The sequence below is a fragment of the Phoca vitulina genome, unplaced genomic scaffold (genome assembly GCF_004348235.1).
Source record: "Phoca vitulina isolate PV1807 unplaced genomic scaffold, GSC_HSeal_1.0 scaffold73, whole genome shotgun sequence".
In the NCBI taxonomy this organism is placed as follows: domain Eukaryota; kingdom Metazoa; phylum Chordata; class Mammalia; order Carnivora; family Phocidae; genus Phoca; species Phoca vitulina.
The window spans coordinates 636448-864577 of NW_022589776.1; the positions used below are offsets into that span (position 1 = coordinate 636448).

The following is a 228130-nucleotide window of genomic DNA, read 5'->3' on the forward strand; positions in this document are numbered from 1 at the left end:
CCCCCCCCCCCCCCCCGCCGCCCTAGGTGAGCTCTTTCGCTTTTTTCCGTTTCACAGTGGCCTCAACATACTTCTGTCATAGTACCTTCCACACCATTGTGCTTCCTTGTACGCAGTCTGCTGGGTGGTGCGCAGCTTGAGGTCAGATCAGGGACCCCAGTACCTAATGAACGGGCAGATGAATGAATTTGTGTCTTTCCCTGGCCTGCCTTAGGGCCAGAAAATGTCTTATTCATCTCTCTGGCCCCAGCCCAGCACCCCCCACAGGGTGGCCTCACAATAAATGTCCGTTGTTGAATGAATGAATCGAGCTGTTCACACTCATGCTTTAACATACCAACCCACAACGTTGTAATACGCAGTTGATTCTCTTTAAATGGCCTATAAAAATGAAATGTATTTTAAATATTTGTCAAAAGAATCCAACTTTGTCTCCAGTTTTCAGTCCTCGTCCCTTCAATAATAGTGCCTCACCCAAATGCTCTATGTCTCTCAGAGGATGAAGCTACTCGCAGACCAGTCCCCTGAAGGTCACCCTGGGAGCACACCCCAGGCCCTCCCCGTGCTGCAGAGACATACTCCTCCTCTCCCAGTTCCCCACCCCTCGCAGGGCAGCAGCAACAGGTCAGGCCACAGGGGTACACACATGTAGTAAGAGGTCAGCAGACCATCGAGTGGCAGGGGCGGGGGGCTTTAACTCATAGTTATTGTCTGTCCCTCCGACCCTCTTCTCCCCTATATTATACTCTTCCTATGAACATACCTCATGGCTCTGATGTCAGTGTGAGCGAAGAAGGGTAAGTTGCACCTGTACCACTGTATTAGACACCGATTAGTCTGTGGCTCACCCCCTCCTGCCTAAACTCTTTCTGAACCTCCCACCAGCAGCCACGCCTGGACTCAGCATCCACCTAGGATGGGGCTGAGACCAGAGACTCCCTCTGTTTTATGGAAGGAATAACTGTTACCTCTCTTACTCCTCCAGCCCTGTCCCCCTTCTTTGCTGCCCCGAGTACCCCCACTGTTTCCTCACCTCCCTCTGTTTCTCTCTCCCCTCAGGCCAGGAGGATCCAGAGTAACCCCATGCTGATCAGAAACAAGCAGCTGTGCTCCACATGTCAAGAAATAAAAATGGTAGGTCAGCGGGATGGCAGAGATGAGCATGGGCCTCCCAGGGTGCAGCACTACCCCTCCCCCACCAGAGCCCAGTGGAGAGACAACACTTTTTGCAGGGAAAGCTGCAAATAAGGACCTGTTGGCCCTGGGAGCACCATTATCTGACACAATGCAATAAACCCTCTCCATTTTCAAGAAACCAAAAGATGAATTAGGGTAGGTGAGTCAGAGGGGTAGAGATGAGACGAGCCACTTTACTTTGAGATCCTAAAGTAACTACACTGCTGTAGAGGTTCAGGAGGTTGTGGAACTTCTCCCCCCCCTTAACATTTCCCCAATACAACGCAACACAATGCACACCCATACAACACAACCTGCTTCTACCGTTACAGTCATGAAACAAGCAGCTTAATCTTTGGGTATATCAACTCAATCAGCACCTCAGAATAAAAGCTAAGGAGAGATCCTATAGTGCTTTCCAGCCAGTGGGGGGTGTCTGTAACTGGTGGTGCAGAATGGTGGGGGATGAAGGATAACAAGGGGATATGGAGGAAACAAGGACAAAGATCTACCATCTGTCAGAGTTGCTGCCGAAAGAGGCCTGCGTCTGGAGGAACGCTGTACAGGTCAGCGTTAGGACTTGGGTCAGGTTAAGGATTAGGGTTAGGGTCAGTCAGGCTTAGGTTGAAGTTTAATTTAGTTAAACGGGTAGGTTTAGGGTAGGAGTTGAGGAAGGGTTTTTACAATTCTGATATCCTATGATTCTCCTTTGACTCTGGGCTTATGCGCAATAAGAGGAAGGGCAAGTTGTAGAAGAAAATCAGGAGACATGAGAGAGCCTCTGATGCGTTAATGGCGAAAGTGCTTTGACTAATAGGATATGAAAGAGACCAGCAGTTTTGTGAAATTTTTCTGTGGGATTTGGAAATTTAACTGAAGCTATGGACAAAGGTGTATCTGAATGTTACAATCTATGTTCACGTTCTACTTAATTAAGATCACAGCGTTCAATATTAACATTGACTGGAATCTGGGAAACTGGGATTGGGCTTTCTCCTGGTCTTATTCCTGGAATCACTGTATCCACATTTAGAATGCACTGACCCTGGGCCCAAGCTGACTTTTGCCAGATGGCTCACTTGGGACTTCAGCAGCTGCTCTCTTTCTCAAGACCTCTTCTCTGACCTTTGCCCTTGCCCAGGCCTGACTGGAGTAGAACCACACACTGTGGTTTTACCATTCACTGCAGATCCCAAAAAGGAAGACCTCAAACATGAAAGTCAGAACCAGTGCATATGCCTGGTAGGAAACTATAGAAAGTTAGAAAATGAGCATGAAATAAATACACTTGCTTCACTATGTGCAACAACGCTTCATATTCCTCCTGGGGTTGGGGTACTGCATTTCTGCTGTAGTCACTGAGACCCCTCATTTCTCAGCAGGGAGCTGAAGGCAGATGCTGGGGAAGATATAAAAAGGCTCCTAAAATAGAAGGAACTTCCTCAACCCAATAAAGCATATCTATGAAAAACCAACAGCTAACATCATACTCAATGAAGAAAGACTGGATATTTTCCCCTTAGATCAGAAACAAGACCAGGATGTCCAATCTTGCTGCTTCTGCTTAACATCGTACTGTGTGTTTTAGGTGGGGCAGTTAAGACAAGAGAAAGAAATAAAAGGCTACCAGATTGGAAAGGAAGATATAAAGCTGTATTTTCAGATGGCATAATCTTACATCTAGAAAGTCCTAAGGGACCCACAAAACACAATTAAAGCTAATAAATGAGTAGAGCAGAGTTACAGGATACAAGGTCAATATACAAAAATCAATTCTATTTCTATATACCAGCAATAAACAATCCAAAAATGAAATTAAGAAAACAGTTCCATTTGCAATAACATCAAAAAATTAAAATACTTAGAAATAAATTTAACAAAATAAATGCACAACTTGTATATCAAAAGCTATAAAACATCATGTAGAAATTAAAGAAGACCTAAATAAATGCAAAAAAACCATGTTTACGGATTTTAAGATAGCAATACTCCCAAATTGATCTACATGTTCTGTATGATTCCTCTCAAAATCTCATATGATGTTTTTGGAGAAATTGACAAGCAGATCTTAAAATTCATATAGAAATGCAAGAGATGCACTATAGCTAAAACAATCCTGAAAATGAAAACAAAGTTGGAGGACTCACACTTCCTGATTTCAAAACCTACTATAAAGCTACAATAATCAGGACTTTGTGGTACTGACATAAGGATAAACATATAGATCAGTGGAAAAAAAATTGAGAGTCCAGAAATAAAACCTTACATTTGTGAACAACTAAAAAAAATTTTTAACAGGAGAAAATCAAATTTAATTATATACTATGGGATCTCCATAAGAATAAGAGGTCCTGAACAGCTGATTTTTGACAAAGGTGTCAAGACAATTTCATGAGGAAAAAACAGTCTTTTCAGTAAATGGTACTGAGACAATTGTATATCCATATGCAAAAGAATGAAGTTATGTCCCTCTCTCACGCCATATACAAAAAATAGCTACAAATAGATCAAAGACCTAATTGTGAGAGCTAGAACATCAAACTCCTAGAGGAAAACATAGGTGTAAATATTCATGACCTTGAATAACATAATGGTTTCTTAGATGTGACACCAAAAGCACAAACAACAACAAAAACTACCTAAATTCGCCTTCATCAAAATTAAAAACTTTTTTGCTGCAAAGAACACCATCAAGAACATGAAAAGACAACCCACAGAATGGGAGAAAATGTTTGCAAATCATATATCTGAAAAGGGACTAGAATCCAAAATATATTTTTAAAAAGTTTACAACTCAACAATAAAAACACAGACACATTTCAAAATGGACAAAAAATTTAAATAAACATTTCTCCAAAGAAGATATTCAAATGGCCAATAAACACATGAAAAGATGCTCAACATCATTAACCATTAAGGAAATGTGACTGAAACCATAATGAGACATTATTTGATACCCACTAGAATGCCCATAATAAAAAAGTGGACAATAACAAGTGTTGGCGAGGATATGGAGAAACTGGAATCCCCATCCATTGCTGGTAGGAATGCAAAACAATGCAACTGCTCTAGGAAACAGCAATTGGCAATTCCTCAAAAACTTAAACATAGAGTCACCATATGACCCAGCATTTCCATCCTAGATATATACCCAAGAGAACTGAAAGCATATGTCCATACACAAACTTGTACAAGAATGTTCATAGCAACATTAATTCATAATAGCCAAAAAGTGAAAATACTTCAAAGGTCCATCAACTGATGAATGCGTAAACAAAATGTGATCCATACAATGGAATATTATTCAGCCATGAAAAGAAGGTACTTATATATGCAACAACCTGGATAAACTTTGAAAACATTTTGTTACATAAAAGAAACCAGTAAAGGCCATGTGTTATATTGATTTCATTTATATGAAATGTCCAGAATAGGCAAATCTGTAGAAACAGAAAATAGATAGTGGTTGCCAAGGACTTGGGGAACGAATGAATGAAAATGAGTGCTAATGAGGACAGGGCTTCTTTCTTGGCTGTTGAAAATCTTCTGGAAGTAGATAGTGGTGATTGTTGTGCAACTCTGTGATGCTACTAAAAACCACTGAGTTGTACATTGAGATGGTGAATCTTAGGTGTCTGAATTAAAAAAAAAAAAAAGATTAGCACTAGAAAAATATTTTTAAAAATAAAAGCATAAGTGGGGTGCTTGGGTGGCTCAGTCAGTTAAGCGTCTGCCTTCAGCTCAGGTCATGATCCCAGGGTCCTGGGATGGAGCCCCGTATCGGGCTCCCTGCTCTGTGGGGAGCCTGCTTCCCCCCCCCCCCCCCCCCCCCCCCACTCATGCTCTCTCTGGCTATCTCTGTCTCTCAAATAAATAAATAAATAAATCTTAAAAAAATAAAAGCATAAAGTGGATGAATATCAAAAAGGAAAAATCCTAGTAGGACCTGTTTTGTATGACTACTCATACTCCTGGGTATGAGTACTCTGGGCCAGGAGCTCAATTATTTAGTGTGGAAGAAATTACCTACTGAAAGTTATGGCTGTGAGTCACCAGGGGTAGCCACCTTAGTTTTATGTAAATTGTCTCTTATTCGTGTCTGCTCCAAACAGCTCATCTTCCCCTTAAAACATCTATTTTGTAGTCCTTCTGTTATGTGCATTGCTCTCTAATACACACTTTCAAGCCCCTTCAAAGTAGGATGTCAAGCTGGAAATACTGTAGGGAGCCATTCTCTAACATATGTATGTTCATTGGTCTCAAAAGTCTATCTACGTAATTCAGTTCATTTCAATAGGTATTTATTGACTGCCTACCATGGGCCAGGTACTTAGGTAATAGCTCAGCTACAAAGGAAAAATAAATAAATAAAAGAATAAGACATAAGCCCTACCTTTAAGGAGCCAATGGGTAAACAAATAATGATAATAAAATGATGAATAGAAATAGCAATAGACCTGGTAGGATGTGAACAGGCATGGAAAGTAGGTATCAGAGAAGTCTTCCCAGAAGAAGACGATGCATGGTTTTCAAGACTGAATAGGAGTTGCCCACAGGACACACTTCTTCTCAGGGACAAAACTGCTATCTTTGGTAGCTTTGTTCTGGGGTAGCCCCCGATAGCCCATTCATGCATACAATAGCACTAGCTGGATTTAGGGGTTTTTGAAAAGGGGTCGTATAATCAGGAGAAGGTAGAGAGTTTCCTCCATCTTTCTTTGCAACAGAGCCAATTTCAGAAGAAATTTTAAAAAGGCAGTGTGTCTCCTTCATTCTCATCCCTTTTATGTATCTAGAAGCCTCTTACCAGGTTCTCATCAAAGCCTTTGCTGCCCTCACTACTCCCATATGCTACTGTTATCAGATCATTTCTTTCCTCCCCCTAGATGCTTCCCCTCAGCTAATGAGTTACAACAATCTGATTAAATACCGTAAGTGATTGGCATTTCTATAGACCTAATGTTCAGATTCTTCTCTCTTTTCAAGCACCTCTGAAGGCCCTTAACACATAGTAATTTGCAGCTTCGTTGTGTCATACATTTAAATCACAAGTCACTCAATGAATAGCCCAACTGAACACCTGCACCCACATCTTGTGATTATCTTTTCATTGTCACGGCTATGATATCTTTTGAGAAATGTTGGGGGGAAAAGTGATTCTTAGTGAAAGCCTGAGCTCCTAAAGAAAACCAATATCTAGTGCGAGTAACAAATCTGGAAAAGTTCAAGAAAATACTGTCTTAATCAGGAATAGTATAACTGTGTAATTTATTATAGTCCTCTAGGAAGGGCACACTTAAAACTTTCAAGTGTGCTTCAAAGTGGGTTCATTCATTCACTAATTTGATCAACAAATATTTTTTGAACAGGCACTGCGTTAGAACCTGGAAATACAAAAATAAGGACATGGTCTCTGCCCCCATGAAGCTGAAAGTCTATGAGGGAAACCAGACATCAAGCAAATAAATACAATAAAAACCTTCGGAGTATGTTGGTAGAGGAAGCCTAGGGAACAGTGAGAACGTAAGGCAGAGGACTACCTAACAGTTGTCCAGAAGTCAGTGGTGTCCGCGAGAGGCTGACAGGTGATCTGAGACCTGAAGAATGTTGGGGGGTGAGCTAAACAAAGAGAATTAGAGGCTTTACCAAACTTTAGGTTTCTAACTTCAAAATCTGATAACCAGGGAAGAACATAGACCCTATGACTTATGGGCAGGTGATCCCCTCTTGTTCATTCATATCACAAAAGAATATATGAATGATTCTAATATTAAATACAACTTGAGTTTGCTAAGGTGGTGCATTATTTATTTAAACTGGAATACAGTTTGGGGCAATGTTCTAAATGAGATTTTCTTTCTCAGGTACAACCAAGAACTATGATAATCCCTCATAATCTGAAACTATCCTTTGAGAATTTTATGAATCATAGGTAAGCCTAAGATTTAAATCAGGACATTATTTTAATTCTGTTTATATCAGTTTGGGGGCACAGGACAGTGGATTAAGAAACATAATAAGTTCAGGGAATGCTTTGAGAATGAGCTTCTTGAGTGGTTTCATTTCCTGGTTAAACGAGAGAGTTAGACAAAAAAAAAAGTTGTTTTCAAAAAAAAAAAAAAAAAGTTGTTTTCACCTTTTTGCTTGAACAGCTATTGAAATTACAGTAGAAAGTATAATCTGCCTTTCCACCTTCCCAAGAACAGTACAAAGAGGAGGATACGAGATTCCTTTGGTAACTCAGGCAGAACCGAGTACGCATTCTCCATGTAGATGACTTATGTAATTCAGAAGGTATGGGACATCACACACAATCTGTTCTCAGCCCAGGACATCCTCTGCTACTTTTCAGTAACCAAAATTCCTGTCATCAGTTTGTTTGGTTGTTGTTTGCTGCTTTCTTACCAAGATCAAGTATATAAAAAAATAAAATCCAGTCAGAATTTTGATTAGTTGGATTTCAGGGATCCCCCCCCGCCCCGTATTTAACTATCAGAAAGGGAAAAAGGACTTTAAAGAAGCTTTTACTTCATTAAAAAAACTTGAAATACAGACTCACCCTGGCTAAAGCACTGGTGTAGGTAGACTTGCCTTAACCATAGATGGTTGGAATGTAGGCAAACAGTCATGGTCAGATTTGATGTGACTAATCAAAAAAGTTATATGTGATCCAATGGCAATCTTCAACTTTTTTTCCTCATAGAGAAAGCAAAATATTGAAAAACAGATAGGTCTTTTTGTAACCTTATGTTGGACAGCAGTAGATGTTAGGATTCCTTTTATGAAATTTGCTCCAACCTGCAGTGTAGACTCAGATGTGTGGAACCCATGTGCTGGGTGCCTGGCCCAGAGAGACAGGGTCAGGGAGGAGTGGGTAGTATATTTGAGCACAACACGCTCCAGCATTAATAACGTTTACAACTTTTTCAAAGCTCCTATCAGATCATAATAAAAGTAATTCAAATAAATATTCTGTATAGACTTTAAATAGAAAACGGAACTATCTGAAGTCTGGGATTTCCGAGCAAAAGTTTCACTCCTCTGTGACAGAAACTTTTGAAATTTTTTGCCCCAGTTCATTTATCTTGCAAGTTTGGTATTTTAAATAAAGTCCCAAATTCCAGAATCATTAGCTGATTTTAAACAAATAACTCTTACTCCTTGAGGTAGACTAAGGGTTGAACCAATCCTAAAATCACGTCTACACCAACCTGAAGTATCACTAGATGGGTCATTTTTTTCAATGTAATGAAGGAAAACAGACCACTTCTGTTTGAGATTTAGCTCGTGTGACTATAAAGTAAGGTCCTGGTTCTGTTTGTAGCTTATAAAATCTGTCCTCACGGTTTTTGAGTCTCTCTCTATATATGGGCAGGTAGAATTGTCCTTACCAAAATAAGAGTTTTTAAAAAGTGACTTTAATTGTAACCATTGTAGAAATTAAGTGAAGTTTGTTGAATGGAAGGAATGAAGGAAAGAAGGAAGGGAGGGAGGGAGAAAAAGAGAGAGAAAAGATGAGTGGAGAGATACATATTTGTTGAATTATAGTGCAAACAAATCTTAATTACTCAGTCTTAGAAATACCACCTTTCTGTTTGTTCAACATGGGTAATAGGAGGAATTTTTCTTTTCCTTAGTCCCACTGATTCCTCCAATGGCAATTGAGTAAGATAAACTGGCCAGATGCACCATATTTTTGGTGGCAAAGTAAAAATGATCTTGGAAAATCTTTGTAGAAATGGAAACAATGAGGGGCGCCTGGTTGGCTCAGTTGTTAAGCGTCTGCCTTCGGCTCAGGTCATGATCCCAGGGTCCTGGGATCGAGCCCTGCATCGGGCTCCCTGCTCCACGGGAGGCCTGCTTCTCCATCTCCCACTCCCCCTGCTTGTGTTCCCTCTCTCACTGTGTCTCTCTCTGTCAAATAAATAAATAAAATCTTAAAAAAAAAAAAAAGAAATGGAAACACTGAAATGAGTGCAGATCCCATCAAAGTTTACAGATTTGTCAGTCTTTAGAAATTAAGCAATTTAATGTAGAAATGGTTTGGACTCATATCATTTTGGTCAAGGGTCACTTCCATAGCCTTAGCCACCAGGAGAAATAGGAGATGTGGTCAAGACATTTTCTCTAAAATTGGAAGGTGAAATAGGTGATGGGGATTAAGGAGTAGACTTGTGATGAGCACTGGATGATTAAAATAAAAACTAAAAAAAAATTAATAAATAAAAATAATCTTTATAAAAGTTGATTTAGGGTTACTGGTGGCTCAGTTGGAAAAGCATGCTACTTTTGATCTCAGGGTCATGAGTTTAAGCCCCACGTCAGGTGTAGAGATTACTTAAATAAATAAAGATTTTTAAAAATTTCTTTAATCAAAGTTGGATTGACAACAAAGTATTTCTAAATGGCTTCTGTCTTGCTTTAATAACATTCAACAGTAGAGAAACTAGTCTTGCAGAATAATATTGATGGGAATAAAAGAAGAGATTTTAAGGCAAAAAAATAAAAATAAAATAAGAAGGTTCTAACCAAAATATTCTGTTTTGCACTTGGCAGGGTAGATTACTGATCTGGAAGAGTTGTTCATTTTTTTTTTTTTCCTGGAAACTGGAGGATTCTTGATTCCTTCTATTTAGACCACACATGTTCTGACAATGAATAAAATATTTTTTTCAGGAAGTTTTTATCAAAATTCATAAAAGTGAGAGAGCTTGAGATATAGTGGTCTCTGGCCCCATCATCTTAGACTGTGGCAAAGTGGTCTGAGCACCAGGTTAACAGGTGCTGGTTTCAAAAGAGCATCTGTGTTTTAAAATGTATAAAGGCACATTCCTTTCCACTGGGCCTTAGCCACATAACTGATGTGTTTTCTTGCTTCTTCCAAACAGAATGATGAGTCTTCCTCCATCAAAAGCCCAGACTCTATCCAAATGTTCCCATAATGACATCTCAACAGGTTTGTGTTCGGAGTACTTGTAGTGGGGGACATACTACCTCCAGAGTAGTAGGACGAAAAGTTTAATCCCTAAGATAGTTTCTACATTTTCCGAACAAGTTCCCTCTGTCTGCCCCTTTCTCTTTTCGCATACTGCTTATGGCCTGTTTTGATTGCCCCCCAGCCCTCCCTTCAGGCCAGCCCCGCCTGGCCCCTCTCCAGGCCTCACTGACCTTCATCTGTGCCAAGCTCCTTCCCAGGTCTTCTCCATGCCACAGGGATCTGCCCCATTCTTTCTAAAGAGCCTCATATCTACTTGCTGAAGAATTTTCACGGAAATGGGGCACAAAGTAGGTAATTCCCTTTCAGGCAGTTAAGGTGGGAAAGGAACTGCATCCCCACACCCTTGGAATGGCCTCTCCAAATCCCTGAACCTCCCATCCCACAGGCTTCCTAAACCACCTGCCTTCTGGCAGCTGCCCAGTGCTATTCTTATGTCCACTTGCTATTAATAGACAAAAGGATAGTGGCTTCAGCTCCAGCTTCGTCATCGACCTATGTCTCATCTTTTAGAGACATCACCACTGAGCTGGTGAAGGTGGGTGCAGGTCAATCTTTGGGGGGATACAGCTCAAGGGGTTGGTGCAGTAGAGGCTGTTATGTTAGTAAGTTTATCCATTTTCTCATTTGCTCCCATATTAACTGAGGCCACCTCCGGCTTTTCTCTCATTTAATATACACAAGAAGGAAAATCGAGATCCCTTTCCTTGCTTTATACAAATGGGAGAGTCTAAGCTCCATCGGCAGGGGAGCTAGATCCAGAATTGCTGAGAAGGCATCCGGAGAGGAAATGTGAAGATAGAAGGGATATCTGGAAGGGATGCTAAAAGGGGGCACCACAGGCTTGGGTAAACAGCTGAGGCATGCAGATATTCACATTAGTGGAGTGGAGGGAAAAGACTGCCAGTCCCAGTGAATCCCTTCTTAGGTATCCAGAAATATTGGCCTACCTCCTGGCTCTCTTTTAGCCAAAGTGAAACTAAAGAGCCAAGAACTAGGAACATCCATCCAAGAAAAGCTCCCCCTCCGCTGTTCACTGGTGTGTGAGCACCTCATTCTCCGGAAGCCAAGAGAACCCTGGGTGACATGCATGTGCTCTTGGTTTCAGTGTTCTTATTTCCAGTCACACGCTCATTCTGAGTTTTCCTTGAACCTGGATTTTTTCAGGCCTGCCTCACAAAGGAGTAGAGCACGTGCACACACACACACACACACACACACACACTTACATGCCCTTCCCCTCAGCAAGAATGTTTATTTTGTGATTCTACAGGGCAATGCGATAAGATGCCTTTCATCAATTTATTAACCACGGGAGTGTATTTCAGTCACCAGTATAAGAACTAGACTGTGTACATAAGGTCAGCACGTTATGTTCTTGGACATCTTATGACTCTTGCCCATAGAGTCCGTCCAAGAGAGCAATCTTAGAGGTAGGACTTCGGGGAGAGTGCTTATGGAGCTGACTAGGAGCTGAAGCTTGGCAGATCTACTATCAATTCCAGCTGTGACATTTCTGAGCCAAGCTTTGCCCCTGCAGGTGCCCTCTGAGGTGAGGTAAAAGCACTAGCCTAGAAGCAAGGAGACCTGGGTTCAGATCCTAGTCTTGCTCTACAGGACTGGCCAAATTGTTTAAACTGTCTGGGCCTCTGGGTTCCCACCTATAAAGCCAGAGAAACGTTCTGCCGCCCCGCCTACCCCCCTCCCACCAGCGCTCCTCCTCCCCCACCCCGCCCCTGAGAGCCAGACGCTCAGTATGAGAAGCCTTCACCTTTGATCAGCCCATAAAAACTGCTGACATTGCCCTGGCCCCACGGGTTTCCACAGCTTAGACGTGTCCCTGCTACAGCACTTGCTTATTGCTGAAGCAGCCACCCACCCGTGCTGCCTTCCCTGTGGACACCCTAGAAATACCACATGGCTGACTCATCCCAATGAACATAACCACCAGTCATTGTCTGACTCCTCTCCTTGATGACAACAGTGACTTCCAGTATGTTTCTGGATTCAGCTAACCCTTATATATTATCAGTAATTATTAGTGAGAACTAAGTAAACAGAAAGAGCCTATCCCCACAAGTTATGGGGACTTCTTCCGGATTCATTTATCTCGACTCTGGCTTCAAGTCCAGAGTTCCATGACCTGTCCAGGCTCCTGTTGTCGATAAACGTCGCTGCTGTGACCCTGGACCTCTGTTCCCTCTTCATTACAGTGATGAGACCGAACCAGATCCTAGGTCTGTGGTCTTGGGACATCTCTCCGCTCTCATCCAGCTGGAGTGAGGAGCTTTTCCAGAGAATTCAGGACTCCAGTTCCCTCCCATTCAGTGACTTCCAATAGAAAGACGTTATCCATCAAGCAATGTGTCTTCTGGAAAAGCTGAATATTAACCAACATTTTTGTAAATAAAATCACATTTGAAGAAGAGGTCAGGATGATGAGGATTTTAAAGAACCCTAATTTAAGTTACTTCATAAAATTAAGGTTCCTTTTGAAATACAAGTACTATTGTAGACTTTTCGTAAGATCATGTTTGTTTTCTGAAGATAGAACCATATATGTGTCCCTGAAAAGTCTTCTTTTTTAAATATTTTTTAAAATTTTAATTCAGTTAATTAACACATAAAGTATTGTTGGTTTCAGAGGTACAGGTCTGTGATTCATCAGTCTTATATAATACCCAGTGCTCATTACATCACATGCCTTCCTTAATGTCCATTACCCAGTTACCTCATCCTGAGAATTGAATCTTCTTTTCCCTTCAACTCACCTTATAACTCCAGCCACATTTTATATTCACTTTTTATTTAATTGGCAATGACTCCTAATACTTGAGTTTTGTTTCTAGGTACTCTTTTCTGACCTCTCTGACAAGATTTATAGGAGCTTAAATCTTGTGCAGGATAAAATGGTTCTATTAAAAGGAATTCTTAGATGAATTTTGAATCTGTTTTATAAGGTCAAAAAAGAGTCTTTGGTGACCTTTCGAAATTTTGAACTTCTTTAAAAATAGATTCTAAGAAGCCCTTGTTTTTCCTTCTTGCACTGTCCTCCAGAGAGTATTCACTACAGACTGCCCATTCTGGGCCCCAGGACAGCTGTCTTCCACGGACTGTTGGCAGATACCTACGCAACTCTGCAGGACACACAACTCTCTTCCTTGCCCAGAAAGGAGCCAAAGGGCAAGACAATGAGGCAGTGAGTGGTCAGAGCTCACTGTGGAGCTTCACCTTCCAGACTCACAGAGAGAAAACAAGTTAACCAAGCCAGTTTCAGGCATATTAGCCTAATTCCCTCCTGTCACCAAAAAGGTGACTCACTTTTGCCTTCTTGTAAATTGCTCAAATTCTAGCTCTTGCCATTGTCTTCTCACTCATTTTCCTAAAGACAAGTGGTTTAATTTCCATGATTATAAAGATTTACTGATTAAAATGGAACATTTTGGGTGTCATTAATTTTATTATTCTCTTAAGATTTTTAACTGTGTTATAGTAGACAACATCCTTCTGTTTCAAAGACTTGAATTATCTTTCAGCTCTTCTTCAGGGCAGGGGGCTAGAGATGGCTCCTGGAGGTCTCTCATGAATTCAACCTATTATGAATACAGGAGAGAAATGGAGGTCACCCTCCTGTCCTTATCTCTGTCAGTTTAACTGGTAGATGACAGGATACTGTGATACAATGGGAAAATGGCAAGTGCTTAGTGATTGCAACTCTCGAGGACAGGAAACATGCCTTGTCTTGTCCCCCTTGTTTAGTGTCCTGTGTATTATCAGATATTCATCTGATCTTTGCTCATTCATATCTAAATCACATGCTTGTATTTTGTTCTTTGGTTACTTTGGTTTGAGAATGTCTACCTCCAACTCTGTCTTGGTCCATGTGTCAGCAATGTGAAGGAGACAGAGGAAAACTCTAGGCTTGCAAATATTATATTTATAGGCACAAATGCTCCATACTCAGCTTCAGGAGGGCTCCTATAAAAAAAGGTTCCTTCCATTCTTTAGGATGCAATGGCCTTGTGGAATCCCAGGATCCTGGCTAAATGGACACTGGACCCACATGTGAGAACCAACCTCTGTGCTGACTGTATTTGAAGAATGGGCTTCAGGAATCTTTAACAAATGGCCTGGTACCTAAATTGACCTCATTTCTTATACTCACACACACACACACATTTAAAAACAACCCCCCAAAAACTAGGAAAACTCACTCGATTGCCCTATATTTATGGCAGGTCATGATTCTTGGTTTCAGTTCAGTTAGAGTTCAATAACTCCAAAAATAGTATGTACTTCCTCTCAGGGCACGCATGTATTATGATCCCACTTCAGATCATTGCTGAAGGACAGACAAATCATAGATAAAAATGTTTCTTTCTTCTTTTTTGTTTTGCAAATTAATGTATCCAGTAAAAGGATTTGGGCTACCTATACCCCTGAATTAGGGAGAGATACATGTCCCAAGCACAATTATTTGGAGCTTTTGAGGTAATTTGAATATTATATACCTAGTCAGATAGAATGCTTCCTAAATCTCAAAAAGTCCCCGCCTGGAGTACAAGGGTATTTCTAAAATTTCATCAAAAAGAATAACATCCTGGTGTTTGCCAATGTTCTAGTGTGCTGACTGAGAATGATGGTCTGTATCAGTGGTTCTTAAATTTTTTCATCTTAGGAACCTTTTACACTCTTAAACTCTTAAAGACTGAGAGCCCTAAAGATCTTTTTAATTTATTTTAAATTTTTAAAAAAATTTTTTAAGTTTTTAAATTTTTTGAGAGAGAGAGAGAGAGAGAGAGAGCGAGAGCACTGGCGGGGAAGGGGACAGTGAGAGGTAGAGGGGAGGTAGAGAGAATCTTAAGCAGGCTCCATGCTCAGTGTGGAGCCCCGATGCATGGCTCAATTTCACGACCCTGAGATCATGACCTGAGCCAAAATCAAGAGTCGGAAGCTTAACTGACTGAGCCATCCAAGTGCCCCCTAAAGATCTTTTTAAAAATGTGGGTTATATCTACTGATATTTATCGCATTAGAAATTAAAATGGAGGAAGTTATAAACACAGTAATACACAAGCACACCTTCCAGTAGTGTCAAAGTGATGACATTATCACATGTCATATAACCTCTGGAAGACTCCACTGTAGCCTTGGGAGAGAAGAAAAGTAACAAGGCAAATAACATGTTAGTATTATTATGAAAATAATTTTGACCTCACAGACACCCCAAAAGAATATCAGAGACCCGCAGGGGTCTCCAGACTATACTTTGAGAACTTCTTGTGCGCATGATATACACTTCCATCCCTGGCCTTGCAGGGAAAGGGATGCCAGGATGCTTTAACTCACCCACCCAAGCACTCTGGTCTCTTGGCAGAGGTCTTCAAGAGAGGGCAGCAGCAGGTTTTCCAAGTGTGGTTATATTAACTTTTGGCATCCCTTGCCTCCCTTTGCTCACATTGTTTACTTAACAACTTTAATTTGGTTTCTCAAATAGTGTCCTGGTGAGACTAGAGTGAGTTGACTGGTTGGCACAAGAACTCTCATTCTCTCTGAACTCTCCATTTCTCTCTCTGGATGCTTGTTAGTTTATTTGTTTTGGTTAGTATGAACTCATTTCCCAGAATCTGAGAGGTAAACCTGGACCCATTGTGACCTTGGCATACTAGTGATGTCCCATCAGCAGCTTTGTTGAACAGTCAGCCAGCTGGCAAACTTCCTTTTTACTTTACTCTTGCAACCACATCCTGGAGAGTAGTGGCACTGAGGGTGAAGGTTGGGAAGTCCAGCTCTTGATAGCTTTCTCCACATGGCCAACCCAATGCCACCATTTCAATTTAAACTTGCAAAGAGATCTATGTGGATGCTGCCTGATTTTTTCACCATTAGTAATGTTTATAAGAAATCATCTTAAGCATAGCAAACTTCGTTTCTTTTTGTACTATGGGGGTCAAATGGTTGACTCTGCCATCATCTTGATGCAATCTTTTCTATGCTGAGTTGGATCCTTGGAGGTAATAAAGTGGACTTGTCACTTACTACTTTACCTACTGCATGTTCCTAAGCTTCATCCAAAAACCTTTCATGAATGGGCCCAGACAGTCTCTTCAGTCATCATGTTATTCCTGGTTCAAAGTCAGGTAGAGTTCAGATTAATTTTTTTAATGGATAATCTTGGGTAGATTTTTTTTTTAATTCAAAGCTAATGCTTGATTTTGCTGTTTTAAAAATAAATGACTCTTGTTATAATAAAAATTCATAGACAACTCTTCCATCCTCCTTCATCCTAACAGGGAACTTAAAAACCAAACAATCAGCACAATTCCTTTCCCTCCAGAATGGAGAGAAATGCTGTGTTGAGGAAAATCCATGCTGGATCTTTAAAAAAGAAATCAGGCATATATCACAAGGCCATTGTCACTTCCAGTCCCCAGTTTAACCTTAGGAAGTCCTGTAGGCCTTTATTGCCATGTGCTCTGCTCAGGGGCACCCATCTCTTTCCTGGCGCCTGACTGTCAAAGCTCATGGTTTTATACATCAGAGCCACCCAGCTTCCTGCCTATGTCCAGGAACCAAGACTTCCAGATAATAGGAGTAGAACAGAGTTGGCAGAACTGCCTCGTCCCCTCCTAAGGAAAGCCCTATTTGGAATGTCCTGTTTGGGTGTAGTTACTCAGGTTGAAGGAGGTCTTAGGGATGAGGAGGGTATTGTCCAATAGAATCTAGAAGATTTCCAAGAAAAGGAAGAAGCACAGAATTTGTTTCTAATATTAACAAACCTATAAACTAAAGCCTTAAGAATCAAGATAATTAGAATATTTAGAAATGGTTATAATTTAACCTCTAGAGAAAACAGGGATGATCAATCTTTTTTCAACCACATTCTCCTCAAGCCCACCTTAATTTAGCACTTTGTTAAGTACAGTCCCTGTTTAATACATGTAATTCTTATCTCTCTAAAAACATGTCTAACTTAATGAGGATGAGAATGATATCTCATGCTGACAGCATATCTCCACAGGAACTACCAAGAGGCGTACTTGAAAGATACTTAGAAGAAAAGTCCATTCCTAGGTTGTCAAGGAATGTGAGAAAACAGGAGCTGAGTTCCCGGTGTTGGGGGCAGTGAGGGTACAAAGGATTTAGGTATTAGGAACTTATTTCAACTGGAGAAATAACACACATACACATAAATGAAAAGCATGTGGACAGGCCAATATGTAAATAAGCATGACTTACTCTCCGCTATAAATCCCCAGTGATATCAGCAATAAGGTTTTCTATAGCACCAACTGCCGAGCTCTCTGGACAGGAACAAAGATGCAATTGTGTGACCTTGTCAGTAAAGTTGGCCGGAGGAGAAATAGCTGTATTTACCCTCACAGAATGTTATCTCCCCCCCGCAAAGTCTTTGGCGAGGCATTTCGCTGCCTGGCCAGTGAAGTGCAGAATAGTGAAATTAGGCATTGGCAGATGTTTGCTGTTTCGAGGAATACTTGTTCCTAAACCCCTTGGGGTTGGATTCCACTCTATTCTTGTGTAAAGGAGAGCATCCTATGGGTCACATAGCCAAAGAGTCAGGAAACCCTTGCTTCCTAGACTCTCACATTGAGAAAATTGGGTAAAGAGTAAGGTGTGCATGAAACAAGATATTGGTTAGCATTAGTTGGCTCTGAGGAGTGGAACTGAATGGCTGGAGGGCAGAAATTGGCAGAGGGAGGGGATATTTCATAGTATTTCTTTATCTATTCTTTGAATGTTAAACCACATGAATGTTTCACTGACTCAGAAACAAAAGAAGACCAAACAAATAAGTAAATAAAAACTTCAAAAAGCCAACAGGGGGCTGTCTAGCTTTGGGATTGTAAACCTGATAAACTGTCAACATAATTATTTGTCTTTGTGAACACGGACAACACAGTCCTTGAATACGGTGAAGTTTAGGCAAGCATCCAGCGCAAAGATAAATTTTATCTCTGGCCCTTGGAAATTTTGCTCTTGAAATGTTACCGGCAAATAGAAACACATGCTTCAGCTTAGGAAGCGTTTTAAACTTTTCAAGGCAGTTTTACTTGTTTTTCCTCTCTCTTTGTCTCAAATTTACCATTGTTCTCTTACCGGGGAAACAGGAGCGATTAATGGTGCACACAATGCTCTCCATTTAACAAACACAGTCCTTCCCTGGCATCTTTACAAAAATTCATTTTATTGTAACAAGTGTATCTGGTTCTTTTTTATGAAGCTGCCTACACAGGGCTAGTCCGTCTTGGACAAAACCCTTGAAGTATTTGATGGCATCTCTCATGTTCCTCTTAGTCTTTTTTAAACTTATGATCCCCAGGCTCTTTGGCCAATATGGCAGTGCCCAGTCACCCTCTCTAGACCCACCCCCAGTGCCACTCAAAACAAGGCACCTAGAGTGGAATCGGAAACTCCAGATGCGCCCTGGCTAGATGTGACTGTGAGACTCAACCTCCTGCCTTCTGGATTACCTGCTTCCAGAAATGTAGACTAACAGGAAATTTGTTTTCCTGGCAGCTGTGTCACCTCATTCTCTCACCTTGACTTGCCACCAACTAAAGCTTTTTTGTCCTTTTGGTGAGAATTGCTGTTCTAACAGCTTTCCTTAGGCTATTAATTTTTTAAAACCTGTACGCATGACTCTATCTTCTTCCTTATTAAGGTTCCTCTAGCCAGATTCCAGCCAGTGACCATCTTTCCGAATCTATGTTCCAGCAGTCATTAGTCCTCCCAAATTTGATTATCTGGTCTTCTTGTCTTCCTCTCAGTCTTTGTAAGTAACAGGGCCAGGGACCAAGCCCCATGGCATAGCTCGAGAGCCCTCCCTTTAGGTCAGGGATTCCCAAGGGCCTCTTCCTTCATCTATAATTGATTATGAAAACATTCAAATAGACAGACAAACAGAAATACTACTGCAAAGAACACGTATGATACATAGACCTAGAGTCTGCAATTGCCAATATTTTGCCACATATCCTCTACCTACAAATCGTTTGGCTGAAACATTTTAAAATAAAGACATTATGAAATTTTACCACTAAAGAGTTCAGCATGCAGCTTCAAAAAAAAAAAAAAAAAATTCTCCTTCAAAGGATAATTCTATTATCACACATAACAAAAAATTAATAATAATTCCTTATTTTTATCTCCATCCATATTCAAGTTCCCGAATTTGTCCGCAACATGTCTACTATGGCTGGTTTTCTCAAAGCCAAATAAAATCAAGGATGACGCTTTGCATTTTTGCCTCTCTTAATCTAAACATGCTATACACCAACTTTCTTTTTCATGATATTGACCTGTTGCAGAGACCAAGATAATTGTTTTATAGAATGCCAAAACCTCTCTAAATACCACCCCTCTTCACATCATTCGCTTCAACTGCTGCTATCAAGGAAGGGCCACTTGCTGAGTAATTATTTTTCTTTTTTGTTCATCAAATTTATATGTAATTAGCTATTAGAGCTTCTGATAAGCATGAGATAACAATCCTACTGTATTGGGCTGTTGTAATTGCAGAGATAAACCCAGAATTGTGATGTTTTGTAATTGTGTCATTTTGGTCAAGTTACTTAACCTCTGTGAGTCTGGGTTTCCTGTGCTGTATAATGAGGATAATCGTATCTGTCTCAGTAAGAGCAGAACATGTACTAAAATTGGAAGGATGGAGATTAGCCTGGCCCCCGCATGAGAATGACATGCAAATTCGTGAAGTGTTCCGTATTTGTTAAGCTAAGCTCATATGTATATTTATTAGAAATTGCAAAATGTCCCTGCATAAGAGTTTTCTAATTTATATTACTACTACAAATGTATGCAAGTGCCTGTTACCCTCAGCTTCAACAATGACTGTAACGATTTTCACTTTTAAACTAATTTTGAGATGAAAAATATCTCTGTACAATTGAAATTTGTATTTCTCTAATTACAAGATTGCACTTGTTTTCATATGCTTAAGGGCTATTCATATATGTATCTGTGATTGTTTAGCTTTTAAACCTATTTTGCTCTCTTGACCCATTAATTTTTAAAGAACAAGATATTTAATTATCCAAATGGAAAAAAAATCTTACAAGAAATGATACAACTGCACTCAAGGTTTCCACCTAGTCTCTGGCCATAGGAGCAAAGACATGTTTTCATTTAACATTTGGAAACCTGATAAACTAAGATTTATCAAACCCATAGGGGATGCTGGTACAGATGGTGATTGGATGAGCTTTTACTGTGCTCCCTACCACATGCTCAACCCCACAGTTAGTGAGGCCACATTTCATCTTTACAATAACCGTTCAAAATAGGTAGGGTTGTTATCTCCAAATATGAATGAGGAAAGTGGATCTCACAAAGGCTAAATAGCTTGCTAGGTTCATACCTTGGAACTAGAACTTGGGTCTTTCTGAGCACATAGCTGAAGCTCCTTCCACTCTCCTACTTTCCCTCTGATTATGGAACAGTGTCCCTTTCTTGGTCAACATAATGTCTAAGATTTCTTATCAACCAATCACCTCAACCTTGTTAAAGGTTATGTTCAAAATAGCAATTCTCTCCATGGAGTCCTCTGCCATCTGAGGGATAAAACTGGCTGCAAACCAAACAAAGCCAAGCCTCACCTTGTTGGGTTTTCCCAGGATGGGAAATGACACGCCCTGGCTCCAGGCAGAGGCCTCTCTTCTCTCAGCCTGGTAGACATTCTAGGTTATTGGGATGTGTCAGATCTTTGGAATGATAGTGTGGGGAGGAGCCAGAGGAGGCAGGTCCTGGCATGAAGCTTGCCCACCAGTTTAGACAAGGCTTAAAAGGTGGGTGGTAGAGGGTAGGAAGGCAGACTAGACCCAAGAGTGGGGCAAAGTCAGTGAACAAGTCTTACATCTGTCAGCCCTAGAATTTTGGTCAGCAATTGGAGCCCTAACAACATGGATGAGTGCAGCAGTAGAGAGGAAGGTAAAGATATATGTGTGGAGAGGGAAGGAGGTACCTGGAAATGTCAAGGGCAGGAATTCACCATCTTGGAAATCTGAAACAAACAGTCACTGGAAAGATGCAAGGGGCTCCCTGAGGAAGCGAGTCTGGCCAGAGCAAAACTGGGAAACCCAGGGATTCTCAGTGCAGCCATATCACAATCTAGGGGGTAGAGTTAGAAATTGCATTCAATATTGAAATGTTTTGCATATACACATATGCATTTAAAACAAGATATGCTTGTGTTCATAATAGAAAATAATGAAAATAAATCTGAACAAAGTCTTTTTAGCTGGTGAGGATGTATAGAAACTGGACTCTAGTTAAAAACTATTAGTTATCTTTTGCATAGTAAAGACACTATGGGGCTGTGAAATTTTTATGTTAAACAAAGAGGGCATCAGTTTCAATATTGAGAAATTCTTGGAAAGCAGAAGAAAAACAGGAGTCCAATACTGGGAGCAGGCGTCTTTGCCCCCTAGCGCCATCAGTTAGCTTAGAGCTTCTCTCCATTTGGTTTACTTTAATTCAATAAATATTTGTTGAAAACTTACTAAGCAAGAAGCATCATACTGGGTGCTGTGGATATGACAATGAATATAATCATTTTCTGTCCTTGAGAAGTTTGGGCAGTAGAGGTAGGCTGACAGATAACCACAGTGAGATGTTAGAAGTGCTATGATAGAGGTATGTACAGGGTAGTAGGAGGGGTCTCTAGCCTGGCCTAGAGGGTTTCCTAGAAGAGCTGTCCATAAGCTAATTTTAAAGAGCAATTGGTACTGGATCTAGTGCAAATGGGTAGCCTCAAAGGGGTGATGGACCATGGAGGTTACAAGCTTGGTCTCTGTACTTATGTTGGCTGAGTTCCCTTAGGATGGCACTTCCATCTTAGTACATGATGGTACAAAGGTACAAGGATGTACAACTTCTAGCTGAATATATGGTTGGACGCTATGAAGAGAGACCTGGACTGGAGGTTCATTTCTGAGTCAACAGTCTGAAGGTGGTATTTGAAGCTACAGATATCAATGAGATAAGTCAAGGAGATGGTGTTGTACCATAGTGTGTAAAGGGGGGGATCCAAGGGGGCAGGCCTGGAGAATGCCAACAGAGGATAAGAAAGAGAAGGTTTCAAATTAAACTGAGAATAAACCAGAAGAAAGTGTCCCAGAAACCAAGGGCAGAGTTTTAGGAAATAGGAGGTTACCAATGAGGTCAAATACCACAGGGAAGTCAAACGTGAAAGTAGTGAAGAGAAGTTACCAGATATAATTAAGATGTTAGGGTTAAGCTTAGTCAGAGTACTAGGGGTTTGAAAGGAATTGGGATTGCAGTGAGTTGAAGAAAGAAGGAAGTTTGGTGATGAGGAGGAGAGGCAAAGATGAAGAAAAGAGACCTCTGGTGTGGGAGAGAAAGGACCCTAGGGTGAGCCAAACCCATGGGCACCTAAGCATTCTCCTGAAGAGAAGCCTGCCCTCCAGCTCAGGGCACTCCTCCAGTATCCTTCCCTCTGCCTGTTCTAATCCTCCTCACACATCAGCTCCTCTCCTTCCTGACCCACTTGGCTTTGCATCTTGGCTCCCACTTCTAGCATCTCTGTAATTCTGCCTGCTCGCTTTGGGCCTGGTAACTGGGCCTCCTCAGCACTGTGAATGCAGGCCTGAACCCCTAGAACACCACCGGCAGTGCCAACAGTGACCCATCTCCTATACATTCATCACATACACTTGTTAAACCCCTAGTATGAGTCAGGGACTATTCTTGGCACTGGAAGACACTGATGTAGAAGAAAGACAAAGTTCCTGATCTTACTGGAATTTACATATAGTAGGGGAGATAAAGAATAAAGAAATGATGGGCAAGGGTCCCCAGTCACCTTCCCTTCAGGAAAAGAACTTGAGCCCCCACCCACTGAACCATACGTAGTTCAGTGTAAACTCTTGGAGCCACTCTCCTAGCTGTGCTTGGGCCTTTGATATGCTACCCTAAGGTATAGGGTCTCACTGGTGTCATACCACATCCTCAGGCATTCCGACCCCAAATAGTAGCCAATGATCACAGTACTCTATCAGTCGAGTCAGATTCTGATTCCTTTCTGACTGATTGTAGATGATGAACTAGCTCTTCATTTGTCCCCGTGTCCCTTTTCAGTGGCTTTCTCCCTCTGTGCCACCCTCATTCCACATACCCACCTTGTATTTTATTCCCAAAGTGCTAGTCTTTCTAATTAATTACTAGATGTTACTCCATCTAGGATGCCATCAATTAAAAACGTGCCATTATTTTATACACCTATTAAGAAAAAGTGCCCAAGACAAGGAATCTAATGGGAGACCCCTACATAAAGCTGAGACACCAAAGGGCTATACCTTCCCTACAGAGCTAAACGAGAAATAAACTTACCACACAGGGAGAGACAGCAAAAAATCTTGTGTGTTTCCATCTTGGCAGTGGTGGAGAAAGGCTGAGAAACATCTCATCTGAGAAGTTACACTCATACACGTGGCCAAAGTTCACATGACTAGAGTGGCCCAAATATTCTCCATCTGAGAATGTAATTTGAAGTGATCTCAGGGTGACTGGCAGAAGCAAAAGTAAATCTTCAGAACCAAGATTCACAAAGCCTGTCTGATGGCCCACCTACTCTAGCAATAGTCAAAGTCTGCAGTTCTAATGCAACCAAAGGACACCAGGCATCTGGTAGACTTCATTGCATAGGGTTTTGGCCTCTGGTCTCTTTCTTGTGAGTTTAAATTATAAAGACAATATTTTGTATATTGTGACCACTTCAAAATTACAGATAGAGGCGCGCCTAGGTGGCTCAGTCGGTTAAACATCTGACTCTTGATTTTAGCTCAGGTCATGATCTCAGGGTCATGAGATCAAGCCCTGGGTTGGGCTCCACAGTCAGCGTGGAGTCTGCCTGTCCCTCTCCCTCCACCTCTGCCCCAACCTTGCTTGCACTCTCTCTCTCAAATAAATAAAATAAATCTTTAAAAAATTATAGATGGAGAAATTAGGGGTGCTTGGGTGGCTCAGTTGGTTAAGCGTCTGCCTTCAGCTCAGGTCATGATCTCGGGGTCCTGGGATCGAGCCCCTCATCAGGCCCTGTGCCCAGTGGGGAGTCTGCTTCTCCCTCTCCCTCTGCTCCGCCCCCTGCTTGTGCTCTCTCTCTCTCTCAAATAAATAAATAAAATCTTTATAGATGGAGAAATTAGGGTTTATACAGCACATTAACCATGGCACTGGGATGCTGTTTAATGCTCCGCAAAATCATTTTTTTTTTACCCTGAAAAATCAGAACCTGTCTTTGTCTGGCATCTTGGGCTCTTTCTGAAATGAGGGAGGGCTACATGGTATTATGCTGGCATCTACAGGTATGAGTATAAGCTGCTGGGGCCAGGAGTCTGAATTTTTGACAAAACCTTGCTAGAGACTAATTCTGGGCTCTACAACTAGAAGTTATGGATGCTGGCAAAAGTTTTGAGAGAAAGCGTAAAAGCTGTTGTAAAACAGAAACTAGGCAGAAAGGGTAAAATTCTAAGTTTTCCTGCTGGAGGGAACCCCAGAATCCATCTAGTCTAGTTCTTTGGGCCATCTGGCAGGGCTGCTATCTCATTAGGTCTTTGCATGGTTCAACCTTTTGTGTAATTCAGGTCTCTGTTTAAATGCCACCTCCTCAGGGAAGACCTCCTTGACTATCTCATCTGTAATAGCCTGCCTACAAGCCAGGATTTTTAAACCCTTTATTCTGCTTCTTTTAGTCATAACAATTATCGCTATCCAATACCAACTGAAATAATTTGTTAATTGTGAACTTGCTTTTTTTCTTTCTTCTCCCATTAGAATATAGGGACATTGTTCATTCCATAAACCCAGAGCCCGAATAGTACCCAGCCCAAAATAGAAACTCAAAAATACTTGTTGAATGACTGAACGGTGAATGAATCAATGAAAAAAATAAGGACAATGACTGTAATTATTTAAATCTCAGACAAATGAAATTCTGTATCAGGTTTAGACTAAACTTTAATTTATTTCACGAAGGATCTAGTTGTAATATTTCTGTATCCCAGTCTTTAGCATAGTACCTGTCTTATACAAGGCTCTCAGTAAATGTCTGCTGAATGAAAGAATGTATATCATATGCCCCTTAATGATGAGCTGCTTTAATTCTCTGGAAAAGGAGTTCTCTCTTATCATCAGGGAACAATGATATATGTGACACTATTAACAAAACAAAACAAAAAAGGTTGGGAAATACAAATAGACTTTAGATGATATGAAAACTTGAAAGAGATAAAAGAATTAAAGATTTAAAATAATAGTTTAAAAATGAGAAGTGGAAGATCATCAAGACTGAGAATGGAATGCAGGAGGACTTATAAGGAAAAAGGAGAGGTTCAAGATGTTATGATTGTTCATGCTCTTCTGATGTCCTTTGTTAAAATCTTCTTCCCAGGGCTTTACAACTAAGAGCACTTTCTCCTTGGTTGGAGTGTCTGTGATTGGCACTCAGAATGAGGGATAAACCAAATGGCCTTTCCAACATCTTCAAGCCTTATGGTATTCTGAATTTGGATGCTGAAAAACTGCCCATTCATCATTCAGCAAACATTTACATAAAGTGCCTGCTAAATTCCAGGGAATAGTCAAGATCCTTTTGATGGCAAATGACAAAACCTCAATTTATACCTTAAGAAAAAATGGGAGCATACTTGAAGGATCCTGGGTTTTCTCCCAGAGCAACCAAGCCACAAGAAGGGCAGGGATGCAGCAGACCTCAGGAACCATTAAAACCAGGGACCTAATATGGTGTGAAATCTCTCTCCATCTCTTTCTTCCTGGGGGTTGTCTGTTGCCTTTTCCTATTAGAGACCATCTATTTCCATGTGGTAGAAAACCTGACTATGAACATCTTCCAATATTTACCTTTATAGCTTTTAGCCACTGTAGTTCCAAGCTTCAAAATCCACGATAAGGCACCTAGCCCAACTTGGAAAGGAATCTTATCATCAAGCAATCAGTTAGGACCATTGGGATGAGATTAAATAAGAACGCCATAAAGATGAAGTGGTGGGGAAAGAGAGACACAATTTTCAAGGGTAGTGGGTGGGGCCGAGCAGGCAACACCACACACTCATTATGTCCTGGCGCCGTGTTAGACGCTGGTTACCCACTGGTGAGAGAAAGATGACTAAACATTAATACCTGCAAGATCTGGTGTCATCAACTACTGCATGACACAAAAGTGCTGTGTGCGCTCTCCTCAGAGAGTCTGAATGAAGTGCTGTGTCTGGGAGCAGCTGAAACCGGCATGTCTTCGAGAAGGCTGCCCCCATTTTCTTTGTAAAAGGCACATGCTGGGGCGCCTGGGTGGCTCAGTCGGTTAAGCGTCTGCCTTTGGCGAGCCCCATGTCGGGCTCCCTGCTAATGGGAGACTGCTTCTCTCTCTGCCTGCCACTCTCCCTGCTTGTGCTTGCTCTCTCACTTTCTAAAAATAAATAAATAAATAAATAAAAAATAAAAGGCACATGCTGTCTTTAGAGTTCAGAAGGTTGACCTGTCACTTACAGTTAGTGATGACGGGGAGCTGAAGGGGATAGTTGAGGAACTGGTTTGTCAACTCTTAGGAGTCTGGAAAAGAGGTCAATAAGACAATACTGGGGATGACCGGGATGAAGTAGGAAATAAGCAGAGTAGATGGACAGAAGGAGAGAAAGAAAAGAAAGAAAGGAAACAGGAGAAGAGTGTTGTTAGTGAAGTTTATGAAAAATTAATGTAAACTGAATTTGAAAGCTCACTTCCTCACAGCTCTCCATGTCTTCCTCCATTCGGGAATGAGAACGACAGGCTCTCCCGAAAAATTCTGAGAGGGTAAAGCTTTTTGATCTGGGACTCTCTGATCACAGACTGTCCCTTCTGCTCGGAGGCTGTGTCTGCCCAGCATTTCCCCCAGAGCAGTACCTGGTGGGAAAGGAGGTATGAGACTGAATGAGCTCTTCATGTCTGAGCTTTGTTTCCATGACAACTGATCCTAAGGCATTGCATTTTGACCCTTATAACTTACACTTTCCCAAGAAGAAATTTGTACATTTGGAAAAGGGATGGAGTTGGCTTATGGTCACATAGCTGGGCTTTTCAGAGATTTTCCAAAGGGCTGACATTTCTTTTAGAGATATTTCTGTGTTTAATGCTTAAAGTGATAGTGATTCTTTCCCGATGACTTGAAATCAAAACTCTTCACTTTTCCCTTTAGAAAATGGTCATAGCCTGGGGTGCCTGGCTGGCTCAGTCCAAAGAGCATGTGACTCTTTTTTTTTTTTTAAGATTTTATTTATTTATTTTTGCAAGGGAGGTGGAGAGGATGTGCACGAGAAGGAGGGTAGGCAGAGGGACGGGGCTGAGGGAGAAGCAGACTCCCCACTGATCAGGGAGCCCTATGCAGGACTCCATCCCAGGACCCTGGGATCATGACCTGAGCCTAAGGCAGGCGCTCAACCAACTGAGCCACCGAGGTGCCTGAGCATGTGACTCTTGATCTCAGGGTTATGAGTTCAAGCCCCATGTTGAGTGTAGAGATTATTAAAACTAATAAATAAATAAATAAATAAATAAAATTTAACTAAATAAGAAAAAAAGAAAAAGAAAAAACAAAATGGCCACAGCCCAGTAACTCCCAAACAGGCCTATAACAACATCGCAGGCTAGAGTGTGCCTAGTCACTTATTAGTCAAGTGGGAAAGTTAAGTAATGAATTGATGAGAACTGGTTCAGCCAGATGACCCATGTCAGGAGCCATCTCTCATCTCCCTGGACTAGAGTGGCTGTCTAGAACTAGACCATTTCAGGGAAAGGAGTGTCTTAGGATTTCCTACAAGTCAAAAGATGCATGTGGCAAGAGTCACGGAGGAGATGGAGGTGTTCAGGGAGATGAAGATGATAAACACCCACATTGTAAGAGTATCAGTGACTGACTGAGCAACTCCATTAGGCGTGAAGGAGGAAACCATCACCTAACCATCTCTCCGTCGCTAACTGGCATGGGGCCTGGCACATAGCAGGTGCTGGTAAGTTTGGATTGGTAACAGAAGAAAAGTGACATTTGATTATTTGCAAGCATATCTCAGGAGCTATGCATAATCTGGTGCTTCCTAAAGGTATAAGATTGGCCTTCTAGGAATGAAAGACACCCCACTTTTTACTTTTTAAACTATCCCTCATTTAACTTTGATTTGAATTTTCTTAATTGTGCTCCTTGTTAACTGGGAATTCGGTTCCAAAAAAACTAGCTCCAAGTGAAATAAATAGAGACAAGGAGGAGTAACTCGTTCTGGGATCTAGAAACTGAGCATAGGATAGGGATTCCTGGGGATTCCCAGCCACGCTCAGAATTGAAACAAAGGGAAATGTCTTGCAGAGTTATCTTCCTTGAGGAGCTGCTTGATCATTGAAGAAAGGCCAAAACAGTCTAGTCAATGTGAACTTCTCTGTGCATTCCTTCCAATCTGTAAACTCCCTAGACCTTATATAATCGAAATCTGGGGTTTTCAAAAAGTGAGACCTCTTGTGTGTGCATGGGAATTGCTGGGGTAAACTGGCTTAAAATTGAAAAACAACCAGAAAAAGATAAGCAATGAGAATTACATTACATTTGTGATTGAGAAACAACAACATAAGATGTGTCTGTAGCTTAGTGGTTGAGAACGGAGTCTCTGGTGGTGGCTTGGCTGGGTTTGCATCCTGACACTATACCTTACCATTGCCATATGGCTTTGGGCAAGGCTGTTGTGAGATTGACATGCATTATATCAAGAAAAATGCCCCAAATTTGTCTGGCACATTGTAAGTGGTCAACAACTATTGACTAATCTTACTATTCTTACTTAAAAATGCTTTCTAATTCACAGTTCTAATAAGGCCATCCTCCTGCCTAAAATACTTCAATGGCTACTTGTTATTCCCCTAGCTAAACTGCAAGTTCTTTAGCATGACCTACATTCCAGAACATTCCAGAGCTGGCCTCCAATTAGTCATCTCCTGCCACTGTTCCCTGATCAAATCTTAAGCTCCAGGTCTACTTAGAGCTTCTTGAAGTATCTTGTTCTCTTATGTCTCCATACGTGTTCTCTTTCTTCTGCTTGAAATACTGTTTCCTCACTCACTTGCCTGGATGATGTCTATTTGTCTCTAAATTAGCCCAGATATCACCTCTTCCAGAAGCTCCCTATAATATGACTAGGGTGGCTTAGGAACCCCTTCCATAAGCTCTTAAATACCTGTGCTTTACTGCATCCTGTTTCCTAACACACTCTGCTGGCATTCTTTCCTTCTCTTTCTCCCCCATGGACTGTGTGCTCCTTGAGGGGAAGAAATGGCATCTTCTTCCTCAATGTATGTATCTCCAGCATGTATCACACAGAAGGTATTCCAAAAATTGCTTGCTGTCTTTAGAATAGAGGAGCCTTAAAAATGAAATACTCTAGAAAGATCAGCAAAGATAAAGAACTGAAGCCACGAAAGTTGGAAATAGAGGGGAAAAATCTGTAATTCCCTTACCTCTCACCCCATTTCTGTACCCTCACACTTGAGGCCCTGGGATTGTCCTTCATTATTTTCCATTCTCAAGTTCCCCTTAAGAGAATGTCAGGGGTCACATTCTCTGGTGACCCAGGTCTTTGAGGCTGTTACCTGATCCTGCTTCATTTCCTGTGAACAACCACAGCACCAGCTCTGATCTTCAACAGGAAATTCTGAGCAGTCACAGTTTCAGGTCTTTTTAAGCTGATTATGGTTCTTAGAGGTAAGGGATCCAAGGCTTTCCATAATCTAGACAATGCAGGCCCTGTCTTTTAAACTAGTCAGTACTGGATAAGTAGTAACTAATTGCCTTTATGTTTTCTAAGAATGCTAGGGCGCCACAGTTAATCCTTTAAATGTTCCTGTGGTTAGAAATGCCATCCTGTTGCACACTGATCAGGAAAGTGATAGCTCAAGGTCACTCAGCAGAACCAGGAGGTCAGACCAGCTCCAGCCACAGGTGAACGACGCTCACATAACTCAAGTCAGTCTATTTTTCCCTTTGGCATTTTTCATTCTGGACATAACCATGAGCAGGGGGCAAGCTAATGATGAGAAAATCATGTATTTGAACAAGTTTTAAAAATAAACAAAAGATAAGTAGCATTTATGAAATCCCTTTGAATCTGTTCCAGCAATCTGAAAGGCTCTAGCAAAAGCAAATGCCCTTAGTTACCCAAGGGAATTTCCATACTATGTTCTTTTCTTTGGCATGAAACCCCCTAAGGATCCAGGGTAAAATTTAGGAAAAGAGATAGAGGAAGAAAAATATTTCTAATGAGCCAGGGGCTTGATTTTTTCTGCCATTTAGTAAAGATTTCATTTTGAGATGAACTGCTTACAAGCTTCTGAAATACTTTTCTTAGGATATTTGATCATGACAAGTGGGAGAGACGTCAGACTATTTCAATCTCAAGTGCAAATAGACTCAAGTTTTCACCTGTCTTAGCAATAAGCAGAAGAATGGTCAGGGAGTGGCTCAAAGTTAATGAGGTCTCTCTGCTCCAGAAATCATGTATCACCTATCATTAGAGCTCTAATACCTGCTACAAGATCTATCATTTAGTAGACGCTCATCAAGTTTGGCTGAAAAAATTGTGAATGCATGGCGTGTCCAGTGAAGGAATCATGGTCTCTTATTTTTAGTTCTCAAAGGAAAAAAAAAAAACAACAAAACCCTGATTTATAGCATTTGCCAATTGCTGTGGTGTAAATACTCCAAGGATGGCCATTTTAAAGCTTAACAACAAGCTCATCGATTTTCTAAAAATCTAACGATCAGCCCTTGTGACCAGTAGGAGTTGACTCCAGCACACGTGGGACAATACATTCTTGGCTCTCTTTGTACACACAAGCAGGATGGTACTGAGTGTTTTCGATGTATTTAGCTCTCTGAGGGTAAAAGGGGGTCATGGGTAAAGTTGGAGGTAGCTTGGAAACAGATACTCTGCAATATGATGAGGCCCTTGCAGAGAAAAGCACATCAGTGGTGTCCTCTGGAAACTGCCAAGGGCCAAAATAGTTTTATGTCTCTAGCCTACCATGAAGAATTGAAGAAGTGCTTATAGACCCCTCCTCTGTATGCTGCATGCCTCTTGCTCTAAGCAAAGGGGAAAGAAACCCCTTCAACAAGGCTAAGGTTCATGTGAACAGGTAAGAAACCTTAATCCAGGTACGCGTGTGGTCAAATCGGAGTTACCAACTTAAGACATCTTTGTAATGTGGAGATTAGACTAAAGAAGGTTATTTCTTGTTACCCAAACACTGTATCAATACCAGGAATACCTTTTGTGCGTATTTGGTAATAAGCATTCTTTGTTAAGACAAATAGTTCACTGTTTCCATTCTCCCACAATTTACATCACTCATGTAGTTTTTGTTAAAAGTTTCTCCATTCCTCATGTTGCTAAATTAATAGGGTTTCTTGCTCATGAGAGCTTAGGATGAGTGTTCTGTGATATGTGTTTGGTAGAGACACACATATTCAGCCAATGTGACTCCTTTCAGCCAATACATCCTCTCCACCATCCACTGGATGGATCTGGAGCTTGACACAGGGGTTTTGGTTATGGAGTGCAGAAATGCACCTGGGCTCAGGTTCTACCTGAAGCACATGTACTTCCTCCCCAGTTCTGTCCTGTCTGGGAGGTGGGAGCCTTGGATGGGGTGGGGAAAGGTGAGAGCCAAACCAGCAGGACTCTCTTAAGGCACACACCTTCCCTGCCACACAAACAGGCATCATGTAGAAGACAGGTCTCATGTCAACTATACTTCAACTCAAAAAAACAAAAATGCAAAAACAGACAGGTCTCAGACTTTTCTATTTCTAGATTTACTTCTACATCACTCATCTCAATCTACTTTTTGCATGTCACTTGATCCCTGGAGATCTGCTCTTGGTTTTCCTAGCTTTCACATTGCTAATTGTTCTTTTCCTTTTCTCCTAAGATCATTCTTTGAAATTACCCTGCCATGTTTGGGTTGGTGCCTTTCAGTTCAGCATAAGAGATAACAGAAGAATCTGAGAAGTCAAGTGGTCTGGGTTTGCCCCTTGACCCTTTCACTTGCTGGCTGTGTGACCTTGGGAAAGTGATTTGACCTCTCTAAGCCTCCAAACAAGGTTACCATGAGTCCCTTTCTTACAAGTGTTGTGAAGCAAAAATGAGAACATACATGCCAAATTCCTAGCAAATATCTCTGTGGTAGACAGTTAAACACATTAGCTCTCCTTGACATTACTTCTATCAGTGATATTATTGTTCTCATTAGTAGAAGTGGAGTTTTCATGGCACAACATTGCCTTGAGTGTTTTGGCTGATGCCCACACTCCAGCCCCAGCCTGACTCTACCTCCAGAGATTCCCATGGCCCAGGTCCCTGGGCTTGTGGAACTGAGGCCAAACATACCTCCAAACACAAAATTGTGTGATAATCCATCCCTTGAGATGTCCTGCGAGTTTATTTTGGATAAGAAGATCCTTAAAGATTCTTTTATTTTGTTTGCCATGTGCTCTGTTATTGCTGATATGAAAGTATGTCTAGAAAATATACGCCTTTTCTTCAATTTACATTTGATAAACACTTACTGCTTAGCCTTTAAAATGAATGATGGCCATTGTAACAATGACAATAATGAAATGGTTTTATCATTTGCTTCCCTTCTAAGAAGCTGAACCAGGGATAGGCAAGGTGGCCTCTTGTACTTCTTATAATTAAAGGAGTCTGGAGTCCTGCTTGAAAGCCCGAATTTTTTTTTTTTTTTACTTTCCTCCATTCGTTCTGGGGAAATAGCCAAGCTCCTGAAATAGGACAGATGCTGCCTGGATTTGTCAGGTCTGGATGCCCTTGAGTGCTGCAGCCGGACTCATCTGTCAGGATCAGAGGTTTGAGCTTAACTTCAAGATCAAAAATGCCTTTGAATTTTCCAAGTACATGAAAAGAGATTCCATGCATGCAGTCATGTGCAGCCCGTGTGTCAGCTGACGAAACTGTATTTTCTAGGGGCTCTGACAATAGACTGTAGAGGCATTTGAGAAACTGGAGAAGGTAGGAGACAGCCAGGAAGAAAGGCCAAGAGAGTACTTGTGGTTTTCCAATGAGAGGAGAGGCCACTGCCCAGGTCTCCAGTAGTCCCTGATGACATCATGACCCTTCCATTCCCCTCTATCCACAGCCTATCTTCTTCCTGCCCCATCCCCAGCCCCTTCCTCTAAATCTCGCCCCTTCCCCAGTCTCCCTATAGTTTTGTTTTCTTCAGTTTCAAATGGGGGAAGGACTACATTTGGCAAAGGAGTTCCCACAAACCTGGCATAGGGTCTGTGGTCCATTTCCCTCTGATACTTCTTTTGTCACATGTTGGAATCTGTCTGTTGCTATAAGGGCTGTTCAGAACTGGTCCAGTATCCCCACTGTCAGCTCCTAAGTCCTCCACCCAGTTCTTGAACAGTGAATGTGTATTTTACAGATTCAAACTCAATTTTGTGATACAACTTTAAGGATTATGAGCTGGAAACAAAAAGGGGGAGATCCAAGAGATGGAAGATTCTCAGAGGTCATCTTGCTCAATTCCAGAAACCATGGCCCATTTACTGTATTCCCCACAGAGAGTTGTCTGGCCTTTGGTCAAATACCAGGTAAGAGAGATTGCCTCTTCAGAAGAAAAGGAATGTCTGGGAAACAGGGGTAAGAAGGAGACTAACTCTCATAATATATAGGTTTGAATTCCATCCTGTTTGCATTTATTACCTGTTCAAAAAAGAGTAAATTAAATATTTCAAAAATGCCTTCAGTGTGCAGAAACTCATTACCCAATAAAGCAGACCATTCCATTTTAGATGGCTGGAATTGGTAGAGCGTTGTCCCTTCTGCTGAGCTGAAATCAGTCTCCACGTGGCTTCTGCTCTTCTAACCGTCCCTCACAGTAAGTAGGACAGAACCAGTCCACCCCTCTCCAGTATCAGTTTTTTTTTTTTTCCCAGATATTGGAAGGCAACCATTTTCCTTTCCTTCAGTCATTTCTTCTTGAATGCCAGAAAGGTCATTTGCTATGTCAGGTCTCTCAGCTTGAAGAGCTAGAGGAAAAGAAAACTAATATTAGTGTTTGTGTAAAAAAGGAACTGGTCCCAGGGATGAGTTGCCCTTGTGCTAGCTTGCTGAATCTGGCCTTCACTGCTCCATAAAGTGTGATGATTGGTAGAGCCAGATTTCACTCCAAAATAAAGAAGTAGTCCTGGCCTCTGTTAACTCTGTAGCCTGAGGGGAGGGAAAGGGGGGCTCCCCTTGACAGTGGACACATGAGCTCCCTAGCAGCCTCAGAAAAGCTTTACAGCTTTCTTAATAGATTGCAACACATTTTTTGCCAGGGACTATTTCCATATTACAGAAGTTTCTCACAGACTTTTACCTAAGGGCACTGCTTTTGGATTGGAAATACAAGGGATAGGCCTGGAGCTTTGTGCCCAATGCCTTTCTTGATTTTTATTAAATTTCAGTAAGTATTGCCTCCCCTCCTCCTTCTCTCCCCAGGCCCCAGAACTGTACTAAAATACAAAGGAAGCACCAGAATATGTACCTGCCCTCCATGGGCATGTATTCATCCTAATGAAGTAAGAATACAAAACTTATAAGACTGTGGCAGAGAGCAACTGGTCACCAGGGACAGCATGAAGGACCGTGGAGTCCTTCCGTAGCAAGTGCACACATGGGGACCCTCCACAGACTCTCTGCCTTCCCAAAAGAGGAACCTGTTGACCTATTAGGAGATGACCTTAGAGGTATCTGTCCGTGGTATTTGTCCAGCCACCCAAATACCTTTTTATCTTGACTCCCCTTATGACCAAGTGTTCATATTTGGGATCAGTTGACTGGAGTAGGAAAGGAAGTCTGCACATAAGGGGTGGGGAGGGGTCTGAGGAGTGGGCCCAGAGAGATCTGTCTGCCAGAGCTATGTTTCAACCAGAATAATGCTCAGCCCTACAAGATGGCAAGTCCAAAAAGCCTTGCTTTGCCAGCCTGTGGCGCTCCTAACCCCTTCGTCATGGTGAAGGCTCTCTGGAAGGCTCGTCTTATCAGACTTGCAACCACAGGAGGAACTAGGTTATCTAGAAAGGCATCAAACTGGACAGTGAGCCTGCTGTGTGAGCTCACGTTCTTTTGTCTCAGCTCAGGCATGTTCTCATTCATCTGTCCACTTAGGACCAGCTCACACAGTGAGCGGGCACCTTTTGTTTGCTCAACTCAACCAATTCTCCCTTGGTTTAAGCTGGTGCAGGTCAAACATGTTTTCACCTCAGTGTTTACCGCTAAGCAAACTGGATTAGTCAGTGAGCGTTTCCTGCCTTTCATTGTTCTCTCAGAGTGTAGGAATCAAGCCTTCCCTTTGCATTTAGCATGGCAAGGAGAGGGTGGGCATGAACAAAAGTATTTAAATATTTAAATAAGCCATATTTAATGGTTATCTCTTCCAGCTTGGTGCTGTGCTTGGCACTGGAAAATCAAAGTGAATAAGATGCTTGTGTCTTCATGTTGAGGGAGGGAGGCAGACAAGTCAGGGAGTCATAGGGCAACAATGGGATAAGAGGGGGGCTGGGGGCTGTGACAGAACTGAGGGTGAGCACCTCATCCAGCCTGGGCCAGGGTGCGGTTGGGAAAGGGAATCAGGAACCATCCAGTGGAGGTGACATCCCAAGGGTTGAGCAGACATGAGCTGACCCAGAGACAGGGCAGGGTGTGAGGACAGAGAGAGGAGGCTCAGTAGCCCGTGTAACTGCTGAGAGGTGATAGAGCATGGGTTAGAACTAAACGATGAGTCCTTGTATCTCAGAATATTTTCTTACAGCTGGGAAGTGCTGAAGGTTTAATCACCAGCTTTCACTTCATTTAATGATGGTGATTAATACCAATTAGTATTCATATTCAGCCTAGGTTTAATGAAAACTCTCTGTCCAAATCTGTGAAAAGAAAGCTTAAAATGTGTTGAGGTCAGGAAAAGCATAGGCCCAGTCTCTATCCCCTCCCCTCTAGCTCTGGTACAAAAACAAAGGCCACTAGCAAGTGTCAACCATGCTGGAATGTGCTGGTGCAGCTCAGGAGCTTGGGGTATTCCCTCTCTTCTCTCTTTCTCTCCTCTTTTGGTCTGGTGAGCTTGCAAACCGTCTGCATTCTCGAGAGCCGTCCCTGTCAGGTCTCATACGGGCCGCCCTGCTCAACCAGGCGCACACACACCATCACTCTCATGCAGACTTCCTCCTCACCTCTGCCAGTCCCACTTCTCTACCCATGCATGCCCTGGGGCCCTTGGAGCTGTGACAGCTCTCAGGAGACAGAAAGTCTGCAAGAGGGGAGCATGATCTCTTGTGGGAGGACCCAAATGTGGGATAGGTGGCGGGATGTGATTTGTAGATCTTTTCCCTAGGACCCGGAAGAAAGAGGGATGGTTCATGGTCTTGGGCAAATCTTTAAAAATCTCAAAAGAAGAGAACGGAACTTCAGATCCTTGGTTCCATAATAAAAGTAACTAACATTCTTAGATGTTCAAATGACAGTTTGACATGGATTATCTCTTTGAATCCAAACAATAATCTTATGTTGAGGCATTTATTATTATTATTATTTCTCTCTCTGCCTTAATTTACTCATCTGTAAAGAGGGGATAATATTAACACTCACCCCATAGTCTTGCAAGGATTTAAATAAATAGTAAATACACTAGGACTGTGCCTGGCACATAGCAAGCTCTCAGAAGATGTTAGTAGTTGACCCTTGAACAACACAGATTTGAACTGCATGGGTCCACCTATACATGGATTTTTTACAATACCATACTGTGAATGTATTTTCTCTTCCTTATGCTTTTCTTAATAACATTTTCTTTTCCCTAGCTTCTTTTATTGTAAGGTTACAGTCTATAATACATATAACACACAAATTATGTGTTACTTGTTTATGTTATCAGTAAGGCTTCCCATTAACAGAAGGCTTAATAGTTAAGTGTGGGGAGTTATACATGGATTTTCAACTGTGTGGGGGGTCAGCAGCCCTAAACCCTGCATTGTTCAAGGGTCAACGGTATTTATTATTGTGAGGAATCTGGTGTACAGAGGTTAAGTCATTTGACCAGGATTACATAACTGATAAATGGAGGCCAAGATTCAAACCCAGGCAGCCTGACTTCCTAATGACAGCACTATCCAGCCAGCTCGTCTGCTCTGCAGAAGAATTAAGTAGAAAAGGAACAGTGACTTTGGGTTGCTAGAGAGAAGCTAGAGAAACCCTTCGGTTTGGATAAACCAGTGGGTCCTGGAGCAGCATCCTCGGCATTTCCCAGGAACCTGTTAGAAAGGCATATTCTCAGGCCCCATTCCAGTTCTCCTGAAGCTGAAACACTGGGATGAGACCCAGCATACTGTTTTCGGGAGCCCTCTAGGTGATTCCAAAGTGCACTAAAATCCCAGGAGCACGGGCCTAGCCTCTCAGCTCTCGTTATTTCTTAGCTCCCATGTGTTAGGCTCCAGAGATAAATATGACTTGCAAGTTGTTTCCAACACATAATGATGTTCTTCAACCCCTCTCTCGCCCAACTTGCAGAGGGAGGTTTAGAAAAGGCCTTGGGGTGGGCCTCATAGCAGGCCCTCAACCTTTTTTCTGGGAGAAGATGGCGATAGGACTTTCTGGGGTCTCACCTTCTTCAATATTCCCTCCAGTAGTTAAAGAAACAATCCTCTGAAGAAACAGACATCTAAAAATGGAATTGATTAGGCCTCACAGCCACCTCATGTGGAGGCCTCAGTGTTTGCAAACACTAGGTCACAGGTGGAGAAAATAGATTTGGTACCTGGGTTTCAGTGGTGGTTATTGGATGCCCCCCCACCCAAATCAACTGAAAGTAGAGTTGAAGGGCCAGAAAAGCTGAAAAGCAATCAAATGAATTTTGCCCCTTGGAGCGTGTATCTGTGAGGTGTGGGGATGGGCAGACGTACATCTCAGGCCACTATAGCCTTAAAAGTGGGTGAGGTAGGAGATCTATAGTGTCAGAGAACAATTCTGAGGTTTCATACAGGCAGTTACATAAGTCACACAATTTCCCCAAGGATCAGGGGAGGGGAAAGGATGGCCCCTGGGTAGGGATGGGGAACGGGGCTACATAACGTACTTCAGCGATTTCATGTTCGTTAATGCCTGCTACCTGGCTCAGTCCAAGACAAACAGCTACCCAGTGGTGGAGCCGGGGTGGGAACCCTGGCTTTGCTGGAATCGAGCAGGCTTCATGATGCAATTCTGCCTGTTTGTCAGGGGTCATGTCCACGGCATGAAAGAAAAGAGGGAGAACAGGGAGAATGTTTTCAGAAACACAAGACCCTCAGCTGATTCTGGAGCCAGATTCACTCAGCCAAACTCTGCCATATCAGTCTCCTGGGCTGGAAGGTGACACCCACAGCCCGTTTATCAGAGCCGAGCAGCAATGACACATGTAGTCCTCTGTCAGGGAGCATCCTGATGGATGTATCAAAGCCCAGCCCTCCGGCACAGTGGTGCACAGACCCGCAGAGACCAGAGCTCCAGAGGGCACCAGCAGAGCTTCCCTGGCCATGAGGAGTTGGGCTCAGGCCCTGCCTACCTCTCTGCTCCGTAGGACATGAGCTCCGAGAGCAGGCACCCTGGCCTGAAGGAGGGATGTGTTGGTCCACGGTATTTCTTTCAGCTGAGGAGGCCGAGTTGACAGGTGTAACCGGGCTTTCCCCCATGCCCACCCTTTCCTAGCAGGCAAGCAGAAGTTTCTCACTCTGAGTCTTCCCTCCTGGGCATTTTCATAGGGAGAGAAGACTGCCTTGCAGATTTCTCTGGGGGAAGGAAGGGAAAAGCCAACATGTCTCTCACCCTGGGAGATTGGGAGCATGTGCCAGGATTCCCAGGAAATTGCCAGCTCACCCTGCCTGGCAAATAACCTTCCCTGACAAGTGGCCAATTGACTTTCAGAACAGCAGTGCCACTGACTAAAAGTAAATTGCCTCTTCTTGTTTGTTTGTATTTTTCTAACACATCTGTTTATTTTTTTAAATTTTTTATTTAAATTCAATAAGCCAACATATAGTTCATCATTCGTTTCAGATGTAGAGTTTAATAATTTATTAGTTGCATATAACGCCCAGTGCTCATCACATCATGTGCCCTCCTCAAGGCCCATCACACAGTTACCCCTTCCCCCACTCATCTCCCCTCCTGCAACTCTCAGTTTGTTTCCTAGAGTGAAGAGTCTCTCATGCTTTGTCTCCCTCTCTGATGACTTCCCCCTCAGTTTTCCCTTTCTTCCCCTATGATCCTCTGCTCTGTTTCTTATATTCCACACATGAGTGAAACCATATGATAATGGTCTTTCTCTGATTGACTTATTTTGCTCAGCATAAAACCCTCCAGTTCCATCCACATTGATGTAAATGGTAAATATTTCTCCTTTCTGATGTAAATCACCTCTTTTTAAGGAGTACAAGGTTACTTCCTAGGTGGGATCAGATCTCCTCCCCTCTGCAGAAGCAGGAATATGGAGAGCAAGTGAGGGCTCTCATTCCCATTTGACAGGAGAGTTGGGTCACCCCTTCACAGTGGGGCTGACTCACTTACATGGCTGTGCTAATATCTGAGGGAATGCACAGCTTGAAGTGGGCACAGGACCTGTGGTTACTGTTGATGCTTCTGCACACGGGAAGACCTACCACGGGTCAACTCCATTATTGGACAGGGCTCAGACTTGCAACTCCCGGCCTCTGAACAGTGTGTGTTTTGTTGCCTTGTTTAAAGCCAACTTTAAACTTAAATGTGTGTCGGCGGCGGGGGGGGGGGGGGTAATCATGTTCTTCCCTATTGGACAGTCTTAAAAATCTGGCATGGATACAAAGAACCCTTGTTGCCTGGACCAGGATCTGAGGAAAGACGCCATACCCAGAAAAGAACTCTGGAATACACTGTCCCTTTTATTGGGGCTGACACAGCCCCCACTGAGAGCTGCGGGAACAGATTAATAAAAGCCGAGGGCTCCCCACAACCTGTGGGGCCTCCCAACGTTGTCAAGTCCCACCAGGGGCTTCATCCTTCCACCTAACCCATTCTAGATCAGTTAGCCTAAAATCCATCCATTCTTAAACCCCCTTTCCCACCTCCTCAGGGAAGACATTTTCCTCAGTCCTCAGTTCCTGGAAGTTTCTGCCTTTAATTCTTGTGAGCTGGCTTTTCACCTGGATGTTGAAGAACACCCATTTGAGAAGCAGGCTGTCACCTTTTTCTTTGCAGTCAGGCTGTGAGTCCAGATCCCGAGCTCACACTTGAAAGGACCCTCAGTTAACCCTGAAATTGCATGATTTAGGCCCTGGAAATAAACTAGTGAACCAGACAATAATCCCTGCTCTCAGAGAGCCTTCCTATATTCTAACAAATATAAATAAATAAAATACAAATTTTAAATATGGCATTTTAGGAAGTGATAATTACTTTGGAAAAGAGCAAAACAGGGGTAGGAGATAACCAAGAAGGCTGATAGAGACATGAGGACCTAAAGGGACCTAAATCAGGACACAGGTCCCTGGGTAGGGTTGTCTCCTGACAAGAACGCCATTGCTCCCCTCACGCCCAGCCCCTACACTGTGACCAAGAGCTCCTTCTATGTCTGCCTCTCTTCTTTTGATCTTTCTGTTCCTCTCGCTCCTTCCACCACCAAAAACTTTGCCTCTTTCTCTATCTTCCGATTCTCCTGATTTTTGAGGTCCAGCTCAAGCCTAGACTTTTCGTGCCTCCTCTAAGGTATACAGAGCTCTCTCTTCTCTGGGTGCCATAGAAACAATAAGCCATACAAGTGCTAACTGATCTCGTCTTCTGTAGCATTCTCAACAAATTGAGAGCTGTGACAGAGGAGGCTGACAGCATGTGGCCTTGAATCTAGGACGCCTGTATTCAAACCAGGCGTCAGACCAGTCAGCGTCAGTGCAATTCGGCGAGAGCTGACTCCTGGTTCTAGGAAGTTCCAGGAAGCTGCAGCTTTTTCTTCTTGAGCCATGAGCCACTACCCCTCATTCTCTCAGTAGAAACTTTATTAGGGTCCCTCTGAAATGAATTTGCTCAGTTTTCTCTCTCATCCTTTCTCTCTCATTCCAATGTCTATTTTCCCCATCTCCCTCTTATTTAAGAAGAATTTGTGCCAATTCTTGTCCAATACACTTGCTCATCATGGCCACTCATATGCTTTGAGATCCTGTTTATTTCATTATCCAGAAATTCTTGTTTATTCTTTTAAAGTATTGGCTTCCTTTTCTTAGCACCCAATCAAGTTGAAGTCTTCCCCATTAAAAATAGGAAAAGATCTTGATAATTTTTCCTTAAGTTACCACCAAACCATTCCAGATGGGGAAAAAAATGAGTTAGAATAAAGACTTTTCAACCAGTTTGCCTACAGTTTATTTCTTTTAAAGTCAAGGATTCCTTTATTACTTATTTATTTACTTTAAAATTTTTTTTTGAAGATTTTAATTTTTAAGTAATCTCCCCACCCAGCATGGGTCTTGAACTTTTAGATCAAGAGTCTCATGCTCAATTGACTGAGCCAGCCAGGTGCCCCAGATTGCCTATAGTTTAAATATCAGTTCTGTTGTTGCTAACTGTGGCTTCAGACAACTTATTTAGCCACTCTGTGCCTCAGTTTCCTCATCTGTAAAAATAGAAATAATAATGACTATGTCATCATGTACAGTTGAGGATTAAATCAATTCGTTTTTGTGAACCACTTAGGACAGTGCCAACACGTTACAAATGCCACGGAAGTGTCTGTTCATTAAAAGAAATTATATTAAAAATTAGCTATTATTATTTCTTTCATTTCCTTGGTCCTATTCTTTCTTAGAACTAACATCCAATCTGTCCATTGTCTTTCATTATCAAACTTCTCAAAAGAGTGGTTCACACTGCAGACTCTCCATTAATTGCCTCTGCTTCCTCATGTCTCTTTCGTTCCTCAACCTACTACTGAAACCACCCTCTTTAAACTTGCCAGGGTCCTATTAAACTGCCAACACAAAGTCTCTTTTCATTCATTTGACTTCGGGTATCTGTCTTGGAATTTCCTCACCTCTTTGGTTTTCCTGCCAATCCTGCTTCTCCGCAGCCATCTCCTCTCCATGTACTCCACATAGACCTTCCCAAGGGTTCTTCTTGGCCTCTTCTCATGCTGTAACCTCTCCCTGGTGGTGTAATCCATGCTCCTGTCTTCAATTATTGTCTACATGCCATTGACTTGTACACTGATTAGGCCTGACATTTTCCCTGAGCACCAGCCCTAAAGTCTGACTGGCCTGACAGGTATCCTACCAGACAGTCAATTACAACATGTAAATCTTCCCTCTCTCATGTTTCGCTTCAAGTCTCTGTTTTGGCACTCAGTTACAAAAGCTAGAAACTTTAGTCTTTGTTGTTCAATACCTGGATCTGCCTTTGAATTTGACAAATCAGTTGTTACATCCCTTAGTTGATCTGCTCCTTACAATGAGCCGGAGAGCATTATTTGATTAAGTGATTCAGTAAGTCTTTATTTGGATGAGTCTTATTTTCCCACATTGACAAAATATGCCAATCCTTTTTTTTTTTTTTAAAGATTTTATTTATTTATTTGACAGAGAGAGAGATAGTGAGAGCAGGAACACAAGCAGGGGGAGTGGGAGAGGGAGAAGCAGGCTTCCTGCCAAGCAGGGAGCCCGATGTGGGACTCGATCCCAGGACCCTGGGATCATGACCTGAGCCGAAGGCAGACGCTTAACGACTGAGCCACCCAGGCGCCCAATATGCCAATCCTTTTAAGAAAAGGTGATATAACTCCTTTTTACAAAGGGAAAAAAAATGAGGCTCATGGAGATTAAGTAACTTGTCGAAGGTATTAGAAGGGTCAAATGAGATAGCGTGTGTTATGGAAGCTTCAGAGACCATAAAAGATCATGTAAATGCAAGGTTTTTATAATTACTAATAAATTATTAAATTACTGGTGATACAACAAATTTGGTAAATTTCATAAAAGAAGTATGGAGTATACAGAAATACAGAGGAGAGGGAAATCAATTTAGCTAGGGAGGATAAAGATCTTGGGAGAAGAATAAGATTTTAAAAGATGGACCACCTTCTCCATCTCTCACTCTTGTCCCACATCTTTGCATTTGTCTTGTGAACTGGAATGATCCTTTCTCAGCACTTCCATGTAATGGCTGGAGGTTTCCTCCAAATGTGTCAGACAGATGTAAAGCACCTTTCATAATGACATTTGGGTACAAAGTCAAAAGGTCATCTTCTTAAGGGGCAATAAGAAACTATCCAAAACTGCAACAATAGCTCACACTACACCGCCTGCCATGTGGGCAGCAAACAATAGGGGAGTGTAGGCCAATGAACTGCAGAAGCCTCAATGGCATTTGGGCAAAGCCAAAGTAAGTGTTTCCAAATCATGAAACCGGAACCAACAATAAATTCCCCAATGGATGGTATGATGATAATTAGCTCAGGCTCAGGTCTCTGAAGGATGCAATTTGGGAATCACCTTGTGTGCTGCAGCCTATGTGATGTAGAATGGGTCTTATAGAAATCTTGGGACATGTTTTTAGGAAGTCCATGGCCATTAAACTGGCCATCTTTGAGAAAAGAAGGAATGGAATAGAGCCTTTTAGTCCACTGATGTCAAATCACTTTATTTCCCATAAGTCCAAGTTGAGATTTAGTTGGATTGGGCTGAAACAGGTCCTTGCAGACTTCCTGGGGTACAATAAACCAGGATATTGTCCAACTTCAGGAAGAAGAAGGTAGCTCAGATGACTTCTCTACTCTGCACCAGCCATTATCTACATCTAAAAAGATCAGCCATTCTTCTGAAGCTCGGTGTCCCCAAAGCCACCCTGTTACTATCACAATGGTGCCCACGGTGTACGCAGTTTCAATTCTGACTCTTTGATGGAGGTAGCAAGACAGAGGGCTTAGTTGTCTATCAAAATTAAGTGAAGAATGTATGGATTAGATTTCGGTTTGATGGTCTTCTAAATGACCAGAGGCAAAGTCTAGCAGTTGCCAAGTTGATTGGGCCTGGAGGGGACGCACTCACAGACTCAGTCTCTGCCTCCCATTCCCCAAGTGCCGCACCGTCACTAACCGTGCCTGACCATTATTCGACTGATTGAGTCAGTCTTAATTTGCAAGTCTCCTTTCCCCAGACGGGCAAAATGGACTTATTGCCAATTCTTTTATAGAACTGTTGTGAGGGTTAACGAGATTTTCCTTGTACAGGGCTTGAGTCCTGCTAAATAGAATGCTGAACAGAGTACAGTCATTACTTAACCCAGCTGACATTTCCTTTCATAGTTAACTCACAAGTAGTGATATCATGAGAACTAGGCCTGAAATTGGAACAGCTATGAGCTATCCAGCCATAAAAGTCAGTGAGTCCTCCTTTACCTAAAAATGTGGGCACAGACGTAGATCTTGCCAGTCTGCTCTGACAGTTATGAATAAGCTATATTACATTTAAGTTCAGATCACTAAGATGACCTGTTCCTAGGGGCAGGGGAGAGGACATCAGATGGTGTCCAGGCAGTGGCCTAGCCTGGGAAGCTCTGTCTCAAGACAGTGGAAAAGACTAGAAGGAATGGAGCTGATCCCACCTCCCCAGGAACTTCACAGTCTGTTGAAGATATAAGAAAGTTTTGTTGCACAAATTGCAGTGTTTCAGTTAAAATGTGTGGAGAGACCTCTTCAAGGTCCCTAAATCTGCCATGTGAGTTGCAGTAGATGTAAGGGACAGGGAGTGGAGAGAGAGAGAACTGAGTCACTAATTGGGGATAATTCATTTGAGTCTCTGGGTTTGGGGCTTTAAAAATCCAGCCTCTTTGTGTAGGACCCACTGGTGTCAGCAGTTTTTCTCAGGTTTCCCCCGTTACCTGCTTCCTTGAGCCCCAACTCCCTTTCCCTACCTCACTCTAAGGAACACTGACCTGGAACAACAGCGTTGGGGAAAAAACTCCTAAAACTTCTCCTATGGCAGGGCAGCTAGAGAGGGGCATGGCCAGGTAGACACGGCCTCATCTCTACAGCCAAAAGGGTCTGGGAGGGAGGAACCTACAACAAAGTACAGATGGAAAATGACAGATACTTATCTAAAACTTTTTTATCATTTGCTTCCAGTTGAAAAGGAAAACTTAGCCCATGATATCAAAACTACCATCACTCATGGGGCCCCTGGGTAGCTCAGTTAAATGCCTGCCTTTGGCTCAGGGCATGATCTCAGGGTCTCAGGGTCCTGAGATCTAGCCCTACATTGGGCTCCCTATTTGGTAGGGAGCCTGCTTCTCCCTCTCCCTCAGTCCCCCCCCCCCCCCCCCCCCCATGCTCTGTCTCTCGCTCTCTCTCGAATAAATAAATTAAAATCCTAAAAAAAAAAAAAAATAATAACTATCATCACTCATAACTCTAGGGAGCAAAACTGACCGACAGCCCCAGCTGCTGACCCTCCTGATTCCCCACACATTCACACTGAGGCCTATAGCTGCTGGTAGCCACTGAGGAACCACAGGAGTATTGAGACAGGCCCATTCCTGCAACATTTGGGACTCTTCCAATAGGTGACTCTGGCTCAAGGACACCCCATCAGCTTAGCCAAACCTTTCTTGGAACCGTGCTTTAGTCCAGTTGTCAGGCCTGAGAGCTCTCCTGAAAAGCTCTCCTGCACCTCCCCCTTTATCCTTCATAGGCATTGACCCCAATAAATTTCTTACACCTGTAATTCGTTCTTGGATCTGCTTCTAAGAGGACCTGAGCTAGCACAATCATTAACAACAGCAATATACTCTTCTCGTTAACAAGAAAAATCTATTGCATTCCCTGTGGAGGGTACTATACCAAGGTTGAGAGAAAGAAGAAGCATACAAAGATATATAGGCCACAGTCCCTACTGGAATAGGTAACATGAGTCCCATAGATCCAATGGTGAACAATAAAAAGAAGTATATGCTTCTAACACAATACCTTCATCATTTATTTATATGACTGTTTCCCTGTCTATATCTCAGTGGGACCAGTGTTACTTAAACTGTGAGTCGAGACTCATTAGGAAGCTGTAAAGTCATAGCAGTGGGTCACAACCAGCATCACTTAAAACAAAATAGAAGATATTAGAAGGCAGCATACATAAATACTGCACTGTGAAATGTGTGTGTGTATACAGACACAAATATAAGATTGTGTGGTGGATTTTGATGTAAAATATATTTCTTACATCAAGAAATTTTGAAAGTGACTAAAGGAAACCATGAGCTTCCTGAGGACAGTGACAGTGTCCTTTTTTAGGGCTATATCCCCAGTGCGTAGAGCATTACCTAAGTATATGTAGGGACTCAACTAATGTTTGTTGACTATGTGTGCTTTTAATGGCTAATTTTATATGTCAGCTTGACTGGACTAAGGGATGCCAGATGGTTGGTAAAAACATTTCTGGGTATGTCTGTGAGGGTGTTTCCAAAACTTTTTAGCATTTGAATCGGTAGACTGAGTAAAGATCTCCGTCACTAGAGTGGGTGGGCATCATCCAATCCATTAAAGGTTTGAATAAGCAGGAGGGGAAGAATGAAGGGGGGACATCGGAGGGGGAGATGAACCATGAGAGATGATGGACTCTGAGAAACAAACTGAGGGTTCTAGAGGGGAGGGGGTGGGGGGATGGGTTAGCGTGGTGATGGGTATTAAAGAGGGTACATATTGAATGGAGCACTGGGTGTTATACGCAAACAATGAACCATGGAACACTACATCAAAAACTAATGATGTAATGTATGGTGATTAACATAACAATAAAAAAATTTTAAAAAAAGGTTTGAATAAAACTAAAGGGGTGGAGGGGTTGTGAATTTGGTCTCTGCTTGAGTTGGGACATCTATTTTCTCCTGCCCTCAGACATTGGCACCTCTGGTCCTCAGGCCTTCATACTCAGACCTGTACCTACACCATCAGCTCCCTTAGTTCGCAGGCCTTTGGGTTTGGACTAGAACTACACTACTGGCATTCCAGCTTGTCGATGGCAGACTGTGGGCTTTCTCGGTCTCTGTAATCACATGAACCAGTCCCTCATAATAAATCTCTTTCTTTGTATTCATGTATATGCTACAAGTGCTATTTCTCTAGAGAAGCAGAATAAGAAAAAGAGAGAATCATTTAACAAAGGAGAGGAAACCCAAGTTAGACCTTGGGGAAAACGTTTTAGAAAAATGGAGAGGAACAGAGAGAAAATGCAGAAGGTATGACATGAGCAGAGAATCAAAGGTCAGGATGCTCATGATGTGTTAGGGAGGTTGAGTAGACCAGTTAGATTGGCTTAATGTCCATTGGCATGGAAAGAAATTCAGGGAGGAATTGAACTTGGCCATAAATTGATGTCGAATGGCCAACACACTTCTCTAAGCATGATTTTTGCAATGATAAGGTAATAATGATAATGATAAAATCATAGCCAGCACTTACAAAAGGCATCTTTGAAAGATCTCAAATCATGTTAATATGCTGCATTGTTCATCTTCTTGATAATTCTATGAGGCAGGTTGGGGAAGCTATCATCTCCATTATATAGGTAGGGAAACCAAAATGGAGTAAGAGTGTCTTAATTCCATATCCCTATGGTGAACCAGCTGGAGTTCTAGGTCCGAAATGCAGTACTCCATCTCAGCTATCTTTTCTACAGCCAATCCTTGTGTGTCCCAATTCCCATTCTGTGTAAGTCTGTAGATGTAGATCACTTCCAGGAAACTAACTGGATTTCAAACTATTTTACCTTTTTCCTTGGTAAGATGGACCAGTTATATCTTCTCTTTTAGTGTTAACACAAGTATTTCTCACTGATACTGGAAATGAAATCTTTGTGTCTAAAGGTAACAGAGCCAAATGACACATGGGTCTTAAAGTAAATTTCTAGTCTAATGCATGTTCCCTACCATAGCAGACTGATCGCCTGCCCAAGAGCTCCCTAGAGACCATTTTACTTACCCTGAGGGCAGATGCAAGGGTCAGTTATGGTTTCTCCTGATTTGCCCAGACCTCAGTTGATTAGCAGCCTATACTTTGACTACTTCAAGGTCACCTGAGCGCCAAGAACCCTGGTCATATTGTACCTCTTCCTGCTTTGCAAGGCTGATCAGTATTCCTCCCATTGATTGGATATAGACCTCTATAGTGTCAGGCTCATTCAGGTTCAAATGTGCAATACCATGATTGGCCATGGCTTGTACTTTATTTCCTAGCTCTCCCTGAGCTAGACTGGCTGTGCTTAATGCCAAAAGACCAGTATAATGTATCAGAAACAGGATGGACTGTGGAGTACTACAGACCTGGGTTGCCAGTACTGCTATGCCTACTTGTTTGGGACCATGGACTTGGCCTTTAGGTAACCCCTTTGAGTCTCAGTACACTGTTTTAGTCTTTGTCTACCGTGCTTAGCAGAGTCCTAGACGCAAAGTACATGCAAAATGAATGCCTGTTGACTTGATTTGACTGAACCTGCCCCTAGGACATTTTAGGAAAGTTAAAGCTCATCCTTCCAAGTGGTATCTAGGTCAAAGGCATCAACAAGAAAAAGACACTGGCTGTAGGAATGGTTTCTGCAGTAGCTGAACATTAGTTGATACTTCTTTTCTTCTTCCAGCTCTCCCAGATGTAAGGATTTCCTCCTACCTCTGGAGTTGAATGAACTTATAGGCTGCTCTGGTATTGGAAAGTGGGTCACACCTCTTAGGGAAACCTCTGAAGATTATATCAGAGCTCTGCTCCTCCCTTATGACACCTACATTGACTGGCATAGGAAGAAATGAAAAACTGAAAGAAACACCCATATCTCTAAAGCCTAAGCCCAAATAAGATGGTCCTTAGAACCATGGGACCATCTGGTATTTAGATTGGGGAGCAGTGGTTGAATACCCGCAGTGCAAGGCCCTCTGGCAACTGCAAGGGTGACAGCATGGACCTTCCCTTCCTCCCTATTCTCCCACCATTTCTCTACGTATACTCCAAGGTCCAGACACACAGAACAACTTGCAATTTTCTAAAGTGCCTGCTTTTTCTTTTCCTCTAGGCTTTTGTACATGCTAATATTCTATCTTCCTAGAATGCCTTCCCCTGCCTGACCTCCTGCTACTTATCCTCTGGGCTCAGTGAGGTATCAGTTCTTCTCTTCCTATGAATCTTTTTCCTCATTGCCATCCCAGATAATGTTTTTATAGTACCTTTTCCCTATCCTCAAACGTCACATGTGATATTGTAATTGTCAGTTTTCTTGGCAGTCCCCAGGATGGTGATGACAATGATAATATAGGTACCATCTATTGAATGCTTACTATGTTCCACAGTCATACTTTATGTCATTAATTATCACACCAACCTTGTGATGTAGTGTTATTCCCATTTTATAGATGTGAAAATGAAGCTCAAAAAGGCTCTACCCAGATTTATGCAATTAATAAGAGGCAGGGTCAGGATTAGAACACAGGTGTGCTGACTCTAAGTCTGATTTTTCATCACTACACCATGATTTTCACCACTACGTGCAGTTCCCCGCTGGGCTGTACACAATTTGAAGGCATGGGTCACACCTTTCATCTCTGTATCCTGTGTCTAGCACAGTGCCTGGAATAAAGTAATTCCTTGTTGATGCTGTTAAACAACAAAAATTCAACTGAGTTATTTTATTTTATTTTGTTTTATTTTTCAACTGAGTAATTTTAAAGATCAAATTGGCTTTTTTCAATGATTCATGTATCAGGAAGAATCCCTGGCAATAGGAAGAAGTTCAACAAAGCTGTAGAAAAGAAAAGGTTTTTAAAGGCAGAAAGTGGGTGGGAAAAGGAAAATATTAGCAAACAGTGCATTGTTTCAGGCAAAGTTGCTTTCCTACAGGAACAGAAGGGGTCCATTGGGCGGATTATCTCACTGGTGCTGACCAGGTTGTTCCATGTTGACTGATTAAAGGTTACATTTGAGGATGGGGGAGGTGGGTTGAAACTGCAATTGGGTTAGGTACTGAGTCTTGGTTTGCAAACATGAGATTTAGCACAAGTGACTTCATTTTGGACGTGTTGTCTCCTTTGTAGCAGTGCTCAATAATGTGTTTGATAAATCAAATGAATGACTGGCAATGAATTGTCACTTTAGTCAGCCTTAACTCAGTCCTGATAATCTCAATATGTATTTCCTGGCCTTAGATAATCATTTGGGAGGATCAGTTAAGTTTGAAGTAAAAAGATACTTCAAGGACAGGAGCAAGAGAATATTTTGTAACACGGCTATGACTATATTAGACATAATTGGACTGGGCTGAGTTACTGGGATAGATAGTTATATAAAGGAGGTCAAGCATGCAGTGATGAAATGGATACAGATAAATTGTATTTACCTCCAAAACTTCCACAAAGGGCTCAACAGAGTTTAACATTCTGCTGAGGCAGGACCTTGGGCTAATACCTTGGCCTTATTTGCACAATAAACAAGTGGTTCCCAGTACAAGCTAACCTCAGCCAGGCAGGCTACTTAGAAAGTAGTTTGGGGCTCAGAACAAGTTTGAATCAGTTTCTCTGTTGGAGAAGGAGGAAAGAATAGGTCACTTTCTTCAAAGAACCTGGAAAGAGGCCTAGAAAGGCTTTGTGCACATTTATACAGTTATTAAGAGTCAGAGTCAGGATTAGAACACAAGTCTGATTCTCTCCACTACGTCATGCAGCCACCCCTGGTAAACCATCCCTGGCCACCAGAAGATTGGTGGCAGTGTCTAAACTAGAATCTACCAGCTCCACCAAGTTCTTCTCACCTTCTACACAATGGCTCTTCTCTGTAGAGAGCAGAGCTCAAGGAACAAGATCCCTGAGCTTCTTTTTTGAGCAGTCAAATAAGAGATTGTCTCTTCTTGTTCCTTGGGGAAATTCCTCCTATATGAGAGAAATATACCTTTGTTGATTCTTCACAGAATTTGAATTTCCCATCCTGGCTTGGTCCCAAACCTCCTTTTAGCACTGACTTCCATCAAAATTAAGCACAAATAGGTACTAACAAAATTCACAAAAATGCAATTTTTCCCACTTGGGCAAAATAAGAGGTTATGTACTAACTAAAACTGCCCAATTCTTCTTGAGCAGAAAATACACACCAATCTCAGAGCATACCAATTGCTATGGTGCTTGTCCTCTCTTTCCAATCTTCTCTGTAGGCAGGATACTTCCCTTGGTGCTTTTTGCCTTTAGATAAATAACATGTTTTCTAGTCATAGCTGAGCCTGTGTATTTGTGACCATGGTCTTTGTTAGAGATGAAATCTTTCTTGGTGTTCTCATATATTGCCCCCTGAATTTGCCATTATGTCTCTCTTAGATTTTCCTTACCGAATTATAATAATCTTACATATGGGCTCCAGGATTACAGACAATTATAAAACCCCAAGCTTGGAAATTATTTAGGTAGTTAACTGGTGAATCTGGGAGTGAACTTTTATAGAACATAACTAAAATTATTCATCCATTTATTCAACATTTATTGAATATATAGTATTGTGGGGCAGAGTACTAGGGGGTTGAGGATATAGATAAAGAAAACATTTCTCTGCTCTGAAGGGGTTATAGCCTACTGGAGACTTTAGTGGAATTTCTACTTTAAAAGTTATTTGGTGGTGACCAGGGGCTGGGGAGTGGGGGAATTGGGGAGATGTTGTTTAAGGGTATAAACCTGCAACTAGTAAATAAGTCCTGGAGATTATTGCACAGCATAGAGATTATAGACAACAGTGTTGTATTTTAAACTTCAAAGTTGCTAAGAGTCTAGATCTTAATTGTTCCCACCCAAAAAAGAAATAATCATGTGACATGATAGAGGTGTTAGCTAATCTAAGGTTGTAATCATATTGCAATATATAAATGCAGCAAATCAATACATTGTATATTTTAAACTTACACAATGTTATATATCAATTATATTTCAATCTTAAAAAGTCATTTGATTTCATTTCAAAACAAAATATATCCAGCCACTGAGGTTGCCTACTTGGAGGATCAAATTCCTACTGTGAGGTTTGGATACAAATACATTTATTTTAATAAAAGAAGTTCACCTAAAATTTTAGGGAAATTATAAAGCAATTACTGAGATACAGAATGAATACAGCAGGTAAGCATGTCTACTTACTAGAAAGAACTGGTAGTGTTGGTGGCATAGAATCTTGATGGTTTATTTCTGTATTGACAGTAGATAATATTTATGAAAGTATCTTTACATTTGTAAAGGGAAAACATAACTGTTGTTGTTACACACTCACATCTAAAGATCTACGGCAGTGGGAATTTCATGTGATTGGATAGAAGTCTGGAGGCCTGAGCTTATAGCCACTAAAAGTAATCTAGTGGAATTTTCTTGACCTTCTTAAGTTCTGGACTCTTTTGCTTATGAAATGAGGTTATATCTAATCTACCTACTTCACCAAGTGGTAGAGATGACCAAATGAGATTGAGAGTTGACAATGTAGATACTGTCTTTTCCCCTTACCTGGTAATCAGTGTCCCTACCTCCTGTTCAGAGGGAGAGAAGACTGCTTTATTCTGGTGACTCCCTGTGAAGAGAGAGGAAGAAGAGGTAGGTAAGGTGGTTTCACTGGCTCACTGTCCCGCTAAGTACAAGTCTCAGTGGTTCATTTGCTTTTGTTACAACAGAAGCAGGTTTTTAAGAAACCCTGTAGCATATTTCCCTGTTTCTGCCTAGAACATCAAACACCAAACATGTATTAAATGTCTATCTCATGAAAGACATTGGGCTTCATAGATGAAAAAGGTATAGTCCCTACTCTCAAGGAAAATTGCAGAGGGGAAGTGACTCCTACCAGAGGCTTCAAGGAGAAATAGTTCACAAGACAGACAATGGAGGGAGGAAGATCTTTATTAGTTCGTTGTATCAGGATGAAGATTAATTCAGAAACTTCAGAAGACATGTTTGAACAAAGGCTGAATAATTATTCCCATCACTTGACAAGGTGCATGAGGCCTCATTTCTTATAGAGTGAAACAATAGATCACCCAGAATAATGGAGCTCCTTGCCCACTTAGGAGATGCCTTGGATTTCATTCCCAAACTTTTTCAGATGTGAGGTTCTAAGAATAATCAAGGTTGAAGTAAGACATAGAAAAGAAATTAAAAATATAGAGAGAACACTGGAAAATAACAGAAATGGATGGGTAACTTCAGGAGGATTTGTAACGGAAGAGAGATCATAGATCAACAAATGAGGGATGGACTCAACAAATAAGCTAGGTATTCACTTTGCAGCAATTATGTTACTAATAAGGGTGAAGGTGATCTAAATAAAAGATGTAAAAAGCTAACTACTAGATGGATCTCAAGTTTTTGATCAGTGAGTTATTAAGTTTGTTTAAGTCTTCTTTTATAGTGTCTAGTTATAATTTGGTCAAGACTAAGCCTGATGATATTGAATATTGAATGGATAAATGCTTGTCTGTCACCTTCTTCTACAGCCCCTTTTAACCCTTTGCTCCAGTATATCTTTGGGCACCAAACAAAACTTGCCACCTTGGTGAAAAACCTGTGTCCGTAAACCTCTCCCTGCCTAACACACACCTTCAGCACTTGGGTTCTGGATCCAATTTCAACCTGGCCCTGCTCTTCACTGAGGAAGAGAACCCATGAATCAACCACAGTAAAGCTTCCACTGAAGAAGAAAATGGAGCTGGTCAAGAGACAGAGAAGTTTTTAAGAGCTAAGAAGAGAGCTAAAGAAGGGAGCTGTGCAATTGGGTTAGGTACTGAGTCTTGGTTTGCAAACATGAGATTTAGCACAAGTGACTTCATTCAGATGTGCATTTAGAATTCCACTAAACAGTTGGCATGTCTTACCTCCTTGCACAGACCCTATTAAGTAGGTACTATTATTATCCCCATTTTACCCATAAGCAAATTGCGACACAGACTGGACAATAGTTTATGCACATTAATTTACTACATCCCATTACTGATAATCTGAAACTGATGAAGCTCAGTTTCAAACTTAGGTCTGTTCAGGTTATTGTGCCTCTTACTCTAGGTTTGTTTGCTTCAGAGGAAAGTAATAGTTTATCTGAATTTCATGTGGAGAATGTGATTAGGGGGAATATTTATTAAAGCAGGGAAGATATAAGGATACATGTGAGCAGATGGGAAAGGAACAATGGAGGTGGAGGCTGAAGATGCAAACGATGAGTCTAGTGGATGGAAACTTGCAGCTGATGGGATAAAATTTCCCATGGAACAGAAAGGACTCTACAGACACAGCTGGACAAGTTAACTTGAAACAGAGAAGGAAGAAAATAGTCACTGGGTTCAATGATTAGGAAATAATTTGGTTTGAAATAGCTTAAAACTTGGATTTCACAGAGGAAGTCAGTTAACAAATATTCAGTTATTTCTTTTATGAGTTGTGCACCCTGTCAAGTAGAGTCAACAGCAGCATTGCTCATCATTTCTAATCTAATTTTGAGAAATGGATTATAATGCTGAAAAAAATTATCAGTACTCTATCATGTCAAATATTTTCATTGCTCCTTTCATCTGAGGAATTATATTCTTCAGGTTGTTTCAGGATAGGTAGGGCATGTAAATTGAAATTCTTTTGATTTCAAGGGTCAGAAACCCAACTTGAACTACTCAGGTAAGAGAAGACTGCCTTGTCTCGCACAGGAAGACCTTAGGAAAGAGAGGGATGTAACCACCTAGGGAAAACTGAAATCCCAAGCTGGACTCTCAGCAGGATTTTCCATCCCTTATTTCTGCTTCTGTCTGCTGCTGACTTCATTCGCTCCTACTCCAGGCTACAAGCAGCCCCTATGTCAGTCGCCATCATTTCTCTACCAGAAAAAACAAACCAAGAAAAGCCACTTCTCCCAAACTCCCAGGGAAAGGTTCAGAAAGTTCCAACCAGGTCATGTGCCCACACATGAGACTAACCACTCACCAGGAGGGTAAGGTCAGCTCCCACTTGGGGCAAGGTGCCAAGTGGGGGGCTTCAGACTCTCAGGAAGAAGGGAATGCTATTTCAGAAGAAAGAAGTCCTGATGGTCAGAAACAAATAATAAAAATCTACATAACTGGAGTCAGTTCTTTTACTGATGGGGAGTGAAGCACAGAGGCAAAATAGACTGTGTGTGAGTCAGAACTAATAGATACAGTTCTGTTACCGATCTTGGTACTAAATTATTCCAGTTACTGTGTTAAGAATTGGATTTGGGTTTTGTTGCAATTATTGCTGTTCTCCAATTTCATTTTTTGTAGACAAATAGTGTGCTAGACTAGAAGTGTTCTAGGTGCATCCGCGAGGGGCAGCTTCCCTTCCCCGCCTAAAGTGGTAGGGAAATACTCGTAACAAATTTACCCTGGAGCAGCAAGACTGTGCTTGCTTCAGGCCTGTCTTCACCTGGATTATTCATGGTGATCTCAGAGAGCCCTGCCTGAAGAGTCAGAGTGAGTGAGCTAAGAAACGGGAAACTTGGAACTTGCACTCCAGTTGGTCAGCTGACACAGCCTCTGAGCTATCATTTCATCTTCCATGGTTCATTGAAAGTGAAGACTTGCTTCCTCCCTGGCCCAGAGAATATGGACATCTAGACACCCTAGAATATAGATATCATATGTCCAATTTGTATCTCTTGACTTTAATTATTTTAAAGGAATTCGCATATTTCACACAGCTTAAGGATATTTTTCTCATTAATGAAAGGAGTTTGCAAAAGTAGTTATTGAATGCTTAGAAGTTAAGCAGAACATAAGGATGATCACACAGACAGAGTTCTCGGAAGTATACATACATGCAGGAAGGCAACACAGACTTAAAGAATAATGCTTATGTCTGATTTATTGTGTGCAGATCTTAGCCTGAATGCCAAAAAGATTCATGAGAAAAAAATCAACAATTCATTGGTTTATTGTTGAGAAAATTGAAGGGACTTTACTAGTGACCTCCAGATTAGTAAGTACAACACAGAAAATATGTTCCTCAACTAACAGAACTGCTTTTAGGACTAAAAATAGTCCTAATGGATGTTTTTGAAGTATTTTGTGTTCTCTTCCACCCACTGGTTCAGAATCAGATTCAACTAATGTTCATGAGTGACTGCCCTGTGTCCGGACACTTTGCCGGGTGCTTCTATTACTTCATTTGATTCCTGTTTCTCCTCCAGAGGAGTCTCACTGTTCTCATTTTACAGACACTTGAGAAATGAAGAGCCTTACCTAAGGCCTCATAAGTGTTGAGTGAGGGGCTAGGGTTCTGGCATTGTAGTCTGGGTTTTTTTTTTTTCTGATACCATGACCTGTGTTCTTACTGTTGACACTTGTTTCCATTTTATCAGAATTAATGAGTCTTATCAACACTTAGATATTAAATAGCAATGAAGGAGGCACCTGGATGGCTCTGTCTATTAAGCATCTGCCTTTGGCTCAGGTGGTGATCCCAGGGTCCTGGGATCGAGCTCCTTATCAGGCTTTCTGCTCCTGGGGAGCCTGCTTCTCCCTCTCCTCCCCACTTATGCTCTCTCTCTCTCTCAAATAAATAAATAAAATCTTTTTTAAAAAATAAATAAATAGCAATGAGGGTTAGAAGAAAAATATTCTTCTTTGCTAATTTTAATTTTATAAACAAATAATAAGCAGCTGCATAGAAATAATAGAGAATAGAGCAACCCATAATTTGAGTGGTCATGAGTCATGGCATGATATAAGACCCATGTCTTTTATGTGTGTGAGTGTTCCCTTTTTGCAGTGTAAACAAGCTCACTGTGTGACAGAAAGGTGTGAAAGGTGAACACAGCAGATTAGAATTAAAGAGAAAATAGGTGTGGGCTGTCCCCCAGCTCATGGAATTTTATCAAAAGCCCTATGTAGAATGTGTTCAAAGACAACTATGTCTTGGCAGAAGCAACATCACACTGGTGATATCAGAGGGTCATGCACCCATGTGGGACCTAAAGATAAGAAGTGCCCCTGCGCAGCCTGTCCCAATCAGTACACTATTTGCCAGCTTCACATGAAATGTCTTTTTGGCAAATATAAAGGTTCTCTTAGGGAAACACAGGATGGACCCACGCTGTTATTTTTACCTAAAATTAAAATAATCAAGTGGATTATTAAAGAACAAAAGTCAATTATCCCTAAATACGTCACCCTATTAATAAGGCTAATTTCACTTTTGTTTAGACCTTTCCTGAGGACATCACTGTCTTTGGAATGTATCATTTTGGTTCCATTGGTCTCTTGATAAATGACAATTTACAAGAGTTGGAATACCTGAGCTCGCATTTTATTTTGTAAGACTATGGCCCTCAGGAGCATGATTGCATGGTGTTTGTTTGTCCTCTCATATACTCCCTGGTGGTGTCTTTGTGTTCAAACAAACATGTAAGAACAAAGTAAGTGTGCTAAGGAAGACAACTTCTCTGCAGGCCTGCCTCCCCCCCAGTTGTTTCTGGTACAAAAAGAAAAACCCAGGGACTGCTTCCTGATTACACATTTTCAGTTTCTTAAGCAACTGCAACAGGAAGGCTGGGACTAGACCTATTTCCTATGATGTGGTATGTTTATCAGCCCATTGCCCCTATCACAACTCAGCTTCTTGCTTTTACATTTTTAATAAATCCCTCTTTATACCAAAAACAGCACATTCATTGCTGCCATTAAAATCCACGAGGAAGGAGAAAGATGTAGGATCTCTTCCACTGTTCTTTGGGCTTCCTTCACTATTGGTCAACCCTTCAAATATCGATTTTCTTGGAACATGAGGGAGGACAGAGAGGTGGCTTCATGGGGGTCAGCACAATGACTGCAAAGCAGCAGGACTTGTCATGTTCCTCATCACTCTCTCCCTTCCCCCAGCTCCTCCTTCTCTCCTCTTTCTCTCTCCTTGCACCTTGCTTATACTCCCCTGCCACCCCTATGTCCCTATGTCCTTTCATCTGGACAGGTTTTTAATGTTGTGAGGATATTAAGATTAAAGAAATAATGTCTGAGTCTTCTGATGACCTCAGAGGAAGGTTCTTTGGATTTCCTAGTTCTCTGATTACTAATTTCTTCTCCGGGAGGAAACCATTCATCAGTGAGGCAAATAAGCTCTCCTCCAGCACAGTAACCATCTGCTGGTCTTTGAGAGGTAAGAGAGTCATGAGGTGCTTTTTCGCAAGATTTCTGCTGAGAATGTGTATTGGCTCCTCCCTAGAAGGAAATAGAAACAGCTCTTCCAAGGGCGCCGTCCCTGAACAAGGAGAGAGCAGGACTAGTATGAGGAGCTGATGGGGCAGTCAAGGACTTCTGTAATCTGCCCCAAACTGCCTTTTTAGCCTTGTCTTACAACCCCCTCAACCCCCTAACGTGTGTGTAGCCTTCTCTCGAGGTAAATGGAGCTTCCTTTTCTCTTGGTAAATGAGGCATGCTTCCAGACCGTAGCTTGTCTGCCCTTCCCACCGTTAGAAGGCATCATCCTGCACCTGAACCATTGACAGGCATGCCCGGCACTCACACCGCGGCTCAGCTGCCTGCTGTGTCAAGAAACACATCTGTCCTTCAGAGGTCCAGGCCTAGGCCCATCCTTCCTTTGTTTCCCTTGAGGAGCTCAACTTGCTCCATCCCTCCCTTTCTCCTCTCAACACCTACAAGAGTCAGGCAAGAGTTAATCTCTATCATGAAAACACAGAGCTGAAACCAGATATGACACTTTTGATAAATCGAGCAGGGCTTTGAAAAAGTGGTGTGTGTGTGTGTGTGTGTGTGTGTGTGTGTGTTAGTGAAGCTAAAGGCAGACAGCATGACTGAGAGGGTGGGAGCAGAGATGATGCATACAGAGAGAATAATAAAGTGAGGTGATGAAAATAAAATACCACCTTCTGGTCCTGATCATGTATCCTACAGAACCCATTTCCACTAGGCCTCTCGCACGGCTGCGTTAATTTTCCATTCTTTCCATTTTGGCCTTCATCCTGCAACTGTCAGTCTTACAGAGGCTAGAAACTCACCAAGGCTTCCCAAACTCCAGTTCAATATTTACAAAACATCTTCTCAGTTTGGAGAGAGCACCACACACACACACACACACACAAATACACACACACACACTCTACACCCAAAATGCCAAAATGTCCCCTAAATTGCATTTAACCTCCTCAGTGCTGCTTTGGGCTCCTTCTGTCTGTCCTTGACCAAAACAAAAAGCTGAATGGTTTATAGTCTCCTCCCTTCCCTTCTCTTGCCTTTTCCTGAAAGTTCTAACTTGGTATCAGAACAGTTTCAGACAGTCTCCATCTCATCCTGCAGTTTGTTGTGTACATTGAATCCTTTGATACATCAAACAAAACCTCCAAGAGCCTTCATCGCCTCATCATGTACATACAGATCTTTAGGATGTTGCAATAATATGCTCTGTAGATAAAATGTGTTAAAAAGTGATTGTGAATACCTGAGCTTGTTTCTATGATCTATAACAAATATATATTTGTGAAAGATAATGGAAAAATTATAAACCACCTTTTCCAGATAAAATCTGAAAGATATTCGTACATATATTCATAGCCACACACATGTCAAATTTATGATGATTAACAACTTGTGTTGTTTTGAGATGAAAGAATTTTGAAATAAATATGGAAAGTATTAGAAGTAAAACCTTCCTTCTACTCTTCTTTTCTTTCAACAAATATTTAGTATCTATTACATATATATTTAATGGTGTAGGGAATAGAAAGGTTAAAAAACTGGCCTCTGCCCTGAAGTCACTTTCAGTCTAGTTGGGGAGATAAGGTGTAATGGCAAAGATTATATGAATGATACAGACATTAAAAGATAAATACATAAAATGTCATGAGGCACTATGTGATTATGTAGCAAGAAGTGCTATGATTTTGAGGTAGATGTCTCTGTGGGTTGGGTGGTCCTGGGAGTTGGGTGGTCCTGGAAGGCTTCCCAGAGGAGGAGGAGCTTCAGCTGGGCAGAAAAGAGAAGCACAGGACCCTTCTGAAGGAGGGAACTAAGATAAGCAGTAGATGAAAAGACTGTATGTGTGATTAAAATGTATCAGTAATGGAATCTTGATAATGCCTAAAACCAGATGCTTAGAGAAAGAAAAGAAATACAGAAAAACTTATTCATTGTGGTTGGCTTTGAAGTATTGTTTGAGTTACCGTTTTCTTGGTGTTTGTATTTTCCAAATTAAGTATCACTAGTATTTAAAAAATGATATCTAATAACACTTTAAAAATTAATGCATCAATTTCCTATGGGCATTCTGCTCACAAACCTTCTGGTGGGAAGACAGGATTACCTCTCCTAGTTTATGCTTACAAGAGACCAGTAGATTATAATTTTTGTTTTTCTCACAGAAATGTGGGGCCAAATTTCCATGATCAATACTTTGTTCAGTATGTTAGGTAGCCTTTGTATTCTGTTTCTTTTATCAAATTAGCCGTTATTCCAGTTATCTTCTGTGTGATAAAATTATCCCAAAACTTTGTGGTATAAAAACAATACTTTATTATGTGTATGGATTCTGTGGATCAGGTATAAAGAAGGGCACATGGGGATGATTTGTCTTTGCTCTATAATGTTTGAGCCCTCAGCTCGAAGATTAAGTGGTCTGGGGTAACTTGACAGCCAGAGGCTGGAAATATCTGAAGATTCATTGGTTGTTGACTGGAATATAAAATGAGGCTATCGGTCAGAATACCCCCTCTCCATGTCATCTGGGCTTCCTTATAATATGGAGGCTGTGTTCAAAGGGTGAGTGTCCAAGAAAGAGAGAGATCCAAGCAGAGTCTGTATCTTTTATGACTAAGCCTTGGAAATCACACAGCCTTACTTTTGACACATTCTATTTGTCAACGGAGTCACAAAGCCCACGCTGCCCCCTCCCCTCTAGTTTCAAGGGGAGTAGAAATAGACTCTGTCTCTTGATGAGGGGGTGGTGGTGGTGACAAGGTTCCAGAAGAGGTTATGGGACTGGATAAGTTCTGGTGAGACTTTTTGGAAAACACAATATACCACAGCCATTGTCACACTTTCTCCTGCAACTAAGTCAGTTGCCCCCAGTTATTACTGAAAAGGGCAGATGAGCCACAGATTTTTCAGGCCCAGAGCTATTTCAGATGGCAAGAGACTTTGTTTGAATGATACCAAGAGTTTGCTGCAAGTTGCTTTCCCACTAGAGAAAGTAAAGTCATTGAATGAATGACTTTATCATTGAAATGGTTTGGTTTATAGCCTGGGAACCACTGTTGATTTTATTAATATGCTGACCAAGGCAAGAAAGTTCTGCTGAGACAGTCTCATTGAAGTTGACATTCTATATTTCTAAATAAAGCTAGAAAGTCATTACTTGGGTGTGAGAGGACAAAATGGACTCAACATAGGGAATTTGGGAAAAAAAGCAGGAGAGAAGGAATGCTAGTACATGAGGGAGAGAGGACTGGTGGCAGGAGCTTTTCTAGTATCTTCCATTCACCTTTGCCATGTAGGAAATCTTAGATGATAGTAGTTGGATCTTGGTGGGCAGAAGATAGCAGAATAACCTCCAAGCAACAACAAAATGAATTAAGCCACCATAATTATCAGCAGCTTCCTGCTTTGTCACTAATATACAATCTGATTAATTTCAACTCAAAAAATATGTATTTTACACTTATTATGTGCCTACTTTAGGTCTGTGAGAAGCATAGGTGAAATGAAAACATAATACTCTGCTATCACAAAGAGTCCTTGTCAGGGCGAGGGAGTCAAAGGAGAACCATATATATAATATATTTCACTTTTTCACCCTAAAATGTGAATGTGAGTTGTCAATCAGAGCAGTGGTACAGCTTAAACACTGAATGAGATCAGAATAAATAATGTTTACCAAGTTTTCCTGCAGCCACACTTTTAGTACAGAACAATGGACATGTTTATCTAGTCTTGTGAAAATGTCTCAAGGAGCCCAGAGACAAATGTTTTATTTTTTTAAATTGATTTTATTTATTTATTTGAGAGAGAGCAAGAGAGAGAGCGAGCACGAGCAGGGAGAGGGGTCCCTGCTGAGCAGGGAGCCCGACATGGGGCTCAAACCCAGGACCCCGGGATCATGACCTAAGCCAAAGGCAGACGCTTAACCGACTGAGCCACCCAGGCGCCCCGAGAGGAATGTTTTAGAACAGTGTTTCCTCATTTATCTGACAATAAAAGTCATCTATTAAGTACAGATTTCCCAGTCCTGCTCCTAAACATTCTGATTCTGTTTATCTAGGGTAGGCTTAGGAAACTACTTTCACAGAGGATTCTATTAAAAGGAAAATTTGGGAAATTGAGATTTAGGAGAAATTGCAATTGACAAAAGAGGAGTGAAAACCCAAAGAACTGTTCCAGCAGGTAAGAGAAAAATAGAAGCACAGCTAACTAGGTACTTTGTGCACCTTTTACAAGTTGAGTCTACACTGACAACATTGCACTGTAAAAAATAAATTAATAAAATAAAATTAACAAAAAAGAAATTACTTCAAAATATTCTGTCCACCTATTAAGGTTTTTTTTTTCAGCAAATGTGAGTCTCTGACTGAAAAGTAGATATAGCTTATTGTAATTGTGCAAATAAATGCATCTCATTAATTTTTTAGTCTATAACTAGGTTCTGAAAAAAGGTAAGATTGAAAATATGTAATGTTTCAGGGTGCTTGGCTGGCTCAGTTGGTGGAACATCTGACTCTTGATCTTGGGGTTGTGAGTTCAAACCCCACATTGGGTGTAGGGACTACTTAAAAAAAATGAAAACATGTAATATTTAAAATTAACCAAAATTACCTTAAAGAATGTAAAATTTAAATTCTAGTTATAGTGATCACAAATCACTTTCTTCTTCATTCCTATTCTTCAAAATAAGCATTTTTCCTTTCAAAGTCCTTAATTTTTCTTTCCCATTGGGAAATGGGACTATACTGACAATCCTTCTAAAGTCCAATTAAGGCCGAATGTTTACAAACATTCAAAACAAGTCAGACTTTCATATCCCATCTCACACGTTATATAATGAGGATTATATTGCTCACCCCTAGACTTGGGGTTCTTTGGTCTGTTTTAGTGTTAAATGAAAGAATGCACACAAAAGCTCGACCTCTGTGTAGAAGATGCTCGAGACATTTAAATATCGCATTTCATGAATCTTCGCCATCACCATCATGATCATCCTCACAGTTACACTTGATTGAATAGCTCCTTTGTGCCAAGAATAATGCCAAATGCTGTGGAGGACACAGAGATGAAATAAGATACACTTCCCGTCCCTCCAGGGAAGGACATGCTAACTGCGGTGCAAGTAAAAAGGTAATCATCCAGGCTCGGGAAGATCACAAAGCGGAGGGCTTGCAGAGGGTTGGACAATGGGAAAAGACTTCATGGAGATAGTGGCTTTGCAGCTCGCCTACAAAACGTTTCTATATTCCATATTCTCAACAGTTTCTCAGCCTCCCCTAGAAGCATCACTGTTACCCTTCCTTAATTATTTGGTGATGTGAAATGATTCATGTTTAATGCTTTCCTAGGGAACAGACTTTCCTAGTGAGCTCAACTAAGTTGTTTGAGTGAATTCAGTGTAAGGAACTGAGAGGTGCACACTGGAAGGAAACACGAAGGCTCTTGGATACCAGTTTACCTGAATGTCGGGTCATGTGGATTCTTTAACGATTTCCAGACTGACACACTTTAATATCACATGAGCTCCCTGTGCAATACAAAGAGGGAAAATTACTTGATCCATATAATGATTTTCACGATTCAGGCCTCAAAACAGGATAATGGCTGCATAACCGAGATAAAGTAAGTGTTCCTCAATTATCCATAATTGCTTCACTTTGTAGAACCATTAGAAATACGGTTTTAAAATAGATGCAAATAACAGAGGGAAGGAGAACATGTCAGGCAAGGAAAAGATTATAAACCTGACTAGATGGTTTTGAAGGCATCGGCAGCAAAGAGAGTTCTAGAAACACTTTCGGGTTCTCAGAGACAAATAATCCGTAGCAAAGTGTCCATTCGCCCTACATCTCCTCATTTTATTATCTCCTTGCATTCTCTTCCGATTTTCAAGTCTAGTGACTGAACGGAACAATTGGAAAATGGACACATCCCAGTAGACTGTGTCCTTTGGGCCATATATTCAGTATAGATGAACGGAAAGGAAAAAATATTAAAGCATTTAAAATATGAACTTATTTTGCCACAAGTCACCAACATTATGATAAAGCATCTGATTTTTTTTTTTTTTTTAAGTTCAAAGTTACCTACGCCCAAGAGAGTCGGACAGTTCAGACAAAGTTAGGAAAAATAGCGATTCCCCGCTGGCCTCCTCCTGCTTCTCCCTGTTCAGAAAATCCCACCGCTTCCCTCTCTTATAGTCAATTGTTATACTGTTTACCTGCATGCCCTAAATTGCATGTGTTATTATTCTTTGTTTTGGCTTTTCCAAGTTTCAGGCAATACTGATTCGCCGTCTGCCGTGGAAGCTGAGGATTTTGCTCTTTCTCCTTTTCCCTGACCGATAACACCGACCATCCAATCCTCCCATCCTTCTGATGTAGTTATATCATAATTTTGGTTACATTAGTTTTTATTGTTATTGAGATCATGCAAACACTATTCACAGATGAATCTGTCCCACATAGCTCTGTTTTCTAAATTGTTTGGTTTCGTTTTAGTTTTCTAAATGATTTTCGCTAATCAGCTGTCTTTCCATGATTGTCCAAATTTCCTCACAAATCTCTCAGATGCAGTAGATGTTCTATCGATGCCATCTTCCTGAAAAGGTCTATCCAAGTGCCTTCTGATTTGCTCTAATCTGCAGTGGCTGCTTCCTACTCGGGGTACTCAGTAGCCGTGCTGGGTTCTTCCTTTGCTATCACCTGGGGATCCCCCTCACCTTTTTTCTTCTGGGTTGGATTTCATGTCTTCTGTATCAAGTGTCTTCTCTTTTGGTTTCCTATCTTGTTTCAGTAGAGCAAAATCTCCTGTCATGAGATATGGTGCATAGCTGGTAACCTTCTTGAGATCTTTCCTATCTCCAAACGGCTTTATTCCCCTAACATTGATGGCTTCGTTGAACATAGAATTCTTGGTTGGAAATGACTTTCTTTCAGGATTTTGAAGACATTGCTCCACTGCCTTTCAACTTCCTGTCTACATGTAGAGAAGTCCTAAACTATTCTCACTGATGATTCTTTGGGCATAGTCTGTTTCTCCCCTATCTTTAAAACTTCTGTGATTTCCTTTTTGCCTCCAATATTCTCAGATTTCACAAAGATGTGCCTCAGGGTTGATCATTTTTTTTTAAAGATTTTATTTATGTATTTGAGAGACAGAGAGTGTGTGTGAGAGAGAGAGGGAGCGCACAAGCAGGGGGAGGGGCAGAGGGAGAGGGAAGAATCGACTCCCTGCTGATCAGGGAGCCCGAGGTGGGGCTGGATCCCGGGATCCTGAGATCATGACCTGAGCTGCGAAGGCAGACACTTAACCAACTGAGCCACCCAGGCGCCCCAGTGTTGATCATTTTTATCCAGTGTGCTAGGGCACTTTCAGTTTGGAAACTCTAGGAAAATGTCTTGAAGTTGTTTATGCCTTCACTCTTCTATTATGGCTACCCTGGACCTCCTTCATTAGTCCTTTGCCTTTTTGCCTACTTTCTGGGCAATTTCTTTAATTTTATCTTCCAGTTTTTCTCTTGAGTTTTTTTATTTGTTTTTGCATCTTTACTTTATAAAAGACCTTTGTTGTTGTTGTTGTTTTTGACTGGTTCCTTTTTTAGAGTCTCCCGTTCCTGCCTTATGGTGGCAATGTCTGGCACTGGTAGAATTTCTTTTTTTAAGGTTTCTTCTCACTGCATATTCTTTTTCTTCTACTCCAAGTTTATATTTCCGTGTTTGTTTTAGATTTTTTTTTTTTTTTTCGGCTGGCAATCATTTTCTTTCGGCTGGCAATCATTTTCTTTTTGGCTGGTAATCATTAGTTGTCTGTTCCTTTTAAGAGTGGGGCACTAAAAAGCTTATTGGATACTCTGAGCACGTGGCTGGACTTGACTATGATCTTTCCACGGCCTGAATTGGTTGAGAAAACTCAGGTGTCAGTATCTTTTAGGTCCCTCTTAGAATAATCACATTCTCCAGAGAAGACTCTTCTAATCTTCTGCCTGGAGAGGGAGAGACTGGCTGCCAATACCGGAAAAGGGCTGGGGTTTCAGAATCAAGTGTGTGTTCATTCCATCCTCAAATTGCTATTATACAATTTTTAAAAAATATAGAAAAGTTGAAGGGATGGTACAATGGCCACCTGTATCTCCTCCACCTAGATTTGACAATGGCGAACAGTTGGCCACATTTCTTCTTGCTCTCCCCCTCTCTCTGAACCTTTGAAGGTAAGATGCTGTTATCATGACATTTCACTCAAATATTTCAGCATAAATTTCCTCAAAATAAGGACATTTTCTCTATAACTGCAATGGCATTAATTTATCTAATAAAAATAACAATAATTTATCATTTAATGATCAGTCCTTATTCAAATTTCCCCAACCACATATTCTTATTTTTTTGCAGGTATTCCTGCCTTAAATTATGCTAGGCGTTCCTCGATCCAAGGGATTGATCCCCAATCAATCCTCTCCTGATAATAAATCCAGTCTTTTGCTAGAGGTAGGAGAAGAGTAGTCATCTAGCCATGTAGAGTGGAGGAAGGTCTCTATTTCTTAATTTGCAACCCTTTCCCCACTATCACCACCACCAAACACGTATACCTTTAACGTCACTTCCAGGAGTGCTTGGTGTCATTTCCTGAATGAGCTGTTTGGGGATTCTGTATCACAAACTGGGTCATTTTTTGCCATTTCCTATTGCTAAATTAGGATTTAGTTTTCTCATGTCTGCTGTGTTGAGGATGGTTATATTATTTATTTTTCAAGCCAGAACACATTTGAAAGTAAAATTCTCTCTCTCTCCCACTGGCTCTCTCTCTCTCAAATAAATACATCTTTTTTTTTTTTTTTAAAAGAAAGTAAAAGTTGATACTATTATTAATTATGCCAGGACTGTTAACAGGGGTAAACCGGACTGTCCTTGGAAGACGAGCAAATGGTTACTTTAGGATGTCGTTTTCTACCTATCTGCTTTCCAACTTCAAAGCTGTGTTCTAGTCCCTTCATCTGCTTGCCCCATTCTTGTGCCTTTATCTGCAAACAAACAAACCCTTTCCTGTTGTCTTATGGGGTTTTGTAAGTAGAAGTAATGGTATATGTTCACTTGCATTATCTCTATCCAAGTTAATTATCTTGAACTCTCTTCGATCACTTTGTACTTGCACCACATTTTGTTATTTTAATGTTCTTCAATGCCTTGACTGCTCTTTAAAATCATCACATGACTTAAAGTGAGGTGTTTTATATGAGTTTAATAAATATCTACTTATTTTATTTGATTAGAGCTCACCATCACTGTTTATTTCATACATAGAATACCAAGTAAGTGTCAAGCAGACCAAAAAATAGAAAGCATATGATTATTAAGGTAGTTTTTAGTTAGACTCTAGGATTTATTGTTCTTTATACCTGAAATAACTTCTCCTCACATTTCTGTGAAAATCCTAGTCATCTGTTAAGGTCCACCTCAAATCTGCCTTCTCCTTGAAGTCTCCCCTGATAATTTCCTCAGAAGAAAAAAAAAAGGAATTTTCTTTTCCTCTAAAATCGTGTGACACCCACAATTTATGTTATATTATATACACAGGCATGCGTGTACACACACATATATATCACTGAAACAAGAGTACCTGAAAAATACTTCCCCTTACTGAGAAACACTCTGATATTTTTTAAATTATAATCTTTTACTTTTTAAAAAGTACTGATGGACTACCTAAACATTGATTTCTTTACTCTCTAATGAATTGTGACCCACGATTTAAAAAACGTTGTCCTGGGGGGTGCCTGGGTGGCTCAGTCGGTTCAAGAGCCAACTCTGGATTTTGGCTCAGGTCACGATCCCAGGGTCCTGGAATTGAGCCCCAGAGCGGGCTCTGTGCTCAAGGGGGAGTCTGCTTGAGGATTCTCTCTCTTTCTCTCTCCCTGTCCCTCTGCTCCTCCCCCCCCCCCCGCACTCACTCTCTCTCTCTCAAATAAATAAACCAATCTTTAAAAAGACATTGCCCTAGTGCAGTGCTTCTTAACCTTGTGATCCATGTATACAACTCACTGGTCCATGAACTTGGGTGGAAAAATAATTACATCTTTATTTTCACAACCTTTTACTGAAATTTAAAATTACCTCTTATGAATATAAGATAACTAATCTTAACAGTATTAACAATATCTATAACTTTGTCACTAATAAAAACTCAGATATTTTCATATCACATTATACATATAGGATTCTTGAAATATCTTTTATACTCATCAATGCTTTGGAATTATTGAAGTTACCTGACCTGCTGCTAAGTCTTGTTATTTAAAGCATTAAAAAAATACATATGTTACTGTATCACAAATTTGCTTTGTAATATTTTGATGATTGTATTTCACTATAGTTGTTTTCACTATTGTTTCCTTTGTAATCTATTATTTTACTTTATACCTTTATAAACATTCTGAGAAAGGATCAATGGGCAGCATCAGATCACCAAAGAGGTACAGTCTGGAAGAAGGTTAAGAAACCTGCTAAGATGCTGTGAGTTTCCTGGAGGCAAATAGCTGTTGCAGTGCCTTTCATATAAGAAAGGCTCAACAAATATTTATTGAACACATTATTTCTCCAGGTTACTCAGGAGTAATTTAAATCTGAAAAATTCTAGCTAAAGTCAAACAGTGTTATGCTAAAAAAAACTAATTTGGCTATTTGTAGTGGAAGAGATAGTTGGCAGGGTTAGTTAATTGCATAAAACCTTCACATCCTAGGGGCTTGCTACTCCCAGGAATTTAAATTATAGGGCAGATTGTAATTCAGTATGAGTAGATACATGAAGTAATAGCTAAGTTAAAACATACTTCTTGGGCCCCTGTAATAAAAAAAAAAAAATCCATTGGGTTTTATATATACAACATATGACCTCTTGCATAAGGAATTCATACACTGTGTGGAGAGACAGAACATCATGAGGACAGAGAACGCAGGTGTTTCAGGAGATGGCAAGCAGTATAGTTTGGTGAGGAGGTTGAGTCATGAAAGGAAATAGTGGGGACTAAGTCTTGAAACCTCAACTGGGTTGGATTATGGAAAGCTCCAGCCAGCCCAAGGAGGCAAGACTTTATTCAACAAGAATTTAAGTCCTTTTGGAGATTTTTCCATCAAAACAAGGATATGATGTAGGTAATGTTTTAGGAAGCTTCATTTGAGACCACGATTCAGCAGGTGCTGAAGGGCGCAGCAGTTAGAACGCCTAACATGTTGTCTTCAGTTGCTGCTTTTCTCTTCCTATTTGGAATCTTGTCTTTGTAAGCGCTTGCTAGATACTTGTACCAGATCCTCAAATTCAATACTATACCTCCAACCAAAACTTCCCAGCGAACCTGCAACTCCTGACTTTCTTATTCATGTAATGACCACACTCTGTCCTCAAAACCATCTTTAATTTCTTCCTATCACCCACTTACTGAGTTATCCTTCCTCTGGCTGATTCCATTAATAGCTTATTAAACTCATGTATCCTCAAAATAGACATATATGATAGAAGATTAAATTTGGGATCATAAAGTAGAACATTTTTTAAAGGGAAATGTTATACTTTGTTGCTTGCAGTATAAAAAGAAGTTAACAAGCCAACATTGCAGGTTTTGATTCTATCTGTTAAGGGACTGAGTTCTCAGGCTGTCCTAGAGAAGAAGTTTATTTTCTTATCATCAAGTTCTACCTTTACCTCCTGAAGTGGCCATATTATTAGTGCTCTGTTAAGGTAGATTTGACAATGTAGTTTAGGATCCCTATAGATAAGGATAATAAATAAAACAGGTTTAAGCTATTTTGTGCATATAGTTACACACACTCAAAGAAGCAACAACAAATGGAGTGGGGACAAACAGGAAGCAAGCTCTGTTTGTACTATATGTACATGTAGTTAACATCTTAAGTGCTCATTGCCACATTCATCCTTCTTTTCATCTGGTTTAGTCCCCTTTATTGTCTATTTGTCTTTCTCAATTCCCTGACCTTTCTTTCACTGATTTCAAGGGAACTTTTGTCCTAACTGGCTTTTACCTTGGAAACATCTGATATCATTGAGCCTCAGCTGTTCCTCTTAAAGATACATAGTATCGCAGCATTGAAAGAGGCAGATAACATTTTGATTAATTCAAAATATGTCAAGGCTTGGGCACCTGGGTGGCTCAGTTGGCTAAGCGACTGCCTTCGGCTCAGGTCATGATCCTGGAGTCCTGGGATCGAGTCCCGCATCGGGCTCCCTGCTCAGCAGGGGGTCTGCTTCTCCCTCTGACCCTCTTCCCTCTCGTGCTCTCTGTCTCTCATTCTCTCTCTAATAAATAAATAAAATCTTAAAAAAAAAAAAATATGTCAAGGCTTGCTTGTCAAATACCACCAACTTAAATCAGACAGATATTTTTTTTTCCTCTGGGGCTTCTTGAATATGATTTACATGTGAAAAAAGACAAAGAGATGAGATGGCCAGAGGAGTTGGCTCCTTTTCTGAGATCTGCAGGTTCTTTCTCACTATCAGCAGAGTATCTAATCTTTTTTTTCTTTTTAAAGATTTTATTTATTTATTTGTCAGAGAGAGAGAGAGAGAGAGAGAGTGCACAAGCAGGGGGAGCAGCAGGCAGAGGGAGAAGCAGGCTCCCAGCTAAGCAAGGAGCCCAACGCAACACTCGATCCCTGGGATCATGACCTGAGCCGAAGGCAGATGCTTAACCGACTGAACCACCCAGGTATCTGATCTTTATCAGGGCAGAGACTTGAGCTGTCCAGAGTTTCTGGACAACATTTAGGAATGAAGAACTCATGTTCGTCAGGCAATTTAGTCCTTGGTGACTTCCAGAATAATCCTAGGTTCTGCAGTGCACATGTGTGGTCAGTGATTTATAGGTTTATAGGTTTTATTGAGTTAGGAGATTCTGTTATAGCAGAGTTTCCTCAAGCTTTGTACTTTTGACTTTTCAGGCCAAATAATTTTTTGTCTTGTGCATTGTAGGATGTAGCATCCCTGGTTTCTACCCACTAGATGTGGCACTTCCTCAGCTGTAACAACCAAAAATGTCTCCAAATATTGTCATTTTTCCCCCCAAGGGGAAAAATTGCCCCTGGTTGAGAACCACTGTGGTATAGTGAAGAGGTGGTGGATGGTAGTTTCTTAGCCCATGTCTTAAAGATTTTCTATATTCTTTCTTGCCATTCTTTGGCATATGTTATACTTTAAATATGGTTGCATTTATCTATGCTAAATTTATTTTGTAATTCAAACTAATTTTCTTGTTATATTTATCTATTGAGTAACAAACTTTCCTCCCTTATGTTTAACAACCATGTAGAAAAACATCCATTTTTTCAAAGGTCAACTCCATGGAACTTCTCTTATTCTCACTATCTGAAGTCTTAAAACAAGGAAGAACTAACACAAATAGAAAGTCAGGTGAAGAAGCTAATTTAGGGGGAAGATGAGTCCTATTATATTCAGGGAAGATTTGAAGTGATGGTAGAATATCTAAATGTGTGTCAAGCAACTGCTTGAAGAGAGGTTGGGCTATAGACCTGGGAGTCAACGGATAGTTATGAACTGAAATTATGAAGTACCCATTGAAAAATGAAAAAGCTCAGATGACTGAAGACTAAACCTTAACATGAAACTATGGAAATGAAGCTAGCAGAAAGAAAAAAAGGATATTTATTGATTGAAATAGTGAAAGCTAATGATTGAATAGGTGAATGACAACCTTGCCACAGGGGTATCAATAAAGCCCAATGGTAGGAAAAAGTCAGAAAGAAGGAAGAAACAAAAGAAGAAGGAAAGAAAGAAAGAAAGAAAGAAAGAAAGAAAGAAAGAAAGAAAGAAAAAGAAAAAGAGAGTGAGAAAGAAAAAGAGAGAGAAAGTAAAAGAGAAAGAAAAATTCTGTCTACCAGTTGTATATTTCAGAAGATCATTACAGGGACTTGTGGAAAAGTAGTGGGTGGGCTTGTGGTTTGGAGTGAGAAAGATAGGGAATAGAAAAGGTGCTTGGTAACTTGCCAGTCTTGAGATAAGCATGTATTCTAATCAGACTTCCTTGGCTATAATCCACTGAGGATCACCGGGGGAGCACCTGTTCCTTATCCTGAACAAAGTAATTCCTAGAATGAAAGGAAAAGTGTGCTCAACATGGTCAAGAATGTCAAATAATCCCCATCTTTCTATTGTCCCTACCTTCTTTTTAACTTTTGTAGCAATCATTTGCTACTGCTCTTGAGTAGGACAAATGCTTGCCTACTGCAAGGATAAATAGAGATGAAAGGATTTTATTGTTATATACTAAAAGTGGTATCAGCAGATCATTGGAACTGTTACCTAATTATTGCCAGAAAAATTAGTTTCCATATCATCATTTATAGAATTTAAAAATATATCCAGTTGACTTATATCAAGACTCTTAGAATGGGTCAAATCATTCAGGTCCCTGGGAATATAATTACCAATCAATTCAACTTAAAAGGTTCATAAGGAAATTTCGTTTCAAATTTAAGCATTTTACTAAGGTGTTTTATTTTTTCCCCTACGGCCACATGGGCAATACGTGACCTATGCTCTAATACTATTTGCTTCAAACATTTTTTTTTCCCACTAAACATTATCCCATGTTCCACAGCACAGACAATTGGAGCCTCTATTCCCCCATTTGTCTGGCTGCTTTCTGGGGAAGAGAGTTTTGAATCTCCCGACAGTCAAGACAGAAAAAAAGGAAACCACTGAGTTGTACTTTTATATTTCTTATCTAATAAAAGAAGCATCCCTCGGTAGAGACTAACTTAGTGTCAGGGTCTGAAACGAATATATCACCAGAGACAGAGGATATATTAGGCCAGAGGCCAAACCTCTTCTCTGAGCAGAAGCTAACGCCTCTTCCTCTATACTCTCGGCCGTCTAAGAGAGCTACAAGAGGGGCTTGGGAAGAAAAGCGGTCAAACATTTTGGAATTTCAGGCAGAAACCGCTTCCGAGAGATCTTTAGGGACCCCAGTGGCATAAAAATCTAGAGTGGGCACACTGCTCGTTACTAAAGATTGAGAACCCCTTTTTCGCTCCGCACAGTAGCATAGGCGTGTGTACGTGACCGCCTTCCTCGCTTTCGGTGAACTCCAGGACTTGAGGCTCCCTCAACGGGACCCAAGTTTTCCTTTCCTTCCCCTTTGCGGTGCACCCTAAGCACGAATCTATTAGAATGCAGACCAAACCCGGCAACCCCAACACAGGAATCAGGGGCGCTGAAAATCTCCCCGAGACAGTGGAGAAGCAGCGAGAGACTTTCCGCTCCAACCAATCAGGTGAGAGGGAATCTTGGCCCCCCCCCCCCCCCCTTCCGCTTACCAATCAGCACCTAACTCGATGGGCCGCGCCCATCGACACCGGGAAAACACCTTTTAAATTTTATTAGTTATAGCTTTTTTTCCCCACCGTCATTCTAGGCCATCCATCCCACGAACTGTGCTCAAAAGTGGAGAACTGAATATAACAATTCCAAAGCTGGTCATTCTGGCGGTGTGAAGCGAAACTATAGACCTCTCCCATCAAAACTGTGATTCTAGGAGGGCTAGGGAAAGGGAACGGAGCGTTCCGGAGAACAAACTACAACTCCCAAGGGGCCTTGCGCGGACTCGGCGCGCCCTGGGCGAGGGGGCGGGCCATTGCAAAGAAGACCGCTGAGGGTCATGGGGCTCCTCTCCCACTTCCTGAACATGAGCCACTGACCCGGCGGACTTTGAGGTGGGCAGGGCTCTCGCGCTTTGTGTCCTCCCCGCTCCTCCGCCAGAGACGTCGGAGGGGGCGTGGCCCGCGCGGAGCCTGGTGGGGGCGCGAGCGCCGCGGGACGTGGGTGACGCGTCTTCTTCCAGCTCAGCGGAGTGTGAGGTGGCGCGGCCCCGCCGGCGATTGGCTGTTGAGAGAGGAGTAGGCCGCGGCCGTTGGTCGCCGGCAGCACGGAGGGAGAGCCGGGGCGGGCGGGGGCGATATGGGGCGTCAGTGGCGGCGGCGGCGGCTGGAGGAGGCGGGCGCGAACGAGCCAGCGGCTGCGGCAGTCCCCGGAGTCTTCCTGTGAAGCGCCCCTGTCGGCGCCTCCGTGGGCCCCTCGGAGAGGGCGGCCAGTAAGCGAGCCGCTGAGGAGCCGCTCCCCTAGCCCCGCAGCCCTTAGGACTCTCAATCCCATCCTGTCGTTCCTGCTCCAGCTCCTCCATCTTGGCCTCGGCAGTGGCGGCTGCCGGGAGGATGTGCCGCCTTCTGGCAGGGGGAAGAAGGAGGAGAAGATGAAGAAGTACCGCCGGGCCTTGGCCCTGGTCTCCTGCCTGTCTCTGTGCTCCCTGGTCTGGTGAGTCGCCGCGACAATACGGGAGTTTCCCAAGAGGGGAGAAGGGAGCAGCCCAGGTCACACCCCCAGATCATCTTGGCTTTCAGGGTGCGGGTCTCCCAGGCCTTTACGGAGCGACACACCGATTACTTCGCGCTGTCCCGCTGACTGGCCTGGCTGCGTTCTGTGCGGTTTCCACGGTGTGTTTTGGCATTTACAGAGACTAAGTGGGAGGGAAGGGTGCCTGAGTGGAAGGGACCACCTGAGTGCCTTTGTACTCAGTTACTTTGCCCCTTGGGGACGGTGGGGTGTTGGGGTAGTTCTCAGATAAATGCTAGGTAAGTTGCTCGGGTTTATTGCCAGCAACTCGCTTTCATAGTGTGATAAGGGGATGTGATGTGTGCCCGAGGTGCGATTTTAAAAACGTGATTGTCACGAGGGTGAGAGTAATGTACAAGCAGTAGTTCTGGGCATGTCTTACTGTCTTTGGCCTCCAGTACACTTGGGGTTGCTGTTCTTGGAAACTTTTGGGGGCGTTATGAAGCACTTTTCAAGGGGTAGATGATGAAAAGCCGTTGGTTTAGTACAGTGTCTTAGGTGTAGTGTGTACAGTAGGTTCTGCTGGTGTGGCTTGAATAATGTCCCTTAGTAATGGAGGTTAAGTCCTGTATTTTGAAGGCGGGAAGAGTGCTTTGTTCATAAAGTTTATGGACTTTCTGTTGATCCCTGGCACATTTGGGTATCTTTGAGGCGCAAAGAGACCTTGTCAGTAAAAGGATTGGTATCATTGTACTGGGAAAAGCCATTTTTTCCCTCCTAGGGAATTTCTTTAGAGATGTGTGACGTTAGCTGACTGAAAAGATGCTTCTTTAGTCAAAGCGATTTGCTCTTTATTAAAGTCTAGATAAACTGAGTCTCTTGTTTATTTCCGGAAAACCCCAACAATGTGTTCATTTTTTCTGTGCTTAATAGATTCCAAAGATATTGAAATTGTGGAGTTGTTGCTCACATAAAATAATAAAAGAGAGGAAAAGGAAAACACTTGCCTAGCTGAGGAATTTTGATTGGAAGATTGATAGAAGTTTTGGAGAACAAGACATTTGGCCTTTTGACTTTAATTCCAAACCCTTTTAATAGGGCCGCTGTCACCCTTTCTACTTTTTAGTATCATGTTGGGTACAAAGAAGTGCATGCAGGAGATGAGTCCACTCACCCCATTTTAAATTTAAATTTGTAGGTGAGATACCAAAACCTTGTGTTCACTTCCACCTTTTCCTGGGGGCTGCTTGGTAATTTACAGGATACATATCATTTCTTTCTTCTTTCTCCTTGATCTTGCCCAACTTTAGATTATGTTATTCTTCACCAGCACTTTCTGAAATGGCTCATAGGGCAAAGAGGTTACACTTTTCATTCAAGTTTAGAATGTACCAGTATCTCTGATTTTTTTTTTATTGAAATATATTTGACATTGTGTAAATGTCATTGTGGTATTGTGTAAATTTAAGATGTATAACATGTTGGCTTGATATATTTATGTATTGTAATATGATTGCCACTGTAGTGTTAGTTACCACTTTTATCATGTCACATAATTATCATTTCTTTTTTGTGGTTGGAATAATTATAACCTAGTCTCATAGTAAGTTTAATGATTGTCATACAGTATCATTATCTATATGCACTATACTCCGTATCACTCCAGGACTTAGTTATCTATTGGATGAAAATTTGTACCCTTATACATGATTTTTTTTTTTTTTTAATTTTAAGTAGATGGTGGAGAGGAAATCAAACATTACGATGTATTTCCTAAAATCACTTGTGAATTTAAATTAACCATGCTTCTATTACTCTGTGTAACTTCTGGCTATCTTTTGCTTAGGCTGACTTCAATATGGTTTCTCAGCTTTATTCATTAGTAATAGTGAGAAGATCACGACCTGTTAGGAAAAAAAATCAGTCAGCCTAGTATTGAAAGTATAGTCATAAAGTTCTGTAAAGTTTGTTGACTCTCACAGTGAAGAATGAATGTTGAGGGTTTAAGTAAGGAGTGAAAAGTTTAAGAAACTTCAGCTTAAATAATTGGATTAGTATATTTTGAGATTGGTTTGGACTGCCAAATTTAGGGACATTTTAATTATTCTTTATTGAAGCCATTAAAGGGCATTGAAAAGAAGATACTTAGGTTTGAGATTTTCTTGGAAGGGTGATGATGAGATTGGAGAAGAGGAGTGGTACATGGTAGTGATTGGCGGAGGGTATGTTATGTCTTTGAGACACTCTTCCTTGGGGAATTGAAATATTGAAATTACTGCAGTTATTCAACTGGAGGTCTAATCCTTGTTATAGTCTGGTCTGTATGTTATTTCCCAATATCTCCATTCTCCCTTTACCAATAATGGGTATGTTAAACCATTACAGGGTTAGATGTTTACAGAAGAGTAGTTAAGCTCCTTTTAGTAGCCATTTTTGTCTTCTTTGACATTTATAAATTGTCCCCAAATTTTGTGATCCATTTCTTTTTTAAGCTGTATCATTTTGTAATTTATGAATGCTGTGTGTTCATACTACAGTTCTGTAGTTTCTAAGGTTCTCCTCCCTCCTACCGATATTACTGAAATTTTTTTACCCCTTTTTTTATACTCTCACACTTCTATAGATCTTGATTATGTCTCCCCTCTCCGTTTGTCTTTTCAGCCTAGAGTCCTAACCTTAGATTGCTTTCACACAAAACCTATTCTTCCATCTTATTAGTCATTCTAGTTGCTATTTTTTACTTTCACATATTTTATGTGATTCTTTATCAAGTAGTACAGAGTATTTTAGGCATAAACATACTGTAGCTGCAGCACAGAGTAATAATGATTAATATTGTCCTCTATCTCTGTGTCTAGCTTGTGGTGTGTATTTTACACATTTTAGTACATTCAAATCTTCACAACCCTATGAGGTAAGTATTATTGTTAACCTTATTTTGCATTTTATAGTTAAAGAAGTAGGTAAATTAAATAATTTGGCAAGGTTAAGCAGCTATTAAGTTTAGGAGGTTGGATTTTAATCTAGGCAGCCTGATTCGTGGCAGAGGATCCTGACTGTTGTCAAAGGTCGGAAGGCCTGTATTCTAGGTATGGCTTCATCACTTACTAGGTATGTGTCCTTGGACATGGTATGTAATTTCTTTGAACCTTAATTCTTGTATCCTGAAAGTAGGAAAACTAATTGATTCACACCTCACTGGGTTGTTAGGAGAATGAAATGAGATAATACATATGACAGGTCTTTATAAAATAGTAAGGGTATATTATCTTTATATTTCACAAAATATAAATAGGGTATATAATCTATATATTTCATCATAAAATTATTCAACAAGGATTTTTCTCCTGCTTATTTTGTATTATATGTTGTTACGGGCATTGAAAACCTAAAAATCAGGTGACCAGCTTATCCTGGTTTTGTCAGTGAAAGTCCCATGTCCCAGGAATCCCCTGGGGATTATTTCTTACTGCTCCTGCTAACAAGTTGCCAAAAATTTAGTGGCAGCGTACATTTATTATCTTACAGTTCTGGGGTCAGAAGTCCAAAATAAGTCTTAATTGGGCTAAAGTCAGGATGTCAACAGAGCTGGCTCCTTCTTGAGTCTCTGAGGTAAAGAATCTGTTTCTTGACCTTTTCAGCTTCTAGGGCCACCTGCGTGAAGTCTGTGACTCCTTCCTCACATCATTCTAACCTCTAGCTTCAGTCTTCACATCGACTAAATGACTGATCCTCCTGCTTCTTTCTTACAAGCACTTTTGTGATTACATTGGGCCCACCAAGACAATCCAGGATTATAGCCCCATCTCAAAATCCCTAATTTAATCACATCTGCGAAGACTGTTTTAACATGTAACATATTCAGGGATTAGGACTTGGGCATCTCTGGAAGGCATCATGCAGCCTAATATACTACCCTCAGTCCTGGCAAACTGGGAAGATTGAGCAATCATCCTAAAGAGGAAAAAGATTTGGTCTGTGCTTTAAGCAGTGGATAATCAAAATTTTTTGAGTGTGTCCCCCCCTCAGTCAGTAAAACCATGTGTATGCACCTTTTAGTATATGCTTAATTGTTTATAAGTTATGTGCATGTGCCAATATGATATTAGTATAATAGTATAATAATAAGTTACATAAATTAGATGTTTAAAAAAGATGAGAAAAATGAACAGTCTAATACTTTCTATTAATAGTACTTTTTTTCGCTCTCAAATAATAATTTCTGGTGAGAGCTTTGTGATTGACCATCTAGATTATTTTACATCATGATGTGATTGATGAATAGCTTGTACTAGTTAAGAGTCTTAGCCCTGCAATTTTCTTGTTGACTTATGCTTGTGTAGTTACTATCTTTGCAGTCTTTGCAGGAATTTTTTCAAAGCTAATTCTCCATGTTGTGAGAGTCAGTTTAGTTAAAACTAAATAATATAATCCCTAAGTCTACTTAATTGGGCACACATAAATGCCAGTGCCTCACAATGTGCTGGAAGTAAACACCATTTTGTGGGACTTCCACATTTTCCCACAGGTTTCTGACTACATAGTCCCTGGGGTTATTGATGTGTGACCAGCTGACCTTCAGAACAAGTATAAATTCTTCTTTTAAACTTAGTAAAGCTTAATTAATTAAAAAAAGACTATTTTATAGAGCCATTTTATGTTTACAGCAAAATTGAAATTGAGTGGAAGTTATGGGGATTTCCTATATACTCTGTCCCCACCTTTGTATAGCCCCCTCATTAATCATCATCCCTTATCAGAGTGGTTTATTTCTTTAAGACTAAAAAAAATCTATTCTTCTTGCACCCAATAGGATCATCTTGGAGAAGCTCATATTTAGAGCTAATGAGAAAAACCTGACATTTAAACAGTTCTCATACATTTGACAAGTATAATAATCACAAAAAATAATTACAAAGATCTTTAGGAACACTAAGGGTAGAATTTGTATTCTAGATACGGCTATCACTAGCTGTATGTTCTTGGACGAGTTATTTCTATGCGTCTCAGTACTCATCTGTATAAATGGTTTGCAGGATGGATAGTTCAAAATGGAAGAATTTTGTTTCAGGTAGAGGCAAGATTCCTAGAGTATATGTGGGGAGAGATGGGAAGGGAGGCTAGAGCCAGGTTTTGAAGGGACTTGATAATTATGCAAATGAACTCTGATTTTTTAGCCTGGCTGAGAGTATGAGCCAGGGCAGTAGTTTAAGCAAGAGCATGAGGTCAGATTGATCTTTTAATTAGATCACTATGAGGATAGAATGGATTGGAAGGAACAGACTTTGGAGGCTGGAAACCCTAAAGTGGCAGTCACACTGGAGACACTTGATAGATATCTAAATCAAGGTGGGTCTGTTTTGTTTGCTTTTTTGTCCTTAGTAGTAATTTTTCTGAGTATGTTACCTAGTTTTCATTGACCTCAGGGGTAATATTTCTTGGCTTGTGATTTTATTTCTATAGCCCTTATGTCGCTTTTTCTTTGATAATTTTGCTGGTTTCTTGCTCATTTGTCAATATGCATAAGTGAGCAGAAATATAAGAAACAAGAAAAATATATACGTAGTTTTATCATTTTTAAGATAATTGGAAATATCCTTGAAAATCCTAACTCTGTCTTTTGTCTTTTGTTTGGAGAAATGATTTTCTTTGTTGTATTTCTGTAACTTTTTTTTAAGACCATAAATCTCTTTTCTGAATAAAATAATATTCAAAATAAAATAATAAAGTAATCCCTCTTCTTTAAATCATTTGATGACTTTTTTTATTTTTTATTTTTTTATTTTTAAAGATTTATTTATTTATTTATTTGAGAGAGAATGAGAGACAGAGAGCATGAGAGGGAGGAGGGTCAGAGGGAGAAGCAGACTCCCCGCTGAGCAGGGAGCCCGATGCGGGACTCGATCCCGGGACTCCAGGATCATGACCTGAGCCGAAGGCAGTCGCTTAACCAACTGAGCCACCCAGGCGCCCAACTTTTTTTTTTTTTTTTTTTAATCATCTCTTGTCCTGGGCATGCAGTTTTTAGCATGGTGACTCTAGGTAATGATACTGTGCTGTATATCTTCAAGTTGCTAGGAGTAGATCTTAAAAATTATTACAAGAAAAAAAATTATAGCTGTGTGGTGATGGATGTACTGAACATACCACAATATATACAAATATTGAATTATTATTTTGTACGCCTGAAACAAACATAATATGCCAGTTGTATCTCAATTTTTTTAAAAAAAGTCTTTCTTGTGGAACTTGATGTGAAAAACTTTGGGAAGAAAAGTTTATCTTTGTCCTGGGATATACATTCCAAAGAAAGTGTATGGTACTTAAAAGAGGTGTTGAGTTATTAAGTAGGAAAAGGTCTGTGAAAGAAGGTATGACAGGGAGGTACAACATCTTTGTGTAAAACTCCAACACTTGTGTTCAATAAAAAAGTGGCAAATTACTTATTTATAGTATCCTTTGAATTGTTTTTAAAAGAGTTGGATGTGTTTTATAATAACCTCTTTAGATTATTAAACATTTGAGGATATATCAGAATGGAGGCAGGAGTTGGGTTGGCTGGTAATGAAAAAAACAAAAGATACTAACACCTAAACGTACCTTTGGACATCGGTTATTTCATTTTTCCATTGTTCATGAACTCCGAAATTATTCTTTCACTTTTTTCAACTGTATGAATAGAGAAATAGGTCAATATATATAGCTAACATTCTAGGGCTTGGAATGAAAGGGAAGAGAAAAATTTATAAAAAATTTAAGTGCTTTATTCTTTCAAGCCATCTTCAAGTAGAAACATATGTATGAAATACTTTTGTTTAGTAGTTTATACATAAATGGAACTCTTTATTTGAAACATATATGTACATGTTGCAGATTGTACTTTAGTGCCAATTGTATGTTGGTTTGCTTTTAAGGCCATATTTTAAAGTAGTTTCAAAAAATAAAATTGTATATGTTGCAAGGATATGAGAAATTGTTTTCAAGTATTTGCAGTATAAGACTGTTAATCCCTTGGGATAAACTTATTTCATAAATGCAGATTTTTTTGAAAGCTTGATTTTATTTTAGGACTTTATTTTTGTGATGAATCAATAGTTAAAATTGTTTTATATTTTACATAGAGGTAACACCTAGATTTGTTAGAAAATGTTTTGTGGCTTATAGGTACTAAGCTAATTTTGTATTTCTTGTTATAGAGTATTTGTAATCTAACAGGAGAAAATATGTGAAGTGCTTAAAACAATGCCGTGCTCATAGTAAGCATTGTTATAAGATTTCTTTTTATTTCCTCTGGGTGCTTTGGTATAATTAGGAGGGCAGAGGTGTCAGGGTTCAGAAACAGGAATCCATAAAATTCATTCAAAATGTTATTTAGTTACCAACAATGTATTTGTTGTGGTGGGGAATACTGAAGAAGCAGGAGACTTGAGCTCTGTCCTCTGGAGTATACAAGCTGGTTGTCAAAATACACATTCATACTCGTGTAGTGGAAAGGGCATAAAACTAACTCAGAGCTTGGTTGTAACCCTTTTTTTGCAATATTAATAGTGAGCCTTTATTGGGTGCTTATTTATATTCTAAGTGTTTCATGTCCACCGACTTATTTTATTCTCTTTACAACTCTTTTGAGAACCACGCCATTTAAAGATGAAAAAAGAGAGGCACAAAAAAGTTAACCTACTTGCCCAAGTTCTCACAGCTAGTAAGCAATGAGCCAAAGCCTAAGTAGGCTGAGTCTGAGCCTGTGTTTTGTTCTTATTTTTTATTTAAATTCAATTTAGTTAACATATAGATATTATTAATTTCAGGGGTAGAATTTAGTGATTTATCAGTTGCATATAACACCCAGTGCTCATTACATCAAGTGCCCTCCTTAATGCCCATCATCCATTTACCCCATCTCCCCACCCACTCCCCTCCAGCAACCCTCAGTTTGTTTCCTATAGTTAAGAGTCTCTTATGGTTTGCCTCCCTCTGTGTTTTTATCTTAATTTTATTTTTCCTTCCCTTCCCCTATGTTCATCTGTTTTGTTTCTTAAATTCCACATATGAGTGAAATTATACGGTATTTGTCTTTCTTTTACTGACTTACTTCACTTAGCATAATACCCTCTAGTTCCATCCATGTCATTGCAAATGGCAAGGTTTCATTCTTTTTCATGGCTGAGTAATATTCCATTGTGTACATCTTTATCCATTCATCTGTCGATGGACATCTGGTGAGCCTGTGTTTTTATCACTACTCTATGCCGCCAGTGGTCTGATAGATGGCCTTATGCAAGTTTCTTTACCTTTTCTTTGTGTGTCAGTTTTCTTACCTGAAAATGGGCATACTGGATTGCCTCAACTAGGAATGACCATTAGAATTATTCATGAAGCTTTAAAAAAATACACATGCCTAGCATTCTTACCTTGGGGATTCTGTCTCAGTAGGCTTGCGATATTCTTGTTCATTCCAGTCATTACTACTAGATTAGATTAATTCTGAGATTTTTTTTTTTTTTTTTTTTGTACATTTAACATTCTAAGATACCTGGTTTGAACATTTGTGAACAATACAAAAAGCTGAATTGTTCAGCAGGTGCTTAAAGAAGAGAAAAATTAGACCTGGAGTTGTCAGGAAAGACCTGACTTAAGTTTAAGAGAAAATAATGTGTGGCTTATAAACTTTGCTTCTTTGGAATGTAGATGTTTCATAAACTGAAATAAGATGTACTGGTGCTGCTAATATGAATAATGGTCTTTTCCTAGTGTGGGATGTATGTGTGTGTGTGTGTGTCTGTCTGTAGTGGGTAGATAGTACTTAATTGTCAAGGAGAAAGAGAATAAAAGAGATAATGTACTTGATATAGGTGGGAGTGATAGTAAGGAGACAAGCTTGCATAGAAACTAAAAGCTGTATTTTGGGAATTTTAATGGGTTTTACAAGCTAACCCAAGGAATTAGACAGTAAAGATCGAGCAAGAGAAGTAGTGTTCCAAGAATGTTATTTTAACATCATTGTGCTAGAAATATTTCAGAAGAGAGAGACTTGGAGGGATGAATACTTAAAAAAAAAAAGGCAGTTGAAATAATTGACATTTATCATAACAAGTATTTGGTAATAAAAATGAAGAGAGGGTACATTGAGCAGAGTTTTGAGGAAGTAAATGATCTGGTTTGGACATAGATCGGCCATTGACGGGGCAATATAGTAGAAATAACATTGGTCTAGGATTCAGAAGAGAACTTGGTTTTATTTATTTATTTATTTTTAAAGATTTTATTTATTTATTTGACAGAGAGAGAGAGACAGCGAGAGAGGGAACACAAGCAGGGGGAGTGGAAGAGGGAGAAGCAGGCTTCCTGCTGAGCTGGGAGCCTGATGTGGGGCTTGGTTCCAGGACCCTGGGATCATGACCTGAGCTGAAGGCAGACGCTTAATGACTGAGCCAATCAGGCGCCCCGAGAACTTGGTTTTAGTTTGCCTCTAACAAGCTCTTGTTCTTCAGAACTCCCTTTCTGTCATCCATGTCAATGTCGAGAGATATTTACTGAGGCTTCTGTGTGGTACGTTCTAAATAGGATTCTGGTAGATAAAACAAAGTTAGCTGCTTTCTTGGAGTATACTGGTTGAGAGATTAAATGCTAGGATCTAAAGTTACAAATCCGTGCAATAAAGTTCAAAGAGAGAAGAAAAGTTAATTGTTTTTAACTGAGGCAACTAGAAGAATTGGACATGTACAAAAAGAAATGGAAGAGTTGCAGAGGATTTGAATAGGAGGAGCTGTTGAGATGAGTGGAATGATCCAAATGGAATGATCCAAGTAAGGACATTATATAGGCACTTAAAAATGCAGACTTCTGATCTTTAATTTTCAGTCAGACTGGGTGACTCAGTTGGTTAAGTGTCTGCCTTCGGCTCAGGTCATGATCCCAGGTTCCTGGGATCCAGTCCTGCATTGGGCTCCCTGCTCAGCGGGAACTCTGCTGCTCCCCCTATTGTGCTCACTCTCTCTCTTGCTCTCTTCTCTCTCTCTCTCAAATCTTTAAAAAATTTTTTTTAAAATGCAGACTTCAGTGCATTTAAGAATTGGGCTGGAGTTGTCCTCATAGAAGGGATCATTTTTGAAACAGAAGTTTGACTGAACGTGGAGCTTCTGCAGATACTTAGAATAAAGAAAGATGCCAAGCAAAGTAAAGCTCTGAAGGGAAGGAGAGTGGTTTGAAATGAAAGATGGGAAGAGGTTTAAGGAGGTCATTTGAGTGGCAGCAATATAAAATGTCTCAGATAAGGCTGAGAAAAGGGCCTTGTTTTCAAAAGAGGGAAGTAATTGGTAAAAGCTTATGGGAGTGGAAATAGAAGATACTTGAAGAACTGGTCGGCATGAGTTCTCACACATTTGATTGGCAGCCAGAGAGATAGGAGAGGCTAGAGTAATCTCACCCTTATATGCTTCAACCCATTCTATACAGTGCCATGATTTATCTTACTAACGCACAATTTTGATTATGTCAGTCTCTTGCTAAAACATCTTTCAAAGACTCCTGTCATCCTGAAGAGTAAAAATGTAAACGCTCACCTTAAAGGCCTGAAGTCTGGCCCAAGCCTACTTTTCTAGCTTTATTTTTCACTCTTCTTAGATAGGCTTTCTGTTATAGCATGAATAACCTGTTAGCCTGTTCGTAATTTATTTGGGGACCATCTTTGTAGTTTTGAGTTGAAAATTAAGGTCGCGAGGTATTGTGACTTGGGTTTTATAGGCTAAATACACCTGATGCAGTTTCTTAAAATATGTCATTATCAAGTAAGTTTAGTATATGTTTATCTTCAGCAGCTTTGAGAACAATTGTATTGGCTGAATTTCTAATGGTATATTAAGATGTAAAAACAGAACATACCATATTGTTTAATAAGTGGTACCCCATGCTGGATCCTTGAAATTATAGGTAAATTTAGTGAAACAATCCTCTAATAGATTTTGATACATGGAATAGTTAAGCTAAGAGAATACAAGACCAGTCCTACATCAGAGTGAAAATTAAAGATCAGAACTTTCGAAATTCAAAGGTTTGATTAGAAGCAAACACTAGAATTCAGAGTTTTCTTCAGCTAAGCTCTGCAGTTCCATGTGATTTGACCGGAGACTGCTGTGGCAGCCGAAAAGAATAAAAACTGGGGAGGGAAACGAGCACAGTGTGACCTCTTGTGATCGATCAGCAGGTAGACCTCGCAGAGAGAAGCAACCTTAAAGGAGCCCCCAAGCTGATAATAGATAAAGAAGAATATGTCTTTTAATACATTATGATTAAAGAAAGTAGAGGGCTTATGAAGCGAAAGCACTGGAGGCCCAGTGATCTTTTGGTCTCTTTTGGATTTTGATCGAAGTGGCTTCTATTATACCCATTTCCTACAAATCTCCCTGTACTTCATAGAATTTCTTATAATTTTTTCAAATTTCTGGACAATGTTCAAAAGACCATAATTTTCACTCTTACCTGAAAGTTAATTTCTACTTTCCCACCTTTATGTTTCATAGATATCTTTCCTGGATTGCCTTTTTTGTTTGTTTGTGAAGGAGGATGTAGGCAGGGCATTACTTTGACCACACTGCTGTAATTGAATGGCTGACACTATTTTCCATACTACGGATTAGATTTGTACTTGTGGTTAAGAAGCAATTCTTCATTGCCCAGTTCTGTTCTTTCTTTTACCATAAATTCCGTGATTACTGGGCTCTCTCCCTTTTCTAAGTTCTTATCCAAGCTGTTCCAATCCATAGTCAAAGGAAGAGCTCAGTAGATCACCATGCTGAGAACAGGGCAGTAAGTTCTTTGCCGTAGAGGTGCTCAGCGTTGTGTGAGGAACAGAAATACAAACAATTAATTTCAGTTCAGCGTTGTAGTAAGTGCTCAGATATGCCAAAGGGTTGTGGCCAAACCCCAGATTGTGGAAATCAGGAATGTGTCCTAGTCCCTAACATGTTCCTGCCCCCAGAAAAAAGAATAAGAATTTAGTCAGGTTTTGGATGGTGAGGAGTGGGAGCAGGGGCAGAATAGTCTTGGAAGACAGAGAAGCATGAGCCAGAGGCTTGGAAGCATGAGACAGCATAGTATGTGTTCAGGGAACAACTACAAGTAGTTCTGTATTACTGAAGCATGAAGTGGGAGGCAGGGAGTGGCAGAAAATAGGAAACTGAAGACTTAGCCAATAGAAGAAAATTTTAGATATTTTAAAATATGCAAGGAAGCTTGAATTTTGTCATGGAGAGTGGATAAAAGGTTCTAAGAAGGAGAACAGTAATTCTGACAATTAGAGTTAGGTTCTTGGCACTGTGAAGGGTTGATTTGCAGAGGTGGTAAGATAGGAATTAGGGAACTCTGTTAGGAGGTTGCTGTAAGTAAGAGATGAGGGCTTGAGCTAAGGCAATCATAACAGGATGGAGAAATGGGTTACAGAAATTTGAGGTAAAATGAACTGTAAATAGTGGAGGGAGGATGAAAGAAAAGGAGTAGTATAGATGTTTTTCAGGTTTCTAACTTGAGGACTGGGTGGATAGGAGTATCACATGATGAGATCAAGGGTATAGGAAGAGGAGATTTGGAAAAGGAAGATTTTTGTGTTCAAGTTTGGATTTAGTTGTTTTGGAGATATCTTGGAACATGAAGTGGGGGAGATTGAACTTTTAAATGAGGTATACAAGGAAGACTGAGAACAGAACCCTGGAAGCACTGGAATTTAATCTGCTGCAGTCCGCAGCTGCATATCAAAGGAGACTCAGAAGACTCTGAGAGAGATGGGAAACAGAATTGTATAATTTGACAAACCAAAGGAGAAGAGGGTTTCAAGTAGAAGCAGTAGTCAGAGGTGCCACACACAGCAGAGAAATCAAAAAAGGTAAATCCTGCTACTACCATACTGATTTCAGTAGTTTAATGAGGGCAGAAATTAGAATTCAGCAGGCTGAGGGCTAAGTAGAAGGTGAAGAAATTGAGACTATTAAGTATATGCTAATCTGGAATTTGATAAGTAAAAGAAGGTAGAAAGGACAATAGCTGATAACAGTAGTTAACATTTGAGTGCATATTTTATGTCAGACTAAGCACAGTGCATGCATCATTTTATTTTCCTCATAATAACTCCATTTTATTTATTAGAGAGCAAGCAAGCGAGCGAGTGTGCATGGGTGCACGAGCCAGGGGGAGGGGCAGAGGGAGAGAGAATCTCAGGCAGGCTCCACCCTCAGTGCAAAGCTGGATGCCAGGCTCCATTTGAGATCATGACCTGAGCCAAAATCAAGGGTCAGAAGCTTAACTGACCAAGCCACCCACATGCCCCGAAGTAACTCCATTTTAGAGTATCGATATATTGAGGCACGCAGGTTTTGTAATTTACCCAAGAACATACAACTAATAAATGGAGGACTTGGGAATCTTGACTCTGAAGTTCCATGTCCTAGCCACTATGTTACAAAACTTCATATTTCTATTGTTGCCACTATCTAAATCTGAGGTAAATGTTATTCCTCTTTTGTGATAGTTCTTATATTTTTGTTATGCTATAACTAGCCTTGGCTAATACCATCAATTCTTGAGTGAACAGATCGGTTGACCAGAGAATATTAAATATGAAGTATAGCAATACAGAAAGATCATAGGCTTTGGGGAGAGATAATCTAGGCTTGCAGTCACAAATTGAATGACTTTGGGCAAGTTAATTTCTGAGCTTTAGCTTCTTTATTTGTAAAAATTAGATTAAGACTTTCATCTAAAAGTCTGAATAAAAAAATAAAAACATAACTTTTTTTTTTTCCCCAAGACATCAGGTGCTTAGGATTACATTGCTCATACTCAATGCAGAGTTCTGCATGGGTCCCCTTTTTCACTCCATTTTACATGATTACTCTTTTATCTTCTATCTTCAGTGTCATTCTGTTCCCCATTTTAGGCAGTTACCCCAGAGTACATTTGAGCCTTTCTAGTCAGATTGCATGTATTTATTTGATGTTTTCTTCCCAAATAGTCTTGTTTTGCTTATATGTTATAAAATTTTACATAAATTGTATAATGCTATTAATCTCATTCTTTCTACTTTTTTTCATTTAACACTTTTATTTTTAATTGCTTTGGTTATTAGAATCATCATTAAAATGAATTTTAAGTAGTTAATGATGTGGGAGATGCCCTCAGGAAAGCCTCATAATATCATTTATTCATTGAACAGCACTTTGTGTGTGGCTGCTTCTAACGAGAGACTATATGTTAATAAATGCATTTGGGTGTATTCTGTTCCATTTGCTTGTCTTTTGCTATCCCAGTACTGTAGTCTAGTTAGAATGGTTTTGTAATAAATTTAATTATCTGGCAAGGTGAACCACATGCCTTCGCTTTTTTGGTTAATTTAGCTATTCATGGGCCACTTTTTTTCTGTATCATATTTAGAACAAATGGATCCTTCAGGTATTTTGATAAGAGTTATATTTGAGTGATGAATTGCTATCTTTACATTGCTGTCACCAGTATTCCATCTATGAACATACTAGATTTTTTGTGTATTTATTTCTTTGTTGTATGATCATGACCAGAGTTAAAATTTTTTATCTATAAATGGTTGTGTATTATTTTTCTTAGGTTAATTTCTAAATTGTTTATAATTTTTTTTATTGCCAATAGCTTATTTTCTTTTTGGTTACTGCTGGGAGGAAAATACAAACTTTTCTGTTTCTTAAATTTTTAAGTTGAGATAATTTACATACAATGAAATGCACATATATTAGTTCTATATGTAGTTGGATCAGTTTTGACAAATACATATATTTGTGTAACCTACCCCCCCCCATCAAGATACAGAACATTTGTATCACCCCAGAATGTTCCTCATGTCCTTTTCTAGTGAGTCCCCTGAAGCAACCTGTAATTTGATTTCTGTCACTGTGGATTAGTTTTGCTAATTCTGGAACTTCATCTAAATGGAGTTATACAGTATTTTCTTGTGTCTGGCTACTCAGTATAATGTTGCTAAGATTTATCCATGTTGTTTCATTAGTCAGTAATTCATTTACTTTTATTGGGAGTAGTTAGTACATTCTATGAATATACTATAGTTTATTCTGCTGTTGGACATCTGGGCTGCTTCCAGTTTTTGGCTATTAGAAATAAAAGGTACTAGGGCCATTTTCATACAAGCCTTTTTGTGGACGACATAGTTTTCATTTCTCTTGAGAAATACCTAAAAGTGGAATTGCAAGTGCTGAAACAGTTGGGTATCGTATGCTTCTGGATATAATACCCTGAGAAAAACAACATCACTTATGAAGGATCCCATCCAGGAATATATAACCTGAATCTGGACATGAAGAAACATCAGACAAGCCTCAAATAAGGACCATATTATTTAAAAAATTAAAGGACTGTGTTCTTAAAAAATATCAGTGCCACATAAGGTAAAGGCCAAAAACTATTTCAGGTTAAAGGAGGCTGAAGACACATGATACATGCAGGACATGATTCTGGACTCAATTCTGTAGTTGGGAATAGTGGAGGGGGAATGCTATAAGGATATTATTGGGTTAATTGACAAAATTGCAGTATGGATGATAGGTTAAAGTATTATGTCATTGTAACTGAAGTTGATAATTGCACTGTGGTTATGTAAGCGAATATCCTTATTCTGTGGAAATACATAGTAAGGTAGTTAGAGATAAATTAAATGGAGAGGGAGAAAGAAAGAGTGTGAAAAGGAAGATGTGAGAGTGTGCTATGAGCGAATGACAAGTGATGGAAGAAATGAGGCAAAATGTTAACAATAGGTTGATATGGTTTGTGTATGTTCTTTGTACTATGCTGGCAATTCTTCTGAAACTTTGAAATTATTCCCAAATAAAAAGTGAAAAAAACAAAAACAAAACCTCGTTTGGGATTTTTCCCTTCTCTATGTGAGGTATTGATTAATCCACTCAAATTTCTTTAATTTTCATTAGTTTTATACTTTGTGCCAATTTTGCTATTTTTCTAGACAAATCCATTTCTTCTAACTTTTCAAATATATTGGTATTTGTATAATTTGTAATATTTTATAATTTTAAAAATCTGTTTTATCTGTGGTTATTTCATGTTTTTGTAGCATGTTTTGTTAATTTACATCACCAACTCTTCTTGATCGGTTTTGTCAGAGATTTATCTTTTTAACATTTTCTTCAAAGAACCAAGTTTTGGTTTTCTGAATCTTTGCCTTTTTCTTTATTTCAGTGTTTTCTGTCCTTATAGCCTTCCTTTTTATTTTATTTTATTTTATTTTATTTTATTTACACTCTTATCTCTTTGAGTTGAAAGATTAGCTCTTTTTTTCAGGGTTTGTCTTCCAATGTGTTTAGAAGCATAGTCTTCCTGCTATTGTCTTATCTGCATCCCACCAATTTTGACCAGTAGTCCTCCACTATAATATTTCATAATGTTCCTTATTATTTCCTCTTTAACGGAAGGATTATTCTGCTGTATCATTTGTGTTTCTAGACTTAGAATGTTGGCTTTTTGTTACTTCAAATATTGTTGCCATGTGGTTGGAGAGTATAGTTTATTAGATCTTCAGTCTTTGGAATTTGAGTCTTCTTTTGAAGTTTTAGTATATGATCAGTATTTGGGAAATATTCCATGTGTGCTTGAAAAGAATGTTTAATTTGATTTGTTATAAAGTTCTATATTTTTGATCAAGCTTGTTTCTTATATATAATATAAATCTTATGTTTCCTTAGTTTTTGTCCATCTCTTATTTTGTAAGAGATAATTTAAAATAGGCTACCAAGGCACCTGGGTGGCTCAGTTGGTCTAACTCTTGATTTCTGCTCAGGTCATGATCTCAGGGTTGAGACTGAGCCCTGCGTCAGGCTCCATGTTGGACATGGAGCCTGCTTAAGATTCTCCCTCTCCCTCTGCCCCATTCCTCCCAACCCCCACGCTTTCTCTTAAAAAAAAAATAAGCTGCCATAATTTTTGATTATTCTGTTTTCACATGTAGCTTTGGTTGTTTTATATATTTTGAAGTGATACTGTTGGGTGCATATATATTTATAATCATATCTTTTTACTACGATAAATAAATCTCTTAGTGACATAATGCTTATCAATTTAATTGTTTTAATTAGAATTGCTACTTATTTTTTTTCATGTTTTCTCAATGTATCTACTCAAATTTTTAATGAATTGAAAATTATGCCTAACATTTCCTAACAAGCCTCTGTATCTAACATAATATCTGGTAAGTATTGGTAGTCTTAAGTGCTTATATAGTTTCTTCAGTATAACTCAGAGGGAAACATTAACTCATTTGAAAGTTTGACAGACTCCAGTTTAGTTTTGCCCTCTCCCTGCAATTATTAGGCTTGGCTCATTTGCATATTAACATATTCTTTATTGCACATTAATGGAATTTATTATTGCATTATTTTGCTAAATTTCTTTGATAAGATTGTAAAAAGTAAATGTTTAAGGTAGCTAGGTCTGTATTTTTGAGCTAGCAGTTGTAAAACACTCTCATTCTAAGCCATTGGTAGTAAAAAATGGTGTTTCCTCAATCACTTACACATCAAAGAATACTTTCTCTCTTAACGAAATCTTTTTTTTGTCACTTTAAGGCTTAATTCAGTTGCTATATCCTCTAGAAAAAATTTCCTGAGTCCTTCTCCTGTTCTCTTCAGTAAGAGCTAATTAATACATCTTTTACTTAACATTTACATTTTAACCACTATTTTTTGAAATATATAGTTTTAACATACCCTTTAAAACAGCATAGTGCCTAGCAGTATTAGACTGTAGGTTCCCACTGCAAGAAAAACTTAAGTCACTATACATTCAAGTTGAAAACCTTCTTTCAAGAAAAAACTATTAGTGTCATCTGGATACGAACGTTCATTCCTTCCACACTGTGGTACTTTTTTTTTTTAAATCTAGTAACCATTAAGACCATATCTAAAAGAGCTTTTGTGGAAATAATAGGCAAATAACAAATATTTGTCATTAAAATAGATGAATATATATTTATTCTATTAATACATGGTAAGCCTATTTTTTGGAGAGTGAACAAAAAAAAGAAACATTAATGATATAAATACGAAATTAAAATGGAGTGCTCAACAATTGCTAATATTTCTATTGCTTTTAAGCTCATACAATTTATAATTTATCCATATGCTTTTTGTCCATTTTAAAGAATTCTATTCTGGCAACTGTACCCAGACAGGTATTACAATAATATATGTAGAAAGTAAATACAACACTGAATTATTATTTTCTATTTAAAAATGGATGGAATTCTAAAACTTTTTCTTATGGGAATTTAAAGACATGCCAAAAAAAGTATAGAAGGAAGAGTGTAATAGGCATGTACCTGTTGCCTAGCTTCAATAATGATTAGCCTTTTGTCAATCTTATTTCATTTCTTTCTGCTCCACTTCTTAAAACAGCTTTATCAGGGGCATAATTGGCCTACAAAAAACTACATAAATTGTACAGTTTGATACATCTTGGCATATGTATACATCCCATGAAACTATCCAAGCAATTAGTGAACATATCCCCTTTACCCTCAGGAATTTTCTCATGCCCTTTTGTAATCCCTTCCTCCTGGCTTCCTCCTCCAGGCAACCACTGATTTTCATTCTGTAGCTATAGTTTAGTTTGCATTTTTTTGTATTATGTAAACGGAATCATACACTATATACTATTTTTTTTTTTTTTTTGATCTGGCTTCTTTCACAGAAGAATTATTTTGAGGGTGTTGTGTGTTTCAAATTCATTCCTTTTTATTGCTGAATAGTATTACATTGCATGTCTGTAGTACGGATTGTTTATCTTTGTACCTGTTCATGGACATTTGAGAGTTTTTTCCAGTTTTTGACTACTATAAATAGAGCTCTTGTGACCTTTTGTGTTTTCCTTTCTCTTGAGTGAATACTTAAGGGTGGAATGGCCGGATCATATATAAGTGTGTTTCACTTTTAAAGCAATGCCAAATTGTTTTCCAAAGTGATTGTACCATTTATATTCCATGAACAGTATATGAAAGTTTCAGTCCTTCCATATTCTTTGCAACACTTAGTATGGCCAGTCTTTTAAATTTTAGCCATTTTAATAGGTATGTAGTGGTATCTCATTATGGTTTTGATTTGCATTTCTCTATGACTAAGGATGTTGAGCATCTTTCACTTTTATTTGCCATCCCTGTGTCTTCTTTGGTGATATGACGGTGAAAATCTTTTGCCTGTTTTTAAAAAATTAGGTTGTTTCTTATTTTTTTTTTTTTAAAGATTTTATTTATTTGCCAGAGAGAGAGAGAGCATGAGAGAGCATGTGTGTTCACACAAACACAAGCAAGGGAGCTGCAGGCAGAGGGGGAAGCAGGCTCCCCACTGAGCAAAGAGCCCGATGCGGAACTCGATCCCAGGACCCCTGGATCATCACCTGAGCTGAGGCAGATGCTTAACTGACTGAGCCACCCAGGCAACCCAAAAATTGGGTTCTTTCTTACTTGAGTTTTGAGAGTTCTTTACACTGGATACAAATCCTTTACCACATATATGCTTTGCAAATATTTCCTCCCAGTCTGTAACTTTCCTTCTCATTTTAATAAGTGTATTTTGTGGAACAGAAGTTTTTAATTTTGAAGTTCGGTTTCTCAATTTTTTCTTCCATGGATTGTGCTTATTTTTAAAAGAAACTTGTATTTTGGATTGATTTTAGATTTATAGACAATATGCAAAGGTAGTACGAAGAGTTAACTATATACCTTTCACCCAGCCTCCCTGAATGCTAAATCTCACATAACCTACCCACATTGGGGAGGGCAGTCTACTGAGTCTACTGATGCTAATGCTAATCTCATTTCCAAAAAACTCAGAACTTGGAGTAATAGGATTTGATTTATGATATTAAAAACAAGGATCTGTTGGTCTTCACAATAACTGTGGATATTAGGAATTATATATACACACACACGTAGTTCCTGATGATAAAACTAGTATATGCTTGTGGTAGAAATTTAGAAACTATAGGAAAGGATAAGAAAATAAGGGGGTATCACCACCAAAACGCTAATATCCACAGTTTTGGATATTTGAAACTTTGGTTGTCCCAAATACCTACACACACACACACACACACACACACACACACACGCACGCACGCACGCACACACACACACATCCCCCCCGAGAAACAATGTAAAAGTCTGTCAGTAAAGAAGTACATAATAAATAATGATGTATCAGTATGAGGTTTTGAAAAGTAATATATTCTTGTGGTTCAAAATTCAGAAGACATAGAGTATTTAGTAAAAAATGCTCTTGTATTTTTCTTGTGACTCTGCCACCCAGTTTTCCTCCTTGGATGCAACCAAGGTAGTGCTTTTTTTAAAAAAAAAATTCTTTCAAAGAAATGTATGCACACACAAATATCTTTAGTACACAGGTATACATGGTAGCCTACTAAGTATGTATATATTATTATGTACCTTGCTCTTCTCCCCCTTTATTTTTTTAGTTTTAATTTTATCAAAATAGTATATCCATATGAAAGTCAGATAGCTCTAAAAGATTTATTTATTTATTTATTTATTTTGGTTTGAAAGAAACCACTTTCATCTCTTGGCTGATTAATTTTATATTCTTTGTCTCTAAAATAATTGCTTTAATGTCAGTTTTAGGTATTCTAGTGCGGATGATCAGATTCTCTTTACTATATGCTGGTAATACAATTCTGTCATAATTTGGGTTAGATCAGTATTCATTATTTATATAATTATTGACATATATATGCTATTCACAGCTGAGCCATGTAGTAAAACATGATTACTTTCCCTTTTCTGTACTTCTTTTCTTTTCTCCTGGAACTAATATTTGACTCCTTAAGTTTGCTTATTTTTTTATTTAATTACGAACTGTCTGCCAGTTACATAGATTTGTACTTAAGATTTTCAAAGACCTATCTGATGTGCTGTCAATTTCATCCTCTGAAAGAAGGTTCTTCTAGAGTTTCTGATAACCTCCAATTTAGACTGGTTGCTCCCTGTTCTCTCTGTATAGCTGTCATCTTAGGATTTCTGTTTCCAGTCACCAAGGGGATTCCCTTTCCCTCTGTCATCTCAAAACTATATTGTTGTGATTACTGTGGTTTCATAGACATGTAGTTCCCTCATATTAAAATCTTCTTGATTATTCTTACTGTTTATATAAATTTTAGAGTCAGCCTACCTACTTAAAAATCTCCTTCTTTATGTCTTCAAATCTTCTGTATATATTAGCTCAAATTGTATAATTTGACTTTTCCATGTTAAAGAATTGGGGCGCCTGGGTGGCTCAGTCGTTGAGCGTCTGCCTTCGGCTCAGGTCATGATCCCAGGGTCCTGGGATCGAGCCCCGCATCGGGCTCTCTGCTCGGCCGGGAGCCTGCTTCTCCCTCTCCCACTCCCCCTGCTTGTGTTCCCTCTCTAGCTGTCTCCCTCTCTCTCTGTCAAATAAATAAAATAAAATCTTTAAAAAAAAAAAAAAAAAAAAAAAGAATTGTCAAATATTGGCGATTTCAAACAGGTCAACCAAATAGAACATTTCTTGCTAAGTTTGTATTTTAGTTTTTATTTTGCAAATGGGAACTTTTCTTCTGTTTCATCTTGTAACAGGTGGTGATGGTTTGAGTAGAGTTGATTTGAATCTAATTTTATACCTAGGAATATAATTTTTATATCCAAGCCTTCTTTTAATAGGTGGTTCTTTTTAATTTTCCACCTATATAAAGTCATTATCTGCAATTAATGATCATTTTCTGTCCCCTTTTCCTTTTTTATACCTTTTATCATATTACATAATACTAACAGTAATGTACATTCTTGTCTTGTTTCAGATCTAAATAGGGTTATTTTTAGATTACGTCACTAAGTTTGGTACTGACTTTTAGGCTTGTGTATTGTGCATATATGTTTCCGTGGTAAACATCTGCTTATTCTCTATTTTAAGAAAATCTTGATGGATGTGTAAGTTTATCAGATGTCTTTCAGTGACTGTGGAATAATCCTAAGATATTTTTCCTTCATATTTTTGCATGGTAGACTAAATAAATAGATTTTATTATATTGAACCACTTTTGAATATCAGAACTAAACTCTACTTGATCATAACAGTGGTATATTATTTCTTTGGTGTGTTCCTAGAGACTTTCTTTTTTATTGTTTTATTTAGAATTTTTGTGTCTGATTTCAAAGGTTGTATTAACCTGTAGTATTCATTTATGTGTGCTGTTTCTCTTAATTTTGGCTATCACGGCTTTGTTTCCTATATCAAAATTATTTGGAAACTTAGCTTCTATGCTTTGAAATAGTTTAGGCAGCTTTAGAATTCTCTGTTCTTAAATATTTAGTAAAATTTAGAATATTATTGGCATCTGGTACTTTCTGAGGAGGTTAACTCCTTGAAAACTTTTCCTTCTGTGATAATTATCAGATAGTCCTTTTGTGAAATCTTTATTGTTTTACCTTCATGAAATTCATAATGCCTTACTTGGAATGCTGATAACACAGTTTATGGGGGTTTTTAGGGCATTAAATAAAAATACTTGTCTTACGTACATTTGTCTTCATTAAATTGTTAAGTTCTTGAGGGCATTAGGGTAGGAGCCATCTATTTATTTATTGCCTAAAATTCTAGCCCATAGTAGGGAATATGTTGGCTTAACAACTTTTCCTTCTTTCTTTCTTTTGGTGATGGTGAATGTTTTACAGGCTTCCCAGTTGGCGTGTATGTTGTAAAGAGAGTTCTTCAGCTTCATCATATTACTCTCAAGATGACAATTGTGCACTAGAAAATGAAGATGTACAATTCCAGAAAAAGGTACCTTAAATAAAGTTGACAATGTAATTTGTGTGTCAGCTTTTTAAGACTTCCTCAAAACATTTGGAATAAAAGTAATTTCAAAAATACTATGACATAGTTTTTGGTGATTTGTAATTCTCCTTGCTGTAATCGGAAGAATTACTCAGGTCATTCTGAAAGTAAGCTATCCTTGAGATATTTATATGTTTATTCTTGGAATGTTGTAACATCCTTAGTCCTAGAGTAGGGAAAAAAATAGTAGCTATATGGAGAACTGAAAACCAGTGGTTCACTTTTTAATATTCTAAATAGTTCAAAGGTTTCAAAAGAAACCCTTATAAGTAAACACTTAGAACTGAGGATTATAGGGAGACCCTGCAGTCAGTGGCTATGTAGCTTTTTTATATAATTGGGTGGAGTGAATAGACAGAGTCCGAAAAACCAGACCAGATGGTCTTTAAATCATTTATTATTTTATCATTTTAAATTATAAAAGGTGGGGTGCCTGGCTGACTCAATCAGTAGAGCATGCGACTCTTGATCTCAGGATCATGAGTTCAAGCCCCACATTGGGCATGGAGCCTACTTAAAAAAAAAAAAGTAAAATCAATCAGTCACTCAATAATAAAAGGTGAGTATTGACTAGATTTGGCTCCCCCCCCATCAATATATGTATTACAGTTGATCCTTGAATGACATGGGTTTGAACTGTGTGGGTACATTAATATGCAGATTTTTTTATGGTACAATACTGTAAATGTATTTTCTCTTATGATTTTCTTAACACTTTGTTTTCTCTAACTTACTTTAATGTAAGAATACAGTATAATAATACATATACAAAATATGTGTTAATTGACTGCTTATTATTGGTACAGCTTCCGGTCAACAATAGGCTATTAGTAGTTTTTGGGGAGTCAAAAGTTATATGGAGATTTTTGACTGTGCTAAGGCTTGGTACCCCTAACCCCTGCATTGTTCAAGGATCAACTGTATAGAAGTAATTTATACTAACTATAAAATATTCATATTTATATCCTGTTCCCCTCCCCAGAGGAACCACAATTTACTGTTTCTTGTGAAAATATTGAGACTTTTTTTTTTGGTTATCTATATATGGCGCACAAATTAGTATTTTATTTTCCATAAAATGTCATATTATAAATATTCTACAAATGACTTCCCCCTTTGCCCCAATAATATCTCATAGATACCTTTTCATGTTGTTGTATTCTTGTGATGGTTACATTTTTATTTCATTGTATAAATTATGATGTATTTCTTTATTGACAGACTTTAGCATTGTTTCTCAGCTGTGTGTGTGCACGTGGGCTTGTGTGTGTGCATGTGTGTGAACATAAGTTTATAATTACATACTTGGAGGGGTTGGCATGATACTTATTCAAATTTTGGAGTTATGTTGGATTTATTTCTGGGATGGAGCAATTTTGAAGACTGTTGCTGAATATCTCTTTAAAAAGAATACAATTTTATACTTTTACCCACGGTCTGTAAAACTTTGATCTAATCTCTGCTGAAAAATTTGAAGACTAAATGTGAGAATGAATATAAGCGAAGTATTCAGGGGGGGAAACATATTCTTTCAGCAAATATTTAAGTATCTGGTATACGTTATAAAGACTTACGTAAACAAAGAATATGAACTTTGCTTTTATGAAACTTACATGCTAGAAGATACATTTAAACTTGAAGGTGTCTGAAATCTTAACTTGTAAGTCAGTGTCAAAAGAGAGATGATACAAAGAGCTGTATGTACATTCATTTATTAGATATTTCCTGAAGTCTTACTGTGTGCCTAATACATAGTGCTGTGTGGTAGGACTAAAGTGCTTATTAAGAAATCAAATGAGGGTCTTCAACTCATTTAGTATACATTTTAAGTGGTGGCAAGGAAGGGAATGCAGGAAGATGGACAATAAGCATGTACACAAATAAAAGTAAGAGTCAAATGTGTTATAAAGTATATAATATTGTTTAGGACTGTTTTGTGAAACAGTTTTATCAGTTACCCTTTTTTTCTTTGTTGCAATATAGGATGAAAGAGAGGGACCTATCAATGCCGAATTATCGGAAAAAGTGGGTTCAAATTTACCTATTCCTCCAGAAGAACATAAATTAAAAGATGACTACATTGTGGATGTACAGGTAAGCTATGTTGCTTTGATCTTTAATGATACGTCTTTTAAAACTGCTTCACAAGACAGAAAACTTCTGTTTGGTCACCATATTGTGTATTGTTACTTTTTCTTTTTGAACTGTTGTGCAATTGGCTTTAATACTATTCACCTGCTAGGAGTACTGCTTTTGAGAAAATGTAAAATTACAGATTTAATAATAAATGTGACTATTTCTTTGTAGTAAAAGTTTGGGTGTAAGTTCTCATGTCTTCTTAGATTCCATTTTGGCTCACTATAATGGATCTTTGTCTCCAGATTTTTAGATGTCGGGAAATTTTTTCTAACTTACAACAAAAGAAAGTATTTGTATGTAAAACAAAGTATTTTGATACCAAACTTTTGTCACTCAGTGTGGAATATGAATTAGTAATAGGTTAAAGTATGTTTTATATGTTTCTTATATTACATTCTGAATATTATTTTCCATTTTGTACATCAGATTTTATGAAAGATGTTAAAAACTATAAACTGACCAGAATGCTGAAGCATCTGGAACCCATTTAATATCAGGAATAGCTGAAGGAACTAGGGATATTTGATCTGGAGGAAGAAGAGCTAAGGAAAAACTAAGTATCTCAAATATTAACAAAAACAAACTTCAGCTCAAAATGAGGGAGAATTCTTTTTTTAAATACAGTTAGAGCTATTTTATGACTTAATTGGGCTATCTAAGTACAAATAGTGAGTTTCATTTTATTAGATCCTGGAAGATGTTTGTCAGATGTTTGTACGTAAGAGTAAGAAAGTGTTCTCTGTAGCCCTTCTAGTTATATGACTATCCCGAACAGTCCTGCCATTGTTCATTTTCTAGAATTTTTATCATGGTATACTCTTGCTCAAGTACTTTGAAGTGCTTACTGCGTCTTATAGATCTTTGCTGTTCAGTATAGTAGCCACTAGCTACATTTGGCTATTGAGCACTGGAAATGCAGTTAGTCCAAATTGAGACTCGCTGTAAGTATTAAATACATACTGGATTTTGGAGACTTAGTTAAAAAAAAAAAAAAAAAAAGTAAACTATCTCATTTTTTTTAGTACTGAATACATATTAAAATGATAATATTTGATAATAATATAAACTCCTTTTCTCAAGGCCTCCACCATAAAATGCAAACTATTTGTATTCCTTTGTGTATTTTTCATTTCAGTGTAAATAATTCCCCAAATGATCATATTTTATATTTCACTGACTCTTATCTTATGTTTTCTTTCTGTTCTCATACTGGGTCCTTTTTTTCTTCAAAGTCCTAGTTTTTCTAGTCCATAATAGTCTATAGTTTCTCTTTTCGTTGAACTGAGCATGAGTACTTCACTTGATACTCACTTAATAAGCATTAAATGTCTACTATGTGCCAGGGAACATGAAAATCAAGAGAACATAGTTCTTACTCAAGACATTTATAGTATACTTGAAAAAGAGAAGGAGACCTAAATAAGGCAATTGAGGTTTTACAGATGCTCTATTAAGTCTATACAGAGAACAGTAGAGGCATAGAGGAAGAGGAATGGCTAATTCTATTTAAGGTTGGTAGTGGGGGAGATGTGCTGATAGAGGTTTCAAATATGAGTGGTATTATGTAGATTTCAGATTGTGTTTTAGAGGAGTGAATGGCCCAGAGCATCCAAGGACTGAAAGATCAGTGAGAATCATTTATTGCATTGTAATGTTACTTGTACATGCCCTGTGTTGTTGTTTATTGATGTACATTATCTTCTAAACTGCTCTGCGGCAAGAAGTATGTGTTGTATTGTTTTGTATATTTAAATATGATTTCTGTGTGGCTACTAGCATTAATTAAAGTAAGAGGGAAATATATGTAGGTCCTGATAGAAAATAGGAAAGAAGAAAGGCAAGCTCCTTTGTTCTAGTTTGTGAAATGCCATGAAAAATGTCTAGAGCTTGTATTTTAATATGAAATATATTCCTTGGGAGGTATTGTTGGAAGATAGGATTTTTATAAAAGTACATTCTTGATACTGTCACTTTTGAGACATACTTTTATAAAATCCTGTATAGCTAAAGAGATAATTTATTAATCTCAACATTTAATATAACTGACTTTTTTTTTTTTTTAAACAGAATATGGAGTCAAAAAAGTTAAGTCCATCTGTAATTGAGACACTCCCTACAATTGATCTACATGAAGATTCTTCCAGTGGAGTTGTGGGCAGTGAAAACATTGAAAATATTTCCAGCTCATCTACCTCAGAGATCACTCCAATCTCAAAGCTTGAGTAAGTTATTACAAAGAAAAAAAGAGAATCTAATTAGGTAATGATAGAAAAATGTCTTAAGAAAATAAGGCAGCTTGAAACTCAGATTTGAAGTTTAGACTATATAGCAGACTTAAGTTATGATGCCTCTGTTTTACATTTTTATTTTATTTTAATGTAAGGATCTTTTGATATAAGTATTTATTCTGTTCCTAAACCCAGTGAGGTTGATTAGATCTCAGCCATGAAATCTCTGCATCACAAAAAATGAGGTTCTACTTGTTTAAGTAACTACTTATTTGAATAATCTTCCCTATAATTATCAAAGATTCGAATGTCAGATTATTCATTTCTATCAAGTATTACTGCAGCATTCCATTCATAGTTGTGTCTTTTTGTGAATAGCTACCTTTTTCAAACTTGATAATAAATATTCAGAATATGTAGCTGTAAGAGTTCCTTAATTTAGAAAATCTATTGTGTACTTTCCTAGTCCTTACAGCAACACTACAGAACAAAATTCCCTTCTCTCATACTACATTAAGCATTTCCTTTATCAAATGAGTTAATATATATATTAAAAATGAATAGAACAATATCTGGCACATAATAATAATATATGTGTCAGTTAATATTCTTATTATCTTCACTACTTTTTAAATTTTTTTCCCACAGCACTTTTTAAACACTTATTCTTCTCAAGAATGGAAAGGACTGGGGTAGAGGAGTTGTATTCAAAGATGTTAGAGTTGCCATTTAGGGGTTTATCCTAGGTAAGGAATAAAGAAACAAGACATTCTTAGAAGTAACGGTAGTATTTAAAAATTTAAAAATACTTATTCCAGAAAGAATTTAAGGCTAGATATTACAAATCTGAACAGTACATCTTATTTTCCCATTGTACTGAACATGACTGCTTAGTGAATTGGAAGTGAGTAGGACAGAATATTAGGGTAGTATTTTTAAAAATGAAATTCTAAAAGTGCCTTAAGAACTTAGTGAAATGTTTTAAGATAATAGATTATTTTTTGATAACTATAGGCAACAACTCTAATACTGGTAGATTATACTAACAGAAAGGAAACATTAGAGAAGATACAGTTAAGATAAATTTTAAGCGCACCTGGGTGGCTCAGTCAGTTAAGCATCCAACTCTTGATTTCAGCTCAGGTCATGATCTCAGGGTCATGAGATTGAGCCCCAAGTCGGGCTCCATGCTGAGCATGGAGCCTGCTTAAGATTCTCTCTCCCTCTCTCTCTGTCCCTCCTGTCCCCACTTGCATGTGCTCGTGCACTCTCCTTCTCTTTCTCTAATAAATAAATACATACATAAATAAATTTAAAATCTTATTTTTTATGAGATCAAATACTAAGCTATGATATTTTGTTTTAAAATTTGTTAATTACCTATTTAACAGCCAAAGCCATTAACAGATCAAGAGTCAGCAGTTAACTTTACATGATTTAAAATGAGTAAATTCTTGAAAACAGCCTGTAGAACTGTAAGGCATTCTTCTCTGGTTTAGATTATGTTTTGAAAATCACTAATACAATTTTTAACTTATGCCACATTATGTTCATTGAGTTGCCAGATTGTCTTTTTTGTTTCTATTTTTAGTGAAATAGAAAACCCTGGTACTATTCCTATAGCAAAACCAAGTGAAACTGAGCAATCTGAAACTGATTGTGATGTTGGTGAGGCCCTTGAAGCGAATGCTCCAGTTGATCAGCCTTCCTTTGTCAGTCCACCTGAAAGGTGGGTGTGAGCTGTTGTTTTCCTTTTGTATAATTCTGTAATAATAGCAGTGTCAGGTTTGAATGGACTTTGGTGTGTGCTTAATTCCAGTTTATGATCGTGAGAAAGCTAATCCCTTTGTGCTCTTTTCTTGGTTTATTTTGTACATGATAATTTTAACAGTTTAGATTACATAAACTTGTTATTCAGCTAATTTTTTTTAATATGTCTTTTTGGTTTCAAATAGCCTTGTTGGCCAGCATATAGAAAATGTGTCATCTTCACATGGCAAAGGAAAAATAACAAAATCAGAATTTGAATCAAAAGTTTCAGCAAGTGATCAGGCTAGTGGTGATACAAAATCTGCATTGAACGCTTCAGATAATTTAAAAAATGAGGTAGGTATATAACTTGCACTGTTTCCTACTTTATTATATGCATTATTATTATTAGCTAATCTTGCAATTTGCTAACCATATCTGCCATAAAATTAGGGATTAAGTAGTTAATGAGGAATGTGGAACTGAGGTGAGCTGTACTTCCTGAGAGCAAATGGTTACTTCCTGGGTACTGTTACCAGTATATTATTTATACATACAGTTGTTCCAAGTATGAACTGCCTTTACTTGTATATAATTAAGTGGTTTTCTGTTACCATCAACTGTTTGATAGCAGATACATAAAGTCCTTACTTAAGAAGTTTCTGGAGAGCTATATAGAAGAAGTTATGATTATTAAATTCAGGTATCTTCAGAATATAAGTTTAACTCCATATACACTGTTAAATTTAGGCGCTTCAACCAGAATTATTTTAAAGAGACATTTTTACCTTTTGTTACTTGTGTGCAGAATACAGCTTATATTGAAGAGTATGAATTTTACAGTTATATTAGCCCCATGTAGCAGTTTTACTTTCCTTTCTCCTTTTGAGTTCTGCTTTGACTTCATATAGAGGCCAATGCAGAATTTCCTGAAGAAATGTTGACAGAGAAGTCTAGGCCTCCTTCAGGTAAGAAATAACTGAGTAACAGAGATGAAGTCCACTCCATGAACTTAACAAAAGTAAAACATGCGGAATCAAAGAGAGGTTCAAAGTACTGAGTACCATGTCCACATTTGTTCCTTTTTAATTTGGATCTTCTGTTCTCCACCTTCTCTGTCATGTATTTTCAGTGAATCTGTACTCACAACTAACTAAACTTCCTTCTGGAGACTTTACTATCACTACCAGCTGTTTTTATGATGCTTCTTAAAATTATAGGAGCTCAACATTTCGTAGGCCACCATCTTGAAGGAACTAATTTTCCCAATGAAACCAAATCAAGCATATGTTATAGTTCAGTTGTCTACAGCCATAAATAAAATTAGACAAACATTACAAAAATATCTTCTTTGGAGGTATTTAAGATTCATCTGATACTACATAGACTTCTCTGATACTACATGGCAGCCAGTTTTGTCCCAGTTTTGCTTGTTCTCCTTCACCATTAGCAGACTGAAACTGCCCTTCATTACCTAGTATATAAAAATGGTTTCTGAGTTTGTGCTAATAGGCAAAATGGTATAATTTTTAACTATATTAATATCCTGGAAAAATTATCAGATAATAAGCACATTATGAAATATCCAGTAGTTTTATGTGTTGTCCAGTTCAGGATAATTCTTCCCAGTTAAGTTTGTGTGACTGGAGAGAGTATTTTTTCTGATGCAAAAGATCTTTGTGTTATCCCTGTTATCTCAAGATCTGGAAGACAGTCTTTGCCATACTGAGAGACAGTGCTTTACCAAGTGTTTTTATGGTATTGTTTAGTTCTCTTATTTGTTGCTAAGAGGTGATAGTGATTGCTTTGCCTGGACCTCAAAAAGTGTGTGTATGTTCCTCTACTTTTTGTTGTATTTCTTTTAGTATTTGGGCTTTATTCTTAAGTACTCAGGTTAATTTTTATAAATATATGTTTTTGCTTATTTTCTCATTGTGCTGAAACTAGGTTTTTATTTAATAGCCACGTTATTTAGTCAGTTAGCTTGTTCCGCAAAAGATGGAGGTTGTATGGGAGCCAATTTGCTGTCTTCCTAGAGGGAGATTATGGGTATTTGTATGCGTGTATTTGTGTAATTCATGTAATTCTAATAAGCTAGTGTATTAGTGTAATTCTAATATACTAGTATCAGTCCTTAAAAGTGTGCTTTAGGGGCGCCTGGGTTGCCCAGTTGTTAAGCGTCTGCCTTTGGCTCAGGTCATGATCCCTGGGTCCTGGGATCGAGCCCCGCATCGGGCTCCCTGCTCTGAGAGAAGCCTGCTTCTCCCTCTTCCACTCCCCCTGCTTGTGTTCCCTCTCTCACTGTCTCTCTCTTTCTCTCTCTCTCTGTCAAATAAATAAATAAAATCTTAAAAAAAAAATGTGTGCTTTAATATAGCGAGTATTAGTTCTCAAAATGTGCCCTACACTATATATAGCACACGTACACTACAGAAGACTTGTGCTATTTACCGGAGTAAGCTGTCTAAATAGATGTTGTGCACTTCTCAGGGAACTGTTAATAAATATGTTATGCATTGTTTTAGGAATACAGAAATAAATAATGGAATGAGCATCTTTACATATATTATTTAGCTTACGGAAAAAATTACAAATTAAATTGTGTGCCTTTTCCCAGTTATATTTCTTCTCTCCTCTTCAGATAGAACACCTGTGTCAAATTCAGCGTGTGTATGTGTGTGTATAAGAGTGTGTTTTTAAACTTTTTCCAAAACTGCGTTATTATAAACAGTACATACTATTATTTAGCATATTTTGAAGCAATATAAAGTGGTATCATTCTTGCCTTAAATATCATTTTACTCACCATTGTTTTCTAGATTTGTCTGTTCATTGTTTACAATGTTGTATTTCACTACCACAATTTATCTGGTCTTCAGGTTTTTTCTAATTTTTTGATGTTACAAACAGTGCTGCAGTAAGCATTCTCATGCATATTTTCCTAGGCATGTGTGCATGTTTTCACTCATATTTATACATGGGAGTGGAATTATTGGGTCATAGGGTATGCACATCTTTACTTAATATGGCTAAATCTTTTTAAGTTTATTTATTTAAGTAATCTCTGCACCCAATTTGGGGCTTGAACTCAGGATGCCAAGATGAGAGTTGCATGCTTTTCTGACTGAGCCAGCCATGCACCCTTAATATTGCTAAATTTTGAACCCCCTTCAGCAGTCTAATAGATGTCCCATAGTTCAACAGACATGCCACACTTCAGTATATGTGCTGCCGAAGCGAGCACTAGACATGCCACACTTCAAACTCCATCAGATTGGTATAATTTATTCAGCATCTCTGGTTTTCATTTGCATTCCCCTGATTATTACTGAGATTGAGCATTTTGTATTTTCTCTTTGCTGAATTTATTGTTTATCTCCTCCATTATTGATTATAGGTAGTCTGTAGTTGGTAGTAATCCTTTATTGGTTGCAGATATTGCAACTACTTATTTCAGCTTGTGGCTTATTGTACGATGTAGTTTATGGTCTTTTGATACATTTAATTTTAAATTTTAATCCAGCCAAATGTATCAGCCTTTCTTTTATGATTTATTCTTTCTTCAACTTGTTAAATCCTTTTATATATGAAGATTTTTCTATACTTTCTTTAAAAAGCTTTGTTTTTCTTTAGACCCTTTGTGTTTCTTTATGTTTTTAAATCCATCTTAAATTTTTATGTGAATGGTAATTCGTGTTAAGGATCTTTTAGAAACTATATGCTACGTCTAAAATTAGTTCGCTTTCTTTAATGCATATATTATTTTAACTTAAATTTTAAGATGGATGCATTACAACTGTAGTATTTATTGATTTGTACAGTTTTATGTGTAAGTAATTGCTTAGGATATAATACAATTTTTTTTACAACCTATACTTATATTGTTAATGTGAAGGAATATATCTTGTTGTGCTTAGGTAGAAGATTTCAATTTTTCAAGAGAAACTCAACTTTTAAGTAAACCAAAACTTTTTACATTTCATTTTTTTTTGAAATATTATCTATCAACTATAAAATTGGACTTTAATTTCACATAAACATTTGTACTTTTATAATTTATTAATCTGTTTTCTCTGTTCTTTCACATTTCTTTCAGAGTTCTGATTATACAAAACCAGGGGAAATTGACCATATATCTGTAACAAGTCCCAAAGATCCAGAAGATATACCAACATTTGATGAATGGAAGAAGAAAGTTATGGAAGTAGAAAAAGAAAAAAGTATGGAAACACTGTGATTCCATTTATTTATTTATTTATTTATTATTTTTGGGGGGGGGAGGGGCCTGGTTTAAATACGCATTTCTCTCCATAGTTGGTAAAATAAAATAAAACCTTTGAAAACTTTTTAAAGGTGAAAGTTACTAAGATAATTATCAACCTATGTAATTTACCTGTGTATAATTATATAGTTATATAGTTTTAATCTTAATTAAAATCCATTTTGTAAATTATTAAATGAGGAAAAAATAAGATAAAGTAGGCAGAGCAGTAGTTTTCATTTCAGTTTATAAGGAAAATTGCACAGAAACTTTTTTTTTGTTTGTTTTTTGGGGGGCTTGTCTGGGATATGAATGAAACTTTTTGAGTCATAAAGCTTTAAACTGTAAATAGAGTTGGACTGAGGTATTACAGTTTCTTTTTGTAAAGTAAGTCTCAGAGTTAAAAATTCTTAATGCTAGGACAGCATTCATCTTTAATAAAATATGTATATACAATATTTTGATTCTCATGGATAAGCTTTATTTTGAGAATTATATTACTTAGACATAAATCAAGTAATGTGGATTTTTGTAGTTAATTTGGTTTGGGGGAGTATTTTGAATTTAACGGGTTTTTTAAAACATTCTCTTAAGCATTAAAACCTGTTCATCAGGACACATCAGCTATTGCTTTTGAGATCATTGTTTGTTGGGAGTATTTTTAATCATAATCATCATATATATATGTTTATAATAAGGTTTGTCTGCAGGTCAGTCAATGCATCCATCTTCTAATGGAGGTCTACATGCAACAAAAAAAGTGCAGAAAAATCGAAATAATTATGCCTCAGTAGAATGTGGTGCCAAAATTTTGGCAGCTAATCCAGAAGCCAAGGTACTTAACTATAAAATTCTTCTATACTTGTAGGACACTAGTAACTTTATTAAATCAAGGTAGCAGTTTGCTGAGAACTATATTTTAACATGAGCTACTTTTCTGATTCACTGATAAATGTAAGATTATGCTTTTAAAGACATTTTCTTGTATGAATTCTTAGTTATATTGGTTGATACATTGCACCTTTTTTATTTCTTTCAAAGACTTTGTTTTTTAAGAGCAGTTAAGGTTCACAGCAAAATTGAGAGAAAGGTAGAAATTTCTTTCATAACCCTTACTCTCACACATGTTTAGCCTCCTCCATTATCAACATACTTCCCACCAGAGTGATACATTTGTTACAGTTGATAACTTACACTGACGCTTATTATCACCTGAAGTCTATAGTTTACCTTAGGGTTCACTCTTATCATATGGTCTATGGGTTTAAACAAATGTGTAATGACATGTTATCAATCATTATAGTATCATAGAGTATTTTTACTGCCCTAAAAATCCTCTCTGCTCCACCTGTTCATCCCTCCCTCCCCTCAACCCCCGATCTTTTTACTATCTTCATAGATTTGTCTTTTCCAGAGTATCATGTAGTTGGACTCATACTATATGTAGCCTTTTGAGATTGGCTTCTTTCATGTAGTAATATGCATTTAAGTTTCATCTGTGGCTTAATAGCTCATTTCTTTTTAGGGCTAAATGATATTCTGTTGTCTGGATGTGCTGCAGTTTATCTCTTCATCCAATGAAGGGCATTCATCCTGTCTTTTAACTTTTAAAACCTGTTTGAAATTTTAAAAAGAAAATAGCTAATAGAAAATCATTTTTCCTTTATAGTAACAGACATTTAATTTAAAATGTTTTGTTGTAAGGCTAACTTAACACTATAGACATAACCAGTAAATTTTAGCCATTTTTATGCCTTCTTCTCAGATGAGTGTTTCAGAATCTTAGTATTTTAAGATCTAAAAATAGAAATCCTAGAAATCTTTAGAGTTGAAATATTTTTCCTTAAGTAATTTATTCCCTTCCCCCTTTTTAAAATAGAGCACATCTGCTATTCTTATAGAAAATATGGATCTTTATATGTTGAATCCTTGCAGCACTAAAATTTGGTAAGTAAAGTGCATTCTATGTGTGTACATATTATGTTAAGCTTTTATGTTAGGATTAGATTGATTTGTTCCTATAGTCACTTAAAAAGCATTTATGATTGATAGGTGCTGGTACTGTACTTACCTTAATTAGGTCCTGGGATACAGAATTGAAGACGAAATACCTTTCCTTTTGAAAAGGTCACAGCCACAGGCAAAAAATAGGTCTAGCCAAATAATTATGAAAATAGTATTAAAAGTATTGCTGAAAGATTATGATAGGAACAGTGATGATATTTAATTGTGAGAGAATAATTCCTGAGCTGAATCTTGAAGGATTCATAGGAAGTCACAAATGAGGGAGAGGTATCAGGAACTGTAAGAATAAGGGAACAGTGCTAAAAGGAACATATTTCTTATGGCAGCTGTAAGTAGAAGCAGCCTGAAGAGGTTATTTTAGTCATGATAAGAATAAAGGTATAACTAGAGTAATAGTGGAAGAGGAGACAGGAGATTTAGTTTACCAATAACCAGGCCATCCAATGCTGTGTATACTTAGCTTACAATTTTTTGAAGTTTTTTAAAGACCACGGAGGGAAGTGTTTTAAGTAAGGAAGTGACATGATTTCACTGGTGTTTTAAGAAGGCTTGTCCTCAAAGGATGGCCTACAGCAGAATGCAATTGGGAGCAGGGAAACCAGTTAGGAACCTGCTTTAATTAAGGCATTGGCAGTGTAGATACAGAAGAGAGGGCGTTATGAAAGATATTTATAGCAGATAAAATTGGCAGCTCTTGGTTAGTAATTGGATGTGGAGAGAGTCATCTAGGAAATCTCCCAGGATTTTGACTCCTACTTGGATCTATAGTTCTGCCATTAACTAAGAAAGAATATAGGCAAAGGAACAGATTTATGGAGGAAAATAATGTGTGATATACCAACAGTTTTATTAGATTATTTGATTTAATTGCTCAAAAGCAGCTGTTCAAAAAAGAATTGAGGTAAATTACTGAGGTAAATTACTGATTTACTAAAAATATATATATTGATTTTTTTTTTTTAATTTGAGGAGAAACTCTTTAAACTTTAAAGATAATGCTTATTTTCTATTCTTGGCCTTCACTCCTTTTGGTACATTTACACCACAAATTATTTAAGGGTATTAAGGATAATTTAAAAGTGTATTTTTCCTTATCTCATAGATTGGATTTGAGGATATGATTATCTGAGATTATAATTACAGTGTTATTTTGAGGTTTTTGTTTTTATTTGTAGGAGCCTCTGTAGTCAGTAACAGCTCAAGTTTTATTCTCCAAAATTTTGTATTTCAAGCAGAGACATGCTGGGATGAAGTTATATGAAGTAGTCATAGCTACCCATTTGTATTTTAACATTTCTGCCAAACAGCATGCATTTCTGTATATATGTTTACTGCATATTTAGTTTTCGCTCACTTACGTATGTGTCTTTTCACTGTAATTGAACTTCAGAGCATCTTTAACTGATTTCACTTGATTTAAGTAGGTTAATCCTCCTAAGGTATATTAAGACCATACAGTCTTACTGTAGTTTTATAAGTCTTAATATCTGGTAGAGTAAGTTTATACCTCATCTTCCTCAAAACTTTCATCACTATTCTTGTTTTTATTTAAATTCAAGTTAGTTAGCATATAGTATAGTATTGGTTTCAGGAGTAGACTTTAGTGATTCATCACTTACATATAACACCCAGTGCTCATTACAAGTGCCCTCCTTAATGCCCATCACCTATTTAGCCCATCCCCACCCAAAACACCTCCCCTTGAGCAACCCTGTTTGTTCTCTATAGTTAAGAGTGGCTTACAGTTTGCCTCCCTCTATGTTTTTATCTTATTTTTCCTTCCCTTCCCGTGTTCATCTGTTTTATTTCTTAAATTCCACATGAGTGAAATCATATGGTATTTGTCTTTCTCCAACTGACTTATTTCGCTTAGCATAATGCACTCTAGTTCTATTCATGTTGTTGCAGATGGCAAGATTTCATTCTTTTTGATGGCAGTAATAGTCCTGTGTGTGTGTGTGTGTGCGTGTGTGTGTACCACATCTTCTCTGTCCATTCATCAGTTGCATGGATACTTGGGCTCTTTCCATAGTTTGGCTATTGTTGATAATGCTACTGTAAATCAAGGTGCGTATACCCTTTTGAATCTGTATTTTTGTAGCCTTTGGGTAAATACCTAGTAGTGCCTTGCTGGGTCATAAGGTAGTTCTATTTTTAACTTTTTTGAGGAACCTCCATATTGTTTTCCAGAGTGGCTATACCAGTTTGCATTCCCACCAGCAGTGCATGAGGGTTCCCCTTTCTCTGCATCCTCACCAACATCTGTTGTTTCCTGTGTTGTTAATTTTAGCTATTCTGGCAGGTGTGGGGTGGTATCTCATTGTGGTTTTGATTTGCATTTCCCTGATGATGAGTGATGTTGAGCATCTTTCATGTGTCTGTTAGCCATCTGTATGTCTTCTTTGGAAAAGAGTCTATTCATGTCTTCTGTCCATTTCTTAACTGGATAATTTGGTTTTTGGGTGTTGAGTTTGATAAGTTCTTTATAGGTTTTAGATGCTAAACCTTTATCTGATACTTCATTTGCAGGTATCTTCTCCCATTCCATAGGCTGCCTTTTAGTTTTGTTGATTGTTTCCTTTGCTATGCAGAAGCTTTTTATCTTGATGAAGTCCCAATAGTTCAGTTTTGCTGTTGTTTCTCTTGCCTCTGGCAACATGTCTAGTAAAAAGTTGCTACAGCCAAGGTCAAAGAGGTTATTGCCTGTGTTCTCTAGGATTTTGATGGTTTCATGTTTCACATTTAGGTCTTTCATCCATTTTGAATTTATTTTTGTGTGTGGTGTAAGAAAGTGGTCCAGTTTCATTCTTCTGCATATTGCTGTCCAGTTTTCCCAGCACCATTTGTTGAAGAGACTGTCTTTTTTTTTCAATGGATATTCTTTCCTACTTTGTCGAAGATTAGTTGACCAGATAGTTGTGGGTCCATTTCTGGGTTCTCTGTTCTGTTCCATTGATCTGTGTGTCCTGTTTTTGTGCCAGTACCACACTGCCTTGATGATTACAGCTTTGTAACACAGCTTGAAGTCCAGAATTGTGATGCCTCCTGCTTTGCTTTTCTTTTTCAATATTACTTTGGCTATTCGGGGTCTTTTCTGGGTCTATACAAATTTTAGAATTGTTTGTTCTAGCTCTGAAAAATGCTGGTATTATTTTAATAGGGTTTGCATTGAATGTATAGATTGCTTTGGGTAGTATAGATACTTTAGCAATATTTACTCTTCCAATCCATGAGCATCTAATATTTTTCCATTTCTTTGTGTCCTCTTCAATTTTTTTCCTAAGTGTGCTATAGCTTTTAGAGTACAGATCTTTTACCTCTTTGGTTAAGTTTATTCCTAGGTATCTTATGGTCTTTGGTGCAGTTGTAAATGAAATCAGCTCCTTGATTTCTCCTTCTGCTGCTTCATTATTGTTGGTGTATAGAAATGAAACAGATTTCTGTACATTGATTTTATATCTTGCAACTTTGCTGAATTCATGTATCAGTTCTAGCAATTTTTGGGGTGGAATCTTTGAGATTTTTGAGAAGATCTTTGAGAAGATCATATGGTTCTTATCCTTCCTTTTATTAATGTGGCGTATGATATTGATTGATTTGTGGGTATTGAACCACCCTTGCAGCCCAGGAATAAATCCCACTTGATCATGGTGAATAATTCTTTTAATGTAGGATTTGATTTGCTAGTATCTTGTTGAGAATTTTTACATCCATGTTCATCAGGGATATTGTTCTGTAATTCTCCTTTTTAGTGGGGTCTCTGTCTGGTTTTGGAATCAAGGTAATGCTGGCTTCGTAGAATAAGTTTGGAAGGTTTCCTTCCATTTCTATTTTTTTGGAACAGTTTCAGAAGAATTGATATTAACTCTTCTTTAAATGGTTGGTAGAATTAACCCCTGGGAATCCATCTGGCCCTGGACTCTTGTTTGTTGATTTTTGATTATTGATTCAGTTTCTTTGCTGGTTATGTGTCTCTTCAAGTTTTCTATTCTGGTTCAGTTTTGGGGGTTTGTATGTTTCTAGGAATTTATGCATTTCTTCCAGATTGCCCAATTTGTTGTTATGTAATTGGTCATAATCTCTTATAATTATATTTCTGCAGTGTTGGTTGTGATCTCTCCTCTTTCATTCCTGATTTTATTTATTTGGGTCCCTTCTCTTTTCTTTTTGGTAAGTCTGGGCAAGGCTTTATGAACTTTGTTAATTCTTTCAAAGAACCAGCTCCTAGTTTCGTTGATCTGTTCTACTATTTTTTAAAATTTCTGTATCATTTATTTCTGCTCTAATCTTTATTACTGGCTTTAGGCTTTATTTGCTGTTCTTTTTCCAGCTCCTTTGGTGTAAGGTTAGGTTGTGTATTTGAGAGTTTTCTTGCTTCTTGTGGAAGTCCTGTATTGCTATATACTTCCCTCTCATGACCGACTGACTTCGCTGCATCCCAAAGGTTTTGGACTGTCGTGTTTTCATTTCAATTTGCTTCCATGTATTTTTTAAATTTTTTCTTTAATTTCCTGGCTAACCCATTCATTCTTTAGTAGGATGTTATTTAACCTCCATGTATTGGTGGTCTTTTCCAAATTTCTTCTCGTGGTTGACTTCAAGTTTCATAATGTCGTGGTCTGAAAATACACATGGTACGACCTCAGTCTTTATGTACTGGTTAAGACCTGATTTGTGACCCAGTAAGTGATGTATTTGGAGAATGTTCCATGTGCGCTTGAGAAGAATGTGTATTCTGCTACGTTAGCATTAAATGTTCTGAATGTATCTATTAAGTCCAGCTGATCCACTGTGTCATTCAAAGCCATTGTTTCCTTGTTGATCTTTTGCTTAGATGATCTGTCCATTGCTGTAAGTGGGGGTGTTCAAGTCCCCTACTATAGTGTATTGTATTATTATCAATGAGTTTAAGTTTGTTATTAATTGATTTATATACTTGGCTGCTCTCACGATGGGGGCATAAATATTTACAGATGTTAGATCTTCTAGTTGGATTGACTTCTTTCTTATGATATAATGCCCTTCTCCATCTCTTATTACAGTGTTTGGTTTAAAATCTAGTTTGTCTGATATAAGTATGGCTACTCCAGTTTTCTTTTGATGTCCATTAGCATGATAGATGGTTCTCCACCCCTTCACTTTTGATCTGGAGGTGTCTTTGGGTATAGAATGAGTCTCTTGTAAGCAGCATATTGATGGGTCTTTTTTTTTTTTTAATACATTCAGATAGCCTGTGTCTTTTGATTGGAGCATTGAGTCCATTTACATTCAGAGTAATTATTGATATGAATTTAGTGCCATTGTATTACCTGTAAAGTCGCTGTTCCTGTAGAATATCTCTGTTCCTTTATAGTCTCTGTTGCTTTTTGGTCTCTCTTTCCTGCTCAAAGGGTCCCCTTTAATATTTCCTGCAGAGCTAGTCTAGTGTTCATGAACTCCTTTAGTTTTTGCTTGTCTTGGAAACTCTTCATCTCTGCTTCTATTCTGAATGACAACCTTACTGGATAGAGTATTCTTGGCTACATATTCTTCCCAATTAGCACGTTGAATATATGCTACTTTCTTCTGGCCTGCCAAGTTTCTGTGGACAGGTCTGCTGCTAACCTTATGTGTCTACCATTGTAGGTTAAGGACCTTTTGTCCCTAGGTGCTGTCAGAATTCTCTCTTTATCTTTGTATTTTGCAAGTTTCACTGTGATATGTCTGGTGTTGACCTGTTTCTGTTCGTTTTGAGGGGAGTTCTCTTTTCCTCTTGGACTTGAATATGTTTCCTTCCCCAGATTAGGAAAGTTCTGAGCTGTAATTTCTTCAAATAAACCTGCTTCTCTTTCCTGCTCTTCTTCTTCTGGGACTCCTATGTTACGGATATTATTGTGCTTCATGGAATTGCTGAGTTCCCTAAGTCTGTATTCATGATCTGCTAGTTTTCTTTCCTTCTTCTTTTCGTCTTCATTATTTTCCATAATTTTATCTTCTGTTATCACCTGTTCGTTCTTCTGTTTCTTCCATCCTCATTGTGATTACATTCAGTCAGTTTTGCAGCATCTCATTTGTAGCATTTTTTTTTGGCCTGACAAGTTTTTTAGGTCTTTTATCTTTGCAACAAGGGTTTCTCTGGTGTCTTCTATGCTTTTTCAAGCCCACCTAGTATTTTTTTTTAATTAATTTATTTGAGAGAGAGAGAGAGAAGGCACAGGGGAGTGGGGCGAGGACAGAGGGAGAGAGCAGACTCCCCACTTAGCACGGAGCCCAATGTAGGGTTCAATCCCAGGACCCTGAGATCATGACCTGAGCTGAAATCAAGACTTGCTGCTTAACTGACTGAGCCACCCAGGTGTCCCAACAAAATATAATTTTTTAAAATATATTTACAATTGCAACAAATAAATAGCTGCTCAGAAATGAATTTAACAAGATATATATTACTTTCATGAAAATTTTTAAAAATAATCTTACTGAAAGACATTAAAAGACAAAAGGATATGTCCTATTTATACATAAGAAAACTCAATATCTGAGTCATCTGAATATTCAGTAAAATTCCAAACAAAATTCGACATGACATTTGGGGAATTCAACAGGCTAAGTCTGGGATTAATAAGAAAAAAGCAGAAGCAGAAGAATAGCCAAGATGGTCCTGAAGAATATGATGCAAAAACTTGCCCTTCCTGATACTGTGATCCATAAAGCTAATGAAAGTGTGGTGTTACTGCAGGTGGTGATAAACTGACAAGTGGAACAGAACAGGGAGTACAGAAACAAACCCATGCTTATAAGGAAACTTTATGATAAAGGTACATTGTAAATCAGAGGTAAAGTGTGGAACTACTGAATAAAAATGTCAGATCTCTCCGACATTAAAAAAAAAAAAAAAGATAGCTTAAATTTTTAAATTCTAGAGAAAATTTGCCTTTCACCTTTAGGTTTTTGATCCCAGTGGAATTTTTTCTATATGGTGTGTAGGAGGGATTCATTCTTCCCTCCCCATTTTTCTGTTAGATAATTTTTTTTTTAAATCAGGCTTATCTTACCAAACAAATCAAAGCACACCTAGTTAAAGGTCCAAGCACTCCCCATTGCAAGCAAGAAGGAACTCTGCAGAGGACTGACCTGTGGGAAAGAGCAGCCAAACACAGCAGCAGAGTGCACACAGCATACACCAGAAACACTTCCTGAAGTGCCAGGCCCCAGACAGTGTATGACCCCTTCTTAATATAGCATTACTCTCAGGAACAGGAAACATTACAAGCTTTCATAATATGCAAAAGACAGAAACCTAGACAAAATGACAAGACAGAGGAATTTTCCCCAAAAGGAATATCAAGAAATCACAGCCAGGGATTTGCTCAAAACAGTTAACAAGGAGTGTATCTGAACAAGAATTTAGAACGACAGTCATAAGAATACTAGCTGGGTTTGGGGCGCCTGGGTGGCTCAGTCAGTTAGTGGCCAGCTCTTGATTTAGGGCTTTGCGCTCAGCTGAGGAGTCTGCTTGTGGATTCTCTCTCCTCTCCCTCTGCCCCTCCCCCTGCTCACACTCATGTGCATGCGCGCTCTCTCTCTCTCTCAAATAAATAAATCTTTAAAAAAATTACATTTTAGGGTGGGGGGATGGGTTAGCCTGGTGATGAGTATTAAGGAGGGCACGTATTGCATGGAGCATTGGGTGTTATACGCAAGCAGTGAATCATGGAACACTACATCAAAACTAATGATGTAATGTATGGTGACTAACATAATAAAATAAAATTTTAAAAAAATTACATTTTGTTGTATATAGATGTCTAGTTTTTTTTTAAACGAATCTTATATCCAGCTATCTTTTTATATTCTTTTTCTAATAATACGTAGATTTTCTTTGGGATTGCTATGTAGAAAATTATAGCTTCCCTACAAATTTTTCTTTTTTAAAAAAATTTTAATCCTTTTCATTGTATTTTGCTTTCTTTTTGTCATTACATGCTGGCAAGGTCCCTGAGAAAATCGTGAATAGAAACAGTGATAGTAGTCAGTGTCATCTTATTCCTTATTTTGGAGGCATTGCTTCTAATCTTGTACCATTAGGTATCTTCTAAGTTTGGAACTCAGTTATAAAACCATCTGGGCCTATGGGAAGATACTAATTTTCTTTTAAGGGTATAATTTAAAAACTAATACGTTCACATGGTTCAAACCCAAAAAAGTATTTCAAAAGGGTAGGGGAGTTACAGTGAGAGATATTCTTCTAATCTCTGTCATCCATCTTATTCAGTGTTAAATTTTTAGTTATCTTTTTAGTTTCTTTATGCAAATGTAAATGTAAATTTTTATTGATCTCCCTCTTTTTACAGAACTTAGTATATTATACACACTATTTTTCACCTAGAGTTGAATTTTAACTTAACAATATCTGGTCATCTTTCTTCCTTTCTTTCTTTTTTAAGATTTTATTTACTTATTTGACAACACAGAGAGAGAGGGAGAGAGTAAAAGCAAGCAGGGGGAGCATCAGGCGGGGCAGAAACAGGCTCCCCCGCTGTGCCAGGAGCCCGATGTAGGGCTCAATCCCGGGACCCTGGGATCGTGATCTGGTCATCTTTCTATTTTGTTCATAGAAAACTTTTTCATTCTTTTTGATAGCTGTATAAAATTTCATTATATGGTTTTACCAGTATTCAACTAGACTTCTGATGGTGGATATTTGGTGTTTTAATCTTTTGCTGTGGCAGACAGTGTTACTTATAAATAAGCTTGGGCATGTACTGTTTTGTACTGGTGTGAGTAGATGGGAATGTTTTTAAACTACTTTTAAACGAAATAGGGTTTTTTGATAGCTGCATAATATTCCATTGTATATATATACCACATCTTCTTTATCCATTCATCTGTTGATGGACATCTTGGCTCTTTCCATAGTTTGGTTGTGGACATTGCTGCTATAAACATTGGGGTGCACGTACCCCTTCGGATCACTACATTTGTATCTTTGGGGTAAATACCCAGTACTGCAATTGCTGGGTCGTACAGTAGAGGTTATGTGGTATGGTGAGCGCTGTGAATTGTGTAAGACTGATGAATCACAGACCTGTACCTCTAAAACAAATAATACATTATATGTTAAAAAAAAAAAAGTAGGAAGGGAAAAATGAAGGGGAGGAAATCGGAGGGAGAGACGAACATGAGAGACTATGGACTCTGAGAAACAAACTGAGGGTTCTAGAGGGGAGGGGTGTGGGGGGATGGGTTAGCCTGGTGATGGGTATTAAAAAGGGCACGTATTGTATGGAGCACTGGGTGTTACACGCTAACAATGAATCATGGAACACGACATCAAAAACTAATGATGTAATGTGTGGTGATTAACATAATAAAATTAAAAAAAGGAGTAGTTATAAGACTAGGTTTACTGTTCTTGAGTTAGTTTTAGTAAATAATATTTTTCTAGGAATTTGTCTTTAATCCATTTTTGAAGTTTTTGTAATAAAGTTGTTGGTAGTATTCTTTTATTGTTTTAATGATTTTTTTAAAAATTCCTAATATTTTAATTTATGTCTTCTCTCCACAGACCAGTTTGACTTTATTGATTCCCTCTATCACGTCTTTTTTTTCTGTTTTGTGGATTTCTGCTTGAAACTTTATTATCTTATATTTTCTTTAACTTCAGTCTATTGAACTTAATTTTTTTTCAGATATACACATTAAGGTTATAAATTTCCTTCCTAATTGTATCAACTAAATTTTGATACATGGTGTTTCATCATGCTACTCTTGTGTTTAGATCTCTGTCTGATCTTTTAAAATTCCTGACTTATAAATAATTAAAAAGAAGCATATTGAAATTGGATTTGTCAACTTTTATATGTAGTTCTATTAATTTGCATAGAATATTCTTTGCTTCTAAGAAAACATAAAAAATGAGGCAAAAAAAATGAAAGAGCATTTTATTTTATTTTATTTTTTTTAAGATTTTATTTATTTATTTGAGAGAGAATGAGAGACAGAGAGCATGAGAGGGAAGAGGATCAGAGGGAGAAGCAGACCCCTCGCTGAGCAGGGAGCCCGATGTGGGACTCGATCCCGGGACTCCAGGATCATGACCTGAGCTGAAGGCAGTCGCTTAACCAACTGAGCCACCCAGGCACCCTGAAAGAGCATTTTAAAATCAACTAACTGAGGAATAATTACATACCTGCTTATATTTTATATATTATAAGGCTATTTATTAGGTGCATACAAGTTTTAGAATTGTTAAATCTTAGTGAATTCCCTTTTTTTTTTCGTGTTTTTTTAATTTAAATTCAATTAACCAACATACAGTACATCATTGGTTTCAGATGTAGAGTTCGATAATTCATCAGTTGCGTATAACACATAGTGCTCATCACATTGAATTCACTTTTTATACCTGGTAATACATTTGTTTGAAAGCTCCTTTTTTCTGATACATAGCTCATGTCTTAGAAATGGAGAACATTGTATGCAAAAGAAAGGTGTGGGAGAATTACCATTTTATTTTCTTCTTAATGCTCTTTTAGAATTATTTTCTTTGTTAATAACAAGCAAAGTCTGAGTTCGATTTTCTTTAGTTCCCTCCCCCAAAGGTGTTTTGGTGGTATGGGATATGTTTAAGCTTTGGAGCCAGATAGATAGAACACTTAAAGGACCCACACACTTTCTGTCATGTTCCTTTGCCTCCTCTAAGGTGTTGTCCCTGCCTGCATTGCTGAAATGATTTATTCCTACCACATTCTCTTTCCAACCTGTAAGGTGGGAGAAAGCAAATGGAGAAGTAGCAGCTCCCTTTTAAGGGCTTGACCTGGAAGTTGCACTTGACACTTCTGTTCACAGCCCTTCTTCACCCCAAACTAAATAACACAGCCAAGACTGAGAAGCACAGTCTTTGAGGTGTGGCCATAAGCTAGCTACATTTGGGGTGGTGGTGGGAGGGGGCCTCTTATTAAAAGGCAGACGAGGAGAATGTGAAGTAACCAATTAATGTTTATTGAATTGTTTTATAAAATGGAGATAATGTTCTTTGCAGTTTGGTTGTACGAATTAAGTCAAAGAGTGGATGTAAATCATCTAACATAGTATCTGACCCAGAGTAAGCATTCAGCAAATATTAGTTTGCTTCTCTTTATGAGCTTTTCTCTGAAACCTGATTGTTTTTGCCATCTGCTAGAACTTGGTTCTTTTGCTCTCATAAATTAAACACAATATGTTAATTTTAATGCTCTTGATTTTATTTGTCAATATATTGGTATAGTAATTACTTTTTGAAAGTATTGATTAGAGTGCTAGATGTCATGAGTATTTTTTTATTATTATTTTACATTTTTAAAATTTTATTATGTTAATCACCATACATTACATCATTAGTTTTTGATATGAGTATTTTTTTTTTCCGAAATGCCACGCTGTGTGCAGTTTTATTTTACACACATGGCACCATATTTGTAATTCTTCCTAAGAAGCAGTGTTTTATGGCATTTTTCTGTGTCCATAAATATAGGTCTCTGGCATCATTTTTATAGAATAGCTTTATTGAGGCATAATTGACATAAAAATATATATACACACATGTAAAATAAACTGCAACATGTCAAAATGTACAGTTTGATAATTTTTGACATTTATACATCTATGAAACTATCACCACAATAAAGATAATGAACATATCCACCTTCCTAAAATGTTTTCTCATCCTCCTTTGTAACTTTTCCTTCCTAACTCCTGTGCCCCTACAGCAATTACAGATCTGTTTTCTATCACTATAAGTTACTTTACATTTTCTAGATTTTTATATAAATGGAATGTATAGTTTTTTTTTTTTTTAAGATTTTATTAGAGAGAGAGAGCACGAGCAGGGAGGAGGCGCAGAAGGAGAGGGACAGGCAGGCTCCCCACTGAGCAGGAACCTGAGATCATGACCTGAGCTGAAGGCAGATGCTTAATGGACTGAGCCACCCAGGTGCCCCGGAATGTATAGTTTCTAGTAAAATTTTTAATGCCTGTTGGTATTTCATTGTTTGGGTGGACCATACTTGAATCCTCTATGCTAGTAAACATGTAGGTTGACTATTTCTCCCTGCTCTTATAAACTGTGCCTTGCTATATTACAATGTATATACAAGGGTGAATGTTTGAAGCTATATGTCCTTAGGATAAATTTCTAAAAGTGTATTGTTAAATCAAAGACTGTGGTACCCTTTGAGACCATGTATATGCCAAATTGCCCTCTAGACTAGTCACTTTACATTTTTGCTAGCTTTCCTTAGTGAGGTCATTCCTTCTCCAAGAGTTAAAAAAAGAACCTTTAAAAAAATACTGTAGGACAAAAGCAATATCTTGTGTTATTATAGTTATCCCACCCCCCCAACTAATGATATGCTTGGGAAATAATGAGTGACTTAATGGAAGTCTAGTTTATGCAAACTGTTTATGTTTAATATGAACTATTATTTTGGTTGGCTTATCTCAGTAATTGTCTTGTGTTCTTTTTAAAGGTTTGTTATTGAACTTTGTGAACCAATTCAAGTAAAACAGCTTGATATTGCAAATTATGAATTATTTTCTTCAACTCCTAAAGACTTCCTGGTTTCTATCAGTGACAGGTAAATGCTAAAGGTGCTTTCTACAAGTTTATGTTGGATCTCCAGAATAAAAATTTTAAGATGGGTCACTTTTTAAAACTTCATTTTATTTTTTATTTTAATATATCAATTTCTAAGAATATAATAATACGGTAGTATTAGGCACTTGCTAATCAACTTACTTTCATTAACTCATATAGTGTTTATAATCATATGATACTATTCCTTTATAAGGTAAGGAAACAGACAAGGAAAGGTCACATAATTTGTGAATTGGAGAATCAGAATTCAAACCTAGATCTGTCCTTATTTTTAATTATTATGCTCTGTTCCTGCCAAACATTTCTTTAAAAAGTTATTAAAAACTTTCACGAATACTTCATTTTATATATCATGAGGTATATTTATGTTAAAGTATAATTTAAAACTTTGTTACGTGTGTGTGATTATGAAAGAATTAACATGAGGAATTTGATAAAGAATCACAATCCATTCAATCAAAGATAACTTATTAGCATTTTAATATATTCCTTCCAGGCCTTTCTGTATATTCATATATTTACTAATTCTATTTAAAAAAATCAGCTTTTACTGCTTATATCCTGATAATATCCTTTTGCCTTTTAAACACCATTTAAAAATTTTTGAGTATAATTAACATAGGATGTTACATTAGTTTCAGGTGTACAACATATTGATTCAGTAATTCTCTACATTAAGTATACCATTTTTAATGAATGGTTTATATTTTTCCCCCACTGGAGGTATTTACTCATTCAGTAAATACTTTTTGAGTGTCTCTGATGTGGCATGTAGAATGCTGTTATTTATTTAACCATTCTTCTGTTGTTGATCATTAATGGTTTCTCATGCTCTTCTCCCACCTCACACTCTGCACTGCATATATGCAGTTATTGAAATTAATTCTCAAGACCTCTTGAATTCCATCCATTTTTCACCTAATAACCTTGCTCAGATCACTTCTTTTTCTCTAAGCTGTTATTTTCTTATATGTCAAGTGGACATACCCAGCTTTAACAAAGTGTTTTTTTGTTTTAATAGCACTCCATTACTTTGAGGGATTTTTAAAACACTGTAGAAAACAAAAATAATACTTTAAGGCTTTTATGTTTGATTTTCTTTTAAAGATGGGGAAACAGCTATGTAAGATCTGTGAAATTCTAGTCTAATGGTAAAGGATTTTTTCTGTTTCCCTTTCCACCAGCACTTTTATTTGTATTTTATATCATCACACACTTCTTAGTACATGAAGAGTAGTACCTGCTTCCAAAACAATCTCTTGGCTACTCTGTTTTAAAACCTCCAGTTTACTTGGAAGCCCAAGAAGCCACTTTGGTCCTACTTTTTGTCTTCTCCTTTTCTTGTTTTCTCTTTGTTAATGGTGTGAGTTTTGCAAGATATTCTTTCCCTGTAAAGAGGAACTTGTCACAGTTTAGTTGGAAAAGAAAATGCATTTCTTCAACTCAATATTTTACTATTTAAACTATGTTAAGTGAGTGTGTGCACCTGGAGAGGAAAAAATTAAACAGGATATATTTTGAAGATGTGATGGAACCTCTCAATATGTGGTTTATAAATTTTAAAAAGAATGTTTATATTTATATTTCCTAGATATCCCACAAATAAGTGGATTAAGCTGGGTACTTTTCATGGTAGAGATGAGAGGAATGTCCAGAGTTTCCCTTTAGATGAACAGATGTATGCAAAATATGTGAAGGTAATGTTTATACCTACAGGACTGTGTTTTATAATGAAAACATACCTATTATTCATACGTTTTTATACCTCACCCCACCTTTTTAGAAATCATAAAACTTAAGAGGAAATTTAATGTAGTGTTCTTTTTGATAAAATGATTCTCACTTGCATTTATTATTTTATGAAACAAATATTAATACATTCCCTTTTGTATAACTGGGAAGTTAGGCTAATCGTTTTGATATTTGCAGCTCTGATGAAATTTCAAATTTTTAAAAAATTTTTATTTATTTATTTTCTCAGAGAGAGGGGGAGAGAGAGAAAGAGAAAGAGAGGACACAAGCAGGGGGAGCGGCAGGCAGAGGGAGAAGCAGGCCACCCGCTGAGCAGGGAGCCTGATGCGGGACTCGATCCCAGGACTCTGGGATCATGACCTGAGCTGAAGACAGACACTTAACTGACTGAGCCACCCAGGCATCCCTGAAATTTCAAATTATGTCTTAATATTTTTTTGAGTCTTAATGTAAAATGTCATCTTCATAGTATCATGTCTTTCTGTATTTCAAAGTCCAAATCATTGTTAGTCACTGAAGTCTTTAAAGCAGGTCTGATTTTTTTATTAGAATCTGGTTCTTAGATTGTTTTAATTTTAATATCCAGTTATTTGTCTTCCATCTTTTGCCTTTTCTGTTGTATATTCAAGTGAAATATTCTTTGTCCAAATACCAATTTCAAGTAAACTTTTAAACACTTTTATTCAGTATTTCTGCGCTTCCTCCACCAATATAGAGAATGAATTATCTACCAAAGTAGAATTATCACTCTTGAATTGGATTTTAGACAAAATACAGGAATTTCCTACTCCTCTCCTCCCCTCTTTTTTTCTTTAAAATAATAGCACACCTTAAAGTACCACTGTGTTTTGGAATGATAGCAGCTCTGATTTCTGTCTTTTCTTCTTTAAATGTGAGAACTTATAGCTACCTGATCGTCCTCTGGGATTTTACTGTCTGTCTTTTTTAAGCATGTATTAAATTGGCTTCTATGAATGGGTAAACTTGTAGTATTCCTAGTCTCAATATAAAAATGCTAAATTCTATTTTTAAAATACAGTTGATATTCTCAGTTAATGGTTCAGCAGTGTTCAGAAAAATGAAGGTATATTTTCCATTTCTTTTAAACAGTTGTTTAATGACCTTTTTATATAGCAGTTTCTACACTGTGATAAGGAAAAATTTTTTAAATTTATTTGGCAGGTGATACAATTAATTTTACAATTAAGGCAACCCACCTGTTAATGAAATAGTTCCAAGAATTATTCTTCATACCATCTACTTTATTAATAATGGCAGAACATAATTTATTGGTGGTATAAAAAGTGTCATTTCCTACTTGGTTCTTTTTATGGTGGGACACTATAGAGCATCTTGATGATGACTATTCTAAAAAGTTCTTTTTGATAGCATTAATTCTAAAAGCAAAAAACATTTAATTCTAATTCTAATGTCAATAAATATATAAATTTACGTGGGTTTTCCTTATCCCAAAACTAAACCCAGATATACGGTCTACTTTTAATAGCCTATATTTTAAAAGTGGATTGATATATATCTTTTAGTTCTGTAAGTTATACTTGAAATAACATAGCATCCAAAAAAATTCATGCTTTCCCTAAAAAAATTTGTATACAGTATGGTACAAGAATAAATGCTATTTTATATTATGCTAGTTAATCTTTTTATCAATATGTATGTACATGTGTATGTCCACATATGTATCTATATATATAGGTATATACATGATACATATCTATAATAATTGAATTAATATAAGACACAGGTTGTTTCTAGATACTCTTTATTACTTTTAGAATGTTTTTATCCCTGCAGATAAATAAAACAACAGCAATGAATTTTAGGTTATTCAGCTTAACCTTAAAGTTAATTTCATTACAGTTAGATTATACTTTCTAGCTGTGATGGTAAAAATTTAAACCACTGATTTGATTTCTGCAAAGAAATAAGAGTACTACAATGTTATCCATCACAGTACATTGCTTTCAATAGTTAAACAATATAATTTACAAATATTAAATGTTGCTTATGGCATGTTATCCAGACTTTGGAACTGATTTCTTTTTCTTTTCCTTTCTCTTGCTTCAGATGTTCATCAAGTACATAAAGGTTAGCAACCTTCTCTTTTGCAATATTGAATAATAGGGCATGGCATATTACTGCATGGCAAAAAAGCAAAACTTTACAATTATTGATTTTTGGGGAAATGAGGACTTTATTTTTAGAAATGTTATAATGAAAGAAACTGCATATATTGTTAGATAATCTCATGTGCGCTGTGCTTTTTATTCTTTAGGTAGAGTTGGTATCACATTTTGGATCAGAGCACTTTTGTCCATTGAGCCTTATAAGGTAATACAGAACAACACTCATTTATTGAGTGATTTTTTTTTTTAAAGTGATACACAAAAATCCCAGCATATTTAAAGTGAAGAAATAATTTTCTCCTATGTGAAGTTAATATTATAGAAACATAAGCTGTTAAACCCTTCTTGTCCTTGAATCCGTTTTAGAAAAATGTAAAAATTTGCTCTAAGAAAAAATAACCATTATGTGTGTCTGGCCTAGCTTGCTTGCTATTTTGCTATGATGATAGTATACGGAAAATTCTTAGACTGATAAAACTGGCCATCAAATCTTAAATGCCTTAAATAGATAAAATTTTAAGGGAAACAGTGGATGGATGACTACAGTGTAAGAAACAGTCATTATTTTGGAGTCCAAAAGCTAATGGCCCTCAAAAAAATGACCAAAGTTAATGTATTTTGTCATTTATTATGAAGAGATGAGTCTTAACAATTTAGTTTTATTTTGAAAGTCTTTAATGCAATTGTTGTTAATAGGGTATTTGGCACTAGCATGGTCGAAGAATATGAAGAGATTGCTGATTCCCAGTATCAGTCAGAACGTCAAGAATTATTTGATGAGGACTATGGTAAGTGACTTTAAGACATGTGACTATTATGTGTATTTTTTTGTTTTTTAAAGTCTAATAGCCTGAAGGGATAGGAGAAGGTTTTATGACACCCTCCATTTCTACTTTATTAAGTCCTTGTTTTAAGAGATCTTAAATCATAGCCTGAAAAATAGAATTTTTCCCTTCCTTAATTTTCCTATAAGTGAAATGAAGACATTTATCAGGGGTTGGTAAAGTACATGGAAAACTTAATAAAGTCTTATAAATGTGATTAAAATTCTGGTAAGCAGTGGAATTATTTTCCTTGGCTTAAAACATCTGTTTGATAAATGGCTTCTGAATCTCATTTTCTTTTTGTGAACATATTTTAGGTGTATAGTGAATATTTATTATAAAATATGCTTTAAACGACAGCTGACTTCGACAGGACATAATTTGAGCTTTTAAACATATTATTGAAAGTAGTTCACAGTGTAATTACCTTCATTTTCTCTTTAAACAGATTATCCGTTGGATTACAATACTGTGGAGGATAAATCCTCAAAAAATCTTCTTGGTTCTGCTACAAGTGAGTATTTGGGATTTTTCTAGACACTATTAAAATATTTCCCAACCTTTTTTTCCCCCTGACATATATGGATATTTTGTTGTGGTATATGGTTTGGGAAGCTCCTCCTCCCAATGTTTAACTTGAGTTGAAATCAAAGATACTAGCATTGAAATGTATTTCCTTAGGGATAAAATAGGAAGGGTGAATGAAAAGAAAGAGGAGAGGAAAAAATGCAAGCACAGGTTGGTTCTTCTACCCTAACTAAGTGCTTATATTTTTAAGCAGATTCCTTAGAAGAATGGGCTATGAATTTATTTTGGGAAAGAATTATTAAAGAGCTCCAGACCATATGAGTAGAAGTATCTGGGTAGTCATTCTAAGTGGGAAGGGAATTCGAATGGTAGTTCAGAGGTAGTAGGCATCAGTGAAATCTTAGCAAACAAGAAATCATTGATCTATGGATGTGGTTAGTTTCCTAATTAATTACAAATATAAAGGCTGTTCTTACTCATAATAATAATGATTCTCGAGCAGGAACAATGATAATAATACACTCTTTGTAAACTAAAGAAATAATGACTAAGATACTAGTAGTTTAGTTTTTGTCATGCCAGCCTATTAAATTCTGAACCTAGTGGTAAGCTGGCTAAGGAGACTCTTGGAAAGACCATTACCAACCGACACTTAATTTTTATTGTTATAATTCAGGTAGGTATATTTTAATGGTTGTTATTTTTGGTTATTCATAAAGAACATAAAATACTGGAAGGAGTTTTGTTTTTATTTGGAGATTAATGATTGATTATAATAAAAGTAAATCTTTGTAAAATCAATGACTAATTTCTTGTGCCTTTCCCTTGTTGCCCTTAGTGAGTTGAGTTGCTTCAATCCCAGTCTCATGGTGTACATTGTCTTTATACCTTTTTAGGTTAATCAATCAGTAGTATATATACTTAGGTAGATATTTTGTATAGCTACAGTATATGGAGCTAGGAGTTGCCTCTGGTTTTTTTCATCTTTTATTTTTTCTCTTCCCTTCTTCCCCTTTTCCTCTCCATAGAAAACTAGTCTTCAGTGGGCTTTTTTTTTTTAATTTTTATTATGTTATGTTAATCACCATACGTTACATCATTAGTTTTTGATGTAGTGTTCCATGGTTCATTGTTTGCATATAACACCCGGTGCTCCATTCAATATGTACCCTCTTTAATACCCATCACCAGGCTAACCCATCCCCCCACCCCCCTTGCCTCTAGAACCCTCAGTTTGTTTCTCAGAGTCCATAGTCTCTCATGGTTCATCTCCCCCTCCGATTTCCCCCCTTCATTTTACCCTTCCTACTATCTTCTTCCTTTTTTTTTTTTTTAACATATAATGTATTCAGTGGGCTTTTTAAGGCATAGGGAGAAGAATGCTAAAAATACCTGTAGAAGAGGAACCCTTTATATAATATGTAACTTTGTTGCATATTAGCTCAATATATTTTGTTTCACTCTATTGCTAGTCAACTGACTATATATTAGTGACTACTTTTAAGTAGGATTCTTAGCTATCTAGTTGATAATAGTATTAAAAATAGGTTCTTCATTCACTGCTATGGGATATAGTTTTTTAGGAGTGAAAACATGATGCTGTGTTATCTCTCTGGATATTAATATTATTGTTCATGTCCTTAAATATGTATTAAAAATTCTGTGCTATGTAATAATCATCATAGCTCAATGATGTTATATTAGTTAGCTGTGTGGAAGCATTGTTATTTTATGGAGTCAGAAAATAGCCCCAGACTGAAAGATCTCTAGCTTCTGATGGTTGCTGGAGAGGAAGGGGCACCTTAGGGAAGTGTATGCCTTACCATAGTTGTAGGCAAAGGAAAATCCTGTTAATATTCTTGGTTTCTTTTTCTGTATTCTTATGGTATTAACTCCTAGACAAAACCTAGTTTATATCACAATGGAGGGCATTTCCCTGTTTGTAATCACTTCTGTGACCAAGGTATTATTTGTATTAATTAGATAAAGAATCTTCTTTATATCCCACTTTTGGGATCTTTTTCCTCAAAGATGTGTTTCTTAGTAACATATTTATTTTTCTTTTTATGGATCTCTCTATTTACCTTTCAGTGTTCTAGTGTTGACAAAATTTGTTTAGTGAGAGGGAGGGAGGGTGGGAAGATGTCAGCTAAGCCTAAATATAGTAGGGTTTAAAAAGATCTCCATCTCTTGAAGTTTCAGAAAAAAAGAGAGGCCATAGTAGCTGGCAGTGATAAGACTTTGGTGTCATAAAGGTTATAGACATGACCTAACACAGCTGTGTTCTGTACTTGTCCTTTTGAAGAGTCTGGGACTGTTTCTGAGCCTGACTTTGCTCCCACCTCCAAGGTGGTATAATATTTAAGGAGTAAATAACAGAGTGGAATCAGGCCAAAGAGCTAGTCTCTGGCACTGAAATATCTGAATTTTACTATCATCATCACACTTTATGAATTAGCTTGAAATTGGCTAATTTTGAATCTGATTTACTTTTTAAATTTAGATAGTGGCACCAAAACAGAATTCCGTGGCTTGGGGTGGCTCAGTTGGTTAAGTGTCTGCCTTCGGCTCAGGTTATGATCTCAGGGTCCTGGGATCGAGTCCTGCATCAGGCTCTCTGCTCTGCGGAGAGCCTGTTTCTCCCTCTCCCTCTGCTGCTCCCCCTGCTCTTCTGTCTCTCTCTCTCTGTGTCAAATAAATAAATAAAATCTTAAAAAAAAAAAAAAGAATTCTGTGGCTTTAATCTTTTTTTTTTTTTTTTTTTTAAGCCGGGGCAGAGGGAGAGGGAGAATCTTAAGCAGACTCCATGCCCAGCACAGAGCCTAACATAGGGCTCAATCTCACAACCGTGAGCCAAAATCAAGAGTCGGACACTGAATTGACTGAGCCACCCAGGCGGCCCCCCACCCTTTTTTTCCCTATGGCTTTAATATTAATAGAAACTCCCTTTTCGAAATGGAACAAATAATCCTAAAATTTGTATGGAACCAGAAAAGACCCCGAATAGCCAGAGGAATGTTGAAAAAGAAAAGCAAAGCTGGCAGCATCACAATTCCGGACTTCCAGCTCTACTACAAAGCTGTCATCATCAAGACAGTATGGTACTGGCACAAAAACAGACACATAGATCAATGGAACAGAATAGAGAGCCCAGAAATGGACCCTCAACTATACGGTCAACTAATCTTTGACAAAGCAGGAAAGAATGTCCAATGGAAAAAAGACAGTCTCTTCAACAAATGGTGTTGGGAAAATTGGACAGCCACATGCAGAAGAATGAAACTGGACCATTTCCTTACACCACACACAAAAATAGACTCCAAATGGTTGAAAGACCTCAATGTGAGACAGGAGTCCATCAAAATCCTAAAGGAGAACACAGGCAGCAACCTCTTCGACCTCAGCCGCAGCAACTTCTTCCTAGAAACATCGCCAAAGGCAAGGGAAGCAAGGGCAAAAATGAACTCTTGGGACTTCATCAAGATAAAAAGCTTTTGCAAAGCAAAGGAAACAGTCAACAAAACCAAAAGACAACCGACAGAATGGGAGAAGATATTTGCAAATGACATATCAGATAAAGGGCTAGTATCCAAAATCTATAAAGAACTCACCAAACTCAACACCAAAAGAACAAAGAATCCAATCAAGAAATGGGCAGAAGACATGAACAGACATTTTTCCAAAGAAGACATCCAAATGGCCAACAGACACATGAAAAAGTGTTCAATATCGCTGGGCATCAGGGAAATCCAAATCAAAACCTCAATGAGATACCATACCTCACACCAGTCAGAATGGCTAAAATTAACAAGTCAGGAAATGACAGATGTTGGCGGGGATGCGGAGAAAGGGGAACCCTCCTACACTGTTGGTGGGAATGCAAGCTGGTGCAGCCACTCTGGAAAACAGTATGGAGGTTACTCAAAAAGTTGAAAATAGAGCTACCATATGATCCAGCAATTGCACTCCTGGGTATTTACCCCAAAGATACAAAAGTAGGGACCCAAAAGGGTACGTGCACCCCGATGTTTATAGCAGCAATGTCCACAATAGCCAAACTGTGGAAAGAGCCAAGATGTCCATCAACAGATGAATGGATAAAGAAGAGGTGGTATATATATACAATGGAATATTATGCAGCCATCAAAAGGAATGAGATCTTGCCATTTGCAACGACGTGGATGGAACTGAAGGGTATTATGCTGAGCGAAATAAGTCAAACAGAGAAAGACATGTATCATATGACCTCACTGATATGAGGAATTCTTAATCTCAGGAAACAAACTGAGGGTTGCTGGAGTGCGGGGTGGGGTGGGAGGGATGGGGTGACTGGGTGATGGACACTGGGGAGGGTATGTGCTCTGGTGAGCGCTGTGAATTGTGCAAGACTGTTGAATCTCAGATCTGTACTTCTGAAACAAATAATGCAATATATGTTAAGAAAGAAAAAAAGAAGAAGAATGTAGCAGGAGGGGAAGAATGAAGGGGGGGAAATCGGAGGGGGAGAAGAACCATGAGAGACAATGGACTCTGAAAAACAAATTGAGGGTTCTAGAGGGGAGGGGGGTGGGAGGATGGGTTAGCCTGGTGATGGGTATTGAGGAGGGCACGTTCTGCATGGAGCACTGGGTGTTATGCACAAACAATGAATCATGGAACACTATATCTAAAACTAATGATGTAATGTATGGGGATTAACATAACAATAAAAAAATAAAAAAAAAAAAGAAACTCCCTTTTCCTTTTGGTATTGAGCAGTTAGTAGTTACAGGAAATATATGTCACCAGAGTACATTGATTCCGTTGGAACTTGGTTGTCAAAGAGCATACATACTGAATGTTTGGACATTCTTGACATTATATAATTTTCTTAACTACCAAAAAGGGGGAAACTACGATGTTGGGGAAAGCAGCGTTCTTGACTTTGTATACATGCCAGTTATGGCAGCTCTTCTGCTTGGTTCTTTTATTTACATTCTTTAACCAGAACATTTAAATATTTTACTTCAACAAAAAATTCTTAATATCATTCTGCTTTCCTTGTACTTTGTCATGTGGATTTTCCAGACCACTCTCGACTTTCATTTTCTTACAAGTCTGCCTTTACTTCTAAATATGGTCTGCATTTTGTTAGAATCACTTAAAGGCCAGGTTTCTGTGTATATGTTTAAGACAAAATACAGTTTTTGTGTTCTCTTACATCAAAGTATTTTTTATGAATGTATATATTTTATAGATCTAGAAGGAGAAGTGAGAATGAGGGTGGGCATGCAGCAGAGGTATCTAAATACAAATGGTAGAAAATAGTTATTTTGTTGGTTTGTCTTGTTATGTTGTAGCGTAGGTAGTTTGTTTTCCATATCAAAAGGAGCCTTAGTGGCTGGAGACTGAGTATAACATGTTGATGGTCCCTGGGGAGAATTTCATTCCTAAAAGAATGAGATTGGATGAATAGTGCCCAGCTCAAAGATAAAGGAGTTGGCTAATCTGGGAGAAATTAAGGACAAATGTCTAGTTTGGTACTATATTCCAAATTATTACCTTAGCCTATTCAGAAGGTCTTTTAGTGGCCACATTATGATTGTGACAAACTATCATGTGTTTGGATGCAAATTGGGAATGGTCAGAATAGAATATACACAAAGTTGCTTTCTCTCAAAAGACAAAATAAGACTACATTTGGCAGTGTTCTGTGAACAGAAGCAAAATTAATTTTTAGATGGACTGAGAATGTAGAAATTTGCCAAATTTTGCTTTTGTTACCAAGGAGCCCCCTGAAATGATGATAAATAGTATTTTTAAATGAAGGATGGTGTAAATCTTCTTTATGTTTAGGTTAAAAAGTAGTACTCTAAAGCTGCTCTCTTTACACAGATCCGTAGATGTGTTCTGTTCTTGAATTCTTTAACAATAAATACCCCAAAATTTAAATGCCAAAAAATTTGTTATCTGAGGTCAGATTGCCCTTTGAAGCACAAGGACTTCAGACTATAGATTTGATTCCAGAATTTGGATTCTATGAAGCAGTCCATTTTGACTGAACTTCAGCTGGCAGGTCAGATACTATTGCAGTATTGATTGACATTAAAAGTGGATTTATGTGGAAATAAAAGAGTTTCCATTGCTACTTTTATTTTGGTTTGTGTGGAAATATGTGTTTCCATTCTTGTTTTTATCTCATGCTTTAGCCTAAGAATCAACGCTGCTTCTTTGTTTACCAGTTTGTCTGGTCAAAGGAAGGGCAAGGTTGACCTATAGTCCTAGACATTTACAAATCAAGTACAAAGCTTTTGTGTGTTGTACCAGTGCTTGGAACAAAGTACCATTCCTGTACTTTGTAAATATCGAAATTTATGACTACCAGTTATCATTTTAAACTGTCTAAAATTTCTTAGTATTTTCTCCTACCATAAAACATGTATCTATAGGATCAGCTCCAGGTGACAGTGCATGGCTTCCTCTCAATTTTCTGAATAGGGTGTTAGCTTTTCCTCCCTTAGAGCCTTTCCTACTTTTCACATCTATGATTTTCACTGAAAGTGTGATGAAAACCCTATGGATCTCTTGGGAAAGGAAAACAAGACAGAAATAACTGATGAGACTTAATATGTAGCCCTTACCAGATATTAATATTTTAATAGGAGAAATACCTGATAACTGGTGAATTAACTTCTAGTGGAATGTTAGAGATTAGATTGGGGATGGAAATTAATTTCCCTTAAAATTACATCATAGAAGGAAGCCACCTATTCTCAGCACCAGCTTTTTATGGAGTCAGGTATTTTGTGATACTCATGTGCCTTTGGCTATTTATTCAGATGTTAAACTCATCATCCAAGTATCCTCTTTAGAAAGAGGCAGAATTTGCAGGTATGCAGATTGCTTTACCTACAGCACTGAGAGTTTTATGACTTTAACTTAACCTGCCCATGCCCATACCCACCCAATTCACAAAAGATTTTGTGTCATGTGTTATCCATTAAACATCATTAAAGGTTACCAAAGAAATTTGATTCTGTGCAGTATCAAGTTGGGATTTAACCATATTATCAATAAATATGTTCATAGTGGAAAATAAAATTTTCCTGCTCTCCTAAGATATGTTCATAGTTGAAAATAAAATTTTCCTGCACTCCTTTGGATAATAATCTTCCCATTTTGTTTATATCTATAAAAATCACCTGTTTAAGAAAAACTACTTCTTCAAACTTTTTTGTTTTTGTTTTAAACGGTAGAAACTTTTAAAGAAAAACAAGCTTTTCTGTAAAATACTAATTTTGGTTGTCACGTATTTTTCCCTGCCCCAGTAGAGGCTATATGTTGAATTTTACTTGAATTTTGTAATATGCTGAAGATAGTGTTTTAGCAAAAGGTTTGGGGAAGGTTAACCAAAAAAGTATAATTAAGTTTTAAATTCCTTCTGAACATAAAAATTCAGATTTATGTTTTATACTTTTTGGCTGAAATTTGTGTCCTATATTGGACTTACGTAGTAAGATGAACAAAAAGGTAATTAGTCCAAAAAAATGCAAAAAGACCATTATAAATGGTTTTTTGACTATCTGATATTAAGCTATATAAGAATTTTTAGGTGTATTGGTATTTTTTCTGATTGAATTTTGTTTTAGATGCCATTCTAAATATGGTGAATATTGCCGCTAATATTCTGGGAGCAAAAACTGAAGACCTGACAGAAGGTACCTAATCATTTTATGGGTCTTTTAAATATCTGATACTCCAAGGATCATTCTAGTTAGGAAAATTAATTAATAAGCCAAGGAACTTAATTTTCATTTAGAAATATAGAAATGAATCAAAGGGACTTACCAATCTTCTATTATTCATTGTTTATTTGAATTTCACAAGTTCTCTTATAATACGATCCTGTCTATATAAAATTCATGAATTTCTTTTTTGACTCTTCCTGCTGTAGAAGTAATAATTTTATCCCTTATCTCTTTCCTGAAGTTTTCTAGTGGTAGTTCATGCATGCTTTTATTTATCAAATAACTACTCAATTTACAAAGTGATTTTTTTTTTTTTCCCTCTACAGAATGCCAAATAAGAGTATTAATAGCAAGGAGAAACCACCTTGCCTTTTTTTGTTCTTAGAAAATACTTAGTTCCAAGTGCGAACTTAAAATGACCCATACATTTCTTCTTATTCCCTTTAGTAACTCCTTTAGGTGTCTAGAAGGCATGTTAATCACATAAGATTACACAGAATTTATAGTCATTGACTTGCTTTAATTATCTGAGAAGTTGAGAATATGCATTATTTGTAGTTCTGACTTTGTATGATCATTTCTTTCTAAAAGAACCTTGATGAAAGAAAATAAAGTCTGCAGTAGCAAACCTATTTGACTTTTTCTCTCCCCCAGAAACTAAAGTTCTTTATTTGTTATGGTGAAATATCGTCATGGCATAGCTTTTTAAAATTAAACTCAACATGGGTATCTTTCTTAAAATAGGAAATAAAAGTATATCTGAGAATGCCACTGCCACAGCTGCACCTAAAATGCCTGACTTAGCTCCTGTTTCAACTCCTGTTCCATCACCTGAGTAAGTTATATTGTGATATTAGAGTTCTGTTAAAATGGAGAGCTAAATGTACTAGTACATAGAAAGGTACTTGTGGTTTATGTGTGAAATGATTATCTATAGAAAGCTCTGAATCATAGGGCAAGCATTCCACAGCCACTTAAAATATCTTTGAGTTGCTTCTTGGGTACCAGAAATGCACTTCACTCCAGACCAGATGTTTGTTGTTTTGATATATATTACTTCTATTATTCACAATACTGAATCTTTTTCCTATTGCAAAGAATTGGCCTAATTCTGCAGGTATAGGTTTGAGGACACATTTTAAAAGCTTGCATTTATTAAGTTCAAATTTAAAAGCATTGATTAAGTACCTGTGCTGTGCCTCAAAAGCTACAAAGGTGCCTGATATTCCTAGAGCAGTGATTCTTAAATTATGTATTTTTCTCAAAACAAACTCTTACAGTGTTCACTTTCTTAAATTGAATTAGATAGACGTCTTCTCCTGGATTGCAGTGGGGCACTTTGGACAGGAATGTCTGTCATGTAGTTAACATAAAATATCCTCATTTCTTTAGTCTTTTCTACCAGAGATGATTAAGGTTTTTTGCCACTTCTTCTTATCTATAAGAGATAAGCTCATAGACTGGATAATTGGGTATAGTTATTGTAAGTTTATGTGTATTTCATTAGATATACTCTGTAAAATGTTGAAAGCCTTTTGTCTCAGAACTCTGCTTGACAGGATGAGATATTTGAACAGGAAATATGTAATGAAACGTGCAGTGGGTATGGTTTGAGCTGTAATTCCTAAATACCATACTAAATAAAAAATGAGGTTTTTGTGCTTTGAAGGGCACAGTGACATACTTGTATTCTGTGTTTATTTGGAAAGTGACTAAAGATATTTGTTTATTGGATGACTAGAGAGAAAATATAGCATTCTGTGTCATTGAGTCCTAGAAGATCCTAAGAAATCTATTTAGGATAGGGACATTCTTGGTGTTGTTTCTAATTATGTGGAGCTATGCCTGCTAGTCCCAGTTTTAGGACTAGGCTTCTTCAGTTAACAACACATAGTATGTCTTATTTTTCAGAACTAAAGGAAACTGATTTCACTTTATATATGTGCACACAGACACACACACACATATACACACTCTCCTCCATATAGACATATGAATATTTATTGAAAGATACCACATCAGGCTTATATAGTAGTTTTTACTTTTCTCTATTAGTTTGATTTTAATAGATTTTTTAATATAATTGCTTACTTTTTAGTTTAATGTTTCTTTATATTTGTTTTAAATTCTTTTTGATTACTATATGCAATCCTTTGAAGAAAATAAATGAAAATGAAAGAATCCATGATAGGGTGTCACTGTTAAAGTTCCTATGAAAAGATGACTTATTTTCTTTTCCCACATTTGAGTTTTTTAAAGTATAGCTCTGATTAGGATATATATAGATGGTATATAACTTAATTTGTACCAAATTAATTCATTTTAGTTTTCTCCCTCCCTTTCTTCAGACACTGCTCCTTTTTACTGTCTAAATTTATGTTGTAGATAGTAAGCAATAAAGATGTAAGAAATGTTATTAGAGACCATCTATCTATATATCATCTATTTAGAGAAGCGTAGTCTAATTGTGTTTTAGTTTTGTCCATTTACTTACTGTCAACAAGATGAAAATCTAGCTTTTAGATACTATTTTATTCCTACCTTTGCTACTATGATATTAGTCTTTACTCAGACATTTCCTGGCATTCTTAGTAATTTTTCAGAGTAGGAAAATTATATATGAAGATGTTTCTTTTTGGTATTCAAATGACTTTATTTTTTCAGTTTGTACCTTTTGTACTGTAAGGGTTGCACCTGGAAATTTATTTTTATCTTGGAATGAACCACAGACATTATAATTTACAGCACTATTCCTACCAGCTCCATCCCCCTACTCCCCTACCTTACATACATACTCTAGATCCTACAGATGGTATTAAGTTATAGATGGGGCACTATTTATTATTAGCCAGGACTTTCATTAGAGTTGTTAAGTATTTGGCTTTAAATAATAGAAAATTAGCCCAGATGATGTTAAGATTATTTTGGGGAGGGAGGGATGCAGATAATCGTGTGTGTATGTGTAATGCTACCCTGGAATTCCTCAAGTCATCCACAGAAAAATTTTCTTTGAGAAATCTAGCTACCTTTTAAAAGTATGATATTCAAATACAAAGTGCATTCATATATTAAGAATCCCAGATTCTAGTTCCTAGACTCCACATATAAGCAATTCTTAAATAGATATTTTTAAAAAGCAAGTTTGATTTAGTAAATAGTGATTTGAGTCATCTGACTGATCACTTGATAAATGGTCTTTCTGTTACCATTTCTGAATAATACTTGTTTTTATAATGAAACTGACTTAAAGGGGAAAAATTCATCCAAAAAAAATTTCAGTTTCTTCTATATTTCTAGTCTTCCTTTTATTTGATGTATGATACATTGATTTTTTAGCATAATTTTAACTTTAGATTTCTAATTAAAGTGATATGTAATTATGATATGTATTTCTAGGTTTGTAACCACTGAAGGGCACATATATGATACAGAGCTATCATCACCCGATACTCCAAAAGAGAGTCCAATTGTACAGCTGGTTCAAGAGGAAGAAGAGGAGGCAAGTCCATCTACAGTGACCCTTCTGGGTAGTGGTGAACAGGAGGACGAATCATCACCCTGGTTTGAGTCAGAGACACAAATATTTTGCAGTGAACTGACCACAGTTTGTTGTATTTCTAGTTTTTCGGAATACGTATATAAATGGTGTTCAGTTAGAGTTGCTCTTTATCGGCAACGTAGCAGAACTGCTGTGAGTAAAGAAAAAGATCATCTCATGTCGGCTCAACCACCATTACCACTTCCTGCAGAATCAGTGGATGTTTTAGTATTGCAACCTCCAAGTGGAGAATTGGACAGTAAGAGAAAGGAAAAGGATGCTGAAACTATTGTTCTAGGTGATTTAAGTAGTATGCACCAAGGTGATTTGATTAATCACAGTGCAGATGCAATTGAACTTGAACCAAGCCATCCTCAAACTCTTCCTCAGTCTCTTCTCTTAGATGTTACTCCAGAAATCCATTCATTACCTAAAACAGAAGTGTCTGAGCCTAGTAAATATGAGGCAGGACCTACACCATCTCAAGTGATCCCTCAAGAGAATTCTGTTGAGTTTGATAATGAGACAGAAAAAAAGTCTGAGAGTTTTAGTTCTATAGAGAAGCCAGCTGTGATCTATGAAACAAATAAACTTAGTGAAGTAATGGATAATATTGTAAAAGAAGATATAAACTCCATGCACATTATCACAAAGCTATCTGAAACAATAGTGCCACCTGTAAACACAGCTACTACGCCAGACAGTGAAGATGGGGAAGCCAAAATGAACATAGCTGACACACCAAAGCAAATTTTGACTCCTGTTATGGATTCTTCTTCATTACCTGAAGTGAGAGAGGAAGAACAGTCTCCGGAAGATGCCCTTTTAAGAGGGCTACAGAGGACGGCTACAGACTTTTATGCTGAATTGCAAAATTCGACAGATCTAGGGTACACTAATGGAAATCTTGTACATGGATCAAACCAAAAGGAGTCAGTATTTATGAGACTTAATAATCGTATAAAAGCCCTAGAAGTTAACATGTCTCTCAGTGGCCGCTATCTGGAGGAGCTTAGCCAAAGGTAAGCTTTATTATCAATTAGCACATTCTACTTTGCAACATAAGTAGCATAGTATGTTTTCTGAGTAGAGGATTAATTATCTCATGATATAGTAGTAATCAGTACCATTTTAGCTGGAGAGAGTGTTACTTAGATGTTGATCAATGACTTAAAGTAATTGATTTTCTTTTTTAGAAGTACTAAGTGATGTAATATCTTTAAATATTAGGGTGACCACAAGTTTGAATTATCTTTAATCAGTTTTTCCTTTCTTCTGTTGTTTAACTTTAGCCACTTTTACTGTTTGGCTCCCACAGTATTCATGTGAAAATTATAGTATTATATAACATATATATATATATATATATATATATATATATATATATACACACACACACATACACACATACACACACACACACATATATATATACACACACACTGTATATGTAATATCTATAAAAAACATTAGATATTGAAGCTTTTAGTGGAATTAGACAAGAACAAGTAAGAGTTTAAATCAGTGAAGACTAGGGGCGCCTGGGTGGCTCAGTCGTTAAGCGTCTGCCTTCGGCTCAGGTCATGGTCCCAGGGTCCTGGGATCAAGCCCCGCATCGGGCTCCCTGCTCCGCGGGAAGCCTGCTTCTCCCTCTCCCACTGCTTGTGTTCCCTCTCTCGCTGTGTCTCTCTGTCAAATAAATAAATAAAATCTTTAAAAAAAAAAAAAAATCAGTGAAGACTAGAGTAGACTGAACTGGATGATTAGGCAACATTTGCAGTCTTTCAAAGAAGTCCTAGAATCCTAGTTGTAGTTGTGATAATTTATGCTATTGTGCTCATAAGTGCCAGTGTGCTTATGCAGTGATTAGGGACCCCAGGCACAATTCTCCATTTTTTTATATCTGTTTACTCTTTTTTATCCCTTAAGTGTCCAGTGTCCTCAGGGCTTCTCCAACATTTTGCAACCACCTAGGCACTAAGTGTCCAGAATGTCTGAAACACCACCTTTTCCTACTCCTTTTAAATTAAAATGCTACTACTAAGATGTCACTAAGGTCATCATTATATCCTAATGGGTTTCCTCCTAATCCACACAATTTATTAGCAAATTGTGTGTGCATGTGCATGCATGCCCACTTAAATACCTCCTACCTGGGGCGCCTGGGTGGCTCAGTTGGTTAAGTGTCTGCCTTCGGCTTAGGTCATGATCTCGGGGTTCTGGGATCGAGCCCCACATCAGGCTCCCTGCTCCGCGGGGAGTCTGCTTCTCCCTCTCCCTCTGTCCTTCCCCCCCCACCCCCACTTGTGCTCTCTCTTCTCTCAAATAAATAAAATCTTAAAAAAAAAAAAAAGTACCTCCTACCTGCTTCTCCCTACCCTAATTGCCCCCCTAAGGGAACCACAGAAATTACTGATTCTTTTAAATTTTTTATTGAGATATAATTGACATTAATTTCAGATATGCAACATAATGATTTGATATTTGTATATATTGTAAAATGATCACCACACTAAGTCTAGTTAACATTCATTACCATACAATTATAAGATTTTTTCCTTGCGACAAGAACTTTCAAGATCTACTCTCCTAGCAACTTTCAAATATAGAGTATTATTAACTATAGTTACCATGCTATACATTACATTCCCATTACTTATACATTCTATAACTGGAAATTTGTACCTTTTGACCCCCTTTGCCCATTTCTCCCATCTCCCATCCCCTACCTCTGATAACCACCAATTTGTTCTCTCTATCTCTGAGTTTGAGGGTATTACTGTCATCATTATTATTACTATATTCCACATATAAGTGAGATCGTATGGTATTTGTCTTTCTCTGACTTATTTCACTTAGCATAACGTCCTCAAGTCCATCCATCCATGTTGTTGCAAATGGCAAGATTTCCTTCTTTTTTTGTGGCTGAATAATATTCCATTGTGTACAGATACCGCATTTACTATATCCATTTATCATTCGATGAACACTTAGGTTGTTGCCATCTTGGCTATTGTACATAATGCTGCAGTGAACATGGGGGTACATATATCTTTTCAACTTAGTGTTTTTCATTTTCTTCGGATAAATACTCAGAAGTCGAGTTGCTAGATCATAAAGTAGTTCTATTTTTAATTTTTGAGGACCTCCCTAACTTTTCCAGAGTGGCTGCATCAATTTGCATTTCTACCAGCAAGGGTTCCCTTTTCTCTACATCCTTGCCAACATGTGTTATGTCTTATCTTTTTGATAATAGCCATTCTAACAGATGTGATCTCTCATTGTGATTTTGATTTGCATTTCCATGATGATTAGTGATGTTGAGCATCTTTTCATGTACCTGTTGGCCATCGTATGACTGTGGAGAAGGCCTGTTTAGATCCTGTGCCACTGTTTTAATTGGATTCTTTAATTTTTTATTATTCAGAGGTATACGTTCTTTATGTACTTTGGATATTAACTCCAATCAGATATATGATTTGCAAAGTTTTTCTCCCATTTGGCAAGTTGCCTTTTCATTTCATTAATGGTTTCCTTTGCTATACAGAAGCTTTTTAGTTTGATATGTACTCGTTTATTTTTGCTGTTGTTGTCAAGTCCAGAAAACCATCACCAAGATCAATGTCAAGGAGCTTACCACCTGTGTTTTCTTCTGAGTTTTATGATTTCAGGTCTTACATTCAAGTCTTTAATCCATTTTGAGTTACTTTTGGTGTATGGTGTAAGATAGCAATCCACTCTCATTCCTTTGAATGTGGCTGTCCAGTTTTCCCAACACCATTTATTGAAAAGACTGTTCTTTCCCCATTTTATATTCTTAGCTCCTTTGTCATAAATTGATTGATCATATATGTGACTCATCTTACATAGTAGTAAGGTAGCAAATACCTCAAGGGATCTCTTTATTTTACCTTTGTAAGTGTTCCAGGCCTCAATAAGAGTCATTTTCAAAAAAGTAGATTTATCTCCTGTATTGCAATCAGAAGTGTGTTTCCAGTAATAAGTTAAGAAATAAGAAATTAAAGCTAATTTAATAAATCTTTTCTTACTCCGTAGGTACCGAAAACAAATGGAAGAAATGCAAAAGGCTTTCAATAAAACAATAGTAAAACTTCAGAATACTTCAAGAATAGCAGAGGAGCAGGTTGGTCATCTTCAACCCTTACTTACTTTTTATATAAATTGCTTTTGAATTTTGTAGGCTCTTGCTGGTAAGAAGGATAAGTAGTGTTGGTTCATTTTTTTCCCCCGATAGGTGATGATAAGCCTATGATATGATGTCATGTTTGGAAAATTACCTAGCTATTAGCATCTATATCTCCTCTAGAGAAAATTTTCTTGAGCATTATTCCTATTACATTTCTAAGTTTGTGTGTGTATATGTGGCAGAAATGCAGTGGCCTTTTTTTAAGCAGCTTTGTTAAACTCAAATCTTGTGGTTTTCTACACAGATAATCTAATTGATTGCAAATAAGTACAGTTCTGTTTCTTCTTTTTAATCCTTATACCTTTTCATTTCTTCTTTTTTCCCCCTTTATCTCTTGCCTGTGACGCAATGTGACTGGTAATTGGCCATTACCCTGTCTTGTTGATTTTAAGGAAACAATTTCAGTATTGCACAATTTTGGTATTGCAATATCCAGATGTTTATTAAAAGTTTTTACAGTGTGTTACTATGATGAAGAAATTTTATACTTTGCTAAAAGTTTTTCTGGGACTAGGGGATGGTGAGATGAAGTGAGGAGACCTGAGGTTTCAGAGTTTAGTTGCATCTTACTGCTAGTTCCTAACAATCCAGTTGTGGTTCCATACAGATTTCCTCCTTTAGTTTTTTTTTTTTTTTTAATTGAAGTTTGAGAGTTATTTAAAATGTATTCGGAATACAAGTCCTTTATTAGAGATATACTTTGCAAATATTTTCTCCCAGTTCATTATTTCTTTTGTCATTCTCTTAAAAGTGCCTTTTGAAGAGCAGAAGTTTTTAATTTGTTAAAGCCTGTTTATCTATTTTCTCTTTGCTCTATAAAATCTTTCCCTAACCCAGAGTCACAAAGAATTTTTCCTCAGTTTTCTTCTAAAAGTTTTGTAGTTTTCGTTTTACATTAGATTTATAATCTATTTTAATTTTTACATGTTCTGAAGTATGGCTCAAAGTTTTTTGGTGGGGAGGGGGATAGAGAAACATGAATAAATTTCCCTTTATTCCAGTATCATTGTTGAAAAGACTACCCTTCCCCCCTGAATTTCCTTTGCACTTTTGATAAATACAAATATAAATCAATTCTCTCGCTCTCTCTCTCTATATATATTACATATGTCTGTTTCAGGGCTTCTCTTTTGTTCTGTTCATCTATTTTTATGCTGATACCAGACTGTTGCAATTATTGTAGCTTTATAGGAACTCTTGAAATCACATAGTGTGAATCTTCCAACTTTGTTCATCTCTTCCAAAATTGTTTTGGCTAATATTGATTTTAGAATCAGCTTGTCAATTTCTACAAAAAACAACCTGTTTGCATCTTGATTAGATTTTATTGAATTTATACATCAGTTCGTAGAATTAGCATCTTAACAATATTGTCTTCTGACTCATGAGCACAGTAGTTATTTAGTTCTTCATTAATTTTAATGGTTAAAATGATTTCCCCTCTATATTTTCTCATCTCAAAGACTTATTTAAATACTTGTAAATAATTTGTGTGTTATTAACAGTATTGGAGGTAAACCTTGATTAGAAGTGTTGACTAACTTATTAAATTTCATAGTTTTTTCTTTAAATGATTATAACTATCTGGAATTTATCAGTATTTGTCAAATGTGAGTCAGAAGAAACAGTTTAATGAGTCAGGTTCAGCATTTGAAACAGATGAAGTAGGATAGAAAGTACCACAGAGGGCGCCTGGGTGGCTCAGTCGTTAAGTATCTGCCTTCGGCTCAGGTCATGATCCCAGGGTCCTGGGATCGAGTCCCACATCAGGTTCCCTGCCCGGCAGGAAGCCTGCTTCTCCCTCTCCCACTGCCCTTGCTTGTGTTCCTGCTCTCGCTATCTCTGTCTCTGTCAAATAAATAAATAAAATCTTAAAAAAAAAAAAAAAAAAAAGAAAGTACCACAGAGTATTGCAGTAAGGGATGTAAGTGAAACTTTTTGTTACAGTTTTATGTATCCATCTCCCCCCAGCCTACTCCCCCCACCCTGTGCGCACACACACACACACACAGTTGAGATTTAAAACTTATTTATTTTAAGATTTTTATTTATTTATTTGAGAGAGAGAGCACAAGCAGGGGGACTGGAGGCAGAGGGAGAGGGAGAATCAGGCTTCCTGCTGAGCAGGGAGCCCGATGTGGGGCTCAATCCCAGGACCCTGGGATCATGCTCAGCCAAAGGCAGGCACTTAAAGACTGAGCCACCCAGGTGCCCCTAAAACTTATTTAAATCTAAATTTGAAAAACTTAGGTCTAAAGTGATAAATGGTTATATAGCTATTTCATAATGATCCTACATAGAGTGTTAGCTTTTCTTTACATTCTGCCCTCTTTCCCCTCCCCAAATTCAGTAGTAAGTTGAAATTTTCAATACAGTCTCCCTATTAATATAGGTTCCTGACCATGAGTATGATGCATAATTCCCTAAAATACGCATGCAGATATTTTACATAAAGGCATATTTGTTGATTATAAAAGTTTTAAAAATCTAGAGCTGGAAAAATGGATGTTTTCGATTAATTTATTTTCGTTGATGATATCCAACATTGACTAGATAAACTGTTGCAGGTTTTTGACTATGGGACATCCTAAGTTCCATCCTAGTGTACAATAGACTAGAACTTTTAAAAGCTTCTTGGTATGAGCCTGCTTTATATCCAAAAACATTTTTCAAAAATTTTCAACATGTTTTTGTGCTGACTGCTTTGGTTTAAAAATACATATTTGACAAAGTGATTGTTTTGCATACAGCTGACTATATGCTGGTTTATACATGTAGAGCCCATATTAACTTGAAAAGTAATTTTTTAACGTCTATTAGATGGTAATCCAATCCAAATGGTAGCAGTAAATGGCAAAATGGTTTTTTGGAGGGGTAGGAGAGGAGGGTTCAACAGTCTCAGATTCATTTTTTGTTTTTAAATTTCTGGTCACACTTTATTCATTCATTAGAAGCTTCCTATTAATATTTTTTTTCTTAAGGAACTTAGTAATTTTACTGGAACTTACAGTGTATTTACAGATGAAACTTTCACACACACAAAAATAATATTTCTTCCTTTATGATAGGATCAGCGGCAGACTGAAGCCATCCAGTTACTACAGGCACAATTGACCAACATGACACAGCTTGTTTCAAACTTATCAACAACAGTGGCAGAATTAAAACACGAGGTATTTTTATTTGCTGGTATTGTAAGACACACTGCATATATAGAGATTGTCATAAAGGCAGGCTTGTTAAGAACATGTTATCTAAGAACTTCAACCAAACAAAATGGTCATTTATAGAGAACTTGTTTAGAATACCAGAATGTGGCATTTTAAAGTTTTGGAAATATACTAATTAAGATAATTTTTTGGAAAACAAGGCATTCATAGTTTAGGTCTTACCTAAAATATGATTATAAAGCAATTCTATTAGGCCTTTTGCAAACCACTGATACTTCATTTTCAGTTCACAAAGGCTTATTGAGTTGTTTAACAAAGCAAAAATTTTATTGATTTAATAAGTATTTATTGAGCATCCATTGTATGTGGGTGTGAGCTGTACAGTCCTTGGGGCATACAACAGTGCGTAGTCCCTGGCCACACAGAGCCTCTCTTCTGGGGGAGTGAGGGAATACATATAGTAAATATATGTGAAGGACAGTGGGATAGAAAATGAAATGTGTGTGTGTGGAGTGGTGTGGTAAGAGTTGCTCCTTTAGCTAGAGTGATTTTGGAAGGCTTATCTGAGGCAGTGGCATTAGAACTTGACTGCTCAAGAGGAGAGCAGCCACATGCGGCCTAGGGTCAGAACAAACCTGTGAGCAGCACTAGGGCAAAGGACCCACGATTAGAAACAGTGTAATATATCTGAGGGCAGAAAGAAAGTTGGCATGGCTGGAGCAGAATGAGGGGAAGGAAGGTAAGAAGTACCTTCAGGATATCATGGCGACTGGGTCTTGTAGGCCTTTGTAGGCAATTTAGAATTTGAATTTTATTCTAATCATTGCAACTCATTGGAAAGAATTAAGAAGTGACAGGGGTCATCTCCAATACTTGGAGAAACTCCCCATTTGTCGCTCTGTGGAGAATTGCCTCTTAAGGAACAGCAAAAGCAGAAGTGGGGAGGAGACCAACTAGGATGCAGTTGCAGTAACCTGGGTGAGGTGGTGTTGGTTTGGACTAGGGTATTAGAAGTGGAGAACAGTGCGAAGTTGTTGAATTCAGGAAATATTTAAGAGAAAGACAAGCCTTGATGAAAGATTGGATATGTGAGATGTGGAACTAAGGATGACCCCCGTGTTTTTGGCTTAAATAACTGGGTGATTGCTGGTTCAGTATTACAAGATGGCAAAGACTAGGCAGGAGCAAGATTTTTTTTTTCTCCCCAAGTAGGAGATAGTACAGGTGGAAAAACACAGCAAATGTGACAAAATGTTAATTATTGGTAAACATAGGTGAAAGGCATGAATATGTTCATTGCTATTTTTAAAAATTTTCTATAGGTTGAAAATGTTCAAAGATTTGGAGGGGGAAAGGAAGACAGAGTAAGACATTACCTCAGTAGTACATTTTCTAAGAGCATGCCCTGCATTTTATGGTTTTGAAACACATGAAAAAATGTTTAAAATGATTTGTCCTTTGAATTTTATATCCCACTATATTTTTCCTAATATAATTTTTAAATTATAATAACAAAATATAATAATGTAATATTTAATATTACTATAATATATAAAATATATAATAATTAAATCCTTTTCTCCTCTCAGGTTTCAGATCGACAAAGCTATCTTGTCATATCTTTGGTTCTCTGTGTTGTCTTGGGACTGATGCTTTGTATGCAACGCTGTCGAAACACTTCTCAATTTGATGGAGATTATATTTCAAAACTTCCTAAGAGTAATCAATATCCAAGCCCTAAAAGGTAATATCAGCATTTTATTTCACATTTTTTTACTGTTTTTTTATATTTTTGAGAAATTTGACTGAATAAGGGAATACTGAGATAATTTCTTTTCCCCATATGATATCTTAAAATTGCAGTGTTAAAACATCATTGGAACTAGCAAGATAGTCCTGTATCTGGGAGGTACTGTAGACCGGAATAAAGAAAACATTAATAGGAAGTGCATAAACCCTTGAAATATTTTGGTTGTGAAGGATGCTTGAATGTGGAGTTCAAAGGGAGAGGATAATAGGTATTTTAATATAGCACCTTTTAGAGAATGATCCTTAATTTTTTTTTTTAACATGTAATAGTAATAACTGGTGTGTTACATTAGAGGTTAGTATTCTGCGGCATGTTCAGTTCTCAATAGCTTCCATCAAGCCCCAGCTGCAGAATACATTATATGTAGTTTACTCATTGTGCCCGATGTTGATTTTTCTTCATGTTTTAGATGTTTCTCTTCCTATGATGATATGAATTTGAAAAGGAGAACTTCATTCCCACTCATCAGATCCAAGTCTCTACAGTTAACTGGCAAAGAAGGTAGATTTTTATGCAATATACATATATATAAACAGGAATCCAGCTTACTTCTGGCAGAAGTAGAATGTCAGTGTTGTGTTCAAAACCATCTGCAACAGAATAATGGGTATAAGTAACTTTTGTGTTTGTGCTATGCCAAAACCACCTTATCATTTTCACACTTTATATCTTTCTTTATTCCTGAAAGCCCAGAGGGTGGGGAAGGAGGGCTTAGTTTAATTAGCCATTGGTAGCTTTGTTTGCACATGCTCCTGTTTAGAAGTATTTCTTTTTAGAAAGGGATGTTTGAGAAAGTTCAACAGATTTGGAAAACCTGAATGTGCTCCCATAGCATCCTGTGCTTATCTGCCTCCTCCTCTTGTACAGGTAGGACCCCTTTTATCTGTAGTTTAGGACTGTGAGGCACTTTCTGAAAAAAAAGATCTAGTCTCTCTCTTTTTTATAGGCCAGGGTCTATAATAGCATTCCATCATCTAACACTTCAGTGAATACTTAAATTTAAATGAATGAATTTGTACCGAGTAGCTATTTTTCTGTATTAGTTTTTTTATAATTAGCGCTTACTGAGAGACTTAACTTTATAGCAGTATTAAAATAACCAAGTTAATTGTATATTTCAATTAGGATTGCTTTCTTTAATAATTGTTAGCTTCTCTTTCTTCAGGATTTACTAACAGCAGCATGTTCCAATTGATTAAATAATTCAAGTAATCATTGCTGAGCATTGCTGGTTTACTGTTATCACAAAGCTTCACAAATTTAACCCATTACATGTGTGCTTGCTTAGGACTAGTAAATCTCTTCTTCCTTCCTGCTTTTTTCTTTCTTTTTTTCTTCTTTTGGCTGATTTTCTTTCATAACTGAAATTTTTAATTGAAGTGTTACATGTAAGAAAAGTGTAATCGTTGTATGTAAAGCTTGATGAATTTTCATAAACCAAATGAGCACACCTGTGTGACCAACACCCAGACTGAGATAGAGAACATGCTCCAGCATCCCAGCAACTTCCTTGTGCTCTTTTAGTCACTGTCCACCCCCTCCCAGGATAGCCACTGTTTTGACCTCTGACTTTGACATAGTGATGTTGAGCATCTTTTCATGTGCTTGGGGGACATTTGTAAATCATCTTTGGAGAAATATCCTTTGCCCAATTTAAAAGATTTTTTATTTAATTTTTTTGTTGTTAATTTCTCCAATGTCATGAAGTTTCCTCTGTTTTCTTGTAGGAATTTTATAGTTTTACATCTTACATTTAGGTCTTTAATCCATTTTGAGTTAACTTCTGTATATTGTGTAAGATAGGGTTCAGCTTCATTCTTTTGCATGTCAATATCCAGTTTTCCCAGGACTGTTTGTTGAAGAAACTGTTTTTCCTCATTGACTGGTCTTACTACTTTTGTTGAAGATTATTTGACCGTATGTGTGAGAGTTTGTTTCTGGGTCCTTTATTCCATTGGTCTACTTACCAGTCTTTATACCAGTACCACACTGTTTTGTTTTGTTTAAAGATTTATTTATTCATTTGAGAGAGAGAGAAAAACAGTGGGGGGGGTGGCGCAGAAGGAGAGGGAGACAGAAGCTTAAGCAGACTCTGCTCAATGCAGAACCCCATGTGGGGCTCGATCTCACAACTCTGAGATCACACCCTGAGCCGAAACTAAGAATGAGAATTGAGAGAGATAGTGGTGGGGAGGGACAAAGGGATAGGGAGAGAGAGTCTTAAGCAGACTCCACACTGAGTGTAGAGCCCGACACCAGGATTGACCTCATGACCTGAGCAGAAACCAAGAGTCCTACGCTTAACTGACTGTGCCACCCAAGCATCCCAGTACTGCACTGTTTTGATGACTATAGCTTTGTGACATGTTCTGAAATCAGGAAGTGTGAGTCCTCAAACTTTATTCTTCTTTTTAAAAATGGTTTGGCCTATTTGAGGTCCCTTGAGAATCGATATAAATTTTAGGATGTATTTTTCTATTTCAGCAAAAAAATACTGTTGGGATTTTGATAGGGATTGTGCTGAATCTGTATATCATTTTGGTAGTATGGACATCTTAACAGTATTAAGTGTTCCAGTCATGAACGTGAGATGTTTTCCCATTTGTGTCTTCTTTTATTATTTGTTTGTATATTCTTTAATTTCTTTCATCAATATTTTGTAGTTTTCCTACACTTTCTTAGGCTTATCCCTAAGTATTTTATTCTTTTTGATACTATTGTAAATGGAATTGTTTTCTTAATTTCCTTTTTGGATTGTTCATTGTTAAAAGTATAGACGTGCAACTGAAGTATAGACGTGCAACTGGTTTTTTGTGCTTTGATTTTGTATCCTGCAACTTTTCTGAATCCATTAACAGTTTTTCTTATGCAATTCTTAGGTTTTTCTACATATAAGATCATGTCATCTCTAAACAGAGATAATTTTACTTTTGTCCAATTGGCGGGGGTGGGGGTTGGGGGAGGGGAGGCAGAAGGAGAGGGAGAGAGAATCCCAAGCAGGCTCCACGCCTAGCACAGAACCCAACACAGAGCTCAATCCCACAACCCTGAGATCATGACCTGAGCTGAAATCAAGAGTACGACGCTTAACTGACTGAGCCACCCAGGTGCCCCCCTTTTGTCCAATTTGGATGCCTTTTATTTCCGTTTCTTGCCTAATTGCTCTGGCTAGGACTTCCAGTACTAAGTTGAATAGAAGTGATGAGAGCTGACATCCTTGCCTTGTTCCTGATCTTAGAGGAAAGCTTTCAGTCTTTTATCATTATTATGTTAGCTATAGGCTTTTTCATAAATGACCTTTTAATATGTTGAGGTTTCCTTCGGTTCCTAATTTATTGAGTATTTTTATCATGAAAAGGTGTTGAATCTTGTCATATGCTTTTCCTGCATCAGTTGGGATGATCATGTGGCTTTCGTCCTTCATTCTTTTAATGTATATCACATTGATTGATGTTCATATGTTGAATCATCCTTGTTATTCTAGAAATAAATCTCAGTTGGTCATTGTGTAATATCCTTTTAATGTGCTATCAAATTTGCTTTGCTTATATTTTGTTGAAGATTTTCATATCAGTATTCATTAGGGATACTGGTCTGTAATTTTTCTGTAGTGCCTTTGTCTGGCTTTGGTATCAGGGTAATTCTGGCTATATAGAATGAGCTTGGAAGTGTTCCCTTCAAATTTTTGGAAGAGTTTCAGGAATTGGTGTTAATTCTTCTTTAAATGTTTGGTAGAATTCTTTGATGGAGCTGTCTAGTTTGGGGCGTTTCTTAGTTGAGAGGTTTTGATTATTGATTTAGTCTCCTTACTTGTTATTGATCTGTTGATATTTTCTCTTTCTTCGTGATTCATTCTTGATGTGTGTTGCTAGGAGTTTATCCATTTCTTCTAGGTTTCCAATTTTTTGGCATACAGTTGTTCATAGTAGTCTCTTATAATCATTTTTCTGTGGCTTGGTTGTAATGCTCCATGTCTTATTTTTATATAAAGCTAGGACTTTTGTACAAAGTTGATATGAATTAATACAAAATTGACAAATTACATAATCTCTTGCCTGCTAAGTATTTGAGGTAATAATGGGGCTTAGATAATTCATGTTGTAACTTACATTAATTCATTATAAGTTTTCTTTTCTTAGTGTCCTTCTCTCTTTTCATCAGGTTTATACTTTGATTTGCAACTCTCATTTTTGTTGACAAACTAGGTGGATCAAAATTGTTTTGATTTTTGTGACACATTTTTACTGTGAAATATAAGGGAAACAAAAAAAACAAAAAGTGCATAAAACTAGAATGTACAACTTGCAAAGTAATTGTAAAGTGAATGCCTGTGTAACTAACATTCAGATCAAGAAGTAGAACAAGATCAGCACTCTTGGTATTGCTTCTCCCACAGGTAGCTATCCTGACTTTTGAAATAATCATATTCTTGATTTTCTTAATAGTTTTACCATTGGTCTTTGGATTTCTCACAGTATAAGTTTTGCCTGATTTTGAGCTTTTGATAAAATAGAATCATACCACATGTAAACTTTTTTTTCTTCTTCAGCGTTCTCTTGGGAGATTCATATACACGATTGCGTCCCATCCTATTTCAGTAGCTAATTCACAGTGTATTTATCCATTCTACTGTTGCTTACAATTTGGGGCTTTACAGATAATGCTGCTGTAAACACTTGTTTGTATACTGGAACATAGTTGTATGAATTTCTCTAGGAATATTGCCTAGATGTAAAACTGCTGGGTTGTAGAGTATGCTTATCTGCAAGTGATTAGATAATGGCAGGCTTTTCCAAAGTGGTCATAAAACAGTTTGTGCTTCCACCAGTGCTGTGAGAATTTCCATTATTCTGCATTCTTGCCAATAAACACTTAGGATTCTCAGGTTTAAGGTATTCATTAACCTCAGTGCAGTTGTAGTTTGCATTTACCTGATTACTAATGAAGTTGAACAAATATACTTATGCCTTTTAGTCATATGACTTTCCTGGGCAATTTTAAGGTTTTTGCCTGTTCTTCTGTTGGGTTGTTTATCTCTTTTGTACTGGTTTATAATTATTTTTAAGATTTTGATCCTAGTCATTGATTAAGTATGTTGCAGATATCTTATTTTGCTCTGAAACTTGTGTTTTATATAGAGTTTTTTAAATAAGAGAAGCTCCTGTTAGTGTAATCAAATGTATAAATTTTCTCCAATTACGGTTAGTGCTTTTTATCTCCTGTTTAAACAGAATTTTTTGCTCCAAGTTTATGGATGATATTCTCTTATATTTTCTTTTAAATGTTTACTTCGGTTTTTATTTTTAGGTCTTTAATCTACCTGGAATTTATTTTTTTGTGTTTGGTGTTAGATAGGAATTCCAATGTAAAATTTTAAATGAATTTTCAGTTGCTTCAAGTTTCTTGGCCATTATTGGCTCTTTATTAAAAGTGGGCAGAGACCCTGAATAGACATTTTTCCAGAGAAGACATACAGATGGCCAACAGACACATGAAAAGATGCTTAACATCACTAATCATCAGGGAAATGTAAATCAAAACCACAATGAGATAACCACCTCACACCTGACAGAATGGCTAAAATCAAAAACACAAGAGACAACAAGTGTTAGGATATGGAGAAAAAGGAACCTCATGCATGTTGTGTGGAATGCAAACTGGTGTAGCCATTGGGGAAAACAGTGTGGAGGTTCCTCAGAAAAATTAAAAATAGAATTACTATATGATCCAGTAATTCCATCACTGGCTATTTACCCAAAGAAAACGAAAACACTGATTCGAAAAGATATATGCACCTCTGTGTTTATTGCAGCATTATTTACAATTGCCAAGATATGGAAACAAACTCAAATGTCCATCCATAGATGAATGGATTAAGATGTGGTGTATATATATACATACACAATGGGACATTACTCAGTCTTAAGAAAGAATGAGATCTTGTCATTTGCAACAACATGAATGGACCTGGAGAGTATAATGCCAAGTGAATTATTAGTCACATAGGTCCAGAATTGTCTTTGTAAGAGGAGTTTTGGTTATAGGAACCTGATTTTTTTTAATTAAAAATTAAATTTTTTAAATTAAAAATTTCCATTAATTTTTCCATTTCATCTAAATGTTAAGGGGCGCCTGGGTGGCTCAGTTGGTTAAGTGACTGCCTTCGGCTCAGGTCATGATCCTGGAGTCCCGGGATCGAGTCCCACATCAGGCTCCTTGCTCGGCGGGGAGTCTGCTTCTCCCTCTGACTCTCCTTCCTTTCATGCTCTCTGTCTCTCATTCTCTCTCTCTCAAATAAATAAATAAAATCTTTAAGAAAAAATAAAATAAAATAAAAAAATGTTAAAATTTATTAGCATAAAGGTATTCACATATCTTTTACCTATTAACTCTTTTTATTTTTCCTCCCTTTCCTAAAGAGATTTTTTGTTGGGAGCTAGGAAGAGATTCTTCTCTTTTTCTGTCATTAGAAGTTGTGCATTATCTTTGACATCTTCTCATACTTTAGAATTTACAAATACTTGTCAAAGTCTGCAGTTAATCAGTACTTTTTCCTCTTCTTGGACAGTACCAAGATCTTTTATCCCCAACTTGACTTACGTGTTAATGTTTTGTGTATTTAAATTCTGTTTTTTTGCTTAGTTGTAATTCAACAAGATATACTATTATTATTTTTTACACTAATGTTCATTTACATTTATCCACATATATACTGATTTCTTAATTCTTCAGGTCTGCTTTCTGAGACTTTCCATATGCCATTAGTTCCCTTCATACTGAAACATTATCTTTTTTTCTTTATTCCTGTTTAAATTTGTTGGGCTCTTTGAATTTCTCAATTGGTATATTTTATCAGTATTGGAAAATTCTTAACCATTATTTTTTCCCCAAAAACATTCCCTCTACCTCGTTCTCTTTTAAGAGTCCCCATTTAATTCAGTATGTTACCATCCTTCTCATTTTATCCTCCTAAACTCTTATTTCCATTCTTTTTGCCTTTCTGTGCTGTATTTGGGTGATTTCCTCCGTACTGTTTTCCAGACCACACATTCTTCAGCTATCTGTAGTCTGCTATTAAATTCTTCCATTGAGTTTTTAATGTCAGTTACTACATTTTCCATTTCTAGGAGTTCTTTTAGTATTTTTTTAAACATCTGGGTCCCTTTTTTGTTTTATGTTTCCTGCAGATATTTTCAAGCTTTTTATTAAACATAGTAAGTATAACTGTCTTTATAGTCTTATGTTTGATAATTCTGATATCTTAAGTCTTTATGAATCTTTTCATTGGTTGTGTCTGCAGGCTCTTGCTCAAGAGGCCTTGTGTCTTTCTGTGCTTGGTTACCTTTGTGTGTTGGTCCTTCTCTTTGAAAAATTATTTGTAGAGATAATTAGAGAGCTAGGAGGTAGGTCCTTATTCCAGAGAAAATTTGTGTTTGCTTTATATTCAGGAATATTTTATGTTTGTAGCATGAGGTTAGTTGGACCACCAGATGATGGGAATTTGGACTGTAAGTTCCTGCATTGCATGGGTTAATTCTTTCTCTGAGGGTAGTTCTTTAGAGTCCTAGCTTACAGAGGGGAGAGTGAAGGTTTCTTATTAGACTACTACTTTGGGTGGGTCTGGAGATTTTATTTCTGACTCATTCCCTTGATACCATCAGAGCTAAAGTTTGCATACTCCTGCTTTGGCAAATGCTGTCAGGACAAAAATGACTTTTGTGTTCCATTTCACTGTCTGGCTTCCTACTTTTACTTCAGATTTGGCCTAGAGATTACCTACTTAATCTTGGCTGCTCTTCAGTGCTTTTAGTGATTTTTTTAAAAATTTAAATTCAATTAATTAACATAGTGTATTATTAGTTTCAGAGGTAGAGTTCAGAGCTAGAAGTGATTCATCAGTCCTATATGACACCCAGTGCTCATTACATCACGTGCCCTCCTTAATGTCCATCACCCATTTACCCCATCCCCCCATCCCCACCCCTCCAGCAACCCTCAGTTTGTTTCCTATTATTAAGAGTCATTTGGGGCGCCTGGGTGGCTCAGTTGCTTAAGCATCTGCCTTCGGCCCAGGTCATGATCCCAGGGTCCTAGGATCAAGCCCCGCAACGGGCTCCCTGCTCTGCGGGAAGCCTGCTTCTCTCTCTCCCGCTCCCCCTGCTTGTGCTCTCTCTCCCTCTGTCAAATAAATAAATAAATCTTAAAAAAAAAAAAAAAAAGAGTCATTTATGGTTTGTCTCCCTCTCTGGATTCGTCTTGTTTTATTTTTCCCTCCCTTCCCCTATGCTCCTCTGTTTTGTTTCTTAAATTCCACATATGAGTGAGATCATATAATAATTGTCTTTCTCTGATTGACTTATTTCACTTAGCATAATACCCTCTAGTTCCATCCACATCGTTGCAAATGGCAAGATTTCTTTTTTTTTTTTTTTGATGGCTGTGTAATATTCCATTGTGTATATATATCACATCTTTATCCATTCATCTGTCAATGGACATCTCAGCTCTTTCCATAGTTTGGCTATTGTGGACATTGCTGCTATAAACATTAGGGTGCAGGTGCCCCTTCGGATCACTACATTTGTATCTTTGGGGTAAATACCGAGTAGTGCAATCGCTGGGTTGTAGGGTAGCTCTTATTTTCAACTTTTTGAGGAACCTCCATACTGTTTTCCAGAGTGGCTGCACCAGCTTGCATTCCCACCAACAATATAAGAGGGTTCCCCTTTCTCCTCATCCTCGCCAACATCTGTCATTTCCTGACTTGTTAAATCCACATTTAGTTGCTTTCAGTAGAGAGGGTGATCTGAGTAACAGTTAACAACCATTCCTAGAAGTGTCATTTTTTTTTAAATCAATTTGAGCGAGATTAGTACCCTGATAGAAATGGCTATTTAGAGGAATGTTTAGATATTTTTATATATTTGATGACTTTCTCAACAGATTTCTAGTACATAATGCAAAAAAGTTATAATTGGTTGAATCATGTTACTAGTAAATTTGCAGCATAAAGTTTTATAGTGAATTTTGCAGCTTTTATAAACTTCTGGCTGTGTCAGACCACATATTGTTTACTTTTAATGGGTTCAGTAGGACTGAAATCTCATTTATCTTGTCAGTCAAATGTCTTGTCAAGACATTTATCTTGTCAGTGTGGGAGTGGTATACAGCTGTCTTTAATGTGCTTAAAGTAATGAAATCTTAGAAACCTAAAGCGAATATTTCTAATTTACTCACCTTGCCAGCAGTGTTTATTCATTATTGCTTTGTCATTTATATTGCATGTTCAAGCTGTTTTTAGATTTTGGCGTTCATAGTTTTGGTCACAGTAAAATACAATTAGAAAAAACTTCTTAAATCTCTTTTTTATGTGTATGTTCCTTTAACTGGCTTTTGTACCTGGTCACAACTGCTTGTTGCACATAATTAACCCACATTTGTGACACAGTGTAGTTTAGTGTATTTCTCTAGGGAAATACTCAGATGATCTCTAGGTTTGTTATTAGCTTACCTGGTGGTGGTGTCCTTCTCATCAGGTAAGAGGGTAGGGCTGGGCCCAAAGAAGGATGCTTACTGTGTTGGCTGATGGCTAGCTGTCAGTTAAAATCTTAGGGAGATTATTTGAAGGAGACCAGTCAAGCCCAAAATAAGAACCACCTTGTCGCTTTTCACTAATTTAAAATGCATAAATATATGCTTAATCTATTATTATAAATTCATTGGATCTGTTAGGAAAATAATCACTAAGGGACAATATATAATATTTTCATAGTGTTTATCATAGCATAATCTACTTTACATTTTACATCTGCTTTTTATTTTCTCTTACTTATAGTAGACCCAAATGATTTGTACATCGTAGAACCCCTCAAGTTCTCTCCAGAAAAAAAGGTAATATTTTGATTAAGTGTATTGTTGTGTTATGTGATAGTAGATGAAGAACTAAGTAGAAAGGTTTGATATGATCTTTAAGCGGTCCTTAAATTTACTGTTTATTTCCAGTCATAGTAATGATGATAAATAAATGTTACAGAGGTCAGCAAACTATGACCCACAGACTGTGTCTGGCCTGTGGCCTGTTTTGTATGAGCCTGGAGCTATCGTTAAAGGGTTGCAAAATAAAAAAGAATATGCAAGAGAGACCCGCAAAGGCTAAAATATTTACTACCTGGCCTTTTACAGAAAAGGTTTGCTGACCTCTGGCTAATAGTCCTTATTTATTGAGTATCAGTGTGTGTTAGGCAGTGTGTGTGTGTGCTGTTCCTGTATTCCTCACAGCAGCCTGGAGATGGTAGTGTCCCCGAGTTGGTATGAGAAAACTGAAACTCAGAGGGTTTATGTCGTCCGTCTTTGAATGATTCATTAAATCAATGGTAAACCTCAAAATATACTTAGGCTTTTTGGTTACAAAGTCTGTGCTTTTTCCATTTTGCCTCTCAAAGTAAGTTGTACTCATTTTGATTAGAGGTAATGATCTCTAGGTGAAAGAACTTGGACTTTTAGAGCCAAATAGCCCAGGATTCAATCCCAACCTGACCACTTACTGTGTTGTAACTTGGGCAGGGAACCAAACCTCTGGACCTTGGTTTTCTCATTTAGTAACCAGGGATAAAATACTCACTTCTCAGGAAGTAAGATACACATGAAAACAACTAGTATAATACCTGGTGCGTAGTAAGTACTCAGATGTTAGTTATCACCCCCTAAATCTGTTTTCAGAGGTGGCAGCTAAGTAAAGAGTTTTGATTGAGTAGCACTTACAAAATGGGAAGGTAATGGTAATATCTATACAGAACGTAACAGTATGTATGCTGTTCATAATACTGTTTTACTTTTCACCGGGAGTGGGCACTTTTCTCCATTAGCTCAGCTCTCTAGATGTTTTGATGAGGTAACTGTTGGAGGTCTCATTACTACCTTGTTTTAATGTTATAGAAGAAACGCTGCAAGTACAAGACTGAAAAAATTGAAACCATAAAGCCAGCAGATCCATTGCACCCTGTAGCCAATGGAGACCTAAAAGGAAGGAAGCCCTTTATGAACCAGAGAGATTTTTCTAATATGGGAGAAGTTTATCACTCTTCTTACAAGGGTCCTCCGTCTGAAGGAAGCTCAGAAACATCATCACAGTCAGAAGAGTCTTACTTTTGTGGCATTTCCGCTTGCACAAGTCTGTGCAATGGACAGTCCCAAAAGACAAAAACTGAGAAGAGGGCTTTAAAACGAAGGCGATCTAAAGTCCAAGACCAAGGAAAATTGATAAAAACTCTAATACAGACTAAGTCAGGATCATTGCCGAGCCTGCATGACATAATCAAAGGAAACAAAGAGATCACCGTGGGAACATTTGGTGTCACAGCGGTCTCGGGACATATCTAAAATGAATAGAACTTTTCATACTGGAGACTTTTTGTTGTTGTTCTTTGAAGAACAGTCTGTGGTATTTGAAGGGTTTGGGGGAGGGAGAAATATTAATGGGAAAAGTATTCAGAAATTATGGTTTCTGCCTTTTTAAAAAAGTAGGTGGGATTGTGTCAATCTTGGTTAATGAGCTGCAGTTTTACAAGGCTGATCACGTCCTACAAGGACAATGGTAGACATTTTATAAAGATGTTTTTTCACAGATTAATTACTGGGACAAATGTAATTTGGAAGCCCAGTTCCTTTGGGTGGGATAGGAATGAAAGCCTAAACCTCTTCCTTTAGCTTTGTTCCTATTTCTTGCACCTTCCCATATTTATGTGCCTTTTGTCTATTTATAATGCCACTGGAAGAGGAGGGAGAACTTTTTCTGTCATTTGATTTCTTTTATAACTTTGTTAGTTTTTTGAAGCTGCAAACACTACAAGGCTTTAAGGTGATCTGCACCTGAAGTTCAGTAATGTGGGTCAGACAGTATAAAGATCCTGCAGACTTGCCAAATAGACTTCTGTGTAGCAAACTCACTTGAAACAAAAACTTGCTGGAATTTTTTCTGTTCTTTTGGGTAAACGGCAGTACTGATATTTTCATTTAACTTATTCACACTCATTTTTCTCTAGTTACTGACTCAATGAGAAAAAAGCCTACAAGATTTTTTCTTGCAAATGACTGGTATTTGCAACTAAATTTTTTTATAAATTCACCTTTTAAACACATTTAACCACTTGTTGTAAGGGTTTTCGTTAGCTACGTTACATTTTAAACATTCACAATAAGCACTAATCCTCCAGACTTTTAGGTAATTGTTTCCTGTTACTACAAGTAGAACATTTGAAGGTTTGTCAGATGAGTCCAGGTCTCATATGATAGAATCACTGCCTATGTACATATGCACGGAACCAGTGAGTGAGTTTGCCAGACCTCGTCTAATTGGTCAAGTCTAAAGGGATCATTATTCCTTGATGTTTGCTTTGTATTGGCTACAAATGTGCAGAGGTATACATGTGATGTCAATGTGTCTGTCTTCATTTGGTCTTTTGTTTTCTTTAAAAATAATGGGCAGCGACTGTATTTGAGTAAAATGATTTCTTAGTGTGTGTTTGTACAGTAATGAGTGAAAGTGGGAAGTTTCTTTTTGAAAGGGAGAGAATTGACCATTTTGTGTTGTAAGATTTAAGTTATAACTTATTGAGCACTTTTAGTAATAACTTTTTAAACTTGTCTAATACCTTTCTGGGGGTATTGTTTGTAATGTGACCTATTTAAAGCCTTTTTTTGTTTAAGTTGCTGCTTTTAGGTTAACAGTATGTTTTAGATGATTTAAATTTTTTTCCAGTCTGTACAATTAGCCATTCAGAGCAAGAGGGCCTGATTGTATGGAAACTCATTGAGAAGAGGTCCAGATGAGAGCGGAGGGAGACCGGGAGTTACACAATCTGCGTGCAGCACCCAGGGTTGTGGAAAGATGACTTTCAGTTTGTAACTACGGAGCTGTAGCGCCATTAGAAACTGTGAATTTCCAAATAAATCTGAACACTTGTCTTTATTAATTACTGGCTCTTCTGTTCTTTGAAGGAGAACTTACAAATATATTACTCAGAACATAGAATGAAGTTTTTGCCACTTTAAAAACTACAACAACATCTCATTACGTAATTGATCACATTTCAGCCAACTCTAAACTGATTGAACTTACACGTAAACATTTTGTTCCCTATACAATTGTAATTTCACCATTTCAAACACTAAAATGAGAGTTTTTGATCTTTATTTAGTAGAGTACATGTATGTATATTCTTATCAGGTGTCATCTTGAGGACTACTAATTTTTAAGTTTTTCCACATCTAAATAGAGTGTAATGCTTTACAATTTACTTTTCAACTTTTAAACATCTAACCAGAGCATAACATTTTACAATTTGGGGCTTATTTTTCCTCTCTGAGATTATACTTACATGAGGAAAAAAAAGAGTTCTTGCCAGTTGTAGACGTGTGCCTGGTAGGAAGCGAAGCTGCGTATGCAGAATAGGCTTTCAGTGTGGCTTGATAGTTGGCCTCACCTTCTTTCTTCTAAACGTTAGCATTAAAACAGCATAAAATAAAAGGAAACAGGGATCATAAGAGCAAAGATGCCAAGTAAAACAGTTCTTTTAATTGGATTTTTAAAAATACTGTGTTACATATAATTTGAGGAATTAAATAGCTTTTTGATAAGCCTTATATGGGAAAACAGGAGTTCTCTACTGTCTGCCACTGCCTCCGGGGGCCCCTCCAAGGACTGTTTGCTCCTCAACAGCAACCTGCAACTCTTGTCCCCAGTTGGTGTGCTGCTTTTACCACCTACTGGTTTTCCAGTTTTAGAGGTGTTCCCAATTTGAAGATTCAAGCTTACATATATGAAATACAAAATAGGTATTTGTTAACCTACTTGAACAAATCTACGTAAGAGCATGGCATATGAAGTAATGTCAGTCATCAGATTTATTAAGAACCTCATGCAGACCCTTTGTTTGAATTGTCCAGTTTGTGACAAGACCTTCCCAGCAAAAGAGAAGCAGATCTTTGAAGACCATGTATTCTGCCACACTCTGTAAGTGTCCCAGCCTCCTGGATCTATACCGTACATCGATTTTTATAGAGTAGAACCTATAGCTTCTACTTAGAGCTATGACCCACGATCCTGCCTAACATGAAATTACTAGGGATTTAGTCCTGTTGCCCTAAGGATGGAGTCCTGTCGATTATCTGCAGAATAGTGGTGAGGGCTATTACTTCCATCCTTGTGGGTTACTACCTTTTAAATCACATAACTAGCTGCGTCATCCTCACCTCTGGTGCCCATTCTTCTGAGGGTCTCCAGTACAAGGGCCCTGGGCTGCAACTGAGCTGGCCCTTCATTCACAACAGGCTTGACTTGAGTACTAAGTGATTCGTTTTCTGAGTTGTCCCAGTGCCCTTCAAGGTCAGGCCTTGAGTGTATTCACAGTCGGTTCTCAGTCCTAACCCTGCAGCTGGTGATTGAGTAGAGGTTGAGAATTTCTTCCTCCTCCTCAGGTCTCTTTCTCCCACTGTTTGCATTAAACTAGCCACAAATAACCACCGCAGAGAATTCCGACATCCAATTGGGATGCCAAAGTTTTCTCATCTTGATTTCTCAGCTCCCAGCAGAAGCATCTTATTCCCGAACCATGGACCCAAAATATTTCAGTCACAGAAAGCCTTCTTTCTCTCTGGATACCTCTGTTTGGCATTTTCTACTCTTTGATCTTTCCTATGCACATAACCTTTATTGTAAGTCCTTTCTTAATGATTAGTAGGACTTGTTAGAAACTGGGCCTGCAACTTTCTGAGCAGGTGAGTTTGAATATGGGTAAGTCAGAATAATGAGAACTATTGTTAATCTCGTTAATACTGAAAATAAACTCGTCCTATTTAGGGAAAAAAAACAAAACTCATGCTTTTCCCCAGCTTTTTAATTTGAAAAATTTCAGTTGAATATCTGTGCAGCTTTACCCAGATTCAGCAGTTAACATTTTTAGTTTTTTTTTTTTTTTTTCTGTGTGTGTGTCTATTTGCATACATACACGCACAATACACACATTCTTTTGGGCGAACCATTTGAAAGTTAGTTGGGACAGTAAGACCCTTCACCCCTAAATACTTAAGCATGTATTTTCTTTTTTTTTTAGTTTTAATTTAAATTCAATTAGCCAGCATATAATACATCATTAGTTTTTGATGTAGTGTTCAATAATTCATTAGTTGTGTAACACCCAGTGCTCATCAGATCACATGCCCTCCTTAATGCCCATCACCCAGTTACCCCATCCCCTCACCCCCCTCCCTCCTGCAACCCTCAGTTTGTTTCCCTGAGTCCAGAGTCTCTCGTGGTTTGTCTCCCTCTCTAATTTCTTCCCATTCAGTTTTCCCTCCCTTCTCTTAGAGGGAAAACATGCATCTTCAGCCATAAACCCTGGGAATGCTGCTCAGTCCCAACAGGTTGCAGACTCCTTGTTCATACCATCAGAGTACTTAGCAAGCCAGTCTCTCAACTTTTTCATTTTCTAGGTGGGAATCAGTCACCAGTCTTTTGTGCTCCTTCTTCCCCCAACTTCATGGGCACATACTCCTGGGGGAGGTGATCTTATTCCTAGATCAGATGTAAATCTTGGTCAGTGTAAGTCAATCATGGTAAATCCATTCATTCGCCTTACTGGTGACTGGTTTAGGTATGGATATGTGGTTAAATTCTGACCAGTGGCAAATGAAGAGAAGTCTGCCAAGAGAGGGGCTTTTTTGTTGTCAAAAATCAAGTTGTAGTAAGAGAAAGATGTTTTCCCTCTGGACAATTTCTTGTCTGGATGATATACATAAATTTCTCACACACAAGGGCAGCCTGAGGAAAATCTGACATGGTGAAGAGGATAGAGTAGAAAAAGAAGTTGCTCATGACCTCACTCTAAGCCACTGAACCAACCAATCCTGGAGCCACCCTACCTTGGGACTCCTTGTTAAATGAGATAATAAATCCTTCTCATGTTTAAGCCATTCTCAACTGGTTTTTGTGTTACGTATTTGTGTTACGCCAAAAGCATCCCATCTGATAGAAGTTGCTCTTACTAGGTGCCAACACCATGCTAACGCACTGTATACATAGCCTCTTGTTTAATAATCTATGTAAGTGCTGTTATTGTGCCAGTTTTAAAATGAATAAACTGAGGCACAGTTTATTCATTAATTCATTCATTCAATAAACTGCGCCTCAGTTTATTCATTTTATTTATTCATGGTGTTTATTCATGGTGTTTATTCAGGTCACAAAATTAATAAGTGGAAGAGCAGGGATTTAAGCCCGTATCTATCTGAAGGGCTTCAGTGACTAGGCTCTTCACCATGCTGTAATGCCTCCTGGTGGAGACATGGGGGACACTACCTGAGAATGCCCAAGCGCCCTCTGAGGAACTCACAGAAGCACCACTTCCTGGCATTAGGCTGGTTGGACCTGTCCTATAAAGTCCTTATTTTGTAGTCACACCCTGGTGAGACCAAACACTCAGAAATGCATTAACTATACATATTTGGGACAGAATGTTGCATTTAGTATCTGTCCTCTCAGTGTTCCTTTAAAAAATATTTTTATGATAACTAAAGTAGTTACCATAAAAGTTCCAAGGTTATGTTTTGCAATAGTTCTTGGGGGGAACAAATCCATAATACTCTTTGAAAAAATTATGGGTACCAAATTTCCTAATGGAAAAGTTGTAAAATTTTTTATTTATTGTAACTATGTAAGGTGACAGACATTAATTTGACTTACTGTGGTGATCATTTACAAGCATACGAACATCAAATCATTATGCTGTACACCTGAAATTAATATAATGTTATATGTCAAGTATACCTCGGTTTAAATTTTTTTTTATTTACGCCAGGGAATTGGGGGCCCGAAGTAAGTTCTTTAAGAGAAAGTTCCAATTTAGAAAAAAAAAGTGCCAAGAATATGTTAGCATGTAGTTATCAGATAAGAATATGTGAATCCTTCCTTCAAGGAGGTATTTTGTTCAATGAGGTAAACTAATATTCTGTGAACACGATTCATTAGGCAGGGACTGCCACAGCCCTTAACCTTAAGGGGTCCAGAAGTCTACACAGTCCAATTCCAAGAACCAGGGAGCAAGAGGAGAAATGAATAGTATTTATATCAGTGGTAAAGTCTGTTTTCTCCAAGAGCTGGCAATCAGTATTCTTTTTTATTGGGGTTTAAGGAACTTTAAAAGAGAAGTATAAAAATGACTCAAAATCCCCACATGAAAAAGAATATTGAAGGACCATGAAATGCTAATGTACATCACATCAAAGATGCTCTGCTTTAAAAATAACAACTACTAGCAGAGAACGGAAGCTGTGGCTCTCCTTTTCCCCCAAGACTCCCCCCACTGCTCCAGAACACCTTTCGCATGTATTGTGTGAGCCCTACCCAGGCTTCATTAGCTCTGATCGTTTTGTCTCTGTATTCCAGAGCCACTGAGCTCATTGAGTCGCTCAGAAATACCTGAAATATTTACCAAGGGCCATATGACCTATCCAAGGCTCACTCTGTCACATTGCTGATTTGCCTAATTATAGTTCTATCAAATAACACGGGGCATTTTAGAGTGTTTATTATGTTCACTATAGCATAGATCGATTAGAGCTGTCTCCTCTGGTTCTTTGATTGTAAAGATTAGTGAGCCTCTTCAGATGTTATCAGGACCGAGAGTCCAAGCCTTTAGTCGATCCTATGGTGACTAAATTGATTCACAAACTGTTATTTATGACAAATTGTCAACCCATCTTTGACAAGTGGCTGTGGTTTGTATTTCCATTCTGCAGTATTTGTGAAAGAGGAGTCACATAACTAAGTGACAATGAAATTTAAGGAAATGATTCCTTGTTCTCAAGATTTCTACTGAGGAACATTAATTGCTAACAAATTTCATACCTCCTATAAGAGGAGTTACAGATGAACAAACTTCCACTAGTAATTAGGTGAACTAGTTTCCCCCAAATCTGTCATTTGCTGACTTTCATCACGTGTTTTATAGGTCCTAGAGCTCTTTCTCTGGGGGATCCAGGAACTGTTACCTGTTAGTAACTCATTTATAACCCTGAGTTCAAAGGGGCCTAACAGAAGATCTTTGCCTGACCCATCTCAAAACTTTTCCTGAGTAGCACAACCCAGTCCTTTAAAATCTTCACAGTCCAATAAAACATTCTCACATACAGAGACCCTCGTGGTAGCAGTGGTGGTAGGGGGACCAGCAGCCGCTGGGCTGTGTCAAGTCTTGTTCTGTTTTCTTCAAGGTGTGGCCTGAGAAGAAGAGCAGGTCAAACCTACTTGGCTTCCTGCCTTGGTCTGGTTGTACTCCCATCTCCCAGGCACAGTTTGGACAAGTTCACACGTGTTTGCACACACACACACTCACCCACATGCTTGTTCATGTACACGTGCCTTCCAAAAAAAAAACAACCCATACCTCTCAAAGACTGTTAAATGCACATTTAGAAAACAAGTTCTAACCATCGTCCTCTCTCTACTCATATCCTATTTCACATTAATCATCACATTAATAATATAATATTAATATTATAATCATTAATATTATAATGATGACCATTGGCTTATGTCGACTCCTCCTTACTACAACTGTAAAGTTCCTGAGAAATTGAAGTTCTAGAATAAGGCCAAAAGATATGCATAGTTCACTCAAAAATCATAGCTAATGTATTCCCAATTAAGATCTCTGTTAGAAACATCTTCATTTGGGTTACTTTGCAGTTACAAAACTTCCCCAAGAACAAATTGCAGACACTCCAGGCCAAGCTAATTTAAGTGTTACGTTACATGGAAAAAACAGAGTTCCTAATCTCAGGAACTTCATGGTCTATGAGCAGAGTGGACAAAGAAGTGCAAACATATGGCCATCAATATAATATCATAGTATTCTAGCAGCAGTATGATGAACATCTATAGGAACGAGGAGGGTTTAATTCTGCCTGAGCAAGGCACATTTCACAGAGAAATTGCCTTTATAAGCTAGGTTGTGAAGAGTGAGTCGGAGTTTACCAGGCAAGAGAAGCAGGGGTGATAGACATTGTCAGGAAGGGTAGGAGTTAGGACCAGGCATCAGAAGGGTATTTCTTCCAGAAAGAGCCCTAAAAAGCCCAGAGGCATAGAGGGCAATGATCTTCGTAGCCACAGCTGGTGATTGATCAGATGGATTTCAATTTCTTTCCCAGGATAAAGGTCATCAGAGTCTTATATCTCCTCTTGGCTTTCTCTTATCATATGACTAACCACCATCATAGAGCTTTCTGCTCTTGGAGATTAATTAGTAGGTGTGGGGCCTCCAAAGTATCGTCTAGTCCTTGTTGTGACCGTAGACTTATGTTTGAGAGGATGGTTGACTGGGGATTAACGAAGGAGCCTTGGCTGTGATTGTGGACCCCTATGAGTCCTTATTGGTTCTATTCTGGGTGAATCAACTGAATTAACTTCTGTTTCTAAAATCTTTGGGTGCTGTAGGAATTTTAAATCCCTTTTAGGCAAAGGATGGAGAAAAGTGAGTCACTTCTCATTTTCTTCATTGCCTTTCTCCAGAGAGGACAAAGAAAAAAATTCCAAAGTAAATATAAGAGAAAAACTTAGTTTTTAAATAGTGATCAGCATGCAAGAAACTAAGGACACAAATGACCAAGGGGATTGAGTTCAGAAGTCTGAGTCAAGACAGGATCAGTCCTGATAAGGTGAATTTATCTCAGGAAAATTTTCATCTTCTATAATGACTCTACAGAAAGAAGATTTCACATCAAAGAGGTAAACCACCTGGAGGAATTATTTTCCTTGAATAATGCGAGACTGAGGACACACATGGGATCTCTTTCTTGTTATTCAAAATGTTTTCAGCTGGTCTTGCTGGGTGTGTGTCTCAGAGTGGGAGAGAGTGTGGTGTAGAACTTGAACCTCCCTGCCCAAAGATCAGAGGGACCTCCCAAGACCCCTAGCCTTTGAGAATCACTGGTCAGGATGGAAGTTCTTAATCTGGGCCTGGCAGAGGGTATCTGAGAAACCTGAAACTCTATGCAAAATGCTGAGTTTGTTCTTTGTCTAGGGGTCTTTGATTTTCATCATTTCACAGAAGGCTCTGTCATTCCTAAAACCTTGAGTATGATACAGTGTGTTTGAAGTCCTTCCATCTTAGGGGGCAAGCGGGGTTGGGGGAGGGGAAGAGAGGGGTGGAACCTCCCTTCGATGCTGTGTCACATCTCTCTCAAGAGGGATCTGAAGGACACAGGAAAAGTCACATCAGAGCCCTTTCCATCTGGCTATTTAAAAAAATTCTGGCAATAACTCACAGATTACTCTTGTGAGGAAGAAATGGGAAGACAACATCTGCAGAGACCCATCCTTCTCCACTGGCTCAGATACAAAGAAAGCTTGTGGGGCAGGAGGCTCTGTGCAGGGACAGAGAAGAATGGAACAAGCAAGGATACTTATTAAAAGAGAGACCAACGGAAAGAGGAAACCATGAGGCCGAGCTTGTAAAACTGCAACAGGGAATTACAAGGACCTCTTTTTTCCCCTAGAGGAAGATAAATAAGAGATAAGGACGTCAGCCACATCGTTGACTGATATGAGAGAGCAGGCAGAATAATTCCCCTTGTCTCGGCCTTGGAGAAGGGGGTGGGTAAGAAAAGACATCCCTACAAGGGGGAGAGTACTGGCTCCCAAACTGGTTCAACTGGCACAGTACCTGGACAGTTTTATCAGCAGGACAGATGACCATCTAGGTCACCATTTCTGATTCAAATCTTGGGGGCCGAATGTGCTTCAAAATTTTGAAACGTTTCCATTTTACAAAGATAACACAGTACATATCTTGCTATGACATAATACCCACTCTGGATCAGATTTTCATGATCAAACTAATATTTGGTTGTGAAAGGTGAAATGAAACGGGGTCACTTATGTCAAGGAGTTTTACAATGGGGCCGAGAGGCCATCAAGGAGGTGGGCCTTCTGCATGTCCTCACCGGGTGGAACCATGAACTTTTGAACTGGGCCAAACCTCAAAAATTACCAGGACTCAGCCCGAACACTTGCAACTTGCTACAGTAAGAGATTTTGCTTAATAGATAGGCTTAGCAACCAATTACATTCAGTCGAAGTCAGCTTTCTGCCGCCAACGCCAATCAAAAATTCTTTGTAAACAATGTATGCAAGCATTCCCTTTTCACTTTAAAAACCCTTGACTTTTGCTCCCTAATGGGACACTATTGGGGTTGCTTCCCAAATCTGTGTACCCCAAACTGCAATATTTTGATGCAAAATAAACACTCTTAATTATTGCCTCCTGATAATTTTAGGTTGACATGATCAAAATTCACATTTTGACAGTTCTATGAATATTCACACTAGTACAGAAAAAAAAAAAGACTCTATAAAGACTCTTAAGTAGCCTTATGACTATTTAGGTCAAATATTGTCACCAAATGAATTCAATTTAGGGCCAAGTGAGTTTTGAAAAATTTCCAGTTTGGAAGAGGGACTGTAGGTCTGTATTATATATACATATACAGATCTCCACAACTCAACAAGTGAAATATTTCATAGAAACCATGTACACACTGTAGAGTTTGCTTTTAGGCAACAGGCTTGAGCCATGGAATCCTGAGCAAGGCAAAAGGGCCCACTGCGCCCACAGAGCTGAATGCAGTCAAGCTCATTAAGCGGCCCACCTCGAAGTAGCCATAGGCCCTAGCTGACCAACAGGCTACTTACGACCAGGCATAGTTACCAAAAAAGGGAGAATTCCATATGTCGCCATACCTCCTCATCTTCCCCCTTTAAAAACAGCCCCCACCCACTGCCTCCTAGCCTCTCCTCTGCTGTATTGCCGGTGACTCCCTAACAGTGTATACAATACACTGTTATCTCTTTCGTTCTGCTTTGGGTGAATTCTTTTACCATCCGCACTGCTGGTCCCCATCTGACTGGGGCACCCCAGATACACCACCTATAAAAAATCGTTGAAGTTTTCCAGGTATTAATGTCCAGTTTCAGTAATTTCCGTTTTCAATTCCATTGAACAACTTTTTTTTTAAGACTTATTTATTTGAGAGAGAGAGAGCATGAGTGGGGGGAGGGGGAGAGAGAGAGAGAATCTCAAGCAGACTCCATGTTGAGCACGGAGCCCAATGTGGGGCTTGATCTCACCACCCTGAGATCAGGACCTGAGCCAAAACCAAGAGTTGGATGCTTAACTGATTGTACCACCCAGGGGCCCCTAATTGAATAATTTTTAAAATTTGTTTCTCTCAGGCATCTCCCACTCCTAGTTTCCATTTCTGGAGAGTTACAAATTATCTCCACATTCAAAGCAGCAAGTTTGGGATATTTTGGAATAAAATTAGTCTAAGCATGGTGAATGTAGTATGATAAAAAAAAAATACAGATCCTTCTCAATTTATAAAGGGTTTACAGCTTGGTAAACCCATTGTAAGTTGAAAATACCATTAAGTGGAAAATGCATTTCATTCACTAACCTACCGAACATCATAGCTTAGCTTAGCCTACTTTAAACGTGCTCAGAACACTTAGATTAGCCTACCGTTGGGCAAAATCATCTAACACAAAGCCTGTTTGATAATGAAGTGTTGAATGTCTCATGTAATTTATTGCATACCATACTGGAAGTGGTGAATGGCATGGTTGTACAGGCACAGAATGACTGTAAGGGTATCTGTGTTTCCCCTGTGACCTTGTGGCTCACTGGGAGTTGGGTCCCTGCCACCACTCAACATCGTAAGAGAGGACTGTACTGTATATCAGTAGGCTGGGGAAAGATCAAAACTCAAAATTCGAAGTACACTTTCTACTGAATGCATGTCACTTTTATACCATTTTAAAGTCGAAAAATGGCAAGTTGAACCATCATAAGTTGGGGATGATCTGTAAATGTTTGGCCCTGTCCTGGGTTTCTGGGCGTGCAGCTCCTAAACCTTTGGAATCTCCAGAGTGATAAGAATATCTCTTGTAGGGCACCTGGATGGCTCAGTCGGTTAAGCGTCTGCCTTTAGCCCAGTTCATGATCCCAGGGTCCTGGCATCAAGTCCCAAGTTGGGCTCCTGGCTCAGCGGGGAGCCTGCTTCTCTCACCCTCTCTGCCTCTCCCGCTTGCTCCTCCTCTCTCTGTCATTCACTCTCTCTCTTGCTCGCTCTCTCTCTCAAATAAATAAATAAATAAAATCTTTAAAAAAAAAGAATATCTCTTGTATGCTAATGAGGTGACTGATTAGAGGGTTGAATTTTTAGCCCCCACCCCAACCTCCCTCCTGGGAGAGGAGAGGAGCTGGACATTGAGTCACCAATGGCCCAATGATTTACTTCATCATGTCTACATAATAAAACCTTCATAAAACCCCTAAACATCAGCGTTTGGAGAGATTACAGGGTTGTAAATGCTTCAAGGTGTTAGGCAGGTGGTGTGCCCCACCAAGGCATGGAAGCTTGAACCCCTGATTTATAGCCAGTCAGAAGAACGGGATCCCAAGCTTTCCACTGGCATCTGAAGTGGGGGGCAGTCTTGTGGGGCTGAGCCCTTAGGCTGTGAGGTCTGCACTAACTCTGGAAAGTTAGTGTCAGAATTGAATTCACTTGTGGAACACCAAGTTGGGGTCTGGAGAACCAGAGAATTGGTTGTTGGTTTTGGGAAATACCCCGGAGTCTCACTTTCATCTTAGTGATTCTCAGACTCTGATCCCACGAAACAGTAGTGTTTGCTGAGCTGACTGAAGTCCTTTGTGGTGATAGTTGAATAATGATAGTTTTATAAAATTTGCTGGAAAAAGAGCAGAGGTTCTCAAATTGTGCTTCATGAAAACAAAATTCAGAGAAACTTAACACCCAGTCAGAAAGGCACATTCAGTTGCTAACATCTGACAGGATATCAAAGAACTCCGTTCAGTGCCATAGATTCCAAGCAGTCTCACTGGGGTCAATTTGAAATTCAAAGGAATCTGGGTTCTGATCTTGACTTGGCTATTTATAAGCTGCTTAACCTTAGGCAAATTGCTGAGCTTTCTAAGACTCAGTTTCCTTTTATTTACTTTCTCTCTCTCTATTATTTATCACTACTATTATCTATCATTTCTATCTATCCAGGTATCCATCTATGGTGGATATTAAAGTATTCATTAATATTTATTTCCTTTTACTTCTAGGCATTTAGGATGATCACACACACACACACACACACACATACACACAGAGCTACACATGACCTGCTCTGGTCAATGAAATAGGAGAGAAGTAGTGACCTGTGTCTTCCAGCATTTTCCATCTTCCCTCCTCCCTGCTGCAGTGATTGGCAACATGGCCACTGTGCCTCAGCGGTCAGGGTCCCTGAATGAAGGCCCTGTGGAGTCCAGCCACTAAGGACTTTTGTGACCAAGAAATACACTGTAATTTTGTTAAGCTAATGTGCTTTGGGGATTATTTGTTACTTAACCTAACTTAACCTGACTAATACATCACCTTCCCTTGTTCCAAAAAGAAGTTAAAGTAACTTAAAGAGATATATAGCACCATAGGATTAAAAAGTGACTAATTAAGGATAACATTTGTCTTAGAGAATCATTGGGAGAAAACATGTATATCCATCCATGTGATTGATGATCATCAGGTATAACAATATGAGCCTCTAGGGTTTTGTTTTTGTTTTTGTTTTACCTTTGGATCCTTCTGTATGGGAAGCCCAGTATTGTCTCTCACCTTCCACCATCTCGGGAAAGCCTTCTTTGACCTACTTACATACAATTACAACCTAGTTTCTTCCAGGTCACACTTATTATCACTCTTACTTATTTTTTTCCATTGTATTTATCACCATCTGCCATACTACATATTTTACTTCTTCTTTGTTTGGTATTTGTTCCTCAACACAAGAATGGAAGTTCCCCGAGGGGTCTTTATCTGTTTTGATCACTGCTGTACCCCCAGATCACCTAGAACAGTGCCTGACATATAGTCAGTGCTCAATAAATATTTTTGAATGGGGTTTGAGTTAATCAATTGTGATTTGATAGGAGTTCCCAGAATCCTTAGTATAGACATGAAAATGAAGGAAATGGCCAACTGCCTGGTGTCTCAGGGTTTAAGATATCAAGATATATGCACCACACAGTCTTCTGCGTGGACACCCTCCTTGCCCCTGATCTGTCCATCAGCACCTTCCCTGCCTCTGCTCCCTTTTTTGACATGCTGGTTTTGAGAGATAACTACCCACTACAGAGACTTCAGCAACAACAACTTTGACAACTAAAACAAAATAATGATTAGCATTTATCAAGCACCTAAGATGTGCCAGCTTTAAAGCTAAGTACATTCCATTCATGATCTAATTTGAATTTCAAAAAACTCTGAAGTCAGTACTGTTATCACCATTATTTCAAAGATGAAGAAATTGAGGCTTAATGATGCTAAATAATGTACCCAAAGCCACATTCCTAGTAAGTGGTAATGTGGGTGTTTGGCTATCTGTTGCTGTGTAACAAGCCACCTCAAATATGGTGGCTTAAGATAATTTGTTATCGTTTGTCATGATTCTGTGGGTTGAATGGGCTCCGCTAGATGGCTCTCTCTTGGAGTCTCTCATATGGCTGTGGATGGTTGCAGGTGGGTGGCGGCTGGCCTGGGTGTCCCAGATGGCTTTCGCAGGTCTGGCATCTCCGAAGGGAGGGCTAGAACACTTGGCGACTGTCCAGCCATCTCTCTGTCTATCTGGTCTCTCCACATTGCTAGTGTAGGGTTCCTCACTGCATGGAGGCCCCGGGGTGGTCAGACTTCTCATGTGGTGACTGGCTTCTTATGAAGTGGCCTTGGAGGTCACACAATGTCACTTCCCTCGCACGCTATTAGCTACACAGGACCAGCTCGTAGTCACTGTGGAGGGCATAAATACATAAATAACATTGGGGGATTATTTTGGAGACTTGCTATCATGGTGGGATTTTTAAACCAGACATTCTGAACCTAAGCTAGTAGTTGCAAACCCAAGTATCTAAATGGGGAGCAAACAAGTGACATATAAGGAAGGAAGGCCTGATGCAAGACACGTGTCACTGGAGGAGACTGAGGGGAACTGGAGAGCACAGGCTTGACTTTCTATTTTATTTATTTTCATTTTTTTATGAGTTTCAGAGGTAGAATTTAGTGATTCATCAGTTGCATATAACACCCAGTGCTCATTACATCCCATGCCCTCCTCAAGGCCCATCACCCAGTTACCCCATTCCCCCAACCCCCTCCCCTCCAGCAACCCTCAGTTTGTTTCCTATAGTTAAGAGTCTATTATGGTTTGTCTCCCTCTCTGTTTTCATCTTATTTTATTTTCCTTACCTTCCCCTTTGTTCATCTGTTTTGTTTCTTAAATTCCACATATGAGCAAAATCCTATGGTATTTGTCTTTCTCTGATTGACTTATTTCACTCAGCATAATACCCTCCAGTTCCATCCATGGCATTGCAAATGGCAAGATCTCATTCTTTTTGATGGCTGAGTAATATCCCATTGTATATATGGACCACATCTTCTTTATCCATTCATCTGTTGTTGGACACCTTGGCTCTTTCCACAGTTTGGCTACTGTGGACATTGCTGCTATAAACACTGGGGTGCAGGTGCCCCTTTGAATCACTACGTTTGTATCCTTTGGAGCACAGGCCTTATTAAAGGACCACCTGCTATCAGCACCAGCAACTTTGTCTTGCAAGACTTCAGGGCCCAAATTACCGCATATTAAGGGAAGCCATACATATATATATAATAGCCTAATTTTAAAAACGTGCTATAGGTCAAGCAAAACACTCATGTGTTTGGTCTGTGGGCTTCCAGATTATAAACCATGTGCTGGATCTCCAAGGTAATGTTCACCGTCTCCAGTGCAGCACACGATGCCCTTGTGATTGTGGGGGCCAGCTTACCTGACTCCCCAGCTTCATTTCTCACTCCTCTCCAGCAGCCATGCATTCACCAAGATTTATCGATTCTTACTAAATGCTAAGCAAGTTCTAGATGCTGGGGATATAACAGAGAACAAAACAAAGTCCCTGCCCTCCGGGGGCTGATATTCTAGTTGGCAGAGACTGCCAATACACATATAAAGGTATAAAATGTCAGATGGCACTGAGTCGGTGAGAAAAATAAAGCAGGCTGGTTGCCGGACATGCCTTCTTTGTCATGCTCATCTGTCTGCCTTGAATGACTTTCCCTCCCTTGCCACCTAGCTGCTTCCTACCTACCTATCACTGGAGGCTTGGCTTGAGCATCACAATCTTGCGGTATTTTCTCTGACTCCGCATTCTGCCCTGTAAGGTTGGTGACCCTCCTCCTAGCTCCCAAGGCACTGTGCCTACTCTTACTGTGAGGTTATAACGGTTTGTTAAGCTAGTATTCACTTTCTGGTATCTACCACCAGATAGTACTAAATTGAGGGCTTCTGTATTTCCTTAAATTTTCTATAAATCTTTGTCGATCAATGGAGCACCCTCTTTGTGAAGATCTTTAGGGAGGAAGCTGCTGGGTGGGAGAGAAATGCTCCCCACCTGTTTTCTTCTTTCCCTTTCCAGTAAGAAAAGTGCTTCCCTCTGCTGTCCAAGCCCAGAACTGTGCTTGTGGTTACTTGGGAAATGAAGTTAAAGGTCATCGTTTATATCCTTTGGTTTAGGGGCAAGATATTAATGAGTGTGAAATATTGTCTTATATTATCAGTGAATCAAGGAGCCAAAGCTAACTTTACCTGGTCATGAGAAGATACTGATGTACTCATTCTCTTTGCATACTCATATTTATAGTTGCAATTCGTGTTTGCATAGTCATGCACACATTCATACACATCAGGTGAAAAACACATCCCCTGTGTGTACAGACTGAACCATGTGCACTTATGCTGGGCCACTGAGGCAAACAGGATGCAGATTTACGATTGACCAGCATCAAACGCCAGAAGCTGCTTCTGGCACAGCCCGATCTCAGATCCGTATCTCTGACTGGCTCTTCGCTGTGCTTCCTCCATCTGGCTCCTCTGCCTGAGTTTCCAGTGAGAAAAGCCTCCTTTGGCTCAGATTCTGAGGACACCGGCGAGTGGGCCTGGATGCTGGCTCGGTTTTCTAGAAGACCCGGGGCAGGGGCTCCCTCTGCGCCCGTGTGGCCGCCCTGTGGAACAAGGGGAGGGCTGACTGTCTTTCACTGGCGGGCGGAGCATACATGTTCCACCGCGTGCGGAACGCTCGAGCTCTCAGCCCAGCCCGCACAGCCTCTGATGTGTCTCATCTCTGGAAATCCTGACTTTCAGGCTGTGTCAGAGCAGCCCCAAAAGAAAGTGACCGGGCTTGGAGCCGCGTGGGGGAGAGGAAACCCCGGGCAGCAGGCAGCTGCTGGGGAGTGTGTGCCCCGAGGGGCGGCTGTGGGGAAGGGCCCCCAGGAGCAACCCAGGAGGGTCACCTGGAGGAGGAGGAGGACCATGGGGCTGTGGCTCAGGGACAGTTCCCTGGAGCTCTGAGCACACTGAGCAGTGGAGATTCGGTGACAAACCTGATTACAACTTCTCATGACTTGTTTGCCAGCTTCATTCCTATGCCTGTGTGTTGTTAAACATAAAGCTAAAATAAACAAGGGGGGCTGATTCGTCAAGCCCCCTCACTGTCCATTCCCCCAAACTCACTCCAAATAGGACTTTTCTCCCAGTACTCATTTGGAGGCCCCCAGAGTGCTTGTCACCCTTGGTCTTGCAATGCAGTGACTGTCACATGGAGACTCTTCAGCTTTAGGGCCATCTTTCTGACTGGGCGACCAGCACGAGGACTGGCCTGGTCTCTGCCTCCCTGATGAGTACAGCACAGAGCTTGGCGCCAGGAGTTCAGGGATTGAGGGTAGAACCAAGGACACTTATGCTCACCCCTTTCCCTTGCCCACTCCTGGTGACCGACAGCCCACATTGGTCACATTGTGGGAAGGGAATTGCCAGATGCTGTACATGTGTTTTGAGTAGATCAGGTCAGGTTGGTAGAACACACAGCACAGCATGAGCTGTGTTATGTGTTATGTCTTTAGCCTGCCCATAATTTTACAGCCATTTTGTAATCTAGGAGCCACAAATAAGATCCTCACTGATGGGTTGCTGGGTAGAATCCTTGAGGACCAAGGATCTCTTGTGCTCCATTGCATCCCCACAGTGGTATGCAGGGCCTGATGCTCAGCAGAAGTTGGGAGAATGACTGGTAGCTCCTGGTTTGCTGGTGGCACATCAGTCTCTATCTTGCTGCCTCTCTCCAACTCCGGATGGGAAGGGAGGACTGATGATTTGCAGGAAATGGACCAGGAAAGGCAGCAAGAAATCAAAGCATCTACTCAAAAAGTAGGACCTGCAGTCAGTTATGAAGGTCTAATACTGTGCTTTTGTTAAAGAACTGATGTCCTCCCTGTTTGTGCCAGGTGAACACAGGGAAGGACAGCCGTCACAGAGAAAGAAGGACTTCGGATCAGATGTCTATTATCAATGGAGGAAGCTTGGGTTTCAGCAACAGAAAAAGGTGTGGCTGGTGGTGAATCCCAATTCGGGCATCTTTGGGTGCCTTTAAATTAAAAATTATATTCTGAGGACCTGGAAAGCACTGTGGGAGTCAGAGGAGGCAAAACCTCATCAAAAGCAGTTTCATATTCTCACACTGAATCTCACTGGAAAGTTAGGTGGGTGGAGAACTAGATGTCAGCTCAGGACGAGCTCTGTTGTCTGGGTGAGCTCTGCTAGGGCACCAGGGCACCCCCTTAGGGCCCACATCCCCATTTGGGTGGGGCTGACCTTTCCTCTTCTCAGGAGCCGCAGGACTCAGGCCAGGTACCCAAAATGTTGTCACTGCCCTTTACTGAAGCTCTCATTCTCCTTGAGCAGTGACTCAGTGTCCTTACTATGGGTTCATTAGGTCTCTTTTGGTTGCAAGTGACAGAAATCCAACTTAAATAGGCTTATACTCGAAAGAAAGAAAGAAAGAAAGAAAGAAAGAAAGAAAGAAAGAAAGAAAGAAAGAAAGAGAAAGAAAAAAAGAAAGGAAAGAAAGAAATGAAAAGGAAAGGTTATGGCTTCCACAACTTATAAAACAGGGGTAGAACTCCAAGATTAAGGCCCTGCTGGACTCAGATGATGTCACCAAGTATCTGTCTTTGTCCATCTCTCAGCTCCAATCACTGGGGCCAGCAGGATTCGTGGTTTTCATGACTGAGCAGGAGGGTATCCAGGTGGGATTAGCTGTGACTGAACCACATAGACAGAGAGGGAGGGCAGGTGATCCACCAAAGAAAATTGGACTGTTTTTACCACATATGGGGCAGGGGTGGTAGGGCAAGATTCCACTGCAGTGAAGAAGTGCAGTCACTGATGAGGATTTTGGCATCCTCCCTGCGTTTAAGTGTTCATATAAAAACACTCATGTCTATCTAAGCCTTAAGGGCTGGGCTCCTAAATTGGGTCCCCCTTCCCAACTCCCTTCCGGTTCCATATAGGAACTGGGTTTTTTTCGGCGGGGGGGGGGGGGGGGGTGTCTGTTTTGTTTTATTAGAAAGTTGGCTATTTTCTTGTGGAGGACAATTGCCAAGAGGGCAAATACCATTTCACTATTTCTAGTCCAGCAAAGCAATCAAGAAGTGCAATCTCTGCTCTTAGATGGGGACAAAAGTTGGATTGAATGAAAGAAAGAGACTTTCTGTCTGATTCAAGAAGAAGAGTGTCAGTGACAATAACGTCTAACCTTTGTTTCGGGATGAGAGATGTCACTTAGGACGTGGTATATATCTTCAGTGTGGACCAGACTTCGTCTCTTGGGACACAGTCAGCTATCAGGTGTACCTGACCTTGTGCACAAAGCTGCTCACCACCAACCGCAAGCAGACGCCCCTTGCGTGCCTGACTTGTGGAGAACAGGAGGCTGGGAAGGACACATCCATGCACGAGAAACCTCTGAATATAACACTTGTAATATGTAATTGCTCTGACATAGTTTATTTTTGGAAATGACATGCTGCCAGCCAAGATGCTCAGCGCATCTGGGAAGGTCTTTCACCCCAGACTTCCAGCTGGACGGACGATGGGGAGGTTATACTGGATGGCCACACTGCGTGAAGGCCAAGGGCAGGGTCCGTGCCTGGCACAGGGGCGCGCGGATGCAGAGTGAGTACGTGAACGAACACACAGCCCAGTGCTAAGAGGCATTCCAGTGCCAACTCCCCTGACCGTGAACGTGAACGCAGGGATCCCCCACCAGGACGGCAACCAGCACACCACGGGTATCGGAGAATGTGAAAAAATGGGCAACACAAACAATGTGCCCGTCCACTAGAGAAAGGGGATGCGGGCAGGAGAGATTTTTGGAAGGAGATGTGATGACGCTTTGCGTCGGGCCCTGAGGCCTTGTGGGAAAGGAAGTGCTTTCTGCCGCCCACTGACCACTTCCTCAGCACCCACCTCACTCTGTGGAGCTGCAGCTGGAAGAGAACCAGGCCAAGGAGTTCTGGGAAGACCGAGCTGCTTTAGCGACCGCAGTCATCTGTGGGTCATCTGTGTCCTTCTTCTCTGAACCCGTCCTCTCCAGCCTCCCTGCCCCCCGCCCCGTGTGGTGGTGTTGGTTAACCGAGCACAAGGAGAGGAGCAGACCTGTGCAGGAGGTCACACATGCGTGTGTGCACACATCAGGCTGCTGGTGTGAGAGAAGTATTCGGCGTGCAGCAGTGAGGAAGGCCAGGAGCCGAGAAGTAAGTGAATTCAGAGCTGCAAGGTGAAGGGACCTTTGCTCCCTCGGCTGAAATCCGCCCCCCACCTCCACTTAGAAGATCAGAGCCCGAGGAGTGCCAGGCCCGGGGCTGACATCTCCCTTTCCTTGCTGTCAAGTAACCTTGATAGGTGAACAGTGAGACATGCAAGGATAAGGGCAGCGTAGGATCAAGGGCACTCACGGGTTAGATTACAGCAAAGAAGCAGCTGATTCAGCCATTTGTCAGTCGCTCTCTGGAGATGCGTTCAGTCTCGGTGTGTGTTCAAACCAGTTCTGTTGGGGGAAGGACAGACTACATGTGGACAGCACGAGGCAAAGGTTAACCTCTGTAGTGGTGATGGGGGCGGGTTTCTGAGGCTGACCATAAAAGGGCAAGCAGGCTGGCCCCCACAGCAGTGAGGCGTGGGACTGGAGACGGCTGGGCGGCACCTGGGTAGGCCGGTGGGGCACCTGTCAGCGGGCTGCCTCGTGGGGCTCAAGCACAGGGGCCAGGGAGGAGAGCCTGGGGCAGGGGAGCGGGCCTCGGAAGACAGCAGGGTGCAAAGCAGGGCCTGAGTGTTTGAGGAAGGGACATGTGGGCAGGGACTCTGGGATCAGGGAGCAAGTCTCCATTCCTGGATGGCCCTGCGTCATGGGCCCTGGAACTGGTTTAAATCCAGGCTCTGCCCCTTAATAGCTGGTTGCCGTCCTGGTGGGGGATCCTGGTGGGGGATCCCTGCGTGTGATTTTGGAAAAACCATTTAACCTTTCTGAGCTTTAGTCTCCCGATCTGCCAAGAAGTATATTTAACCTTATTGGCTTGTTTAGAGGAATCAACATGAGAATCCATGCAGAGGATCTGATTCAGTATCTGAACATAATGGGTACCCCGTAAACATGAACACTCATGATGTTTGCAAACATCCCTGGGGGCAGCAGGGGGCTGTGTGCTGATAAGAACCAGGCCATGAAGTTAGAACCGGACCCACAGCAAAAGTGACATGAGCGCCGGTCTCCTATTCTTGCTGGCCTAGGAAATTGGACAGGTCCCAGAGCTTGTTGGCTCGGGGCTGGCCAGGCTGCAGCCCGTCGAGTAGGGCCAGATGGCACAGGGCTAATATGTTTTGGAGAAAGGGGATGGATGGGGTACGGAGCCAGCGGGTGGCCAGAGCTGGAGGCGGGATGCCCTCTGCGAGTTCTGTTGCTTGAGGACCGAGGCTCGGGCGTGTTGGCTCGGGGCTGGCCAGGCTGCAGCCCGTCGAGTAGGGCCAGATGGCACAGGGCAGAAAGGGCGTTCCCGTGTTCCTGTGTGGCTTGGTTTTGTTCGTTGCAGCTGATTTTCTAGGATTTCAGTTCCTGCCTGGGTGGAATGGGCATCAAGTCCATTTCTGGCTGGTTTCCAGGAGCGGCAGCTTCTGGCATGTCAGCTTTAATACTCTCTACGACTCCGGCCTCTGGGCTAGCAGGGCTCTCGTGAGTCTGGCCATGCGGGTGTGCAAGCACTTCCCCGTGGTTAAGGAGCCCTGCCCTCCTGCGTTCCTCTTCTTGCCAGTCCTTCCAATCTCCTCCCTTTCTCCAGTGCTCAGCCTGCCTTTCCTCACTGACCCTTTATTTCCCACCTTGTGCCTCTTTTACTTCCATTCCTCTGTCCTCCATTTTTCCTGTTTGTCTTTTGAGCTGTTAACCAACCTCTTGCTCACCATGGAACCATGCTCTTTGGAGCTACAAGGGAGCTCAGGATCATCTAGTGCAGCCCCTTGCCCCAAATCTCTGCCAAGGCATCATTGATCCAGTGCTCAGCTAGCTCCTGGAACCGGGAACTGACGGTAGCCCGCGGCCACTCCTTCTGTGTTTGTAGCTCTTTGTCGGCACAGTGGGAATCCACCGATGGAAGAAGTTGTCTCCCTGCCTTTGCAGAGCTCAGAGTCTAGTGGAGCAGAACCTTCCACTGTTTGGTTCTTGTTTTACCCCATAGTGTCTCTTCAGTTGAACAATACTCAGAAAATATTTATTGAGCAGTTCCTGTGCGCCAGCCTCCGGGCTAGAGATTGTGATTGCAAAATGGACACGAAAGTGTCCCTGTAGTGAAGATGTTTGAGTTTAGGAAATAGGAGAGATTTCCAGTGACTTGGTGGGTTAAGGGCTATAATCAACAGGCCACAGGAACCTTGAGGAAGGAGGCATTCATTGTACCTAGGGAAGGTTTTCACAAACGGGGTGTTGTCTGAGCTGACTTTGGTAGGAAGAGTTCATCAGGAAGACCAAAGGACATTGTGGGCAGAGGCTATTCCCAAGTGTGATTTGGGGATACTGGGCTAAGCTAGGCAGCTAGAAGAAGATGACTAGGATTAACTGTGAAGGAAGGCACAAACCAAGCAAAGGGCTGGAATGATGTAATGATTCCCAGGAAAAGGGGATGAAAATCCTGTGTAACATGATGTGGGAGCCCCACACACGTGCGGCGCAGTGAGGTCTAGGATCAGGAGCCCTGAGGATGTGGTGGGGGGGGGCTGGTCCGGGCATTCCTGGTGGAAGGACAGCCTGGCTGGGCTCTCATGTCCTCTTCTGTCAACAGAGGAGGTGGTAATACCTGGGCTTCCTGTCTTGAGGTGCGGGTGAGGAGAGGGGGACGGTGGGGTCTGTGAAGCCTCAGGGCCGGAACACAGTGCCTTTAGGGAAGTGGGGATAGTTAATGGCTGAGAGTGAAGCAGGTAGGTGTTATAAAAACAGGAGGGGCAGGGAAGGGGGAAGGGGGTGGTGTGGGGATGGAAAAGTGTGAATGAAGACCTTCAACTTAGAACTCAGTTTCCCTAGAATGACAGGAAGGATTTTGAGGTTACGTGTTGGGGGAGGGGAACTTACCTGTCAAAGGTTCTCCAGGTGCCTGAGCCTCTGCAGGACAAGAGGATGGCTGTGGGAAGAAGAGAAAGCTAAAGAGTGACAGTGTGGTCTGGTGGAAAGTTGAATTCAAATCTGAGCTCAGCCACTTCATGAGTTCTTCAGCTTTTCTGAATCATTTCAAAATGCAGATAATACTTACCTCAGAAGGCTGCTTGAGAGTCAAGTAAGAGAATGTATAGAGTGCCTGGCATATAGTGGTCGCAAAATCAATGTTTCTTTCCTTCCCCTCTCCTCCCCACCCAACCCAACAGGACACCGAGTCAGCATTTTGACTGCGAGGGACAGGAAAGGCCTGTGGATTTGAGGGAATGTGTAGAAGACACAGGGACATCCCACCCAACTGGGAGCTCCTTAAGGAATGTGCCATGGCCAAGGGTATGTCTTTGCACCCTCCATGGTGCTTTGCATGAATTGGTGCTTGAGAACGTAGAGATGGACTTGGACAGAAATAAATGCTGCGTTTTTCTGTCCAGATACTTACGATGTGGTGGGGACGCACTGGGAGACAAGATAGGTTTTCTTCCTAACTCTTCCACACTCTGGCTGTGGCCTTGGGAGAATCCTCTCACCTCTCTGGGGCTCAGGTCCACATCTGTGAAATAAGGGGCGCGGCAGGATGATCTCCACATTATTCTAGCGATGAGGTTCGAGAGCCCGGGAAGGTGTGAGGTTGATACGACAATATTGCGCCTGGTTTGCAAACAAGGCTCAGAGGTGAGAGCCTCATTTGTTTACTAACAAACTGGTATAGAGCTCTGGACTCTTCACTCATTGGGCTGAGGCTGTCCTTTTCCTGTTGTCCCACGGCCTGTGACAGCAAAGCATATCCCAGACTGAGAGGCTGTGCACCCAAAAGTTGATTCTCGTGAGACCCCCAGGCTGGAAGGCTCTCGAGGCATCCAGATGCACAGCCCTCACCAACATCTGCTAGACACTCAAAGGAAACAGTGGGTGACAAAGACACAACGACTTTGACATTTGAGTCAGCCTTTGGTGCTTCTGACTTTCCCGCAAACCCACCATGACATGCGCTTTTGCAATGAAGCATTTCAAACATCAATAAGGGGCTCATAAAAGAGCCCACAAGACTCAGGCATTTCCATTCTTAAAAGATGTTGTTTAGGGGTGTGCCCCACACCCTATCCTACCTCCTCACCGCCCTGGAGGCAGCGTGCTCCCAGCCCTATGCACCTGGGGCTGCTGCTCATGGGGTAGGTTTAAGCACTCTTGTTTCCTAATCATTTTCACATTGTGCCCTTTTTGGGTTAGAATTTTGGCTCAAACATCAACAGGCTTTGTGACCCTAGGTAAGTCGCTTCACTTGTTTGAGTGTTAGTTTCCTCACTTACATTCATCTCATCAATAGATATTTATGAGTGCCTTTAATGCCAAGTACTATTCCAGATTTGGAATTCACAGTTAGCCATTTCTCTAACTGGCAGAAATCCAGACAGTTAGACATTCATATGATTAATAACCAGCATCTGACCTCAGTGCTGTTTGCAGTGGTTCTAATGTATTATTGTGCTTGCATATGAGGACTCAGAAGAAAAGATGGTCAATCTGCTTACACTACAAAGCTGTAGTAATCAAAACAGTATGGTACTAGGACAAAAATAGACACATAGATCAATAAAACAGAATAAAGAACCAAGAAATAAACCCATACTTGTATGGTCAATCTAGAACAAAGGAGGCAAAAACATAAATAGGAAAGAGACAGTCTTTTCAATTAATGGTGAAACTGGACAGCTACATGCACAAGAACGAAACTGGACAACCACTTTCTCACGCCATACACAAAAATAAACTCAAAATGTTAAAGACCTAAATGTGACACCAAAAAAATAAATAACCCAATTAAAAATGGGCGAGGACCTGAATAGACATTTTCCAAAGAAGACATACAGATGGCCAACAGACATATGGAAAGGTATTCAATATCATGAATCATCAGGGAAATGCAAATCCAAACCACAGTGAGAGATCAGCTCACACGTCAGAATGGCTAGAGTCAAAAAGATAAGAAATAACGAGTGGTGGTGAGGATGTGGAGAAAAAGGAACCCTCATGCACTGTTGACAGTGATGCAAATTTGTGCGGCCGCTATGGAAAACAGTATGGAGGTCCCTCAAAAAATTAAAAATAGAAATGAGCCAGTAATTCTATTACTGGGTATTTACCCAAAGAAAATAAGAACACTAATTTGAAAAGATATATGCACCTTTGGGTGTATGTGTGTGTGTGTGTGTAGACATACATACATACATATATAATGGAATATTATTCAGCCATGAAAAGGATGAGATCTTGCCATTTAAAACATGGATGAACCTAGAGGATATTATACTAAGTAAAATAAATTAGACAGAGAAAAACAAATACTATATGAGTTCACTTACATGGGAAATTTAAAAAATAAAACACAGAGCAGAAAAAGACCCTTAAATACAGGGAACGAATTGATAGCTGCCAGAGGACAGGGGATGGGGGGATGGGCACAATGGGTGAAGAGGAGTGGGGGGCACAGGCTTCCAGTTATGGAATGACTAAGTCATGGGAATAAAAGCCTCAGCACAGGGAATATAGTCAATGGTGTAATAGTGTTGTATGGTGACAGATGGTAGCTACACTCATGGTGAGCACAACATGATATATAGAGAAGTTGAATCACTATTTTGCACACCTGAACTAATATAACACTGTGTGTCAACTGTACTTCAATAAAAATACAAAAATTTGGGGGTGCTTGGGTGGGTCTGTCAGTTTAGCATCCGGCTCTTGATATTAGCTCAGGTCTTGATCTCAGGGTCATGAGTTCAAGCCCCGCATTGGGTTCCACACTGGGCGTGGAGCCTTCCAAAAAAAAAAAAAAAAAAATCAAATAAAAAGATGGTCAATCTCCTAAGCTACCACCTAAACTTTATCATGTCAGGGTCAGCCACCAGGGTTCTAACTATAAGAAAACTTGATAAGCCTCTTGAGAGAAACAGTGACTGCACTGAATGGTATTCAGACTTTTGAGTCAGGAGTGAGGACAGTCTCTCCCTGGCTTCTTGGGATGTTCTTCAGTGGCAAGGAGGTCATCTGGAGGTGGGAAAGACCAACCTGGCACCCAGCTGGATTATTAATGGGATGGATGCCTTTGGGTGTAAGCCTGTGAGGTTCCTCTCAAATGCCTTCTGACTTGTCTCAGGGTTTAAGAGCCAAAATTTGATGAGAAACTGAGAAAGTGAATGAGCTGTGATTTGAGGGTGCTATAGAACTACTGTATGGGGAGTCTGGTAAGAATTGTTTCAATATTTATTGCACATTAGTTGCCAGGCACTGTGCTAGGCTGCGTATACAAGAGAGTGCAGAAGACAGACATGATTCTGTATCTATATCTGATGATATCTATTTATGAAATTGTGCTAAGTACCAGAAAAGGGGGAAAAAAAAAAACAGAGTATGATGAGAGAGAATGCTAACTGGGATTATCTCATTTCGATGGAGTGACCAATGAAGACCTCTTTGAGGAAGTGATATTCGGTTTAGAACTGAAGGATTCTGGGAGCTGGTCATATAAAAGTAGGGCCGAGGTGGGGCAATTCTGGTCAATGGCAGCAGCTTGGGCAAAGGCCCTGAGGTGGGCAAGAACTTGCCGTATTTGATGCCATATTTGAAAGGCCCGTGTGACTGCAGTGTGGCATGAGAGGAAGAGAGTAGAAAGCGAGTTGCAGAGTAAGGAAGAGCCCAGATAACGAGGGGCTTGGAAGTCACCCTGAAGATTTCAGATTTTATTCTCAATGGCAATGGAAATGCATCGGTGGCGATGGAAGGAGTGCTGGCTTCAGAGAAAGGAGGGGACAGTGCAATGCTGTGTGCTTCCCCATGTTGGCAGCAGGGCCGCTGGCACCTGCAGCGTGTCCTCCGAAGATGGCACGCTCAGCATCACTGAGCGAGGTGGCAGAAGGATCTTAATGGTTCCATTGTGCACCACTCCGGGCGACTGCTGAGTCATGTCTAGAGTTCCAGGCCATGACAGTCCACTGAGGCCGCTCCCCTGCTAAAACATGGGAGGGACGGAAAGAAAGAGGAGCCCCTTCCCCTTCCTCTTCTGTTCTTTTAACCTCCATGTGGCTGACATGCTAAGATGGGGAAAGATCACTGGAATTCTTTTACTAAAGGGTCTGGACAATTTCTGAAGGGAATTACGATGCTAGAGGGACCATCATTAAAGATAATTTAAATTTCATCTAATAAGTTCAGATACCTAAAAAAAATTCTAACAACTTGTACAAGGAGCGTTCTCTGATTTGGTCCTGCGCTTAAATTTGCTCCCAAGCCTCACCCACATCCCATTAAATCTCTACGACAGGCAATCCTACCCCTTATCCGAAAGAAATCACCATTTCTGAATCTTTTTCCCCCATCCATCCTCAAGGAACGCTGGCTCGAAAATCAGAGAGGCCGCCAGCACAAGTAGAGGGATGAAATGAGAAAGAGAGAAGTTCCTCAATTGGAGTTTCCCACACGTGGGAGCTGCCAGCCTGCTGTCCCTTTGATTTATTTATTCAGTGCATCTTTTTTTTTAAGGTTTATTTATTTTTAGGAATCTCTACACACAATGTGGGGCTCAAACTCACGGCCCCAAGATCAAGAGTCGCCTGCTTTAATGTCTGAGCCAGCCAGGCGCCCCTTCAGTGCATCTTTCAAAGGCAAATATATGTGTTTTCCCCCCACACCCCCCAGCAATCACAAAGCTAACATCTTATTTGAAAAGATTATTTCTGCTAATGAACAAGGTTCTGGTAGTACCCCAAACTATGACAAGTCCCTGTTATTGTCTGTTAGAGTGTTTATTTCTCCATGATTTAGCCAACATATGATATTTGGTGGCATTATCAAAGAGCGATACTGGTGTTTAAAGACTGCACTCTGTCTCTATTTCTGTTCAGATTCTCCCCAGGATCCGAGGACGCTGGATGGGTTGGGGGCAGATATTAGGATTCTGATTCCTCCTATCCTGGATTAAATCAAGAAGCAGGGCAGAGGGAGGTGTGAAAGTATAGCATAATTCTTACTGAAGAATGCTAGAAGTTTCTGTGTGAGTTTGAGAGAGAAAAGCAGGGAGGATCTTAGCCTGAAACAGAGGGGTCCATCAGTCCATCAGTCCACTGGTAGAATCTCTGCAGATCCTGGTTGTTGGGCATTGACTTGTACTTCTTCCTGCAACCTATCTCCCCTCTGCATCTTCTTTTATCTTTAGCGGAAGACCATCAGGTATGTTAAGTCTAAGGATGGATTACATGTGGGAAGATTTGCTGCATTTACAACAGCAAGGACAACATTTGCTAAGAGCTTACTTTGAAGCTAGGGACTATTTTAAGTGTAACAAGTGCTTTGACTCACTTAGTGCTCACAATGCCCTATGAAATAAATACTGTTCTGATCAGGCCCGTTTTTATAGATGAGAAAACTGTGGCACCGAGGAGGGACAGTGCCTGTCCAGTTCACACAGCTCATAAGTAGAAGTGCTGGGATTTGAACCCCACACAGTTTAACTCAAGAACCAGAAACCCCTAAGCATCATGCAACACTTTCTATCCTCCCCATCCTCGATGTGGTGTGTTTTTTCACTCATTTGAATCTTTGCCAACTTCAGTAAAATTTTTACAGTATAAAAAAGATGATTCTATAGGGTTTTTATCTGAGTTATTTCAGGATACTTTCAAGGTTTTTTTTTTTTTTGGTTTTATGCACGGTGGAATTCTTAAAATTATACATTCCTATGATCACTTCTGGACTTTAAACTTGCCATTTTTCGTAAGTATGAGTAAAGCCATATGTGAGTTCAAAAAGCACATTCACTCTGCCCATCTCAAAAAGATAGTGAGAAGCTCATGCAGTCGTTCTGCTCTCATCTGTCACGCTGTCTCCTGAGTGCAGAGTGGGATGTGGGCAGAAGTGTCTGGACAGAAGACAGTGCCGGGTGTTGGAGTGTAACGGGAAGGGGCCCCATGTGTCATGCTAGGGAATTTGAATGACTTGAGGCTTCAAACCCTCAACACAAGTTTTTAGGTGAGAAATTGAGATCTCCGAGTTTGTTTTTATCAGTGTGGTTCTGGCGTCATTCTGCAGGGTGATTTGTGCTCGGGAAGCCTGGTGGGAGGGAGAGCAGTTAGGGTGCCATTGCCCTAGGGCAGGTGAGAGGTAATAAACGTCTGCCCTAAGACAATAACAGGAAAAATAGAAGTGGAGAGGGTGTGCTGATGTGAGAAACAGGTGCGGGGAAAATCAACAGGCCTGGGTTCAATGTTGCGGGAGAAAGAGGAGTTGAAGTCATCACCAGAGAGACTGACGTCAAGTGAAACAGGTAGAATGGGGGGAGGAGGGGCTGGGGGGGGGGGCAGAAGGTGGCTGGGAAATAAATCTGGTGTTGCTTTGGCTCAGGTGGGGAGCCAGAATGACAGCCACAGAAATGCCACAGCATGATGGAAATGCTAATGAAATCTGAAAAGTGGAGCTCACCGGTAAAATGGAAAACAGGGTTTAATGAGAGGTTTATAGGGTTTGTGTGGGAGCATGATTGGGACTGCCACCAAGCACTTGGGAGTTACTGGCATATAAATGGTATTCGAAGCCAGAGAAAAGGTGAGGTCCGTCCAGATAGAGTTCCCATCTTTACTAAAAAAACAAACCAATAGGACAATCAGTTAAATTTGAATGTCAGATAAATGACAAATAACTTTTTAGCATGTTCCACATGATGTTTAGGACACACTTATCCTAGAAATGATTTCTTTATGTGAAATTCAAATTTAACTGAACATCATGTGTTACACCTGACAACCGCATCACAGGCTGCAACCAAAGGCCTTCAGGGACCAGAGGGCCATCGCAGGAGGACCTGGTGTGTGAGGCACAGTGCAGGGTGGGGCAGCTCGGCTGCAGGGGTTGGGCTGGCCTCTAGGGTGTCCAGGATTCTAATGTTTCAAAAACATGATAAAATAAATATATTTTAATGTGGACTATGCCCATTTTAAAAGGAGGCAACAGAGAAGAGAAAAAATATAGTGAGGTCCATGGGTTCCATAGGGCATATCAGCCATTGGTTTGCAACCTCTGATCTAATCCCTGGAGAGGGGGTGGGGCAGATTTCTACCCCATAAATTATAGGGCTTTGCAGTGTTAAGGGTAAATAGTACTTGGGTGTGGGCAAAGGATAGCAGCAAGGGATTGATTACCTCATGCAAAAGGTAGGATGTGGACGCGACTCCATAGTCTTGCCCCACAGGGCCTGGACACCTGCGCCCAGCGCTCCCCGCGCTCGCAGGGCCTGAAAAAAATCAGGCGACCCCACCAGCGTTATCAGCCTTGCAGGCTTTTATCAGAAAATTGTGGGCGGAAACTTCCCGGGGTTCGCTCTGAGCCTCTTGTCTTTGAGGCTTCTCAGCTTCAGATGCAAAGTGAGTGGGTGTCTCTTTGAGAAGCAGAAAGAGAGAAGGAAAGAGAGGACGAAAGAGAGGTGTTTCCCTTGGCGATGGAAACTCTATAAAGAGAGAGCCGGCTTGTCTTCTCTCGAGCAGCCAGAAAAACAGCGGTGCCGGCCTTGGCCCTGACACCTTCGCTGGGGGCTAGCCCGAGGAACCGGCTGCCATGCAGCAGCCCTTCAGTTACCCGTACCCCCAAATCTACTGGGTGGACAGCAGTGCTAGCTCTCCCTGGGGCTCTCCGGGCTCGGTCCTCCCGTGTCCGTCCTCCGTGCCGGGAAGGCCTGGGCCGAGGAGGCCGCCGCCGCCGCCGCCGCCCCCCCCAACACCCCCAACACTACCACCGCCGGAGCCCTTAGCTCGGCTGCCGCTGCGGCCACTGAAGACGCGGAGGGACCACAACACAGGCCTGTGTCTCCTTGTGATGTTTTTCATGGTTCTGGCGGCCCTGGTGGGGCTGGGGCTGGGGATGTTTCAGCTCTTCCACCTGCAAAAGGAGCTGGCTGAACTCAGAGAGGTAAGCTAGTGTAGCAGCTCTGCTGCTGTGGAGGCCCGAGGGATGCCGAGGCCCAGAGGGGCCGTGGCTTCGCTTGCAAAGTATTTTCTAGTCCTTTTTTTCTCCTGTCTCAGAAATGGATCATTCTAGTCGTTCTATTCCAGAGGCAGAGAAACGGAGGCTCAAATGAGTCAAGGGGGTATTTGCTCTCTTGTAGAGGATCAGGGCCCAGATAGGACGGGCAGTTAACAATTCTTTTCTCGGCTGGCCAGGCTGCCTGCTGAACCCCTACTAGAGGTTAGTGATTCAAGAAAGAAAAGGAATTTGGAGTCTTGCTTAGAAGTGAATTTGTTTAAATGAGCAAACTAAATTTCCTTGAAAATGCTTAAAAATACTAGAACTATTCCAAATCACAAAACTGGGGCACGGTGAGACATGATTGCATGGCCAGAGTCTGAGTTAGGAGAGGTTCTGAGGTGTGGAGATTTCCTTCTCAGGTTTATTTGGTTTGTTTGACAACTTTGCCCCCTCTAGCTTAAAGAACTTCATATTTATTATGCATCTTTTTTTTCTCTCTCTTTTGCCAGTCCACCAGCCAAAGTCCTAGAGCATCATCTTTGGAGAAGCAAATAGGTGAGTCTTTTTATGCATGTATATTGAGTTTCTAAAGACAGTCCTCATTGCTGAACCATGTTGGTTGAATGCCTTGAATTCCATCCCATTCTTGGACACATGTATACTACAAAAGAAATCCTGGCTAATTCGGAATCATTGCTTATTTTCGTTCCTTGAGCTGCCCTAACATCGAAGTGAATTTAATCATTCAAAATCAGTGTAACTGAGTACTGCACACCAATTCAAATAATTTCCATTCGACTTTGGAAAGAGACAACACATATATGGCTGGCTCCAGGCCTGTCCCTTCCTCAGGCCTCCTGGGGTCCATGAACAGGGCAGTTGCTGTAACTCCCAGGGAGATGGGGGGTGTAGGGGACAAAGACAGATGTTTCCGGAAAAAGTCGTCTCTTCTTTAAACTCTCTGAGAGATTACTCAAGAGTCAAGCTTTATTTAAAAAATTTTTCTAGGATATATTTAAGCTTTTATTTATTTATTTATTTATTTATTTATTTATTTATTTGAGGGGGAGGGGCAGAGGGAGAGGGAGGGAGAGAATCTTAAGTGTGTTCCACGCCCAGCACAGAGCCCGATGCAGGGCTCCATCTCACGATCCTGAGATCATGACCTGAGCCGAAATCAAGAATCAGATGTTTAACTGACTGTGCCACCCAGGTGCCCCTTTAAGCTTTTAAAAAGTATGCAATTAATCATCCACATTAAGGTCGTTCTTTTGCACTCACTGGCAGTCTTGGGGGGAAGACCTTAGCCATTTCTCAAGGGCTACTCCAGCTTCCCCCACAAAGGCAATCATGAGCTACCTTCAATAATAAAAGAAAGCCCTTTTCTGAGATTCAGGACTAGGGAGAAGATGAAAATGTTGAACACTGACCTTGTGTGAAGTTTCAGGACATAGTTTGGAAACTATGGGCAGGTAGATTTAGGATGCTCTGGTTCATTCAACTAAGATTCACTGAACTTTGGATTTGGTAAGAGTTGGAAGGGAGCTTGGAGCAAATCTGGTTCAGTCATCTCACTTTTTGGAAGAGAAACAGAATACCAGACAGATTAGGGGATATGCCCCAAACTGCTGGTGTAGAACTGGGGCTAGAAGGAGCACAGGCTCCTGGTGCTTTGTCACCTACAGGGCTTTCCAGCATGTAGACTGGTGCCCTATGAAATAGGGAAATTTCTATCTGTCTATGATGTCCGTGGAATGAGAAATAAAGATGAGAAGCAAGATGCCTCTGCAAAGACAATAGGTAAATCTTGGGAAGAAAACGGAAGACAGCACTGGCCATCCATTGTGGGGGAACCTGTTCCAGTTTTTCTTATGTGCCTATTGTAGGTGACCCAAGTCACCCTCCTGCTCCAGAATCTAAGCTCTGTAGGAGACATCCCTTGGATGCTCTGGTCTCTAGTTCTAGGTCCAAGTCCCTAAGTGTTAGAAAGTCCAGATGTATTCAAGCAGGGTAGAAATACTTGTTAGAAAAATAAAACCTTAGGAAGATTTCTAAAATAAAATAGCTTTGAAAAATCAGTGGAATGTGGCTGGTGAGACAGGTCCCTAATTACTCATCTTTCACCTACTCTCTGGGGTCATTTTAGCAATTAAAAGTCAAGTGAACAGATGAGTCAGGTCTACCTCTTCCAGGAAACAAGTATCTTCTTATCAACCCAGATGGACCAGAGATTGGTGAATCTCCCTATGGAGAACAAAGTAGCAACATTATTAATAGGAAAAGAGATGCAAATCAAAACAAGGGGATATCCATTTTCATTCATCCCGTTAGTAAAGATTAAAAAAAAAAAAACAGATTGGCAAAAATGTGAGAGAAAAATTTTGCTTAAACATTAGTCGACAGCCAGGGAACATGTAAATTGCTATACCTTTTCTGAAGACCAGTTGGAAAAAATGTATCAAAGGATTAAAAGTGTTAATTTACCGGGGCGCCTGGGTGGCTCAGTCAGTTAAGCATCTGCCTTCGGCTCAAGTCGTGATCCCAGGGTCCTGGGATTGAGCCCCATATTGAGCCCCTTACGGAGCCCCACACTGGGCTCCCTGCTCCAGGGGAGCCTCTGGAGCCTGCGGAACCTGCTTCTCCCTCTCCCTCTGCCTGCTGCCCCTCCCTCTTATGCTCACACACTCTCTCTCTCTCTGCCAAATAAATAAAATCTTTAAAATAAAAAGTGTTAATTTACCATGTAATCTCATCACTAAGAATTTATCTTAATAAGATAATCAGAGGTATACCCAAAAACTCATAAATAAGGGTGTTCATCATTTTCTTATAAGGCTATTTATAATAAACAAGTCAGAAGAAATCTAAATGCCTCTTAACAGGAGATTAAATACATCATGATCAGAGGGCATCATATGTAGCAAATGAAATCCATATAATTACATTTAAGGCCATGGAGATTGTGTGTTCTATATTGTTAGATAAAAAAAAAATTATAAAACAGTATGCTTAGTATAAATTGACTATATAAGTGTATGTGCATATTTTTATATTCTTAGTAAAGAATTAGAAGGATTTATACTTCAACAAATTAACAGCAATTTTCTCTGGGATGTACTATCATAGATTATTTAAACAAATTTATTTGCTCCTTTTTCATTTTCCATTTTTCCACAGTTAACTCATTAAGTCTTTTATTCATTCACAAATGTTCTTGGAGTGCTTCTTATGTCCTGGGCTGGGTGCTGAGTGTTGGTGATGACTGAGAACAAGAGAGACAAGGGTCCTGCCCTTAGGGAGCTTTTAGCATGCAGGAAAGGGTAAACAAAAGCAAGCAAGCAGACAATATAATTTCAAATTGTACTAAGTGGGATGTAAGATAGAGTGGTCTGGAAAGTCCCTTCTAAGGAGGTGTTGTGTGTGCGTGCGTGTGTGTGGGGTGGTGTGGGAGGATAGGGGAGAACATTCCAGCAGTGAGAATGGCATGTGCAAAGGCCCTGGGGGTAGGAAACATTGATCACCAAAGTGTAGTATCTATTTCCAGTTTATTTCAGCATTTATCCAGCAGATATTTTTACTGAGGACCCTCTATGAGAATCACACTGTGCAAGGCTCTGCGAGGGATAGAAAGATACGCAACCTGTGGTTCTCTGTTCCATTTCCTGTCAGTACATGGCTGAATGCCAGACGAGTTGCACAGATGGTTTGTGGTATAGGAATGTAGAGGAGACTCAGTTTTGCCTTTCCTGTTCGCTAACACCTCATTCATGGTGGGTGGTCTTGGGTGGCTAGAGAGGTCATGATTGCTCAGGTCATGCTCTCAGCTGACGGCGGCAAGCTCACGCCACAGGGGAGTTTTGCAGGCTAATCGCAATGAGCTTGATGTGGATGAGGACTTTTCTGTGAATCTTTCTTAAATGTCTTAGCTGAATTCATTAGCTAAGTGGTGGCTCTCTTTGGTTAAAATATTTGAAGTCAGAGAAATAATGTCTACTTTGGGAGCTATTGCCTATTTTGACGCCTCCAATTTAATTTAGCAAATATTTACTGGTCACATGCCCTGAGTTAGAAACTGAGCTAAATACTCTTGCGGATTAAACATATAGTAGGAAATTTGCCATTTATTTGGGGGGGGGATCAGGCAAGCTATACAGTTACCACAGAAATGGGGAGCCAGAACTGACAAAAGAGGTAAAGGCAAAGTGATTCTAGGTTTCAAAGGAGGGAAAAACCATATTCGATTAAAAAGTCCTGGGAGGGTTTCCCCAAGAAAGAGGTATTGCAGGTGGTATGTATGGGGTTGATAGGAATTTGCCACAAAGATCTGTTTGGAGGGCATTCTGGGCAGATTAACAGCATGAGCAAAGGCATGGGGGCTGGAAGCTGGGTGTGTTCAGGTTACATCAGAACTAGTGTTGTGCAGCCTTGGCTGACATGAGCAAGCAGAGGTGAGGCTGGACAGACAGGCAGAGATCATGTGGCTGGGGAAACTTTTACACAAGTATACATTCAATGGGGAGCTATTCAAGGCATTTGAGATCTGAGGATGATTAATTTGGGCAGATGGTTGAATGCCACTGAGGGGAAGACCTAAGGGCCAGAAGGTGAAATCATAGTCTTCTTTGGCCTCTGTCCTGTGGAGTCCTAGAGGCAGCTGAACTGGAGTAGAAAAAACCCTAATTTGAAGCCAGGAGACTTGAGTGTCCATCCTATTCTGACATTGAGTAGCTGGGTCTTCTTGGACAAATCACCCAACTTCTAAGCTCATTTAGCTGTCTATAAGGTGGGACAGTAATCTCTATCTCAAAGGACTGTGGCAAGTTCAAATGCAGTAACTGATATGATAGCTCTTTATCAATCAACCTTTTTATTGTTCTTTTGTGACATAATTGTGCATATGTCTATCTCAATTTGGTTTATTTTTTACCTCTTTGATTCTGAAGTATATGTTGCTGTGAGTTCTACAGTCTGGACTTGAATGATTAGTATATGTTAGACTGTTGTCATTTATGTTTTTAAAAAAATCACTTTTATTTAAATGCCCAGTTCGGAGTCCCAACAAAAGAATAGTTGGTATCTCATTTTTACATATATCTTTCATCTCTCTATGATACAGGTCAGCCCAATCCACCCTCTGAAAAAAAGGAGCTGAGAAAAGTGGCCCATTTAACAGGTCTGTATCTGGAAGGTACATGGGGCTTGGGAAAGCCTTTGAAGAAAGAGTAGCTGGTTGGGTACTGTGCTCAGAGAGAGTTGCTACTTTCTGGTGACAGTATTTGACACCCAAGAATAGTCCCATCTTTCTAGTCAAGTCAACCTCACACCCAGACTGAGCCCCTATGCTAGTCTAGGCCATGTTCTGAACTGGCAAAATGGAGCTGATTATGACATGACCCCCACCCAGGAGGAGCTCACTTTTTTCAATCATTCCAAAGACCCTTAGAGGATTTGGGGCATGCGTTCAAGAGGTGAGATCGGGAAAGGTAGGGAGTGATCAATTATTTTAGTCAGTGCTTTTCTGGTTTTCTGGAAGAGCTTCACTCTGCTTTGCACAAGAGTAGATGGAGGAGTGAGAAGAAGGGTCCAGTCCTGGCACTGGTGGCCTTCCTGCATGTGGCCAACTGGTGGAGTGAAGTGATTTGAAAGCAATGTGGTGTGAGCATTCCCAGGGTACAGTACATGAATATCTGAAAAGTAGATAAGTATCACAGAAAGTGGTATGCCACTGTCCCTGCAATTATTTAGGCAGAGGCTGTAGAATGATCCAGTTTGGATCACCAGATATTTATTGAACACATGTTGTGTGCCGAGCCTTGGGGACATGTAGATTAATAATACATGGTTCCTGCCTTCAAGGAACTTAAAATCTAATAGGGAAATACAGGTACATAAGTGATAATTTCAGTACTGGAGTGTTCTCTGCTTAAGGTATGAATATACTGCTGTGGGGACATAAAAGAAAGGGGATTTTAGCCCAAAGTGGGGGTACTGAAGACTCTTTAGTATAGGTGAGGAGTGGACCACATGATCCCTAAGGTTCTTCCCAACTTTAGAATTTCCTTGGGTTTCACTTTTTTCCTCATAGAGAGACCTCAAAACCTAGAAGTTTTGGTGTTAGTTCTGAAGATCATAGAATCTCTGCTCCAGAGAACTAAAATAATCTCAATAATGTCTCATTGTAATTGATTAGGATATATATTATTGTCCCAGTTGTGTAGATGATAAAATTGAGGCAAGCAATTTGATAGAGGTGTTGCAGGAATTCAGTGATGGATCGAGTCTGATCCATTAGCCAGGTCTGTATGGGCTATGTCATTTTGGTTATTTGCTCAAGGAAAGGCCCACAGTTTTGCCTTGGAAGCTTCATTTGTTGGGTGCATGAGCATTCCTGGCTGAAAGCTCCTCTCTGGTTTGATTTCAGGCAAGCCCAACTCAAGATCCATCCCTCTGGAATGGGAAGACACATATGGAATTGCCCTTGTCTCTGGGGTGAAGTATAAGAAGGGTGGCCTTGTGATCAATGATACTGGGTTGTACTTTGTGTATTCCAAGGTGTACTTCAGGGGTCAGTCCTGCAACAACAAGCCCCTGAGCCACAAGGTCTATATGAGGAACTCTAAGTATCCCCAGGATCTGGTGCTGATGGAGGGGAAGATCATGAACTACTGCACTACTGGCCAGATGTGGGCCCGCAGCAGCTACCTGGGGGCAGTATTCAATCTCACCAGCACTGACCATTTATATGTCAATGTATCTGAACTGTCTTTGGTCAGTTTTGAGGAATCTAAGACATTTTTTGGCTTATATAAGCTCTAAGAAAAGCACTTTGGGAATTCTCTCCATATGGTTCCCTGTTACAGGCACTGAAAATATGGTCTTGAATGAGAGTCTTCTTAAGCCTACTTGAGGTCAAGTGAGAAGACATGAGCCAAGAGTATCTAGAGACCACAGTGTCCAGCAGGTTTATACTTCCTCACCTCATGAGCCAGACAGGAGGGGGAATATGACTGAAGAACTTGAGACTCTGGGCTGTCATGTGAAGATGCAGAGGCAGGAAGAAGCAGCTACCAGAGTGTTCTACACTCATTTTAAGTGTCCAAAAGCATTTTGGCACATTGAAAAGGACACCTGTTAACTCACCTCTTGGGGTGGGTCTACTATCTACCTCAGGGGAGGCTGTCTTTCAGATATATGGATGTGACATGAGTGTATAAGGGATGGAAAAAGAGGACTAGGCTTGCATGATAAGCTAAAGAGGCCAAAGGCCAGTGCCCCATTGGAAGCATGTTTACTTCTAAAGGCAGAGCTTGTGCCACCAGGTGATGGTAAGAGAGAAGTAAGGGGGATCTTTTGGGAAGTTGCTCCATTCCCCAAACAGCGTGTATATTTCCAGTGCAATTTTAGGTGTGTGTGTGTGTGTGTGTGTGTGCATGTGTGCTCACATGCATGTGACTAGAAGAGTTACGTAAGAAGAGACAATGTGGAGATTGTGAAGGATATGTTAGGAAAACATGGGTTGCATTTAGTGGTAGATTTTGAATACTTCTTGGCAACTGACTCAGTTGTCCTCAAAATAGTCCTCAAGACTCTTTAACTGTCAGCTGTTGATGCTGTTTTCCTATAATATAATCAGTATTTATATACATTTTGTGTATTTTAATAAAAAGAATATGTGTAATAAAAATTATATTTTAGAATACAGGTCAACATTATGAATGTATTTTTTGGAAATCACTAAAATTTGTGGGTTTTTTTCCTTATTATTTCTTTCCTCCATGGCTTCTTCACTCCTTTTGCCTTAAGGCCATGTTAAGAAGAATTCACTGGAATGAGAACTGTGATGCATATCTATCATTGCCAGACACATCTCTCCCCCAGTCTCTTTCCATTATCCAGAGTTTTTATTACCTATGTTATTGCCAATGCTAAGCTCACCCAACTTTCAACAGGTTTGATGACAACTTCCCCCAGGCTCCTCTAGGAGCAGAGCCATAGCATAGTGGAAAGGGCACAGACTTTGGACTGAAAAACCTGAACTTGAATCTTTGCTCCTGTACTTTCTAAATGCAATCACTGGGTGAGTCACTTGACTTCTCTTGGACAAAAATGACTGATATGTATGTAAAGTATCTGGTACATGGCATCTATCATTTTAAGAAGCCACTCTATGAGAGGCACATCTTGCTCCAGAAGAAACCACTGACCTGAGGCATTCATCCAAACACCTGGTTTCTTAGATACTCCTGTTCTTCCCTCACAATGACCTTTTCCTTTTTTTTCAACTACTCACTACCATAGCCTCCCCCTAGACTTTGTCTTTGTTAAAAAATTATGGTATTTCCTTTACAATTTGATTTCAGACATCTTATTTTCACATCATCTCCTATTATTCCAGCTCAATTGCTCCAACGTTTTGTCTCCTAAAATGTGTCTGTTTTTACCACATTGAGACCTATGATAAACTCTATCATTTCCTTACATATCCATCAGCTCCGTCTTTATCTTCACTCCTCTCTCTGACAAGCTTAGATTCTACCCTCTGTCATTACAATCAGTATCTTGGAAAATTTCTCAATTCCAGAATATTCTGTGTCCTTCACTGTATTCTCCTTGCAAAAATCCCATTTCTTTTAAGCTGGCATCCTACAAGCTGGATGTTGCTTAGAGAAAAATTACCCAAACAGACAAACTGGTTTCAGTTTATTTTTATCTATCATCTACCTAAATCAATTACTCTTTTTCACTGATTTATTTCTATCTTTTGATTGATTTGAATAAGTAATACAGGTACATAGTACAAATTTTAAAAGGCACACAAAGATATAGGATGACAGTAAGTCCTCTTTTCACTTTTCCCATGGCCCCATTTCTGCCCACAGAGACTATCACTGTCTCCTTATGTAGTGCTCCAGAGAAGGTCTATATGTATGACATCAATTTACATCTGGGTTTCCCAACCTTGGTTCTATTGACATTCTGAGCTGGATAAGTCTTTGCTGTGGGGGCTGTCCTGTGCGCTGTAGTATGTTTAGCAGTATCTCTGCCTTCTATGCACTAGACGCTAGTAGCACAATGGAGTTATCACATCCTCCATATGTGATAACCAAGAATATCTCTAGGCATTGCCAAATGTGCCCAGGCTGGGGATAGGAAGAAAAAAATCAGCCCTACTTGAGAAACACTGCTTTATATTAGTGATCACAGATCTCAAATGGACATTCAACACTGCCTACCACTTCTTCTTCAGTTCCCTGCCAATTATGTTTTTCCATTGTTTGAGACAGTTACATCATATCTTTTCCTCTTGCAAACCCCTCCTCCCACTATGGAACCTCACTTATACCACCAGAGCACAAATCTACCCACATCTGCCTGATCTCTTTCTTTTATCCTTATAGTGGAGGAAGAGGACCATCTCTTCATTTGTGCACTAGATCCATTTCTATTCCCCTACTTTGCCTCTTTAAAATTGTTCTTCTCTCTTCTGGATCGTCAAACCATCTCTGTCTATGAAATGATTTCTATCAGCATGAACATATGTTCAAATATCCTTTTTCAATAAAAGACAGCCCAGCCCAAACCAAAAAAATCCCAAACCTTTCTTTACCTTTCCTCTTCTCCAGTGATGGTTGCATTTCTCATTTTCCTGGTAGAGACAAACATCTGAGAAGGTTGTCTCCACACACATGGATTCCTTTCCTTAGCCAGGAATGGTCTTCTTCAGGCTCCTCACGTGCCTGGCTTCTTCTTATCTTTCAGGCCTTAGTTTAAATGTCACCTCCTCAGATCATTCTTAGAGCTCCTCTCTTTCTCATTATTTTATTTCTTTTTAGTTCCTTCTTAGTAACTAGCATAACTTGTGGTTATATTATTTATTTGACCACTTAAAAATATGTTTTTCCACTAAAATAAAGTTCCCCAAACAAGACCTTTTCTGCTTTGTTTACCACTATATCCTCAACACCAAATCCAGTGCTTGGCATATATTAGGAACTCAATAAATATCTGTTGACTGGATAACCTTAATTATAAAACAAATGTTTCTCAGTTTGGGGTATGTGTGTATGTTTCTCAGAGTAGTGAATATATTCACTACTAGCCATAGTGTTGCCTCATGAATATATGTGAGTGTTTCTCCAGCTTTGAGTAGATTATCTAACGGGAATTTGAGGCTACAGATGGAAAAAATAGTGCATCCTAATTCTTAGCACCGGAAAGCAAGAAAAATCTATTTGGTGTCTGGCATTAGGAGGAGTTATTCAGGATACTGTTGAGGGAAACTGCCGGGTAACTAAAGCTGAACTTGTCACTTAGAAGATATTCAATAAGTATTTGTTGCATAAATTAATTAACAAAACAAATGTCCAGGCTGGAGTGTGTCACCTGCTCTCCTTAAAACCCTTCTGTTGATTCATCTGCTTCCTGACCAGGTACCTCATGGAGAAAGTCAGGGAGGTATTCACCCTTCTTTTGGCTGCTTGTCTGTATTATAGCCCTCACAATGAAATCCACCTCATCCTTTTTCTCCTCTTTTGGCTCCAACCATCAAGTATACCAGTTCTAAGGGTAATGGGAAGTTTTCTGGACCTTTTAAATCAATGGATCCTTCTAGATAATGGCACCAAAGCAAAAAGGAAGTAGGAATGGCACTGGGGCATCCTGAGATGACATAATGCAATCAGCTAGCAGTGGTGTTACTGACACTTTTATCTCTCTAAGTCTGAGCTCTACTAGGATGCCTTTGGGATTTTCTGAAGATAGGGCCATAACTTACTAAGCTCTAAGTACTTGTTCCAGGAAAGAGACGTTAACAGTTCCTTCAGGAACCTTGACTTATTTTTCTTTGCCTCAGTAGGAACATAAAGAATGCCAAAAAATCAAAACTTTTTGATGAGCTCATTAAAAATGGGATCTGCCATCGTTACTTTTGAAATGCTAAACTCAAAGTGAACACTTAAAAAAAAGGAGAGGATTACTGCTGGTTCAGTAGTATGAGGTTTTCTTTCTTCTCAAAAAACCAAAAACATACAAAACCCATGTTTTTCCTTAGCACCCCCAAGGTGGTGACCTTGTATTCTCTGAAGTAGGTTTTGACTTACCAGAGCTTACTAGGAAATGAGCTCTACTGGGGACCATCATTATGAGTGTGACTCATTTGAACCAACAGATCATTTGAAGATGGGAATTGGAGAGAGAAGCCTGACTTCTCTGAGCCGGACTGTAAGATTTCCTTAGGGTTAAGCCAGATATTCCCTTGTCTTTATCTAAAAAGTATGCCAGCCATATGTTAAATTATATTTTTCAAAGGGGTTTGCTTACGTTCTGGTATTAGTAGGGATAAATTTTTACTTTCTGTAAAAATTTCTGTTTTTTCTTTTCTCCCCGCCCCCCCACCACTTGGATCATCCAGAGGTGGAATGAGGTGGCCTTGGGAAATTAGAATCAGAACCCCATTCCTTAGGGTCTTCAGACTCAGAAACAAACCTTATTCAGAAATATCGTAACTATAGTTGGTAGCTAGGAGACTTTGGGGTTCACCTAAAAGCCAACATGCCTTGGAAATATAGACAGCTAAGTGGGTATTCTGCTCCTTACAGTTTGCCTCAGTGGTGACTTTCTCACTATTGCCAAAGCATCATCCTTATTGGGAGACATTTCTCCACAGTTCTAACTGTATGTCTTCAGAGAGGAGCACAAGGCAGATATCCCTCTTATGCCACTTGGAAGCTCCTTTGGCTCTATGGGGTCACCTTTTCTTCGCTTCTCAATTGAATAACATGAACTCAATGTCATATTCTGTGGAAAGTCAAGTCTTCTCTCCAGTTTCCTGAAAATTTCAGGGAGCACCCTCATTCTCTTGGGCAGCCCACATTATAACAGGCCTCTTAGAAATCATACAAAGCAACCGCTCTTTTAAGGCAAAAGTTTTCATTACCACATTTCCAACAGGTGGGACTCCATTTCCAACATAACCTTAATTTGAAAACTTCCTGGAGAGGGGCTCACTGAACTGTGATGGAGCCCGTATCTGCACTGGACTGTATTACATTTTAGAAAATTCTTTCTCAGATTTGACTGAAATCCTCTACACTGTAACTTCCACACATTGGATATAGTTCTTTTCTGCTTAATATTCCCGCAGTATTTTATAGATTGTAAAGCTTTCTCATATACTTTATCTTGTTTAATTTTCATTACAACCTTGGAAGGTAGATTGTTGTCTTCATTTTATACACAAAAAAACTGAGACACTGAAAATTTATGAGTCTTGCTTAAGGTGACGTGGCTAATAAATGGCGGAGCTGGGACTAAACTCTAGTCATCTAACCATACATCTGATGTTCTTTCCACTTGCAGAGATTTCTTAGCACTGTACCTTGTGTGATGGCACTCAACATGAGCCTCACCTCCTTAATTTTCAGTGATTCCTCATCTCTTTGCATTTTAGTTTAAGTCTCATTTTGATTAATATCCACATTCTGCATAATATAATATAATATAATAATATAATGTAATCTACATATTTGATATCACTACCCTCTAGAGGTCATAGAGTTTCATAGTTGACAGTTGCTCTTACATTCTTCTTTCATTTCATCTCTCTACTGTGTTTAACTGAGTTGCCCTTATTGTCCATCCTAGTCTTAACAAAGTGAGAAGGAAAGAGAATGAACTTGGGGTCAGAGGGCCTGGGTTTGAGTCCATCTTCTGCTACTCAACTAGCTATGTGTGTGACCTTGAGTAAGTGACAGGGAATATCTTGAGATTCAGTTGTGTCCTCTGTAAAATGAGGACACTGATTCCTATTATTGTGGTTTTATAGGAATATTGTTAATGCTAAATGGAATGAAGCCACTTTGTTAGGAATGATACTTCTGAAGGTAGGTCAGTGGAGTTATATTCCTCAGCAACTTTCCTGATAAAGTCACTGTCAAAAAAAATTCTTACTTGCTGTTTAGTTTCTACAAAGTTGATCTTCCATAACCCTACCATATTATGTATGAATCCCATCAAATGTAAAAACACTAATTAGGAGCAACAGATAGGTAAATATTCTGAGATATAAAAATAATATCTTACATTTTCATAGCCTTTAAAACTTTTTTCACATGTCTTTTGCTTTAATTGTTTTTTTTTTTTTTTTTAAACCCTCTGATGTAATACACATAAAAGCATTTGGCTTGTGGTCAGCTTCTCTATAAATGTTAACTGAATATATTGAATATTTTCTGTACTCATTATATTCACAGCCTAGTGTGATGCCATTTTGGTGCCTATTTTTTAAATCACGAAGTATTATTAAATAGGGTGCTGTTTAAACATTTGACTGGGGAGATCGAACACTTTACGCTCTTTGTTGTCCTTATATATAGCTAAAACCCCCAACTTAACCCAGGGTTGTCTCAGGAGATGTGAGCTGTTGAGGGAATCCCCCTCCTCCACCTGCTCATCACAGAAGGGATAGAACTTCTTGGTTCTCATGTCATAGCCCTGGCTTTCTATGGGTAAACCACTTCAAAGATAATGTGAGTTAGTAAGAGGCATCTTTGATATTATCGAACTCTGAAAGTGTCCACACATGAAAGGCACCATATACAAGATAAGCACCTTTGCAGAGGAGACTGGAGAGTTGGATGGGCATCTGTCGGTGTCTCAAATGCTTCTCTGCTCTCTTTTAGTTTCACTTGGTTTAGGTCTTAGTTTTCTCACACACACCACCCTAACACCACACGTGCACAACTTCCAGTCTGCAGAAGGGAACTTGGTGCACATTTTCTGGAAGGGAAGGTTTTAGAATTTGTTCCTGATTGGAAGAGAAGGCAGATGGAAGATTCAGGAAGCTACAACAGTCTCTGGCCTTAAATAAATGAACTCAGATTCTAGACCTTCATAACAGAGACTAAAGATTGTAGATTGAAGAAACTGGAGGTTCCAGTAACACAAAATGTGTTCTATTCTCCTCACCCCGTGTCTTCATTGAGAAGAAAAAACAGCTTTGACTCAGTGATGAGAAAGAGACACAAAGGTGTTAAACAGAACTCTTAAGGTGTGAGCTGCAAGAGAAGACATCTCAAACCTCAGCATCCTCTTTGCATCATTCGGGTGGGTTATGTTCTGGCTTCTAAGAAAGTCTAGAGGCTCCTACAAAGGTCTGGGAGGGTGGCAAAGAGAAAATTGTAATGCAGGAAACTTTAGCATTTTGTTCTTGGGTTACTCAATGGTGTTGACTAGGATAGCTAATTGGCTCTTTCTAACTTTCCCAAAGAATGTGAAAAGACTTTTCTGCTCTGGGAAGGGAGTGGGGGTGCAATCAGTGGAGGGAGGCAGCCAGGTAGCTGGGTCCACTTTTGAAAGGAAGGTAAATTTGGAGTATGGTTTTTTCTGCCCTACAGCCAAGCCCCCATTGTCATATTTTATGGCTTACAAAATGGGTAAGAATATCAACTTATTTAAAAATAATGGGACATTTATTATAGGACTTATTCTTTCCCTAAGTAAAGCTATGAAGTAGATAAATAGCAATAATAGTTGTAATTTACTAACTCTCTTTTTGTAAAGTTAATGCAAAACATCTTACATTATGTTTACTAATCCTCACAACTTCATAAGTCAAGTGTTACTAACTCCCATTTTGTAAGTGAAAAAACTGATTTAGGTTTAGAGAGATTAAGTAACGTTACCAAGGTCAAAGGGTAGCAGAGATAGGATTCAAGACCAGGCTTTTCTGATCCAAAGAATCTTACCTAAAACAGATTCATACTCCCCCATTATAATGTCAATATTCTTTTTTTTTTTTAGACTCTGGAATTGAATCAATACATTTTTATTTCATAATAAAAATTGCGACTGTTTTTCATGAATAGATACCAAGATCATGAATTCAGTACTATTATTCTTTTTTAAAAAGATTTTATTTATTTATTTATTTATTTATTTGAGAGAAAGAGAGAGAGAGCATGAGTGGAGGAGAGAGGCAGAAGGAGAGGGAGAAGCAGACTCCCCGCTGAGCAGGGAGCCCTACGTGGGGCTCAATCCCAGGGTCCCAGGATCATGACCCGAGCCAAAGTCATAAGCTTAACCGATTGAGCCACACAAGTACCCCTTCAGTACTGCTATTCCTTTTTTTTTTTCCTCCATCTTCTTTGTTTTAGAGATTTGGCTCTTTTTTTTCCTGAGAGAAGCTTGAGATGGATATTAGACACTTCAAAATTTATAATGGTTACTTCTATAACAATAACTTGATAGTACTTCCATTTATGTTTTTTAAATTTTCTATAAATATATATGCTTATATATCAATATTTTAAAAAGTAGTAGACAACTATCACAAGCTATATGCCTTTTTTTTTTTCAGCAGGTGGAGAATTATGTTCTGATAGAACTGATAATGTCAATATTCTTCATTCATTCTACAAACATTTATTAAGCACTCACTAGATGCCAAGCTTTGTTTAGGGGATACAGTGGTGAACAAGACAGATAAGTTCCTTGTTCCTTTAAGTTTACATCCTAGTTAAGGGCAAGAATGGTGGTGGTCGTGGGGAAAATTTAATAAAAAACAAGCAAATAAATCAAATACATAAATTATCAGATAATGATAAACACTAGATAGAGAATTAAAATAGGGTATTAAGTAACTACATCGGAGGGAAAGCCTCTCTGAGGGGGTGCCATTTAAAATAACAAGAGCCACAGTCAGCAGAGCATCTGATTCTTGATCTCAGGGTTGTGGGTTTGAGCCCCACCTTGGGCATAGAGATTACTTAAAAAAAAAAAAATATATATATATATATATATATATATATATATATACGAGCCAGGGATACAAAGATTAAGCTAAGGAGGTTCCAGGCAGAGACGACAGCCTGTTCATGTTATTTTGGATAAAACAATGCATTATTGGGTGGGACTATAATGCACATAGCAATATGCATAGCAGTTTTAAGTGCTTAAGGGCCGGTATGTTCCCTCATTACTGAGACAACTGTCAATTTAAATAAAAAGGTAAACTGAGGCAAACTTGAGTTAGCAGAAATTCAGTTGATTTCCGAGTAGCAGGGAATTGCTATTGGCAGACGCATGCTGTACCAAGCTCCAAGCAGTCCCTTGGAAGGGTTTAGTCAGGCTTTATTTATGGGCAGGGAGCACAAAGAGGGGGAAGTCCAGCCGGAGTCCAAGCAGTAAATTTGTTGGCTTAAGGATGGGGAGAGATTCTTGGCAGATATTCATTGGTGAGGAAAGAAGTGCCAGTTTCCCATAAATCAGGCATTTACGGGAATCAGTCTCGCGGGGTCTTAGGCTCTGAGGGCGCATGCGTGAGATTCCCTGTTCCTATATTCACTTGTTCAATTTGAGGTTGAAATCTTTTCGGGCTGCCAGATGTGTCCTACCTACATTTCCAAACTTGCCACTGGGGGTGGCTCTTTCCTCCTTCCGTGTTGAAAGTCACCCTGGCAGGTGCCTGGCTTTAAGCCAGAGCGAACTTGGCACATAGCAGGGAAAGAGTCAGGGCAGGTGTGGCGGAGGATGGCGGGAGGATGCTGGAGAGGTAGACTGAGCCCGGATCAGGTAGGGCTCTCTGAACTGGGCTAGGGGCTTTAGAGTTTATTGTTAGGACTAAGGGAAGCTACTGAAAAGCATCGTAGCAGGGGAATTGGAAGGAAGTGGAAAAATTTGATCTACGTGTTAGTAATTAAGAATTTTCAGTTTGGCTGATTGGGTGTTGGGTGCGTGGAAAAGAGATGAATCAGGGATTACGCCCATATTTTCTACTCTGTTTCCTTTACGGCACCTACTGTAATTATTTCCTAGTCCTTTTTTTCCTGTTTGTGTACTTTTCCAATTAGATCCATGTCGACTTTTATTCTGGTGCTTAATAAAAGTGTAGAATAAGTGATTGAACAAAACACCAGGGACACCTCCCTAACTCCATAACACAGATGTACCTCTTTCTTTTTGATGGCTGTGTGCAGGGACCATCACCATGTTGCTTCAGTTGTTTCTCTAAGGGACATGTGCTTTGTTCCCAGGGTTCAGCTATCTAAAAAAAAAAATGCTGTAAAACTACGTTTATATACATATCTGTGCATTTCTGCTAGGATTTCTCTAGGATAGAAAAGTAGAATTGGAAGGGCTAGTCCTAAGCTATCTTATAACTTTCAATGGGTATTGTCAAATTGGGCTCTAAAAAGCTGTACAAGGGGCACCTGGGTGGCTCAGTTGGTTAAGCAGCTGACTTCAGCTCAGGTCATTATCTCCGAAGAGAGCTCAGCGGGGAGTCTTCTTGTCCCTCTGTCCCTCCCCCATGCTCCTGTATTATCTCCAATAGATAAATAAATAAAATCTTAAAAAAAAAAGAAAATAAAAATCTGTACAAGTTACACTCCCACCAACACCATGGGAGAGTGCCTTTTCTCTATACTGTAAGCACTATATATATTATCATTTGTAAAAATTTTATAACACTAGCAGGCAAAAATGGTCTCATTATAATTTACATTTCAAAAAATATTTTTGAAATTGAAACTCTTTCACTAGTTTTATTTATCACCATTTGTATTTCTCCAGTGAATTACTTAATATAATTTACTCTTTTAAAAATTAAGCTATTGTCTTATTACTGGTTTATGGTAGCTCTTTATGTGGTACAAATGTAACTCTTACATGTATTGTAAATGTTTCTTCCCCTTGGGTCATCTGTCTGTTATTTTCATTGTAGAAATGTTTAATTTTTTTTAAACCAAATCTATTGTTTCCTATTCAACTTCTTGTCACACTTAGACTTCCCTCACCCTATTATAATTGTGTATTTCTCTATTTTTTTTCTAATATAAAATTTTCATTGTGCTTTAGCTCCATAATGTATTTAAAAACCCACTTTTATATAGTGGGAGTTAGGTAGTAAACATAACTTTTTCAAGATAGATAACTGGTAACATAAGCAACACCATCTTTTAATTTCCCATTCTGTCAAAACAACTGTGCTGTCTTAGACTAAGCCTCCTCTTATGCTTAGGTTTCATCTTAAACTCTCTCTTCTGTTCTTTTGATCTCTTTGTATTGCAGTCATGACTATTTTAATAACTGTCTTTATGACTTTTTTTCTTCAAAATGTAGGCAATTTTTGTATATTTACTCTGTACATAGACTTAATCAACTCATCCTGTGTTCTTTCCACCTACTTCCCTGCCAAATCGTACTGGACTTTTGGTTGGAATTACATAAAATTTACTATAATTTAACTAGGGGGAATGTGACCACTCTACACTGTGAAGTCTTCCTTTCTAGGAGAATATGATATGGAGTCAGTGTTTACTGATTATTTTATATTCCTTCGGAAAAGTTATAGTTTTCTTTCTTTTTTATTAACATATTTGCCATATAACATTGTGTCAATTTAAGGTGTATAGCATGTTAATTTGATATATTTATTTACTTATTTTATTGAACTGTAGTTGGCATACAATATTATATCACTTTCGTGTGTGATTCAGCATTTAGTATATACATTATGAAGTGATCACCACAACCATCTGTTACTATATAAAGTTCTTACAATGTCATAAACTATATTCCCTATGCTGTACATCGCATCCCCATGTCTTATTTATTTTATAATTGGAAGTTTGTACCTTTTATCCCCCTTCCCCCATTTCATCCATCTCCCCACCCACTCCTGTCAATACCAGATTGTTCTCTGTATCTTTGAATCTGTTTCTCTTTTGTCTTATTTTGTTTTTTGGATTCCATATATAAGTGAAATCATACAGTATTTGTCTTTCTCTGACTTATATCCCTTAGCATCATAACTTCTAGGTCCATTCATGTTGCCACAAATGGCAAGATTTCATTCTTTTTTATGGCTGAGTAATATTACATTGTATATGTATACCACATCTTCTTTATCCATTACTCTTAACAGTGGACACTTCATTCGATTACTTCTGTATCTTGGCAATTGTAAATAATGGTGCAATGAGCATAAGGGTGCATATAGCTTTTCAACTTATTGTTTTCATTTTATTTGGGTAATTACCCAGTAGTGGAATTACTGGATTGTATAGGAGTTCTATTCTTAATGTTTTTAAGGAACCTCCATACTGTTTTCCACAGTGGTTACATTGTTTTGCTCTCCCACCAGTAGGGCACCAGGGTTCCCTTTTCTATTCATCCTCCCCAACACTTGCTATTTCTTGTCTTTTTGATAATAGCCATTCTGACAGGTGTGACGTGATATCTCATTGGGGTTTTGATTTGCATTGCTCTGATGATGAGTGATGTTGAGTGCCTCTTCTTGTGTCTGTTGGACATCTGAGAAATGTCTTTTGAGGTCCTCTGACCATTTTTTTAATTGGATTGTTTGTTTACTTGTTTTTGATATTGAGTTGTGTGAGGATACATTTATGTCTTATAATGTGATTGCTGCAGTTTTTTATATAGGTTTTGTGCATTTCTTAACTTTTTTCTATATATTTTATAGTTTTATATTGAGCCACTTTATTGAAACCTTAGTTCTCAATGGACTAGACTTGAAACAATTGTTTTTCAAACACATAGATCAATGGAACAGAATAGAAAACCCAGAAATGGACCCACAACAATCTTTAACAAAGCAGGAAAGAATATCCAATGGAAAAAAGACAGTCTCTTCAACAAATGGTGTTGGGAAAACTGGACAACAACATGTAGAAGAATGAAACTGGACCACTTTCTTACACCATACACAAAAATAAATTCAAAATGGATGAAAGACATAATGTGAGACAGGAAACCATCAAAATCCTAGAAGAGAACACAGGCAGCAACCTCTTTGATCTTGGCTGTAGCAACGTTTTACTAGATGCATCACCATAGGCAAGGGAAGCAAAAGCAAAAATGAACTATTGGGACCTCATCAAGATAAAAAGCTTCTGTACAGCAAAGGAAACAATCAAAGCTAAAAGGCAGCCTACAGAATGGGAGAATATACTTGCAAACAACATATTTGATAAAGGGTTAGTATTTAAATTTACAAAGAACTTATCAAACTCAACACCCAAAAAACAAATAACCCAGTTAAGAAATGGGCAGAGGATATGAATAGACACTTTTCCAAAAAAGACATCCAGATGGCTAACAGACACACAAAAAGATGCTGACCATCACTCATCATCAGGGAAATACAAATCAAAACCACTATGAGGTACCATCTCACATCTGTCAAGATGGCTAAAATTAACAACACAAGAAATAACAGGTGTTGACGAGGATGAGAGAAAGGGGAACACTCTTGCACTGTTGGTGGGCATGCAAACTGGTGCAGCCACTCTGGAGAACAGTATGGAGGTTCCTCAAAATGTTAAAAATAGAACTACCCTATGATCCAGCAATTGCACTACTTGGTATTTACCCAAAGAATACAAAAATACAGATTCAAAGGGATACATGCACTGTGATGTTTATAGCAGCATTATCAACAATAGCCAAACTATGGAGAGAACCCAAATGTCCATTGACTGATGAGTGGATAAGGAAGATGTGGGGTGTGTGTGTGTGTGTGTGTGTGTACTATTTATTACTCAGTCATCAAAACTATTTATTACTATTTATTATTACTATTATTACTAATTGACTATTAGTCATCAAAAAGAATGAAATCTTGCCATTTACAATGACATGGATGGAGCTAGAGTGTGTTATGAATGAAATAAATCAAAGAAAGACAAATACCATATGATCTCACTCGTATGTGGAATTTAAGAAAGCAAACAGATGAACGTATGGGAAGGGGGAAGAAAAAAAGGAAAGAGGGAAACAAGCCATAAGAGACTCTTAATGACACAGAACAAACTGAGGGTTGATGGAGGGAGGTGGGTTGGGGATGGGCTAGATGGGTGATGGGTCCTAAGGAGGGCACTTGTTATGATGAGCACTGGGTGTTACATGTAAGTGATGAATCACTGAATTCTACTCCAGAAACAATATTGCACTGTATTTTAACTACCTAAAATTTAAATTTAAAAAGATTAGGTTTTTTTTCTCTTATTCTTTGATGCCTTTTTTCCTCCTTTACCCCCAACCCTCCAATAGTGCTTTCTCAAAGAGTCTTGCTCTCAGATTATCCAGAAACACATATTAAAATATTAACCATTAACTCAGGTGTTAGCTGGCAACTGGGAAGTTAGTTAATGACATTCATTTCTTACCCTGTTTGCCCTCACACTGAGTTTTAACATTTCCTTTGCTCTGCCTTGACCCCTGCAGGCTGCATTGCCCGGGTTTCTGGAGCACTGGTGAGAGACTGGAGGGCTGAGGAAGGCAGATGTCATTATAGGTTACTTGTGATACTACTGCAGGCCCAGTGGTCCTTCATCTCTGAATTTGTCATAGTTATACTTTTTTTTTAAAGGTTATTTATTTATTTATTTATTTGACAGAGAGAGACACAGTGAGAGAGGGAACACAAGCAGGCGGAGTGGGAGAGGGAGAAGCAGGCTTCCCGCCGAGCAGGGAGCCCGATGCGGGGCTCGATCCCAGGACCAGGGATCGTGACCTGAGCCGAAGGCAGATGCTTAATGACTGAGCCACCCAGGCACCCCTGTCATAGTTTTACTTTAACAGACACCTTCCCTTTCCTACCTCTATTTAGCCATTCCTGAACCATTGCAATTATTTTCTTTTTAATTCCAATCTATGCTAAATTTTTATATGGAAAATATATTCATTTTAAAAGCTACATATCATTCAATATTCTTTGAGCATCTACAGTATGTTAAGCATGAAGATACAGAGATAAAAGAAACTGTCCTTATTCTCAAGGAGATCACAGGTTAACGATGAGGTGCTAAAATCCAGCCCCTAGCAAATTCCTTGGGACAAATGCTGTGGAAGGAGTAAACACAAATGCTGTAGCAACACCAATAAGGGACCCCTAACTTAGTGGGCAGGGAAGCCTTAATAGGGAGGTCCAACTGAAGCTACTTAAAAAGTTGCTTGGGAAAGAAAGGGTAAAAGCATGAAGGGGTAAGAGAGCATGACCCATTGTGGCTATTGTTGCATTGTGTAAGGCTGGAGTATAGAATATTTGTGGGGAAACAGAAGGTAGTCTAGAAGTGGGCATCTCATGAAGGGTTTTGCATGCTGTAGTGAGATAGCACTTAGTTACAAGTTAACTGATGTGTTACCTTCCTTCCCCCTTTCTGTAGCTTGGGAACCATCCTTCCATACTACAGTCAGCTGGGATTGTCTATGTTCACTGCCTTAGGAAAGAGCTTTCTAAAAACACTTAGGAAAGTGAGATTTCACCAAACTATAATCTCATTAAGGAAAGGACTTATCTCCAGGTGTCGATAGAACCTGCAACAGTCCCTATTTGTACCTAATAAATAATTGTTGAATTAATGAAGAAAAGAATCAGATTCTTGATGGTTGCATTTCAAAGGCTTATTTTGAGTTACAAAGACCCATGTTTTGGAGTCTCAACAGCCTAAGTCCCAAAAGGCACATGTCTTCAAGTTAAAGAGAAATATAATAGATTTGGAAGAGCAGGTCAGTCAGAGCTAATTTTTCTTATACCGGACTAGATCATTCTTCTGTCTCTGAGGAAGTGATGTGCCCTGTTGGAAAGCAGTCATGTGAACTGGAACACTAAATGCTGATGTTTTCGACACTCTCCTTCAGGCACAGTCTGGAGATGGGAGGAATATATGGTAAGAATCCTACATGAATTTGGGTGATAAGAGAGCAGAGGGTAACTATACTTATAATCTCAGTGGAGCCAGGAGTGGTGACAGTTTTGAAGAAGTTTCCCTCTACCCTGCATGGTAGGGGAGTAGTGGAGTAGATGGGACCACGTGTGATAGTTAAGCAGAAAGAGCTTGCAGAATTTCCTTTCACTCCATAAAGCATGTGAAACAACTGAATATGTTCTGGATGCCCAAGAACAGGATGGAAGTAGCTGGGAGAGAGAGAGAGACACACCACAGACAGACAGACGCCAACCTGGGGAGACATAATGGGTGGGGCAAGGAGAATGTAGCTGTGTCCCATATAACCCAGAAGGGAATGATGGTGTCTGAGCTGATGCTAAAGGGCCCAAGTGAAGTCGAAGGGCCAGGTGTTTCTCCTTCCCTTTCCAGTGCCTCGGTATACTTTACAACCTGAGATACTTAGATGTATCCAGGGGGAAGGGTGGGAAACAAGTCCTGAATTAACTGAGAAAACTCTGAATTAAGTTAAGATTAAATTTCCTGCAGCACTGGAATGAGAACACAAAATAAAGATTGAGATGAGTGATAACAAAATAAAGAAAGTTGTATTTGTACACTCCTGAATTTTTGGGCTGAGATTTCTATAATTATTATATTATTAAATATGGATTTAATTATGCACAAGATGGTGGCCATCATTCCTTCATTCAGCTTTTACTAGGTACCAGGTGTGGAGTGTGGGGTGGGGTACAAATATGAATCAGACAGACTCCCTGACCTCAAGGGTTGCATAGTAAATTGGGAGAGAATGGCATGCATATAGTCACAGGGGAATACAGTGGGATCTTGCAAGAGTGGAGCAGAGTATAAAATTCATGGGAGCTTCAGATAGTGTTTAAATCTACTAGAGGGATTCAGTGGTGGCTTCTTGGAGGAAAGAGTTTTAAGCCAAAGCATAAGAGATGAATAGGAGCCAAGCAGGTGAACATTTACATGGAGGGGCTAGCATGCATAAAGGCATTGAGGCATGAGAGAGTATTGGTTGTTGAGGGATGTACAACCTATAAGTGTTGTCTGAGTGAAGAATGTCAGGGTGGTGGCCCAGGGTGGGCAACGTGTAAAGACAACACTGGGCAGGTCACAAAGGAACTTGTTAATGCTACAAAGGAATTTCATTTCATTAGATAGAAATCAATGAAAAATTTTTGGCAGGGGAGCAACGTAGCACCATAACCAGACCCACCTGTTGAAATAATCACTTTGGCAAGATAAACCAGAGACTTGAAATTAAAGGCAGTGAGATCAGCCAGGGAAAGTTTTTGTACTACTACTACTACTACTACTACTACTAGCAATGTTGCAGATTGCTGTCATTTATGAACTTCTACCTCTATGTCAGGCACTTTACACATTTGTTTCATTTTATCCTTATACCAACCCTATGGGGTGGCTTTTTGTTATCTCATTTTACAGATAAAGAAGCTGAGGCTTAGAGAGGTTAATTTACTTATCCAAGTAAATAAACACAGAGAATGGGTAAAATGAAAATGAAACCCAAGTCAGTAGACCAAAAAGTTTCCAAAATTGCTATTCTTTCCACTCAAATATTCATCTCCATTGTCAGTCCAGGAAAGGGATGCTGAAGGCCTGAATTAGAGTAGTAGTAGAGAGGAACATGAGAAGCCTGACCTGGGAGATGTTTAGGACTCAGTGATTAACTGGATATGGGGATAAAGAGAGAAATAAAGCCTGGGCATATGCCCAGATTTCCTGTTAGGGCAGCTGGGTGTGTGGTAGACACATTCACCAAGAGATACAAAACAGGAGAGGAACAGAGTCTCTGGGGAGGGTTATGAGTTCAGTTTTGGATATGCACTTTTTGGTGTTACTCATGAAATAAAGAAATGGGTGATTGGAAGTCTGCATGAATTGTGGTGGAAGGATAAGAGTACAAGGGGAGATGGGAGATCCTGGTAAAGGAATTGTTTAAATTATGCCCCAGACCACTAGACCCCTCCAGTCTTTACTGATGAGATCTGAGTCTTCATGAGATACTTCTCCCAACCTCCGCAGTGCATGTGTCTTACCAAGGCTTCCAAAAATACTTGCCATTTCTTGGCTGGTTAACTTGGAGTCATCTGTAGAATAGACTAAAGTGATGTTCTGTGGCATGCTTAGACAGTGCAAATCCTTTCAGATTATGACAGAGGGAGAGAGTTAATATAGGGCAAGACCATGAATGAAGACTGTTGTCCCTTCCATGTGAATGTGAACTGTTTCTGATCTGTTGTCTTGATAAGATGGAAAATAACTCATTGACCAGATCCATGGCTTGTACTTTGTAGCTAACTAATGTGCTCTATCAAAGCCATGTGACATCACGTTTGTCACCACAGTTGCACTTAGAGGTAGTATCTGATAGAGTTTATAGTAGTCCATTGTCATCCTCCAGGATCCACATAGTTTCTTCAAGAGTCAGACTGGAGAATTCAATGGAAATAAGATGAGGACTATCAATCCTGCCATTCCTCCCAGCATGCAAGATTGTTTTTTATTTATTGTCTTGGCTGAAGGAGTTTGGTCTTCCCCACTATAATGTGTTATGTTGCAAATGACCCTAATTATTGGCCAGGTGGCTAGGAAGGGAGGTGGAAGTAAATTTTGATATTTGAAAGTATTTTCTTCCAAGGCAGAGGCCTCTGTATCATCTTCAAGCAAGGGGAATGTTAACTTTTAACAGGGAGGGGTAGGCCTCTTCTGCAGGCCCAAAAGGTCTTGGGAATCTGGTGTTTCAAGATTTTTTGAATGCATTGACCCAGATGTCCCATTTCCATTTCAGGGTGCCATTCTTTTTCCAACCTGGGTCCTTACTCTGGTATAGTGGACTTGCTGGGGTTGGGGTTTTAAATTTCTCTGGAACCTATTAATTTAGACGTGGACCTGATGCTCAGACTTTTCTGTCCTCCAGCTTTAGGGGTTAGAGTATCTTTGATGCTGCCAACGAGGCCTTCTGCCTTTCTCACTCTTCAGCACTATTAACATTTTGGGCATGATCAGTCTTTGTTGGGGATAGTGTTGTCTTGTGCACTGTTGGATGGTTAACAGCGTCACTAGCCTCTACATACCAGATGCCAGTAGCACTCAACCTTCTCCCCAGTTATGGCAACCCAAAATAAATCCAGATATTGCCATATGTCCCCCGATGGGGGCAAAATTGACCCTGTAGAGAACCACTGCATTAGATAAAAGGTTGTTAGGGTGGGGCAAAGTATTACGTACTTCAACTGTCTTGATGTCATACGCCCTCCACTCCCCTCCCCGAATACAAAAAACAATGTTGAACCTGATTCAGTTCAAAACTTACATCATACTTAACAGGTGTAGTGGATAATGCAGTGCATTGCCCACATCTCCCGTCAGGACCTAGATAATCATTTCCCAGCAGCTGAAAATGTTGGCCACTGAGGGTTCACAGCTGAAGAAAATTGCCCTCAGCAGAAGGAAGCTGCTTTGTGCAAGGTTTCACACCCTCTTTGTAGGCATCTGCATCTAGTGACTGGTTAATGAGATGGTGCATTGTCTTTTTGCCACAACAACGTTTTTTTTTTTTTCTTTTTTTATTATGTTCAATTAGCCAACATATAGTACATCATTAATTTTTGATGTAGTGTTCAACGATTCATTAGTTGCATATAACACCGAGTGCTCATCACAACACAACTTTAAAGGGCCATCCCACCTCCAGAGCTCCCCAAGGGATAGGCAGTGACCTTTGCTGAAATTTCATTGCATTCAATTTCTCCCTCTGTATAGTCCTGCTTCTTTCACTCCCACAAAGTTGTTGTTCTTGAAAGCTTATCTCAATAAATAGATCTTCCTCAAATCTCTCTCTTGATGTCTATTCCCAGAGAACTTAACCTAAGAGAGATGGTCTGAGGGTGGTCTAAAAAAGAATTTTAGAGTGAAGTAGCCCACCATCCAGCTGGCAATAAGGATCCCATGACTAGTGGTAAAGGAGTTCTGATAGACCCTGGCATGTGGTAGTAGTACAGTTGTTAAATCTTTTGTGGTGGGGAACTGGGATGGGAAACAGGTGAAGGGAATGTGTTGACAGGTGCAGTCTCTCAAGCATTTGAGAAATTCAAGGTATGTGAAATCATTAGGAAGATGGACTTGGATGAATGCTGTCAGTACATTTAAGAAAGACAATAAGTCTGATGATGAGAAATGTTAATGCTGAGGTTGAGAACCCTTGATCTAATGGTTTCAAATATTGATGAATCAACTATTCATTAGGGTGTACATATTCTATAATTGGCTCCACATTTATTAGCTGGAATTATGTTTTTAATAAAAGAGCTTCTTTTTTATCATCATTTAGGTTTCCTTGATTATTCTAACATTTTCATTTTAGTGTAATAGAATAACTAATGATGGAAAGGGTCAGTAGGAAGTCAGGAAATCATTACAATTTTCTCTGCAGTCCTAAATTAAGTATGGATAATTGAATAATTTAGGAATGAGAACCAATAAGATTTGGCAATAAATAGTTACTGAGGGCATGCAGAAGTTAGAATAACTCTTGGTTTTCTGACTGGGTAGATGATGATGCCAGTCATTAAGTAAGAGAGAACAATGAGGCAGATGAGAGATTTGGAGACACTGAGTTTGAGAAGTGTAGTAGATGAAATGATCATTCAGCAGATATACACTTCCTCTTTCTTAGCCTCTATGAGAAGAGAAGCTGTACTTCTCTGAGTCTTTGATGTTGTGCTTGGCTGCATGACTTGCTTTCACCAATAGAATATGGATTAAAATGATAGTGTGCCCTTTCAAAAACTAAGACTAAGAGGCGCTCTGTGTTTCTACTCAAGGAAGAAACGTCCAATAACTACCACGAAAATAAAAGGTCTCCAGTCTGGGACTCAGAACAAACACATATGGAGTGGATTGGAGCCAAACCCACAGCTTAGAGCAGAGCTGTCTAATCAAGCCCAGTCTAGGTTGGCTGAATTGCAGTCAACCTGTAGATTCATGAGCATGAGAATCAATTTTTTTCCCATTGAATGTGTTATGTGTTATTGAATGGTATTGTGTTACATGGGAATAGGACGGAGACAAAAAAACCTGAGCGTCACACAGATGAAAATATGTGGTAGGGAGTTGTATGTGCAGGTCTCAAAATTAGGTGAAGAGCACAAATGGAAAATGAATAGAATAAGGGCCAAAGACAGAACCTGAAGGAATATTCACATACTGACCATTTGTCATTTAGACCTGCTCAGTTCTGAGTATTGAAGGTATTTCTTTGTTCTGTGATATTATGCACTTTAGAATATAAATAAGAACATGTATTACTATAAAACTTCTCTGTATGTGCTACCCAATCACCTAGAGCTATAATATGCACATGGACTCCAGATTACCTAGAGAAGAAAAAATATCAATCTGTATTTTTCTTCCTGAATAAAACACTTTCCCTCCCAGGGTAGGTCTTGACATTTTGATTTTGAAGAGAAATGGATCTTACTTCTCTTGGTTTTCCATTCCAGCTTCTTTGCTTTGCTGGGTTCTGCCTCCACAACAGAATATCTCTCCAGACTTGTAGGTCAATTTCCATCAGAAACCATTCTATATGTCAATCTTAGAGGCTGATTAGTCAATTCCTAGCCATCTTTCCTCAATATTCAGTTGAGAAAATTTTATTTTTTTCCTTTAGGGCATTAAAAAGTCAATTGTATTCTTATAGGGTTAGTTTCCAGTTTTGTGCTAGTGTTCTCTTCTCTTCCTCTCCCTCCTCCCCACTCCCTCTTCTCTACTTTTCTTCTTCCTCTGTTCTCCTTAAGCCCTTCCCCCCAACTGCCATTCTGCTCCCCTTTATAATGACATTTTCTAATTCCTCCAGGTACTAAGAAGAGATTAACCATTGTTTTTACTCTTGTGTCCCAACTCTACAAGTACACAGATTTTGTTTGTTGTTATTGTTTGCTAGTAATACAGTTTTCCCCTTCCTTTTAAATGCCACAGTTCCTGTTAACTGCTAGAACCACAGCAGTATCATTGACCACAAAAAAAAGAAAAAAATACTTTTATTCTGATGAGGCCTGGAGCCTCTGCTCCAAGTCTCGATGGAGACAGACACAGAATTATATTTAAACTAACCTCATGAAGTGGGTTGCAGATGTTCTTTCTCCCAGACAACCCTTCAGAGCTACTTCCTGTTCTCATGAGGAACAAACCAGAATGAATTACTTTATGCAGAAAAGATAGAAAAAAGAGAGTGTCATTTCCTCTGCTGAGATTATGACTTGACACTCATCCATTTAGGTCAGACCTTTAATAGAAAAGAGGAAGTTCTGAAAGACAGCTAGTTATGGGGAGATTATGCATTTAATTCTAGAAACACTGAATTTCAGTATCTACTGAGTTCAACTAGTTTGGGGATGCATGGAATTAATTTGGCTTTGAGCATGCTGAGTTTGAGGTCTCAGGGGGACTTTTATGTAGAGGTGTCCAGTTGGCAGGATTGACACACAGGGGAGTTGTCAGGGTCAAAGTTACAGATTTGGGTGTTACTCAGGTGTTTAAAGCTCTGAGAGGTGACAAAGAAACATATAGACTGATAAAAGCAAGGGCAGAGGATTGAGGCTTGGGTTGTACCCAATATGACAGATGGAAGGAGGAAGTAAAACCAATGAAAGAGAAAGATGAGTATGTGCAGTAGGGAAATTGTGACAATACAGCTTCTTGCATGAGAAGGCGGATAGAATTCTGAGAAGGTAGGCATGATTGTGAGTATCTATGGCTAACGAGAGACCAGGAGCATGAAGGCTGAGCAAAAGCCATCTGACTTTGTGACCAGGAGCCACTGGGGACATTTGAGAAGATAGTTTCAGTGTAGTGGTGTGGACTGGAACTGAGTAACTATGATTAGGGAGTGATTTAGTAGTGAGGGAATCGGGGAGGGGGAGACAGACAACCTTTCAAAAAAATGTAGACAGGAAATGAAGAAGAAAAATAACTCCAGGATTAAAGTTGTTGTTACCAAATGCTGGTGAAACAAACTTCAGGGTTCTTCACTGCTCTGGCCCTGGATTGCCCTGAATTTTGTGATATTTGTGATATTTATCAGCTTATTAAAAATGTGCAGTTTGTCATGATTTCTCATTCTAAAGAAATGTTCACTTTAGTACCTAATTTCATGTTTGTGAATTTGTATTCTTTTTCCTAAAATATGTTTCTCAAATCGTCTAAGCTTCTGGTCATCCAAAAGCTTCAGATTCTTTCCACCTTCAGAGCCTCCCCAGCAAGGATCTATGTTCACGTAACAGATTCATCAGTAAGGGGATTTCTTTTCACCTGTCTTCTTGGGTCCAAGAATAGTTTTTGTAAAGATGACTTCTAACTCATGTTAGAACATGTTAGCTTGGTGGTCATGACCAAGCAGATACAGCAGTTAAGCTGCCCTGAATGTTGAAAGGGTACTTAATTTTGGCTCCTCTCAGTGTTGGTCTTTCTTCCTCTCCTTTAACCTTCTATTAGCCCAGACTGGTTGGTCAGGTTAGCTACTAATACTTTGGAAGGTAATTTAATGGGTGAGATTGGATGAGTCTTTGGGTTCTTTGTCATATTGAGGTTCTATATTTGTTTCAAAGAACAGGACTTCAAGAATAAGGGAGGCAGGAATGGAAGGATCAACTAGTATCTGGGACCAGGTAGGAGAAGGGGTGTCAGGGAGAGAATGGCCATAGGGAAGAGGTGAGTAGCTCTGAGGAAGAATAAGGGAGCTAGTCAACATAGAGGTTTTGCCCAGATAAGGGGTCTGGGGGCGGTGGCTGGATTTTCTGGGGTTGGCCAAGGACACAAGGAAAGAGTTGAAGTTATACCCAAGAGGATACGAGAAAGAGAGAGAGAGAGGGGGAGAAGTGCAGAAAGGTGAGGCGATGTCAGGGATGAGATGAATGTGGCTGTCTCAGAGACACCTCCAGATCACCCCACTCACAGGAAGACCTTGTTTGATCACTGACTCATTGTGGGCCCACTCTTCCTGTGCTTCAGTTTCCCCTTCTCTAAGATGAGAATCACCACAAAGGGCTATGGGGAGGAAAAACTAAGAAAAATAGACCCAAAACACTAGTGGTAGATACATTCTTCTATGGTTTCTATGGTAATAATCTTGGACTGAAGTTAAAGAAAAAAACTGAGTAAAGTACTTGTTTATTTGTTAGTAAAATGCATTTCAAATTGAGATTTTTCTCTTGCAGGGGGTTGTCACTAAAAGAGATAATCTTCCTTAAGAAAACCCCCAGCCTCAGGGTCTGTAGTTTGTCATTGAAATACAGAAGCTGACTTTGTTACACACTTTTTGCAGTAATGAAATATATGGTAAACAAATGTTTAATTAGTTTTTTCACTCCAAATAACCTTTATTGAGTGCCTACCATGTGCCAACATGCCAGCATTATAATTCTGTCTCTGGTGAGACTGCAAAGGTAAAAAGGGTAGGTTTAGCCTTAACTAAGTGTAGCAAGGGGCACCACTAATTACTATCCATGAGATAGAGGCCCTGCATATTCCACAGGTATGCTCTGACAGGCTGGACAAGAAGCCAGGAACACAGCGGACACATGTCAGCCCAAGTTCCACAAAGGAGCTGCCATGCAAACTGGGCCGTGGAAGCGTTCAATGAGGAGGGCTTAGCCAGCAAAATGAAGGGCAGGAAGACATGGGAGGAGGATTACCACTTTGGCATTAAATCGCAAGTCAGATTATTAGAATGACAATTTCTTAGGAGCTGACACCATGTTTAATTCATCTTTGCATGTCCCAGTGAATTTTCCTAGACCTCTGCCCCCAATGGAGCCCCAACAAACACTTGTGTTTAGTTCACTCTCTTGTCTAAAAAGGGTTCAGTAACTTTCCAATGATTATGAGTAAAATCCAATGCTTTTTTCTGGACTATGAAGCCCTGCATGAAATGTACCAATTTTGAACTGCTCTTTCCTTCCCTCCATGTGACTCTAACACTCATTATGTGATTGGCTATTCTCCTTCTTCAGGTTTCCATGTTTCCTCAGAGAGGTCTTGTCTGACCAGCTTATTTAGGTAGGGCCCTCATACTCTATCCTGATTTTCTCTATTATTGTATCCTATTACTAAAATATTTATTGAATAAATTAATGTTGATTGAAATAATAATAATGATATTGGTAAAAGTTAACATTTGTTGAGTGCCTATTAGATGCTTGGCATTGTGCTTTCTCTTTTAATTTTAATTTTTTTTTTTTTACCTTTTTTTGTGGTGAGGACACTTTACATCTCTTAGCAAATTTCAAGTATACAGTACGTTATTAAGTATAGTCACCATGTGGTACATTAGATCTCTAGAAGTTTCTCATCTTATAACTGAAAGTTTGTATGGATGGGACATTACTCAGTTAGTCCCCAGAATAAACTCCTGAGTAGTGTTATTATTTCTATTTTACAGAAGAGGAAACTGAAGCTTGAGAGGTCAAGAAGATTGGCCCAGGAAACACAACTAATGATATAATGACAGCTTAGAAATCAGGAAGTCTGACCTCAGAACCTATGCTCTTAAACATATTTACTTAATACTTTTAAATGTTGTATGGTGACTAACATAACATAATAAAATTAAAAAAAAATACTTTTAAATGCTGCCTCTTGAATGTGTATAACTGCATAAAGCATTAGCAAATGATTGTCATATATTTGTTTCAGATCAGTTTTATAGTCTGTGAATTTTTAAATGATCAGGGACATCAATCTAGAATCTTCTGCTGCAATTTCTAATATCATCTATGGCATCAAATAATATTCTTTGGTCATGAGCAAAAGGAAAAATGAATTGGATTCTATCCTTTCTTTTTTTTTTTTTTTAATTTTTTTTATTGTTATGTTAATCCCCATACATTACATCATTAGTTTTAGATATAGTGTTCCATGATTCATTGTTTGTGCATAACACCCAGTGCTCCATGCAGAACGTGCCCTCCTCAATACCCATCACCAGGCTAACCCATCCTCCCAACCCCCTCCCCTCTAGAACCCCCAGTTTGTTTTTCAGAGTCCATCGTCTCTCATGGTTCTTCTCCCCCTCCGATTTCCCCCCCTTCATTCTTCCCCTCCTGCTACATTCTTCTTCTTCTTTTTTTCTTGAATCTCGGATTCTATCCTTTCTAATCCTCACATTTCCCTTGCCCACAATTTATGTGATACTAATAGGCTTGTATTCAGTGGAGAATTCCCAAGCAATGCATCTCAAACATTTCTGTGCATAAGAATTACCTGGGGATCTTATTAAAATGCAGTTTCTGATTCAGTAGGCCTGGAATGGGGTCTGAGAGTCTGCATTTCTAATAAGCTCCTGGGTGAGCTGGCACTGCTAGTTGGGGGCCCATACTTGAGCAGCAAGTTTCTAAGGAATGAATGTCATGAATACTTGTTTTTTTTTTCCTTCTCTCCTCAGCAGAGCAAGTAAATTCTAATAATTGGGCATGTGGGCACAGACCTTGGTAAGGACTGAGGATTAGGATACATAATTACACTAGAATTTAATCTTCAGGAGATCAGGGTTCTTTTCTGTCTTCTTCACCAACATGTTCTGAATTCCTGCCATAGAGTTAGAGCTCAATAATTATTGAAAGAAGAGAATTTGTCCTTGCTTGGGAGAGTAGGTAAGAACATAGCCTCATTCTCCCATTCCTTCCCAGTTCTGTGATTGAGTGGAATCTACATACTTTTTCATTTTTTAGGAAAGTTGAAAATCCTTTCCTATACAGTTACTCACAAGAATAGAAGAACAGGAAACCTATATGGGAGGAGAGGGAAAATGGATCCTAAGACTTGAACTTCTACTTTGATTAATAGTCAAGTCCCTTTTGGATTTGTCTTTTTTTCATGTAGAGCCATATGCAGTAGATGGTTCCCTATTTCTCTGGAATTGGGAGGGTTCCTTAACATGTTCATTCATTCATTTAGCATGTATGGGGAAGCACCATTCTAGGGACTTGAGATATATTGGTGAACAAAGAAAACCTCTATCCTCATGGAGCTTTTACTGCAGCTGGTGCAGACAAATACTAAATTAAATGAATAAATGTATGTTATAAGGTGATAAGGGGAGATGTAGATGAAGGTAGACAAAAAGGAGACAAAAGGACAAGGGAGGCATAGATTAAGGTAGGAGAATTATGAGAGTATGAGGTGGAAGGAGGTTGTAGTATTAAATAGGGCAGTCAGAGTAAGTCTTTTTTTTTATTTCAGAGATTATAATGAGGATCACATAAAAACAAAAACAAAAACATGCAAGGTGCTTAGGAGGGTAACTGGTACATAGTGAGGGTTTAATAAATGTTTGCTATTACTTTTACTATTATGGACACCTTTTTAAAAATACTTCTTGCTCACTCTCCTTTGTGTTCTATCATATACTATTTCTCCCGTCTTCTCCTCTTTGTCTAATTAATTTCTCAAGATTTAAGATTTAAGACTCAACTCATATTTCATTTAATCAAAGAGGCCTTTCTTTTTTTTTTTTTTTTAAAGATTTTATTTATTTATTTGACAGAGAGAGAGATAGCGAGAGCAGGAACACAAGCAGGGGGAGTGGGAGAGGGAGAAGCAGGCTTCCCGCCGAGCAGGGAGCCCGATGTGGGACTCGATCCCAGGACCCTGGGATCATGACCTGAGCCGAAGGCAGACGCTTAACGACTGAGCCACCCAGGCACCCTCAAAGAGGCCTTTCTTGAGCTTAACATCCTGGGTAAAGTTTTACAGATTCCTCAAGAACTATTTGACTACCTCTCTTTATTCCAACATTTTATAAGTAGTTTTTGTTTTGTTTTGTTTTATTATGTTATGTTAATCACCATACATTACATCATTAGTTTTTGATGTAGTGTTCCATGATTCATTGTTTGCATATAACACCCAGTGCTCCATTCAATACGTGCCCTCTTTAATACCCATCACCAGGCTAACCCATCCCCCCACCCCCCTCCCCTCTAGAACCCTCAGTTTGTTTCTCAGAGTCCATAGTCTCTCATGGTTCGTCTCCCCCTCCAATTTACCCCCCTTTATTTTTCCCTTCGTACTATCTTCTTCTTCTTCTTTTTTTTTTTTAACATATAATGTATTATTTGTTTCAGAGGTACAGGTCTGTGATTCAACAGTCTTGCACAATTCACAGCGCTCACCATAGCACATACCCTCCACAATGTCTATCACCTAGCCACCCCATGCCTCCCACCCCCCACCACTCCAGCAACCCTCAGTTAGTTTCCTGAGATTAAGAATTCCTCATATCAGAGTAAGTCTTATTGAGAAAATGACATTTGGGTAGAGATTTGGGGAGAGTGAAGCAATGAACCAGGCAGATTTTAGGGCCTTGCCTGTTATAGGTGGAGGTGACAGCTGGTGCAAAGGACCTAAGGTAGTAGAGTTGCTAGAATATTCTCAGGATAGCAAGAATTTCAGTGTCCAGAGTGAAGTGAAAGATGAGGAGAGTCATAGGAAGTAAGCCCCTCATCTCATCCCTTTTCTTTAAACTGTCCTTGTTATTCAGGATGATGGTGCCTTGTTCTTTCCCAGATTTATTTGGAACTGGTGGTCAAATAGTTTCCTTTTACAAATATGGGATTCTGACTGGATTGAATCATAACTTTCTTTATATCTGCATTCTAGACTTGTTGTTCTTGGGAAGGGAGTGCAAGGATAAAGAACGAATCAATTCATTCAACAGTTTAGAATAGAGACATGGTTTGGTAGGAAGATGAGGCTTATGATTAAGTTCTGGTTGACACTGTGACCTTGGCAGAACACCTCACTTTTACATATTATTTGTAAAGTGAGATGACTGGATTTGATAATCTCTAAAGATCCTTCTCGTGACATTTAGTTCTAAATATTACCAAAGGCCCTTATTAGCACAGTCAGTACTGTGTTAGGTGCTTTGTCCTTCAAGAAGTTTACAGTGAAGTTGGTAAGACAAGATGTGTATATGAAAGGTCAGATGACCAAAAAATTAGGGTTAGAACCAGGTCAGTCATAGACTTGCTAAGTGTCAAGCCAAAGTTCCAGATCAACCCTGCTCTGAATTAAAGGAGGGGAAAATCATTATGGGATGAGGTTGTAAAAGTCATTTCTAAAGTAGAATTGGGTCAAGAGCTAGATTCACATCCATTTATTTATTTATTTTTATTTTTTTAGAGAGAGAGAGCATGATCGAGCAGGGTGGGGGAGGGGCAGAGGGAGAGGGCGGGAGAATCTTAAGCAAGCTCCATGCCCAGTGCAGAGCCCAATGTGATCTCATGACCCTGAGCTAAAATCAAGAGTTGGACACTTAATGCAATGAGCCACCCAGGTGCCCTGGATTCACATCCCTTTAGAGATGGAAAGGTGGACCTGGCAGAGAGACATGGACAAAGGCAAGGAATAGTAATGTCCTTGCTGTGCTCACTTTGGCTGAGCAGATATTTCATAGAGGAAGGTTAGGAACAGTTAACTGATGGGGCCTACGCATTCTTTTAGGATCTCCTTTTAGTCTGTAGTTGTGACCACTCCCTCAGCCCCCTCCCCTCGCCAACAAACCTTTAATTTTGAGTCACTGAGAAGAAACAAAACTGAAAAATTATTCATCCTTTTAGGGCTAGGCACACTTACCTCTTCCTTACTGTGGTGGTACTTACAAAGAGGGCACACCCAGAGATGGGCAGAGAGAAGAGAGTGTGAAGTACTATTTAGATAGACAGGCTCAGACTTTAAAGTCCTACACTGTCTTACTGGCTTCCTTGTGTGCAGAGGGAAGAAATTTTTGTAGGTCATTGAAGTGGCTAAATCCCCTTATTAATTAAGATATCCATGGCATATGCAATATGTACAGCTTCTCTCCACTTCTATAACTTTATACCTTGTATAAAGAGAAGGAATACAAGAGGACCTTGCTGGCTTACTCAGCTCAGAGCCACCCAGACAATTCATAGGCAAAATACTTGTTCCCTGGGACAGTCTATAGGAACAAGCACGTGTGTGTATGGAGGGGTGCTGAAGCACAGGAACATAGGCACAATGTACAGAATGAAAAATGCAGAGAGGATCTTGGCTTTGCACCATTCCACAGACACTTTCCCAATCTACATGGTATTCTCTTAGTGATCTCCATATGCCCTTCACCCTGGCCCCTACCAAGTGCTTGCTTTCTTTTTCTTTCTTTCTTTCTTTCTTTCTTTCTTTCTTTCTTTCTTTCT

The 228130-nt window shown here is 39.1% G+C and overlaps 3 protein-coding genes and 1 non-coding gene across 5 annotated transcripts in view; all 4 read left to right on the top strand.

The window, feature by feature from the left end:
- Nucleotides 1-13521, top strand: part of CUNH1orf105 (chromosome unknown C1orf105 homolog) — a 23227-nt gene extending 9706 nt beyond the window's left edge. Inside the window, exons 4-7 of the mRNA XM_032393427.1 lie at nt 1060-1134; nt 7041-7108; nt 10065-10132; nt 13229-13521. Of these exons, the coding sequence (XP_032249318.1) occupies nt 1060-1134; nt 7041-7108; nt 10065-10132; nt 13229-13374 (357 nt within the window). The 3' untranslated portion in view covers nt 13375-13521. The remainder of the gene's footprint in view (nt 1-1059; nt 1135-7040; nt 7109-10064; nt 10133-13228) is intronic.
- Nucleotides 13522-19818: 6297 nt separating this feature from the next.
- Nucleotides 19819-19920, top strand: LOC116625147. The gene has a single exon (XR_004298006.1). It is a non-coding gene; the product is annotated as a U6 spliceosomal RNA (small nuclear RNA).
- A 54747-nt stretch (nt 19921-74667) lies between these two features.
- Nucleotides 74668-161436, top strand: SUCO (SUN domain containing ossification factor). Of its 2 annotated transcripts, XM_032393397.1 has the most exons (24): nt 74668-74825; nt 97585-97693; nt 99731-99841; nt 101954-102108; nt 103706-103843; nt 104070-104220; nt 107960-108083; nt 108835-108959; nt 110004-110071; nt 122635-122742; nt 124354-124459; nt 126603-126623; nt 126811-126866; nt 127358-127449; nt 127934-127999; nt 135642-135710; nt 136485-136575; nt 139137-140300; nt 143335-143422; nt 146554-146658; nt 148245-148399; nt 148875-148966; nt 158301-158356; nt 159401-161436. In XM_032393397.1, the coding sequence occupies exons 1-24, from the start codon at nt 74764-74766 to the stop codon at nt 159842-159844; spliced, it is 3756 nt and encodes a 1251-aa protein (XP_032249288.1). In that variant the 5' UTR covers nt 74668-74763; the 3' UTR covers nt 159845-161436. The 2 variants fall into 2 exon arrangements, with proteins under 2 accessions (XP_032249288.1, XP_032249289.1); XM_032393398.1 differs by lacking the exon at nt 126603-126623 and having other exon boundaries at nt 108823-108959.
- A 29164-nt stretch (nt 161437-190600) lies between these two features.
- FASLG (Fas ligand) lies at nt 190601-198860 on the top strand. Its single transcript, XM_032393461.1, has 4 exons — nt 190601-191118; nt 191685-191730; nt 196292-196348; nt 197597-198860. The coding sequence occupies exons 1-4, from the start codon at nt 190768-190770 to the stop codon at nt 197989-197991; spliced, it is 849 nt and encodes a 282-aa protein (XP_032249352.1). The 5' UTR covers nt 190601-190767; the 3' UTR covers nt 197992-198860.
- The last annotated feature ends 29270 nt before the right edge of the window (nt 198861-228130 follow it).

What these genes read in the sequence shown, in the direction of transcription:
- FASLG (XM_032393461.1), top strand. Translation starts at nt 190,768, where the DNA reads ATGCAGCAGCCCTTCAGTTACCCGTACCCCCAAATCTACTGGGTGGAC. An exon ending in AGCTGGCTGAACTCAGAGAG is followed by an intron (nt 191,119 to 191,684) that starts GTAAGCTAGTGT and finishes CTCTTTTGCCAG; the next exon opens with TCCACCAGCCAAAGTCCTAG. An exon ending in AAAAGTGGCCCATTTAACAG is followed by an intron (nt 196,349 to 197,596) that starts GTCTGTATCTGG and finishes GTTTGATTTCAG; the next exon opens with GCAAGCCCAACTCAAGATCC.
- SUCO (XM_032393397.1), top strand. Translation starts at nt 74,764, where the DNA reads ATGAAGAAGTACCGCCGGGCCTTGGCCCTGGTCTCCTGCCTGTCTCTG. An exon ending in CAGATAATTTAAAAAATGAG is followed by an intron (nt 104,221 to 107,959) that starts GTAGGTATATAA and finishes CATTTCTTTCAG; the next exon opens with AGTTCTGATTATACAAAACC. An exon ending in CTGGAGGAGCTTAGCCAAAG is followed by an intron (nt 140,301 to 143,334) that starts GTAAGCTTTATT and finishes CTTACTCCGTAG; the next exon opens with GTACCGAAAACAAATGGAAG.